This window comes from Lepidochelys kempii, chromosome 11 (assembly GCF_965140285.1).
Source record: "Lepidochelys kempii isolate rLepKem1 chromosome 11, rLepKem1.hap1, whole genome shotgun sequence".
Taxonomy (NCBI): domain Eukaryota; kingdom Metazoa; phylum Chordata; order Testudines; family Cheloniidae; genus Lepidochelys; species Lepidochelys kempii.
In genome coordinates this window covers 40,315,537-40,603,894 of record NC_136390.1, presented here as the reverse complement: position 1 = coordinate 40,603,894, position 288,358 = coordinate 40,315,537, and the positions used below count along the sequence as shown (strand labels likewise).

The window sequence follows — 288,358 nt, the reverse complement described above, 5'->3', positions numbered from 1 at the left end:
ATTTACCTCACAAATGGAGTGCGTTGACAAGTCATTAACTTTGAGAATGTGCTTTACTCACATCCCTCATTTATGAATAGCCTTGAAGGAAGAGACTGCTACAAAGTTTAGTTAAACTATGGACTTGTAGCAAGTGCTGTCAGTAAAGGTAGGACTGACTTTGTATTACAAGCCACGTTTTAGACACAAGTCCAAACTTTCTCAAAGAATCCTTTCAGCTTCAGATCCCTTGTAGTCTTTGTCTCACTAGATATGGGGGGCAGGAGTGGAGTCTGAGGTTAACTGGACATAACTTTTGGTAGATGAGAGTCCGAGAGTTCCATGTCTGTACAACATGTGTGGAAATGGATGATTTGTCATCCTATCTGCCTGAACTTCCCCTTGTGGATGTTCACCAGCCTGGTGTAACAGATCCAAACCTTGGCTCCCTCATACCCTTAGGGTTAGTATGATCCTTGGACTCCTCACGAAGATTGGGAGTCTGCAGTCTACCTGCTTAGGTCTTGAAAGCAGTGCTGTTCTCCCCAGCCTCCTAGGAACTCATACATGCACCTCAGAACTCCACTCGACCTGTGGAGCCTCTGGATCACTGTTGCTGAGATGTATTGAAAAAACTATAAACATTATAAGTTGTCACTTTAAATTTTAGGGGTTTTCCTGCTCCTATCTGCAGGGCAGGAGGCTCTGTAGGGAAGCATGTGATCTGGGCCTAGCAGCAGTCAGGCTGCAGACAGCCTAGAGTAAAATAGGGTGAGTTGTGCCTCTCTGTTTCAGGGAGCAGCCTGCTTGGTCTGTTGTTGGTTTTTGTTGTTCTTGTGCGTTAGCATTCTGATTTTTAAGAAATAAAGTAGTGTTACACTGCAATCTTCCAGCAAGAGCGTTTTATGTTTTTAACTTCTCGGTGTTAATGCCACAAACATCAGAGTTTCGCCCTCTTCAGAGACTACATAGTTAAAGCAGGGGATACGTAGACTTTTCAAAGGAGTTTCTAAATCAGACACATTTCACTCATTGTGAAAGCACCAGGGCTATACAAATCTACAGAAAAACAAACTTAGATGCAAACTTCCTCCCTCTCCCATGTCCTCAGCATTCCCATAGCCCTTTCATGGTCCCAGGACCCTCCTCACCAGTCTTGTCTTCTTGTTCTGGTCTTATCCCAAAGTGGCTGGTGAGGGAGCCTCCCTTTTATATAGTTTCAGCTACCTCTAGCAAGTAACCCTCCCACCCCCTGCAGCTTCAAGTTTCTTATCAAGTGAGTTGTTGCTTGGTTGCAGCCCACCTATAGTCTAGACTAGGAATGCTGGTTACCAGAGCTGCAGCCAGTTCATTGTTCTGGGGTGCTTCCATTTGAGTGGAAGACATCCAGGCTCGCAACTCTTGATTACATTCCATTGTTAGCCTTCTACTGGGAGCCAGGATTTCTCCTGACACTTCCTGGACAATTCAGCTCAAGATAGAGGCTGCAGAGCCAAAGTAAAGACTCAGTACAGTCTTACAATCAAAATGGCATTCATGAAATAGAATGGAGTTTTCAAATTAATAGAGACAGATATGGTTTCTGTAAAGGGAGATCATGTCTTACTAATCTATGGAGTTCTTTGAGGGGGTCAACAAACGTGTGGACAAGGGGGCTCCAGTGGACATAGTGTACTTAGATTTCCAGAAAGCCTTTGACAAGGTCCCTCACCAAAGGCTCTTACGTAAATTAAGTTGTCATGGGATAAGAGGGAACATCCTTTCATGGATTGAGAACTGGTTAAAAGACAGGGAACAAAGGGTAGCAATAAATGGAGAGGGGTCACTAATGGTGTTCCCCAAGGGTCAGTCCTAGGACCAATCCTATTCAACTTATTCATAAATGATCTGGAGAAAGGGGTAAACAGTGAGGTGGCAAAGTTTGCAGATGATACTAAACTGCTCAAGATAGTTAAGACCAAAGCAGACTGTGAAAACTTCAAAAAGATCTCACAAAACTAAGTGATTGGGCAACAAAATGGCAAATGAAATTTAACGTGGATAAATGTAAAGTAATGCACATTGGAAAAAATAACCCCAACTATACATACAACATGATGGGGGCTAATTTAGCTAAGACTAATCAGGAGGAAGATCTTGGCGTCATCGTGGATAGCGCTCTGAAGACGCCCACGCAGCGTGCAACGGCACAGTCAAAAAAGCAAAGGGGATGTTCGGAATCATTAAAAAAGGGATAGAGAATAAGATGGAGAATATCTTATTGCCCTTATAGAAATCCATGGTACGCCCACATCTTGAATACTGCGTAGAGATGTGGTCCCCTCATCTCAAAAAAAGATACATGGGCATTAGAAAAGGTTCAGAAAAGGGCAACTAAAATGATTAGGGGTTTGGAACGGGTCCCATATGAGGAGAGATTAAAGAGGCTAGGACTTTTCAGCTTGGAAAAGAAGAGACTAAGGGGGAATATGATAGAGCTATATAAAATCATGAGTGGTGTGGAGAAAGTGAATAAGGAAAAGATATTTACTTGTTCCCATAATATAAGAACTTAGGGGCCACCAAATGAAATTATTGGGTAGCAGATTTAAAATAAATTAAAGGAAGTTCTTCTTCACTCAGTACACAGTCAACCTGTGGAACTCCTTGCCTGAGGAGGTTGTGAAGGCTAGGACTATAACAGAGTTTAAAAGAGAATTGGATAAATTCATGGAGGATAAGTCCATTAATAGCTATTAGCCAGGATGGGTAAGAAATGGTGTCCCTAGCCTCTGTTTGTCAGAGGGTGGAGATGGATGGCAGGAGAGAGATCACTAGATCATTACCTGTTAGTTCACTCCCTCTGGCGCACCTGGCATTGGCCACTGTCAGTAGACAGGATACTGGGCTGGATGGACCTTTGGTCTGACCCAGTATGGCCATTCTTATGTTCTTACATATACCAATCTGTCACACCCATTAGCTTCCTACTGTCATGACCAGACAATTCCTGTGCTGCTGTCATACTCTAACAAGGACCATGCTATAACATCACAGCACTGAAGCCTTCTCCTTGGTGCTCCATTAAGTCCTTTGCATTCAGCCTTTGATTTTCAATATTTGACAAACTGTCATAGAGTTTATTTACATTATCCTCTTAGACCCTTTGATACTCAAAGGGAGGCAAACAGAAAGCGTTTGGAAATTTAGAAACTGTGATGTTGACTTGTGAGAATTATACTTGCAGTGTTTCTCAGAACGGTATGTTCTTTCTATCCAAGATATTTATAATACCTACCAAATTGGTAGCTAGACAGCCTAGTGCACATATCTTGTAGCACAGGGGGAAGGACGGTACTGTAGTTAAGGTAAGAGACCTGGACTATTTCCCACTCTATCTATGGTACTTGTATAACCCTATTACCATAGTATCTGGCCTCCTCAAAGTCCTTCTCTCTCAGCACACCTGAAATAAGAGGCAAATCATGGACTGAATGGCGGAGGGAAGGGGGCAGGTATCAAGACTCAGGCTAGTCACTGGATCACCCTTCCTGTCTGCCACAACTTGAGCAAGTCATTTAGCCTGTGCCTTTTCTCATGTTATTTACTCATCTTACAAGACTTTTGGGAAACTTAATTCATTAATGTCTGTAAAGCTGTTTCAGTTCCTGTGAAAAAGGTGCTATAGGGGAAAAAAAAAATCTTTTCTAAAGAGAATGATCTTGCTTGATCCTAGACTTCAGAGCACCATAGGATATTTCAGAGGGACTGTGCTACATGAAATAAGAGTGATCAAGCAGACAATTATGACAGGCTTGAGAAATGTGCTTGGCAGACACTCTAGCAGAGTTCTTAATTATGGACTTAAATCCTGCAGTTTGTTACTAGTCTGTTAGGCTGCCCAGAAAACAGAGGTTAAGGCCACTTCCTCACATTCATTTTTAGGATATTCCACACCTTACTGAGTTGTACTATAAGAGATGAGTCCCTTCAAAACTGCTTGTGATCCAATTTTATTTTAGCATGCTGGTTAGAGCATTTCGCAATATCAGTATAAATGACAGCAATGTGTCACAGTGACAAGACTGACTGAATATGAAGTGCTAAAAAAAGAAACAAAGAAGCTACATTTTAGTTATATTTCAAGCATCAGGAAAAAGTAGTCTTCTTCTTTTGCACATGTGACCATTGATTTTTTCCTAAAATATCCAATGCAAGTCAGGGAAAGTTTTGCTCACATTTCTTTATGGCTTTTTTTTTCCCCCATGGAGGGGTGGGGGCAGCGGGGGAAAGAAGGGGAGAGGGTAAAAGGCACCTTGGAGTAAGAGCTCAATCTGTTTATCTTATCAAAAAGAGAGGTAACTTGATTATGGTGTACAAGGACCTTCACAGGGAGAAAATATTAGGTACTAAAGGGCTCTTTAATCTAACACTAAGAAAAGTGAGACAAGAACAAATGGCTGAAAGCAGAAGCCAGACACATTCAAATTGGAAATAAGGCGCATTTTTTCTTCTTATTATTTTTTTAACTATTTAAACAGTGAGGGAGATTAACCTTTGGAACAAACTACCAGGCAGAGCTGGATGGAAAACAGCTTTCCCATGCCTAAGAGAAGTTTTTGCAATTTCAGAGAGTTTCTCATTAGTTTTGTACGACACAGAATATCTTTTTAAAAAAAATTGTGAAAAAGGACAGAAAGAGACCAACCCCAAAACAGCCAATAGCCTAGCGGTAAGGGTATTGACCTGGGATTAGAAGACATAGGTGTGAGCCCCTATTCCATATCAGGTAGGACAGGGATGCTCACATCCACAGTTAGTGCTCTAACCACCACCCTACTGGTGGCTCTGGCATGAGAGGGTGTCACTCACACACACATCCACAAACAGCCCAGTGGAAATGGATTGTGGGCCTGATACACCTTTCCCAGTTACAGTTCTGCCAAAACTGACCCTTTCCCACAAAAAGTTTTGATTCCTACAAATTGGCATTTTCCAACAAAAAGTGTTTTGTCAGAAGGTTTGCACCAGTTCTACTGACAAGGGAAATGGTTGATTCTCCACCTCTTGGCATCTGGATCACTTCTGAAAAGGATGCTTTAGGCAAACAAATACTGGGCTCAGTACAGGGGTAACTGTGTTAAACGCAATGGCCTGTATTATACAGGAGGTCAAATCGGATATAATGGTCCCTTCTAGCCTTGCACTCTGTGAATCCATGGGAAAAAGGTCAGATTGAAGGCAAAGTCCTTGCCCCTGCTCAAGTAAATGAGCTGCATGCAGGAGACTTCTGCTGGGATTGAAGAGGTGGAATCCTTTCCTCCTCCCCAAACCAGTGCAGCAAGTAGAACTACATGACAACAGTTACTGAACTGAATTGGCTGCAGTAGCTCCTAGGACAAAGGCCCTCTGCAGGTCACAAGCGGGTTGGCCAATGGAGCTTTAAGGGCGTCAAGATTTGACTCCCCAGTTACAGCTTTGCTTTACAAGTAAAGATATTAAAGACACTGTCTGGAGTACATCTCCAGTAAGCACAAGCTTTGGTATAAGAGGCAAGCCAGAGCTTGCTAATGATGGAGCCTAAAGGACAAGAATAAGCTTGAATGAACTTGCACAACTGTCAGCCCGACCACACTGTCAAACCCCAGAAGTAAATGCAGACAGTGCTCTTGTGACTCAGTGCTTTAGCCAGTGGTCATTCTTGGCTGGAATCTACTTTTCTGCAATATGCCAGGACTCCGTCCAAAATAAATGAGAGAAGGGTCCCTATAAGCACTTCCAGTTACCCTAATCCCACACTTTCAAAGCTCTACACGGTGCAAGAAATGAGGACACTGAATTCTTCATTTAACAAGAGAATCTCTACAGCCTATGGAGTTGCACTGCTGCTGGACATTGATTGGATGTTACTATTTGTCAATCCACTGTCACTCGTCTTTGGAAGGAGTGAGGCGCTCCCGTTTATGGTTGGTTAGCAGCTGAAGCCATTGTAACTATTGCTATATATCTTGAAGCTGAGTAAAGAATTTGTATCATTGGGGAAAGTCTGAAAGTTTTCCCTCTTCTGCTAATTGCCAACTGCTGTTACATCAGATCACAGATGTTGTGGTCTTCTAGAGCTGTGATTGCCTGAGTTGACTCCCTCTAGTCCTGCACTAATCTGATATTGGGGGCAGACGGTGCCACAGATTAGCCAATGCATTCTAGATCAGTCCTAAAACTGTGCTGAAATGTGCCTAACTCCCTGTGGTCCAAGGGACTATTCTGGCAACCAGGAACTGCAGAGGTAAGATGTTCCAGGCATGACCACAAGGCCAGGGGCTGGGAGGGATAGCATGGTTATTAAACTGGCATTGTGCCACCCAGTGACTCCTGCTGCACTAGAAGGATTCCCCAGAGGCTGGTTAAGACAACACTATTTCTCCTTTGACCACCAGAATAGCACAAAGGTGCCATGGGTGGGCTGTGGATCTGGCTCCATATATCAGTGTGCCAAGTATAGTTGTCTTACAGTCACTTGAGACCAGAAGACAAGCTACCATTGAAGACAATATATTCAACTCTCCCACTGGGATAGCTGACAAGTCATTGAGAATGCTATGCATTAGATTGGGAAAGAAAAATTTGCTAAGAGTATAATGCCTTAGCGATAGCACTATCCAACTAAGACAAGTCTTCCATAAGAAATACTTGAGTCAAAAGACAGACATTGAGATGGTGGCAGGTATAAGATACCAGTATTTTGGGGAAAGCTTCTTCTTCCAAACTAGCCACTTCCTCCCCCCTCAACCCTTGTGCAGAAGCAAACCAAGAAGCAGCACTGTTGAGAGTTATAGTAAGGTCCCCAGTTTTACTCCACAAGAAGATAATCTGCCACCAGTGCTTTTATCCACCCTATCTGAAGCCCTGGGTTGTACCTTCCTTCCTGCAAATTAGAGACCTGTTATTTCAAACTGTACTCATGAAACAAAAGGTGTTTTGATGGGGTGGGGGCGAGAAAAGCAATACACATTTTGTTGTGCAGATTGTTGTATTCTTGCAACATCAGCTTCTCCTTTGAGTCTTCTATGCTGCAACCACATGTGGGAGGTTTAGCACAATGGCCTCATTCTAATCATATAGATTTGGCTTTGTGTTTGGGAGGGAGGGGGGAATATGAAGGAATGCCAGCATACCAGAGATTTACAAAAAAGAAGAAGAGAAGTTGAAGCCAGAAATTAGTGACCTAATAGGCAGAAGTCTGAAGGCCAGCTAAGCCCCCAGAATCTATAGGAGATCTCTAGATACATTTGACTTCCACTTTGGCATTACCATTTTCCCTTAACTCTTCCTTCTCCTTCCTCAATTGTACTTTCTCTTTCCTTCTCAGTAGCAGGTCCCCTAACCTTATGGCATCCTCCCTTCTTTTTCCTGTAGTTATATAGTCCTAATTCCCACCATTATTGCTACCCACCTACTGTTATGTTCCTGCCACAGAGTGGCCTACTTGCAGTGACTTACAGAAGGAAAACTTGAGAAAGCACAGTGGAGACAATGGACATGTTACTCTAACAGCACGTCAGTGACTATCAGAACTCAACAACCTCTGAATACCAGTTGTCACATTTGATATACCAGCAACGCAGAAGAGCTAGCAGAGACACCCATCCTTTGTTAACTATAAAACAAAAGCAAAAAGAGAAGAGGGCGTCCTTTATGGTTACATAAAAGCCATTTTAAGCTTTCCCTTCCATGTTGTCCCCCTGCCCATCTCTAGCACATGCATACACAGCTTTACCTGTTTTTAGGCTACACAGGAAATCAGGCTCACTTGCTTTTTTGCCCACAGACTTTGCTCTGCACAAGTTCTGCACCCACCACACAGCTTAAAGATAATAATGGTCAGTAATAATTAGAATGTGTGCGTTTCACTGAGAACTGAGGCAGTTTAATCATCATTTTGATTGTTCTCAGGGTGGCACTCTGAAATTTGAATGACCTCAGCTGTATGTTTCCATAATACTGTGGGTCTTTTTGTGAAGTGCAACCTTAACTGTGACTTTCCAGACCAACATTTGAAAGTATTTTGGAGGAGACTGTGTCCTCTAAGGTTATGTCTACACTGCATTAAAACACCTACAGCTGGCTCAGGCTGTGGGGCTAAAAATTGCAATGTAGATATTCCACCTCTGGCTAGAGGTTGGGTCCCTCTCCTCTCACAAGGTCCCAGAGCTCCAGCCCAGACATCTACACTGCAATTTCATGTCAACTGTGGGTATTTCATTCCCGTGTAGACCTACTTTAAAGGTTTCATAGCTGAAGTAACACATTTATTCAGTGCTAACTTAGAATTAAGGCAGTGTTACCTGGAAATATGGACACATGCAATGAGCAGTTAGGCATCCCAGTAGAAACTCATTAGATTAGAAGAGAAAAACAAAAAACAAAACCCAAATAATGTGTATTAAATATAATAGGGAGACCTTTTACAGATTGACGTTTGTCAAAAGAGCAGAGTAACTTTGCGTCCCCTCCCTCAAGTTATAATAATACAGTGGACTGTTGTTTATGGGTCTGTGTCTGAGGTATGTGGGTGTTAAGCTGTGTAAAGAGTGGTTTCAGAGTAGCAGCCGTGTTAGTCTGTATTCGCAAAAAGAAAAGGAGTACTTGTGGCACCTTAGAGACTAACCAATTTATTTGAGCATAAGCTTTCATGAGCTACAGCTCACTTCATCGGATGTGTAAAGAGCGTATCAGGATCACCTCTGAGGTACAAAAGGTAGTTAACTAACAGGCTTTCTGTCTTAAGGAATTTGGTGGATGTAACCCACAAGGCTCAAAGCAAGCTTAGAGAATCTTTGCTTCCTGGGACGATTGGTGCTTAGTTGACATTGGCACTATCTAAATAGTCAATATTTGTGAAGGTCACCTCTCTCAGAGCCACCTCTAAGCAAGGCCCTTAGCAATAAAGAAGCAAACAGCTCAGCTATCCAGTCTCTCTCGCTCTCTCACACACACATACACAGGATGTGAAGAGTCACTCTTGGATGACTCAGTCAGTACTTAACACTTCATCTGTGACAAGCTGTGTATAAGCTTGTTGCACAATGGGGTAGCCTGTTATTTCTATGAGTCTTTCCCTCTCAGAAGTGTTACACACCCATGAAGCAGTGTTGTGGAAAGCATGCTGGCAGCAATACAAAGATTTCTCTGATATGAAAGCTAAAGTCTTTTTATGAGCTGGGTGGCAGGGCTGCCAAGCGATGCAGTTTTGTTAATACTATACATTACTTAACACCGTCCCCTATGCCTGATCTTTAAAGAAACTAAACTAAAGGTAATACTGTACTTGAATGTTAGTAGAAAATTTAGGTCTAAGAAAGTGCTCAAGTGAAGCAATCTATACATTAACTTCATAGGTTACAGAAGTTTGAGGGAGAATTCCACTAAAACGCAATTCACAGCTCAATCAAGTGTTCTAGTTTAACTGGAGATATAGACTAAGTGGAGTAGATTGCACCCACCTGAATGTACATCATTTTTAGATAGAAAACAAATAAGACTATGGGATCTTTACCCTCGAGTACACATGCAGAGTTACCTAAAATAACATTAATTTCTAGGGCTATTGACCCACTTCTGCTGATAATTTGTCTGCATCACAAGAAGAAATCCAGTTTGCCAAAGATGTGTAATTGGTAAAGCCCACATGAAAAATCATAATACCTCATACAATGGAATAGATTTTACAGAGAATTACCACCACGGAGGGCCAGTGGAGGGAAGGCCAAGGAAGACGTTAGCAATTACTGTCAGCCAAGAAAGGTTATCCCCTTCTTCCCCCAACTGGTTAGCATCCCATTACAGGGTATAAAAGAAATCATGGCAGGCTTCCCTACACTTTTGACCTGCATATGTTCAGAGTGCAATATTGAAATGTGTATTTCACCTAGATTTACATGCAACAGGCCATCTTCCCATACTCTGGATATTAGGGCCAATAGAATTAGATGTGCATCACTGTGACATCCCCAGCCTAGGTAAACTCTGCTCTACGTTTTTTGTTTTATACTCTTGTAGGATATGGTGGACCTAGGAATACTGACACTGCATGGGTTGCTACATCTGTTGATTTACATTCCATACTCAGGATGCTCTTCTACAGCCTCAGTATCTCATAGAAGTACTGGACCTGAGCTCTGGGAACAACCAGAGTCTGACCCCTGATAAAGTTTGTCACCCACACCCCCAACAAAGCAGAAGTACTAAACCAGTAAACAAAATCAGAAGGAGAAAGCTTTAACTTTTTTGGGGTAACATTTATAAAGCTATAGTGCAACCAAGTGGACACATTTAGAAAGTACATACATTAACAGCTACAATACCCACCTGCTGAAGTGAAGAAACAGATTGACAGAGCCAGAAGAGTACCCAGAAGTCCCCTACTACAGGACAGGCTCAACAAAGAAAGTAACAGAACGCCACTAGCCGTCACCTTCAGCCCCCAACTAAAACCTCTCCAACGCATCATCAAGGATCTACAACCTATCCTGAAGGATGACCCATCACTCTCCCAGATCTTGGGAAACAGGCCAGTTCTTGCTTACAGACAGCCCCGCAACCTGAAGCAAATACTCACCAGCAACCACACACCACATACCAAAACCACTAACCCAGGAACCTATCCTTGCAACAAAGCCCGTTGCCAACTGTGTCTACATATCTATTTAGGGGACACCATCATAGGGCCTAATCACATCAGCCACACCATCAGAGCCTTGTTCACCTGCACATCTACCAATGTGATATATGCCATCATGTGCCAGCAATGCCCCTGTGCCATGTACATTGGTCAAACTGGACAGTCTCTATGTAAAAGAATAAATGGACACAAATCAGACGTTAAGAATCATAACATTCAAAAACCAGCCGGAGAACACTTCAATCTCTTTGGTCACTCGATTACAGACCTAGAAGTGGCAATGCTTCAACAAAAAAAAACTTCAAAAGCAGACTCCAACGAGAGACTGCTGAATTGGAATTAATTTGCAAACTGGATACAATTAACTTAGGCTTGAATAAAGACTGGGAGTGGATGGGTCATTACACAAAGTAAAACTATTTCCCCATGTTTATTTCCCTCCCCTCTACTGTTCCTCACATGTTCTTGTCAACTGCTGGAAATGGCCCACCTTGATTATCACTACAAAGGTTCCCCCATGCCCCCGCTGGTAATAGCTCACCTTACCTGATCACTCTTGTTACAGTGTGTATGGTAACACCCATTCTTTCATGTTCTATGTGTATTTAAAATCTCCCCACTGCATTTTCGGCTATATGCATCCGATGAAGCGAGCTGTAGCTCATGAAAGCTTATGCTCAAATACATTGGTTAGTCTCTAAGGTGCCACAAGTCCTCCTGTTCTTTTGCGGATACAGACTAACACAGTTGCTACTCTGAAACCATACGTTAATCAGACCAACATAATAGTGATAGCTGTAGGCAAGAGGCATTGTCAGGCTCCAGGACTCTGGAACAGGAGGTCCCAAACCCTCCCCCCCCCCCGAGGCCCACCTGTGCAGCTGCAGTAGGCACTGTGGCTCACTGTTAACAAGCGTCCATCAGGGAGAGGGGCAGCTCCAAGCACGTGTGGCCCCTTAATTCAGCAGAGACCAGGACCATCGAGAGGGCGAAGGGGCCAGGCAGGTGCCACAGCCAGCCCCTGCCAACACCCTCCACTTAGCAGCTTGGGGAGTGCCTTGAGCTTGTCACTTGGCAGCCCTGCCCCAATAACCCACCCAGCCGCGCCTCACAGGCACCCCTGCCTGGGAACGAGGGAGGAACTCGGGGGCTGCCAGTGCCGGACAGAGCCAGGTGCTTGGCACATCACCTAACAGTCCCGATCACAGCGTTGTCCAGGCAGAAATAAAGTGGCACTGCCCAGCCCCAGTCCCTGATGGGGGGGTTGGAAGGCCGGTACTCCAGGGGGCCCAACAGCCATGGATCACAGGGCGCGGTGTCTCACAGCGGAAATGGCCACAAACGGACCAGCCTCGTCCAGCCACCATGGGAGCTGCTGCCTCTCAGGGCCAGCCCCTTCTCCTCACCCTCTGACTACAGCCCAGTTGCTCCACTTCACCCTCTGCTGCCTGCCAGGGGTGCTGGGCTCCCCTAGTCCTGGGCAGTGGCCACCACCAGCCATCACTCCACCAGCAACACCCCTTCCCCCCAAACTCTGCCCATGGTGGACTACCCAGGACTGCTTCATGGCCCACCTTTGGGCCGTGGCCCACAGTTTAGGAACCCCTGCTCTAGAGCAGAGGTTCTCAAACTGTGGTCTGCAGACTACCAGTGGTCCGCAAGCTCTACTCAGGTGGTCCGCAGATAGTTCCCTCAGAGGTGCGCGTCTGGACGACCACACCCGACAGAATGGAGGGCCACCCACACCTGCCTGGACCGTGGGGAAGATGCACATGTAAGATGAGGTGGTGGCCTTGGGGGGGTAGGGGGGATAGGGGAAATATGGGATAGGTGGGAGGGGGCAGCAGGGGCAATTTGGGATGTGCAGGGCTGCAATGGCCAGAGAAAGAAAGAGGCAACTCCCCAGCACCTGCAGCTCTTGAGCTGGGGAAAGAGACCCCCTCTCCTTCCCAGCCCCAGCTGCCACGGCTGGAGAAAGGGCACATTTATCGCATTAGAAAGGTAAAACTACTCTGATTAAACAAAAATATGAGTTGTGTGCTATTTGTAGAACAAAAAAGTTTAAGGGTTTTTATAAATATAGCGCTTTTTATCCAAAGCACTTTACAATAGTTAGCTAATGGTACAGACAACATTGGGAAAGACCAGTAAGTGGTCTGCCGAGACCTTCAGCAATTTGCAAGTGGTCCACAGGGAAAAAAAAAAGTTTGAGAGCTACTGCTCTGGAGGATGACATGGAAGCATCCACTAGGTATATTTGGAAAATAAAACCTGCTTTTAGGAGGAAAGCTTTCACCCAAGTAAAAGCTCAGGCATTGTTTTTCACTTGTAAAAAGTGTGTTAATACCAGTCTACTGTATTAATGTTATTACTCTGATGCATACTAGCACACGTATTGGCTACAGATGAAGTTACACACACACACACACACACACCATTCAGTGGGTGTGTCACTGGAGGCAATCTAAGCCACACGTGTGTTGTAGTACATACTCTTTTTTTTTAACCCCCCCCCCCCACACACACACACACACAAACAAACCTGAAGTTCATGGTACTGTATAGTTCACTTTATTTATGAACCCTGAGGTCCTTCAGGGAATCTTCTTTGTATGCTCTACAGGGAAATTGGACTTTTCAACTATATCCAACGTGTGTTGAGGAAAACAATTGTGACAACTGAAAGTTTTCCACTAAGACTATTGAATTCTTACCACCACCTCTAAGGGTGACTATTTTCACTAACATTCAGCTAAAGGCATTAAGGATCCCAGAAGATCACCGCAGTTCATTGCAGAAGAGGATTTGCACCCAGTTCTCAGTGTATACTCTTCTCTTTTCACTTCCCTAACTCCCACCCCTCCACAGAGAGAGGACAAGCTTCCAGAACTGGTCATCAAAACCACCTGTGCAAGTCTCACACCTGTGCCCATGAATGGATACTCACCATAGTTACCCATTCTGTACATAAACGGGAAATCTGAGCACACAGTTTAGATCAGTTTTGAAAGTGCTTTCCCAACTGTCTCCTCAAGAGACTAAATTACTATTCTTTTACTTCCAATACATTAGATATTTGTGACTAGGACCTCGCACAGTTTGTTAGGGAGTTTTTAGTCAGAAAAAGGTGACAGATACTGCCCCCAAAGAGCTTCCAATATGAAAGCACATCTGTGAATCTCCAAGCACTTTACATGTGTTAATTAAGCTTCAAAAGAACCCTGTGAGGTAGGAAAATATCCTCCCTTCCCCTCTGCCACAAAAAAAAAAAAAAATCTGCAGATCAAAAAGATAATAGTCTAAGTTTCCACAAGTGATCATTGGATTTTGAATGCCTCAATATTTGGGAGACAACTTGGGCCTAGCTGACAAAGGTGTGTGTCCACTGCTTCCACTGGACTTCAGTTGCAGTTCTGACTTTTCAGCATTTCAGGAAAAACAGATCTAATGTGTCTCAAGCTGGCCACTGAAGAAGAGTGGCCACTTTTGAAAGTTTTAGTGCAAATGAATTACCCAGGATCCCACAGAAGTCTGCATCACAGCTGGAACTTGAACTACAGTCTCCTAGCTCCAAGTTCTTGGTCTTACCCCATAAAGCCTTTAAAAATATATACACACAAGTTTACAAAGCATTCATGAATGGGATAGAACCTTAATTCCTCCTTGATGCTACCAGGCAATAATATTGATAGAATATCCTGTCTGAAAGAGACTATGCATCACTGACTGACTGCTTTAATGGACTTGAAACATGGGACTTATGTTAAAGATAGCATATCAGATGTGTCTGTCTAGCCTCTGTCAACACTAGTAGGAGAATGAGTGAGATGAGGCAAGAAAACTGCTTGATGTCAAATACATCACCTGAAACAGGAAGTTCCAATTTGTTTGACTCCAATGATATGCTTAAACAACTGCTAGTTTGTGTAACAGATAGACAGGACAGATATACAATAGCTTGTGTGTTTACTTTGCTATCCATTCAAGATATTACCAGCATTGATTTCCGTAATGAGGGCTAAATACAGTGAAGTTGAATGACTCTTTAAGAGCACCTTTTACCAACATGATTATTGTAGAACCTAGGCTAAATACACAGTGCCACTGCTAAGGAGTCTGAACTATAGGTAATTCAAGCCAGAAATTAAGGCAACCGCAGGCCTAATCTACACTACAAAGTTAGGTTGAAGTAAGTAACCTAGCCTCAACCTATTGCCCAACTATCTACACTCAAATTTGTTTATGGCCAATATAAGCACACATTTTAGCAATACAGTAAAACCACCTCCTGAATGGCACAGAGCCACAGTTAACCTACTGAGGTCAACACAGTGCAAGTTTAGACACTGAATGACTTTGTGTCAACCCTTACAATCCTCCAAGCAGGGGTCCCACCATGCCACTGTTGCAGGAAATGGGGCAGCTCTGGTCACAGTTATAAACCACTGCACAGGAATCAGGGTGACTATCAGTGACACAACACTTTAAGAAATTATGTGTGTTTTTGAAATGCCTTTGCTTGATTGCCCACCTTGGCAAGCACACCTAGCAGCTCTCTTGTTGCATGCAACTGCCCAGCCAACCATTCTGACTCAATGCAGTAGATGTATTGGATCTCCTGGGCCTGTGGGAAGAGGAGGTTGTGCAGGCATAGCTATGGACCAGCTGTACAAGTCCTGATATGTAGGAACAAATTGCATGGGGGGTGCAGACAAAGGGACAGGACAGCGATCAGCAGCAAGGATATATGAAAACAAAGAACCTTTGCAAGGCATACCACAAGCCTAGGGAAGCCAACAATCGATCTGATGCTGAGTCACAGACCTGCTGCTTTTACAACAAGCTGCACACCATACAGGGCAGAGACCCCACCAGCAGCCCCACAGAGCACCATGGAGGAACCTAAGGCAGAGATCCTTGCTGTGAACAGCAAGGTGGAAAAGAAGGAGGGGGAGACTCTGCTACAATCTAGCCAGTTCCGCCAGCTGAGCACAATGAAGGAAAAGGGACCTTGGGAAAGTGTGTGCATGTATTTTGGCTTGCAATGTTTAAATTTAAAGATGGCATCCAGCCCATCCCCACATTAACAAAACACAGAATTGACTTTCATTGTTTTACTCCTATGAGAAGAGGCAGCAGTACAAAAAGAGAGGTAGAGTTGGCATTTGCTTTTCACTCCCTATTGGGTTAGGCAGTGGGGATGTGTGGACCACTCGGTTTATATGAATAGGGATGTCCCTTTTATCCTCCGGAGACCTTGATGAAACTTTCATGGAGATACTCTGCAATAGTCTCCCAAAGATTTCTAGGGAGGGCTGTCTTATTTCTTCCTCCATGGTAGGACACTTTCCCAGGCCACTGCACAATGAGTTCAGCTGGCACCATCGCAGTAAACAGGCGAGTGGCAAATGGGCTGCACAGCTTTGGGACACCAAGAGCAGCTGTGCTCTCTGTACTTTTCTACCCTCAGGAGTGAGAAATCACCTACAGCCACCAGTAATAATGGAAAACAGTACTGATATTCAGTGTCTTTGCCCTGTACTTATACCCAGGGACTAGGGGCTGAACTTTTACTGCTTCTTGCAAGTGAAAGTCCATCCCCTTCTTACCCATGGGGGGCCATACTCACCCTGGTGGGGACTGGAGAGCAGTGCCATGCACACATACTCCAAAGTGTCAAGTTGTCTTATTCAAAACTCCTTTCCCTTAGGGTATATCTACACTACAAAATTAGGTCGAATTTATAGAAGTCAGTTTTTTAGAAATTGTTTTTATATAGTTGATTGTGTGTGTCCCCACAGAAAATGCTCTACGTGCATTAACTTGGCGGAGAGTTCCACAGTACCAAGGCTAGTGTCAACTTCCAGAGTGTTGAACTGTGGGTAGCTATCCCACAATTCCCGCAGTCTCCGCCACCCATTGGAATTCTTGGTTGAGATCCCAATGCCTGATGGGGCAAAAAACATTGTCACGGGTGATTCTGGGTACATGTCATCAGGCCCCCATTCCCTCCCTCCCTCCATGAAAGGAACGGCAGACAATCGTTTTGCGCCTTTTTTCCTGAGTTACCTGTGCAGACGCCATACCACGGCAAGCATGGAGTCCACTCAGCTCACTGTCACCGTATGGCTCCTGGGTGCTGGCAGATGCGGTACTGCATTGCTACACAGCAGCAGCAACCTATTGCCTTGTGGCAGCAGATGATGCAATAGGCCTGAAAACCATCCTCATCATGTCCGAAGTGCTCCTGCCCACCTCTGTAAAGTCGGTTAGGAGCGCCTGGGCAGACATGGGCGCAGGGACTAAATTAGGAGTGACTCAACCAGGTCATTCTCTTTAATCCTGCAGGCAGTCCTATTGTACCATCTTACGGTGAGCAGGTAAGAGATGAGGATGGCTAGCAGTCCTACTGCACTGTCTGCTGCCAGCCAAAGATGTATAAAGATAGATGGAGTGGATCAAAACAAGAAATAGACCAGATTTGTTTTGTATTCATTTGCTCCCTCCCTCCCTCCTTCCCTCCCTGAAATCAACTGCCGACAATCGTTTTAGTGAGGTCTGTCAGGGGCACCTTGAAACTTTTAACAGCGATTCAGTCCTGCCTGAAATACCAGAGGGAGGGATAGCTTAGTGGGTTGAGCATTGGCCTGCTAAACCCAGGGTTTTGAGTTCAATCCTTGAGGGGGCCATTCTGTGTGACAGTTGTTTTTGTTTCTCCTTGATGTAAAGCCACCCCCTTTGTTGATTTTAATTCCCTGTAAGCCATGTTGTCAGTCGCCCCTCCCTCCGTCAGAGCAACGGTAGATAATCATTCCGCGCTTTTTTTCCTGTGCAGACGCCATACCATGGCAAGCATGGAGCCCGCTCAGATCACTTTTGCAATTAGAAGCACATTAAACACCACGCGCATTGTCCAGCAGTATATGCAGCACCAGAACCTGGCGAAGCGAAACTGGGTGCGTAGGAGACGTCAGCGCGGTGACAAGAGTGATGAGGACATGGACACAGACTTCTCTCAAAGCACAGGCCCTGGCAATGTGGGCATCATGGTGCTAATGGGGTAGGTTCATGCGTAAGGGCACTTTCATGGAACTTTGTGACTGGCTTTCCCCTGACCTGAAGCGCATGAATACCAAGATAAGAGCAGCCCTCACAGTTGAGAGGTGAGTGGCAATAGCCCTGTGGAAGCTTGCAACGCCAGACAGCTACCGGTCAGTTGGGAATCAATTTGGAGTGGGCAAATCTACTGTGGGGGCTGCTGTGATGCAAGTAGCCAACGCAATCAAAGATCTGCTGATATCAAGGGTAGTGACCCTGGGAAATGTGCAGGTCATAGTGGATGGCTTTGCTGCAATGGGATTCCCTAACTGTGGTGGGGCCATAGACGGAACCCATATCCCTATCTTGGCACCGGACCACCAAGTTGGCGAGTACATAAACCACAAGGGGTACTTTTCAATAGTGCTGCAAGCACTGGTGGATCACAAGGGACGTTTCACCAACATCAACGTGGGATGGCCGGGAAAGGTACATGATGCTCGCATCTTCAGGAACTCTGGTCTGTTTCAAAAGCTGCAGGAAGGGACTTTATTCCCAGACCAGAAAATAATCATTGGGGATGTTGAAATGCCTATAGTTATCCTTGGGGACCCAGTCTACCCCTTAATGCCATGGCTCATGAAGCCATACACAGGCAGCCTGGGCGGTAATCAGGAGCTGTTCAACTACAGGCTGAGCAAATGCAGAATGATGGTAGAATGTGTATTTGGACGTTTAAAAGCATGCTGGCGCAGTTTACTGACTCGCTTAGACCTCAGTGAAACCAATATTCCCACTGTTATTACTGCTTGCAGTGCGCTCCACAATATCTGTGAGAGTAAGAAGAAGTTTATGGCAGGGTGGGAGGTTGAGGCAAATCGCCTGGCTGCTGGTTACGTGCAGCCAGACACCAGGGCAGTTAAAAGAGCACAGGAGGGTGCGGTGCACATCAGAGAAGCTTTGAAAACCAGTTTCATGACTGGCCAGGCTGTGGTGTCAGAGTTCGGTTTGTTTCTTCTTGATGAAACCTCCCACCCCTTGGTTCACTCTAATTCCCTGTAAGCTAACCACCCGCCCCTCCTCCCTTCCATCACTGCTTGCAGAGGCAATAAAGTCTTTGTTGCTTCACATTCATGCATTCTTTACTAATTCACCATACAAATAGGGGGGTAACTGCCAAGGTAGCCCAGGAGGGGTGGTGGAGGAGGGAAGGACAAGGCCACACAGCACTTCAAAACTTATTGAATGCCAGCCTTCTGTTGCTTGAGCAATCTTCTGGGGTGGAGTGGCCGGAGGCCCCCCCACCACATTCTTGGGCATTTGGGTGAGGAGGGCAGTTGGTTACACAGGGGCTGTAGCGGTGGTCTGTGTTCCAACTGCCTTTCCTGCAGCTCAACCATATGCTGGAGCATATTAGTTTGATCCTCCAGCAGCCTCAGCATTGAATCCTGCCTCCTCTCATCACGCTGCCGCCACCTTTCAGCTTCAGCCCACCACCTCTCCTCCCTGTCATTTTGTGCTTTCCTGCACTCTGACATTGTCTGCCTCCACACATTCATCTGTGCTCTGTCAGTGTGGGAGAACATTTCATCACGAGTGCGTTTTTTTTCGCTTTCTAATCTTCACTAGCCTCTGGGAAGGAGAAGATCCTGTGATCCTTGAAACACATGCAGCTGGTGGAGAGGAAACAAAGGGACAGTGGTATTTAAGACGACACATTTTTAATAGAGCATTGGGTACACTCTTTCACAGTAAACCTTGCTGTTAACATTACATACATAGCACATGTGCTTTCATTCCAAGGTCGCATTTTGCCTCCCCCCACCGCATGGCTAACCTCTCACCCCTGACCCCTCCCCGTGGCTAACAGCGGGGAACATTTCTGTTCAGCCACAGGCAAATAGCCCAGCAGGAACAGGCACCTCTGAATATCCCCTTAAGAAAAGCACCCTATTTCAACCAGGTGACCATGAATGATATCACTCTCCTGAGGATAACACAGAGAGAAAGAACGGATGTTGTTTGAACGCCAGCAAACATATACTGCAATGCTTTCTTCTACAATGATTCCCGAGTACATGCTACTGGCCTGGAGTGGTAAAGTGTCCTCCATGGTGGATAGAATAAGGCTGCCGTCCCCAGAAACCTTTTGCAAAGGCTTTGGGAATACATCCAGGAGAGCTGTGAATGCCAGGGCAAATTAATCATTAAACATGCTTGCTTTTAAACCAGGTATACTATTTTAAAAAGGTTCACTCACTAGAGGTCCCTTCTCTGCCTGGTAGGTCCGGGAGGCAGCCTTGGGTGGGTTCAGAGGGTACTGGCTCCAGGTCCAGCATGAGAAACAGTTCCTGGCTGTCAGGGAAAACTGGTTTCTCCACATGCTTGCTGTGAGCTATCTTCCTCGTCTCCAAAACCTGCTTCCGTGTTGCCTCCATCTCCACTGAAGGAGTCAAACAAGACGGCTCAGGTAGCGGTGGTTGAACCCCCTAAAATGGCATGCAGCTCATCATAGAAGCGGCATGTTTGGGGCTCTGACCTGGAGCAGCCGTTTGTCTCTGTGATTTTCTGGTAGGCTTGCCTCAGCTCCTTAAGTTTCACATGGCACTGCTTCGGGTCCCCATTATGGCCTCTGTCCTTCATGCCCTGGGAGATTTTGACAAATATTTTGGCATTTTGAAAACTGGAACATAGTTCTGATAGCATGGATTCCTCTCCCCATACAGCAATCAGATCCTGGATCTCGCGTTCGGTCTATGCTGGAGCTCTTTTGCGATTCTGGGACTCCATCATGGTCACCTCTGCTGATGAGCTCTGCATGGTCACCTGCAGCTTGCCACACTGGCCAAACAGGAAATGAAATTCAAAAGTTCGCGGGCCTTTTCCTGTCTACCTGGCCAGTGCCTCTGAGTTGAGAGTGCTGTCCAAAGCGGTCACAATGGAGCACTCTGGGATAGCTCCCGGAGGCCAATACCATCTAATTGCGTCCACAGTACCCCATATTTGACCTGGCAAGGCCGATTTCAGCACTAATCCCCTTGTCGGGGGTGGAGTAAGGAAATGGATTTTAAGAGTTCTTTAAGTCAAAAAAAAAGAGCTTCGTCGTGTGGACAGGTGCAGGGTTAAATCGATTTAACGCTGCTAAATTCGACCAACTCTTAGTGTAGACCAGGGCTCATGCCTATAAATACTTTTAATCTTTTCTTTCCCTTTTCATTATGGCTGTTAACCCAGTGACACTTCTGTTTTTGTTTGTTTGGTTTTTTTTTAATATATATTATTAGCAGCTTCTCCCATTGTGGCCTTGAGGGATGTCCCCTCCACATCCACAGAACACCTGAGTCTGATGAGAAAAAGAGGTGGAGTAGGAAGGATATGTTCAGTGAGATCATGCAAGCACCGTCCTGCTGAGACAGTAGTTGAATCTTTCCTTGGTGCTGTGGCCAGCATGCAGTTTCATGAGCCACAGTAGCCAGGGGTAGGCTGGGTTTCCCAGAATCACTCTTGGTGTTTCAACATCAACAATGGCAATCCCCCAGTCAAGAAAGAACATCCCTACTTGCAGTTTTCTGAACAGGCCTGTGTGTCCTTAAAGACATGAGCATCATGCACTTTCCCGGACCAGAGTACATTGGTATCAGTGAACCGTCCATGGTGATCCACCAACACTCGTATAACCACGGAAAACTAGGGCCTTGTCTGTTAATATACTCTGTGGCAAGGTAGGCTGGTGCCAAAAATAGGGATAGGCATGCCATCTATTACCCCAACACAGTTTGGGAACCCCACTGCATCACATCCATCATGTCCTGCACATTTCCGAGAGTAGCAGGAGCCCTACACAGTTGCATGCCAGTCACCCCCCACTATGTATTTTCCAATTCCAAAATAATTTCCTCCTGACTGGTAGTAATTTGTAGTTGCAAGCTTCCAGAATGCCATCACAACTTGCTTTTCCACTGTCAGTGCAGCTCTCATTCTACTGTCTCAGCACTGGAGGGACAGGGTGAAATCAGCAAGCAAATCCAGAAATGTGACCTTTTGCATCCATAAACTCTGCAGCCACTGCTGATCATCCCAAACCTGCATAACAATCCCACCAGCTGGTGCTCATTTCTCAGGCCCAGAAATGCCACTCCACAATCTGCAATTGCTCCCTGAATGCCAACAATACTGAATTGGTTTTCCACTATGTCCCTCAGTAAACTGTCCAAGAAATCATTATGTCTTTAGTTGTTGCAGTACTTCCTAATGGTCTGCAAATACAGGAGAATCCTGTGTTTGCAGTATTCATGAGAATAGTTCAGAGCTCTGCTGGCTCCATGCATCTGTCAGAAATGACACAGACTGAGAAGTGCCATACAAGTTTGTAGGATTTATTTTTAATATTTTTTTTTTTAAAAAAAGATAAGTAAATCATAGAATATGCAAGGCATTATGGGACAGAGAAAGTTGCACATTGGGAACTTGACCCTTAGCTGCCAGAGATCCCTGTACAAGTCACTTCTATTCCACAACACATTGCCAACATTTTCCAAAAGGCTTAGCACAGGACAGCAGCATGTGTCACACTGGGATATCTACACTCATACATGCACTTTGCAGTGACAAGCACTTTGTGTCAGTGCTGTGTGAACTCGCCATCAGCCAACTATGCACACACCCAGACTATATACAAACTCGGCGGCTGTATGCCAACATAACTTGCATTGACCAAAGTTTGTAGTGTAGATATGGCTTCATTCTCAGCCTACAGACAGGTATCTTTACAAGTTAATAGATAAGAATCCAATCCTAATAAGTTATATCCAGCCCTACTGAAAATCCTGACAGCAAGTCATGGAGACCAGAACCCCAAGAGGTTCCGAAACATTTAAAGTGCCCAATCTGGCACAGCCTGGTCTGACATATGACAAAGCTGATATTCAATAATGCAATAAGTTACCTACTACAGGACAGGCCCAACAAAGAAAATAACAGAACGCCACTAGCCATCACCTTCAGCCCCCAACTAAAACCTCTCCAATGCATCAAAAGACCTACAACCTATCCTGAAGGACGACCCATCACTCTCACAGATCTTGGGAGACAGGCCAGTCCTTGCTTACAGACAGCCCCCACAACCTGAAGCAAATACTCTCCAGCAACCACACACCACACAACAGAACCACTAACTCAGGAACCTATCCTTGCAACAAAGCCCGTTGCCAACTATGTCCACATATCTATTCAGGGCACCATCATAGGGCCTAATCACATCAGCCACACTATCAGAGGCTCGTTCACCTGCACATCTACCAATGTGATATATGCCATCATGTGCCAGCAATGCCCCTGTGCCATGTACATTGGTCAAACTGGACAGTCTGTACATAAAAGAATAAATGGACACAAATCAGACATTATAACATCAAGCGTTATAACATTCAAAAACCAGTTGGAGAACACTTCAATCTCTCTGGTCACTCGATTACAGACCTAAAAGTTGCAATTTTTCAACAAAAAAAACTTCAAAAACAGACTCCAACGAGAGACTGCTGAATTGGAATAATTTGCAAACTGAATACAATTAACTTTGGCTTGAATAAAGACTGGGAGTGGATGGGTCATTACACAAAGTAAAACTATTTCTCCATGTTTATTCCCCTCCTCCCCCCCCCCGCGCCCCGCCACTGTTCCTCAGACATTCTTGTCAACTGCTAGAAATGGCCCACCTTGATTATCACTACAAAAGGTTTTTTCCCCCCCGCTCTTCTGCTGGTAATAGCTCACCTTACCTGATCACTCTGGTTACAGTGTGTACGGTAACACCCATTGCTTCATGTTCTCTATGTATATAAATCTCCCCACTGTATTTTCCACTGCATGCATCCGATGAAGTGAGCTGTAGCTCATGAAAGCTTATGCTCAAATACATTTGTGAGTCTCTAAGGTGCCACTAGTACTCCTTTTCTTTTTGCTTATACAGACTAACACGGCTGCTACTCTGAAATAAATGCAATGTAAGATTTAGTCAGTCTGCAGCATCTCTTTTCATTGTAAGGAAGTGAAAGTCTCCTATATGGCAAAAATATATGGTTTGATTTTCCCACAGCCTTCCTCTCCCTCCAGTATACCATTCTGTCTGTAGGGTTCTCCCCCAGCTCACTAATACTAGAACTTGGAATTTGTGAGTGTACTGTGTTAAGTGTTAACTGGCAGTCACAGCTAATCACCCCTTGCTGAATATTCACCAGTAGCTCTATTTTATGTTTAGGGAAGGTAGAATGCTTTGGCCAAAGCTACATATTAAAGATGGGTCAGGACAGGACAACTCCCTTGCTCGGTCTCACAGCTAGACCATGCTACATCTCACTACTGAGCTGCCCCCTCCCCTCTTGTAGCCAGAGGGCACATTGCCTCTTCTGCAGGTGGGGAGGGAGCTTGTGAAGGGACGTAGCACCATCTGTGACAGGTTCTAGTCCAGGGGCCTCAAACTCAAATCACCACGAGGGCCACATGAGGACTAGTACATTGGCCTGAGGCCCACATCACTGACACCTTTTAATACAAAGATACAAAAGCCCACCCCTCTGCCCCTGGCCCCACTCCACCCCTTCCATGAAGTCCCGCCCCTTCCCCAAATCCCCATTCCAGCCCCACCTCTTCCTCCCCTGACCATGCCACATCCCCACTCTTCCCCTCTCCCACCTGGAAAGTCCCAGCTGTTTGGCAGTGGGAAGCGCTGGGAGATAGGCAGAGGAGCAGCACACTTGCGAGATGAGGAGAGCTATGGCGGGCTGCGGCAAATAACTCTGCGGGCCGCATGCTTGAGACCCCCTGTTCTAGAACCATATAATGGCTGAGATTCCCCACCGGGGACTGCAGGAACTGCACATGATTGTTGCAATTCTCTCTCTCTCACACACACACAAATTCCCCCCAGGGTGAGGAGAGACAGGAAGGTTTATGAAATTACACACACAAAAAAAAACCACACATGCTGCACCATTTGCTCATAAGCATTTTTAGTCCTCAACCAAGAGATAGCACACGTTACCCAAGAGGAACAGCTTACAGTTTTGCAAGGAGGACACAAGTTCAGACTGCCAGAGTCAGGCCTCCTCCTCTTCATTTGTTTACTTTTTCCAGCACCAAATCTATTATGAAGTTTTCACCAAATCAATACAAGTATACTAGAAATACACTAGTTGAGGAACTGGCCAGAGAGGACTGCAAGGATCTTAAAATATTACAGTTCTGACTGTCCTATGATCCATAATTCACTTCCACCATTATTTAATACATTGCACAAATATTTAAAGAGCCTGAGCTAGAATTCTGGCCCTTCACATCCAAGAACACAGTAAAAAGCTTGTCTCCCTAGTGATCAGTTTCACCAAAGAGATCATTCTCACAGCATATTTTCACAGCTCTTATTTTTATGTTATATCTGAGCTGAGATTTGACATGTATATGATCACAAGAGTCAGAGCTAAAGCTGTGGGTTTTGTGAGCCCAGATGCCAACTCACATCAGAGTTTCTTTGTTCCATGCAAAGCTACTACTGAAGCCAAAAGAGCCAAATCTATCACTGGTGTAAGGGGACTCAATTTAAAGGCAGTTATAACCAGATTAGTTTGGCCCAATGGAAGTCTTGTGCATACCAAGAGGGATGCTAAAATAGGATCTATTGATAAAAATCCACACCCAGCCTTGAAAACTACAGCCACAAAATTCATGAAATATACCCCAGCATGAATGTGCACAGAAGACATTGTTTGCTGGAAGAGAAGCCACAGCTAGAATGCCTCTCTCCCCCCAGCATAGAGTTTCTAACCAAGACCTTTCAGTTATAACCCAACATGTACAGTCACAAAGATATGAGTTAGACTAAGTCCTCCATGGAAAGAGCACAGTCTCCCTACATGTTCTTTCAGTGCTGTGCACACAGGCAGCTATTTGAGTGTCAGTTTGCATTCAGATTTTAAAAACAAAAAGCAAAACACACTCCTAACAAGTGAAAAGCCAGTCATGGACTGTAGCAGCTATTTTTTTGAATTTTGAAGTTGCTCACAATTTACTCACCGTTACTCAGACTCAGAGAGATCTGGTCTACAGTACCATTTAAACTAGGCTAGAAAATCATGTATAGACACATACCGTTGCTAGATAACTGTCGAGTTAACAAGGCTGCAGGGTGCCATAAACGTTGTGCTGTTATCAATGAATGATCCCAGATCGATGAGAAAAGCGCAATTGCAGTAAGGACATAGAAGCATAATTAAACAGTGGTATACACCTAGAGGAAAGAGAGAAAGCCAGGACCTACTAGGAACAGAATAATCTCCTCTTGCAGTTCTCCCAACAAGCTGAATGGTCACCATATTGCTATTCACCCACCCCTTTTTTTGCTAGGCAGATGAGTCAATCCAATAAGACTTTCTGGGCAGGACAGCTCTATAAGTGTCGCTGTGCTCCTCTGTCATATACACAGTACCTGACCTCTAGGATTCCACTGGAACTACGAAGGCACCACTCATCTGGGGGCTGAGGTAGTCTAACCCAGCAGATCCTAAGCGTTTAGAGACAGATATTCAGAGGTGATGAGAACTTTCAGCTAACCTTAAGCTCAGCTGGATTTATACATATACTTGCTTAAAATAAAAATATTCAGGTTTATGTTGGCTGACTCATCGGAGTTCTTCCAAGGCATCAGGAGCACATATTGCAAGGGTCACCGCTACACTTTTAAGACCCTCAATAGGAGGGGACTATGGCCCTGCCCCTTTACGGGAGTGCAGTGTCACTAGCTGGCTCCACTCTCCCAGTCCTGGTACGGAGCAAACACGTTGTGCTCCTTACTCTTCCCCTTGCATATCCATGTAGGGACAACCATAGTCTGGCCCATAATGTATAATTTATAAATAACTTTGGGGACCTGTCTGTTATTTAGATGGCACATCCTATAAGAAACCTTCTCTTATTAGCCATTCTTATTCATTATCTGCAGCAGAAAGAACCTGAGTTCCATATCTGACTGCTAAAGGAACTGGGTAGTTAAAGCAGAGGACTGAATCAGGAAACTTAGGTTCTCTTCTCAGCTCTGCCTTAAGCTTTGTAGGTCTGTCTAGCTAGTCTGTATTAGAAGATATTTGCCAGTATACAAGTTCAAGTTCTGCTCTCACTAATGCCAGAGGAAAGCCATTAAAAAGTTTTCAGCAGCATAAAGAGGAGCAGGAGTTTAACTAGCATAACACAAGCCAACCAACTACAGCAGCCCTGGTCAAATCCAAGGGAAACTTAAATTGATTCTTTCCAGTATGATCTTCCAATCATATTTTGTCTATTCACAACAAATGAATAATCTTAGTAAAAACCTCAGACCTTGTCTACTTTGTTCTGTACGGTTCACTGAACTTCCTAACACAGAAGAGCTTTGGTTGGCTCACTAAATTTCTTCCTTCCTCCCTCTATAAGCAGCAGTCACTACTGAACTTAATCCTCAACCCAGGCATAGCTAGCTATCTTCTCAGTTAGTAAAGGCATATCACATGCAGCTCAATACAGTGCACAAAAGAGTAAATTTCAATCCTTAAATCATGGGCCAGGGTGGGCGTGTGTCGGATAGTTAAGTGTGAAGCTTTGTACTACAGGATAAATGCCCTGATACATTAGTGTGGAACAGTGGTGACATCCAGTGGCCAGTTAGATTATTAACACTTAAGTGTTTTTATTATTATTTACTTTATTTATTCAAAGCCATGTTGTCTAAGGATTCTATTCAGATCTAAATTCATTTCATAAAGTTATGAGCCCTAAATGCAATGGGGTTCACTCAGCTGGTCTCCCACAAAGCCTTCTACATAACCCTTTGTTAAAAGCACTCCACACCACTTTACACACCCCACATTCCTGTTAACTTTTCCTTTAATTCTCTTTCAGCTAGAATCCATGTATACTAGAAGGCCCACATAAAGAGGCTGGCCTGCTGTTATGACATAGTGCTCAACTGTGACAGGCATGCATCCAGGACAAAAGGGACATTATTTTTCTTTGATTGTTTAGATTTATAACATCTTTAGAAAGCCCCTATCCTCAGCTCTAGGCACTCTTGTGAACATTAAAAATGCAAGCAAATTAAAAATAAAGCCAGCCAGTACTTCCCATCCATAAGCCCAAAATAACTAGCCACAGTACAACTCAAGGCCAACAAATCTTCCCCATCTGAAAACAATAATAGTCCTTTTCATTCCCCTCCCTCCAAAAGACTATTTCAGACCAAGGTTGGGCAAGTTTCAAAGCAGAGAGAATCCCATGACAGCAGCTCCCCCTGTTTTCATACTCAGGGGTCTGACTCCAGCTCAAGCACCTTAACGGATTTCAGTTTTGGCAGCAGGACACAAGGAGAAGGTGGTCTCTCAAACAGAGAGTTTACAAGCCAGTTACAATTCTCCAGGTCAAGATCAACACCTTACAATGAGAACTGATTGAAAAATGTGGGAAAACTTTAATGAAAAAATGTTGGATTTTGTGTGTGCAATTTGTCTAAATTTTGACTTTGAGAACTGTTGGCCTCTTTATATACCAATACATTAAATTTCCTCCCCCCCAAAAAAAAGAAATTGAAAAGCTGTATTTAAAATACACTAGGAAACCAACTGGCTGCCAGCGTAGGTCATGGAGCATTGGCGTCCTATGCCCCTACCAAGAGGCACTGCTTAATAGGCTGGCAGCTGCATTTCTACTGTACTTTCTGAGCGGATTTAAGGTGTAGTGCCGTGTAGACTGCAATGCAATAGTCTATCTTGTCAAGAGCGCATGGCAGCAGTCTAATCTCCTCAAATAATGGTGTATTGAGCAAAAACTAGTAACCATTTCTTGAAGAAAAGCCAACATCCAGTCCTCCCATAGGAGGGTTCATGGTCTCCACTAGCAATGGACCCCATTTCTTCACCAGCCAGGAAGGACACTTGTCCAAAGGACAAAACATAGGATAAAACACCTCAGATAGTATTACCTGCCTAAACTCAGCCAAGAAGATTGAAGAGGGCAATATTAGGTCTTCTCAAATGTCTGTCTGTGTCAAGGAACAGAGACAATCTGCTCAGTTTTACCTACAAAACAATCTGAAATCTCATCACAACAGAAGAGATGAATATCAATTACCAAATCAAGGCAGTTTAGATTAACCAAGCTGTTCACTGTGAACAACAAATCCACTGATTGAGATTTTGTGGCTGTTAAGATAGAAGCAAAGAACCTCTTCTTTGCCATCCATCCAATGATGATGCAGGAACTTCAAAGCCATTATGATATAAATGAGATCAGCTTCAGCCTGAGACTGTCACCTTTACTCTGACCAGCTTCGCTCATGCTTCATCCAGCACAGGTCATCTGTAAATCAAAGCATCATAAATTCAAGTGCCTTGTGATGTTACCCCATAAAATGAGTTTTGGGGCACTGCTACACTAATCTGCCTTAATCTGTTCTTCCTGAGGTAAGAATTCCCAGGGTTGCTAAAGAAGCATTCTAAAGGACAGATATATAACCTACTGATAAAGTAATTGACATAGGCAGTTATCTTTCCAAAACAAAAGTATTATCTTTTCATTAAAGTAATAATCCCTAATACAGTGTATCCTAAAAATCCTAAACAATGCACAAAATCCCTGAGACACCAATCCATTATTGCAAGTTAAAGGGCACTTCAACTACAATAGCATATAGTACAAATGATACTAAGCAAAGCAATTTGTTGCAAGTGGCCAGTTTGCAACAAAATTACTGACAGGAGATCTTAAATTGCTTTAAAGTGTACCTAAGTAAGTAAAACACACATACGCATCTCAAGCACACTCATATTAAATACTATAAAACAACCCTAAACTAATATCAAAACTATAATTAAAAGAATGTTAAGCTTACGCTATAAATCCATTGCTGCTTGCTTTTAAAAAAATCAAATCACTACTGCTGTTGTTCAGCTCCTAGTCAATCAGTTTTGCTCCACTCCAGCTTTCTTTTCTCTCTCTCTCTGCATCAGTTTGTCTTTAGCTTCTCTTACTAGCTTCCCAGCTCCTGCACAGCCCTCCCCTTCTCAGATGCACTTTACTAGCAGGTGGCCTTTTATGCAATGTTCTAGCTCTTTCTTTATATAACTCACAGGCTCTAACTTTTCAAAGCGGGGGGAGGGGGGAGCCAACCCCTGGCCTGGCCCCCACTCCACCCCTTCTTCCAGGCCCCACCCATGCCCCACCTCTTCCCACCCAGTTCCATCCCCTCCCCCAGACTCCTGCACAACACCAAGTGAAACAGCTGTTTGTGGCAAATGGGAGGCGCTGGGAGGGAGGAGGAGGTGCTGACCGGTGGGGCCCACCGGGGCAGGTGGGAGGGACTGTGGAGGAGGAGCTGATAGACGGGGCTGCCAGTGGGTGCTCCAGCCCCAGAATCAGCACCTATGATATAGCTTTCTATTCTTAGCTACAGTTACCACACTCACATGTTGAGCCTTGACCATTACCTCAGAATTCTGATTGACAGCTCTGACCTTTAAAACCAGTTGTGACTGGTATGAGTAGGTTCTGACCCCCTAGAGGCCTAACTGACTGACCTCTCTCTCTCACCCTTCCCTTTACTGCACATGCTCAGTAGTACTATACCAGGGGTTCTCAAACTGCAGGGCAGGAGCCCTCAGGGGGTTGCAAGGTTATTAGGAGGGGGGGTCGTAAGTTGTCAGCCTCCACCCCAAACCTTGCTTTGCCTCCAGCATTTATAATGGTGTTAAATATATAAAGAAGTGTTTTTAATGTATTCAGGGGGATCACACTCAGGGGCTTGCTATGTGAAAGGGGGCACCAGTACAAAAGTTTGAGAACCACTGTACTATACTATTGGCCGTCAGGTCTTTGCTGGGCATGATTTTGCACCTGTTCACTAGTTGCCAATCTTCAACCTGCTCATTGATGTCCTTTACTTCAGAGCTGTGATGCTGCCTAGCCACACCCACATACACTTGGCTCTTTGTCAGGGCACCTCCTTTTTTTTTTTTTTTTTTTTTTTTGGGTAAATCCTAAATTCTTACTCAGCATGCTCTGAGTCTGTAGCATCATCTCAGAGTGGAGTGCTGTCAAGGTTCCTTCCCCACTCTGAACTCTAGGGTACAGATGTGGGGACCTGCATGAAAGACCCCCTAAGTTTATTCTTACCAGCTTAGGTTAAAAACTTCCCCAAGGTACAAACTTTGCCTTGTCCTTGAACCGTATGTTGCCACCACCAAGCGTCTTACACAAAGACCAGGGAAAGAGACCACTTGGAGACATCTTCCCCCAAAATATGTCCCCAAGCCCTACACCCCTTTTCCTGGGGAAAGCTTGATAAGAATCCTCACCAACTGGTACAGATGAACACAGACCCAAACCCTTGGATCTTAAGAACAATGAAAAATCAATCAGGTTCTTAAAAAAAGAATTTTAATTAAAGAAAATGTAAAAGAATCACCTCTGTAAAATCAGGATGGTAAATACCTTACAGGGTAATCAGATTCAAAACACAGAGAATCCCTCTAGGCAAAACCTTAAGTTACAAAAAGACACAAAAGCAGGAATATACATTCCATTCAGCACAGCTTATTTTACCAGCCATTAAACAAAAGGAAATCTAACGGCATTTCTAGCTAGATTACTTACTAACTAACAGGGGTTGTGAGGCTGCATTCCTGATCTGTTCCCAGCAAAAGCATCACACAGACAGACTCTTTGTTCCCCCACCCCCTCCAGATTTGAAAGTATCTTGTCCTCTCATTGGTCATTTTGGGTCAGGTGCCAGCTAGGTTACCTTAGCTTCTTAATCCTTTACAAGTGAAAGGGTTTTGCCTCTGGCCAGGAGGGATTTTATAGCACTGTATACAGAAAGGTGGTTACCCTTTCATTTATATTTATGGTAAGTGCTTTGCTATTCAGAATAGAGATCAGAAATACAAAATTGAGGCTAGAGGATTTTCTCTGGTAATAGTAAGGGCAATTTGGGAAAGAAAATGCTTAAGGGCCACCCTTCCAATGGCTCAGGATAAAAGTTTATGATTGCATCCTATTAAACCCTTGAAAGAGTGGTCTGTCATAGCAAGAATACCTTCCTTCAGGCCTCCAGGATCCATTAGCCTTTGAGAGAGCTCCAGCAAAATGGATTCTTGGTGCTGACTGAAGGGTGTTCCCCAACCTGAGAACACAGAAGATAATGGTGGGTGTATGTTATTAGCTAATATACAAGTGTCTGTGTCTAGCCTCTAATCTGAGCCCAAACACCAGATCAGTGGTTCAGGAGCCAAATTACCCATAAGAGCCACAGTAGTGTGAATGCATTGTTACTATAGTGCTATATATTCAGTATGATAGGGGAAATATTTAATTTTTATATATACATATGTTATTCTCACAGCAAAATGATTGACCAATTATTATTTTATCAACTACAATTGGCTAATAACATAGTAAAAGCATCCTGACTGGTTAATAACTTATACTGGTTAATAATTAAATCACACAATATTTTAATATGTACTGCAAAGAGCCACACGAGACACAATAAAAAGTAGCTTGTGAGCCTTAGTCTGAGTATCACTGAACTAGATCAAGAGCGTGACTAGCTGTGTGAGTTAAATCAGAAACCACCCAGGATAGTCTGTGTTTTTCATGGTGGCCATAGAAGCCTGAGCGAATTCTAAGGATGTGTCATCCACACAGATGTTAAAATCATTGAATACTATCAGTGTCTTTAATGCCACCATGCAGGTAATATTATTGATCACACAGGACATTTGCAGTGAAGTGAGGAAATGAGTACATTAAAACTAGTCCCATTTTGACATAGTCTTGGGACTCACATACAAGCTAAACTATATTTGATCTAATTTTGGGGAAGGAAGCTTCCACCATTTGAGGCTGCATGCAAACAGCACAACCACATCAGCTCCTCAGAAATATCCTTTTAGCTTCATACTGCACTGACTATCCAGTTCTGACATGGACAGCAGGGGAGGATTCTGCAAGGCAGAGCAACAAAAAAAAACCAACTCATCACCTTTAGAAGGAAACATACATCTGCCAGGGCAATCACTAATAATATTTTCCAGTTTGGGGTTCTTGCTAATAACCAGATTGTGACAGAGTGTGAGTAGCGTATGGCTGATTCATCACTCTGTACTCTTGGGAAGTGTCCCCACATGGGGTAAATTGACAAGGTAACAGTTTAAGTACTAAATGATTAATTAATTAGCTGGTTGAGTCAGGTCTTCAGCTGGAAACAGTTAAAGGAGAGGCAGGAAAAAACTGTAGGGAGACAGAAGGCCCAAAGAATTCCAAGAGCAAAGCTTCCCCTCCCACTGTCCCAAATATGCCTTGGTGGTAGGTAAAGGCTTGGGGAGAAAAGCCTTATGCTGTGAGAAACAAACACTTGTAGAGCATGTAATAAATACAGCACATGGCATTGAACTGGTCCTTGGGGTGGGTGAGGACTGTTTGCAGCAAGGAATCCAGGGTGAGGAAACCCTACCCTGCGACCAAGGTTTTTTCAGCCTACACAGGCTGACTTCACCTAGGAGAACGGTGATGGCTGACCACCACCCTGCCCACCCCTACACCTTCCCTGCAGCATTTTCACTGTATAGTTCCATGGAAAGATAAAACCAAAACAATACAGAGAAAGAAGACAAGATGCAAATAAACTTAAATGCAGTCAGTGCAACCACTTAATTATGTGCCTCCCACCTCATATCTCTGCTGTTTTTCCTCTCCAGGAGTGTAGGATTCTATACTTAATTAGTTCAAAATCTCCACTCCTAGCCTCCAGCTCCAATTACTCTAATCTGATTGCTCCTGTTTTCTTGTGCATTTGCTACCCCTTCAGTCTGACAGTGCCTCTGGTCTGGCTACTCAACTAAATCAAAGAATAAATGTAATAATATACAGGATGTGGGCTTGATTGCCAGGAACTGGCCAAGCAGAGTTGGCCAGCCCCTAGGGCAACAGAGAGTAGTTCCCCTTACAACAGCCTTCCTTTGCTTTCTCTTTATAGGACCCCTCATTAGGAAGAAAGTGAGGCTGCCTGTAGTGAATCAGGCTCCCCTAGAATGCAGCTGTCCCCTCTCAGTTCTCCTAAGGTGAGAGAGAAAAACTTCTGGAGTCTAGTTTCTCCTGGTATATTCCTGTCGAACATTCTAAATCAGTGTCGCTTTCTGTTATTAGGAAGACACGAACAGTAGAAAGTTATGACCATGGGAGCCCTCTTTCTCTACTGACCATGATTTACTTGATCAAAAAGCCTCTGGGAAGCCTAACAAAGATTCAGACTGCCAGGAAGCATCACCGTCTTAAGCCTGACTCCATCACTATGGGAGAAGAAACTGCAGGGAGCTCCTAGACTGACTGACTGATCTGCATATGATCCATAGACCACAGGCTGAAAACCACTGTTCTAGCATTTTCTTGTCTCTTGCTCTGCGGGCAGAACAGTTTCTCTTTCTGGTTATACCAGTGATTACATCCCAGAGGGAACTGATGTTTTACTACCATCCCATGCAGTAGGTAGTGCAGCTTTGAGAACCATTGCACAATATGAATTTCCCCAACACAGTGCCTGGAAACAAAGTAAAGAAACACCTGTTTTAAATAACACTGGGCTAATCCACTATTAAAATTCATAAATTGTCCTCCAGCAGAGGTTTTCATTGTTTATAGGTGTTGAGCTGCCATAGTATCTTCAGTGAAGGAGATCATCTGAAGTCAAGGTGGCTTAATAAACAACTCCAGAAGGATTTTGCAGAGCACATGTCTCAGACAAAGCTTGAATAAGCTGTTTACAATAAGGACCAAAGACTGGAAATTCTGGGAGAGCCAGGCAAGGGGGCAATTCCCCCAGAAGAGTTTTGTGATTTTTTAGAATAGAGTAATCTGGTACACAGATGGATGAGAGAATAAACAGTTTTTAGAGAGGAAAATGATAGCACTAGATTCTGAAACTAAACACAGCAGGCAGGAAGATTCTGGATGGATATTAAAAAAACTGTCCCAGGGTTATGTTATTTTCTAAAGCTGATATTCTTAAACCCTCACAGAAGGAAGTGTAACTGTTATCATTATTTCAAAATTAAGTGCCTGATCTCCTGGTTATAATGCAAGTATTAACCATCCTCAAGACTTAATTTGGCACATTACTAACTAGTTACCCTTCTGTTATGTAGGCAGAGGCCTAGGATTGTATGAAATGCCATTACTCATCTACTGGAAACTGTTTGCTACAATCCTAGAAAGAAGAAGACTAGATCAGCTGATGGGGCACTATTATAGAAATTATTGCTGTTTCTATAAGAGACTTTATAACTGTGTGTGAGCACATGTATTCCATTGCCACCACATTCCAAATTGTTGCAGATCACTGACACCCCATGGAAAACTTTGAAAAAAATTCTATTTCATAATAATTCCACTTATACATCATCTATATTCTATATTGCCCATCCTTCTTTCTTTACTACTCATGGCATCTGATTAAACCACGATTTCTGTTTCTCAGGAGTTCATCACCTACTTATTCTTCACCTAAAAGCATAATCCTTTGTGATACCACAGTTACTTCAACATAAACCAGCTGTGATGTGTCAAGCAGAGAATTAGGATTTCACATGAGGAACAGCATGAGATATTTATTCTTACTCTTCTTAATACTGTACTAAAACATGAGAGGAAAACAGTGGCTCAGGGGATAGGTAACTGGCTATTGAGTCTTTCACCTTTGAATCAACTCTGCTCCAGGATGTTAGTAATCAAAGGTTACTGCTATCCAATGGCTCTTTATTAGTCTTATGGATAATGAGTTGATCCATTTGTTAAGCCTGATCCACTGAATGGGAGTTAGGTCAGAGTTGGACCTCTAATGAGCAAAATAATGCACCACAATAGGCATCCTCACTAGAAAGGCCAAAGACTGATTGGGTATTAAAAGTAAACTGCTTTCTCAGTGCTAGATCTAGTCCCCTCCAGGTCAGGGTTAAGCCAGATCTCTGTAGGACAGCTTGCATTGCTCGTGCCTGTGTTAAACCTATTCTGTACACAGAGGAATCCAACCTCCAATGCTATCTTTTAGGGGCCTTTTGATAACATTAAATTCACAAAGGAAAGAAAGGAAATATAACATATATTGTGCAAGAAAAAAATGTTTTTAATAATTTATGTGAGTCATCTGCAGCCAGACTGTACAAAAATTGATGCACACTGAAAGGATTGAATGATCAGCCCCGGATATGCTGATTTTTAGTAGGAGCTGGATGTTTCTTGGGAATGTGTACTGTTCATTTAATAAACAAAACATGTCACCGGCATTCTTACTAACCAGCTCTAAATGGGTATGTGGATGCTTCTAAAACAAACAAATTAACAAAAAGCAGTTCAATTCTCTTGCAGCCTTTGCAACTGAATGATTCACAGTACATATGAATCTCACAGCTAAAACCTTTGACAGTGCGCCTTTCAGTGATCAAAAGCAATGTGTTTCTCTCCCATTTGTGACTGCCTGATTAAAGCCTCTAAATATTTTGTGTCATTTACAGTGCACCTTCTGACCAAACTACTAGGTCACAAACAACTGACCTATAATTCCAAATCCATTCAACACTTCTGTCATTGCTGAAGAGTTAAACAATGTATACAAAGCACTGATACTGGCTGTCTCCCTTTAAATCTCTCCTCATAATCCCCATTTTCCACAGTCACTCCAACAGTATTCCACTATGTTGTGCTAAACTTCTCAACTAACCATATAAAGCAATTAGAGGAAGAAAATAGACTATGATTAATTTCATATAAAAAAAAGCAACTGCATAAGCATAGGCTATGTCATGACACCAGTTTTTTACTGATTTCAGTAGGAATTCTGTTTAAAAACTGACAGTACAAAACCACATTAATTTCAGTGTAGAGTTTTGATTGAAAATCTATAGTAATATAAGCCCCCTTGTTTTGTGTATTCTGCCCTCCTTTCTTCCCCTTGCCTGATGTAATCTCCCCTGCAATCGAAGTTAGCCTTTACTTAGGGCTTGGTCATGCAAGCCCTTATTTACAGGAATAGTCCACTAAAGTCAATAGAATTACTCATGTGAGTAAGGACAATTCAGCTGAGTAAGAATCGCTGGATGGTTTCCCAAGGAGCCAGTCCTGCCAATGTAGATGAATCACTTTACTGATGTTAATGGTCTCATTCATTGATTTCAGTTAGATTATTTGTGTAAGTAAAATCACTCACATATATAAGGAATTGCAGAATGAGCCCTAGGACTGTAAGCCCCTTGGGCAACCACCATGCGCTCATTCTTGCAAACTCTCATACATGTGCAAAGTTCCATTGACTGAAGTTGGGCTACGTGTATAAGTAAGAACTATTCAGAAGAGTAAGGGTGTGAACCATGCACACATAAGGAACAATACAAACTATTAACAACCTCTAATACCTTATAAAAATATTTCATATTTTTAGACAACTGAAGCCTGCCATATAAAGACACAGAGAGACTATGATTAAAAAAATCTTTCTCAGCCCATTCAGAAAGGAGTAATAAAAGGTGTAATTTTTTCCCTTTGTACCTCACCTTTAATGAGTATTTTGAGGGCTTAAAACTGTGGTTTGTGATCAAATTATAAAGAGTACCATTTTGATTACTCTGATCACTGTTTTTAATCTCTGAACATTTTCTCCTCTTTTGTACTATTCAATGGCTGTTTTCAGCTGCTGGTCTCAAGCCAACAATGAGGGGAAATATTATTGTCAAGATCTAAGGATTATGCATCTGGAGTACATTGGAAATCTAGAACATGCACTTTGGAAATCAGCAAACCTTGTGATCTGTATAAAATGTACCAGTTTTTACAAGGGACAATAAGATGAATTTATTCTCTACATTTTTCTGAATTTGCTTTGATATTTACTGTTCCACCCATACACTGAACAAACAGGCTTCTGAGGCCCCATAGGTAAACACCCCATAGGTAAACACTAAGTCCAGCCCCCGACCTAGATATTGTCAGAGCCGCCCGGACAGTGTCGATGGGAGCTTCAGCTTTGAGTAATTGCGATTGTTTTCCCCAGTACTTTATATTTAAAACTCTCGGAAGGTCAAAACAGCATCACTGCATAGGAGGGATCATAAACTCGGCCTGAATAGCAAGGAGAATAAGCAAAAGTATAAAGACACAAATTCCTTTTTAACACCACCCCCCCTTCCCACAGCTAGAGTTGCCACTCCTCCAGGATTACCCTGGAGTCTCCGGGAATTAGAGATCAATCTTTAATTCGAGATTATGTCATGTGATGCAACCTCCAGGAATACGTTGACCACACTTGGCAACCCTACACAGCACACTCACCCACCCACCCCTCCGGGACAGCTGGCCTCGTGTAGGAAGAAAATGGATCTGATCTTCTGAGGGTGGGGGAGGAGTTTGGGGGAGCTGAAGAAACTGCTCCCTGTAGCCCCCCCCCCACAACCTTTAGATTCAGCCTTAACTTGTTGACCAGTTTAAAACTCCGCAAAGAAAGCAATTAACCGGGTTTTATTCCATTCTTACATTATTAAAAATCAATTAACGCATAAATTTTGCCGGCGAAGTAGCTGCCTTTCTTCTCAGCTTGTCTTAAAATAGAGGACATTAGTACTGAAAAGAGTGGGTTTAACATGAAATGCACGCTTATTAGACTTCCAGAGGCAATCGCTTCTACCACAAACGCAGCTGAGCTACGTGCGTGTTTTACAAGGTCGGATCGCTACAGGGATTAATTTGCATTTATAAGTTCCTCTAGGAAACAATTTTCTGACAAGTAGTATTGTATTGATCCACAATTGATTGTATTTAGCTATTAATAAAGTCAGAGGGGGAAATACAATATTTCAGCTATATCACTTTGCTTGTGCTTTTACAGTGAAGCTCTGTATCTGTATAGAACCGGGGGACTAACTGAGATCTCGTCATGAAAAGAAAAGGAGGACTTGTGGCACCTTAGAGACTAACAAATTTATTTGAGCAAAAGCTTTCATGAGCTACAGCTCACTTCATCCGATGCATTCAGTGGAAAATACAGTGGGGAGATTTATATACACAGAGAACATGAAACAACGGGTGTCACCATACACACTGTAAGGAGAGTGATCAGGTAAGGTGAGCTATTACCAGCAGGAAAGCGGGGAAAAAACCTTTTATAGTGATGATCAAGGTGGACCGTTTCCAGCAGTTGACAAGAATGTCTGAGGAACGGGGGGAGGGAAATAAACATGGGGAAATACTTTTACTTTGTGTAATGAGATAATATTTTTCGTACCACCAACTTGTTTTCCGTTACACTGTTGATGCAACAATTTGGTTCAGTGACACAATTATGTCTTTCCTCAGAGGAACTTCAGGCAGTGAGTTCTAGCACAGTTTTGTGGCTTTTAATTACCATTTTGTAAATTGTTCTTTTGGGTGTTTGGAGAGACTGGCGCCTCGGTACCAATAGACTGTATGTCTATCTACTCTACGTGAACGCAGAGACAGTATTTTCCCCGCTAGGTGGCGGTACAAGGCAATATCATAAATTTAACTTGGGTATCCATAAAACGTGTTTTCCTTCCTCCCAGTCTGTACTTCCCATTTTAAGAAAGAAGAGAATCAAACCGGGCTTTTAAAAATGTATGTTGTAAACAATCGTTAAGAAATAAAAAGTTATCCTGAGACAGCAACAAAACATGAACATGCAATTCATTTAATACCGGTGCCGTATATTGTTCAATGGGAAGTGCCCTAAAGAATTTGGAATGGAATCTAATTGTTAAGGATACGAATTATGAAGCTCAGTTCCGTTAAGAAAATATTGTACATCTTTAGTTTTTCATCTTTCTAATTCGATCTAATAACTGTAACAATATGCACATAAAAATAGAAATGATTAAGGTAACCAAGGATGTTCCCGAATTGACATAGTAATAAATATAATAATTTGTATGTTATATAGAGTCTTTCATTCAAGATTCTCAAAGAACTTTATGTAATCCAAACATTCGTTAACTGGGACTCAGGGCTACACTCACCCCTGCTTGAGGTGCAGATTATTGACAGCTCTAGGTCCATGCAGATATTAAAAATGAATACCGTTTGACACCTACATAGCAGTTTTTACTCCCCAGATCTCAAATCACTTTACAAACAGGGATGAGGGTCCTTATCCCCATTTTACAGATGGAGAAATCAAGGCACAGAGAAGTTGAGTGACTCGTCCAGGGTCACAAAGCGACTCAATGGTAACCTTAGGTATAGCACCCAAGTCACTTGTCTCCCATTCTTCTGCCCTCTTGTCACTGAATTACATCTATCTGTCTATTTAGATTCTTGAACGGAACCCATCACCTTGTATCTGAGGGACACGCTTTAAGTGCGAACTGTATAATATTCTGGCTGTATATCATCATCATTCCAGTAATAGCACCCACCGCTCCACTCTAAACTCAGCTCTCATGAAAAGGATGTGTTTAAGCGGGAAACCAGAACAAATGAGAGTTTGCGGAGACTCCAGGGGTTTCTTGCCTCCGTGATAACTATATCAACAAATATACCTAGGGCTTCACCAGGGACATAACCAGTTCTGGCTAAAGTAGAATATGACTAGGCTACAGTAACATCTGATTAGACTAGAATCTTGCTGGGCTAGGATCTGGCCGTGGATCTCACGGGGCTCAGATCTAACTGCTCCATCTTCCCCCTAGTTTGCCGTATTTATACATACTGCTGCAGTGTGAATACTAAAATGGCAATACTCTGTTTTGTGTAAACCCCCCTGTAGGCTGGTTCCCTTTTGTATGTGTTCCCCCTCCCCGCACGCACCCCTCCCTTTCCGCGCACGTGTCACATGTGAGGCGCCTCCTGTGTCCTGGGGTTCTATGGAACCCGAGGGGATACAATGTGATTGCGCACTTGATTGGCTGTTGCTAGGTGACGTCGCCTTCCCTCACGTGACTGGTGTTAAATGCCCGCCTGGCAGCTTCCACCGCGGCAGACAATCGTAAAGCTGCTGGGGAGCCGAGTGAGCTGCTGCGGCCGCCGCCCGGTGTCTGGGAGAGTGTGTGACCGGGCTATGATGGTGACTCCTCCAGCAACAGAGTGGGACCTCCAGTGATCTCCTCCTCGGGGCTTCCAGCAGCAGCGTCTCTGCTCTCCCTGTACTTGTCCTGAGGGCTGAGGCGCCTTTCTCCCTCGCCCCCTGCTGCTGCGGCTGCCTCCCCCCCACCACCCTACATTTGGGGAGGGAGGATCAGGATGACTGGAGTCTTTGACAGTCTAGTCTCAGATATGCATTCAAACCAGATTACCTCCAACAGTTACCACCAGCACAGCAGCCTGCACAAGTCCCAGGAGTCCCCCACCTTACCCGTGTCCACAGCTACCGACAGCAGCTACTACACCAACCAGCAGCAGCAGCACGGAACAGGCGGCGGAGGAGGCGGGTCGCCCTATGCACAGATGGGCTCTTACCAGTATCACGCCAGCGGCATCAATACGGTTCCCTACTCCGCCAAAGCCGGCTACGACCTGGGTTACACTGCCACTTACAGCTCCTATGGACCTTATGGAACCAGGGCTTCCCCGGCTAACAATGAGTCTGGTAGGGCTAAGCCTCTGGGGGGAATAGTTTGGGGTCAGCTGGTGTCAAACAGAGCAGCTCCATCGCCTTAGACAGAGCTTGGTCTGTTTACACCGGACGAGGATTTGGTCCGTTATTTTTAAATGTGCCCCTCCCTCCCCCTCTCCTTTTTAAGGCAATCAAGCCGCTCTGGCTGCGGATCCCTGGTTTGGCGGGGGATGGGAGCAAGAGGCTAGCAAGGGGATGGACTGGCCACGTTTCTCCCGGTAATTCACGCAGGGCTTATAGGAATAGGCTGCATGGGGAACAGCGTCTTGCAAATCAGCTGCCTTTTGTTGATTCCAGGTTAACTTTTCCTTACAGCATGGCTGGTGAGTGATGGTGGTGATTGTTGTTGTCATTATAGCAGAGAAGGAAGAATGCGAGCCCGAGGTCAGGATAGTAAACGGGAAGCCAAAGAAAGTGCGGAAACCCAGGACAATCTATTCCAGCTTCCAGCTGGCCGCTCTACAGAGGCGTTTCCAGAAGACCCAATACCTGGCACTGCCCGAGCGAGCTGAACTGGCGGCATCCCTAGGCCTCACCCAGACGCAGGTAAGATGCCCCGGTACTTTTCATCCTCAGGGTGAACTCCTGGCCCTGTTGAATTCAGTGGGAGTTTTGCCATTGACTTCAACAGGGCCAGAATTTTTGCCCTTTACGCCTTGCACCCTGCGTCCTGCAGCAAAGGGTCCGTGCCTTTTAGCACTGGCTCAGAGGGGCAGGTGGCATATTCCCTGCTGTGTCTCACCGTGTCTGGTCTGTTTTTCCTGCCCGCTGTTACACATTCAGTAACGGAGAACCCTGTTTGCAGTTCCCACTTTGCGCTCCCGGGATGATGAAATGGGCCGTGGCCCTTACCCCACTCGTGTCCGTGGGAGGGAGGCGCTGGGATTAACAAAACTCTCAGAGAAATGTTATCTGCGCTTCGTCTGCTCTCCGGCATACGGAGGGGTTGAAACAACTGATTGGCCCTTCTTGCTCTCTTTAGCGCCCGTTCCCCACCCCCACTGCCCTCCAGCTCGCCCACCCGCATGCTCTGCCTGGCCCAGCTGAGGATCTTGGAGCAAGCCCTCTGCTCATAATAACCTCTGGCTTGCCATTACCCTGCCCTGCCAGCCCCCCCACACCCAGCACCTCCCCAGCCCAGCCCTCACGCCTGTCTGTCTGTCTCCCTTTGGAAAGGTGAAGATTTGGTTCCAGAACCGCCGGTCCAAGTTCAAGAAGATGTGGAAAAGTGGCGAAATCCCCTCGGAGCAGCATCCTGGAGGCAGCGCCTCTCCCCCCTGCGCTTCGCCTCCGACCTCGGCCCCTACCTGGGACTTTGCTCCACACCAGCGCATGAGCAGCGGAGGAAGCTCGGGATCTAGCCCCAGCGGCGGAGCGGCCGCTTTCCTCGGTAACTACTCCTGGTATCACCAGGCGGCTAACACCGCTTCTCACCTGCAAGCCGCCTCCCCGATCCTGCAGCAAGCGCAGCCCCATCACCATCACCACAGCGCGGCCATCAGTGCAGGGACGATTTTCTAACTCGGCAGAGACTGAGCAAACAAGCCCCGCTGAGCAGAGATCCAGGGGGATCAAACCCAACACACACCCGAGCGGACTGAGGTACAGACACTGGTGCTTTGATGAAGAATTTCTTCGGCATTCAACGCCTCCCTCTCCCTCTGGCACATTAAACAGGCGAATAACTCTTCCCTGCAGACTTTGCTTTGTTCTGATCCGGGCTCGGTTACCTTTGTGTCTCCCTCACCCCGTGTCTTTCTCTATTCCAACTCGCAGACTAGTTCCTGCCTGCGGTTTATGTCCCCCTTCCCGTGTAGTTCACAGCAAATAGAAAATAAAACTTCCCCTTCCCTCCTCTCCTATTTTTCATCAAATCACCAGTGGATAACTTTTGTTAATTTTGTTTTTTAAAAGTTTATAGGTGCCTTTGCGGATGACCTCATTTTGATGTTGAAAAAAGATAAATAATTTTTATATGTAGATTTAAAAAAAAATTCCCGAGTTTAAATTATCTTTTTTAAATGGGTGCAGGACTATCGTTCCCGAGGAAATGTTTGTAAATAAAGCTGTCTGTGCAGATTCTTTTCATGTTTTCTTTGTATAAAAAAAAATTCCATTGGATCAGCCTGTATTTCATTTTTGGTTTTTGTGACCAAAGTGTGGAAACTCCCAGCTCTCTGCGTAGGCGCCACACCTTCCTGCTTATTTTCAGTTTGATACGTTTTCTCTTTGCTGTCAAAATAAGCTACTGATTTCCCCCTCACCGTCGTTGTTTAAACCTTAAAAACAAAAAAAAGGTACTGTTGGTTATTTATTATGGACACAAAATACTCTTAATGTTGCTTTTACAGTACGAGATTATTTAAATAAATTATTTTGTTTTCACTGTACTTGGTCTGTATTTCCTTCGGGATCCAGACTCACACACATTATAGACACCTATTTACACTAGCCCCTGCAGCTCTGCAAACCTACCTAGCACTCCCGTACAGCCCAGCCCTGGAGGAGGGGTCTGTATGTTTCTTACGTGGCTTTCTTTGCCCTCCTTACAACTGTTGCGTTGAGTAATTGACCGCCCCCTCCCCCTTCGCTTCCCTTCCCTTCCCCTCCACAGTCAAATCTCGCCCCTGCCAGTCTGCAGCAGCCATGAATCACTCAGCAAGCCCCTAGCAATGCCAGACTCGGCCCCTCCTCCCAGCACGCTGGCGCCACAGACATTTAGCCCGGGACTGTCTCCTGCCGACTTGCAGCTCCTCCGGGCTCCAGTGTGACACACGGGGCGGCGACACTGGTAACCGATTCCAGCCCTGACCAGTCTGCACTGGGCGCTGCGCCCCTAGACCCAAGAAGCTTTTAAAATTCATTGTTAACTACCTAGTGCCAAGCTCGAGGGCCCTGCAGTGCGCTGGGGCTGGCTGCGAGGCAGAGCTGCCCTAGTTTGCCTACATGATTGCTGCTAAGGGGAAGGTTGGGATCCTACAACGTTATTGCTGTGGGAAAGCCTGGGCCAGTCGAGGTGTTTTGTGTGTTCCATGGTACCTGATCAGTGACCTCCCTTCAAAGTAGCCCTAAATCCAGCTCCCCACCAGCCAAGGGGGAGCTGTATGGAGCTGTATCAGCCTCTTCCAATCAGGCCCAGTCAGTGCAATGTGCAGGCTGGTTACTTTGCAGGCCGGTAACCAATTCTTTACCAGCCTTCTCTAGTTTGGTTACCAATAAAACAAAGATTTTTTTAAAAAAATAAAACCAACTAGGTAGGCCTTAACTTTGCTCAGTTGCACCAGTGTTCATCTGGAGTAATTTTTATTGAAATCAATGGAGTTACTCCTTTTAAACTGGTCTAATTGATCCCCCCTTTGGCCCTAACTTGTTACCGGGAGCATTGTTTAGTTTCAGCTTCTGGCTGCAGGGCAAGCACAACTAGTTGGTGTCACTTGACTTTACTGTTCAAGAGCCCCTATGTTTGGGTTGTGACTATTGCAGGGGACTGTTTATAGCCCAAAGAGCACTGTTGGCATTGCAGGGGAAAAGATGGAAATGCTTCTGCTGCCACCAGCTTTTGCAACAGCTTTTATTTTTAGCAAAGCCTAACTGTGGGTCCGAACCACCAGCCAAAGTCCCTGGGAGGGAGTCCCGCTCTAACCAAGATGCACCAGCGTCAGTGCTAACATCTCATGCCTCTGGTGCTGCTTTTTGACACAGGCATTTTCGGGCAGAGAGCAGCTCTGAAAATCATGCTAATCTTTGAGGTAGCCCCCAAAGGGCTGTAACATGAAAGAGCCTTTTGGGCAGGATATGAAGCCATGCACCAAAGAGGCCTGTCCGGAAGCAGGCTTGGGTCCAAATCCAAGGCGGCCTTTTTCTCCGTTGAGCCGCTGTAGATCTTGCTGCTGTTGCTGGGCAAGTGGACCCTTCAGCCCCAACTGGCGCAGGGAGTAGAGGGAAGTGGCTGGTGCTGAGGCCTCTGCTGCAGACGAGATGATTAAGAGGCCTAAACCACAGCGCCTGGGGCAGGGAATGTGCAGCCCCACTTGGAATCACGCAACAGGCCTTGGCATGAGAGCCGGGCGGGCGGGACAGGCGCTGGGTGGGCTGGGTTGGCCCGTAGACGCGGCGGAGTCTTGGAGCCTGGCAGGGCAGATTGCTCCAGGGAGCTACGAACACACTCACCCCGGATGAGACGGAGACAAGGGAGGAGGGAGGGAAAAGAGGAGCGAGTGAGCAGAATGAGAGAAGAAAGGGGAGGAGGGACGGGAAAAAGAAAGGGGGAGTCAGGAGAAGAGCGGAGCGTGGGGGAAGGAGAGAAAGATGGGAGCCGAGGGGGAGAAAGAAAGAGACAGAGGAGAGAAAGGGAGCGGGAGAGCATGGGAGACAGAGAAGGGAGGGGAGGAAGCGAGAGTCTCCATAGCCGCCCCAGGCAAAGCTCTTGGAAACGTTTCTCACAAGTTGCAGCTCTCTCCAAGACACAGGGCCCTGTGATCCGGCCCCTAGCAGACATCCCCTCCCCCGGTGATGAACGGGCCTTCCAAATGTGCTGATGACAAATGGAAATGGGAAACAGTCAACTCCCCTGCATCCACCGGGAAACATCCCGACTTTATCAAACCCATAAATCTTAATTGTAATCCCTCTCGACCTGCACCAGAGCAGTGTCAGGGGAGAGCCAGGCATTGGCAGGTGCTGGGAAGGGCAATCTAGCTAACTAAGAGCCTCTGCCTTAGATAACCACGGCAGGGCCACAGGAGTTTCCAAACTTCCAGACATGATTATTTGTGGTCAGGGGTATACGTTTCATGTTTCGCTTGGAAGCAAACCACTGAAATAAAACCAGGCTTGCGAGGAGCTCGCTTGCGAGGAGCTCTGCAGGCACTTTGGGGGCGAAGGAAGAGTTTCAAATTCAAATACCCTGGAAATGATGGGCATTGAACCTTCCTGGTTTCTTTGCAGTTCAGCAAGGACCGAACAAAAAACAAATCCCTTCCCCCAAACTTTTCAGTGTGATCAGCAGAGACAGAAATGTGGGTTAGATTTGACGGCTTCCTCATTCCACTCAGCCTGGAGGGTAAAAAACTGGGAATATCCCTCTGTGTGTAACCATTTCCGAGCCTCTTTAGCGAGGTTTTGAAGGGACACTTGAGCCGTGTTTGTACAGAAATGGAGGAGCCCTTTTACATTCTGCTTTTGCTTCCTAATGCCTGCTTTGAAATGCACCGTGTGTACAGCGCGCCAGGCGCCAAGAGCTCATTTAAAAGCAGTCCCACCTTTTGTATCTTGATAAATAAAAGACGTCTCTCTTTACACCGCCTTATTTCAGCCGCGGTCATCACATACAATACAGAGAGGGGCTTGCTCCACGAGGTGAAAAGTTCGCCAAGCATTTCCCCGCTCGCTACTCACCCCGCCAGGCTGCAACAGGCCGCTAGGGCCCGGGGTGGATTTACACCTGGAACCAAGAAAGTCATTTGCTAAGCTGGTATTTTGTGTAATGAAGTCCCGACACAGAGCAGCCAGGCAGAGCGTGCACCCGCCGCACCCCGGAACCGCGCGGGGCTCCTGCCGCAGCAGCGAGCGCTGTTAAGGTCTACGGCGCTGGAGATGAAGCTTGTCCCGGTTGATTGGGTGACACTGCGTAACAGCAGGATGTGGGGAGGGAGCAGGGTTCCGACGCCTGGAGGAGCGGGACCTTCTGCATAACAGGGATGTACTTTGTCAGTGATTGCTACATTACAAGATGCTACATTACGCCCTGGGGCTGTCCAAAATATATAGCCGTGTAAGCGCCCCCACTGAGAAATAGGAAAACTAGACGATCGCGCCAGGAAGACAGACAGACCGACTGACTTGTCCTGAGAATCCTTTTCGTTTATTTGATTTCCGTCTAATCCAGATACCACTTGGACTGGCCGCTCCTTGGCATTTCCCAGTGTCTCGTCTTTCAAGCCATTGCTTCCAGTTCCCAAACCAGCCCCCCTCTCAGTCACTCGGGTGCTATTTATTTTGCGTTGGGCTTGCTTTACGCGAGCTCTACACGCACGGAACATTCATTAGCGGGAAGGCGCAAACACATTGCGATACTTTACATTCAGACTCCTCTTTCATTATTGTTCCCCCTCTTCCCGCCTTATCCAGGCTAAATGAGGCGCCCCCAGAGCAGTGAGCCCTGTCCAGCCTGGGTCCCAGCGACATTGAGTTTAGGCTGTGCAAGGGGCCAGCGGCGGGAACACAGAACACTTCCCATGCCCGGAGGAAGAGCTGCGCCCTAGAGCCGCCAAGCATTGGTGGGCAAATCACGTTTGCAGGCGGAATAAAGGGGCCGAGGTGGGGTGGGGGCTGATCTTGGAACGTGCAACCGCTGGGGCGCTTTCAAGGTTAGCCTCCAAAGGTGCGGAGGAAAGTGGGGCTGGAGATTTCAGTTCTCTCCCCCACCCTCTCGCACCTTTAGCAGCAAGCGTGCTCGGATTTGCCTGAACTGCTCCTGTGACTTGCTGCTGAAGGGCTCCTCCCGCCGCGCCCTCTTTCCCTGTGGGGTGGCTGCCACCCTAGGGCTCCTGCAGTGGGTCAGAGCTGTGCAGCAGGCTCGGATCTCCCTGCTGCAGCCCGGGTGGGGAGGGGGATGGGGAGCCGAGCCAGAGAAAGAAGAAGGGTGGGAGGGAATCTGGTGTAATTAACTTCTCCAGCTCAGTTACCAGATTGAGTCCAGGGGGACTCAGCCCGGAATCCAACCTGAGCCAGGGGAATCATCTCCCTGGCAAATTTGCAGGGAGAGGCTGGTGAAATTTTGCCATGGGTAGGCAATTTACTCATTTGCTCCTATTAAGAGAAAAGGCATGAGAAATTGAATTAAAGCATCTCTGGCAAAGGAGTTACTTGAGGCATAAATGTCTCCCCTAAAGCTGTAGCAATCATGTGGCATTAGACACTTCCGGAATCCTATAGCCAACTTGAAAAATCCCAGACCCCCTTTTTCCCTAATTTTTGCTCTGATCTGTAATTTTATCCACATTTGCACTAGTTTGAGCATTCTGGCTCTCCCATCTGAAAGCCTGCAATTACTATATAATTCTTCGCAATTTCACATGTCCTAATATGGACTGTAATTTTTGCGCAAGACAATTTCCTGCTATTTCAAGCATCAACATTGTCAAAGTTGTATGTACATAATAAATGGGAATATCAATGCATAGTTTTTAGCATAACATCTTGACTCCTCGATAATTATATCCGTTCGGAGCCTACGCAGAATTAGCCTGAATTGCATGGTAACTGCTGCTGCTTTAAAATTTTTAAAAATTACTCATAATTTTCCCAAAGATTACCAAGATCTCGAGTGCACAATGTCATCAGCGTAATGAAGAGTAAACATTTATGCTAATAATCTGCAATTTTTTTCATCAGCTATAAAGACAGAGGCTATATAGCAGAAAATTTCAGTCATATTCTGCAAGAGCGGAGCTGCAAAAAAGGCTCTGCTCTCCGAGGCATCTTCATCTCTGGGGGATTTCAATCCACATTTGCACTCTCGGGATATTATTATTGTGCTTGGCTTCTTCTTTTTCTTTTTTTTTTCTTCTTCCTCTCCATTCTCTCTCCCACTCTCTTTCTCCTGTAACTTTCATAGCAAAATGCCGCCTTCCATCCTTTGAGTTGTTGTAAAGCACAGAATTGTGTCCAGATTAACTGAAATTGAGACTGAAGGTAAGGGTGGCAACACGGTTTCATTTTTCTGAAGGGTGGATGGATGCGCTGTGTCGATAAGGTTCCCAGCGCGGGGAGTAGGGGGGTGGGGGAGTGATTATATATGCACCAACTAATTCTTCCATCAAAACTTCTTGTCAGTTGTGTCAAGATTATTAAAAGGGGGGAGAAACCTTGATGCTAGATCCCTTAAGATTCATAGTGCAATGGGGGGGGGGGCGGTAGAGGAATCTAGATGTTGCTGTTCAAGGGGTCTCTGGTGGATGTGTACAGCATATACTGTGTGTGCGGGGCTGCTGGATTTCAGTGTTTGCTTTGGAAAAAATCAGAAATAACAGAACTACAGACAAACGTGCAGCGGTGTGATGATCACAAGCTGCTGACCTGTGCGATCAAATACGATATTTCCTCCCACCTGTTTTAATAAAGAGGCTGCGATGCAGAGTGGGGAAATTTGTTAGGAGGGGGAAACCTCACGCACAAAAGAGGAACCTGGTTTTATTGATTACCGTTTCTTCTTCTAGTTGGTGCTCAGCTGAACAGTTTCCTCTTTGATATGTTTTAGTGAATTTAGGGTGTATTTTCTGGTTTCTGTGATTTTTCGCAAACGTTAAAATTATTCACGGATTAATAAATATCGGGGGTAGCCAAAAGCCAAATCAAACTTTTTCTCTGCTGTGAAACTTGTGAGGGAGCTGCAGGGAAGCCAGCGGACTGTGGAAGGATATTTGATCTGGACAAAATGTGGATTTATTTTTAACACGTGGGGGGAGACATCCGATGTGAACTGGTTTGGACTCTGATTTTTAAAACGTTTCTAGATTCAGAGGCTGTGCGCTGCTCTGCAATTAGACTGACATATGTACAACAGCCATTCAGGGAGTTCTAGAAGACACGCCAGAGGGTTTTTTCTTATTTTTTTGGTAGAAGATATTAAAGAGATATCTGTTGTTTGGCAGTTTTGCTAAGTCTGTCTTCATTACTTCGACATTGTGCATTTGCTAATTTGGAAGCCCCTTCCTATTGACAGTCTGGCTCCATACACCTGCAAGCAATTTGCAGTGCTCCAATATAGGAGAATTGCAGAGATGGCAGCTCGCACCTATTTTATTTTTTTTTCCTTCCCTTTTCTCAATGCACAGCAAATTTGGCTTTCAGTGCGTTATCTCTTTTGTTAATGCAAAAAGATTCCCTGGGCGAAAAAATTGCTCATAATTACCAGAGAGATGGGGAAACTGCATTAGAATAAATAAACCTGAAATTACTGTAATTATGTTGTGTTTGATGGGCTCGGCTTGTAATCAAGAAGAGAATACAGTGAAATGATGCTGACCCTCTTGGGTTTGCAGCTGTACGCACACTTTGGGGTCTTTTTTAGCAGAAAAGAGTCATTTTGATCATCATTAAGCGGTGTGTAGCCTAGTTCAGAAGTGTTTGAAAATGAGGGCCACATTTTTTTCCGACAAGAAAAAAAATGTCCCAAAATTGCATTTTGCCATTTACAGACCCATCCATACGGTTGTGTTTGTAGGGTGACAATTGGTAAAGGTATAATATTCGAAATCAGTATTTAATCATTGTAATGAGGTATTGTTTCAATATAAACACCTTTGGATTATTCATAGTTTAATTAATATCCTCATTATGAAAATCTTCGAATCAGATATTTGATGAACTACTTGTCAGCAACAAGGCAGAATTAATTAGATCTTTATTGAGATTAACATTTTCAAATGTACAATTATAATAGACTCTAACTCAAGACCGCCTAGTTGAGAGAAAACTAATAATTTCTCTATTTGAACGGTTAGCAAGACGTTATTGAATTAGTAGAAGCTAATATATCTTAAAGTGTTCCAATATGCTTGACCACACCGTTCCTGTCCGGTCAAAGGCATTTGGTCTCTGACTGCATTAGGCTGGGGCGTGTGAGATTTGCATTATTATCTGTAAATAATGTAGCCACTGAGTCAGGCAATTATTATTCAGATAGGGGCTGTTCGTGTTCACATTTTAGCCGGTGGCATTGCAGGAAATACAGAGTGTTTCTTCAGTGTTTCTCCAGGCAGAATCTTTCATTCCCTGTGAACTCAAAATGCAGCGGATCTCCCTTATCTCTCCCCTTTAGTCTCCTGCTCCAATCCTGTGTTTAGCAGTAACTGCACCCCGTGCCTTATCTTTTGAACGTACATTAGACATGACCGCATCATTTGATCACTCATCACCAAGAATTGAAAAATGGGTGCGTGTCACAACAAAATCGATACAATTTATCATTACCTTCCTCCACACAACCTCCCGGGAGGGATTCCCCCCCACTATGGAAACTGCATGCAGATCCCCACATTGCAATCGGAATACAAAGCAGATGCAGCGACTTCCCAGATCAAATCTACCATGTGACGATTCTGCTCTGATTTATAAAGCTTTAACCAAAATTACAGCTGTGGGCATCTGATCTTTGCAAAGCCGCTTTAATAAGTTGGTATATCTGAGCCCAAACATCGGTCTTAATAACTCTTTAAGTGGCCAGATTAGTTTAGTCAGAAAATTAAATTTTGCAAAAAAACCTAGCTACTGTGAGCTACAGAACCAGGTAGCGGGCTCGAGCTCCTTTCCCACCACATCTCCATTGAGTTGATTTGTGACAGGACTCTCCTATTTTATATCTATTTGATAGCCTTATTAGCTTGCAAATTTCCAGCGGCGATTGTTTTGCTTAAGGTTGGGGGGTTTGAGGGCAAACTGTATCCTTCAGAGCATCCCCGTGATTGCTGGCGGCTTGCTCAGAAACATGCTCCTTCATTTCCTGCCCTGACCAAGTGAGTTTTCAGGGACAGCAAATCTCCACGGCCCACACAAGCTGCGTGTCAGAACTGCTCAGATCCAACATGGGGAGGAAGGGAAAATCTCCTCTGCATAATAACGACTTGCCAAATCCTTGTATCGGAGTCCCCACCACCACCACAGACACACATCAACCTGCCCCCGCCGCAGAAAAACGGGAAAGCTGGCAAGGCGCAGTGCAGCTCCACTACCACCGGGAGACATTTTCGGAGCCTGCAAAGCCTGTGGTGCATAATTTGCCGCTGGATAAACTCTGCTTGGGGTCTTCAAAGCTAGGCCTGCCCCCCGCTTTAGTACCAGGGCACCCAAAACTATGGCACCCGCTTGAACAAACGATCCAGCCTCCCGCGCCCACTCCCACACCGGGGGACTACGGGGAATATTTCCCTTTCTCCCCTGCTCAGCCCTTCTTCCTTCTAGCCGGCAGAGGCGGCTCCCACGCCACCCCCCAGCAGCCCCTAGCTTGGCCCTGAAGGGAGGCACCGGGTCCTAGAGCTGGAACTCTCCGTACCAGCTGATGTCCTGGCGCTCCCAGCCTCGCTTTACAACGTGTCGGTCCCGTGAAAGGCGAAAGCAAAGCCCTGGGCCCCAGGCCGCTTGGGACACCGGCTGGCTTCGGGCGCAGCTCGCCCTCTGCCATGCCGGCGCTCCGCTTTTGACGTCTGGTGTAAACGCACCTTGTGTGGTTAGAGAGCAGGGAGCATGTTAGCCTCCTTTTAAAGCCCAGAGGGGGCTGCCACTCAAGGTGCTCGCTCAGACCCCAGCACCCAGCCCAGGCCCCTTTGAACTTGTCAGCCCTCCTTTTTTTTAACCTGAGCTCCGCTTTAACTTTCTTTCCTCCAAACCGCGGCCTTTTCCTGCAGCACCTGCTTCTTCTTCTAACCATTCACTTCAAACACATCATAGCTTCCTCCCCCATTCAGCCTAGGGGAAAAGACTGCGCCCAATCCAAGAGAGGCAAAAAGAGGAAGCCGGGAGCACCTCCGTTTGCAATGAACAGGACAAAGGATGCATCAAAATAGAGACAGGGAGACGATGGGGCAAGAGGGCGGCAGAAATGAGTTAAAGAGGAGCTCCGGGCCGGAGAATTGGGACTAAACACGTAGCCAAAGCTGATGTGAGTAACATTCCCCACTGCGCTCTCGAGGTCTATTTTCTCCCCATCAAAACAACAACAAGCAACCAGTGACTGTGGGCGAGTTGCAATGAAGGGAAGATAAAACCCAAAGGAGTTTGCACGGTGTGAGTTGTCTGTATCATCTCCCACAGACAGGATCGCTTTGAAATCGGAAGGCAGGATATTCTTAATATTGCCTGTGTGAAATGCCCGCTGGGATCTTACATATATATATCACTTATATCATATCATATGTATATTTGCACACACACACACACCCCATGTGTGGAACACACCGAGCCCCTTATTTAGATGCCGATAGAGATCTGTCAATGAGACCTCTTGATTTATTCGCCCGGTTAAAATCTTTCTCTCTGGAAAGTCTCCCACGTGGGTTGGTCTCCACGACGCTCAGATATATAGAAGAGGCCGCAGGTCCCTTAGCCAAGGCCTAATTCCCAGGCTTGAAAGAGGCTTGCACTTTCCCTTGCTGAGGAAAGAGTGTGAAACCCCAGCTGACAGTGTCTGTCAATGTCCCTTCAGATCGGATTGCAGGGTTCCCATCCCCGGTGCTCTTGAGTCTGCTACAAGCGCCGCACGTGAGAAAACAGCACGCATGCAGAGGCTCTTTTTCCAAACCATAATTTTACTGTCTCAAAGAAACTTTATAACTTATGTACAAAGATTTGTGTTTTCCCCCAGATACAAAGCAATAAGTTAACATTCTCAATATAAAACTAAACTTTGACATATAGAACACTAACCACGACTGATCTCAGTTTATCACATCTTCCGAACTTCACAAGTCAAATGTCAAGATCTCAGGTCACAAAGCATCATGTTTTACAGCCACACAAAACGGAACGGAAAAAAGGCTAAATTTGTGCAACGTGTTTACAGAACAATAATAATAATAATAATTAAGAATAAAATATGTACAGCGATCAGATCCTGCACTTCAGTAGCGCATGTAGACTTCAGATTGGCATTCTGTGGTAAAGCCTCGAGATTTCGTTTAAAGCTGAATTGTGTCACGTTAGAGCCAATTGGCATCTCTTCTTCCCTGCCATCTCTTTCCAACTGCTGAGTATAGGGAACTATTGCCTTCCTTTCCCTCTCTTCACATTACGTAAAGCGATCAACAGCTGCCATGATTCCACTTCCATTAAATAATGTGTATTATTTTCTTTGCTAAATAACTCTAGAGATGTGAAAAATGCAGACCACTCGGAACAAACCTCTCCACACCAGCAAAGTATAAAAGTTATTGTAAAAGTTAAAAATCACATCCTTCTTTTTGCTGTTTTTGTTCTGTTTTGTTTAAAGTAAACTGTGCGTTGAAACAGTGCCCTTTGCAAACCAGATAGTCCGTGTGTTTCTAGCACTCTTACAGTGGTAATTTAAGTCAATAAATTAAATCCCCATCTCTCCCTTTAACAACAACAATAAAAATGTACACAGACGAGTCGTGAATGGTACAGGCAAATGCAAAGAAAAAATATCTGGCTATAGTACAGGTTGTTTTCGCATTGCCGTTAAAGAGGAGTGGGGTAGTAAATAAATGACCTACATTTCATCAGGCTAGACACAGACAGACAGACAGGACAGAGGAGAGCTTTTTTCCTCTACAAACATATTTTTCTGATTGTCCCACAAAGCCGAGGGTCGGATTTTCTCTCTGCTCCCAGGCTGTTCTCCGGTTGAGCTAATGGCTGCTCTGTCAGCTGTCAGCAGTTGGGAACCAGCCCCGCATCACATCTGTGCTTGTCTGCACCACGCTATAGTGCAGTGTTAATGGCTCTGTGGGCAAGAGACCTCTTTCCCGATTGTTTGTTCTTTTTATTTCCCCCTCTCTTTTTCCCCTCTGTTTATTGATTGGGCTTATTTATTTTTCTGGACCGATAGTGCTTGAAATGGGGAAACTGGTTTGTAATCACATCAGCTGAGGTTGCTGCATAGCTTCTTGGTGGGCTGAAGGGTACCACGATGTGTAGCTGGGTATGTAAGTGCCCGGGGTCCCCGTAGAGGTCTTACCCGATGACGAGGTGGTGTTCCACACTGGGGGGACTGGGGGCGAACTGGCCGAGAGCGCCCTGCCATTCGCCAGAGCGCTGCTTTCCAAAGCTGCCCCTCCCTGCTTCATTAGCTTCTTGAATTTAGATCGCTTGTTCTGGAACCAGATCTTCACCTGGAATACAATGAAGCCATTACTGAATGGGAAGAAGGGCAGAGGGAGACGGGATTGTTCATAGGGCTTTGTGTAAAAGTCTGGAGACAGTGTGCCCAGAACAGAGACTAGCCAGCGCCTCTATTGCCGAATAATGGAAAGTTCTTAGCTCGCCCTGACTCCTAATCTCAGTGCGAGAAGTTTGATACAAATAAACCCCTAATACTGGCCAAAGGACTAGGACAGCCGGGATCAGGCTTTGAAATTTCCAACCAAACTGCCTTTACAGCAGGAAATCCTTTCGCAATCTCACGGCATTTTGCTATCAAAGCAAAGATTTAGGGGTTAGCAGAGCCCATTTCCCCCTTTCCCCTCCCAGAAAATGGGTGCGCGTGGGCAGAAACATACATTGGAGTTACAGTTTAAGCACGGGCTTGAAACAGTAATGCAATCAATAAACAAATCGTCCCTTTTGGAAATGAACTCAGGCCCCCCGCTCCCTGTAGTCTCCGGGCGAGCTGTTCATCCCAAGCAGGCTCATTTCCAGGGTTTCCTTCCCCCTGCCTTTGCTAGCGGGCGGGTGAAACCGTATTTTGTTTTGTTCGATCTCTTCTCCCGGAGCAGGCAACTTTGCTTTATTGTTGTTGCTCCAAACTAGCCGAGAGAGGTAACACTGAGCCGACCCCAAACGGCCAGGCGCCCACAGCTGGCAAAACCTACCCTCCGCTGTGGGAAACTTCGCGTCTCCCCTTTCAAAAATGCCGGGAGGATCAATTTAGAAACGCTGTGGCGAAGCACTTACAGTGAATACACAAATAAACCCGGCCCGAAGGCTGGCCGGGAGGAAGAGGAGGGCGATGCTGGTAGATTTGGGGTGTGGAAGGCTGAGTGATTAGCTCTATTGCTCCAGCAGTCCGGCCACGCGTGGCCCCAAAGCCCCCGGACAGATCCTGGGACAAGCTTTCCACAAGCCGGGCTAAGGCGGCGCGCGGTGCAGGGCAGGGCCACTCGGTGCGAGGGAGAGAGAAGGGGGGAGAGAGGAAAAAGCAAAGCGATGAGGCGGGCTGTGTGGAGGGTAGGACGGAGCGGCGGCTCTGTACCTGTGTCTGGGTAAGTCCCAGCGAGGCTGCGAGCTCGGCTCTCTCGGGCAGAGCCAGGTACTGCGTTTGCTGGAATCTCCTGTTCAGAGCCTGCAACTGCAAACTGGAATAAATAGTCCGGGGCTTGCGGATTTTTTTCCCTTTCCCATTAAAGCGAACTTCCCCTCCTTCTACTACAGTGCTTTTCTCCGAGTCGGCCCCTACAACCACAAACGATGCACAATAAATAGGAGTAACAAGAGAAGCAGCATCAACAATAACAATAATGAGAAGGAAGAAAAGAAAAGTGAAGAACAAGTCGAGCTAACAAAGGCTCCAGGCGATTGTGGCAGTCCAGGCTCCTTCCCAGAGAAAGTTTGCTATTTTTACAGGCTGCAGTTTAGGTTTAATTACCCATAATTGCATACATTGTTTATAGCGCTACGCAATAAATAATTACGAAGACTAATACGTGCACATCTGGGTTGATTTTTTTCCAGCCGGGCATTGTGTGCTCTGTGTGCTGATCCTCGCTGAGCTTCAGCCTTTTCTGACTAATTATTTTTATTTTATTTTTATAGATATATTTTGATACAAGCAACCTCCCTCCCCCCCTCCCTCCCCCCTCCCCCCTCCCCAAAGCCAAGTGCACCTACCTGTCTCCTCTAACCGGGTCTGAGTCAGGCTGGAGCTGTTGGGGTAGGATTGCACTGAACTGATGTAGGGGTTAGACGAGTGGCTGCTGACCGAGTTGACATAGGGGTAGCCCAGCGGTCTGGAGAAGGACGAAGCTGTGCTGTACGAGCTGTCAGGCTGAGAGTGGCCAGCTGAGTGTAAACAGTGCATGGAATAGTGTCCGTGGGACATGGGAGAAGGAGACATTTGCTGGCTGGGTGGCCCAAACTCCATAAAGACAGCCTTCCCTGAGACAGGGCTATTAAGACTCTCTGGCATGGTAGTCATGGTCATTTCTTGTCGCTTGGTCTGTGTGTGGGTTCTCTCTTCAGCCTGCCTTTTGGGGGTCTGTTGTGTTTCTCAGGACAGGAAAGAACCCAATTTAAGCGGAACAGGGCTTTTCACTTTCCATTCATAAGAAAATGGAGTTTGTCTCTTTGAAAAGTCTAAGCATGATGCCGTAGATCTACACAAACTCGCCTAAAAGCTTTGACTCAGCCAAGCCTATGAATATTCATGAGCTGGTGGAGCTGATTGGTCCGCCGTCTTGCATAATCGCTTTGGATTGGTCAAAGGCGCTTGGGGCTCGCCCGGACCCTAGTGAGTGAGACGAGCCGGACTTGGTGAGCTGAGCGTCCCCCGTCCCCTGCGTGTGATCATCTGGAACAGACAACGCCGGGGCGCACAATGAAGGCGGCGAGAGAGAGACTTTCAAGCCAGGGGCGGGCGGCCCAAAGTTACTCCAGGCGGGGAGCCTGCCAGCCAGGGGGCTTCACATCCTCCTGGGAGACCCCAGTGCACCCCCCAGAGCCCACTCCCCAGCCCGGACACCCCGTGATTCGCTGCGTCCAGAACCTATTAGTAAACAAGCGCGCGGAATCGCCTTGTCTGCGCTAGACGGAGAGAAACGGCATAGGACGCAGTCAGGCAACGAAGGGAACGCAGGAGTCACAGCAAATCCCCTCCGATCTCTCCCTCCTCCCCCTTCCCCGGCACGAGGCCCTGAGGGTCATCACACCAACCTCTGCTGCTCTGCTCCTCAGGCAGGACAGTCCTGGTCCTTCCTGAAACACAGTGCTCTGGGAAAGGTGGCCCTGCGTGTCTCCTCACAGCAAGACTAGATCCAATGGCTCCTGTTAAAGGCCTCTTGCCACCCACTGATTTCTACTTCACCATAAAGGAGCTAGTACCTATAGACAATTGTGTGAGCTAAGCTGCAATGAGCATACTGTTAGGGTTGTATTTGTTTTAGCATATAGTTTTTGTGTCTGTATGTGAACGTGTACACACACATACTCGCATATCCATAGCCACAATGCATGCTTCTTTGAATTCTCTGCATTCATATATACACCCACACACAAATATCACTAATATCTGCCACACTGATTTATACCATCTCATAAATTATTATTAAGTTTTTGCTATCACCTGAGCTGGACCTTTTCAATTTTTTTCCTCCCTAAATTGTGCATTGAAACCCAACCTGGGATGAAAACTTCCGTGTACGTGCGTGGTGACAAGGTGCGACTTTGGAGATCCTGCACAGAAAGCCTACGCTGAATCCCAAATTACTTTGTTAGATAATTAGAAAGTGTGGATAATTATTTCTTTCATAATTTAGTGGTGTGTGGCTGTAACAGGAAAATGATCTTGTGAAAGTTCACACGTGCAGATGTATTAGTTACTGATTCATTTGATTAAATGCTAGTCTCAAGTGCTCTGATCCACAGCTGAAGGCGGCCCCATTAGCATAACACCGATGTTTAATTTTCATACGCATAATTAGCCATATATTTAACACTAATAGCAACATGCAGCCTTTCAGCATTAAACAGCCTGGGATTTGATCTGGCCTGAGCTGAACTTTCTCGGTTACACCTAGATTGTCTAGGGTGCGCAGTTATCACAGAACCAAATCTATGTAATCAAGCGCATTTTGGCAAAGGGAGAACACCAATAAAAATGAACATTCAAAACAAATCACATTGCTGATGTCGTTACAGATATTAGTGGAGGCTTCTCTTCCCTGAGCTCCTGCAGCTCCTGCTCACGGTATTTCTCTCTCAGGGTATCTGGTGGGGGCACAAATATGGCAGGAAGCGTGGCTGGGACTCAACTCACTCCCAAAATACAATCAGAGACCTTTGCCGGCGTTTAAAAGATGTGTAAACTCTTCGGGCAGTGGTGATGTTTGAAGCAACCAGCTAATGACCGTGCAAGCTGACAAGTCTAAGCCTCTCTGCTTTTTTTTTTTTTTTTTTTGCTTTAGTGGCTCTGTCGGTTTTAATTGCCCATTTCCTAGCGCCTGTTTTATATCCTTTTTGGTTGCGATGCGAAAAGTTCATTTTCGTAAAGTAGCTGCGGATTGGTGCGGGAAGAAGGGGCAATGGTCTATCCCCCCATGGACTCCGCTGGCCATCAGCTCTCTGCCCCGTGCTCATCTTGTCAGCCCTGGCTATGTAAGTGATCATTCGAGGCGGGTTTGAGTTCTTGGACAGAGAGGGAATGGTGACCGTTACCCGAGATCTAGGAGAGGTGTGATTAATGAGCAATAATTAAGTAATGTCTATAGTCAAACTGAAGGGAACTGGCTAGCCAGACTGAGTAATTTATCCAGACAGCTGCAGATATGTCAACTACTAAGCAACAAGCGTGTGCAGTTGAGGATGTTCATTGCTAGATAAATGCGGTTCCTGAGTGTTTTCACATCTGGACCATAGGATGGATGGACTCCACTCTGGGTACATGGGCGTCAGATTCTGATCCCGGTTACGCCGGTGGACATTCGGAGTAACTCACTTGTCTTCACTATCTTTATTCCTGATCCACAGTGGTGTAAAGCATCGGAATCTGCCCCCTTCTGTTAAACGTACTCTACATAAACGAGCTCAGAATATTGACACTGGGGCTTTGATAGCTGCATGTCCCACAAGAGATAAAAGCGCAGGCTGAAAACGCTCAGCTTTTTCTCCTCTCTATTTACTGGGTTTGGTGTTTTGTGTGTGTGTTTAAATCCTCACTTAGTCAAAAAGATCGTTATGATTCTCAACCAGTACTGTGCTTGGTTTTATACCCTTTGGAAGCATGGAACACAAAAGCCCACTGTAATTGTACACAACACCTGTTCCCAGATAGCCTGTCTTTATTTGCGTGGTTCTGAACACAGACTAGAGATATGCTCTTCCATGCAAAGACTCCCAAATATTTACTTGTTTGGAAAGTCACTGGGGAGTAGCAGGACAGCCCTAGCGAAAAATGTACCTGCATGTGATGGTATCCAGGTGCATTGTGAAGCCCATCCTCGAGCTGAGAAAAGTTTGGTGCTAGCAAATCAACGGGGAAAAAATAATTAAAACCTTCTAAGCCTCCTTCATAATGTCTGCCTGAAACATATAGCCTGAGTGAAGTATTTAAAACCGAGTTGGTTTCCCATACAGCCGAAACGTTTTTACTTTAGTAGTCACCTTTATAATTAGGATTATAAATGTGTACCCTAAATACCATCACCTCGGTATAATTGCTACCCAAACAGCTTGTTACCACAGCAGTTGGTAAAATCCTGCAGTCCTAATAAATTTATACTTGGGAAAACCTCAGAGTAAACAGAGACTAAAACAAGATGCTGGACTAATTGCTAGCAATCCGATTACACTTTGAGGGGAGAAATCACTTTTTGGTTCAGCAGTTTATCACATCGAAACGGTCTATCTCTCTCCCTATATTGTATTGTTCGTGCTGATCACCCACAGTGCTATGCAGAACGCTGCTGCTCACCTTTATCACTAGACATTTCTGTAAATCGCTAATTGTGTTTTTGTCAAACTAAAGTCCACTGCCTGTCGCTTTTGAACAGCTCATCTGGGAGGCTGAAATATTACCATTCTCGATTGATAGTCAGGCCAATACAAGTGACATTTCATATTTACAACCCAACTGTTGGTAAAGAATAAGAAATGAGATGAAAAGACACATATAAAGGGGAAGGTGGTAGGATATTTTATTGTTCTACCTTTCTACTTTAACATTTAAGGCCGATTCAACATCCCTGACGCACCCAGAACTCAGTGGGAATTTGGGGGGGGATGTATTCTTTTTATTTCATTACTAAATTGTCGTTACTTTTTGTAGGGATTAAACCTTTCAACACGGCGAAATAGCAAAGCGTTTTTCTAAACACAAGCACTGGTAGCCCAACCTTCGTCTTCAGGAAACAAAATCTATTTCCCAGTATACTGTATTATGGATTCTACGTCTTCCTGGGATCAATGACTATTTAACTTCTGGGTATTAGTAAAGTTGTTTGATCCATCATTTCTTGTACAGGTTTTAAGGGCCAGCTATCTTCCAAATTAATCTAAAGAACGACTGTGCAGTGCCTAAAATATCACTTTGCATGCCTAAAAAAATCCCTTTACACGGCTCCAGGAAGTCAGAATTGTGCTTTGCCAAAACCGCTGTAAGAAAGGAACAGAGTTGACAGCTTTTTGTGTTCCAGAACAAACAAACAGCAGAGTAAATCTAGTAGAATTCGGTTACTTTGACCCCCCGCCCATCAGTCACGACACGCTGGGCTGGTAAGAGGCTAAAGGAAGCAGTTCGCAAAGAGAAGGCAAGTGATGAAGAGTAAGGTATCAGATTGGCGTTGGCAAAAAGAAGAGGAGTACTTGTGGCACCTTAGAGACTAACCAATGTATTTGAGCATAAGCTTTCGTGAGCTACAGCTCACTTCATCGGATGCATTGGCCTCCTGGCAGTTTTGAATGCCACTTGTCTATCTCTGACTTTGCAGTGCCGGGGCTGGGGATCTGCAAGCTCAGCAGCAGCACCCAGTGTATTTAAATACCAGATTCAAAACACTTATACATTCGGGCAGGGTGATTAGCAGCCACCTAATGGCAGATCAAAACCTTAATCTTCAGGACAGGTCCGGCCTGAGATTTTAGCAATTCATCTTGGAGTGGTGCAGCTGGATTAATTATTAGTTATTCATGGGATCAGAACAGTTGCAGTTCTTATTAAAAGTCCAAACTCCCCCAAATAAGCAACCACCGGAGGGGAAGCTGGGGTCATCTAACTAGGGGTCTGGATCCTAAAACCCACTTCTTAATTTTTGCTAAACGTTCAAAAATGCGAAATGAGTTTCTCATAGCTGGAGCTGAGATCTTTAGAAAAAGGAATGCTCAATATAACATGTGCAAGCTGGCTAATTCTCCAATCAGGGCGATGGTTGATCCTAACAAGGGAAAGACGCTTTTTAGCTCACCCGGAATCTCGTTTTCATCACTTTTTCTTGTGTGCAAAAAACAAAACAAAACCAAAAACATTAACCGAGCCAAGAGGGCAGAGAGCAGCTGGGCAGGCCCGCTGGAGGAATACGATCTCTGTGTTTGATAGCACAAAGGCCGCATTTCGGAAATTAAGTATTTGAATTTATTTATTTAGTTTTCCTAGTAGCGTAGATCACAAGCTTGGGAAATAGCAGTGTGCTCATCACAACGAAGGGAAATTGTTCCATAGCTCTCCACAGTTCAGCTATAATAGGAAACTACCATTTCCCTCTGTCTTCTCAATTGCATTTACTAAGTATCATCCGATACGTGTTTGTCCAGTGGAAGCATCTGGAAGTAGGAGTAATAACTTTGTGTATCTGCCCCCTTCCCCCCACCCTTCATAATTAAGAACCCAAACTCTTCTTGCTTTTAGAGTGTGCACGGTAGCTTCAAGATTTACACAAATCAACTGATTTGTATTAAATACTTATCAGGCAGTGATCCGCAGTATGTGTCACTCACATCTGCTCTAAAAGCTGTCCACTCCATTTCCTCTAACGAGCCACAGCACCTATTCCCCGTAAAAGTTCCAGAAACCTCCTCTGGCTTGGTAAAGCTGACAGGCATTCCAGGAGCATAGTAACTTCAGCCACTTCTTGAGCCAACCTTAAGATTCTTCCAATACTTTAGTAAGGCTTTCTGCTCCTCCTGATGTAATTACAATGGTATGCTCAAACTGGGCTGATCTGAAATACACATTTAGCAATTATTAGGGGGCAAAGGTGGCTAGCAGTGCCTATGAAACTCACCCATTCCTTCCGGCTGTCAGTGATCAATTCCACAGTTTAAAATACATAAGAAGTAAATTCAGGTACCTTTTATTGTCGACAGAAACTGCAGTCCATTTATCCTCTAGGATCTTAAATTCAGGGGATCCTTCCATTATTATTGGCTCTGTAATAGGGGGGGAAAAAACGTTTGCTAAACTGGCCACAGCACATCGTTGTCCTGTTTCTGAAAAGAAAGGGTCCCCAAAGGTAGAGTTTTGAAATTGTATCGCTACGCTAACATAAGAACTAACGAGGAGGAAGAGGAAACTCTGAAGTATGACGTTATTCATGTATTTTTTTTGGTGAAAGACTAAAGAAGGGCATTTTAATCAAGCTTTAATTAAGACCCCGTGGATAATAACCAAAGCACCAACCACTCCTAAAAACAGCAGATAGTTTTAAAATATTTGAATTTTTAAAAACAGGCTTAAAATGTTCATTAAATCAGCAAAACAACAATTTTCTTATTTCCCTCTAATTGCTGCGCCATTTAGGCACACAGTGAGAAGAGGGCTTTTTTCCCCCTTAAGCTTTCTATGATTGGTATTTAGCACATTCAACCTTCCAGGGAAAGGATTCTGACTGGTTAGCTAGGATGTAATACATCAAAAACCACACAACAGCTCCTGTCATGAAGCAAATGACAAAATAGTCACCAGATAGCTTGGTGGTAAAAACATTGCTTTGGTAACAGAATTAGATTGTACTATTTCTGCAAAGGCAGCTCCCAAATGTGCTGGATAAGTCTCTACCCTACAAAAATATGGAGCAAACCTGTTATTTAATAAGATTTTGGGGGGGGGGGGTTTCCTCTCCCAGATCTTATCACATGGCAACTATTTCCACGAATTATTTCACAAATGAAAATTTAAAGGATGTTTTCAATTTGCTTCCCATGGGGTTAGCCTAACCGAAATCCCAAAATCTGAAGAGTAGATAGTCAAAGAAAGAGAAGGTAGGGATGTGGTTTTAAAAAAGAAAGCAAAAGAATAACATTCGCAACTATTACTAACCTATTGTAAACGCCATTCCCTCTTCCATTAACAAATCACTGTCATTGTCTACAAAAGAAAACAAAAATGCTTTTTTGGTGGGTGGGTTTTTTGTTTGTTTTTTAAGTAAATGTAACCAGCACTTGCTTTCAGAAACCCTTTTTTGTCCCGCAGGTACCATGTAAGGCAATTCCCTTTAAATATCCGAGGAAAGTGTTTAAAATAATCTTCCCAATCTCAAAGCAAAGCAAACCAGGTATAAGATCTGGAAGATCACTCTATTATGCATAGATGAAACTATTTTGAGTACCAGCTCACTTTTAAGGGAATTACAGAATTTTAAAATTTAATCAGTACAGTCATTTGTTTGTTTGTTTTGCAATAAACTTTGCCCGTTCCGATCAGCTTATGACTATCGGTGAAGAACACTAATAAAAATAGGGACTGTATTCATATTGATCTTTAGTCTTTCTGGCTTTAAACAAGTTATCTGTTGTTCCTGAAGAACAAAACTGACTATAAAAGGGGAAAGCCTGCAGGTAAACTTGCATTTGGTCAAACAGAAAAGTTTAACCGATTCTTATTCTTTTAACCGAGGCTTTTTGTTGCAAAACAAAATCAAATATATTTGGCATAGGATAGGTCGTCATCTAGGGATGGTGTTTCAAATGTCTGCTTCCGAAGAGAGCGCTGCCGAGGCCCTACTTTCCACTTTGCCGTTTATTGTGATCTTAGGTATTATTTAGACCTCCGCAAGTCACACCTTCTGAGTGTCCTCCCAAGAGAGCCTCCGCTGCAAGGGGGGTTATGGCCAAGGAAGGCCCGGCAGAGGGGGAAGTGATTTACTCCTATTCAGAGATACTGAGCTGCTGAGCTTCCGCTAGGACCTTCTGGGCGGTTTCAAGGGGCCTCCGAAATAGTTTGCAGACTGTAGTTGAAGGCTTTGCAGAGCCTTGGGTGTCTTCGTCCTGGCCTCTGTCAGCCTTCTGAAGCATCTCTTGTCATCAGGTGTCAGTGGCCGGCCAGCCATGCTGTGAGCTGGCCCAGAGCTTGGCAGTGGGAGGAAGGGGTGAGGAGAACAGCAAACACTCAGCCAAGGCTGAGCAGGCAGCGCTGATCACTGCTACCCCCCGCCAGCCCCTAGGAAGCGCAGAGTCTGGGTCCGATTCTGCTCCCGGTGGACTCAACGGCAAGGCCATTGTCTATTGATTTCAATGGGCGCAGGGATCCGCCTGACAGCGGCGCCGGCCAGGCCAGTGGGAGCGCCCGGCAGGGCTGCCCGGTGGGGCCCAAGCCAGCGCTCAGGAGAAGGCGGGCTGCTGGCCGGGCACCGCAGCCTAGAACTCCCCGCAGAAGAACCTGCTGCTCCATCCAGCTGTCAGCACGGGGGAATGTAATGAAGCTTAACAGCAAGAGTCAGCGGTTATGCCTGCTGGGATATTGATGCAGCGAGGGTTTGTTTTTATTAATTTTAACTTTTCTCCCAAAGAAGTAATCCCAGTGCCTCCAAACCACACCAGCCTGGGGATCCGGCAGCAATCTCCCCAAGTCACTACTAAGGAGGGGGGCTGTATTCGCAGGGAAGAAGAGTCTCAGGACTGGTAGATTGCAATGACCCCTAGGCGCGGGGGGGGGGGGTCGGGTTTTGCAGCTGGGTTACGTTTATTAAAATACTTCAATAAGATTCCTACGTATCTTTCACAATGGACTTCCTTACCATGATGCCAAACTTCAGGGTGTCCATGGAAGTAAGATCCTATTCCATGCCCAACAAAGTAGGGGCAGACTCGGAAATCATTCTGATGTGCTATGCGGCTTTAAGGGACAGCAAAAATAAAATAAGATAAAAAGAGAGAGAGAGACAAAGCCCATTTCCAATTAGACATCAGACCCTCGCAAACCCCGCGTTTCGGACTGTGTAACACTCACAAACGTATGAGCCCCAAACTGTAGCAGTGACACTGGGATAATTCCAGGCACTTTCACAATAAACACGTGTCAGGCAGTGTGGCTGGTGATAATCTCTTCGGAGTGTAACACAATGACACATTCACACCGTTAGTGGAGGTTTCTCCAGGCATTCTTTATGTGGGGGGCAGAGTCCAGGTGCACTCAACCCCCGCCCACAATTCATAACTCCACCCACAATCGAAAAGTAGCCGGGGGTCTCTGGAATTATCAGCAGTGGAACAGGGAACCATGTCGCCAGTGTAACTGTCATGGTTAGGCTTCAGCTTTTTTATACCAATACACTGGAATCTGGAAGCTCAGAGCTATTGGTTCCGACCCTCTCTGTGGACTCTGAGAGCTTGATCAGTTTATATTCCAGAGGGTTATCTTGGCAAAGAAGTGTGCTAGAATCTTATTTGTTGTAAATAAAACTTAATACAGAAATTGAGGCAGGTCTACCCAATAAAGGAGACTCCTGCATACCAGCACTTAGCAGTCTGAACCCTGCAGCAGATCTGGGAAATGGACACGGAGGCATTTGTTTGGACTCTACACACACAGATTTACAAATATTTTTGCAAACACAGATTTTTGCAGAGATAAAAGAAAAAGAGCAGGTCATATTTGGGGTCTACCAGTCTGGGGCCCTTTAAAAAAGTTACAAGTCTAGCAAATGCATGTAATGCTAATTAAACAGTCCACCTGTTTCTAACATGTCCATAATCACAATATCTGGGCACCAGAACATCAGTAAGAGCTGAAACAGGGCCAGATCACTCAGCTCCTCTCTATGCCTTTCTAATATAGGCTTGTTCCGGGTGGTTGTCTTTCAGAACAGAAACTTCTAGGCTATTCTGCAGTCACCATTATCTGTTTAGGGAAGGCCTGTGCGAAGTTTTACATTGCATCCAAAATATGAGAAATTTGGGATGAACCTGTTCTGGGGAGGCATACAGTTCTATAGCTAAGGGCCCTTCCTCAAGAATGTCCTACCCCAGTCTCCAAAAGTTTCAGCCTAGGGCTATAGATTTCCATCCGCTCACTGCTATTTGCAGAGAGAGAGAGAGGGTCTTGTTAGGTAGCTGTGCTTTCAAAGCTTTAAAGATTAGATTCAGAACCACAAGCAGAGCCTTTACAATCACCAGCCTGAGTTACTGGGAAAGTCAAATTACTACTATATGTATCAGCATTATCTTAGACCTACAAATAAGTCTTTATCTTATTAATTTGAGATCAGCCATGATGGCAGCTGTGCTCATCCATATCACTTCCATCCAATTTCTAAAACCACACAGGAGTACTGTAAAGAACAAAGGATTAGTTTTACACTTAAAAAATGTCACCTAAAACACAGAAAAGCGGAATTTGTTGGTTTCAAATCCAGTGGACCTGGTTGTTTCTGTCAATATGAAAGGTAAGTACTTACTGTACTTGTACACACTACTAAATGATTTCCTACAGAAGCCGGGATATTTACACCTTTGTGCATCACAGGCCAAGAATTTACCGTTGCTACAACTGAAGTAAATGGTGTAATGCTGCTGTAAAACAAGTGTTAACAGGGTGGAGAATCAGGTCAGTGGTAGTTAATAATGTTACAAAGCTCAGATCTAAAATGGATGCTTGAAAAGGTTCCATATGTTATCTAGTACCTGCCTTCCAAGCTAACAAGCATGTTTGATAGTACTTCATTTGACTTTGAAGGGAAACAAGGTCCTCAGTTTAAGATATCCCCAACTTCTTTAAGACTCTCCTAATTATTGGCATAAACGGCTAGTCTTGGGCTCCATTCTGCTGGGATTTTTATCCCATGAAGTACACAATTTAAATAACATTAAAAAAATAATGTAAGTTAGAGATGGAAAAGCCAAATAGGATGCATCTTGGATATGATGATAGTAAAGGTCAAGGAGGAAGCAATGGATGTGGAGAGGAATTAGAAAATTACAGTTTATTCACTAACATATAAAGAACAAAATGTGAAATGATGTGAGTTGTAGAAAACCAGAATTAGTGCAACACAAGCAACACTTCATGTAACAATGAAATATTCTTAAACAATTACCCTAGGGGAGGAGAGGAGTGGAAGACTATTTATGCAACATTTGGCAAGCTTTTGTTCCACCTCTATTTTTCTTAAAATATGTTGGTCAGTGCAAAAGCAAACCCATTCACTATTCAGTTTTGCCTGTCCCCCTCTGATACCATTCAAAGAGGTTGATAGACCCCAGGGTCATTTTTTTAGGCTTACAACTTTGCTATAGGATGTCTTTTCAAAACTCGTCTTCTATCTAGGAGGTATGTCCTCTAAGTACCAAAACTAATTATCCTTATCTTGGCATGGAAAGCTCCAGTGTGCACCATTCAACTAACCACTGAGAGAATAATGTTCAACACCAAGACTTTAGAAGCAACAGCAGTTGCTTTGAGGCATCAAAAGTAGGAGCAACATGGTCATCATCATGAGAAGACAAGGTTGAGACAGTTTTTCTTCCTCATACAATGAAAGTAGTTCTTGTGCACTGCATTGATTAATTCTGCCTCTTCCTTGCTCAAGAGCATGAAAACAACTCTATTAGCATCACTACTTATGCTATTACAGTCTGATCAAAATAGGAATCTTTGTGCTCATATGTATTTGACATCTGCACTGAAGTACTCAACTGACCTTCCCTCTTCACCCATAAACGGTGCAGAGTATGGATGTTCTTTACATAAAATGTAATGTATCATATGAACCTGCATTGTTGTACAGAACATCTGTGGAGAAAAAAAGCTGTAGGTATGAAACTCAGCCACTTTCAACCTCTTTCTAATATTTACACTTATATATGGTAGCACCTCACATCCGAGAATTTTAAAAGACTACAAGTGTTAACACCTGTGAGGGGAGATCTTCAGGGTCCTGTGTATTCCTCAGTTCCACATTCATGGAGTTAAGGTTTTGCTAACAAACTGTGCTCCAAAATCCCTTCATTCATTTTTTAAAACATTGCTTTTAGTCCTGATAGTGCAGAGGTAACCTTGTAAATATGAACTGACTGTAAACTGATCCAGTGATGTCTTCCTGAGTCAGTAGAGAGCTTGAAACATCGCTCAGAGAGGTGCCCACCTCAGTCAGGGCCCTGTGGGCTTTGTGATGCTGGGGCTGTGGAATTTGGGATTCTTCGTCAAGATACCATGGAATTCAGCATTTTTGGCATGGAATTCACCATTTGCTGCAGCCTGGGACTCAATGTTTTGTTGTCTGGCTCTCTGCCCTACCAGGATTTGCCTGCACTAGCCTCACTCTCTCTCCAGCTTTCTCCAGAAGAAGTTGTTTATCAGACAACGGTGCATGCTTCTGCCACCGTTCCATGGCACTGGGCAACAGATCAAGGAGCCAGAGGTGAAGTCCTACTTGAAGTCAGGCAGTGGAGGTAGCTGAAAATATAACTGGTGAGCCAGGCTGCCGGAAGTACATCCCTGGTGCTGAGGCCCTGGTTGCCAAGGAGATGAGCTGTATAAGTTCTCCCGTCCCTTGGGTCGGAAAAAAGGTCCTGAGTCTGGCTACTGGGATAACATGGCGGAATGAGGGCTGGGGAGCAGAGCCAGGTTGCCTGGAGAGCACAGAGAAAAAACACGTTCTTCAAAATAATCCCTATTGAAAAAAACTATTGACAAGTTTTACCTCAGTGAGTATTTTCAGCTACGAGCCATAGCTGTGTTAGGGAGTAGGAAGGACAGGAGTGACAACACAGTAATTCAATGTTGCAGCAGACTTTAGTCTGGTGGTTGCCATGAAATTTATCCCAGTATGCTGCAGAGTGCACAGGACCCTGGGTATTATACCTGTTTTACAAATGGCAAAGAGAGGTTAAATATCTAAAGCAAGGTCACACAGCCAATAAGTAGAGAACTGTAAGCAGAATTCAGGACTGCTCACTATGGGTCAGATCCTCCCTCCCAAATGCCTACATGCAACCATTTGCACTCAGATATCACCCTTCCTATGAGCGGTAGGGGAAAGTGGGACATCAGTCACCACCAGAGCATCATCTTCCCAGAGTCGCCCAAACTATGGACAGCCCTCTGTGAACAGAGGAATCCATACAGAAGGATGGGACAATAGGCAGATACATATCATCCCTCCACAAACCCTACAGGTAAGCCGCAGAAAAGCTACAGGCAACTAGAGGCAGGACTGGATTCTCTACAATGCTATCCCTTGATGCTGTAGAACCTCTCTCAAAGGTCTTCTGGGGCAGAGGTGGCTGAGGTAAGCCCCAGAGCCCTCCTACCAGGAAGTTGCAGAGCAGGCTCAGGGGCTCCAGTGCCAATGTGGTGGCACAGATCCCTCGTACAGCTAGTCCTGTGCCTCTAGCAGATCCCCTAAGGTCCTGGGGGATCAAGAGGGATCTATGGCAAATCCCATCCCTTGCCAAAATGGGGAGAACTTGGCAGTTTCTTTCACCCTCTCTTGAAGGTTTTTCCACAGGAGGGCAGATCTGGCCCAATGCACTAAGCAATCACCCAAGAAACACAACTGAAACAAATCCCATTGTAAGCATTTATAGTGGTACACTCTAGCTGCTTTACTCCGTGCTCTGGTGACACAAAGCAGCTGTTAACTAGCCAGTTAAGACAGGTTAAGGCTGCTTCATAAAGCAGTTGAAGGCTACTGGTGAATCTGACCCTCTAATTGTAGATTCCAGTTTCCTTACAAAAAAATTAAAACAACTGAAATGGTGTTAAAGAGCAGCAGCAGCAGCAGCAACAACAACAGACTAAAATTACTAAATAGATCTGACCCACACTGATGAGGCAGGAAAACTGCTCTGCAAACAGGGACAAGAATATCAAAGCTATGAAAATAATTCTTGCGTAGGGAGTAATATGAAAGCATAATGCACCTTAGAATTTAAAAAAAATCACATTTTTCTTTATATTATTATTTGTAAATTATGGTTATTGAATGACATTACTATTTTTTGCACGTTCTTAAAGAGACATCACTAGTTTAAATCATATTTGCTCATGAATAAAATATTTATTTTGAATGCTACAATATAACCTCATTTGGTAAATTACAAAATCCAACTGCATGCTTCTAAAGGTATTTTTCTTTTAAGTAGTAATCTTAGATTGAGGGAATGCACAAGTTCAGGGATTCCCTTTAATGACAACGAATGTTGAAGTATAATTAGTAATATTTTTGAAAGCCAACAATTGTTTTTTGAAAGAAAGGTACATTTTGGTTTCAAACTGGAACACAAATTACTGTATTTTTCTTACAATAGTGTTGAACTTTTATTTGAGGTTCTCTGTTTCTGAAAAGCAGACATGATGGATTGAAATAAAAGATAATTTATTGCAATGCTTACTTTCAAGTGTAGAGAGAAGCAGTGTAATTGTAATTTACAGTAGCTGTCAAGGAAAATCTATCACAGATGACATTAAAATGACTTATTTTGCCTGAGCCACTTATTGTTTAAATGTGCATAATCTGATAGAAACAGATTTTTTTAAATCTGCTTTATATTGTTCTAAATTAATATCAAAACATATACTTATGAGTTAAACATTTAAAAACCATTTATTAATACTTTCATCGCTGCCATTTTTTCCTATGAGTTTGAAACTGGTTTATTTAACTATGCCACATTTGCATTGTTTGGATCAATATATTCATAACACTTTCACATATCTAAACTCACTACATAACAACTACACTGTATACATGTATAAAGACTATAATTCAAACTATATTTAATCTTAAAGAAAAGCATCTCAAAGGGTATAAGAAAATAGAACATGAGGGCCCAATCCTGCTTCCTCTGAAGTCGATGAGACCTTTGTCATCAATTTAACAGGAAGCTTAGCAAAGGATTAGCAATTTGCTAGGCAAAGGAAATTGATCCATTCATGTAATGTTTTTATTTGTAAGTTCCATCTGATGACACTGAAGAGCTACTATATACTATATATTCCACTTTGATGGGTCTGAACACTTCTAGCTTTAGGTGTTTGCTTACAGGTATTTATATTATATATTTTTCCACTGAACTAAGGTTTTTACTGCATACGTAAATGTAAAATGACAAATATACAGAAAATGATGATTCAACATATCAGGACATTCCTTCATCAGAGTTAATGTTAGAGTAGTTTTAAACAAAACAGAACATTAAAATAGCGTGCACAATAAAATCTTTTAAAAAAAAGTTCACGATCTGTTATTTTGTACGCAGTTTTGAACAAGCACTAGTTCTGATTAATTTGCTTTTCAGTGGAGCCTTTGCATACATATTTACACTCTGTGAGAAAACTGACCTCTTCATCAACACAGTGAAAATCCAATGTCACTTTCAATTCTGCTCCTGTTTTGTTTTTTTTTTTGTTTTTTTTTTTAATATAGCTAGAATTAATGTAGTGAATCTGTAATGAAATGCATTATCTTGCATGGAGATTTATCAGATTTTCCAACTGAATGCCATGCTTTGCTAGCACTAGCTGGAGTTCACCTGCATGTTGGTGTGGCGTGTGGCTCTTTTTTGTGAAGAGTTAAGTTGAACACAAAAAAAGGGAACAAAGGTCAGCACCCAGCCGCCACTTGAATGTGAGATTTTTCTTTTTATTCCCCTTGATGTATACTAGGCTCTGTGTTATTAGTCTTAATGATGGAAAATTGTAGTGTTGATACAAATCTTTTTTTCAAAGTAGTAGGCGGGAGCTCCATTTGTTAGTAAGTTTTTTTGTGACTAAAAGCCACGGACAGTACATTTATGTAGCAGTAAAAGGCCTAGATGCTCTTTCCATAGCAGAGCTAATTATTCCTACTGTGACCTTACTGATCTACCCTGTTCCTAGTACATCTCATCTGCACGCCTGTTCCTCTGTGTAGATGGTGTCAGAGAATATGAAAAACCCTATAATGAAACCATTTTCATGATGGAGAAAGGCTACTGGAGTTGCACTTGCTACAAAGAGGCTCAATTATATGAGTAATTGTGATAATTTTCTACATTCATAGCCTTCAATGGGGAAAAAAGAATGAGAGCCACAAAGGAAAATTACTTTAACAAGAAAGTACAGAGAGTAAAAATGGAAGAAGAGACAAAAAGGGGGAAAAAAATAACCAGAAAAAAAAGTTTAAAAAATAGATCTGGAGGGAGGAATAGCAAGACAGTGAGAACAACAGAAATGCTCAAAAAGCCTATGTGCAGCTGTGTTGCACAATTAAATTGAATTTTTTTCTGCAGTTGATGAATGTGACTACTGCAAATGTGCCTCTGTAGTTAGCTATCATTTGTTGTTCCGTGACAGGAAAAGGATAATTACCTCTCAGAGAGAATCAAAGGCTGACATGCCCTTTAGACACAGCCATGAATGCAGAGCTCGATAGAATGCTTGAATAAGAATCTAGTGTTCTGTGCCCCCTTCTACTCAAGAATAAATTTTGTTAAAATGCAAGAGCACCACCAGTAAATCTGTTGAACCCTAGGTGTTCAAAAATATGAGGTGCCTCTATCGACTCATCCCATTTGCAAAAATAAAACTACATTTTGAATTCACTTCTATTATATTCATGGACAGTAAGATAGTGAGATATGCATTAAATTTCTTTTCCCAGTAGGGGTCTGATTCAACATTTCCTATGAAAGAACAAAAAGACACTATCCTTTTTCCCCAGGCTAGTTAGCCTATAATTTAAAACTGTCAAAAACACAATTTTCTACAAAGTCTTCAATAAAGGCTTCTCAGACATAACCCAAAGAGGTTTTACTAAAGTTCGATTCAGACTCTGTTACAATATTTTTAAAGCTATAAATACATCTAACTGATATTTTGCCTCTCTCTTTTTTCCCCCTTAAAGTATTTGAAGATTTACAAAGAAAAAAAGGCAGTATCTTTTCAAAGTGACTAAGCCTTGCAGCTTTTAAGCAATCAGAATGCATGCAATAGTTTGTCATATCCATTAATATTCACAAAAGTACCAGTGAGGTACCTGTTAAGGAAAATGTATATGACGTGTTTATTTAAAAAGAAATTGTTTAAAAAAAATCAAAGAAATGGATACATTCAGGAAATAGTGACATATTTTAATTCAAACCAACAAGAACAAAAGCAAAGATTACTTTTATATAAAAGAACAAATGCAAAATAGGAAAACTTCTTCAAGAGGGTGCTCTTTCCTTATGATATTTGCATGCACTCTGGTTTGAAAGGTAAGAATTTCCTGAGCTAAATATTTTTGTACTTTTTAACAAAGTGACTTATTGATTTTGACTAATTCCTTTATAACGTTATTTGCTATACAACAAAAGGAATGTAGGTTTTTCATCTTCTTACAGTGATTCTATTAAAGATGTGACGTTTCAGGTAAAAATAATAATAAAAAAAAGGGGATGTAAAACACTACAAATCACACCTCTTAATCTAAAACCACAGCAGTCTGATAAATATCTTTGAGTCTTTCTACAGGTATCTTTGCTGATCCCAGTGTAATTCACTTTTTTAAATCTTTCTTATCCAAGGAACAACATTATAGCCTGGCAGTTCACATACTGATATCAGACTGAAATGATGGTTCTGAATCATAAAACATGTCATCAGCTTTATACCAAACCACCAATAACCTTTGTCCCACTTGCCAGCCCTCCCTTTACTTGTCAGTATAAGGCTTACCTGATTGTGTTTCCAATTACAGAGAAGGGAGCCCCTGGTCTGCAAGCTGCAATTGCTTCATCTCTACATTTCCTGGCAACCTCCACTAACTTTTGACCAGATTTATCCACACTGCCCACCAAAAATGTTTCAGAAGTGTCACCATGGTAGCCATTGTAATATACCTAAACACATGTAGAAATGTAAAGACATTTTCTTGTTTTACATTCAGAAACAGATCTCCTGTTAGTTAAATTCATCCTATTTATTTTAAGGTTTTCTTTTAGGTTGCCTTTAAGCTCAATTTGCAAAAATAAGGTAGAGGAAATAAAAGATTAGAAATTAGACCTAAAAATGCAACTTTGAGGTACAACTGTAATGATAAATTATATGTAAAACCCTTCAATTTTATGTCTAGGGCTGAACATTTGAACAAATACTGGAAATGCAAAACTGGAACGTTCTAAGAGCCCTAAATACACAAACAATTAAATTCATTTAATCTACAGGAAGTTAGGTCTTGTCTTCACTACTGGAGTAAGTCGAACTAAGTTTTGCTACTCCAGCTACGTGAATAACGTAGCTGTAGTCGACGTAGCTTAGGTCGACTTACCATGGTGTCTTCATTGCATTGCTCTCGTCGATTTACCTTAATCTTCTCAGGAAGCTGGAATACTAGGGTCAACCGGAGAGCGCTCTGCCATCAATTTAGCTGGTCTTCACTAGACCCGCTAAATCGACCCCTGCTGCATCGATTGCAGCAGCATGATCTCCCTGTAGTGAAGACCAGCCCTTAGAGTAATTGACCTTTATGTCAAAGATGTGCAAGAGGTGGGAGTGGGTCTGAGGAGGATGAAAACCACTTCCCAAAACAGGGCCAGGGTGCAGGGGTGCAGCACAGCCCTCCCAGAGATACAACATCACCCTGTGGGCTAGGATAGTAGCTGCTGCAGCTGCTCATCCATGCCATCTGCCTATATAGTGTATGGTGGTGCCACTGGATTGACATAATTGCAGATCCCATGGCTTCTCTGACCTCAACGCCTTCCTACACACTGGCTTAGGCGGTGCAGAGACCCTACTCATGGCATACAGTGGGTGCTGAGACCGTCCTTACACCTGGAGTTGGTGGCTGGGAAGACCTTTTATTGGCTCCTCACACCACAGTGAATATCATCCAAAATGAATTTTAAAATGTACATTTAACAGCCTGATTAGAAATCCAAACTACTACAAAGATGTAATGTGTGTAAACTAACATAGCTTTAAAAATCTTAGGTCAAATTCATTGTTAGTATAACCCAGTACAGGGCCACTGTTGTTGTGCGCATTTCACTTAATTACTTTTTAAACTCCAGTTTCAAACTGTAACATTGCATTAGCATAGGTTTTTGGATTTAATTTCCATGGTTTAATTTAAAAAAAGAAAACACGTAGCTCTGGCACTATGAAGTTGCCCACAACAGAAATGCAGCATTCTGTTAGATACACAAAACCTCTACCTTTTTGACTATGTAATTATGCAACTGTTCTTCAGGAGCAACATAGGTTGTGAACTACAGCACCCTATAGATTTCTCTACAAACACAGGAAAACCCCGCTCTTTTACTGTGAAGTCTTATAATGTGGCATTAAAAAGGGTTTTGCAGCTCCACAGTACTTCAGGCAATAATGTAACTGAAAGACTATTCGAAATTTTCGAAATGTGTAAAGGACAATTTTAATTGCATATAACTTTGGTGTTATAAAATATCTTTTTCTCAAACTTAGTGGGCAACTACTCTTCAGAGACTAACACACTTCAGTGCTTAACGTTCTGCTACTTGTGAGCTATTTGTGAAAGAAGGTTTGTGACTCTTTTTTTAATGGTCAGGTATTCTTTGCCCACTCCCAAACTCAAAAAATAGCTAATGACATTTTTCCTCACACTTTTCTGCAAAAAAAATATTATACTCAACTTGAGACTTGAAACATTTTTTAGATATACTTATGAGTGAGTGGTAACGGGGTTATAATGAAAGTTGAATTTCAACAAAAAGGCCCCACTTGCTCTCACTGGCTACAATGAGAGTGGACTCAAGCCCTTAGTTATACACCTTTTTCTGCCAGTTAAGAACATCACTGCAGCTTTTCATTATGTTGTTATATGTTATAGGACAGTTTTTGTTCTAGCAGGTTCACTTTTAATAGGACCAGATCATTTTTAATAGAACAACTCTCAATCTATCAGAAACCAAACTGTAAAAAAATCTGATCATTACCATGTCAGAAAAAGGAGCACAATTGTAATAGAACACGGGGGGTGGGTCGGGGGGGGGGGTGGGGCTAGGGGTGGGAAGAGTTGATCCTGCAAGCTCTGCATGACTTTAATAAGAACTGCATGCACTCAGGGCTTGGAGGATTGGCACCTAAATTAATGAAGCAGGACTCATCTAATACTATCAAAACAATTTCTTAAATACAATTAGGGTTTACTACAACCCACTTATCACAATTACATATTTTTGACATTAATAAATTACCATAACAGAAAGTAAGATATGGTAGCTCTATAACAGCCAGCGCTCGAACTAAGACGTAGGACACAATATTTGATAACGGATGGTTGAGTGCTGTGTAGTATGTTGGTGAAGCACAATGTTTTTTTTCCATAATTCTTTTGAAAATTTAAAGGCAACATGATTTAAGTCAATAAAATGCCTTTATATTTCATCTATGACATTTCACAAACCCACTTGTGTAAAATACATTTAATTTTTTATTCCCAGATAACTTGCACTCACTGTGAAGTATTTACATTTGCTAGCTGGCAGATTATTATGTAATCATTTTATAGATCCTGTACACAGCCATAAACAAATTATTGTAGAATGTCTACTGTAACTGTACTGTTATGTCCATAATTGTTTCCATCTGTGAAATGTCCCAGTTTTTCTCATTAAAAATAAACTAATAGGTCAATTATAAACACTACAAAGCAATATTTTTTCCTCAGACATATTGGAAATGAACAATTACCAAACACAATGTTTATTTTCAGTGATAAATACACACACACACACAAAAACCCAAAGATAGGTAGTCAAAGACACATGAGCGCTGTTCCCACAACTGTCATATTCTTGGATACTTGCAAGATTTACTTTGTTTTATGAGGTTAATCAGAAGAAAAACTCAATGTATTTTCAAAAAATATCCCTCTTATTTAATCAAATGTTATTTGAAAAGAAGAGTGGAGAAAGCAAAGAAAAACGAGTGTAAAAATGCTTAGAACAGTCACTGTGGAAAATACCTGTATGAATGTGAATTTCGTTATTAATCTAAGGAGTCAATGTTGTCTTTGGGGGCAATACAAAAAAAAAGGAAAATTAACTTTAGACCAGATTTGATTTAAAGAAAGAAGAGGCCAGATCCTCTCAGCTGCTGTCAATGGACATAATTCACTAACGTCAGTGAAGCCACATCAATTCAAACCAGTCAAGGATTTGGGCCAAAAATATATTTTGAAGAATACCGATCATCCTATGTAAATCAAATAGAACAAATACCTACAGCTAGAAAATGTAGAGTAAGGTGGAATGCAGTAAAATAAGTTAAAAAACCCAGTACAGGATCACAAGGGAATGGTATAATGGGGCAAAAGTTCAAGTTGACTAAATGTAATGTAAAGAGCTATCTAAAAAGCTTTAAATGTGAGGTCAGAGTTATGGCACTTTAGAGCTGCTCCCACTTATGCCAGAGGTGAATTTGGCCCATGGTAAGCAATATCAAACAATTGGTACAGATAAGTGTATCAGGAAATTCTTTAATGGTTAAAAAACTTTCCCTTACAAAACATTACTTTATTCTACACCATTTATTATTGTAAAGTAATGTTTAGAATTCAGGAATACATTTGTGTATTCACTAGAAATCAATTGCCAAAGCTTTGGGGAAACTTACCACTTGGGGACAAAAATAAGAACCACAAAACATGATTAATCCCCATTTCAATAAATGAAAATACCAAAGGGCATCACAATTAGGTTTTCTGTTTCCATATTTTTTTGTTCTAATGCTAATTTGGTCAGCCTTTATTTAAATGGTATAAGTGACCATTCTGTGAAAATGTTAAGTCAATGGTTATATCACACTATCTGTTTGCGAGTAAAGGGTTCAAGGCTCTTATACCAGAAATGGAACACAACACTACCTTCAGGGATTTTAATAAATGTAGGGAACACTGCTAGCAAAAGAGTTGCTGTCCAAATAGACTGACATACACAGGCCAATGTAGCCTCTAATGACAGAGTAAGATAATGACAGGCCCCACTCAAAATCAGCAGGAAGAAGAAGATCAATCTTGGCAGAGTGAAGGAAAAATGCTGGCTTTCTTCATGTTAGCTCATCTCATACATATCTGTCTTCAGCTGCTGCCCAGTACTGTGGTGCTCTGCGTTAACTACACAGTGGATCAATAACAATTACACCTTCTCAAAAACATGACACATAGCAGGATTGGGCTGACATTTCACTTAGGCCAACATTGATCTCAGTGCATCTGATTCCAGCCCTAAATTCAAGTCAGGCCTGGGTCTAGTTGGAATAAACACAGAGTTAAAAACAAAAAAGGAAACCAGCTGCTTGTGCCTTGGATTAGAAATAAACAGCACACATCCATCTGTGCATTCCACATTTTCAATCTACTGCTCTTCCTGTTGCTACTAGCAATTGTAAAGTTGATCAAAGACTATTTTTTATATGAATTACTCACTGTGACATCAATGTTGATAATGTCTCCATCCTGAAGAGGTCGACTGAAACATAAACAGACAAAAAAAAAAAATAATGGTGACAGACAGTTCTCAACAAAGGGAATATAAGAACAAACACCTAATGACACACACACACACACACAAATCTGGGGATGGAGAGGGGAGAAGATATTTTTTGGTGGAGGAGGATGGAGACAAATGGAATAACCTTTTCTAATCTTCAGCTCTTGCTACTTAAAGAACAAGTACAGATGAATATAATGTAATGACAAACAACTGACAGAAAATATTATCAGTGTCTGAAAATCCACCACCATACTTCTCTGATTTATAGTGAGCTGATTTTACTTTGTGAGCAGCCTAGTGTATTGCTAATAATAAAAATTTACATCAAATGTCTTCAATTCCTTAAACTACATGTATTTTGCTGAAAAATTAGAAGCATTTACTGTACTATATTTTTTCAGACTCTAAACTCTGGAGGCATTACACCACAATTTATGAGTGTCATGACAAACAGTCGATTATGTTTTTATTATTATTAAACAAACTCCCAAAGTGCCCATCGCCACAGTATCGTTGCATGCTATGCAGCTGCAATAGGTTTATAGGTGTTTTTTAGGTAAACTGAAACATGTTTAATATTAACCTCTAAATTATGAACATTAACATAACATTTTTGTTTGCAGTGGTAAAATGTGTGTTATTAAGGGAATACCTGTCAGGAATACCATGACATACCACATTGTTCACAGAGGTACAAACAGATTTGGGAAAACCTCCATAGCCTAGAGGTGAAGGATAGGCATTTTGTCTGATTATTTCGTGATGAACAATGGAATCTATTTCTTCGGTTGTCATGCCAACCTAAAATATAAAATAAAAATTGTGCTGAAAAAAAATATTGAAGACATTTTCTTTTATTTACTGAATGTGATCACAGTCATGCACTTCAGTGAAATCTAGGATGATACAAATCAAATGCTTTGATACAAAACACTAAACTGTTTGATACACTTTATAGATACATTATGTTTTATTTAGAGAGAAATCAAGCATACAGTAAAGGGAACACTTAAAAGCTTCCAGAAAACTGAAAATACTGTCTACTTTCTTTCTTTATCTATATTTGCCTTCTCAAGGCCACGATTTTCTATTGGCCTCTCTGTTCAGTAGCTGCTATAGAAGTGTCTGCTTTTTTAAACTTCCTTCCTCTCTCTTTCCATCCCCCTTACATAATTAAAAATACAGTAGCTTCAATTTGTATTTACAAGTATTGCATTTAATGCTTTCAACCTTTTAAAACATTTGCAGCCATTTGTAGATAAATCCTTAATTCTTATGACTTGCAAATAAGATTACGGTCATACTGTTGTCAATGATTTTTTCCTTCAAATTATTTTTGAAACCATTTTAATTCATTTATACATAATTTTAATATTTGGTTTCATACCCGGGAGCTGTTTGTATTACAGTGGGCACAGCAGTGACTTTAACAGTGAAATCTGCATTAGAATTTCCATTCTAGCACCCTTATTTCAGTGACCTACAATATTCAGAAACACTCATTTTTTGACTGAAATTTTCTATACTCAATCCTTTTCTGAAGGTGAATTTTTTTGTAAGATTAACAGAAATGGTTTAGCCATTTTTGACTTGTGAAAAAATGCCACACACTTTAAATATTATTATTCCAGCTTTTCTTTTGGATCAGCTTTAGTTCTGAAATGGTTCAAGGTGAAAGTTGAAATTTGGTAGCGAAACCTCCCTCATTGAGAAGAAGTACCTTGGAGTGTTCCTGTGAAAATTAGTTTTTATTTGAATGAGTTTTAAGCCTTTGAAAATCACACTTCACACATATGCACTACAGTGACTTCGATTTTTGAGTACTTTTTAGTATCGTTTGGAATAAAGGATGGCTGCGTGCAGGTGTTCATATGGCTTTCCTAGCGGTGCAGTGAAAGATTTAGCAATTGTGCATGGTGAATGAGGCAGCATACATAGCATGCAAGGAATAAGGGCTGTTGTGGACCCCTTACTTCATTCATGATGAACTTGTGGTTGGGCAGGTGAAAACTACTGCCCACTTCCCCCCCGCCCCCCCAACAAGGGCAGGATGCTATGTTGCTCCCCTATCCCACAGCAACTATTCCAATCTATGTGCTGGAATCGTAGTCACAGCCCCTGCACACAGACTGTATTAGATACTAGGGCCACTGGATCAAACACAGACCATAGTTCCCATCCTGTGTCACCTGCATAACACTTTTGACGCACACGCAGCATGGGCCTTCTGTACCCGTTGGTGCCCAGCTCCTTTCTGTGGTGCACAAAGAGTGCCTGGGCACGTGTGCATGGCCATTCAGTGGGCAGATCTCCTGCGTAGCATGGGAGTGAGGCTTATGTGTTCCAAAGAGCCTTTTGCCACCACTTCACACATCAGGCAATTTTGCTTTAATTGAAAATACTGTCTGAGGGGCAGTAACAGCATCCTCTGGTGGACCATTTCTGCTACCTGGGATAGGGTATTCTGGTGGTCTCTTGCCACATAGTTCCATATTGTGGAATTTGATTTTTTTCCAAAAAACACTACAAAATTCCATCAAATATAATGTGAAGAACATGTTATGATTGCATGGTTAAGCACAAAAATGTAAGGAAATTACAAAGTTAAGACCATACATTCAGCCTTAACTCTGTCCCCTGTGTGTATGCATTACAATATAGCCTTTAATTTACATAGTGACATACTATTTCTCAAAATATACTCCCCCCACAAAATGTAACCCACACATACGTGCCATCTCCTATTACTTTGTACATTCTAGCCAAAAAGAATAATCAATATGAAAAGTACACCATAAACTACACTTACACAGAGCACTACACATTACCACACAACATCAAAGAGTAATAGTGAGAAACTGCTGTTATTTATAATCCAAGTAAGTTTGGCGCTAAGTCCCTGATTCTGCAAACACTTATCCATGGGCTTAACATACATATGAGCTGTTCCACTGAAGTCAATGGGATTACTCACATAGAAGAGGTTAAAAACACCCACAAGTGTTTGCAGGATCGAGGTCTAAGTTACTTTTATTATTTGCTGCATCATCTCCTGAACTGCCCCTAAGGAAAGCTGTATTGATGGTTGAAAAGCAAATGCACACTAGATGAATTCTGACAACATTTTTCAGGTTGAAAGCACTAAACTAAGAGTAGTAATATAAACATTTTAAATTAATAAAGATATTTAGGAAGATTACAATGATGAAATTAACGTGAGTATAAATAATGAACAAATGCTACACATGCACTTAAGGTTGCAGAAAAATAGTATATTATATATTGTCATCAAAGAAATAGTATGTAATTAAAACCTGTATTATAATGCATATGCATGAGGGGGAAGGGTACATAATTTTGTCATTTTCTGACTTTTGAGTGCTTAACTGTGCAATATTAATCTTTTCTCAGTGTCTTTTTTTGATAAAATACATTTTGTACCTCCACATGCTCTGAACACCCTTTCTATACCGCCACACTCATATCTACTAACTATAGAATATATTTCACCCTAGCTTGTATGTTATTCATTAAAGAAAGGGAGAAGCTACCAAAGCATTTTTCCATCTCCAAAGACTTTAAGGAGATTCCCCTTTATTATGTGGGAGGCATCCCACAAAAATGTTCTCTAGAAAACATTACTGAAAACCAAGAGTTTTCCTTATCGGTGCACTCTGGCAAGGTGCATGGAATTTTACAGTGGCATTCTTTAACAGTGGTTCTGTAGTTTGTGACATGTCTGATCAATTGGCCAGAGGAGAAGGAGCAGCAGAATGGAAGGAACAGCCCAATCCGTCAGATTTATGGAAATGTAGAGCTGGAAAGCAGAACGTGTGAATCACAGGATTTGCTGTGTCACAAAATCATATAGAATCCCATGTGCCTTATGACAAACCCATGCAACTTGGCAGGTCAGAATGCAGACCTAAAAGGATTACACTTCTAACAATGAGTAAATGTAATCACGCCCCACACAGATTTCAGTGATAAAAGAAATTAAACACGTATCTTATATAGCAAAAAAAACATTAAAATTAATACCCCCCCTTTATTCAGTATGTAATTTAATAGCAAGTTAGCTGTACATTAAATAAAAACAAAAACAAAGCACAGAAAGCATCCAAGTTGTTACAGGACCTCATGTGACTGTTACCTTTAAACTCTTTCCAGCTAGAAGTAGAATATGACAGGCCAGTTGACAAGCCTGATGAAGCCCTTGAATCTGATCTTCATTCTTAATTTCTATGTAGTCTCCCCAGTCTGGTACAATGCCTGTCGTCACATAGTCTGGCTTCTTTATGTGCTTGGAGAAGAAGGATTGAAAATGAAGATCAGAAAACTGAGCATGACAATGGGATCATTTTCTCAGAAAGTGCCTCCTGCTTCATGGCAGTTTGCCCTTTCTGTCATAGTACTGACCTTCCTAAGCCATCAGGGCAAGCCCTCAAGGCTGCCTCAGTATTTCTTCCAATGTCCTTTTGAACTTAACATTGCCTGTTACTATTGACTTAGACAGTGCATTAACCTTACAGTACTGAAATTCAAGATATTGCAGTAGTCTTTCAGTCCAAATAGCTGTGAGCTTTAAAACTATCAGAGGAAGACTTAAAAGCTCATTATTTTATTTTTAAACAAAGGTAAATTTTATATAGAAGCCCATTACACACACTCTCACTGAACAAATATATGTACAGTAGTACAGGAAAGTCCTGAGCTTCTTACTCAGACAAAATTCCCCTTAACTTCAATGGGAGTTTTTCCTGATTAAGAACCTCAGTATTTCTAGCTGTCAGCCTCATTCAAGCGTAGTTGTAGCCGTATCAATCATAGGATATGAGAGAGACAAGGTGAATTTGGATACGCATGTATAATATTATAAAAAGAAAAATGTATGTGCAGCATAATAGATATGAATGAGAGACAAGGTGCGGGAGGTAATATCTTTTATTGGACCGACTTCTGTTCTCTCTCTCACCAACAGAAGTTGGTCTAATAAATGATATTACCTCCCGCACCTTGTCTTTTAATCGCATTGATATCTATTATGTTGCACACACATATTTCTTTTTAACAGAGTTCATTTTTTTATTAAAGCTAATGTAAATAAATATATATAATACACAGGTTAAGAAATGTACATCTGGCTATAGTGATTAGATTATCCACAAATACCAAGTTTGTTTTAAAAATCATAAGATACATATAGTACATAATCAGCAATAACCCAACTGTACAACCATGTCCTAATTCATTGTCTTTCAAGGAAAACTATAATATATTTTTATTTCATGAAAAGGTCTCAGGCCTCATGCATGTAAAATTCTATTTCCATTTAAAAAAAAACAACATTATAATTCTAAGACGAATATATAGTAACAACAACAAAAATATCTTACACATATATACAAGCACATTTCATCCTCCTAAGGATTCCAGAATATTTACAAGCTATATATAATTATCACTTTACCCATCACAAAGGGCCTGGTGGTCCTGCATCGTTCAAGTCATTGCAAGAGTTTTACAATTGACTTCAGTGGAAACAGGATCAAGCCCACAATGCACACGGGATTAAATGGACATAGGACCCAGGCTGTAGGGTAGTTACATAGAAGCTGTTTAAACAGCACACAGCAAGACTACACAACATTTTAGTGTAGGAAGTGAAGAAGAATGGCGTATCCAATTAACTCTAAAGGGGGACTTTAGGTAGGTAGACTATAGTTACCCCAACTGGTGTTTGGCCGTCCCTATGCTTACAGAAAGTGTCATAGGATCTTTAATGATCCCACGCCATCAGGACTTTAGGTTTACATCTCATTCAAACACACAGCACCCCCAGCAGCACAGAACCTGTTCACACCATACTAGGACATTAATTTATTTCTAAATCGGAGGGAAAAATCCCACCTCCTGAATTACCAGCTCCATGCCCTGCAGCACTCTGAGTTTTCCCTTGGAGAACACTCATCCAATAACTGCCTAGACCTGACACTGTTTAGCTTGTGAGATATGATGAGATAGCAGCTCAAGATGGTATAGCTGCAGACATTTATGTCTACCTTTTCTCACCATTTCTCCTTTCCTACAAAAATCTGTAAAATTCATATGCCATTTTTAATATAAATATTATTTCTGCGATATTCTGCAGAAAAAATGCTCTTTCCCCCCAATAATATATATTCCTGTAATAAGTTTCCCTCATTATTTAGATATTTCCTAAATTATTCTTATATCCTAGTTAAATTGTAATTCTGTAGGCAGATGAAAAATGAACAGATTATTAAAGATGAGCATTGCAACCTGTGAAGATTAGTTTTCAGCATGACAGTTTATTTTTTGTATTCATCCTGAAAGAAATATCTACAAGTGCTACAACAATTTTTCTAATCTTTGAAAATATACAGGGTCTTGATCCTATATTCATTGTGTATCCAAAGCTTCTATAATGTTTTAGGCTTAAGAACTCTATAGTAAGCATCCTCAATTTTTACTATCACCTTAGGAAAATGTAAATATTTTATATTTTGTGCTAGAAATCTACTTTCTTATAAAAGAAATAAAAAACTACTTATAAACATCACTATAAAAATATTATCCAAAATTATTTTCATTAAATAAAGGGTATGAAACAGCCAGAGTACATACTACAATTAAAGCAGAAACAGGGAAAGGGCAATAGCACACCTGTTAGAACAGCTCTAAATAAAGTCATAATGGATTCAAAAGCAGACAAAAAATGTATTTTCCAAAAAAACAACATTTAGTCAATGACAGAAAAGGTTAGTTCATAAGTTACATAGCAGGGCAGCTGGCTGACATTTTGATGTATGCTTTCATCTAAGCCTGAAATCACCGAATCACCAAAACTGCAGGAGGATGTAAATGTTTGAGACTTAATGTGTTAGAAATTTACATTGAAAGGGCAATATTTTGCCCTCAGATGAGCATGTGCATCTCATGTTGACTTCAGCTGGAACTATCTGCTTCTATCAGAGGTGCTGCTAGACCACTGTGGACCCTAAGCAGGAATATTTTTCCACCTCCCTTATCTCCTTCACCCACTCCCTAAAAATACTAATTGCATTATTTTCGCAAACCAAAAAATACACCAACACAACACATACTAATACACTGGTTAAAAACTCCATATGAAATTAGAGGCATGGTATTTTGGGGGTAAAACTAAATCAGGGACCTCTAAGCTGCCTGGCATGCTACACAATTGCTGCGTATGCCTAATGCCACCACTGCCTGTAGCCAAAGGGGTTTGGATCTAAAAGTGTTAAATGTTATAAGGTGATCAGTTACAGTAACAAACATAATATATGAAGAACTGCCAGTTTTAAACTCCCTAATGGCGTATTTACACCACTCTGTTTAGCATGGCAGGGAGCTGAAAACTTCTCACACCACTGTTCCTATTTCAAATCCCAAATCAAGTAACAAGACCATGATTCAAACTCCCAGCTGTCAGAGGATGAATGTACTTCATCACTCGTGCAGTCAATCTTTATACTGACTGGAAAAAGGATCAGATAATAGAAATTACAGTACCTTAGGAACTGGGTGAGCTAGAGAAACTATAGCCGGCCGAACTATACTATAAGCAGTATTTCTTTGTCTCTGGAAAAAGAAATATCTTCTTTGTTGACTGCATGACTGCTTGTGTAAGCAGATATGATTGACCGGTGAAGAGAAAACTCCACGGCAGTGAGTCACACACCCTGTGAATAGAAATGTTTTTTTTTTAAAATGGTTCAAGAAGTCGTTTTATTACTACCAAATTACTAAGTGGTGACTATGCCAAAGAAAAAACCCTAGATAAAAAAGATAATCAGATTGTATACAATAGCAAGTTCCAGTTCACTAATTTAATTATGATTTTGCTAACGTATTTATTACTTATCTGTAGTTTTATATAAATCTACATAATGAAAAAAGTGTGTTAACATTTAGAAGCACTGAGAACAAAACCACATATCAAAGCCTTATCTAGCAAAATACTGGATCTATTTTGGTGCGATGTATGAGAAAGTTGTGTAAATCCCCAGAGCATCAAGAGTAGAATTGACCTTATAATAGGGCCCTGTTCTCAATGACTTGAATTACTAGTCTGGACAGGCCAACCCTTGGGGCAACAGTAAAACAAGGGACAGTATCTAGAAGTCAAGGGAGAGAAAAGGATGTAGAGATGATAGTACATACAATTTTTCCATTTGTGTTTTGGTTTGGATTGTGTCTGTATCAGAGTAACCAACAGGCTGGTTCAGTGTACTTTGCCATTAAACTTTCAATAACTCATACAAGAATGTTTGGAAGCATTATGGAGTAAATTTCACATAATAAATTAATTGATCTTGAAAGGTGTCATATATACACGAATACACTAGCAACATTGATGTGGCAGAGAACCAACACAGACAATGACTCCTCAATAAAGGGGCAGTGTTTTTTGTTTTGTTTTTTAAACCTGAGCTAACTATTCCAGTTAGATTCAGAAAAATTAGTGATGGAAAATCTCTTGAATCATCTAGTTTAACTCGTCGTCAATGCACCATTTCCCCCTACTGCACATTTCCTATTGTATTGTGTAATCTAGTTTTAAATGTCCCAATTAAAATTCTTTATATTTCTTAGAAAATACCCGTTTCTTCCATATCAGGGATGCATGTTCTACCTCCCCTCCAAATATGCTTATTGTGACCAATGCATGGAAGTTTCACTCTACATTTATGTTTGGCTTCTTAGATAGCCTTTGTCAAGGTTCCTTCCCCACTCTGAACTCCAGGGTACAGATGTGGGGACCTGCATGAAAAACCCCCTAAGCTTATTTTTACCAGCTTAGGTTAAAACTTCAAGGTACAAACTATTTTACCTTTTGCCCCTGGACTTTATTGCTGCCACCACCAAGCGTCTAACAAATACATAACAGGGAAAGAGCCTGCTTGGAAACGGCTTCCCCCGCCCCCACAATCCTCCCAAACCCTGCACCCCCTTTCCTGGGGAAGGCTTGATAAAAATCCTCACCAATATGCATCGATGAACACAGACCCAAACCCTTGGATCTTAAGAACAATGAAAAAGCAATCAGGTTCTTAAAAGAAGAATTTTAATTGAAGAAAAAGAATCACCTCTATAAAATCAGGATGGTAAATACCTTACAGGGTAATCAGATTCAAAACATAGAGAATCCCTTTAGGCAAAACCTTAAGTTACAAAAAGACACAAAAACAGGGATACACATTCCATTCAGCACAACTTATTTTATCAGCCATTTAAACAAAACAGAATCTAACTAGATTGCTTATTAGCCCTTCACAGGAGTTCTGACCTGCATTCCTGCTCTGGTCCCAGCAAAAGTAACATACAGACAGAGAGAACCCTTTGTTTCCCCCACACACACTCCAGCTTTGAAAGTATCTTGTCTCATAGAATCATAGAATCATAGAATATCAGGGTTGGAAGGGACCCCAGAAGGTCATCTAGTCCAACCCCCTGCTCAAAGCAGGACCAATTCCCAGTTAAATCATCCCAGCCAAGGCTTTGTCAAGCCTGACCTTAAAAACCTCTAAGGAAGGAGATTCTACCACCTCCCTAGGTAACGCATTCCAGTGTTTCACCAACCTCATAGTGAAAAAGTTTTTCCTAATATCCAATCTAAACCTCCCCCACTGCAACTTGAGACCATTACTCCTCGTTCTGTCATCTGCTACCATTGAGAACAGTCTAGAGCCATCCTCTTTGGAACCCCCTTTCAGGTAGTTGAAAGCAGCTATCAAATCCCCCCTCATTCTTCTCTTCTGCAGACTAAACAATCCCAGCTCCCTCAGCCTCTCCTCATAAGTCATGTGTTCTAGACCCCTAATAATTTTTGTTGCCCTTCGCTGGACTCTCTCCAATTTATCCACATCCTTCTTGTAGTGTGGGGCCCAAAACTGGACACAGTACTCCAGATGAGGCCTCACCAATGTCGAATAGAGGGGAACGATCACGTCCCTCGATCTGCTCGCTATGCCCGTACTTATACATCCCAAAATGCCATTGGCCTTCTTGGCAACAAGGGCACACTGCTGACTCATATCCAGCTTCTCATCCACTGTCACCCCTAGGTCCTTTTCCGCAGAACTGCTGTCTAGCCATTCGGTCCCTAGTCTGTAGCGGTGCATTGGATTCTTCCGTCCTAAGTGCAGGACCCTGCACTTATCCTTATTGAACCTCATCAGATTTCTTTTGGCCCAATCCTCCAATTTGTCTAGGTCCTTCTGTATCCTATCCCTCCCCTCCAGCGTATCTACCACTCCTCCCAGTTTAGTACCATCCGCAAATTTGCTGAGAGTGCAATCTACACCATCCTCCAGATCATTTATGAAGATATTGAACAAAACCGGCCCCAGGACCGACCCCTGGGGCACTCCACTTGACACCGGCTGCCAACTAGACATGGAGCCATTGATCACTACCCGTTGAGCCCGACAATCTAGCCAGCTTTCTACCCACCTTATAGTGCATTCATCCAGCCCATACTTCCTTAACTTGCTGACAAGAATACTGTGGGAGACCGTGTCAAAAGCTTTGCTAAAGTCAAGAAACAATACATCCACTGCTTTCCCTTCATCCACAGAACCAGTAATCTCATCAAAAAAGGCGATTAGATTAGTCAGGCATGACCTTCCCTTGGTGAATCCATGCTGGCTGTTCCTGATCACTTTCCTCTCATGCAAGTGCTTCAGGATTGATTCTTTGAGGACCTGCTCCATGATTTTTCCAGGGACTGAGGTGAGGCTGACTGGCCTGTAGTTCCCAGGATCTTCCTTCTTCCCTTTTTTAAAGATTGGCACTACATTAGCCTTTTTCCAGTCATCCGGGACTTCCCCCATTCGCCACGAGTTTTCAAAGATAAGTCTCCTCATTGGTCATTTTGGTCAGGTGCCAGCGAGGTTATCTTTAGCTTCTTAACCCCTTACAGGTGAAAGGGTTTTCTCCTCTGGCCAGGAGGGATTTAAAGGTGGTTAGCTTTCCCTTTATATTTATGACAGCCTTTTTACAGTGTTCCATGGTCTATGTAAAGTACAGGAGTAGTAGGACACTCTTTCAGGAGCCCAAAAGTATAGAACAAATGGAATTATTGAATAAGCTCCGCCACAGAAGGACTTTTAATGATATTTTCATATTTTGACAAGTGACAAGGTTAATGAATATTGTTCATATCTTTATAGCACCCTGAAGCGGTGCAGAGGCCCCATACATTACTGTTTAGATCTTCCACAGGGGTACAGGGTAAAGTAAAGAAGTAGCGATGGGGGCTGAAAGTTCAAATCAGGCTCTCAGACGAAAGCCAGGGAATTCTGTGAAAGTTGTTCCGCAATAGTTAAAGAGCATAGAGGGGCCTCTAAGGAGGCAGAGCTTCACAGTTTTTAGATGGCTGGGTTGTATCCCCAGCTGGGTTCATTCTGTTTGCTTTTTTGTTTATGTAAAATCCTTTTTTTTTTTTTTTTTTTTTTGAGCTGTGTACCTTGGATTCCAAGAATGGTACCTAAGAGAGAAAAACGTGCTGTTTTTTCTTTCTTACTTGCTGGACCATTTAACCCAGCCTACCAGCTGACACACAGCATTCATCCCCAAAGAGCCAAACACACAACTCAGTGGCCCAACTTGCATCAGTTTTCAGTGGCACTAAGTGCAGAGTCTGCAGAAGCAGCAACATTTAGGTTATCAGAAGTAGCAGCAATGAGTCTACTGTGTGTGATCAGTGTGATCAGACCACAATAAGACAGTTCTTCTACAGAGTGTAATGAAGGTATCTTGCTCTTAGTACAAATAGAGGCCCTTTCTGTGCAGTTTTATACAAACGTAATAATTTTCCAATCCATTTAAAATCCACCCTCATTGATGTGGTCAGCTAGAGTCCACTCAGATATCAGGATGTGAATGTGCATTTCAGATGCTCTCCTTCATGAATGGCATGCTGCCAATGCACGTGTCCTGCCACATAGAAGTTTAATTGGGGAAAAAAGATGCAAGTGCACTTGTTAATTATTTGACAATAGAACTCTAAACGTTACAAATGCATGCTCTGAAATACACCGGACCCTCGCTAGAACGCGGGATTTGGGATCCATGCCAAGTACCGCGTTATAGCAGGGACCACGATAAAATGAAATTACTGTATACAGTAAATGTCACATCCAGAAAATAAACTCCTACTTGAAGGAAACAAACAAGAAAAAAAAGTGTTGCTTTACTAGAGATTTAAAGTAGACATTATAATAAACTAGTCTAGTTTTTCTTAAAAAAGTCGGTGAGTTGCTTTTGCTTCTTGCTGCTGTGCTGCTTCCGCTTAGCAAACTGCAAAATACTACGTAGCTGCATAATTTTTATAGGCTCAACGTCTTGCATCTCAAACCATCTTAAAGCAGTCTCTAAGCCAGCTACGGTCGCAGCTGACGTTGGAACTATGTCCACTTCATCTTCCTCTTCTTCTTCTTCTTCCACAGTGAAGGCCAGTTCTTCATCTTCTGGAATGTTGTTTGGTCGTACTGCCTGAAGAATTTGGTCATCCGTTAGACTTTCAGCAACGGGACAAAATTCTTCTGCTTCATCGTCACCTCTTATCCAGGACTTGTTATTTTATGGCAGAACAGTTACCCCGAGCCCGGACAGTTGCTGGCACAGCTCCTGCATCCACTCCATGTCTGTTCTTCCAACTTCCTCCTCCGTAAATCCCTTGAAGTCAAATTCCTCGTCAGACTGTGATTTGCTTTCTTAATTTTCTTCCAGGAGCGGGTGGCCAAACAACTCTCTTGGTCCCACCATCCAACAGTGGTTTACCATTTCAGCGCGTACTAAATTCCAGGAATTGCCGCCAATGTAAAAGAAGTCTTTTATAGTCAACTTCTTCAGAAAAACAGTGACAGGCAACTCGCTTTCTATCATTTGTCGTACCAAGTTCCTTCGATAGTGCTGCTTAAAAATGGCGATAACACCTTGATCAAGCGGCTGAATTTTGGAAGTCATGTTTTTAGGTAAGTATTCAACCCGTATTTTACCTTCACGGGTTCTGAGTTTTTTGGCCAGAGGATGCGCTGGACAGTTGTCTAGCAAAAGAACGGCCTTTTCATCTAAGCTTTTTGCCCGCAAATGCTTTCACACAGAAGGGAAAATTCGGTGAAGAACCATTGTTCAAAAATTTCTCTTGTCATCCAGGAATTTTTGGAGTTCTTGTATGAAAATGGCAGGAAATTCACATTTACGTGATGAAAGCACTGAGGCATGCGAGACGTTCCAATGCACAATGGTTTTACTTTATGCTTGCCTGTTGCATTCACACAAAACAATAAAGTAAGGCAATCTTTTGTCCGTTTATATCCTTCTTTCTTACGTTCACCTGTTCTGACAGCCAGGGTTTTATCGGGCAACACTTTATAATAAATTCCTGTTTCGTCTGCATTGTAAACCTGTTCCTCCGAGTAACCCTCTGCCCATAAAATTTCCCTCAACTTCTCAGGGTACGATTGTGCATCATCGTCGTCAGCAGAGCGTTTTTCTCCCGAAACTGCAATCTGAGAGATTCCATGTCTTTTCTGAAATCACCACAGCCAATCCGAACTCACCTTAAAATTGCTGAATTCACCATGAAGTTCCCGGTTGAATTTTTCCGCTTCCATGGCTATAAGCGGACCAGAGATCGGAATGCCTTTCTGCTGTTCTTGCACGAACCACGTGTCCACCGCAGAACCAAGATCGGCATCATTCGCTAAACAGGCTCATTTTCTTTGAAGACCATGCTCTTCATCCAGGTTATAAATGTAAGTTCTGAGCTTGTCAGCATCCTTTAGCCATCCACGAAAGGTGGACTCGTTAATGCCAATACCACGGCTAATCTTTACCTGGGTTTTGCCATTTCTAAGTCGTTCGATAGTGTCCAATTTCTCCTGCACCGAGTAAGCCTTCCTTTTCCCCAACATTTTTGACATCTTTCTAAAGATAAATACAGTACTGTACCTGTAAATTTTTATTACATTACATTTGCATGGCGTTATAGGCCTACAGCAATCGTCATAAGGCTTGTCTACACTACCACGCGGGGTCAATCTAAGATACGCAACTTCAGCTACGTGAATAGCTGACGCTCTCCCGGCAACTGCACTTGCGCTCCTCGTTCTGGTAGCATACTAGAGTCAACAGGAGAGTGCTCAGCGGTTGATTTATCACGTCTACACTCAAAAAAATTGTACTGTAATTACATTTGGGATCCATGGCTGCGACCGCATTATATCTGAATTTGTGTTATATAGACGCACATTCTAGTGAGGGTCCAGTATACATCAAATCAATTTATATTTACTGGTGCACTCCTATCAGCTACCCCAAAATCAAAGGGATACCTCTTTATTTAGAGTGAAAATTTTACCTCTGTCCCATAAAAGCCATACTATAGGTGTTGTTACAAGGTAACAGGATAATAAGGTACTGTACTGTGTTGTTATTCCACTAACTATTCATTACAAACCAGAAATTTGTTTTACTTGCACTGGTGAAATGCATAAACCAAATGAATGCCATTAGATCATCACAAGAGCCCTAAAATAAATTGGTAAGAAATACAAAAATAGGATAACGAAACCTTTATTTAAAGGAATAAATATAATATTAAAATATTTTCTTCTAAGATTTCTTTAAAAAAAATAGAATGGCATTACAAAAATAATGCACAGTGTTTGTTTAGGGGAGAAAATATCTAGTTACTGTCACCATGCTTCCTTTACAAAGAATGCATTTTTAATGTCTCTACAACTACTCTTAATTTTTAAGCTTCCCTATTCACAGCTAATTTGATACACCAACATCATCAATCACTAGACACAAGAACAACTGGCTGTGTTCCATAACTCTTGTCCGCAGACTCCCAGAGCCGCTGACACACATGGAGGCTGCTGTCTGTCAGAGTCCTGTTTACTTCTATTATTCTACAGTTCGCAGTGCATTTTCCTTGTTAAGCTGTTTTGGGCCATAAGTGTGTATATTAATTCTTATAAGATATAATTTTATAAATGTAGAGTTTATGATGTTTCCTGTGGGAATTATAAACATCTGGGAGATATCAGAGTGAGAAAGCAGTAGCCTTGTAACACACAGATCATCATAGCAAGGGTGTAATGTTGACTATTTACAGGGTTTCTTTTTCCCCCCTAACACTAAATCTGTGTTATTTGCCATGAATAACAGAATATTTACTATCAGCTGCAATAAGGAGACTTATTACCAGTGTTACAAAAAAAAAAAAAAAAAAATCACATCAACAGTTTGTGCTGAGCACAGAAAATTATAGACAACTGCTTCTTTTACTCCATGGTGAATCACACTGTGCAGCTTGTATGTATGTCTTTGGAAGCTGCTGGATCCCCCAGCATATCTTCCATGCTTTAATTTGTATTAATAATATAAATATGCACAAATATGTGAGTTATTGCAATTTACCATATGAAATTATCTTTTATGGAAATTACATTTGATTTTCTTTTAACTGATTCAGCCAGAAAGGTTGAATACAGAAATCAAGAATGATGATGGGAGGGAAGCATTTTAAGTGACTAATTTTGCAGCACAATGTGCCCCATATTTATTAGCCTTTTACTCCAGGTCTATTTTAATTGTTATCTGTTCATGCATGCTATACCATATAATGAAATTCTCCCATCTCACCCACTGAGTAGTGAAGTTTTTTTTATATGTACCTCTATTAATGACCCTTAATTAAGTTGATTTTAGTAATTTAAATGTAATTTTTCTTCTGGTCAACAAGTATTTTTAAGGGAGAGGTCAGGAATGAACTGTTAAATGACTGCTTTTAAAATGTTTCTTATTTAATAGTAGAAAGAATAAATGCTGTATGTTTCAATGACTGTGGCCTACCAACATCAAAACCATAAGTCTACATTATTCAACAGATTTGAGTAACAATACTCTCACGTCATTAAGTTCTTTAATACTCGTTTAGTCAAGATTTCAAATGTACCAATTAAGAAGCAGAAAAATTACTACAGCATAAGCTTCAGTCTGATTCTACTGTACAATAACTAAAACGTACCTTTAAAAAGATAGACACTATAAAACATATATATTTTAGGAGTACTTGTGGCACCTTTGAGACTAACAAATTTATTTAAGCATAAGCTTTCATGAGCTACAGCATCCGATGAAGTGAGCTGTAGCTCACGAAAGCTTATGCTCAAATAAATTGGTTAGTCTCTAAGGTGCCACAAGTCCTCCTTTTCTTTTTGCAGATACAGACTAACACGGCTGCTACTCTGAAATACATATTTTAGAATCTTTTCAACTATTACAATGATCAGTAGACTACAGAAGCGTACCAGCAAAAATATTTATGGGGTATCAGAATTAACATCCAACTGATTTAACAAATATAGGCAATTAATTCTTGGTGAAGTGAGCCTTGCATAACTCAAAATAATTAGCAAGTACCAACATCAAAACCAGTGTTTTGCTATCCTATTTTCAAATATTGGGCATTAGTTCATCTGAATTCAAAATGGAGTTTGGTGATTTACATGAAATATACACGTGTAAAAAATGTAAGTAAAAAATGAGCATTTAAAATTTTTTATTTGCTCTATCAGATAATTTTAACCTTGATACATAATTATGCTGCTTCTGCCAGTTTTGATTTTTAAAAGAAAGGAATGATGTTTGAAGTGGCTGATTTAATAAGCACCATAGCTAACAGCACCTGGACTTCAACCAGCGTAACTAGAGTAAGAGTACACAATTTTTTATTGTTAATTACAAAATGTTTAGATACAAATTTTCAATGACCCTATCTAAAATACTGGAGTTACGTTCCAACTTTTTTTGGCAGATCTTTCGTGGCACAGGTTATTGTAATAAAAATTTATTCACACAACACTGATTTTGTAATGCCTGTGTTACAGAGGTGCACATGTGCTTCAAAAATAAAATGCGAAAGATTAAAGGTTCTTTCCAACTCTATGTAACCTGTACAACAGAAGAGCAACTCACATTTCACAAGCAATAACCTGTGCATTTGCTGAAGAAAAGAACAACACAGAAGAATGCCTCAGGCAGAAGTTGAAACTGATTGGGCAAAGTAGAAGAACAAGAGCCCTTGAAACTAAACAAAAGCAAATTCATTCTGTTGACAGATGTTGATTACATCAAAGCAATGAAGGACTTTTTTATTTAACAAATATCTCTGCATTATCTGTACATGAGAGATGTAACATGTCTTAATCAACATAATCTAACGTAATAATTTTTAAATTCAGTAAAAATATATTGTAATGAGGTCTTAACTACAGGCTTCTGTAAACAACAGTGTATTCACATGGTCGCGTCTCCATACCCGTGCTGGTAACGCCACCATCAGTCCCTTACTGCCAGGGGTTAACTGCTCTGGCAGCCAAATAAAATACAGAGAGAGCCGTATAATTATGGAGACAGTCAAAGGGCAGGCTCTATTTTGAAATCTATTTGCACAGACAAGGTCTCCCAATTTGGCTTACAGGAAACTAGCTGGTAAAGGGAGTCTCCTTTTCTCCAGATGCTTTCCACACTTTTCCCCCACATCAAGAAATCATGGATATGGACACCATACACCACTGTTTCCTGGGTTACAGGCCTGTGTGTCATTACAGGAAGAAGACCAAATCCATAAAACAAGCTTGTGAGAAGTATTTTCCTCTAATTGACAATATCAGGAAAAAGCAAAGCATAAAAAGACTACTGAAAATGTTAATCTAGCAGCAGTTCTACACAAGATTTAGCCAGAGCTGACAATAAGGTGTTGACAAGGAAAAAATAAAAATGCATGATAAGCATGTCTGTGTTTTAAACAACATGCCTGGGAGAAACATAACATTCATCAGCATAGATATGCCTTTGGTCACAATTAACAATATATTAGTATAAATCTCTACAATTATGTGGTTCTGACTGTGCAAAATATTGGCAAAATATTGACCTAAGGCCAAGGTCCTTAAGTACATAATGCTAAAACAGAATTTATTTTTATTCAATTATTGAAATGAAATAGAAATTTATGACAGAAGTTGGTTATTAAATACTGTAACTAGAAGTCTTCCTGTCCGACTTACTCAGACCCAATGAAGTTGTCCTGTTTCTATCAAAATCAATAGCAAAACTCTCACTGACTCCAATGGTGCAGGATGAAGCCCCAAACCTGGCATCACTGGGATTCCTCAAAGGCATGAGGCAAGTTGGATATTGTCTTTAGGGCCCAATACTACTCCCCACAAATTCGAAGTTTTGCCAGTGACTTCATTGGGAGCAGGAGTAGACCTTCTTTGACAATATTTGAATTTGTAAAGTATTATATTAAAATTCACTTCGCATTTTCACAAATATTGACACTGCTTATTATTTCTTTATATATCTTCCATATTCACATTAAGATAATTCAATACTATCTTTTCTAAGATAATACAGTTCTTGTAATTCTTCACTGAGCCCAAACCTAAAGCCAATAGAATAGATATCTTAGAAGTAGGTAAACTGGGAAACTATGAAGAATCAGAACCTCTTCCATGTACAGGAAGGATGACGGCCCGAGGGTACTCCAGCCCAATAATAACAACATTCAAGTACTAGCACCCAGGTCATGACAAGCCATGACCCTTCCCCATTGCTCTTTCAGGAAGTTGGCTCTGTGCCACACTTTATCAATAGCAATTAATAGTGTGTAACAAGTAAAGAGAAAGAGAAAAACTTCTAATTTTACATGTTACAAACCAATAGCCTTACAACAAAAATCCCCAGATCTTCAACTGGTGATGATTCCCTGAGCAGCTGTACCAAAAAAAGTCACATCAAAAAGCCAGTAAGATAAGTTAAATTTACTGCTTCACTAAGAAAATTCTGGTATTGTCAGAGCATATTGCCACTACATACTAGGGTTTAGGAAACACAAAACCAATAATTGAGTATAACTATGTCTGAGTATTACAACCCGGGCTCATTCATTCATTCATACCCCAAAGGAACTTCATTGTCCATTAAAGTGTGACTAGATTCCATATGTTTCTATTATTAAAAGCAGGATTCTTAACATTTCTGCAACACACAGACAGGCAGCTTCTTTGACAAAGAAATACTTTATCTTCCCTGTTGGGATAACTGGGTTTATTAAGATTGTACATTCTAGTGAGGTTCTAAGAAAACAACAGAAGTAATCTTACATCCAAATTTTTCTGTCTCCAACATAACAACATAAACAGAAAACAAAAGGCGAATGTTGTTTACAGCAGTAACAGCAGCAAAATGAAACAAGTCAGATCCCAAAGCCTGGGCAAGGCAATATTAAGAGTTTCACACACAGTTAATTCCAAGGAAATATAAGCCCCGAATCAGCACAACACATCTGGCAAATTTCAACTTTTCTAACTAACAAATGAACCATTCCCATTAACTTACTACATTCCTGTTAAGATGAAGAAAATAAATGAATTCATCTTAAAATGCACAAATTAGAACCAGAAACATATTTGCTCAGGCTTGCACATTGAAATACATCTTAAGAATGGTTTCTAAGAATTTTATAAACATAAAGTTTAGTCCAGCTTGAAAGAATAGCTGATATATTAACTACTTTGCTTTTCTCAAGGAACTGATCATTGTTTGGCTTAAGTATTTAACTTTAAATAAAACAAAATACCCAAGCCCAGTTCTGATTAAAATAATAAATGATTCAAAAAATCACACACACCCTCAACACATACACAGTATAGAATCTCATTGTTAAAAAGCACACAGCCACAGCTGTAACATCTATTGAATTCTACTGTTATAAAATAATTTCAGATAGTATATGGAACACAACTGTTTTTCAAATAACACATTTATGTCCAGTATACTGTATCACTATTCTGATATACTATTAAATGTTATGGTGCTAAAAAAAATAAATCTTGCTATAAACTCCTTGTTTCCCATTGAACTTCACAAACCTATATCCGTATCCTCACAAAAATGCTTTACACATCATTTCTTTCATTGTGCAAAACCATGACAAAGATTGATAAAATAAGAGCATAAGTTTGCATAGAAATTTTGTGGACTATCATGATAATTATCTGAATATTCTCTATGTAGTCCCTCTAAGCTGAAGTAGTGAGAGTTTGTAGTTGGTAATCTTTTCCCCAAATAAAAGATACCACCCACTAGAGTAATGTGTCATCATACTAATGTAGCTCCACATTTCTGCAGTTGAATCTCTGAGGAGTTAAAACAAAAGGATTCTTGAATCACAAGCCAGTGTTATCTCAACAATGAAGATAAGTATAAATTATGTTAGCAATTTCTTCAGATAGAAATCTTTCAATAAAATACTTATAATTTTACTCTTGTTTGGAAATAATGACATATAACCACAGGTGTTTCCAGCTCTATGTCAAGTTTTGTTAATTATCTGTATTATCTTGTTTTATAAGCAGCGGCTGCAAGCATCTAAAAACACAATTTATATATTATAGGGGTTAGTCCCCCATTGAGAGACTTTACAAATGTAAGTTACATACATCCATCCCTCAGCACATCTATGATGGAGAACAGACTTTAGGATATTTGTCATTTCACTACCAAAACTATTATTAATGTCACCAGCTTATAAACTAGGAGTCTGATTCTGCACTCCTTACTCAGGCAAAGCTTCCACTAAAGTCAATGAGAGTTCTGCCTGAGTAAATATTGCAAGGTTGGGCCATTACACTCTATAACCTATTCTTCCAAATATATGAGCAAATGTAATATTTTGCAGGATTACAAAGTTATGTTGGTGAGGGTTGGGAGGCAAGCTCTTATTTTGTTATAGGAAGATACACTGTGTAACAAAGATGTCCCAATCAAGAGCTCACTGTAGCTAAAACTTGGTAGCTTTATCACAGTATTTATTTTTCTACCAACTATTCATTAAAATGCACTATTATATCACTGCGTAACTACAGCGTTTATTCATAAATGTGACATTTGATTCACTGAGCGAATCTGAATTATAGGATTACAGATCCTGTTTAGAAGAGTGTAATAAATATTTTGTTTGTTGTTGTTGTTTTTAAATAGAACACCCTACCTTCTTGCTTAAAATATACAAAGATCTCCTTAGCATAAAAGTGCCTGTTTATCAAACAGTGATACAGGAAGAAGTTGTTTACATTTTCAGCACAACCAACATACATCATTTATGACAAAAAAAACCCAAGCACTCAATAAGAAATGCTCAATCACTGTCAATCAGACACACTAAAATATACATAAACCAAAGCATGCAGTGTGAACTGTATTAGATTCAAACTGAACACAGAATTACTAATATAACAAACAAAAAACAAATAATTATAAGTGACTCATAGACCTATTTGCACATCTCACAAAACTGTTGAAAAGGTGGATAACCACAGAAACCTTTTGACAGCCTAAATTAAATATTTTAAAATTTATATTCATTTTAAAATGCTGGAAATGACGTCTCTATCTAATTAAATTAATATTTTTTCAAAAGCCTCAACTCACCTTTGTTTCCTAACTAGTGCTCAAAATGACTTTCCAACTCAATTACTAATAATTTGCCATTTAAATTTGATTTTACTCAAATAAAAAAACAATTTAGTATCATTGTGCTATAAAGCACTTCAATATATTTTAGTCCTGCACATTAATATTTCTAACTTCCTTCTTTAATGTTTGAAAGTAAATAATAAAACGATACAAAACAAATACTCTGATTTTAGTGCTTTATTACAAAATTGTGTTTTGACATATAGACTTTTTTAAACTGCACACTTGCAAAAAAAAAAAAAAGACTACACAAATTAACTGTTATAGCTGAAATGCTAATAGCCTTTTCAATTTATAGTTCTTTCTCACTGACAATTACAATTTGCATGGCTTAATATTTAATACTGTGATTAGTACTAATGTCCTATATTATACTTCATAATCTAAATGAGTAAAATATTATTTTGTAGTTCACTGGGTCCTATACTTAAGATGTAATGTTCGGTGTGTATTTCATTATGCAGATGAGCAATGGATGTTGTCTGACATGATTTAAATGGGTCAACAGTATTTTCCTATTCACATTAATCATTTAGACAGCTAGAAGAAAAATGCTTTGAAAACTAAACTAGAAAATCTGTTTTACCACTGATACTTACCACTAGTTGGTTTAACAACAGTACAGATGTGCTGTGTGAGACCAGGACTGTAGAAATCAGACAGAAGTCTGACTCTGCTGTTCTTGCTCAGGAAAAACTGCCATTGAAGTTAATGGGACAAATTCACTCTTGGCATAAGTGCATTCAACTCTGCTGAGTTCAAAGGAGTTGTGCCCATTTGTGTCAGAAGTGAATTTGGCACAAAGGATGTTTTACGCGAATACAGATTGCAGAAAAACTCCCATTGAAGTAAATGGGAGCAGGATCAGGCCATTTATTAGCAATTGTTCCCGAGCGCATGAAGACCACAGGCTCTATTCTCAAACTATGTAACCATAATCTAAGGCCAATTTTGATATATGGCAAATTGCAAGGAAAATTGTAATTTAAAAATAATGTAGTATGCCTGTGCAAAGGGAAGACTTTCCACTAAGTGCTAGGGGAAGTGCATAAGTACAAAACAAGGTGGAAATAGATGGGAACAGGAGGATAAGGTACGAAACACTAGTTTCAGCCATTCAGTGAATGAAGAATTTACAACATTTAAAAAAACTGAAAGAACAAGCCAGTTTCCCCAGCATGCAAACTGCATTACATGACGGAAAGTGCGCACAGAGCCAGAGACAACATATTTGGTCTCATCACTGTGTAACAGCATTATCTGAAAATCCTGCTGTTAAGAGGAGATGATCCTGCTGATATAAAATGGGTTTTTACTGACACTCTGTTGCAGCTGGCTCTTTATTCCACCTGGATATAAAGGAAAGGGGAGACCAAGATCTAGTGTGTGGGCTGAGCAGTCCTTTTTGAGGAACCCTAGAAGCAACCACACATAAGGAGAAAGCTTGGACTGCATTATATATTTTTTTCAAATTCGTTAGGTGAATAAAGCCAAACCCTAGGATGGAGATAAATTTTGAGTCATTGAAACTTGTATGGCCTATGTTTTGAGCAGTCTGGGAGAAGCCACCTACTCACACTAGGGTTATAATTTATACAAGAGTTAAGCTGGTCTTATACATTTTCACTAATAGTAGACACAAATCATTTTTATTCTTGGGGGCTGCAGGGTGAGACTTATGCTGGTTTTCATTTTCTGGTCCATGTTTTCAGAGCACATTTTATGGCCACGAATCTGATGCTGCATGAGTCTAACTAGTGGATCACCCCTTTCTAAAAGGCAATCAAAGTACAGGCGTCTGGGCTGATTTTTTTTTAGATCAATTAGTAATCTTTGCTACCACTGACAAGGTGGCATTGAGTCATCTGTGGACGCCAGGTGGGATACATCAAAGTGTTTTGGTTCTTTCTTATCATCTTGTTGGCAACTGTTCATCTACTCAAAGGGCTCTTGCCTGGAGAGGTATGTGCTGTGACCTTATCCTGTTCAAACATATATGAGGCAACTGGGGGAGCCCGTTTTGTGCTGCAATGCCATCAATATACAGGTGACATACAGCTCTACCTTTCCCCCCCCCGCACAAAATGGGGAAGTAATGCAGTCTCTTTGTTTTCCCAATGCCTAATAGATGATGGGGCTTGAATCAGGGTAAGGGCACATCTACACTACAAACCAGGGCTTTGGAGTGGAGCCCAGAGCTGGAGCACAGAGCAGCTCCGGAGCAGTAGGTTTTTGCCTGGAGCTGGAGCAGAGCCAGAGCACAGCTCCAAAGCCCTGCTACAAACTGAAGTCAACTTCAGTTAAGTGGACATCCAGTGGCCGCCGTAATTAATTCAGTTGTGTGTCCACACCACAATTCTTGTGTCGATGGAGTGTGTCATCAGTTGCATCGATGCAGAGAGCCAGTGCTTAATTTTTGCCTGGGCTGATGAGGGCTGAGCTCCAGCACCTCCAGGCTTGCTGCATCAGTAAGGCCCTTCATTTTCAGTTTTTATTTTATTTAATTTTTCCCAGGAATTCATCACTATTTATTACCGCAACAACAAAAACAGGTGAAAATCAGTGCAAAAAACTATTAATAATTTTTCTAGGTAAATACTGGGGTTTATTTTGGTGGACGGAAAGACAGGGGGAAAAAGTATTCAGTAGATTAATGCTATGAGTTCCATTCATCAATGTGGCTCGCTACAGAACTCAAACCTCTAAGTTTAAGAAAACAATATATCTCTAATCCCCAAATAAAACTTCTCATTTAAATAAACAGTGTACTGTTTTAGTCTTAGACCTATTAGCCTATAAATATTTACATTTAATAATTGGGCAATACCGTTTGCAGCACATACATTCAACTTCATCCTTTTCTCCTGGTTTTTGTTTTTTTTAAACTTTCGAATACTTCGGTGTGTTCTGAAACGTATTCTGATATAGATTTTCCTTTTCTTCCCACTTTAGTGTGTCAAATCTTTAAACCATTATCTGCTAACAGCTTGAAATCACAGTTGCCAACTTTCATGTGGTAAATAAGCACCCTGACTTTCACAATAAGCGAAAAATCAAGCTAATCTCATTTCAAAACAAGGTCAAAACAAGCCAATCCCTAAGAACCCCAACACTCTATGTGACTAGATCCCCCTGGTGTGCAGTCTGAGACTGTGGTGCACCTGCTGTGCCCCCCGACTCTATCCCCCCCTTGCCCCTGTTTGCTGGAACCCAATCAAAAAAAAGAAGCAACAAGCTACAACCAGGGTCTCAAACACGCGGCCCGTGGGGCTATTTTCTGCAGCCTACAAGGTCCCCGCGGCCCTCCCGCTCCCCCAGCGTTTACCTAAAGAGGCTCCGGCCCAGCATGCACCGGGGACAGGGCAGGCTCCCTCCCTGCCTACTCTGCTCCCACACTGCTCCGGAAAGTGGCCAGGACCTGGAGGAAGGGCGGGGGGCACAGGGGTCTGTGTGTTGCCCTGGCCGCGCCTCCAGGTACCTGCCCCGAAGCTCCCATTGACTGGGAACAGGGAATGGGAGCTTCGGGGAAGGGGTTAGAATGGGGGCAGGGAAGTGGTGGGAAGAGGCGGGGCAGGGGCGGGGCCTCATGGAAGGGGTGGAGTGTGGGTGGGGCAGGGGCAGCGGGTGGGGGGTGGTGGTCAGTGGTGCGGCCCTCGGGCCAATGTACTAGTTCTCATGTGGCCTTCGTGGTCATTTGAATTTGAGACCCCTGAGCTACAACAAGCAACAAGCTACAAGCCAAAAACTAACCAACAAGCAACTCCCAAGCCAATTAAGCCAAAAAAAAAAAAAGCCCAATTTCTGCGTTTTTTTCGTGGGTTTGGCATGTATGCTTGAAATGTGTACGTGGTGGGTGTGAGATTCATCAATATGTACAGATGCGCATGCACTTCAGATCTAGAGTGCGTGCCTGTTTGTTTATTGCGTGCATGTTCTAGACTAATACATAGCTTTACTTCAACAGGCACATACACTTAGCCTTGGTCTACACTACGAGTTTAGGTCGAATTTAGCAGCGTTGAATTGATTTAACCCTGCACCCATCCACATGACGAAGCCATTTTTGTTGAGTTACAGGGCTCTTAAAATCGATTTCTGTTCTCCTCCCTGACGAGGGGATTAGCATTGAAATCGATATTGCCAGGTTGAATTTGGCGTAGTGTGGACGCAATTCAACGGTATTGGCCTCTGGGAGCTATCCCAGAGTGTTCCATTGTGACCGCTCTGGACAGTGCTCTCAACTCAGATGCACTAGCCAGGTACACAGGAAAAGAACCAGGAACTTTTGAATTTCATTTCCTGTTTGGCCAGTGTGGCGAGCTCATCAGCAGAGGTGACCATGCAGCCCCAGAATCGCAAAAGAGCTCCAGCATGGACCGAACGGGAGGTACTGGATCTGATCGCTGTATGGGGAGACGAATCCGTGCTATCAGAACTCCGTTCCAAAAGATGAAATGCCAAAATATTTGAAAAAAATCTCCAAGGGCATGATGGACAGAAGCTATAACAGGGACCCAGAGCAGTGCCACATGAAAATTAAGGAGTTCAGGCAAGCCTACCAAAAAACCAAAGAGGCAAACGGCTGCTCTGGGTCAGAGCCCCAGACATGCCGCTTCTGTGATGAGCTGCATGCAATTCTAGAGAGCGCCCCTACTACTACCCCACCCCTGTCCATGGACTCATGCAAGGGTGGAGTCTCACGCAACAGGGATGAGGATTTTGGGGACAAGGAAGATGATGATGAGGATACCACACAACAGGCAAGCGGAAAACCGTTCTCCCCGACAGCCAGGAACTGTTTATCACCCTGGAGCCAATACCCTTCCAAGGCGGGCTCCCAGACCATGAAACCGGAGAAGGCACCTCTGGAGAGTGTACCTTTGTAAATATAATACATGGTTTAAAAGCAAGTGTGATTTAATGATTAATTTGCCCTGAAGACTTGGGATGCATTTGCGGCCAGTACAGCTACTGGAAAAGTCTGTTAACGTGTCTGGGGATGGAGCAGAAATCTTCTGGGGAGATTCAGAGGTGGCCGTTCCTGCTCGGCTGTTTCCCTGTGGCTGAAAAGAAATCATCCCCGCTTTTAGCCACGCGGTGGCGGGGGCCCCGTTCACGCTCAGCTGTTCGCGTTTGGCTGGCAGGGATCTTCCCTGATACTAGTCACGCGGTGAGAGGAGGGGTGAAGCAATTATCCCAGAGAATTCGGGGGGCGGGGCAGTTGGGTTTGTACTGCACGTTAACCCGAAAACCGCAGCCCCTCCTTTTAAATGGCCAACCCAACAGGCTTTGCTTGTTATCGGAAATGAGTGCGCTGCTGTCTGAAACCATTCCCACATGTTATGAAGATTGAAGAAGCTGAAAGACTGTGGATTATCATGGCTGCCTGCAAACCAAATTCTGTTGCCTGGCCCTGCGTGTGTGATTTCTCACACCAAACCGGCAGGCCTTCAATATAAGAGGCAAAATGCAACCTTGTACCAAAAGCACATGTGCTATGTAATGTTAACCGCTTGGTTCACCGTGAGTCTACCCATTGTTCTCTAAAATGTGTCTTTTTAAATACTACTCTCCCTTTTTTTCCCCTCATGCAGCTGCAAATGTTTCAACACTCCCCCTATCATCTCCGTCCCAGAGGCTAGCACAGATAAGAAGGCAAAAAAAAAAACGCACTCGCGATAAAATGTTCTCTGAGCTCATGCAGTCCTCCCGCACTGAAAGAGCTCAACAGAACGCGTGGAGACAAACAATGGCAGAGTCCAGGAAAGCAGAAAATGAACGCGAGGACAGGAGGGACGAGCAAGATGAGAGGTTGTGGGAGCAAGAGGAGAGGTGGTGGCAGCGTGATGAGAGGAGGCAGGATGCAATGCTGAGGCTACTGGGGGATCAAACTGACATGCTCCAGCATCTGGTGGAGCTGCAAGAAAGACAGCAGGAGCACAGACTGCCGCTGCAGCCCGTGTAACCACCCGCCCTCCTCCTCAAGTTCCATAGCCTCCTCACCCAGACACCCAAGAATGCGGGGTGGGGGGCCCCTCTGGGCACCCAACCACTCCACCCCAGAGGACTGCCCAAGCAACAGAAGGCTCGCATTCAATAAGTTTTGAAATGCAGTGTGGCCTTGTCCTTCCCTCTTCCCCTCATCCACCACCCCACCCAGTGCTTCCCTCCTCCCCCACGCCTCCTGGCCTACCTTGGCAGTTATCCCCCTATTTGTGTGATGAATTAATAAAAAATGCACGATTTTGAAACAACAATGACTTTATTGCTTCTGCAAGTGGTGATCAAAGTGGGGAGGGCAGTTGGCTTACAGGGAAGTAGAGTGAACCAAGGGGGCGTGTTTTCATCACGGAGAAACAAACAGAACTGTCACACCGTAGCCTGGCCAGTCATGAAACTGGTTTTCAAAGCTTTTCTGATCCGCAGCACGCCCTGCTGTGCTCTTCTAATCGCCCTGGTGTCTGGCTGCGCGTAATCAGCGGCCAGGCGATTTGCCTCAACCTCCCACCCCACCATAAACGTCTCCCCCTTACTCTCACAGATATTGTGGAGCATACAGCAAGCAGCAATAACAATGGGAATATTGGTTTCGCTGAGGTCTAACCGAGTCAGTAAACTGCACCAGCGAGCTTTTAAACGTCCAAATGTACATTCTATCACCATTCTGCACTTGCTCAGCCTATAGTTGAACAGATCCTTACTACTGTCCAGGATGCCTGTGTATGGCTTCATGAGCCATGGCATTATGGTGTAGGCTGGGTCTCCAAGGATAACTATAGGCATTTCAACATCCCCAACATTATTTTCTGGTCTGGGAAGTAAGTTCCTTCCTGCAGCTGTTCAAACAGACCATAGCTCTTGAAGATGTGAGCATCATGTACCTTTCCCGGCCATCCCATGTTGATGTCGGTGAAACATCCCTTGTGATCCACCAGTGCTTGCAGCACCATTGAAAAGTACCCCTTGCGGTTTATGTACCGGCTGCCAAGGTGGTCCCGTCCCAAGATAGGGATATGCATTCCGTCTATCGCCCCACCAGTTAGGGAACCCCATTGCAGCAAAGCCATCTAGTATGACCTGCACATTTCCCAGAGTCATTACCCTTGATATCAGCAGCTCAGTGATTGCATTGGCTACTTGGATCACAGCAGCCCCCACTGTAGATTTGCCCACTCCAAATTGATTCCCGACTGACCGGTAGCAGTCTGGTGTTGCAAGCTTCCAGAAGACTATCGCCACTCACTTGTGAACTGTGTGGACTGATCTCATCTTGGTATTCTTGTGCTTCAGGGCAAGGGAAAGCAAGTCACAAAGTTCCATGAAAGTGCCCTTACGCATGCGAAAGTTTCTCAGCCACCGGGAATCATCACTGACCTGCAACAGTATGTGGTCCCACCAGTCTGTGCTTGTTTCCCGGGCCCAGAATTGGTGTTCCATTACATGAGCCTGCCCCATTGCCACCAGGATGTCCAAATTGCAAGGGCCCATACTTTGAGAGAAGTCTGTGTTCATGTCCTCATCACCACGCAGCCGTCGCCTCCTTGCTTGTTTTTGCAGGTTCTGGTTCTGCACATACTGCAGGATAATGAGAGAGGTGTTTACAATGCTCATAACTGCCGCGGTGATCTGAGCGGGCTCCATGCTTGCCGTGGTATGGAGTCTGCAGGAGAGCAGAGTTGCAGCAGAAGCAGTGGCTGACGATGGATGCCACGAGAATAGATATTTATAGAGAACGACGAGAGAACCTGCAAGGTGGATTCATGAGAGCAGGAGAGCAGAGTTGCAGTGGATGACAACGGTTAGCACCTCACACATTTCCCGAGGAAGAACACATGTACCCGGAAGCCCATGACAGACAACATGGAGACATTTGCTAGTGAGACAAAAGCAGCAGAGTAGAGCTGCAGCAGAAGCAGTGGATGATGACGGTTAGCAGTCCGACTGCACCATCTGCTGAAAACAGTATGGCGTCTGCACGGAAAAAAAGGCATGAAACGATTGTCTGCCGTTACTTTCACGGAGGGAGGGGTGACTGACAACATGTACCCAAAACCACCCGCGACAATGTTTTTTCCCCCATCAGGCATTGGGAGCTTAACCCAGAATTCCAATGGGCAACAAGACTGCAGGAACTGTGGGATAGCTACCCACAGTGCAGTGCTCCATAAGTTGATGCTAGCCACGGTAGTGAGGATGCACTCCACTGACTTAATGCACTAAGTGGGGACATACGCAATCAACTGTATAAAATCGATTTCTAAAAATCAACTTCAATAATATCGACCTAATTTTGTAGTGTAGACTAATGTATTATCATAATACATATATCTCATGCAATGTATTGTATTTTCCTAATAACAGAAGTTATTTTTATATATTTGAATGATACAAAAGTCGGGTGAAAATCAGAAAAAAGCTGAACAACACTTTTTGTAAAACCTGTGAATGTTTTGGTAAAAATGGGTTTAAACTGAAAATGAAGGGGCTTTTGCATCAGTTATGAATGTAAAAAATCTGCTTGAGCCTCAGCACCTCTTTCATTACAAATTAGGCACTGCAGAGAGCAGCGCACTGTGGATAGCTCTTGCATGGCACAGCTTGCCACAAGGGTTTGGGGAAGGGCTTGGGAATGCCTCTTGGTACTAAAACATTCTCACAACTGCAACCCATAATATTTCATGCCTTTTTTCAACAGCCTGGCATAGCCACGCGTACACCATATCCCGAGAAGCGTGGACCCCGCTCAGCTGTGCACTCTAGTTCTGAGCATTACAAATACCACATGCTTTATCCTGCAGTATTCCCAGAGCTGGGAGAGGAGCAGCCACGCAGAATATGGCAATGTCCTTCAAGCAGCCCTGCTGGAAGCCACAGAACAAAACAATTCCTGGTTGCTGCTGGCAATCCCATAGCAGCCAAACATGGTTGAGCACCATTTTGGTCCCAAGAAACAAGCACTGACTGGTGGAATTGCATCATTATGCAGCTATGCAATTTTGATCAGTGGTTGCAGAACTTTCATATGCACAAGGCCACTTTCCAGGAACCGTGCGCGGAGCTCTCCCCAGCCCTGCAGCACAGTGACACTAAAATGAGATCTGCTCCGACAATGGAGAAGCGAGTGGCGATTGCTGTGTGGAAGTTTGCAATGCCAGACTGCTACCAGTCAGTGAGGAATCAATTTGGAGTTGGTAAATCCACTGTGGGGGCTATGATCCAAGTATGCAGAGCCATTAATTGCCTTTTGTTAAGGGTAGTGACTCTTGGCAACGTGCAGGACATACTGGATGGTTTTGCTGCAATGGGGTTCCCTAACTGCGGTGGGACAACATATGGCATGCATATGCCTATCTTGGCACCAGACCACCATGCCAAAGAGTACGTAAACAGCAAGGGATACTTTTCATCGGTGCTGCAAGTGCTGGTGGATCATATGGGGCGTTTTATTGACATCAACGTGGGATGGACAGGGAAGGTGCATGATGCCTGCATCTTTAAGACCACAGGTCTGTTTAAAAAGCTGCAAGCGGGGACTTTCTTTCTGGAATGCAAAATAACCACTGGTCACGTTGAAATCCCAACAGTGATCCTGGGAGACCCAGCCTATCTCTTGTTCCCATGACTCATGAAGCCATATACCAGCAGCCGGAACAGCAACAATAGGCTGAGCAAGTGCAGAATTGAATGTGCCTTTGACCAGGAAAGATCCTGTTAAAGGGTTGCTGGCGCCGTTTACTTACTAGGTTAGACCTCAGTGAAAGCAATATCCCCATGGTTATAGCTGCCTGCTCCATAATATCTGTGAGGCCACAGGTGAGAAGTTTCCACAGCGGTGGGGTGTGGCGGCGGATAGGCTGTCTAATTTTGAGTAGCCAGATACCAGCGGAATAAGAGTGCTCAGCATGGAGCACTGCAACTCAGAGAGGCTTTAAAAACCCGATTTAGTAATGACCAAGTACTGTGCACTGCTTCTTGAGTTGTGTCTTCCCATACTGTGAACCTTGCGGTGCCTACTGGGTTTCTGTCTCCAGCAAATCCCTTCTGTTGCCTCAGTTTCCCTGTACCTTCCCTTTCTCCCCTCCCTCTATTGTGTGAAGTAATAAAGATTATTTCATTCTCAGGACCTGCACTTTTATTGCACAAACATATTGAAACTGAAAGATCAGAAAGATAATTTAATCTTGGACAGACAGTGGAATAAAAGTGGGAGGGGAAAAACACATCAATATTGTCTTTAAAAGCACAGTGGCCTTGCCTGTCAAACATCATCATATGTGCGGCTTTTACTCTTAGGACCCTCCCCCAATGTTGAGTAGAAGGGATATAGCATTTTCCCTCCTCACCTCTTGGAGGATTTGCGAGAGGGGGAGGGGGAATACAGAGCTGCAGGAATGCCATTCTGCAGGGGCTGCAAAGAGAGTCTACCCTCAGGTGTTTCTCCTGAAGGTCTACTAGAAACCTCAACAGAATCCTTGCAGAATCCACAGCATTTTCTGCTGCACGCCATGCTCACTCTCCTGGACTGGTCTCCTGCTCGCCATGTCCATGTCCAGTTTTTCAGAGAGAGAAATCCTCTTCGCTCTCTGCTCAGTGTCTGCTGTCCCAAAGGCGTTCACAATCTCATTGAACATGTCGTCAAATGTTCTCTTTTGCCTTCTTCTAATCTGGGACAACCCCTCCACCAGTGTGGAGGAAGAGCTGAAGACCACACTTTCAGCTGTAAGACATGGAAAGCACAAAGCAATCATTGTCAGTGCAGACCCAGGGTCTAGTGCACAGCTGTTATATAAAAATCACTCCCCTTATTCTACTGAAGTACAAGGCAGAACATTTTCATTTACACAAGGTATTCATTGAACCAGCTTGCTGTCCCAGTCATGGTGAGTATAGCCCAGGGACATGGGCGCCGGACCACCTACAGCATTGGGTAGGCAACCCATGGTGGGAGCACAAGTGGGCAGGGAGCCAATGCCACTTGTCCTTTGTAACATGAATGTTGTGTGGAGAACGGAGACCACTGCTGACCCTCCCAAACCACAAGCCTTAGCAGAGGCAGCACTGGGGGTGGGCTCGCGATGGCGAGAGTGCACAAGAAAATTTCCCTTCCCTCAAACCCCCGCAGCGCCACTGCTGCTAGCAATGGCCTGAGGCTTGCAGGTGCTAAGCTCAATGCCAACCTCTGCCACTCAAACTACTGGCATGTCTGGGAAAAGTGGAAAAGCACAATGGGGACGCGATCACATGTACTACTGTTTGCAGTCTGAACAATTGAAATGAAAACTTCCATCCTCTCCCTAGGTGAGCCTAGCTGATAACACTCTCCTGAGGGTAACAGAGACGGCAGGAGAACAGATGCGGCAAGCATCCAGGTACAGACAGGGTCCTTATGCTGCTATGCTGTGTACTGCAGTGATGCCAGCAGAGTTAATACTGGAGTGACGTGGGAAAGAGCCCTACCATGGTGGAAGAAATTAGGCAGCCCTCCCCAGAAACCTTCTGCAATGGATTGCAGAGTACCTCCAGGAAACTTTCTTGGAGATTTCTGTGGAGGATTCCCAAGCCACCCCTTTGGACATCAACAGTCCTCCGCCTAGCTGGTTTGGCCACTGGAAAGCAGATAGCCAGTCTACCTCACCTATTTTTTAAAAAAATTAAACAGACTATAAGAATGTGAATTGGAAAATATGAATTGGAATTGCATACTCACCAAAGGTCCCTTCCCTGACATCACGCTTGGCCACGATGCTGTTCTGCAAGTAGCTGGACTGCTCTGGGGTTTTAAAGAGCTCCTGGCTCTCTGGGAGAATGGATCCCCCCCTCACCTGTTTCCCATTCACCTCCTCAGTGTTGCCTGCAGTGGCCCAGGACTCCGACTCCTCAGAGGTAGCCACGCTGCTCTTGGGGCTCATAATGGGTTCATCGCTGAGGATCACATGTAGCTCACTGTAGAAGTGGCATGTCTGCGGTATATAACCAGAACGACTGTTCACCTCCCTTGTCTTCTGGTATGCCTGCTGAAGGGCTTTGATTTTCACGTGGCACTCCTGCGTGTCCCTGGTGTTGCCCTTGTCCCCCATGTCCCACGTGACCCTTTTGTAGATGTGTACATTTCTACAGCTGGACTGGAGCTGTGCCCTGCACTGACTCTTCTCCCCACAGACAATAAGATCCACCACCTCCTGTGTACTACAGGTTAGAGCGCGATTGGGACACTGAGTCACCCTGATCAGCTGGGCTGGTGAGCTCTCCTCACTGATCAAACAGGAAATGGGAATTCAAAAGTTCCCAGTCCTTTAACAAGGGAGAAGCTGTTTCCTGTGTACCTGGCTGCTGTGCAGTGGAGTTGAAATCGTTCACCAGAGCGGTCACAACAGAGCATTGTGGGACACCTCCTGGAGGCCAGTAAAGTTGACGTAAGTAATGCTGTGTCTACCCTGCCTCCGCATCAACCTTACAACATTGATTTAAGTGCTACGCCTCTGACGGGGGTGGAGTAATTAAGCCAACATGGCAGGCAAGTTATGTCAGTTGAATGGACCTGGCAGTGTAGACACAGATATGATTAGGTCAATATAAGGCAGCTTACATCAACCAAACTGTGTAGTGTGGACCAGGCCTGAGTTAGTTAAGCTTTAACCCAGATGTGATGAATGTGTTTTTGAGAAGCATGGGGAATCAAATGGAAAAAGCTTGACAGGGATGGCATCTTTCCTGTTAATGCAGATGCTTTATATGTTTGGTTAGCAATCTGTGGGTGTTTATGAATCCCCTATTGCTGCTGGAGTCCCAGGTAGCATGGTAGCAGTTTGGTGCTTATTTAAACATAATGGATCTCAACATAACCATTAATGCCTGTGTGACATTACTGCAATAAGTTCTACTTCTACACGTGAAGACCATTTGGAGGCTTTGATTATTGCTGAGTGTGGCTCTGCTTGCTGAATGTTGCTTGTGATAAGAAACGCAACATCTCTTCTCCAGAAGCTGCACTGGCTTTCTATATACTTCTAGGTGTAATACAAGGTGTTTGGCTTGCAGCTATAAAAGCTTGTATGGTTTGGACCATGGCTACTAGTGAACTACTGCAGTGCTTTCATTAACCATCTCTAGTTTTCCAGTTCATTGAACTGCATGTGGTGGTGTATTATCCAGCTTCCTTTCTTGGACTGTACCATCCTAGAGATGCTAAAGGTCACTCTACACCAGCTATCGCCAGTTCTCTGATAACTCCACTTCACATGCACCATTGTTGCCCCAGTGCAGGTGTTTTGCCATTGTCTTTCCACAACCACCAGGAGTGTACCATAAGCAAACCATTTTATTATGATAAACAATAGAAATGAGAGGAGCTTGATAAGTGTGGAATATATCCATGCTCAAATTAATGAGGCATTACTACAATGAAGAGAGTCCAGGATCCAGAAAGATATGCAGGTACAGCGTGAAACCTCCATCAGCACTGACTTGGTAGTTTATTTTTAGGGTAAATAATATGCCAAAACAGTAGCCATCCAAAAAGCAGCCCTGGGTTTAGTCATGACCATCTACTTCTTGGAGTTCTTCCTGTTGTTTGTAGCATTAAAAAAAAAAAAAAAAAAAAGAGGATCCACAATAGGCCCCAGGTGTGCCAACCTAACTGAAGTGAATGTGATCAGCTGCCACTCCAGGAGTTACCCTTGCACGTAGGCCAACCAAAGTTAATGTGTCTACTATAAACACGAAAATTTATGGCTGATGCATAATATTAATTCATTTGCAATGTGTGTTCCTGGGCTTAACAGCAGCACTGCCAGTATTTTTCAGGTGAACAAGATTCAAGCCTTGATGCCAGGAGTCAACAGAGGGCCTTCCATGGTACCATGGCTCATCTACAGCCATGGACAGTGAAAGACAGCTGACTAATCAAAATATCTTTTGTTCTAGAAACTTGAGTCACTGTGTGAGACTCAAATTTTGTATTGTTGAAACCAAGTTATAAGCTGCCTATCACTCTCTCTTTAACCTAGGAAGACAAAAGAATCCTTCTCTTTGACTTTGGGAGCAATCCTGACCTGAAAACTGGTCAATAACGCTGCTGGGAGCATATGGTAAGAATTTTACTTTGAACCAAGCCTAGTTTGTTTAGTTGAGTACTAAAAAGCATTTTATCTTTATTCTTCCTGTAACCACTTCTGACTTTAATGCCTCTTGTACTCACATAAAATCTCTCTCTTTGTAGTTAAATAAACTTTTTTGTTCTTTAATCACCATTAATTCAGTTTTGTGAGCTGTGTGGATAATTCCATGTAAGGTGGTGTAGTGGTTCAGCGGCAGGGTTCCTCCCCCTCCGGGACCATGGAAGGCCACTCCACCTCACTACGTCTCTGGGCGTTGCCTGTCATGGGGATTTAGTGGCGTGGCAAGAGTCTATAGCTCGGACCTGTGGTCAGGGTCAAGCAACAAAGGCAGTTAAGTAACCCAGGCCCTCAGTCAGCGCAGGGCAATGAGTCTATAGCTCCGGCCTGTGTTCAGGGCCGAGCAGCAAACACAGTTAAGGCGCCCAGGCCCTTAGTCAGGGTGGGCAACAAAGACCTATGTCTTGGGCCTGTATTCAGAGCCAAGCAGCACCGGGTTCGGGCATCCTAGCTCCAGTAGATGGCTGACAAGCACTGGCTTTTTAGCCTAGAGAGAGGAAGACTGCCACCCCAGGGTTGGGATGGCGGGGGCGCACAGGCCCACTCACTCCACTGAGCCAGTGGGATCTGCCACTGAGTCAGAGGGGATCCTGACCACAACACACTGACCTCAATTCAGGCAGTGCTGCAGCCAGACTAGGGTCTGCTGCCCCTGGGCCACTTCCTAACTCACCCTTGGATTGTACCTGGGTCTGTAGAGGGTAGTCCAGATCATCAGGGTAGAAGGCCTTTGGTAGTCCTGGCAACTCCTCTGTGGTCGGGTCGGTGTATGGCTTCAGCGGCTCTGGCCAGTCCTCAGCTCCCCAGGGGTCTGCAGCAGTCTCCCAGCTCGGAAGCAAGCAGGAAGCATCTGCCTCCTCTGGCAGCTGCAGCCCAACTGAGCTCCCAGACCCGCCTTTTCTACTTCCTCTCCTGCCCACTGACTTCGGGGGGAGGGAGGGGGGTGAGTCCGGCTTGGCTCCACCCACCAGGGCTCAGTGAGGGGTTCCTCCCCCTCCGGGTCTGTGGGAGGCCACTCTGCCTCACTACAGCTGGCAAGTTGTATATTGCTCCCTTATAGGGACAACGGACCTTTGTTACCTGAACTGTCAGGAGAGGGCTGGACAGCGCAGTACAGAATACACATTTTTTGGGGGGTGGAATCCGGGATTGGGGATGAGCTGGGGTCACCCTGAATATAATAACCAAGGCTGCTGGAAGCCAGAGTCTGGCTGGTGTTTGCTGACGGGATGCTGGAGTCAGAATTGCAAAACCAGGACTGTGGCTATACACAGACACTCCAGGAGTGACCTGCTTGCTGTTTGTGAGGCGCTCTTGTTGGGAGCCACAAAGTCAAAGCATTGTAAGGCATCCAAGGCTGCAAGGCAGAGGTGCCACAGCCCCTCACTCATCTGGATTGCACCCTGGAATGTCAGATCTTCCCACATTGTTAAGATCATATGCCAGTCCAATATATAAAATATTACACACCTTTTTGTTTCAGAAGCGAGGGTTGTGTTATTAAACATTATCAGATGAGCTATAGTTGGCCAGATCTTTTTAGGGAATGGGCTGCATTTATAAGACACAGGGACTGATTATAACTTTTATGGCTATCTGTGGATAGTGAAAAGTTTTTGATTACCCACCAGGAATTGGTGGGAATCACAGCTGTGTTTTGCTGACAGTGTGGAGGGAGACGCATTGTCCTAGCCCCATCTCCAAACTTGAATATTGTTTTTGGAATGGGAGACCTTGTGGTACGTACAGAGGTGGGAAATTGAACACGGGAGCAGGCACAAGTACAAGGCTTGTCCTCGCAAAGAACCTAATACCCCTAGAGGAAGGCTTGACACAAGGGCTGTAGCAGAGGACCACAACTCATGCTACTTGGTCAGTAGCTTACAGTAATTGGTTCTTTACTTTGCAGTGATCTTAACTGTGACAGCAAGACTGAGAAGTGTTTGGAAAACTTTCTTTAGGCTTTTATAAAGTTGTCCTTTTGTACAGGCTTTAATAAAGTTATGCCCTCAGACCTTGAAACCCAAACATCTGTCAGTTTTTAATGGTGATATTAGATGCAACAGCAATATTACTGAAGTCATTTATTTAAATTGAAAAAGTCAGTTCAATAAAGTCATTATTCAGTACATTAAACAAAACCAATGCAATTATCTGAGTAGGATTCATCATGTCCTTGCACTTACTTAAAGAGCATAAAACAAACTGAATGGAGAGTTACAAAAAATAGCCTAGAGAGTGCTAGTATTCCTGTTTTTTTCCACTGCATGCATCCGATGAAGTGAGCTGTAGCTCACGAAAGCTTATGCTCAAATAAATTTGTTAGCCTCTAAGGTGCCACAAGTACTCCTTTTCTTTTTGCTAGTATTCTTGGTCTCTCAACTTTCCACAAATGAAATGAAACAATGAAACTTCACTGAGTAACAGTTAAGATTGGTAAATGTTACTCCAAAGATGGTTACTCCTGTACATAGTTCATTTAAAACACATTAAAAACTGAAAATAACTAAGTTTAAACAAACAATTTTGATACTGCTTAATATACTATATAGTAACACAGCCACAGACTGGAATTTTTTGTTTGTGCAAAAATCCAAAGAACCTTAACTCGGCTCAGTAGAGATACTTACTGCCTTCTATTCCACCTACCTCCAGTCCTGAAAGAACTTACACAAGTGCACAACTTTGCTCACAAGTAGTAATAGAGAAGTCAGTGGTACTTCTCACATGAGTAATTGTAAACTTGTCTTTACAAGATTGGAGCATTTGTTTTGTTGGGGTTTTTTTTAATACTTACGTCCTGATCCTGAAAACCCATACTTACAAAAATAAGCATTTGCAAGATGAGGCCCCTAAGCTGAGGAGTTTACAATTTAAATTGGACAGACCATACAGTGCAAATACATAAAGGTGATCAAGGACCAGAAGGTCCAGTCTCAAAGTGGTGCACTGTTGCTTTTGGTTTGAGTTTTCTGTGTTGTTTTCTTCCTGAGTGGATCACTGTCGGCAGGATATCCAAAAGAACTGTGTCTCAAGGATGGATCCTTACAAACTGAATGTGGTCAGAAGTGAGCTGTAGCTCACGAAAGCTTATGCTCAAATAAATTGGTTAGTCTCTAAGGTGCCACAAGTAATCCTTCTCTTTTTGCGAATACAGACTAACATGGCTGTTACTGTGAAACCTAGAAAAGGAAGACAGTTCCAAGGACAGGATGCATCATGGAAGAAGACAAAAAACCAAGAGTAGAAGAAAGATAAAAAGGAGTCGTGGGTAGAGCAAACAGCATGAGGTGTTGGGAGTGAGATAATGCGGAAAGTGAGAAGAAGACAGTAATCAGTCATGCTACACCTCCTGGACCCAGATCTATACAGGGGAGACTTCCCACACACACTCTAAGGGCATTAGGATCCAGGTGGTGCTTCTCCCCCACACAACAGCCTTGGGGAAAAGGTGCAGAGAGGAGCCAGCCAGACTCCAGCCAGTAGCAACAAGCAGCCAAAGCAGGGACCTTTTTCCACATTAGGACATTCCAGTCAAAACTGTAGAAACTTCTCTGACTTTCTCTGCCCTGTGTGGATTGGCTGCTTCCCCCAATCCTCCCTCTCCTTCATTGTCTTCTTGGTTGGCCTTTAGGCATTGCCATAATGATAAACATGGAAAGTGAGGAGAGAGCCAGTGAACAGACATGATGCAAGTGACAAGAGAGGAAGAGGATTTTAGTGGCAGTCTTTCAGACGGACTGAAGGTGAGCAGGCCATTGGGGTGGGAAAGATTGTAGTAGTCAAGGCAAGAGATGGACAAGGCTTTTGGCAGAAAGGAAGGAGATGAAACATTTGAGAGATGTTAGAAAGGAAGAAACAAGAGTGTGCAGTGAGGGAGAGAGAAGGGAACGGAATGAAAATAGATCCCTGTCCTATGAAGACTTAACTTTTACTTTTCTGAAAAAGAGTTCCTGTTGTTCAATTTTAAAAACCATTTTGAAGTTCAGATTTTTGCTAGAGACAGCATAGGAGGGAGATATGGACTAACTTCCATGTTAAAAACCCCTGGACACAAAATATGAGAGAACGTTTGTAAATGACAACAGAAAACTAGACTTTGATCTCATGTAGTGCCTTTCATACTTGGGGTGTTACAAATTGCTTTAAATATTGTGCAGGCAAACAGCCATTATGCACTTATGAAGAGCTCACACATAATACTACTAGTTAGCATTTTTACAGCGCTTTTCATCTTCAAGTACTTTACAAACAAATCGTTAACCTTCACAGCACACTGGTGAGATAGGTAAACATCTCCATTCTGTAAGTGGAGAAACAGACAAAGAGATTAAGTGATTTGTCATTGCCACATATTATCAGAGCTGGGATCAGAATCCAAAGACTTTTGGCTCCTAGTCCTGTGCTCAGATCACACCTTTCACATATGTACAGCTGTGGAAAGGAGAACCTGTCCTATTGAGAAGGGGATGCTGGGCAGAATAACAAGATCTCCTATCATGTCTGAAAATGAGCAGGATGGTCCAATAGACACAGCACTGGAAAAGGTCTTGGGAGAACTGATTTTTATTTCAAGCTCTGCCCTGATCTACTGTGTGATGGTGACCATGGTCAGTTCATCTTTCTGTGCCTATACTTTCTCTCCCATGCTTTGTCTGCCTTGTTTATATAGAATATAAACTCTTCTGTGATGAGCATGGCTCTACCTTTATCTTGCAGCCACAACAACTCCCCATTATTGTTCACCTGCAATGGATATTTTTTTAATGGGATTATGCCCTCTTTGTGGTTATCCTGTTTTTTACCTCAGAAATATTAAGTACATCAAGACTGGTTTACTTGAAGGGGTGGGGAGGAGGGTGCTAAAATATTCTCCGAAATGTTTGTTAGACATTGGAGTTAAATATGTAAAAATAAAAGTGTTAAGTAGTCTGACAATTCTTTCCTCTCCCAACAGCTCAACTTTCAGCCTCTTGCCTCATGTGATACCAGAACTTCATAAGTGCTCCAGTCACGGTAGAGTCTTCCAGAGTAAACAAAACCCAATTTTTTTTAAAAAGCTTTCTTTGTAAATAAATATATATCATAAAGAAGGAACAATGGGCACATGCCCAATTTTTTCCCATCACAGATCACCTTTAACCTTTCAAATGTTATGGTGGTTGCTGTAATGAACACTTATTTCGATATTTCTCAGGCTATTATTATATGTACAAATGTACAATGGGATAAACAGTTAGTGCAATGAATATATATGAGAAAAGATAAGGGAGTAAGGGGATTAAAACCTGTTTGGCAGTGCAAACCAGGAACCTCTCGATTTCATCTGGCAGAATGCTCAAGGAGCACAGAGTTTCACAAAAAGAAAAGGAGTACTTGTGGCACCTTAGAGACTAACCAATTTATTTGAGCATAAGCTTTCGTGAGCTACAGCTCACTTCATCGGATGCATACTGTGGAAAGTACAGAAGATCTTTTTATACACACAAAGCATGAAAAAATGGGTGTTTACCACTACAAAAGGTTTTCTCTCCCCCCCCCCCACTCTCCTGCTGGTAATAGCTTATCTAAAGTGATCACTCTCCTTACAATGTGTATGATAATCAAGGTGGGCCATTTCCAGCACAAATCCAGGGTTTAACAAGAATGTCTGAGGAATGGGGAGGGGTAGGAAAAAACAAGGGGAAATAGGTTACCTTGCATAATGACTTAGCCACTCCCAGTCTCTATTCAAGCCTAAGTTAATTGTATCCAATTTGCAAATGAATTCCAATTCAAGTCTCTCGCTGGAGTCTGGTTTTGAAGTTTTTTTGTTGTAATATCACAACTTTCATGTCTGTAATCGCGTGACCAGAGAGATTGAAGTGTTCTCCGACTGGTTTATGAATGTTATAATTCTTGACATCTGATTTGTGTCCATTTATTCTTTTACGTAGAGACTGTCTAGTTTGACCAATGTACATGGCAGAGGGGCATTGCTGGCACATGATGGCATATATCACATTGGTGGATGTGCAGGTGAACGAGCCTCTGATAGTGTGGCTGATGTTATTAGGCCCTGTGATGGTGTCCCCTGAATAGATATGTGGGCACAGTTGGCAACGGGCTTTGTTGCAAGGATAGGTTCCTGGATTAGTGGTTCTGTTGTGTGGTATGTGGTTGCTGGTGAGTATTTGCTTCAGGTTGGGGGGCTGTCTGTAGGCAAGGACTGGCCCGTCTCCCAAGATTTGTGAGAGTGTTGGGTCATCCTTCAGGATAGGTTGTAGATCCTTAATAATGCGTTGGAGGGGTTTTAGTTGGGGGCTGAAGGTGACAGCTAGTGGCGTTCTGTTATTTTCTTTGTTAGCCTGTCCTAAGGGATTCTGGATCAGTTATATGCATAATAATTCACTGAAGGATGTCATGTGCGGTCTCTACTGAGAGCCAGTAACACCCTGGTCATCCTAACCATTCTGAAACGTATGCAAAGATAGTATTTAAGGAGTTATGTACCTATACTGAAAATTATGTTATTAAGGTCTGAGAGTTGAAACAGGTCACCAGGAGAAGACATATATGTTCCTTTCAGGCACGCAGGGGCTGCTTATCTATCTGTTGGGCTATATGCAAACTGAGTATTGTATATGCAATGGATACCTATCTGCATATAAATCCACCAGCTAATCAAAATTCTGAAATTAACAAGATATGATAAAATCTACAGGAAGGAACACACAGCAGGACGGTGTCCAGTTTATGGATAAAGCTCAAAGGACTATTTTGATATATCTGGGCTTGCAAAGGACCACCCTGGTATCTTTTACCTAAGAAGTAAGCAGACAGTGGGCTTGCTTCATGAACAGAACATCCCAGCCAAGCCTGGCTATAGTACGCTGGAAGGATTTGGGGTGAGCTTTTGCTTTTATGACATAATAATGTCCTATTACTGTAGTTAAGTTTGGGCTCTAATACGTGTGTTATGATTTTATTTTATATGTAACTCTGTTTCAAATATTTCTGCTTGCTATCATTTCAATCTTCTTTCTTTGTTAAATAGACTTATATTTGTTTTCACTATAAACAAATCTAAGGTTAAGCCAAGATGTGGTCTAACAAGTAAGCTGTGGTGATCGTGTACTATTCCTTTGGGAACAGTACTTCTGAGAACGTCTAGTAGATCAGGGCCTTGACACTGCAGGGGGGTTCTGAGAGGACTCGGGGGGTGGAGTGCGCCTTTCACTAACCTGCATGAAGAAAGAGAAAGGGGCCGGTGAGTACTAGTGTTGCCAATAGCTGATGGAGTCATCGAGCTGACCCCAGCAGGCACAGACAAGATGTCCTCACACTAAGGGCAAGTGGCAGCAAGATGCCTCACAACCAGGGATTCTAGAAATCTGTTTGCCATGGAAAAATGTGGAATTTGCATTTTTACACAGAATCTTTAGTTTTTACATTTTGTGAAAAATAATAACCATATACATTAGAAACCTGTTTATCTGAGCCTCATTCTCCGGCTCTCTGTGTTAACTGAAGCTCACCCCAAATTCTTCCAGTGTATTATAGCCAGGCGTGGCTGGGATGTTCTGTTCATGAAGCAAGTACATGATAGTCTGAGCCCCAGTCGAGGGAAACTAAAGTTCAGCGTTTCATTTTAATCATGGAAAAACATGGATTTTTATGTTTTTCTGTCAGAGAATTTTGGTTTTTTCATCATGGAAAACTAGGATCCCTGCTCACACCCCTGGACATCCCCAGGAAGTGTCACAGGCAGAAAAAGTAATGAATGTTCTCTGAAGGGATGCCTGGCTCACCTGGACAGAACAGCTGATGTAGGGAAAAGAAGCCACTTCATATTGGCCCTCTAAAACTTTAAATAAAAAAAATAAAAAAATAAGAAAAAAGAACAAGCAAGGAGACAGAGTCCTAAACAACATGAAGAGGCAGCTGTTGAGTATGCAAACAGTTAAAAAGCGTCCTCTAAAACTAAAGTGGTTTTTATTTTGTTTTAAAGTAGTATGGCCTGAGGTTATAATTATGGCTTATTTTTAAACAAAATCCTATGGCTTTTGCTTCTGCCATACCAAATCCATATTTTCCTTATATATGCACAACAAACTTACAGCCCCAGATGAAAATAAAGGCATGTAGAAGCAAACTAAAAATAAACCAAACAGGAAATGCAATTAAGTTTAATTACATTGAATGCTAACACTCACCCTGCAATCATAACAAATTTTAAAATATTTTCTAATGAAAGATCCACCAAGATAATATTATGCAGCTAATAATAATATATTTGTATAATGTCTAAATAGTATACCATTATAAAGAGACTATGAACCAGACTAGAGAAATAAAACATGTAAGATCAAAATTAATGTAATTGTGTCTACCAGTTAAATTCTGTTAGTATAAACAATGGTAGTAATATTGTCAAAGATCAGCAGATAACTACAGAGCTAAAAGTAACATATTTATTATTTTATTTAATAATTTGTCACTTTTTTGGTAAGCAGTAATCAAGAGATATCAAGATAACTTCTTTCACTGAATAAACTGTTGACTGTGTTTGTATTTATTCTATTTTTAAAAGAATCCTTTTCCCTTAATTACCAAAAACCCAAAAGAGGTTTCACTAATGGTGATGTACACTAGCCCATGGGTATAACATGATACCATGTAACACCAGCAAATAAAATAATAAAAGCAAGAGCCAAAGCTTGAACACAAAAAGAAAAGGAGTACTTGTGGCACCTTAGCGACTAACCAATTTATTTGAGCCTGAGCTTTCGTGAGCTACAGCTCAACTTCCTTGGGAATTCTGGTACTATAGGTCTTAGATTCCTTAACAGAGGGGATCATGTTTATCAGTTACAACAGTCCATCTGGGCCTAGGTCTAGGTAGACTGTTTGATGAAGTCTAGGCGCCACCAGGTAACAGCAGTGATCAGGGATCCTGCCAGACATGTGTAACTAAAATCTAAAAAATGAAATTAAAACACTACTTTAGTTGAACAGTCTCTTTCTATAGGATGTCATAACTGTAAAACAGAGACTGTACACAACACAGACAACTCCTTGTATACTTTCAGTAACTTTCTCATGTATTTAATAAAAGAAGTTAGCCACTAACACTTCATTTTAATTGCAAAAGCCTACAATTGCAACAACCACCAAAAAACAAATGAAGGCTCAAGATCTCACCATCCAATAAAGTGGCATGAAAAAGCAAATAAGCAATGGAATCTACTCTTCCCCTCCTTCATTAAAATATTTTTAAAACAATTTCTAAATGCTATGAAAATGTGTTCATTTAAATTTTTTTGTACCTCATTTTCTTTTGTACCTTGATAAATTTTTTTGTACCTTGATAATTCTGAAAATTACCTACAGCTATGGATTCTAGAAACAGTTTTAATGTAAACAAACATTCTCTGAAGTTATAGATCACGTAAAATAACATTTGTTGCTTTTAAAAGACTATCTAATTGGGTTGGGACAGCAAAATTGTGACTGTTAACACTCCTCATGTTGAAAACTGTGAGTTTTCATTTGCTCTTGGTTCAAGACAGTCAAAAACCACACTGGATAGGATCTAAAACTAGAAAACAATTTTCTTTCTGGTTCTACTTCAGCTGTGGCCAGATTTTACACAGAACAATTCCACCATTTAAAGACAAAAACTTCAGACTTTAGCCTTATCAAATACAAATCAGAATGCTGGCATTGTTGTTTGCTTGCTTGCTTGTTTTTTGCTTCTATCAGCCTTGAGAGTGCACAAAACGAACTTGGAATTTTGTCAGAATGAAACAGTTTTCCAGGGCTACAAAACATATGCGACATAGTATATTAGAACTCCACTGGTACATATATTGTGATATTTTTGCCTATGACTGTTATAAGTGACTTCAGGACTAAAGAATGAAATTCAGTGTGAAAGCTAAAGTGAAATGAGGACACTATCAAAACACAGAAAGCTGGTCCCTATTTTAAAGGGGCACAGTCATCTTACTTTAAGCCCATTTTACTTTTGTTTAAATGTCAGTAAAAACAGTTGTTTGTTCATTTTAACATGGCCCTGTAATGCTGGAAATACAAACACCACTGTACTAGGTTAGGAGAATCAAAAAATGAAACTGAGTGATCTAGTGCCATCATTCAGTTGAGCGAGATGGATGTAGTAAAAATGGGCAAATACCTAAACCTTGGATTCAAACACTCCTAAATTTTGAGGAAGTTCAGATCCTAATCTGGACAAGTTGGGCCTATCTCTATGAGAAAATCAAAAAACGAACAGTGAAGAGTAAATTAGATTTTTATTTGTTCAGTTTTAATAATGTAAAATCTAAGAACTGGTAAGGATATATAATTGGAGGAAAATATAGTTTGTAGCTGCTTTATTTTCCCAGCTAACCTTAGCTAACAGTAGGAATAATATATTTTCAAAATTGGAGCTTGCAAGTTTTCATGCCTGTTTGGTAGAGATAAATACAGATATGGGCATCCTGTAGAAATCAGTCTGTTTTTCAGCTGCATAACTATTATTAGATGTGACCATAACTAACCATTTCATATATGCTGTATCTTTAGTATTACACACTGTATCTTCACAATATATGGTAGCTTAAGTAGAAAAAACTATCTTTTTTCTTGCATATAGGAATATGATCTATGGATGCGTCCACTGCAAGATATCTTAATATAGATGAAGAAAATTTGAGGGTAAGTATGTGGTGAGCATACTAGAGTTTACAGGAATATTCTGTTATAGTATCACTAGAGGCAGGCCCTGAAGTCAAACCATTAATTCTCATTCTCAGAGAAATTAAGTGAAAGCCTGTGGTAGGGAGTTAAAAAAGAGCGGTTGGGGAGAGTGTAAAGGGGGGGAAAAAAAAGCATTCATCGTTTTTTCCTTCTTTATAGTGTATACCGAAGGCCTGGTTTTATTATTATTTTAATTATATCAATTCCCTATCCCTATTTTTTCTATTAGAAATTCAAATCTCTTCCAGCCCGATAGGCTCTATGGTGACTGGAGAACTAGTGAAACTAGGAGAACCAAGGTTTCAGAGTAACAGCCGTGTTAGTCTGTATTCGCAAAAAGAAAAGGAGTACTTGTGGCACCTTAGAGACTAACCAATTTATTTGAGCATAAGCTTTTGTGAGCTACAGCTCACTTCATCGGATGCATACTGTGGAAACTGCAGAAGACATTATATACACAGAGACCATGAAACAATACCTCCTCCCACCCCACTCTCCTGCTATTACTAGCTTATCTAAAGTGATCACTCTCCTTACAATGTGTATGAAAATCAAGGTGGGCCATTTCCAGCACAAATCCAGGTTTTCTCACCCTCCACCCCCATACACACACAAACTCACTCTCCTGCTAGTAATAGTTCATCCAAAGTGACCACTCTCCCTACAATGTGCATGATAATCAAGGTGGGCCATTTCCAGCACAAATCCAGGTTTTCTCACACACACACACACACACACACACACACACCCCACACACACACAAACTCACTCTCCTGCTGGTAATAGCTCATCCAAACTGACCACTCTCCTTACAATGTGTATGATAATCAAGGTGGGCCATTTCCAGCATAAATCCAAGTTTAACCAGAACGTCTGGGGGTGGGGTAGGAAAAAACAAGGGGAAATAGGCTACCTTGCATAATGACTTAGCCATTCCCAGTCTCTATTTAAGCCTAAATTAATAGTATCCAATTTGCAAATGAATTCCAATTCAGCAGTTTCTCACTGGAGTCTGGATTTGAAGTTTTTTTGTTTTAAGATAGCAACCTTCATGTCTGTGATTGCGTGACCAGAGAGACTGAAGTGTTCTCCGACTGGTTTATGAATGTTATAATTCTTGACATCTGATTTGTGTCCATTTATTCTTTTACGTAGAGACTGTCCAGTTTGACCAATGTACATGGCAGAGGGGCATTGCTGGCACATGATGGCATATATCACATTGGTGGATGTGCAGGTGAACAAGCCTCTGATGGTGTGGCTGATGTTATTAGGCCCTGTGATGGTGTCCCCTGAATAGATACGTGGGCACAGTTGGCAACGGGCTTTGTTGCAAGGATAGGTTCCTGGGTTAGTGGTTCTGTTGTGTGGTATGTGGTTGCTGGTGAGTATTTGCTTCAGGTTGGGGGCTGTCTGTAGGCAAGGACTGGCCTTGAACCAAGAAAGTGACAGTTCAGCAACTGAGTGGAAGACATTTTTAGTCAGGCTGTTTAAGAACTTTTTTGTTTGTTTGTTTAGAGTTTTTGGCCAGCTATTTAACATCAATGAGTAATTTAAGGGAAGGGTAGTTTAGTGGTTAAGACACTTATGTGGGACTCTGGAGACTGGCTGTGCCACAGACTCTCTTTGTTTCAATTCTCTGTCTGTAAAATGGAGATAATTCCTTTCCCCCCACTCTTTAGTCTTGTTTATTTAGCCAATGAGCTCTTTGGGGCAGTGGGCGTTGTACTATATATATGTTGTGTGCAGTGTTGTTGTAGCCATGTTGGTCCCAAGCAGGGGTGTGTACAGGAATAAAAATTTGGCCGCTTTTGGATGGGCACTTTCTGTGCCCCGCAGGACCAGAGGAGCTGGCTTGTCCCTCTCCCCTGCAGCCAGAGGAGCTGACTCTCCCTCCCACGGCCAGGCCGGTGGAGCTGGCTCTACTCCCCACCCTCCACAGCCCCGGGCCAGTGGCGCTCACTCTCCCCCAGCAGCTGGAGGAGCTGGTTTCCCCCCGCCGTGGCTCCAGGGTCAGAGGAGCTGTCATCTCCCACCCCAGCCCAGGGCCAGAGGAGCTCGCACTCCCTGCCCCAGCTCTGGAGTTCTCTGCCCCTACCAATTGGGGGAGCGGGGGGGACACGTGCCCCTGCTTGCCCCCACCCCCTCCTTGCACACTCCCCTGGTCCCAGGACAAGGACTAAGAGGTCAAATATGAAGTGACTACTGTTTTGTGAAAGCTGTTCACCCATGGGTTATATGGTCTTTTTGCCTTTTATCATTTTTTTGAGAGTTCATTCAAGAACATAGTGATATTCTTGTATCACCCACAGAGTTATTTAGTGCACTGGATGAGGTACACCACATGTTGTGATAGGCATGTGGAGGACCCATGGATCTTGAAAGGTGTGTTGTGGGCGGTATTTCATCACAGCACTGCAGAAGGTCCCTGGGGATGGGGTTGCAGAGTTTCTCTTGGAGTTGTTTGGGGAAAGATTTGATGATATCCTTAAATTCTTGGGTGAATTATGGTATGGGGTATTCTTTGAGTTCTTTATAGCAGGTGGTGTCAGAGAGTTGTAGGTTGGCCTCATTGATGTAATCATCCTGGTTGTCATCACAGAAATCACCTCTACATCAACATCCCTCACGATGATGGCACTGCTCCCTGCCTCAAATAGCCACAAGACAATGGAAAACATTCAGATATCCACCCCAAACACATCGCCAAACTCATCCATTTCATCCTCACCCATAAAAATTTTACATTCAGCAACAAGCACTGTCCAAACCATGAGAATAGCCATGGGGACTAGAATGGGTCCCCAGTAAGCCACCTTGAAGAAGAATTATTGGACAAATGCACCATGAAACCAATGATGTATCTCAGTAACATCAATGATATTTTCATCCCCTGGACAGACAACTTATACTCCTGCACAGATTTCCACCACAACTTCACCCTCTCTCTAGAACACTTCCAAACCAACATCAGCTTCAACAATGGAATCCTACAGACAACTATATACAAGAAACCCATAGATCACCACACGTACCTTCACAGATCCAGTAACCACATCGAGCACATCAAGAAATCTGTTATCTACAGCAAAGCTCAGAGATACCACAGAATACGTTCCAAGGAGAAGGCCCAGGACACCTTAACACACTTAAAACCGTGGTCACCAAGCAAGGACACACAAATACCCTGAAAGAACCTGCTTCAATACAGAAGAAAGAAAAAACACAAAAAACACCAATAGCATACCCCAGCAGTCACCTTCCATCCCACACTGGAATCCATCTGGGATGTCATTAAACTATTATAACTGATACTCAGTGGGGACCGCATCCTTAAAGAAATCTTTCCCAAACTCTCTCTTTGCACCTCCAAACAAACCCCCAGCCTTGCCAAGCCCATCATCAGAAGCAAGCTGACCAAGACACGCTATCTCAAAGCAGCACCAGACTGCCAAAACCTACAGAATATCTCCATTGCTACGATGATCAAGACGCTCCACAACCCATCATTCAGGATTCTTGAGTCCTACACATGCCTATCACAATATGTGGCATACCTCATCACGTGCACTAAATGCCCCAATAACAACTATGTGGATGAAACGAGAGAATCACTAGACTCTCGAATGAACTCACACAGAAAAATGATAAAAGACAAAACGACAATATCACTCATGGTCAAACACTTTTCACAAAACTATCACTCTATATCTGACCTCTTAGCCCTTGCCCACAAAGGCAACCTACCCAACACCTTCAAAAGATGAGCCTGGGAGCTTAAATTCATAACATTGTTTGACACTAAAAGCCATGGACTCAATAAAGACACTGGATTTATGGCTTGTTACAACAAGCTGCAACCCACTAACCCTCCTTTGTCCTCGGACAGCAGAGGTGTTAACTGCCCACTTCACCTCGAATGGTCTCTTGCAACATGTACATAAGAACAACCATCAGATTAAAGGTCCATCTAGCCCAGTATCCTGTCTTCCAGCAGTGGTCAGGATACTGGGTTAGATTTTAGTAAGAGTATGATTACCTGTTCTGATCCATTCCCTATCGCCCATTCCCAGCTTCTGGCAAAAACATAACTCCTTATGCTTAACAATGTGTTCCACCTTGTATTTAGCTGTGACACTCTGGAGTACCTTTCTCAGACCTGAAGATGAACTCTGTGTAAGCTTGAAAACGTGTCTCTTTCACCAACAGAAGTTGTTGGTCCAGCAAAAGGTATTATCTCTCAACCACCTTGTCTCTGTACTATATATACATATAGCGTCTAGCACCAGGATTTTAGTAAGAGTATCTAGGTGGTACTATAAACACAAAATAAATAATCTGGGATCCAGGATGTCTTTGTTAAAGACAGAGCACTTTCACCTTTTCCATTAAGTTGTTAAATTGGCAAATACAATTAGATCTTCTCTTCACTGGCTGTAAAACTCTTATTAATATGGTTCAAACATAGTTGTAGCAAAATTGAGTTCAGGATAATTGTAAGGCTTGTCTCAAACAGTTTTTTTAAAGTGTACATCTAATGCAGTTCTGCCCCCACCTGCATTTGTGCAGACCACTCATACTATTGTAAACCAGTTCTCATTGCACAGGAGTTTCAATCATGTTTTAAAAGTTTTAAAATGCAATTCTACAGACAGTAAAGCAGGCGCTATTTGAATCAATTTGTAGTAACGTTTACTTTTAGAATATAAAAGAGCTTTTTATCTTTCCACAAGCATACCTATCACAATAATTCAACTTTTATTAACATTAAAAATACACAGTTTTCTAAAAAAAAGAGTATGCTCCCCAATCAAGTTTCTTTGATAATTGGTGGAGGGTATTTACCCAGCATTCAAATTCCCAATATGCAAGGTTTTCAGATATGCTTATTTTCCCAGTTTCTAGAAACAGTTCCATCACAATGAACAATCCTTTTTCATAATTTATCAAAATATTTTTAAAAATCCATTAAAAGATATCAGAAAGGCACAGCTGACAAAAACAAGGTAATTTATATTCAATTTAGATGGAATAGATTCCCTTAGCTCAACAGCAATCTTTTAAACTGGGCTGTCCAGTTCAGGGAAAATCAGCCCTACACAAACGCTTTGGTGGTTTTGGTTTACAAACGTCTCATAAAGCAGAACTGAGAAGGAAACTAGATAAAGTAAGGTGCCCTGAGAGGAGGTTTGATATCTAAACAAAATAAAAATAACTTGGGACAATAAAATGGATAACAGACACAAGTTTGCACCCACAGGGAGAAAGAAAGTGCCAAGCAAGATGGCTGCAGAGGTCCCAGCTACAAAAGCAGAAATTGGTGAAATAAAGCACTCAAAGCAAGACATGCTAGACTAGAAGCCCTGGAAAACCTTGCCAGGTTTTGAAGCTTCTGAAATTTAGAGAAAAGTGACAGCGTGAAGCCCTCTAAACTGTTACGTTAAAATCCAATTAATTTGAGACTCAAGCCAGAAAATGATTCTTTATACACAGAGCAGCGCTACCGCATAGCTCAGGGAAAAGAATGGATGTGAATGACAGAGGGAAGATCCAACAGGTACCAGGAATAAAAATAAATAACTAAGAGTTTGAATCTGAAGGACAAACCGGGTGGCTTTTTACAGACTTGAGTAAAGTAAAATTTCCTTACTGATACAAACATTCATCACTAAAGAAACTGACATTTCTGCCCTTCAAAGTTCAGGGTTATATACAAAGGACTTTTATATTTTCAAACTCAAAGCCTGCTCCAAAACTGTTGTATAGACTTAAAACAAGAAGTATGGCAGAAGATATGGGCTCCTTATACAAGAGAAAGGAGACTGAACTTTTGTTATGTATTAGCTCTAACCTTATGCTTTAGTTGGAAGCATGCAGAGTTTGGCTTAATGTTACAGTTAATGGTTCTAATATTTTCAGTTTATGCTCTGTTATTGTAACAGATTATTTAACAGACTTTTCCAGAACATGAAAGAACTTTTCCTTCATGAAAGACCATTATTTCTCACTCCTTACAGATTTAGAGACCAATTCTTACTCAAGCAAGTACTTTGATAGGATTATTAATTTGCAACCCCTCAAAAACATGGTTGCCTGAAACAGCTTCCAATCTTATATCATGTGACAAAATAAAACGAAGTGGGGAAGGGGTTCAGAGAGAAAAACAATAGAAATCACAGCAATAAGATTATACAGTTACTCAGCAAAGGTAAGTGCATAGCATGTCTGAACAATTTTTTAAAATAGTTTTTAATCAATATGCTACTTAAATAAAAATAAATGGTCTTGGCTGACTCGCTTCTTGTGGGTTTCATGTTAGAAGTGGTGCTTTTAGGAGGGATTTGAACAAGGGGAGAGCGATGACCTGGCAAATAAGTTTGGGGAGCATATTCTGCACATAGGTGGCAGTGTGGAAAAAGGTACGGAGTGAGCACTAATTATGAGGGTTTGCACGATTGGACCCTTATTAAGGAGACAAGAGGTAGCTGAGATGCATGCACACACTTCTGTCAATATATTGAACCTATTGCTGATACAAACAACAGCTGAAATTATAACTGAATGGTTAGAGGAAAATAATTATCCTGTGTCTTTATATTATGTATTCAGTAGTACTTTGGGCCTGATATGATTTTAAGACCGCATCATCTAATCCTGCTCAGAGCTGGTTTAATAAACACAGACAGTAATACCCAGTATGAAGGCTGCCATTTTATATTAAGGCTCCCAAAGTGACTAATTCTGGTAGAGCTGATGCAGCGCAAGCAACAGAAGAATTTTTTTGAAAGTTATCCTGATGTAGACTGGGACCTTCTGTAGGAATGGGTTTGTTTGTGCCTTGTGTGTAGTAGTGTGTCGGGGTGTACAGCACTGTGTTCCCCTCTCCCTTGGGTATGGTGAGTTTTCTATATCTGCACAATAGTTTCATTTGTAGGAATGGGTTATTTTGGGTCACAGTCTCTGCCTGCAGGGACAGGAAGAGATCCCTCCCCTTGAAAAGATTTTGAAAGAGGGATATTTTCCTGTGTGTTTTACACTCCCTAGAACGTATAGGTGGGATTTTACTCTCTGTATGTGTGCATCTATAAAAAGCATTGTCTACTCTAGAAACTCAGAAATAAAATTTCTGTTAGTTCCACTAAAATGGTGTGAGCATAACAGAGGAAAGTGTACACAAGCTTCCCATGGCAGGACCAATTTTTACCATTGTTCAGTTACAGTTGCTTTTACCATTAATTACAATGGCAGTAAAGAGGTCCAGCCGTTGAAACCTTGTCTACACAACATCTCTCAAGAATGTTAAACCTAGTGGGAATTTTCCCCCAAAATTTCTATAGCGTAGACACAGTCTCTCCATCAAGGAAAAGGGGAGGAGGATGAAGTTGTTGCGAGTTACACCGCGCCTCCTTGGACAAGGAAAATGACAGTGTTCGTCACTGTCCGTCTCCCAGGGATCAGTGATTTTGTTGTGTGTGTTACACCTTCTTCCCCTAGGGGAGCCCAGCAGCGGGCGTTAGCGTCTCCCGAGCAGGGGAGTGTGGAGAGAAGATCATTTTGCTGTATAGGTTTGTTACAGTCGGTCTCCGGGGTGGGGGGAGGACTGTGTCTCTCTCGGGGGCGGAGGAAGGATTCTGCTAAGTGGTGTTTTTGGTAAGGCTGCCGCCTCCGGGGAAAGATACGTTAGTGGGTTTTACAAGGAAACTTTCACCGCCACGCCACCTCCCCTTCCCTACACAGGCATTCACTAGCCGCCGCCAGGCACAGAGTGGCGAACTCACTCACTCACCTCCGCTCAGCAGCGTGCAGGCAGCCCTGGGCGCCGCCATCTTGAACAGATGGGCCAGCGTCACGTGGGCACGGGCGGCTGGGGTGGGGGTGGGGGACCTGCCCGGCGGGAGGGGCGCGCAGCGCACGCACAGCCCGCCCTCCAGGCTGGTCGCGGCTAAGCGATGCTGCAGCGCCCCGGCCCCCAGCCCAGCCTGGCTGAGCCACTCTGCCCGCCGGGCTCGGAGCAGGGAGCGCCTGGGGCTTTGCCCCGCTCTCAGCCGGCCCGGCGGTCCCTGGAGCGCGGCTTTCCTGGCCGAGGTTCCTCGGAGAACGGAAGCGGGAGAGCGAGGTTAGAGGAGAGCCCGCCCCCGCCTGGGGCTGCCCCTCGCCCCGCCCCGCCCGCTGCCCCACCGGCCTGCCGCCGCCTGGGCCAGCTGAGGGCCACTGTCAGGTGTCATCATGCGCCCTGGTCACTCGGCTCCTTGCCCAAGGCCTCGAGCCCCCGCGGCCCGCTCCGAGAGTGCTACGCTTCGCAGGGCAGAAGGCCCCAAGCCGCCTCCCTACAGCCCCCCGCTGAACGGGTCGCTGGTGGCCCACCGCCCTTTCCCGAGCCCTCCCTTCCCTTCCTCCGCACCCCCCTCCTTACTGCCAGTGCTCACAGGGGAAAGTCATGAGCCTGCTGCGGCCTCCTGCTTCTAAGCCGCTGTAGCACTGGAGGAGGCAGCTAGCTTGGCCTCGCCCCTGTTACAGCCGCTTTTGCAGGCATCCAACTGAGCTCCTCTTGCTAATATTGAGGTTGGACAGCTCTTAAAGTGAGGAGGTGGAACAAGCAGCACTGGAACCTGCCAGACGGTCTCTGAGCTCCATTCAGAAAGTGCTTCACAGAGCAGGGCTTGAAAACTTTCCCAAGGCCCCGTCTCCACTGGCAAGTTTGTGCGCAGTAAAGCAGCTTTGAGTGCTGTAACTCCCGAGGCGTACGCACTGCCAAGCCACATAGTGCGCAGAAACCACGCAGATGCAGTGCTCTAAAAAAACCACCCCAAGGGACGTAGAGCTTTCTGCACCAGGGCTACAGCACTGCAGTGCCCGTGTAGACACCGTGGTGATTACAGAGCTGCGCCTGGAACTCCGGGAGGTGTCCCACACTGCCTGTTCTCACCTCTCTGGCCATGGGTTTGAACTCAGCTGCCATGCCCTCAGGTGATCAACCGTCAGCCCTATCCCGCACATTCCTTTGCAAATTTGAAAGTCCCCTTCCTGTTTGCTCAGTGATGCGTGCCGTAGTCACAGTGCATCTTTCCAGGTGGGCATGCCTGATCCATGCACCAGGCGATCCTCTGCTTAGAGCAATGCCAAGCTGCTGGACCTCCTCGGCATTTGGGGAGAGGAGGCAGTGCACTCACAGCTGTGCTCCAGCCATCAGAATTATGATACCCACGGTGCATTTCTAGATGCATGACAAAAAGGGGCCACGACTGGGACACCCTGCAGTGCAGGGTCAAAGTGAAGGAGCTGCGGAATGCCTACCATAAGGCACAGGAGGCAAACCGCCACTCCGGTGCTGCGCCCACAAGCTACCAGTTCTACAAAGAGCTGGACACAATACTCTGTGGTGACCTCACCTCCACTGCAAAGGAGCCTGTGGATACTTCGTTGGCTTGTGTGCCAATCGAGAGTGGACCGAGCCAGGAGGAGGCGGCAATCTTGGACCAAGAGGGGGAGGGGTCCCAGAGGCAGAGGATGACTTGTAGGCCAGAGATGCATGCAGTCAGGAGCTCTTTTCTACCCTGGAGGAGCTTAGCCAATCACAGCAGTCGGATCTTGGCAAAGCACAAACAGGAGAGGAGGCCCCTGGTAAGTGGATCTGATTTTGGGAATTACTGAAGCGAGTTGTTGGGGGTAGGAGAGTTGCAGAAAGCAGGCTTGACTCCCACCTCATGCCTAGTCTGAAGGGCAGAACAGGCTGTTGATACACTCCCTCACTTCATGGGAATCTCCCTCAGATCTCCAGGAAACTCTCGTGGAGATACTGGGCAATCTACTGCTACAGTTTCTTCAGCAGAGCTGCTTTTTTTTCTTGCCCCATGAACAGTAACTTTCCCGTGCCTCTTTGTCATGACAGATGGGGGGAAATTGCTGCCCACAGGTTAGCTGCATAGGTGCCAGGGCGGAAGCTAGAGGCTTGGAGAAGACCCTCCCTTGATTCGCTGCTCCCTTGACCCTCAGCAGCAAGATATCTTCTATAATGATCATCTCCTGTGGAAAGTGTGGGGACAGGAATGATTATCAGGTCCACCCTACAGTGCTGGCTCTCGCCAAGAGCCACGTGCCCAGAGTACAGCAGGGTCCGGGAACAGTGATTTACCCTGCCCCTGCAGCTACTCACCATTTTGGGGGTCTTGTGGCTCATGGGTGCTTGCCTGGGGTCAGCCAGTTAGTGACAGGTGTGTGAGTACTGGCTGTGTTTTAAAGTACTGAATCAGTGTTGTCTGTGTTGCAAACAATACTGCTTCTGTAAAATGTTGCATTTAAACTTCACAGAGATGACCTTCGGAGCACAGCCTCCCTCTTTGTTATCGGCGGCAGAATGGCTGCGCAGAATTAGAAAGCGTCCAAGAAGAACTACGGAGGACTTTATGCATGAGGTTATTATGCACTCCACCACAGAGAAAAAATAACTGAAGGAGCAGCGGGACAGCGAGAAGAGGGACCGAAAGGACAACGCGGCACACCAGAAAGAAGCTATGGAGTGCCAAGTAGTCACACTAGAGGCAATACTAGCTCTTCAAACCAAGCAGCTCCGCGCCTGCCCTCCCCTGCAGGCGCTGTCACAAAACTCTTTCCCATGCACCTCCCACACACCAGCAACACACGGTTATCAACCTCCTGGCTCCACTCTCTACCCATAGCATTCCACTCCTCCCTCCTCACAATCCAGCAGTGTGGACTCCCACTACCCACTGCACTCAACACCTATCCATCTGCAGTTTGGTTCTGCTGAAGTACAGCACCCGCTGCATCATACTCCAAAGGAGAAGGTTGGGTATGATCCCTGGACATACACAAATCTGTAGCCATCCCAGGACCCCTCCTCCTCCTCCTCCTCCTCTTGAGACCTTCCCTTCCCCCATGTCCACAGATTTTTTTTATTTGACTCCTCTGGTGGTTGTTTTTCAATAAAAGAATTGTGTTTGTTTGAAAGCAATCTTTATTCTATTAACTGAAAGCAAAAACAGCACTGCAAAACAACATACAATTATGTTAAGGCCTCTTCTTGCATCATGTGCACCAATCACCTACTAGCATTACAAGCACTGCAATCCCGAGCATAGCAACAAATATTAGTAGCTTTCAACATCAAATTGCTGCCTCAAAGCATCCCTGATCCTTATGGCCACACGCTGTGCCCCTCTAATAGCCCTGGTCTCTGGCTGTTCAAACTCAGCCTCCAAGCGCTGAGCCTCTGCGGTCCAACCCTGAGTGAAGCTTTCACCCTTCCCATCACAAATATGGAGTGTACAGCACGCGGCTGTAAGCATAGGAATATTGTCATTGGCCATGTCCAGCTTCCCATACAAGCATCGCCAGCGGGCTTTTAAATGGCCAAATGCACACTCCACAGTCATTCTGCACTTGCTCAGCCTGTTGTTGAACCGCTCCTTGCTGCGGTCAAGTTGCCCTATGTATGGCTTCATGAGCCACGACATTAAGGGGTAGGCTGGGTCTCCCAGGATCACAGTGGGCATTTTGAGTTCCCCTATGGTGATCTTCTGGTCAGGGAAGAAAGTCCCTGCTTGCAGCTTCTTGAACAGGCCAGTGTTCCCTTCTGGACCAGCCTGCATTAATGTCTGAAACGCCCACGGTGATCCACAAGCGCCTGGAGAACCATTGAGAAATACCCCTTGCAATTAATGTACTCAGTGGCTAGTTGGTCTAGTGCCAGAATTGGAATGTGTGTGCCATCTATCACCCCTCTGCAGTTAGGGAAGCCCATTTGTGCAAAGCCATCCACAATGTCCTGCACATTGCCCAGAGTCATGGTCTTTCGGAGCAGTATGTGATTAATGGCCCTGAACACTTCCATCAACACGACACCAACAGTCGACTTTCCCACCCTGAATTGGTTAGCGACCAATCAGTAGCAGTCTAGAGTAGCCAGCTTCCACAGTGCAATCAGCACGCGCTTCTCCAATGACAGGGCAGCTCTCATTCTCAAGTCCTTGCACCACAGGGCTGGGACAAGCTCATCATGCAGTCCCATGAATGTGGTTTTCCTCATGCAAAAGTTCTGCAGCCACTGCTCATCATCCCAGACATGCATCACGATGTGATCCCACCACTCAGTGCTTGTTTCCTGAGCCCAAAAGTGGCGTTCCACTGTGGTCAGCACCTCCATGAATGCCACTAGCAATCTTGTGTTGTAGCTAGTGTTATACCAATAAAATAAAAACCAGCAGGATCTTATTAAAGGGGAAAAGGCAAAATACCACATTTATTGTGAATACAGAAAGAATCATAGTAAGCAGTTAGTTATAGCTATAACATTCCATTCAATCTCATATTTATTCACACATTCATTCACACACACACACACACACAGGTTCTGCAAGGTTGTTATCATATAGTTACCAGCCTTAGAGTTGCTCATGCCAAGCCACTGGCCAGGTGGCCTGGACATGAGGAGGGAGCAGGGCCTCGTCAGATGCACATCTGATGCTCCTGGAAGTTGGTTTGCAGAATCAGACCCCAAACTTCTCACTTTCTAGAGTCCATTTTTATAGGAATTTCTTCTTATGCCAGTCTATGGGAATTGCTTCATCATGCTGTTGCTGAATCAATCAGCAGATGTCACATTCCTGACGGCTCCGTGCTGCCAGATGTTATCTTGTTCTTTGGTTCTCCCATTCTTGAGGCTGTTGGGTGGATTCCAGTCTGCCCTCCGGGGGTCCTCTGGTTATTTCCACTTGACGCCTTCTTCAGCCGATGGACACTGCATTCTTTGGCTGGCACCTCCCTGATCATTCAGTTATTATCCACACCAAGCATCCATCCACATACATCCTCTATCTCTATTTTAATCACAATTGTTAACAAAGCGAGATGAATACAACAAAAGGGCAGGGAGTCTCTGGGTGCTGTTTCTGTTGTTACAGAGTATTGCTTTGAGTCTTTGTCTGTGTGAGTGGTGGTTGTTACAAAGAATTGCTTTGAGAACAGACTCTGTCTTAGAATGTACTAACACAATTAGCAGCTTGCAAGTTTCACACAGAGGGAGATAAACAGTACCAAAAACCAAAAGACCTCTTAATTAGTAATACCCTGGAATTTAAACTATAGGGAATCAAACTCATTTGTGATTTTAATACAGAACTTCTTTAATATGATCCAACACTAGTGTGCGTGGCAAGATCAATGTCGAACTCCTCTTGCCTTTGTAGTTTAAGGAATAACTCCACTACCACTCATACTGGCAGCATACTGGTCAGCAGTTCGGGATCCATTCCTGCAGCCTGAAAGAGGCAGGGCAGGGCGCACAGTACACAAACCATTGAAAGATGGCACCAAATGCAGACTGAAGCCCAGGGATTGCTGGGATGCGAAGCAATGCATGACGGGGCATTCGGACAGGACCCAGGATGCCCCGCGATCCCTTCCACCTTCGCAGAATTCTTAGTGGCAAAAGAGAAAGGTGCTCTGTGGAATAGCTGCCCAGAGTGTACCGCTCCAAATAGTGCCGCAAGTGTGAACACGCTATTGCACAGGCAGCTGTCAGTGTGAACACACAACAGCAGTTTTCCTTCAGCGCTCTCTGAGCAGCACTGTAACTGTCGGTGCTGTAACTTTGCAAGTGTAGACGTGCCCTAATATACACTGCCAGTAGTTGGTTGCCTATAGAGTGGCAAGCTTGGCCTGCTGGGAGCATTGGAGTCTGTTCTAAAGCTGATATTGAAAAGTACTGCTGAATTTCTCTTGTGTGCTGTAATTTAAATCATATTGAGTCTTTGCTTCTAACAAAGTTAGCTTGATTAGGGACGCTGCTGTAAGCTGTATGAAGTAGTCCCACTTATTATTCAAGTCATGAGTATTCTCCGTTTTTTCATAGCTTTGAATGGCAATGATGGGAAGTAAAACAAAAACAAAAACAGAAATAGGATTTAGTCATTTTTAACCAGTAGGTGAATCAGTGTGGCAGAGTGATTCCTAAAGAGAAATTACAATCCACAGGTGAGTTGTATCTATACCACACTCCGTAATACTAGAAATGATGTATAATTTCCCCTTTTAGAATTTTCTCTATCTCATTTGCTTATATCAAGTAAGAACAGTCTATGGAACAAACCCTGGACATGAAGCAGTCACATGAGAGGACAAAAGTCTTCACTGGAGCCACAGTTTTATTTACTACTGTCAAGGTTCCTTCCCCACTCTGAACTCTAGAGTATAGATGTGGGGACCTGCATGAAAACCTCCTAAGCTTACTTTTACCAGCTTAGGTTAAAACTTCCCCAAGGTACAAACTATTTTATCTTTTGCCCTTGGACTTTATCGCTGCCACCACCAAACATGTAAGAAGTATATAATTGGGAAAGAGCCCGTTTGGAAACGTCTTTCCCCCCAAAATCCTCCCGACCCTTACACCCCCTTTCCTGGGGAAGGTTTGATAAAAATCCTCACCAATTTGCATAGGTGAACACAGACCCAAACCCTTGGATCTTAAGAACAATGAAAAAGCAATCAGATTCTTAAAAGAAAAGAAAAAGTAAAAAGAATCACCTCTGTAAAATCAGGATTGTAAATACCTTACAGGGTAATTAGATTCAAAACATAGAGAATCCCTCTAGGCAAAACCTTAAGTTACAAAAAGACACAAAAACAGGAATATCCATTCCATTCAGCACAGCTTATTTTCTCAGCCATTTAAAGGAATCAGAATCTAACGCATAGCTAGCTAGATTACTTACTAAGTTCTAAGACTCCATTCCTGTTCTGTCCACGGCAAAAGCATCACACAGACAAAGAAAGCCTTTGTTTCTCCCCCCCTCCAGCTTTTGAAAGTATCTTGTCTCCTCATTGGTCATTGTGGTCAGGTGCCAGCGAGGTTATCCTAGCTTCTTAACCTTTATAGGTGAAAGGGTTTTTCCTCTGGCCAGGAGGGATTTTAAAGGTGTTTACCCTTCCCTTTATATTTATGACAACTACATAAACTTTGCTTAATCCATGCAGAATCATGAAAGAGATGCCTAAAACTAAAACAAGTTTGTTGTATTTTAGTCCAGCTAGTTACTTCATCTACAGTCACTTACTGCAACACAGCCAAACATCATGCAATAAAAATTAAACACCTAAAAAAACCAAACTAGCTACTTACTATAGAGCAGAGGTTCTCTAACTGTGGTCCATGAACCACCAGTGGTCAACAAGCTCCATTCAGGAGGTCTGCAGATAGTTCCCTCTAAGGTGTGCACCTGGGTTGCCGCACACAAGAGAATGAAGGGCCACTTACCAAATTAGTGGATCCACACAGGCATGGCTCCACTAATTAGGTGCCTGGACCCTGGAGAAGACGCACATGTAATGTGAGGTGGTGGCCTTGGGGGGAATAGGAGGCAGGTGGGAGGGGGCAGTGTGGTGAGAAAAGGAGGTGGGGGGAATTTGGGATGTGCAGGCCTGTGGGGGCCAGAGAAAGGTGACTTTCCTCAGCTCCAGGGCTGCAGCTGTCGGGGAGAGACTGCCCTCCTTCCAAGCCTCAGCTCTGGCTGCCGTGGAGGGGAAGAGAGGGCACATCCATCGTATTAGAAAGATAAAACTACTGATATTAAAATATGAGTTGTGTGCTTTTATTTGTAGAACAAAAAAAATGTTAATTATTGGGTTTTTTTTAATATAGCTCTTTTATCCAAAGCGCTTTACTATAGTTAGCTAATGGTACAAACAACATTGGGAAAGATCATTAAGTGGTCCGGTGAGACCCTCAGCAATTTTCAAGTGGTGTGTGGAAAAAAAAGGTTTGAGAACCACTGATCTAGATGATGAACCCAACAGCTCTAAGGCAAACATATCAAGCACAAAGGGATCAAATACCCAACTAATAAGAGGAATGGGGAGCAATTAGGGTAGCAGCTACAAAAGGAAAGGGAGGGAACCCAAAATTCAGAAGTGACAAATAGTCCAAGAGGGTAAAAATATCCAAAAACTTGCAGTATGTTTTAACATCAGCTGTGGGGGAGGGGTGGATTGCTCCTGCAAACTTCCATCAGATAAGAGTAGATGGCTAAAACTTTGTATTTATTTCCTTGCTTTGTTCTTATTGTCTCTGGGTGCATATACAGATTCTTAAAAAGTAGTTTACTAGAAAGAGGTTAAAAACAAGAGAAACACCATCAATGCAATCAGCCCCCCACCCACTCATGGAAAAATATATGAACTTTACCCTGCACTCTCAAGGACAGACTACCTACTGAACCAGCGAGGGGGCAACTTCAAAAGTTGAGGGCCTCCTATTCAAAACAATGTGCAACCCATCCCCCACATGTTCCTGTTTAAGGACTGTTAGCTAAAGTGTATCAGTTGATCATATACCTCATATGCAAACCATGTAGTTCTTTAAAGCTCAGTAGCAGTACCTTGTATTGCCCCCAGATATGAACAAGTAAGCTAATCCATTCCTTACATCAAGACTCACTAAGCAGATGAGATGCTACATTCTGTATCAGTTGTAGCCTGTGACTTGTCTTCAAGGGTAGCACTATAATAATCCAATGTGGAGATGAAAGTGGCAAGATCCAAATCAAAGAGAAGTTGAGCTAAAATAGATGAAAAATGGAGTTTCCCCCACTCTTACCCATTGCTACCTCGTAGGACTCAAGGAATTCCCCTACGCATAGGGGCAGAATCCAACACCTCCGTATGACTGCTCCTTCAGCCAAACGGCATGATCTCTCTTCCACTGGATTGAGCTTCAGCCTGCTTGCTTCATCTTGGCAAGGCACTTGGAAAACAGACATCTCACCTTTGGTTCAATTAAAGAAATGTAGAGCTTCATGCAACCTGCACAATGGCCACCCAGCTCAAAGTATCTTACATACATGCTGAAATGGGGGGAGGGCTGCATGCCAGAACAACTACAGAACTTCAGAATAAAGTTTATGAACGGCATTACATGGTGGGGTTGTCTGCAATAGCAGATGACTGGGCCTTCAGGTCCTATATCCTTAGGTTCCTATGTAATCCGTGTGTGTAGGTGTGTGTGGGGGGGTGCAGATAGGTAATTAGCTATCACTATTCTCTGGAGTTTTTCTAATGGGCAGAAACAGACACTATTCAAATGCAATTCTGTGCTTTCTTGCCAGGGGCCATAGATGACTCAAGAAAATCTCAGTCAGTCTTATCGAGTGCTGCTGTAGTAGACCAATGACAGAGGTTAGCTTGATCTCCATGAGCCTGAAACCTAACTGACAAGAACCAAGGAAATCCAAGGATTCCAGATATGCCACAACTGTCTTGCAATTACCTTGCCAACAGAGGGCAGATTTTGGAACTAGTACATGTGATTATATACTACTGCTAAGACTGAATTGTTTCATTTTTTGTATGGAAAGTCAAGTGTGGATCAGAAGACTGGCATGCCCAGCTTCTTTTCCATTATCCTAAAGAACAAGTGCAACTTCTGGATCAGTTTCAAAGGAAGCCCAATTAGGAAATCATTATAGTAGTCTTAAATTTGTGCTTAGATGAGGATTTTTGCTACTCAGTAAGAAAGCACCTATAACCTGTCAGATTTAAGTATAGTCAAACTTTTATACAGATTCAGATACAGTGAAAATAAGTGAGGACCGATCTAGTTGTAGTCAGAAAGGAAGTGCCCACTAAATCTAAGCACATTAAACATAAGGATTTGCATCCTGCTGTGACCAGATACTACTAGTAAACCCACCACCAGAAAAACTTTGATTTTGCTACTCTGTTCTTAGATATGGCTTTATTCACAAGTCACTCAAAATCTTCCAAAACCTTTGAAACGATTAGTCAACTTGCTGTGGGAGGAGTTTCCCCTAGGAATTGAAATTAGAGCAGGGGTGTTCAAAACCCACTAGATTTGACCACTAAGGGAAGGATGGGGGAGTTCAGGAGAGGTGTAGGGAAGTATTTAGTCTTGATGCACATGCAAGTTACCTACATTAACATCAAGTGAAAGTCATATGCACATGGCAAGGAAAGAATATACCTATGGTGGGACAACTTTAGGTAGTATCAGTATATAAAATGATTTTTCTCCTAATGGGCATTCAGTATTGAGAGCTCAACATCATCATTTTAAAATGATATTTTCAAAATGAACTGCAAAGCGTTTCTAACAGAAATTGTTTCTAAATGAGTGATAAACCAAACATATAAAATAGACAAAGATTACAATAAATTTTGACACCACATAAAAAAAAATACAGCCCTTTCACTTACCTAACAGGTTTTAGGTTAAGATTAACATGAAATAGATAAACTAAGCAGGGAACATGAAAATCTTAAAAGCATGCTTTATTTCAAAAGATAAGCAAAGGCTCAGTGGGAAGGGAGATGAGCATCTTCAAAAATAAATTATATTAAACATGGAGCATCTCCTTCATTATAATGCATTTAGAAACAAGAAGGCAGATGCTGAGCCTTCCCCTCCCCTACTAGATTTCATTTATGTTCACTCAGATTTACTCAGAACAGCCCTAACTAGAGCACATTCTTCTTATTTGAGGCATGTTAACAGCATTACATTTTCTCTGATCGCTAAAGGAAGAAAAGCTGCAGCTGCTGCAGGAACAGACAGCACACAGCCCTGCTCTGCTGTCACCCAGAGCTTTCACAATGAACAAGACAGAACACTGAGGCACATATGTGATCAGCCCAAGTCTTCTGTATGTAATCACCTGCCACAATAATTCTTTTTAAAAGATCTTCCAGCTGAACTGAATTTGTCTAAATCAACATTTTTCTATTAGCTTGCAATATTTTGAAAGGGGTGAAGGGAGGAATTCACCTGCCCTTTTAGATCTGTTTGTGCTGGAGATTTAAACATTTTTAACCTGGGAACCTGAGAATTGTCATAATAGATCAGATCAATGATCCCTCTAGTTATATGGGGCTAACAATGGGACTGCAGAGAAGCCTCATAGATGCTCGTTAGGCTTGGCAGAATTCAGTTTTTGTATATAATTTTTATGGATAATATGGATGTTAAATTTCAGAGTAACAGCCGTGTTAATCTGTATTCGCAAAAAGAAAAGGAGTACTTGTGGCACCTTAGAGACTAACCAATTTATTTGAGCATGAGCTTTCGTGAGCTACAGCATCCGGAACCGATGAAGTGAGCTGTAGCTCACGAAAGCTCATGCTCAAATAAATTGGTTAGTCTCTAAGGTGCCACAAGTACTCCTTTTCTTTTTATGGATGTTAAAGCATTTTTTCAATTTTTATTGATTTAAATTTTCACAGTTGCATAAAATTATGCAGGGTTGTCAGCATCACATCTCTAAATATACAAAATAAATATCCTTAAATCAAGCTCTAAATTCTCAAGCAGCATTCTTCTTACTTTGCATATCTGTTAATTATCATTGATGAAAATATTTTTATTGGTTTGCGTGTACATAGTGAAATCGATGTTTACCAACATTTACTGATAAAAATCAAATCCTTCCAAGCCTGCTTATAGTCCAGTATCTTGTTTCTGACAACAGTCAGTACCAGATGCTTCAGAGGAAGGTGCAATTGACCTGATGATAGACAATTATTTGATAGGTGGAGTAGTTTGAGTAGACATGGTTATTTATATTGGCTCTCCACTTTATTTTTCCTCTTGCATTGTGAAAGGTTTGGGTGGTGAAGAGAAAGCAGCATTCCTATTCATTCAGCTTTCCCTCCTTAGAAATCAAACAAGTGTGATGATGGATAGTGTCCTGTAACACGGCTGCTACTCTGAAACCTGCAAACAAATTGTGCATCTATTAGTATTGCTTTGAATAGTTAGCCTTCCATTTTCAACTACTGCTTGAGATTTTTGGGTGAAGGATATCAGTGAGAGCCAATTGTGTGGCTAAAAGCCTGTGCAAGCTAAACAACGGGATAAATGGAAATTAACTACTGAAATCTTTTTCCTCTCCAGTACCTGGTCCAGGACTAGTGCTTGGAATAGCTTAGTGGTCCTAAAGGCACTTGTATTCATCTGTCACAATGTTCCTAGCCAGTGCAGAGATATCAGACTAATATTTTATCATGCTACCTTCTTTGCCCCACTTAAAATCCAACATTATAGTGACCAGTGCCTTACAAATCAATAGCATTAGAGAACGTTTTGCAGTTTGAAAGCCTCAGTTCCAAGTTTTCAGGTGGTCAGCTTACAGCCATGTATTTCAGCTCCAGCAGTTTGACACACTGCTGAAATCAGATCAGAACTGATACAGGGAGAAAAGGTAGAATGGTAAAATATACAACATTGGATTTAGCTAGCACTTTTCCTCTATAGATCTCCAAGTATTTTTCAAAGAAGGGTAGGCATCATCACCTTTGCTCAGATGAAGCAACAGTCAAAAAGGAAGAGTATCTTGCCCACAAGTTAGAGGCAGAGTTGGGAACTGAACCCAGGTCTCTCTGTATTTAGCTGTGACATTCCAAGTACATTTCCCAGACCTGCAGCACAGGACTGTATAAACTCAAAAGCTTCTCTCTCTCACCAACAGAAGTTGGTCCAATAAACAATATTACCTCATCCACCTTTTGTCGCTAGTATTCTGGGACCAACATGGCTATGCCACCGCATACAACCTATGCTTAGTCCATTTTAAAGTTTAGTATTATGTAACTATTCAGGGTAGGAAACATATGCTGTTTACCTTGAAAAGCTGAAATTCCAAACTTTACCAACTAGTATACAGTTTTCTTTACTAACCCTGATAGAGAGGTTCAGTTTCAAAACTGTTTCTGGTCCCCTGTTCTAGCAGTGCTTTTGGCACTGGTCCAGGACCATGCCAAGTCCCAGTTCTCAAACCAGTATAATTTTCAGCCCCTGCAATAAACAAGAAAAGTTGGGTCCACATTTCTGCATGTATGTACTTAAGACAAACATACTTGCTAATTACTTATCTCCTGTTCTGAGTGTCCAACAAACCTTTGCTAAATTGAGTTGCTCTCCCTTCTGTAGGCTAGAATGCAGATCAGAGTACATGTCCTCAAGCAGTTGCTCAGCTTCAATCTAAAGGAACAGCTATTAGAAAAGTATACTCGCAAAGCAGTGACAGTACTTAAACTGTTAGGAGATTGACAAAAGATTAATTTGCAACTGTCTTCAAATAAAAAGTATAAGAGACAGTTGCTATCAGACACTCAGAATCAGAGAAAGGACATTACAAGATAATCTAAATGTCTTCCTTCTTCCAGAGTTCAACAATCCTACTATAAAACAAAGAGCAGTGAATAAATCGATAAAATTATCTGTATAAACAAGAGTAATTCCTACCAAGGCATTACTGTATGCCTCTGTTGAATGTTGCAGAGGATGATAGTAGGTTGGACTGAAACCACATACAGCAGCTTTTTGTATTTCTTCATAGGAGGCATGGACATCTTCTGCCCAGGATATTGCTTCAGATGCAGAGCCTCAGCTACACGAACCTCTATCGATATTACTTTGCGATTTATGCCTCCTTCTCTACCTTGACATCAGATAGATTTCTTTCTTGGCTGCTAAAACTATTTCCTAGTGACTTTTTTGTATTTCTTTTTAGTTTTCAGTATTTGTTGTTTATCCAGAGGTGGTTTCCTCATTGGCGATGTCAGATAGATACCACTCATGTTATAGAATAGTCTCAAAGTACGTGGCAGAGTTTCCTTCTCTCACTGCTCTTAAAACTTCAAAAGCTTTCCTTCTACTGTTTCTAATTCCTGGTTGATGGTATTGCTCTCTTCAGGACAGCAAGTGAAAAAGAAGTTGAGAGGTGTATTGCTCCTCACTTGCCTTTGTCATCATTCTGTGAGTTAGCTGTTTGTTGTGACTCAGGATAAAATGCTGATGCATTTATGCTGCTCATTCAAGATAGACTCACTCAAAACCACCCTGCATCTCAGCTTGTGCTTTTTGTGTAGCGGGGTGTTCTGCATTCACCTGCCGCAAAGCCTTTTCTTCATGTCAAACAGAGTCAATTTGGTAGGACAATGGCTAGCAGGGCAACTGAGAGTAACATAGTTCCTAATAACTACTCTGAAAGGTTGTGGGCCCAGGTAGTCCCATTTGGAGGGTCCTGTCATGGTTTGGACCCCCCTTCTCGGATGCCACCTAATGTACTGGGATTTCACTGAGCCTCCCTGCTCCACTAGCCTGGGCTCTCTCTCCCCGTTTTGCTGAATTAGCCTACCATGCCAGAGGCCGGAGAGCGAGGCACCAGCTATAAAATCACACAGAATCTGCAAACAGCTCTCTATGGGAAGACTCAGCTAGGAAATCGCGAAGCACTCAAGTGCAGCTCCCCTCAGGAAGGTACACCCAAAATAATATTGTCTTGTGCTGTAGAGAAATCTATACAACGTAAGCTAAGAAATTCACCCCCTCCCTCAATGTGGAGGAAGAGACGCACCACTTCTCCCCCCCCCACAGTTAGAAATTGCACAAACTGGGTTTAATAATAAACAAAACAAGTTTATTAACTAAAAAAGGCAGATTTTAAGTGATTATAATGGATAGCAAACAGAACAAAGCAGATTGCCAAGCAAATAAAACAAAACATGCACACTAAGCTTAAGATCTTAAAGAGACTGGTTTCAACAAAAAGAAAAGGGGTACTAGTGGCACCTTAGAGACTAACCAATTTATTGGAGCATAAGCTTTCATGAGCTACAGCTCACCTGATTTCAACAAGTAATTTCTCACCCTAAATGTTGTTTTAGGCAAGTTGCAGAGTTTCTGTAGCTTCGAGTTCCAGTTATTTCTCTTTACAGACTAGACTCTTGTCTTAGTCTGGACTCAGCCCTTGCCTTTCCCTCAGCTCAGTTCCTTTGTCTCGTCAGGTACTTTCAGCAGTCTTTCTTCTTGGGCAGGAAGACAATGGAGAAGAGTCCTGTTTGCCTTACCTCCCAGCCTTAAATAAGATTTACATAAGGCAGGAATCTTTTGCTTCCCAGTCTTGACCTTCCCCTCCTTTTAGTGGAAAATTACTAGAAGTCCAAGATGGTATTTAGTACCAGGTGACAGGACCACCTGACCTAATAGCGTCACAGCTACGTCACAAGATGCCTCTCAGGAAAGAAAGAGATTAGTATCTCAAAGTCTTATTGTTTCTTCTGAATGGCCCATCAAGCCTGATGGGCTGTTGTCTGGTGGGTGTCTCCCAAATACACACACAGTTGTAATTGTTACATAGTCAATATTCCTAACTTTAGATACAGAAATGACACATGCATACAAATTAGATAATCATATTCAGTAAATTATAACCTTTCCAATGATACCTTACAAGACCCATCTGGCATGCAATATATCTCAGTTATGCCATATCTATATCATAAGCATTAAGACTATGGGGTGTAACATCACAGGTCCTTGCTCCCTCTAAAGACTACAGGGATATGGAATTGGGAACTTGGGGGTAGGAAGAAAGGCAAGTTGTCTGCCTGTAAACCAGCACAGCCAAAAGTCTCTGGAAGAATTTAGTTTCCCTGTCCTGAAATTCAGGCAGAATCATGGAGAGGAAGGGAGGTTGAAAAGACAACCAAGCCACCACCCAAAAAGCTCGTGGGCAAGAGAGTTCTGCGAAGGCCAGGTTCCCTATTCCTTATGCATGTGAACCCTGATGCGGCTAGTGCTGAATCTGCTGTGGGCAGTAGAGCTAAAGCCAGGGACAGGGAGTTGCCTTTTTGTGGTACTGTATGGTTTGGGTAACCCATCCTTTAAATATAGCCAGGTTCTCACTGAGTTGCTGGTTTGGGGGAAGAAGGGCAGAGCAGCTACATGAGATTTTAAGGATTTTCCCCAACAACAGCAGCTTGTCTGCAATAGCAGATGGGAGGGAGGTATGCGGGGTCAGAGCACTGGAATGTTTTCTCAGATTCTGTTCCATTTTCTTGCTGTCACAAACTTCTTCAGCCTTGGGTGGGTTAGCAATGGGGTTAGCAATGACTCAGAAGAATCATATTCCGTGCTAGAGGATTTTGTGCTTGCATTTACAAAAAAATTTTTTTTAAAGTTTGTGTTAAACAACATATTTTGCACAGGAAAAACTTATTCTTAAGGTTCCATAGTAACGGGTTACCTGGAACATCCTGTTACTGCTGCAGAGGGCAGGGCAGTTCTCTAATGCCTTCCTGGGGACCAAGACCAGCAACTAGCTGAAGGTCTTGGGCCTAGTCTTTCTCCAAGCCTCATGAAGGGGAACAATTCATCATAGGATGATCAGGCACTAGAAGTAGAATGAAATTATCTTAATGGTTCTGGGAAGTGCACTTCTCTCTCCTCCTGATCCTTTAAAGTTCTTGTATTTAAGGACTATCTTGTGTTTAAGAAGCACTTCTTTTCTGCACTATTTTAGGCATTTATGATGTCCTCCACTGTTGCAGGGGAAACATGGAACTCTAAACTTGGCACTGCTCAGGTAAGCACAGGAATTGGGTTTTAAAATAATATTTAAAAATGCATTTGTCATTAAATCTACCCATATAATCTGAAAATTAGAGTCTGGTTGTTTTCCAAAAAGCTGTACAAAAATTTGCAATGAGTATTCCACATTTTGATTGTTTTGAACATATTTGCTCCATTTCAAGTAAAAATGTTGGGTTTTTTAGGTGATCACACATAACATGCCATCTGACAGTCTAGCTGCATTCTCACACATCACCACTAGAATAGGAGTGTGCAACCCAAATTCTGTTCTGTTAAGCCTGTGCAATACCATGGATGGCAGTGGGTTTGCACAGATGTAACAGAAAAGAATTTGACCCTGCAGTTGAACTGCATTAACAATTCTGAAGATGTGAGAGCCAAAATAAAATCCACCTCACTTTCCCATATCTGTTGTTCTTTCTGTATTGCTAGCAGGCATAAAAAGTACTAAAAAAACCCTGTTCTGTAAATGATCAAGCAGCTGGGACTCTGAATTAATACAAGGAGCAGATAATGGTGAGTAAGGTGCTGTTTCTACATAGCTGCTGATCAGAGTAGAACTACATTTAATGCTGAGTTGCTGTTACTGTAACTTTTATTTTGAGACTGAAGGGAGTTTGGCAACTTTTCAAGTATTCCAATATTTTTTCATTTTATTTTACCCCTTTGCTTTGAAGTACTTGCTCAGATTCAAAGGTTTCTCTACTGGTAACAAGAGACTTTCACTGTTACTTGCATAAAAATTGTCTAATAAGCGATGAAAGACTACGTCAGAGAGCAGAAAGCAGCACTCTGATGCTTCTACAACAAAGAACATCATACACAACTTTAGTTTCTTGACCAATGCTGTATAACCTGAAAGTTCAACATGGTATTTCAAGTGCAGCAAACTCTCCTTTAAATCCTGTTTCAAGAAGTTTAAAGTTTCACCTGGTCTTCAGTTAAAGTGACTGAGCAACTTGGTTGTAGCCAAAATGGTAAGAAATACATGGAGAATTTTTAAAAAGATAAAATCACTTAAAATAAATCTGTTAATGCTTATTCCATATATAATGAAAAGTTCCCATTAAATATTTAATAATTCAATGGAAGAACAGCAACTTCTTGGTTTAGTTTATCCTGGAAAATTTAGATTAAATTTGCTTAAATATAAATTTGCATTCAGAATCCTTCTAGTTTTCTATAGAATGCTTGTCATTGGAGTGTCTGTTAGTAATTATTTATGTTTAACAGGGGTAATGAATAGGAGAAAACATGGCCTAATTCAACATTTAATTATCCAATTTCAGGTAGCTTTTTTTTTTTTGCGCTAATATCTATAGCTGAAGTGTAAACTTTTCCTTTCTCTCTCAGCATTTAAAAGAACCAAGATACTTAAGTATGAAAAGTTAACTACTGAATGCCTGTATATTATGCTACCAAGTTCATAGCTCCACAAAATGAGATTCCCGTGACCATTTAATGGCAAAGCTGTGCAAAGCATGTTATCCTATCAATGCAAATCTATCAGGATGGATGAAAAAAATCAATGATTTTAAAAAAAAAAAAACACACATTTTTATGTTTAAATTAAATAGATTTTTAAAAATAAACGTATTTAAAATTAAATTTGAAATGAACAGCTTATGTTAAGGCCTAAAATATATTAAAGTTATTTAAATTAAATACAAAAATAATATTAAGCAGCATGTCTGCTACTGAAGTTTTAAAGAAAGTCAAAGCACTGAGCTAGTGGAAGTTAATAGCTAAACACCTGCAACCAGAGTTGGTTGAAGTGCTAAATCAATGTTTGACAGCAGAAGCATCTTCTGCAGGTAGAGAGAGAATATTTTCTTCACTTTTGTTGGTTCAACTAGTTCAGTACAAATGCAAGTTCATTCAAAGTTAAGAAGCTGACTGGGAGTTGAAAAAAGCAGGAAAGCTGGTTTTCTTCTTCCAGTTTGTGAAAAAAAAAACTAGGTGTGAGAGGATGAGATCCAATCGTTCTAAAATGTCGCAGGACCCAGTGACCAGAAACAATCAGGTCAATTCATTAACTACACAGAGAATACTTCCTTTGTTTAGTAAATCGCTGTTAAAGGCAAAATGTGTTTTCATATTTTTTTGGATAAACTTTTCTTATGTATCCCACACATTTAGGGCAGTTTTACTTAATACAAAAAAACCTGTTGTTTTTGTGTATTTTTAATTGAATTTGAATTTCCGTCCAAATAGAACTTGATACAAATCTCAAATAAAAAATTTATCATCTAGTAAATAAGAAATATATCATTCATCATTTTATAACAATAAAAAATGAAAAAATTAAGACTATTAAAATGTCTTATTGAGACTGAATAATTTAAGTTTAGCTACATCATTGCTTAAATAAATGTGTATATAGTGTATCCTCCTGGTTAGCAAAAAGAAGCACCACATTGAGTGTAAAGGCTATACTTAGTTACAAACAACATTTTAATGGGTTAGCAACTAATGAGAATCAACTTTTAAGAAAATAACTAAAAATTACAAATGCAAAACATGATGAAAATTGATTTAAATCAGGATTAAAATCTGTTAAATCGCTTTGATTTCAACCAGTCCACTGTGAAATCTATGAAATAAATTTTAAGAGCAAGTCCATAGAGCCTCTCTGTCAGTATAACAATTTCAATGCTAATATATCATCCTGTACATTACTGAGAGAAGGACTATTGACACAGGGGACTACTGCACAGACAGGATTTTGAGAGGGAGCAGCTATGTGGAAAAGGATGATTCACCCTATCAGACTTACATTTATTTCATTAACTTGAGCAATGTAGATAGTTATAGTTGCTGTTTGTACACTTTGAATATTACAGCTCCACAGATGGTTTTCAAGTAAAGTACATAATAATATTAAGCGTTGTGGGACTCTTATGGATCTGCAGGAGTGGTAAGTCATAAAGCAAAGTGAAGGGTGGTCCGATAGCATCAGTTAAACTTGGGTGTTCTTGTCATCAGTTCAATTTTTAAAGTTTTTGATCTGGCAAACTTTGCCAAAAATTCCAAATCTCAGAGCTAAGGAGTTAGCAAACTAGTGGTTTCTGAAAGCTGTGAGTTGGTTATGGGATTGCAAGTAAATACCATCACAAGAGAGTGTGGAACATTATAAAAGTAACCTAAGCACACTTGAAATGAGAAGCTATGCCTCCATAGGCTAAGCACACTGAGTTAAGCCAATTGCTTAACTGGGAAGAGTTTTAAAACTATCAAACAAACACATAAATATGTTACTGCTTATCAACGGTTTCAACAAGAATTCCCTAGAGAGAGAATGACCATGGATTTCAGTGTTTGGAGCCAAATGTAAAGTCCATTTCTTCAAATTAGCATTCCATCAACAACTCTTTTCTTACACACACACACACAGTCATCTTTCAACACAAACATACTGAAACTTACTAAAAAAAATCACTACTATTTATGTTTATTCCTATAGGCAGGAGGGGATGAGGTTTTTATATTGTTTAATTAAGATGGGCTCAGATCATATGATGAGAGCCATATAACAGTATATGCACGAGGCAGGTCATGAACAGCAGAGGGCAGGAGAATGAAATAGAATTTTGTAAAAATTTTCTAGTAGTTAACTCAAATATTTCACTTTTAAAACATTTGGTTTTATTTTTAACTTACCTTATGAACAACTGAAGTATTGAGATTGATAGTGACTTCTTAAATACTCCAGGCTACGGTAGTCCAATCTGCTTCATCTCAAGCCTCACTAAGCATCTGAACAAAACTGTACAGAAGACCTGAACACTTGCAGTGATAGTGCATCTCAGAATCTACATTCTTGTTTATTAAGCAATAAGTGCCCCAAAACCTAAGTACAACCATCTTTAAATCTACAGCACAAAAATAGAAAATATTCAAAATGCACAGAAAAAAACACACACAAAAAGTCATCTTAAATGTGATTAAAACGTCACATGAGATTTTGCAATTAAGTAGCAATTATGGATGTGCTTCACAACACAATGTATAGAAATCTGCAAGTTCCCAGTACAGAAAGGTAGAATTCTCATGCTTGAGCAAGTCGTTCTAGGACCCTTCGGTAATCTGAAACAAGTTGCTGGAAGCTCTCTTCTAACTGTTCATGCTGCATATTTAGGTCTATTTGGTTCAACTGGTTCGTCAACTCCTCTGGTCTCAGACATCTTCTCATCTTGGCAAGTTCTCTTTGCTTTTTCTAAACAATTAAATAAACAGGTTTAAAAACAATGTCATCACCTTTATTGGCAGATATTTGTATTTTCAGAATGAAGTGAACAGCAGTAGAGTCTAAAGATTTATCCAAAAGGTGTTTATTGATTAAATATATTCCTTTTATTAGTACGTATTTCTTTCCACAATGTCCCTACTTTTAAACAAGAGCAGTGGGAGGCTGGGTAAATACTCCTGATAAAACACTTTTTCCCTTGAAAGTCTAAACAAAGAGGTCAATAATAAACTAAAAGAAAGTAATATCCAGATTTCTGTATTTTTTCGTGAAGCTAAGAGACTGGGAGTAGTACTACTCATTTGGTGGGTTTTTTGTGTGCGTGTTGTTGGTTTGATTTTGAAAAAAAATGTTATATTGACCTTAATTTTGGTAACCATCTGAACTGATACTACTTTATATATTACTCCTCTACCAGTGTTAACCACACCTATGTACTATTATGCTGATCTTCTGCCAAATTTTTATATTTCCCACATAATCTATTTAACAGCTACTAAAAACTAACTTTAACCACCCTTCCTCCACTACTTAGAAAATAATCCAAGAATAAGGAAGGAAGGCCTAATAATTTATCTGATGCAAAAAAAATCTTATGCGGATGATCAATATTTGGGAACAGCAGTAAAACAGACCCACCCACACAAATACTAGCAGAGGAGAATTATTAGTGGAAACACATAACGGGTCACTTGTTGCACAATATAACAGACAAGAATGCACCTCAAAAATGTTTCCTCACTAACTGGTAAGCTCCTCCACATACCCCCACCCCATTACCCATCAATAAATTATACCTAACTACTACCAAACCCCCCTCCCCAAAACCTATTAGGAATTTAAAATACTGATTAAAGATAATATGGGACTAAGTACTTAGTTATGAAAGTCAGGGAAATAAAGGAATTGCTATAGAGGAAGAGAGGTGTCATGTAATCCAGTACTCTTTGGCCAAAGTGGTGTGCTTCAGAGCAAGTGATAAACCCTCACAAAATGGACCTAATTTTGTAATTATGGCATGAATGCAGACAAAAGAGAATTTCTGCCCCCAGCTGGTGGTCAGTTTGTGCCTAAACTGTACTTAAAGATTGAAATGCCTTTTGGTTTTTAAATTGCAGATGATATTCCTATGAATGTTTGTCTGTTCCTTTTATGAATATTAGTAAGCTAATGTCTCAGTGCTACCAAGAGGCAGTCTATTTCCACAAGTTAATTATATGTTGAGAAAAAAAGTATTGCATTTTAATTTAGAATGGCCTCTTGTTCTCGTATTATAGGGAAAGGGTAAAAAGGAGCACTCAGCTGGCTCACTCTAGACCACTTGCTGTTTTACATACATCTCCTTTCTTGTACTTTCGCCAACTTAACAGAAAAAATATTAAAGAGAAGGAATTCTTTAGGCTGACCTCAAGAGTAAATAGCCTGAAATGATGGGATGAAAATGAGCAATGGAAACTATAGGCTGAATAGCAGGAAAAATAAGAGGTCTGAACAGTTTCCCAAAGAAAGCCCACAACACTTGTGTTATTTAAAAACTAGACTGGACAAAGCACCCACTAATAGACCAAGAACAGTTCAGCATCAGCAGGGAGGTTGGACAAAGTGACCTCCCATTTTCCCAGCTCTGACTTCTAATTCATCTTTTTAGTCTCTCCTTCTATGGAAGCCCTAAACTAGATTTTCACTGCCTCTTTCTGGACCTTTTCCATTAGCGTCTGGGTGATGAAGACCAAAACTGAACATAGCACTGAAAGTGAGGCTGTATTATCAAATATCTACTAGCATGATTTCTAGCCTATTCTTAAAAACAGCCTAACGTTATTTGAGCACAGCTGTGCAGTAAGAGGACTTCATTGAGCGGTACACATGTAGCCTAAGACTGTTTTCTGAGATGTTAACTAATCCAAAACTAGTAGCAGACAAGAGTATTCTTGTTACTTACAATATGTTTTGTCCTACCAATGACTACTTTGTACTTCATCAAAAGTTGCCCGATTCCTTAGTTTTGTTTGCTTCTTTCCAAGTTCTTCAAGTCCTTCCTAGTTTTGACTCATGTCATCTACAGATGTTACCAATTCACTATTACCACGCCACTTCTTCCACCATTGTCCCCACCCGCTTAAAAATTAAATAGTGACCACCACTAGTCCTATTCATGATCTCTGTTCCTATTAACCTCTTCTCCATCAAGACTTGGCTATTTATTTTCCTATCTCAATGAGTTCTTAATCTATAATAGGGCTTTACCTCTTTCATAGTGGTTATCAAATTTTCTTACTGTCCCTTGGGGACGGTCTTTATCAGAAAACCTTTTAAAGTAAAGATTACAGTACCGTTTTTGCTATCACCATGAGAAGTTACCAATTCTGTAGAAAATGCACTCTCTCTAAATGAAAAGGAGCAGTAAGAAAAAGCTTAGTTTCCTGAACTTTCCACCTAAATGATCTTCTCCCAGACTATCCTAATAGAAACAAACTGCAAGTATGTCAGATTCATCAGTACTGTCACCTGTGCATTACATTTGGCTAGGCAAGTAGGTCTAAAGTGGCACAAATGGGTCATCATCTTCTCATGCTGCCACTCTGTTCTTCCTGGTAATACATTTTACAGACTAAAAGTTCTTACTTGGAAGCAGGAGTTAAACTGGGGGATTAAGTTTCATTCAGTGTTGAAAAAAGGGGTATCACTATTTTGGTCAGCTGAGCTCACTTACTACAAAACTTCCACTGATATAAAGTGGCAGCATGTTGTGTCAAAGACACCCTTTCTGAGTAGGTTTTGAGTGTAGCTGTAGTAAGTTTTGGATAGATCATCCCCAGTGAGAGAGACAGTGTTCAATATATGGCATGTTAATATTCTAGTATTTGTGCCACCTGGCATTTGTTTTTCCAGTGGAACAGCACCATTATTTGTTTTTTTGTTCCTCATATTACCTCCCTACCACTACCAATACTTTCACCTCTGGGATGGGAATAAGTTTGTTTGTTAATGGAAGAGTTTGCTAGTACCACACACTCCTTGTACTGGCTTCTCCTCCCAAAATACTCTTTAGGACACTTTTCAGGTTTACTATATCCCATTCCTGTTTTTAAGATGTAATTGCTCATATGCACGGACCAATAAAGAGATAAATAATCAATATATTTCAGAGTGAGAGAACCCCTGCAACAATTTGACTCCATTATACTTCCATAATTACTTTCCCACCGCACTATCACTAGAGAATTCTGATTTTCACTTATTCCCCCTTTTTCTGTATCTGTTGTCAATTAATCTAAGATTTTTGCACACCGCTTTTGCACACCCTCCTATTTAGTGGATTGAACCAGTATTCCTGGCCTTTCCACAGTATCTAATGGCCCACCACTTGGGTCATAGCAGGGTTTGTATACATTTTTCATAAAGGAACTAGCTACTGCAGTACACGGTTAGAATATGAATAAGTACATACATCATGATTCCACAGGTCTGTGTCCTAATGTCCAATATGAAAATACCAAGAAAAACAAGCATGTATTGCTGTTCTTGTCTTTTCCTCAGCTCTAAATGGAAGTATATCAATTAGTAATTTTCTTCTAATCAAATGTATATCGTTCAAAATCTAAATGCTACCAGAAGTGAAATTATTGAAATGTCAATTATTTAAATATTCATGTCTGTAGTTCAAGTTTGGTCAGTCTTCATGAGCCAATATTTTTACGTTAGTCGACAACAGCTCTGTAAGGGCTGAGAAGTCAGAGACAGCTGTTCTATATAAAAGTTTCATGTGAGAAAAATATGTTTTGTTGAAAGCAAGTCATTCAGAATTGCAATACTTTTAAGAGATGTGCTCAATGTCTTTATCTCTCCATTTGTGTGCATATGCACTTCTCATTTCTGCTTCAGACAGGACCACTGCTTTGTCTCTCCACCTCACAGTATCACCATTGGAACTTCTACAACAATAGTATCTATCTGAAAAGAAGGTATTCATGCATCACCAGCACTACAATCATCGTCCTACATGCCGAGTACATTAGCAATGAATCACCCTTTGTGATGTCTATGTAATTATACCGTCTCTGGTAAAACACAGAAGAAAAATTGTTAAGAAATTTCAGTCCCAAAGCCAGTCTCAAAGTAAAAGCCACCACATATTGCTTTTACACTCATTTCCCAGAACGCAGAGAAAAACAACAATATTTTGGATTGTAGAGCCTTTCAAGTAGACCTGGGCTCCCATTCAATGAGAATTTTCAAGATTTCAAAAATTTTTCCCACACCAAATCAAGATGAAAAGTCAGAATTGTGAAAATTTCTGTGAACCAAAAAAAAATCAGGAAAAAAATTCAGATCAGAACAACTGAAACATTTCATTTTCATAATCTTGAAATGTTTTGATTTGATTTAGATCTTTACATTTTACTATAAGGTAACAAATTTTTAAACAAAAAGTCATTTTGAACATAAAAATGGAACTTTCATTTCAAAAACATCAAAATGCGGTTTCAACATTTTTGAAATTTTCAAAAAAAAATCTGAAATGGAAAATTCATTGAAACCATCTCTTTCCTGCAAAGAGTTTAGGTTTTGACAATTTGGCATTTTCAGATGAAAAATGTTTAGCTGAAAAATTCCAGACCAGCTGCACTTTCAAGTAATTTTGTCTTTTTTTTTTTTAAAGAAAGGAAAGAGGGAAAACACCACCAGTCTCACTCTTTGCACTATTCTTTGCAGCCTTCAGGAAGCTGCTGTCAAAAAAAATTAAATCTCCCCTCACACCTACATATCCAATTTCTTTGAAAGGTATTTAATTGGAACAGTATCACCTATGAATTTAAGCCTATTACTCATTCTTAAAACATCATTATTTTTTCAGAAAGGCAGGAAGGTACCTTTAAAGTCTAGTTTTACTTGGAAATAGTGACTTTGTTAAAGTGGCATCACAAGGGTCCATGTTAGTTGAAGTTATTTTAAGGTCAAATTTATCCACATTTTTTATTTCTCTATAAAAGCTATCAAACTGAGATATTACCCTCAAGTTAAACTCTTTCTTTTCTCATGGTCACCTGTAAGATTCTGCATGCCAAATTCTACCTTCACTTATACCTGTGCAACTGGTTACACCTGTGCAATTCCACTATGTTCACTGGCATTACACAGATGTGAGTGAAGGGACAATTTGGACTGCAACTGAATATGTGTAATGTGACATTTTTGCTCCTAAACTTGCAAGCTGGCAGTTTCCTACCAGTATAAATCTAATCCAGCTCATAGCTGTGGTCACAAAAGCAATTCTCAAGAAGATTCAAGACACCAATTTCCAATCTATAAAGGCAAGAGGGGCCTCAACATACTCCCAGTAGATACTTCAAAAGCTTAAGCAAAACATATCCACAACTAAAAATAAATGCCCAGCAACAGCAATCAATAATAACTTCAAGGAGAGAATAAAATAATTGCTGGACTGGGTAGATGATCAATTTATAGTGAAAGGAATTGTTCAATTCTCCTATCATCAATCCACCAGTCCTGGCCCAACTGGAAATTAAACAGTAAGGAAAAGAATACAGGGTCATCTTGCAGGACCCAGTAACAGAAAGCAGCATCCAACACAGCTACGATATCAGTTTTGTAATGCTTAGTAAAAATAGCAGAAACAATCCAGTCACAGCCATGAAAAGCTTCGAAGATGCTGTTTCTGACACTATCACGGGTATAGTTGGCTGTGCTCTCGAAGTGGAAGTTTCCTGCTGATTGTGAGACCCAAACAATAGCAGAACAAACTCATCTTGCTATACTGGTCTTGATGCTTTGAGGCTTTTCATGATCTCCATAAAAAATGAAAAGGCAATTCTATCTGCAGAAAGATTTTTGTTCTGTCCAGATAGTACTTTTTAGCCTTCTTAACATCCAGAAGGTGATGGTGAAGCTCCAAAGGGCAACATGGATAGTTGGAACATAAGCCTTTGTGAACCCAACATCCTTGGGAGTGGGGGAGGAATGGGACAACCACCATCCTGCAAGACCTTGACAAAAGCTTTTTTTAAAATAATATTTTAGGGTTAATGCTGAAGGGGGCACACCAGGCTGCAAGTGAAGAACAATTCAGCGGTAAATCTTAGTTTTAGAGTCTCATCCAGATTTCAGGATAAACTTCCCTGATCCCTTGAGTAGGCAAGAGTCCAGAAAGTTCAGCTTCTTGAGGTGGGATATTCTAATCTAAAGTGCTCAGTACTAGCCTAAAATTTGCATGGACTTCAATGAGAGCAGAGTTAAGCTAATACAGAGAGCTTTGGAAAATACCACCCTTCATCTCCAGGTTTAGAGACAAGCACCTCTGGATTGGGTGCAGGATTAAGCCAAATCAGGAGATCTCTGGTTGCTGGGCAGCTTTAAGAGATCTTGCCTTGACATATGAAAGCCAAGATCTTTGTGGCCCTGTTCAGGCCACTTTTCATGGCAACTCTGGCTAATGATGATGGATGGGATGAAGGTATAGAACTTTCCACTTGAAGGAAAAGGTGTCCATCTTCCAAGAAGACTTCTGTCAGTGCTGGGAGTAGACACAAGAACTTCATTGTTGTAGAAAAAGTTCCATCTCAGGGACCGCACAGGCCAGGGTGGGGTGGGGGGGTAGGGGGAGAAGAGGCGGTAAGGTGTATAAAACATGTTGGTTTAACTTAATTACTATTCTTTGGCAGGGGCACTTACTGAGACATAACTGTCTGCTTCCTATGACGGCCTTTCAATACAAGACACAATCCTGATCACCTCTACACAAAGAGGAACTCCAAAGTGCCCCCACATTTGGCAACACTGCTTAGGGTCATTCTATTGTCACAATTTGTAAGAATTTATAGATTCCAGGGAAAGAGTAAATTTCTTCAACAAAGACCAGATGAACCCAAATTCTAGTCAACTGATACTCCATTGATCATTTTCCTGGGAACACTTTGGCCAGCACATCAGGGAACCTAGGTGGGCACACCAGCTTCTGAAGCTTGCTGCTTTGGAGATCCTGATAAGTCAGTTCCAAGAGTGGGTTCCCTTGGAACAAGTTGTTTGGGGAAGTAAATCATTGAGGAACAAACTATTTCTGTTGAAATGGGAGACAACAGTAGAAATTATTTTCTTATTGGTCTCATAACAAGAGCATTGATTGATGGATCCTGTTGCCATCAGGCATGGGTGGAAGGAGAATTGAAGAGATGAAGGGAACAATTCCCAGGAGAGAAGAAGCCTGCTAATGAGCCTGAAGTAGAGAGTAAACATCCACAATGAAGCTGTATATGCAACGTACAGGGACTATGCTGATACACTCCATGTCTATACATGCTGGGAAGTTGACTCCAAGAAACTTTTATAAAGCTGCTACCATAACAGCAGCTGTGGGCTGTACCTCCCTGCAGTTGGTGGATTGGGTACAGTATGAGAACAATTCCACTGATGTCTGGGAAGAAACACAATTCCAGCTCACTATTGCATTCTGTGTGTTAGTTCCGCAGGGCAAATAAGAGTTAAAACAAACAAAAAATTATTCTTTTGACCAAAGTAAGCTGATCTTACTTTGAATACTCACATGGAGCACCTCAGCTGAGAACATACTGTTTTTAGATAGCCACCTTTCACAGCAGAATCATATTTTAAGGCACAAAACAAATCCTCTGCTTATTTTGCTGACTCCCATGCTCTTTTATTATCCTAAATAGAACACTTTAAAAAAAAAAAGTTATAATTGAGTCATCAGCCCACTCTCTATGATCTCTCTTGGAGAAAGTTTTCTTCCCCCTTTTGATGCCCTACACGACTTCATAAGTAATCCACAGCATCAACTTCAAACAATTATATTCTCCTGTTCATTTTCATACCAAATCTTTTGCTTTTTAAAAGAACTGTTATGAAAAAAAGAAAATCTTTAATTATAGCAATTACATTCATCACAACATTCTCAACTTCAGCAGTCCCTTCAATTCATGGACCAGTGAGAACAGATGTAGTATCTTAGTTCAGTATTTTCAACAATGATCTTTCGTTAACAAGGACAGTTCTAAAGGAGTGAAAGTGTTACAAAATTTTTGGTTTTAATTTTCTGCACTCACTTCATTAATCTAGGAGAGAGCTATAGGATGGAATAGGTCTATCATGAGATTGAGAGTTGCAGATAGTTTGCAATATTCTGCATTTATACAGCCCTGTTCAACTGAGGATCTCAAAGTGCTTTATAAATATCAGACCTTACCATCAGTACAAGAAAGATATTAAGAGTGTAAGTACATCTCTGTGATGTAAAGATGAGAATGTTTGACAATATGAAAAGCTGTTTCACAACAGGTTATAATTTGGAAAGTGAGGTAAGTACAAGTGAGTTAGTTTAATTGCAATTGTTTTGAGAAGCAGTTTTTGAAAATAGCATGGCTTGAATTTATTTATCCAACCACAGAAGTAATGCGCTTGTTATTTCAAACTATACTTATGACTGTAAGATATACAGCAAAACCTCAACCTCAATATTTAGTGAAAAATGGGTATGCAAGGTGCTCATGTTTCAAGAAAGTGAAATGTGAAAACTAACTTAAAACAAAACTGGTTAATTCAGTACAGAAAAGGTATATGAACCCCAGCACACGGATTTAGTGAATACATGAGGTGCTGCTTATACGCCGAAAGACAGCACTGTGAATTGGTGGCTCTGGTTAATTGCCATGTGAAAGTATATGTCTTCTAATTCAAGAGCAGCGTACCAGACCCTGGTATCTAAGGAAGGGATAACAGATGCTAGACTAACCATCTGGAATTTTGTTTTCTTTAGGAACTCATTTAGCTCCCTTTGATCTAAAATAGTCCCAAGATCCCCCTTTGCTTTTGGGATTAACAAGTATCTGAACGACATGGGAAACTTCCTGTATGTCCCCCATGAGGAGAAACTGGACTTCCTGAAGTAGCACGCTTTCATGAGAGTGGTCTCTGAAGAGGGATGGGGAAGGAGAGGGATTGAAATAAATTGAAGGGTGTATCACAGTTCCACCGTGCTTAGGACGCACTGATCTGTGGTGATTACCTTAGTATCATTGGAACTGGGGAGACTGGCTCTGAGTCTGGAGATGGGGGTACCAGTGAGATCATTGCTGACTTCCTTCTGGATGGAACCCTACAGAGAGGTGCAGCAACTGTAGCAGCCCGCAGTATTGAATGGCGGTTTGGGGCTGAAGCTGGGACTGTAAGGATGTGCACTTCCAATCCTGGTACCAGGCAGGAGTTCTAAACCATGGGGGAAGCCAGCACCAACAAGTTCAGTAACTCAAGCTGCCTCAGAAGCCTCGGGTGTAGATGGTACTGGAAGAGGCTCCTGACTGTGGTATCGAAAGGTGCGCCAACATTTCAGGGATTGGTCTCAGTGGACCCTGGACCCTTCTTGGGCTCCAGAGTCAGCAATCCTTGCTGGCTTACGGAGTGTGTCTGGTGGTGCCTCTTCTTTGTCACATCTCTGAATCCTTGCCTCCACTCGGTGCCTTCACTGTAGATTTTGAAGGCTTCGGTACTGAGTCTTTGGGAGACTTACATTGTTTCTTCTTAGGTACTGGTGACAAGGATCTGTTCCGAGTGGGGAGGTTCCAATGGCGGGCGAAGCACAGACTCCATAAGCAGGTACTTGATTGTGGCAGCCCTGTCCTTTTTTGATCAGGGCTTGAACCCTCTACAAATGTGACGTTTGACACTCACATGGGCCTCTCCTACACATTTAAGGCAGCTGGTATGGGGGTTGCTCACTGGCATAGACTTTTATATGAGCAACAGGCCTTAGTGCCAGTAGAACAAGGCATTAGTCCAGTACCAAGCCTCGTACACAAATGGGAACTGGTGACCCAATTCTAGAAAAAAAGACTCTGAATTTACTCTTATATCTAACTATGAACAAACACACTACACTAGACTAAAAACTAATAGTGCACATACTATATACGCTAAAAGGGGGAAGATTTGTAAATACAAGCATCGAAGCGCCAATAATTGTCATTGGCGGTAGGAAGGAACTGAAGGGGTGTCGGGGAGCAATGTTGCCCTTTATACCTGCATGCAGTGGCGCAAGGCACCAGAGGATGCTCACGCTGCCCTGATGGATGACACTGAGGGAAAAATCTCTGACAAACGTGCCCATAGCATGCACACACTCACAGTGGAATGGATATGTGCAATCACTCGAAGAAGAAACATATTATTTAAATAATGCAATACAACTAAATGTTAGGTAAGAAATACCGCTGGAAATTTCAATGTTGTGGGTATCTCAGATTTTAGCATATAAAGTAAAATGGGATCTTCAGCATGGCAGTGTAAAAAGATACCACTAGACAATACAAAAATGCTCTATATTTGTGTATAGATCACTTTCATGCTGCATAACTAGCAACAGTTGATTGGCAACGTAACTGGCATCAGCTGTATTGATAGAAACGAAAGCAAAAACCATGTTTGTTTAGTTCTGGAGTAAGTGTTAAAAGGTACTGAAGTCATATACACCTTATATGGGCCAATCAATCTTTTTTTGATGTCCAACCTATAGCCTCTGGACTGTTCTGGATCACCCATGTCTGTTGCACGCAATCGGAGAATTTCATAAACCCGTCTTGTGTGTTGCTAATCAAAGAAAAAAAAAAAGAAAAACAGTATGAATAATAATGTTATAATTTGCAATCTTATTGCTGAATGATTTAAGAAATGAAAAGATGTGCAAATGCTACATGTTCAATTATTTTGCTCAGGATGTTACATGTATCATGAGAGATTCAAAGGGCACTGACAGAGACTTGATTCTCCTCCTCCCATCACTTCCTTACTTCTATGGTACTTCATAACTGACAAGTTTGGCAGCTCACTCAGTCTTCTACCAATGTTTCTTCTAAAATAATCCCCCTTGTGCAACCAATGCCTTTAATGCACCCCAGAATCCTTTGTACCAGCTGCAATGGCACTTCAGAAGCAGCAATGCTCAGTTGCAAAGGATTCTAGAGTCACAAAGGCATGAGCTGCACAGGAGTTTATCTAATTAACTGGCAGGAACCCTGCAGCCAGGGTTGAAAGACAGTTTGGGACTGGTCTGTTGGTGGGTAATTCATAATACTGTGGTTCCACTGCTAATTTGGAGCTGCCCCACCTGCAGCTTTCCTTAAAGCCACTTCCTCCCAGTTCTGTATCTAAGCATGGAACAGCCGTTTTAAAACTAAACTATTTAGGAGATGGGGAGGGATGATCGGACAAAAACCCCAAACCAGTAAAGTGGGGCAAGTCAAAGTAGTGATGTAATTGTATTTAGCAAAATTCACAAATTTGGAAAAAAAAAAAGATTCCTTTTGCCATTACACCATTCCATTTCTGTTGCATCTATTCTATAGCTTTTGGGAACATTGTTCTAGAGGAAAATGTTTCCGTCAGCCTCTAGAAATAATGGGCAATGAAACATTATTTAGAGGAATACAGCAAATTTCTGGTTATGTTAATGGGTTTTAACAACTCAATTTATTAACTTAAGAAATAAGTTAAGAAATTTCTTTACTCAAAATGAATAGTTTAACAAAATTGCCTACTACCTCTGAAAGCCTCCAAATCTACAACAAAATATATGAAATCAAGTTACATATTTTCAGCATTTAAAAAGAATTTATTCTGCCTTTATTGTATGTTCTTTAAACAGAGATGGAGCCTTTGATACACTTATTATTTCTACATGTTTATCTAAGTTTTCATTTAAATATTAAATATTTATCCATTCAAATGTAATGTCCCATAGACATACAAGAGGTCTGCACTCGGCTCTCCCCTTACACCACTATGTAGTTTTCATATGTAAAATATGGGTACACTTTTTTTATTTAGGTCTCAGTATTTTCAAAGACTTCATAAAAATCAGAAGTTCAAATAAATCAGAGTATCCAGAACAAGTTAAGGGAAGAAGCAGAGCTCCTAAGCAACTCCACAGCTCCGCTCCTGCAGTTTAAACACTCCGTAAGGAGCTTACCTTCAATCTTCAGTTCTGTAGCAGCTTAGAATCTGCCTTTTAGCAGTTTTCCCCTACATTTTCGTATTCTATTATATATCCAATTAAAACATATTTTATTTGTATAAACACACTGTTCCTCCTAGTCAAGTCTTATGCCAAAATACTAATGGTACCGTATCAAAGCATTCTAGGAAAGAAAAGTATTTTTCTAAAACCATAGTAAGCTAGGAAATGTTTCATTTCCAAATGCACTCCAGAAATATGCTGCATGTAGACCAGGAGGTGTGTGTTAGAAACTTGAAGAGCAGAGCACCTGTGTTTGTGAAAACTTTTGAATACTAAGCACTAGATTTGATTAGATTAGGCCTGAGTATACCTGTACAAATTTTAAAATACCTTATTTATTTTCAGTTTTTGTTGAGCCTCTGTCACCATTTCTTGATTGAATCCTTGCATTAACTTCTCTGAGGAAAAGCAAGGCAGATCTTGGCAGAGCTTCACAAGTACAAAGTCTCTGAGTTTCACATAGTTTTCAGATGGATCTTCAGCTGGAAAGAATATAGAACTATACAGTAACTATGAACTTTCTGTAATCTGTTCTTTCTTCAAGCATCTAATTATCTGATACTTTGGGAAACTTATTAAAAGTAAGGACAGACAACATCCTTAAAACACAGAAACAAAAGTATACATAACTGTACTTCATTATTCACCCATATTTTGGGTACTGCCATAATATAAACAAACCTAAATAAGACAAGTTTAAAAAAGATCACAGTGGGCCACAAATTCTTAAAATGTATCTAAAAGACCTAACACACAATGTCCTTACACATTCAGCTACTGTCCAACATAAATTCTCAGTTTCTTTTTTGTTGGTTAAGACTAATTTTATATCTAACTCTCCTTCTATCCCACAGAACCTATATTGTATGAGTTCAGTGGGTGATTTTTCTTATAAAATCTGTTGTAATATGTAAGGCACTAAAAGGTGGGTTGGACCAAATATTAACCTCTGTTCTTCCTCGCTTTAAATTCAGTGGCTTCTGCCTTCCAATGCCTGGAGTATGCCCATTTTTTGTGATTTAAAGGTGGTTCTTATAGTACAAATCATAAGAATTGGATAACACTGAGTGAAAATAACCTCCAAAATATATTATAAAATGTCAGCTATAGAAAAATAATAAAAGCTGCACGGAGATGAGAACCGTGAAATGGCCAAGACACCCAACAGCCGGTGTAAGGAACGCAGTGTCTGCAGAGACACCGTCGCCCTAACCGCTCGTGGAGCTGGAGTTATGATGTTGGTGTAGTAGGGCACTTACATCGGCAGGACAGAGCTGTAGTGTGTGCACTGACATGATTAGGTTGACGTATGATGCCTTATGTTGACATAACTGTGTAGTTTAGACCAGGCCTCAAGTTGTCAAAAAAAAAAAAATTAAAAAGCTCTCTCAACTTTTTAGATATTTATTAATCTACCTAACAACAACAAATATAATCATAACAGCATTGGGTTTGTTTTCATTATACCTCAGGATATGACAGGGTATTCAGGCAACTATCGTGGTATAGACAGGAACACACCTACTCCATTTCAATGAAGGATAGCAAACGGAAAAAACTCCTGTGAGATTCGAATTTAAAAATCACTCACTATTAGTGATATTTTATTTGGAATCTGATAGTCTATCATCACACATGCTTCTCTGTAAGCAAAAGGAGTTAACTCTATTCAAATCCCACTCCTGGTAGCTCTCCAGAGCTGTGAAGGAAACTTAAAAAAGACATGCATCAGCTACAATGCAAACCAGCATGGAGTCATTTGTGCAGACTTATTTCCACCTATGAACTACTCAGCAGGAAACGTTTACAAAACCATTGCAAGCAGCTTTTACTCCCTTACTAAACCTTCATAGACAGATCTCTGACAAAAAGTTTATCTGAAAGAAACACTGGGCTCCCCAGAGCCTGGGAGCTGCTTTTGATCTCTAACCTGTGGAATTCAGTGCTACAGGCAGCCAGATTCACATAATACTTGGATTTTTAAAAGGGTTGGTAAATGTCTGACATTAACACTTGTGATTTAAGGATAATCAGGTGTCATGCTTCAGGGCATAAACTGACCACATAAACAAGGTTAAGACAGAATTTTTCCATCACACATACAGTACTGCACAATTGGCTAGTTATTTTCTTGGCGCAGGAGAGGAGAAGGCTTCTGATCATTACCAGGGAAAGTATATCAACTTGGTGGACTAATGGTCTACACTTGTATGGTGAGCCTTATGAGCCTATCTTGAAAGGAAGGCAAGAGGATATGCACCAGAATTAATTTTGATGAAAAGGAAAAACTGGGGACTGATTTCTGAAAGGACAGTAAAGGTGAAACTGGTGAATTAGAGCAAGACAAAAAGAGGTGGGCAATTCCTCTGTAATGAGCACTGTTGAAGTACATTTAACTGACATGAACTTAGAATCAGGCTTCTGTGACAAACTAAATGTAGGAATGGACTATTCACAAAAAATGCCAAATCCAAGTAAAATATATATGTGCAAACTGAAGACAAGTTAACTGCTTTCAGCTCACTCCAACCAAGCAACAATTTTATAAATCCACATTATCTTGTACTTCTCACTGAGTTTGATGCCCCTTCCTTACCCACCTTGTAACTTTAGATGACATCTAATTTTCATAATTTCCTACCCATCTTACGCCTATCCAGCCCAACTTTTCCCCAGCAGTGGCAATGAGAAATGAATGAAAAGATGATTTTCTCTCCATATACCCTTTAAACTCTGTGTAGAAAACACCATGGTTCCTAGCTGATTATTCCACAGGCCAATTTAAACTCTTTTTTGGAACAGTTTTACTGGGTCAGAACATATACCACACTGTGCACTGAGGGACAGACTGGTCACCTGCCTTTTACATCCTGGTTCCATCTCTTGTTTAACACTATGCTAAACACTTTTTGTCAAATGTTTCATTTGCTTTGCCATAATCAGATTTACTGGATCATATGAAAGGTGTTGTTATATAACTAGAAACCACAGCATTTTACATTAACAGGAAATTAGATATACATTTTATAATGTAAAATATTCCACTTCATTTCACGTAACAGTAAAAAAAAAAAAAAAAAGTATTTGTGAGTGTTTGTGATGCTTCAGCGAGGTTTCTGTAACTTGTATTGAAGTTCAGAGACCAGATATCCTGTATGTATTAGTTGATAATCCTACAGCACTGTGTAGAAGAAATCAAACATGTCTTATTGTACTTAATGTTTCTCTTTGAATAATTTTTTTAAAATATCACAATTGGATGTTATTTGTACATAGGTAGCACCTAGAGTGGAGTGTTATTCTACTTGACATTGTTCTCACAGTTGTTTATCATACTGTGGACTAATATGTGGGCTCCAGATACAATCTCTCTCCTGTGGTTTCATATGCCAATTCCTTTCCCTGTTATAAGCAGCACATACCTCTTCTTTTTATATTCTTTTTCTTTCTTCTCCATCCTACAATCCCATTAATATTTTTCAGGTATTCATGCAAGGACAACTTCATGCAGATCTTCAGTCAGTCTACTACCCATGCTCCTGGGACACCAGACTGCTGTATATGTTTCCAGTAGTTGAAAGACTCTGGCCCTCACATTAACATGAATATTTTACCATCAGTATATTTTCTGATTTGCTCTTTTGTTTAAAAGGAGCAAGCTCATCAAGGAGTTTGAGAAAGCTCAATCTCTCGGCAAACTCAGCTGTGTACCTCACAATAAAATAGCTAATTAACTGGTAATCCTTTCATGCCAGGGATTTGATTTTCCTGGTGTGCTGTTCTCTGTAAGTACAGGATTTAAAGAGCTGCATTATATGCAGTTCTTCTGTAAAACAGGGTAATATTAACCCTGAAGTAAACTGAAGCTAAATCTTCAAAAGACCATTTAATTCTGACAGATGAATACAAAAGTTAGGCTGCAGGCTAACAGGCAGCAAATGCTCCAAGATTTGTCTAATTGAATTCACATATCTAATAAAATGACCATTCACATACCTGTTATATCAAGCACCATTGGAGAAGACATATAGTATCTATGAACAGTTTCAAAAAGCTGAGCACCATGGCCTTCTCCTTGGAATGGTGGCAATATCAGCATCTGGCTGCAGACAGAAAGGATTTTTTTTTTTTAAATTAAAAAGGGACTCAACAAGGAAACAACACAACTTAAACATTTAAATATGTTGTGTTATGATCAACATTTTATTTAAGGATTAAAGCTAATTCATGGCAATTAGAGGGCTAAAACATGCAACAATTTTTTAAAAAATTGCTAAAATATTCAAAACTGGGTTGAGATTCCACCCTGCTACAGAGGGCAACAATGAAACAAATCAGTGCAAAGCCAGCTAATAATGGGGACTTTTTTTTTTTTAAACAAATCAACACCATTATAAACAAGTATTGGGAACTTCAGCAGTTCCCTCTTCTGAAATAAAAGGGAAGGCACGTGTTATGCTGCCAATTACCTTACACGTGGCCGGGTTTTGTCTGGGTACACATAGTAATTATAGACTGTCATGTAGCCTACGGTCGCAAAGAGCGTAGCTCCATCCTTATTATACTTCTCAAATCTGCAGATAAAACAGAAAGCCAAGCAGGTCAATTACAGTCGCGCTCCCATGCAGTGTCCATTTTCTTTTCCATTCTCCAACTGAATTTTCAATGTCAGCAAGCTACTCTGTGAGGGCCCAATGGGTACACCTGCTATGTTCTGAATGTACAATTCACTTAATTGGTGTGCAGCAACTTGGATAAATCAGGCCTCTTTACAGCAGTTTAGTGCACTTGCCTATTATAAAGATGAATAGGTGGCAAGTAAAAGAAAACACAGGCAAAGCTCATTTTACTGTTTAAGCCTACATTCAGGGTTCTAACTGACAACAGCATTTAATTCAGCTCTATTCTCAAGGTCTCCTAAAGCATAATGGAGAAAAACTCAAGCCTGATAAACAATGATTTTTCTTTCCTGGGAAAAATATCATTATACTGTCCCAATAATTGGCCAGCCACAATTAAAATGCAGGCTTTGTGGAGGTAATAAGTTCCACTGTTGCTTTAGAACTGTACTTACACTAGAAAGTAGTTCCATCTTTCATCATCCACGTCAATAAAGCTAGCAGTTTCAATAAACCACATCAAGAAGGTCTGAAGCCTTTCATGATATTCTCGAAAGCCTGGACATGTCATGTCAGCCTAGGGAAAAAGCCAGGAGAAGTCAGGTGAAACTCATCACCAAGGTCAAAGAGAAAGCCTGCAGAATACAATTAAATACTCCTGTGGGAAAATATTTATAAGCAGAATACTCTGGTTCAACTAGACACATACTGAAAAAAGATTTGGTAAAATAATGATGTTTATACGCTGCAGTTATAACAGATTACTAAAAATACATCACTACAAAAGCAAGCTATAGCTGTCCTAAAGGATCTATTAGACTTTTTCATACCTGATATATCTGATACGTTATGTCTTCTCCTGCCTCCTCATTATGAACTGAATATGTGTGTAGTAACGTTCCAAAGGGCTTAAAATTAACTTCCTTTTCCAGCAAGGACACAAAGTCATCTGTGCTTGTGCAAAACCCAGGAGGGATGATTTTTCTAATTTTGCTTTCTACATCATCTGCCTACAGAATAAAAGAGTGAGAAAGAGAGACAAAAAAATCAAAAGCTAGCATTCCACACACAATATTATGAAAGCATAGTTCTACTGGGAAAAACAAATTATTGTAAAAAGTACCCAGATACCAAAAAAAAAAAGTCACTAAGGCCTGTCTAATTTCAGGAGGAGTGCTCAGTACCAGGGTGAAGGAAGGCAATGCCTTTCATTGCTTAACAATAACCCTTCTGGTTGAAGAAGCAGCAGCATTAAAGGGCTCCAAAGGAAGTTTGGTCCAGTCACTGTTTCATGGTAGCTATACTGTATGCCCAAAGGGTAATGATGTGAAACGGGGAAAGACTGGAAGTGTTGGGGGGATAGTCCTCAAAGCTGTCAACTAGTAAGGGTTTTTTTTGATAGGCCAATTTTGAACATTTACTCCGTTAAGAGAGAAGATACTGTGTTGATAAACACCAATGAAGATGATGGGATAAAAGGGAGGCTGTGAACTCAGAGACGCATAGGAATTCCTGCTTTCCCATTTGCCAGCGTGTGATGGATGTGGTGCAATTACTCTTCAAAGTAAGATGCTGGCTCCACTTACTGTTCCTTAAGACTCTCTTCAGCTGGCAAATCTTTGAAACTGCACTGATTGTGGTGTGCTCTTCCATGATACTGCTTTTTCCAAGCCAAGCAATGGCAGCTAGCAAAAGGCATAGGGGAGGTAACTGAGAAAATGGCAGTCCTAGTAAGAGAGAGTGGCAGCTAGCGCTCTTGTTCTCTCTTACACACACACACTTGAAATGCATGCCTAAAGCACCAACCACAATAAACATTACAAATGCAAAGAAGGAGAGCCTACCTCCTAACCAAAATATTCTTTGAAAATTGAATTTGAGACAAAATGATATTACACAGAAATGTAACAGGACAATTTTCAACAACTTGGATTTGTAACCTCAAAATGGGGGAAGGGAAGAGACATGAGTCTTCAGAGCAAATTTTAATTCAGAGATTAAAATTACCTTTGTTAAATGACCACAGTGAATGTTAGAGGCTATCAGCTGAGCAGACTTCATAATCCTTTTCAAACTCCCAAAGACCACTTGATTGAATACATTTACTACTTCTCTTTAACCATGAATATTTGATGAAGTTTCACAATAACGTATTACTGCTTCTCACCAGGCAATAAAACTTAATGAATTGGTCTCAACTTAACAAAAACCTAACCCCTCAATACAACCCCTAAAAGCCTGACATTACATTCAACAAAATGAGCTTACATTCTATTCAACCTTTCCTCTGAACAATGAGCCCAGGTTTTTACTTAATGGAGTTTGCCATGAGTTCAGCTGTAATGTTTGTATTGTATCTATTTCCACAAGGACTGACACAAGAACACTGTGTTAACTTACTAAGCAGCTCTTTCACACCGTTTACATGCATGATGGGTATTAGTTCTAAACCAAGACCCTTGCTACTTAGCATTCAAAACAGGGAAATTAAGATGCTTAGGACAAAATACACTACAAAAGGCTAATACAACATGCTACTAATTCCTGTCCTTTCAACCACAGTCCCCTAAGTAGAAGTAATGCACCTGCAAATGAATAGCACTTTATCATCATTCAGTTAGATTTTTAGGACAGAAAACCATGGATGGAGTTCAGCACAAACAAGTTTTATTCTCAATGGTTTGGTACTACCAACATTTATATTTAACTTGCTTTATATCTATAAAAAGAGCTATTAACTGGTTAAGATATAGCTCTACAATACTTTGTCTAAGAGCCTATTTTAAATCCATACATCAGTCTTTGCATCCATTTCATTCTCAAGACAAAGAAGGTGCATTTACTAGAACCTTTTCTGTTCTCTCTAAAGCAGTATTTGATAAATATTTTTTTCCCTGGAACCATTAATTCAACTGAATAATGGATCAGGCAAAACAAAAATTATGCATTTTTTAAAGATCAACGCAATGTAGTTACTAACGAAAGAACAATACAACAGAGTGAATGTGTGTATTAACATTAACATTATTTTTCACAACCTATTTATCTAGCCATAAAATGGTAGTCATGCCTTGTGAACTATTATATGTATTAAAGTACTTATGCTTGCGCAAACTGACAAAATTGAAGAAAACGGCAAATCAACATTTACCATAAAATTTATTTTGTCTTTCTGGAAAAATACCACAAAATAGAAACGCAATCATCCATTCAGTGAATGCTTACAGTAACTCCTCACAGTATACATACAGAAAATCTAGAAATAGGAGAAATTATGTTCAGTATGATCCATTAGTTATTTGATTCATTGTGCTTAAACATGTATATTTGAGAGTGTGAATTCCCTCCCGTGTACTCCACAGAACAGCAGCAGCAAACTTTCTCATGTGGCTAGGCTAGTGGTGGTGGTGAGGACATTGCAACTCTTTCCCCTACTGAAATTAAGAAGATACACCAAGCTGTTTGAATATGATCAACACTTCCTATGGGAGCCCTCATTAGCTACTGCCATAGTGGGGAAAAAGCTACAGAAAAATCTAAAGCAACCTCTGCATAACAAAAGATTTACAGTCATGGCTAGAAAAGCTTTATTTTGTTTGCAGAAGACAGAATTGGTAATTCTTTATAAAAAGTTGTATTCCTCACACTGCTTAGGAGTTTGCGAGGTTACCTCTTACAAGGAAAAACCCAGAATCCTCAATTTGGGGAAGTGGTAGATGTATAAAGTCCTGATTTTCAACTACTTTGTTTTACTATATTTGAATATGAACTGCCTGAAAGCACAGGTATAATCACATCTGGGATTTTGGTTCTAGAACATGGCTAGTACCACATGGCTACTACCAAATGGCTAGTAATTTAAATCTGCACATATATTTTACTAATTTTTGTATTCATTTATGGCAGCACCCATATTCAAGAACTTAAATAATCATTTCCCCCTTGTCATGGACTGCCCTTTGCTTCCTTAATTTCAGGGTAGAAGTCAGCTCCCTGAAATCCTTCCATTTGACACTATCCCACCAGACTTCTAACTCCTATAAATGTGTGCAACGTTAAAAAAAACCCAAAACACACCTTTGAAAAATATCCAGAAAAACTGAAAAAATCCCAGAATTTTCTGTAAATTTTAGTTTTCCTCCTGCCCTTACTCATGACTAAGCTTTTAGCATGCATTCTTCTTGAAGACCAAGAACATTACGTGGAAGGGAAATAAGGATCAAATCCTTATACCTACTGCTACACTTAACAGAGATATGAACAATTAGATAACTCTAGAACTATTCCAGAACGCGTGATGGAACTCAAGTGCCCGTTCTTAGTCAGTCCAGGAGCACATCAGCCTTAGTGACAGTGAAAGTGATCAACATAACAGTTACAAACAAGGACCAAGCAAAGTGCATGATGTGACTCTTCAACAGGGATTATTCCCAAATATTTATCTTAATTTATCTGTCCCCAGAGATTTTGAATGACCACATACGTCAATTTTAATCAGCTATTGCAAAAATGATTACCCGATGAATCAGTATCTCTCTGGGTTTGTTTAAACAAATTCTGCAAATGCATGATAATGGTGGACTCTGCCTTTGACAGATCTCCATCTTTATATCATTCTCCCAATCTCAATGACAGTTCAGCCAACTAATATAGTAATTATAAAAATCTGCCTGCTACATCTTGTATAACAGACAAAATCAAGGGTAAGTATTCAATAAACAAGAGTGAGACAATGAAATAACCTATGCACAGCCACACAGAAAAGCTGTTGAACCTGGTGCTGTTACCTACATAGGCATCACCTGCAGTCTGTATGCTGCCACATAAGAAATGCCATGTGCACTTAATTTCAAATTGATGATGGGGAATTAGGAATGGACTAGTGAACTAAACCCTACTTTTATTAGGAGATATGCCAAATTGATGTTGGATTTCTCCTTGTGTATTAAAACTTTACCTTAATTAGTAACCTTATTCTCTTATTTTCTGTGGTGGAGGTGATTTATGGAGAAGTGCTTAGTTGTATTGACGGGTAGTTGCTAATATGAAGTTCCTTTATGTGGCTTGCATGCCACTATTAAGTAGCTTCTTATAAACAGGATTATACTTTTGTTTAGATACATAAAATGTAGCTCCTGCTTTAGAAATGATTTGTATTAGTTTTGATGAGGGAGTATATGAAGAAGCGATCTGAGGTAGTGTAATTAAATAACATGCCAGATGTTAAGTTACACACACTTTTCATACAATTTCTTTATTAAAAGCAAAAGAGAGGTCACAGGCCAGTTGCACTGGCACAACAAGGTAACATTTACAGTACAAAGAGCAAAAGTTGTCTAAGAGGCTACAATGCCTCATTTAGATTCCATGTAAAAGAGTGCAATATCTAGGGAATGGCAGTGAGCAAGCAGTAGAGCAGAAGGAAGTCCAATAGGTAATACTGTTCCGATTTAAACTGTGGAATGGGGGGAGAAAGAGAAGAGAAAGTGTTTTTTTCTAATCTCTCTTTGAAAAACAAGCTAAATTCTGCCCACTTGTAATGCCAAAATGAAGTACTACTCAGAGTGGGCGTTTTCTTTCACATCCTCCTTGTCCTTCACCAACTCACTGTATGGTGCCAGAGTGATATCCAGAAGTCCACTGGGCTTGGTAGAGTCCTGAGAATTTGGCCCAGTTTGTCATTAAAAAGGTAATATTTCCTCTGAGTCAGACAGACTTCTTATTCTGGACCTGGAGATCTTTCTGAAGCACTGCTTGCTGCTCCAAGTGATGTATGTCCCCAGTCAGCTGTTTGGACACCTAGTCATACACTGAAGTACTGTGTATAGTAAAGCACAACTGGCACTAGGTCTCCCCCTCTCTGAATCGTGATAGTGCTTGGAGGTCCCAGCCCCATTGTGCCGGACAGTATACAGAAAAATCAAGAAGATGGTCACTGCTCCAAACATTTTATAATTTAAGTAGATGGCTGCCTGCACATCTGTTTCAGCCCAGCTGGCACCATGCTCATAGGAAGGCCTCCTCTAAGGTAAATATAAATAATTAAGTTTGTGTCTGAGAGCAGCACACAAATGAGCTCAATTGTGTGCACAGTACTATTTGTACAGGTAAATGTCTTCCAGTCAATTTGATCCAGGTACAGTAGAATGCAGGAAGTAGATCTAAACAGTGACTGGTATGATGGCGAAAGGAGGAATATTTTTTCTACTAGGGCTATAATGTACATGTGGTATGTTGCAGTCATGCAAAGGTAAGAACAAGCTATCTGCCGCATCTCTCTCATGCGGACAAGGTGCATGAGTATTTCACAGTAGAAAAGGGTGTGCTTTCATAGTGGATAACGACACCTCTAGCTGATTAAAGATTGTTCCTTCAGGCTCTGAATGAGTCCTGATCAGTCTTCCTCTGCCAGAAAGATGGTAGATATCACCATGGGGATTTGAGAGAAAGTCGAGAGCTTTGAATGAGCAAAAAAGTTGGAAGATCGCAGGGACTACAAAGGTGAACAAGGACTCTCCCATCGTGAATAGAGAGGGAAGGAAGCCGTGTTGGCGGTGGTATATGAATCAGGATGCTCATGGAAGTTTGCTATGGTGTTCTACACCTCGCTCTCCATTTTACCACAGCTCTGAAATTACATTGTTGAGAAGGGCTGAACCCATTCAACTGTGTCATCTAGATAATCCTGATTTTGGAGACTGCCATTTCTCATCTCTTTTCAGCTCTAGAAAACTAACAAGATTACAAAGCATGACCTTTAGGTGTCTTGATCTGTTGCCTTAGTCTTGATACCATTTTAATCATAGGGTAAATGATTGAATATGCCTTCGTGCAACTTTAGAGAAGAAATGGCAAATCCCCCACCAAAAAAATTAATTCAATTTTTCTCTTTAGAAAAATTAAATGCGTCTTTTCTTGAACATATTTAAATTTTCTCCACTTTTGAAATGGGGAACTTTAAACTCAGTTTGAAATCATAGAAAGGAAGGCTACTTACTGGTAAAAATATTTCTAAATGGTAAACCTTGTTTTCAAGCTCAGTACAATGAGAAGTCAATACAAATGCATAGCTATTTTTCACTCTATGCAGTATTATAAAGATTCAGCAATAACCAAATCAATAGCACTTTTGCAAAGAAATCAATACAAACTTTTTCTTCCTTGTAACCAAGTAATAACCAAACAATGGTGAATTTTCTTAATCCATCAGGAACCACCAGCAAGATCTTAGTCTTTTTCTAAACAACTAGGTAGACTCTTATTCAAATATTTAATATCTAGTTGTATAAACATGACTAAAAACTTCATTATTAATATTCTATGTCTATGGTATACTTTAGCCTACTGAAGGGAAAAGCAGGACTATCAAAAGTTGACTGTTCAGCTTCAGTTTTCATATCTGAATAATTCAGCTAAAAGGCTTTATAAATGGATTCAAAAACTGAGGTTAGCTCACAAAAAGAAGTCAACCTGATAATGAATGATATGTGGGATGGAAAAATTAGTCTACTAAATTTTTAAAAGGATATAATCAGAAGGGAAAGATACCTTCCTATAAAAATGTTTCGTAAGCACAGGAAGTGTGTGTAGTAAAATATAAATACTGACAATATCCCTTTGAAATGAGATCAGAGAGTAACCGATACATAACTGGGATAGGAAACTAGGATAGCTCTATTTCTAAAACAAAATTCTGTATCGGTTGCTTTCTGCACCTCCCATTTAAAAAGATATTCTTAAATATTCCTATTTTACCATACACATTTTATTTACAAGAACCTCTTTACGGTCTAATGGGATTATTTTAAATCTGGAAAACTCAACACCACCTATCTTCTAATTAACATGAAATTTCAGCCTTACTTTATTTTTGAACACTAGGCTTGATGTCAGCTCATCTCTGGAAACAGCTTGCATTAATTTGACTACTGTAGTCAGAGGATGCACAAGGGCACAACACACAGGTGGGTTCAATGCTTTTTCTTCTTTTTTTAAATTAGCTACAGTATGAAGAGAATATATTTTTAAAAACTGATAGTCTAACTATGAAGTAGATAAGTGCGGGGCCTAAACCTTTTGATTATGGCCCTTTTAAGAATTTTGAATATTCTACAAAGATTTGAACATGTAAGTTTGACTCTGACTTTACCTCCACACAGTCAAAGTTTTCATTAACTTTAGATGTATACTGGATGCGGAAAAGTGTTGACAGGTTACCAGCATTGTAGTACAAAAGGATCTTCAGACCCTTGTAACCGAAGGCAACTTCACTGGGGGAGGAAAAAAAAATAAAGCAATCAGGAACCCTAGACTCTACTAAACAATCATCACAGTAAACTGTAATCTGTATAAAGCTTTGAAATTCATGTCTACTTTCCAAGTTAAGTGTACAAACCTGCTCATAGATAAAAAGAGAAATAGAATTGCCATATACTACATCAGAATATATACAATGAAGGTAACTCCTTACAATATTTTATCATGAATATACCATTCATATTCCTTCATCTGTCAATATGAAACAAAGAACTGAAGTGACTAGTTATCTGTGGAATTTATCATAAAGGAATAAAGACAACTCATAAAAAGAGTCTTAGACCACGCACACATCCCCGACCTTAAAGGACAATGTATACACGCGTAAAACAACCTCTATTTCAAAGGTCAAGAAGTTAGGAGACATGATACAACTATGCATTCCATTTATTTTATAAGATCTTTTAGAAATAAATTTTTAAATCAATCACTTGTAATTTAACCTTTTAATACAGACAGATACGGAGGCAGATTGCATTTACTGGGATCCTTGTTTCAGAATGTGGATTTTATATTCAGGTAGACTACTGCAAATGACACTTGCGTATTTAAAAAAAATAATAATAATTTTATAGCAACCTCAAGTAGGTTCTCTTTTGGTTGATGGTTCTGATGAAACATACCAGACTTAGGACAGAACTGAAGGAAATGCAGGGAAGTCTAATACTGAAAACAGAAATGGGGTTGGTTATGTGAAAGGGAGGGAAGGAAGCGAAGAGGTTTTTGAGCCTTCTACTACCTATTCAAGGAATAGAACATACCCAGAAGATCACTGGCACAAGGTCTATGAGAATTTCTATTCATGAATAGAGAAATACACTTTGTTTCTGGAAAACAGTTCTACTTACAGTGGCACAAGTGTTACTGGATTACTTACAAACCAATATTGACAGTTTTTATTTTCCCATGTTTATTTAGGAAAAAGTGACATTTCATTCATATTTTCCCTGAAAGGTAACAGGCCTTCAAAATTGATAGCAGCAGTTTTGGAAATAATATTTCTAGTGCAAGGGAATCACTTTAAATGGACAGATTGGAAAGTTCTCATAACAGCATTGAGAAGTGAGATTGTTAGTAATAAACTGAAATAGTTAATAGTTGTAAAGTTGATAACTTATTATGGTTGGTTAATGTATAGAGACCATTTCAAAATCTGATCTTTTTAAGGATGCTCTTTAAGGAATCTCAGAAATTAGAAAAGAAAAATCCTTACTACATCTAGTACACCACTATGTCAATACAGGATTATTACACATAATACATTTTTATTTATAATGGACAGACTGGTAATCAGTACTGTATTAAAAATGAGTGAAATCCTGGCCCTATTGAAGCAAATAACAAAACTCCTGCTGACTCTTTTGGGGCTAAAAATTCATCTAATGCAGAAGTTTTATTTTTAAACTGAAATATACAGACACGCATTAGGACACAGACTACGGTTTCTATATTTTGTGTAGGTATAAGTTGACATACAGTAGATTCCACTTAATAGCAGCCTAGATATTTACAACTTCTGGTTAATAGTAACATTTTGCCAGAAACCAATCCCATCCCACTGACTAATTTTAATGGGATTTGGATTATTGGACAATTATTATGCCACTTATTAAAACAATATTTTTGGAAGAAAGGCCCAAGTTGCAGACAGGTTTGCAAGAGTGAAGCCAGGGAAGGAAGTGCTGGGACATGCCTTCCTTGTTTGCAGCCCCACTAAGCTGGCTGAAGCCGGTGCTCAGCCTGTCCCACTGTTTCTTTCTGGGGCAGCAACCTTGCAAAATCTGCCTGCACATAGGAACTGCAGAGGAGGTAAGGTACTGCAGGCTGAGAGGGGAGGCTATGGCCAGGGCAGTAGCAGCAAGGAGAGGCTACAGCCCAGATACCAGAGCTGCATGGTACCACTCCTCATGCTTTTTGGGCTGTACCCTGCCTGGGGACTGCACCCAGGGAAGAAAGCACTGGGACTTTTCGAGCCCTGACCTCTGGAATGCAGGGAGAAGTACCATGTGGCTCCATGTCCCTCCAGAACCCTCACAGATAGCCCAGACATCTGAGCTACAGCCCCACACCCCACAGGCAGGTTTTTCAGGACTGCAGCCAGGGAAGCCAGATCCCAGTGCTTCATTCTCTGACTGCAGCCTCACAAACCTGCTTTCCACTTATCAGCAATTAACAGATAATGGGAACTTTTTCCTAGCAACCCAGCAGTAGCTAATAAGGGGAATCTACTGTATTTGAGAAAATACTCTCCTGAATTTTAACAGTCCATGTGTTAAAAGGAGGGATCTGGATTGAAACTAAAACCTAATGTGTACAGATGTGATTTAAAAAAAAAAAAAGATTAAGAAACTAAAATGTAGTTAGCTAGCAGTGGTACACAAGTACCTATATGAGTTTGGCACACACTAATGTGGAAGTCACCTAATAGGATTTGGAACTGTTCTATGAACAGAATTCCCTTTGAAGTAAATGGCAATTTTGATAGCATTCTTCAACAATCTGACAAAATTTCTACAAAAAAAAAAAGTGACTACAGTTCCAAACTGTCAGATGACCATTGAGGTATCTTTCTTACCACATCAAGACATTTAAGTATTTTCTTGTATGATTTTAAAAAGTGATTTAAAAAAATACATTTCCTATTTTCTAAAACTAGAACAAAAATGACCTCTTCCTTCAAGTCCTATTCATTTGTCCTGACATTTGATTAGATAACTTACTCATCCCCGAACACTTGATGGCTGTATTCTGGATTAAATGTTGTGCTGTCATCTTCCAGATCCTCAGGAAAACGAACTGAAAAGAAAATGGGCATAATTTTACTGTAAGCAACAAGGAACCGTGATTTGTCAACGCAATTTTTTTTGTAATTTGTTTTAAAATACTGTAGATGCCACACCAGTTTAACACCCATTTTCTCATTGTGGTCAGACAACTTTATTTGCCGTGGTGCGCAAGAAAAATTCTAACAGTTCTGAGAATTCTTTGTGGTTCTGTTCATAATTTAAAAATATCTACAGGCAGGGTGGATAAAAAAAAATCAATGATTTAAAAAAAAAAACTGGATTTTTTTCAATCGGATTTTTTAATTTAAATTGGATTATTTTGATAAAATGCTTTTTGAGGACAAACCTATCTAAAAATAGTTTTAATTAAAATATCTTTGAGCTATAATGTATCTCATCATGGAATAGGGATTATAAATTTTAATTCAATAGTATGAGACAATTTATTCATGTAACGGTTGAGATAAGTTTTGTAAATGAGTTCCAATAGTTCATGGATTAAGGATCCAATCTTATGGAGTTCCAGGGGCTTCTGTATAGATTATTTAGGATAATCTTGCCATCTACTCAATGGGACTCAGTGCTCAATCTAGAAGATACCATCAGAGATGCTTAGTTTTGCAGTTATCACACTGTGGATTTGGGGCTCCAGAAATAGACAAAAAAATAAGTAGAGAGGTTAGAAATAACAGACCTCAACCCTATTGTCCCCCCACAAATTTGTGTACACAGTCAATCCCTTACCTCTCTCTAAAAGTGCGAAGTTTCAAAAAGTTCAGTGAAGAGAAGATTGCTGGGAATGGAATAGATCCGGAGAAGTCCGGAGATAAATGTGAAAAGGGAGGGACAGGCAATAGAAACAAAAATTAAACTGAGCAGCATATTCCAGAAGTGTTGAGGTCTTTCTGAGTGTAGTCTTCACTGATTTGAGATCTACCATACCGTTCTCTCACTAGAAGGGAAAACATATAATGGCAGCAGGCCATAAGAGACCCAGTTTGGGAATATTTTAACAAAGTTCCTCTACCTGCAAAATGCAAACACTGCCAACAAAGAAATGCAAGGCCTGGTCACCCACATGAAACAAACGTCATGAGAAGTGTTCCTTCTCAGGAGGAAGCTGTGTTGAAGATGATGAAAGGAACATGTCTGAACATACAGGATCTTCAGGTTGGTAAACTTTTTTATTTCATACTTCTTTCTTAAGGACTGGCAGTCTTCCTTCTGGACTATTTTTGAATTCTCACGTTTGAGCAAAAAAATATAGTTGTTACTCTATGGTACTATCATTTTAGATGCAGTTGTGATACAAAATAAATAGCTGAAATAGACATATCTTCCTTTTACAATTTCACCTTTGAAGTAGTACAGAGTGTCAGTGAATGCAATGAGTAATACTAAATGAGCAGTATAGTTATTATCACCAAATAACTGCATTGACTTATTTTGTTTAGGAGAATCCATCCTCAACAAACAGGATTCTGAAGACTATCCACCTTCAAGATCACCATCATTTTCTATAGTTTCAGAGTTATCTCCAATTATAGTGTTTCAGTCACATCATGTATGTCACATAGCCACAGTATATATCACCTGTGGCAAAAAGGAAAAAAAAAATGTCCATCATCCAGAAACAACCATAGATAAGTTTGTGATAAGAACCAGCAGATTGCCCAGTTTGTTTATGCAACAAACTCTCCTTTCTGTATGACAGAGAACCTACACGTCATTAACATGGTTCAGTCATTAAGACCAGGATACAGTCCACACAACAGAGCAGATGGTGCAGGCAAATTGCTGGATAATGTGTATGAAAAAGAAATTGAGCAGTGTACAAAAGGTCTAGAGGGTGAAATTGTTAACCTGAGTCTTGATGGGTGGAGCAACGTCCACAATGATCCTGTTGTACGTACTTGTGTGGCAACAGAAGAAGGGAATGTCTTCCTTACAGAAACAATTGATACATCAGGAAATGCAGACAGACAGCAGAATACTTACAAGTAGCAGCAGTAAAAGCTATAACAAACTGGGGGGGAAAAAAAAGATTTAAATGTCTAGTACACAGCTTGGTCACAGACAATGCTGAAAACGTATCCAACATGAGAAGAAATTTAGAAGAGAGTCCCAAGCTAACATATAGTTGCAGTGCTCACTTGATGCCCCTCCTAGCCAAAGACTTCAGTGTTCCAGAAATAAAGGCTAATGTTGTTGAAATTGCAAAATAATTCCAAAATAACCACTTTGCAGCAGCTGCTCTGAAAAAAGTGGGAGGAACCAAGCTAACTCTCCCACAAGACATGCAAAACTCAATAGTGTTTTCAGCACTATATCAAGAACTGGCCTAATCTGATGACAGTTTGTGAAGAAAATCATGACAAAATAGATGGCACTGTCACAGGCAAAGTTCTCAACATTGGTCTTCAGAGAAATGTTGAACACATCCTGAGTAACCTGAAGCCTATTTCTGTAGCCTTGAACAAAATGCAGGGAAATTGCTGATGGTGTTGAAATTTGGAAGGAACCGAGTGAGATCTTAAAAAGAGAAATATGCAATGACAGAGTTAAATTACAAGCATTAAACAAACGAATGGGACAAGCACTATCTCTAGCTCATTTTCTTGCAAATATTCTCAATACTCGATACCAGGGTCAAACCTTAACTGCTGAAGAAGAGGAGTTGGCGGCTCTGACATGGACATCCAGTAATCATCCCTCCATAATGCCAACTACAATAAACTTCAGAGCTGAGGGTGAACCATTCAAGACATATATGTTTGCTGATGATGTTTTAAAGAAAGTCACACCAGTGACCTAGTGGAAGTACTTAAGCACTTGGATTCAGAGACTGCTGAAGTGATAATCTCACTTTTAACAGCAGTAGCTTCTTCTGCCAGTATAGAAAGAATATTCATTCCAAACTGAAAAATTGTTTGGGACCTGAAAAAGCAGGAAAGCTTGTTTTTCTTTTCCAGATTACGAACAAACAGGAAAATGAAGGTGAAGACAACTGAGTTAACTGCAGAAGCCAGTATTTTAAGTTTCTCATGTTGACCTGGCTGACAAAGCCAATTTTTTTTTTTTTTAATATTTCATTTAACTATTTTAGTTAAACAATTTTAACAAAAACAAATCTGATTTTAAAAAACTTGAATGTTTAACTAAATTCAAAATCATATGCTTGTTTTGTTAAAATATTATATGTTTTAAGTGTCTGTCTGGTGATGTTCTTATCCTAATACAGCATGGCAAGAAAATCCTCCAAATTATTACTGATTAACCTGTTGAATTAGAGATGGTTCACCTCCCAATGACTTCATAAATATCTGCTTCAATTACCTTTAGTAAATGAAATAACCAAACAATGATTCATTTTCTGACATAGCTGTAAAACTAATCTGAAAAGTTTTCAAAATAAATCACTTAAAAAATGTATAGTGTGTACCTTCTAAAAATGAAACTTACATCTGAGTTGTGAAGAATATGTATTAACGTTATAACAACCAACAAGAATGCACTTTTATCTAGAAATCTTCCTGACTAGTGATTTAAATCAAATCCACCCTGTCTACAGGCAAGCTGTAACACCATTAAAGCTGGAAAGAAGAAGTTAGTTTACACAACCATTTGTTTGTAGTATATTTTCATAAGGGCAATATTCAGAAGATTTTTTCATCTAGTGGTAGTTCTAGAATGCTAGTAAACCTTGCTAATGCTACACTAACAATTTCCCAGGAGGCCTGTTATTCACTGATTTCCTACCCCGCAACAATTAGCAAGCAAAGACAATACAAAACAAGGACACCACATTAAAATATGAACAATGCACATTTCGTATCATTTGTAGTTTAGTTGTATTTATGCTTCATACTGTCCATGAGAAAAGAAATCTTTGCACTGTGAATCTTCACTACATCTGCTTTTACATTTTTATTAAGAGCAGCACAATCACTGCTTTGCATAGATAAGTTTTGCAGGTCACCAATGTTCTGTAGTACCAAAGTACACACAATCAAAATTATACCTCTAGGTTTTTACTGTACTTTCAGGACATATGGTTAAGTGACAAAGTTTCATTTTCATCCGTTAATAGTGTTATGCATTCAAAATAAATCTGTTATTTAAAATGTTTAACAAATTGAGATCTCTACTGAGAAATTGATATATTTTCAAACTTATGTATGTAATCATTAAAATAGAACATCACTGTGGTCACTATATAAAATTACAGACGGGGGCAATCCCATAGAAGCCAAATCAATCTACCGATCTCTTTGCACATATAAGCATATATGTAACATTGCTCCCCCACTCTGTCAGTCTTCTCTGTACTTGTGAATAAGCAAAGTATACAGTCAGTTGCAAGTGATTCAAATAATGCAGCAAGGAGTAGAGAGATCCTGTTATGTGCTAGGTCTAATGCTTCTATCACTTAATGAGATGAAAACCAGAACACACATGTAAGCAAAAAAATTGCACCAGTCCTGAGACTATTTTAACTGATTATACTGACTTTGTTAATCTCAATAAACAGGTTACTTATTTATTTTTCAGCAATATAAAAATGTTCACCATAGATGCATCTACACAAATGCAATAGCTTACTAAAGCTGTGTTTTATTCACACTGTGGAGTAATTGCAGTTACTCTATAGTTAAGGTTACAACAGTGTTTCCACCATAAGCCTGCTTCGCCTTAATATTAGTAGGCGAAGTCTAAGGTTGAGGTAGAATTTTTCTGGAAAACTGTGAATGATTAGGATAAGGGGCTTCTGATTTTCAACACCTCAAAAACAATAGTCTTTTCAGAGTTCTAGAAGTCAACACATTTTGCATCACTTTACTGCCCCCTTTTTAGACATTTAACAATATCTTCTATGATGGAAAAACATGTAATAGGGCATAATGTGAAAAGCTAGCAATTGCAGAAATCATTGTAAAAATACGTTTATATCCAGTGTGTTAAAATATATACTTGTACAGTAAAATATGATAAAGATGTAACTGACGGGAAAAAAATAAGTTCTTGCCTCATCCAATTTCGGATTCCTGTGACTTCCATGGAAGTTCTTTCCTACATTTCTGAAAACTCTACAAGTATCTACTACACTCACATTAAAAAAAATAAAAATCAGTTAAATGAAGTTTTGTAAAAGTATAAAGTGTGCAGTGGTCAATATATGCATTACAATGGCAGTTTGCCTATACCTTTAGGTAAGGGGAGGCCGTTCAAGAAATTATAAATTGTATATTTGATTGGTGTATGATAATGAATACACGTTTAGTGTTTACACATGTATGCAATGTTGCAGAGTTAAGCTTGTTATTGGAACCTTCATTTTTGCATTTCCTGCCTGCTGTCAAATATATAACTTTACAGCTGCTTAATGCATCTTTCTACATTTAAAATGAGAAAGCTAAGGTGTAAACAAAGAAGGAAGAAATGCAAACGAGGAGTTTCCAGATAGAGAAAGCAGTCCCCGCACCTACAATAGCAAAAAGGGACAGAAAGGCAACCATTGCTAGATTCAGAAAGCAAATACACAGAACTTGCCTGAGGCAAGCCCATGAAGAGTTTTAATAAGACAAAGCACTTTTGAAATGAGTGAGGGTCCATAAAAGGTGATGTACTCCTACTTCTTTGTACACATGCAGGAAAAACAAACTACATTTTCGAGGAGGAGGGAGACGCTGCAAAGACATGCAAGGAATAGAAGTGGTTGATCCTTAGGATCCTCTTCAGTCTCAAGTTGGAAGAGGAGAATAAAACAGAAAAGGAAGACTAGAATATGGAGATATTAATTAATTTTAGGGGGACGATTTGAGATTTTTTCATATTCATGTAATAGCTCATTTAATTGGTAGCCAAAATTCAAATACACCCCATTATTTCCATCCCTTTTGAAAAATGTAAGAGGAAATGACAGATTGTCTCACAACACAAAAGTGAAAATTAAATCCCTGTAAAACATGATATTTTCAAGAAAGTATATGTAAAACAATATTTTTTTAATCTGAGGAAAATGGTTTTACAAATCCAATATTTAAAGCTTTAAACTACTTCAATTAGAACAAAATTTTGGCTTACAAGTTTTTAAATTGAGTTCATATTATGAATTCAATTTTAATTATAGATTAAATCAGCTTATTAAATGCTCATCTTCTCCAAAAGAGAGAGAGAATGAATGTTTCTTTATTGTTTAATTTTTCTACTTTAGAGTAAGCGTTCTCTTTTCTTTCCCACTAACCTGGAGTATTACACATACTCTTGGTCTTCAAAGCAATACTCTCCTACCCTGAAAGTCAAACACTAGTTTGATATTAGCTCTCTTTCAGTATTCTGAAGATTGCTGTTGCTCCTCTTCCAAACTTAGGCCCCCCTCTTAGTACCTTTCAACTATGCAATTCGGTCATATCAGAGGAGCACTTACTCGCAGGTGGAAAAATTTAAAGTTACAAAGATATGGTTTATTCTTCTCCTATTGCAAAAAATTTTATTGACACTGATAGGCTTGTTCAAGTTAAATTATGTTGCATCCACATCCAGCAGAGTTCTAAAGTTCTTTTTTGCATTTTAGATGTTGTTTAGGTAAATTCACTATGGTGAAACCCAGAATTGCAGATATTTTCATTCAGATTTCCCCTCCCCCCAAAAGTTCTCATTAAAAACTCTTAAACCATCGAGAAAGTCAATGAAAATGAGAGAGACTATTTATGGAGTATTTTCTTTCAGACCACAACCAGGATTTCATACTATTTTACTAAGTAGCAAGAATGCAAGATCCCTTTTCTGGAAAAAGTAATTTAAAGAATTAACGGATAGTACAAAATTAATGCATAATTGGATATTTGATACTGTGCAACTGAAAAAATACACAGTTGAGTAATACTAATTTTTTCACTAAATCCACTGAGAGGTCAAAGGTACCCTCAAGAGAGCTGAAATACCAAAGACATGGAAGGAAAGGAAGAACTAGAAGAACAGAACTGCTGTGTCCTTTCCCTCCCAGTATTATCAGCATGTACTGAATGCCACATAAAAATAAGGGATGGGGCAATTTCAGCATATCACTAATTTTAATGTAGGTTTACTGAAGCGCCGAAACCAACTAAAGGATCATTCAACACACATTATGGGGAGGTGGGACTCACTTTTTTTGCATGAGTCCTTCAGTGACTATTTCTATACTGGTGTACTTTATCTCCACTGAGCCAAGGGAACTAGACATTGTTAAACTACACTTATATTTACACTTCATGCAGTGTATGGTGAATAGAAGAAAGTGAACAAACTTTTACTGGACAAACTTTAAATATCAAGCAATGGTTCTAAAATACTTGGTAACATACTGCAGTATCAAATGCAAAGACTTGAAAACAAATTACCTAATTTCAGTTGAATTGCTTCATTTGTATTACACTTGAACTCAGCCAACTTCTTCTCCATAGCACTGAGCCCTGGGAAAAAAAGTTTATGCAAATCATTATTTAAACTACATACTGCCACAATCCAAGGGAACATGTTTAAAACAATAAGGTTCTCATTTAAACTTTACAGAAGTAAAGAAATAAATACACATCAAAAACACTTCAATTTGTCTCTTTTCATATGTGGGTTCTCATTTTCAAACAGGACCCTTTAGAGATGTAACTAAATGTTATGTAAATCTACAATATATAGAGAGTAATTACACACAGAATTACTCTGTGCATCAGAGTGGCAAGAACCATTTAGAGGGTACAGAAATACCCTAGTTCATATTTTTTGAATAAGGGGCTACCATTTTTTACAATTAAAAAATACAGTCCTCTTAGTAATGCAAACAAGTCAGCTAAAATATTTCTGGTTTTGGGGGTTTGTTTGTTTGTTTTTAAACAATAAAGAGAACTGACATTTTGTAAAAATTAAAAAAAAAAATTCCTGGCAAAGAACTTGTATGTTAAATTTCATCCAGTAGTAAATATGCTACTGGCTGAAATTTAAAATACTGTACAAGTTCTTTGCCAAGAATTATTTTTCCAAAATGTTGTCAAGTTCATTTTGGAACACTGATGTTACAAATAGAAATATTGTGAAGATTTTCCTGACAAGAGTTGCATCAGCAGATACCGAAAAGTATGAAACTTCACATTAAACAGGAACTATTAGCAGCTATGCATTATTTTTTGTTACATTTGTTTTTTATTTAAAAGTTGAGCTGCTAAGGAAGAAAAAATATTTATATTATGTAGCACTAGAAGCTCCAACCAGGATTGGGGCCTGATTATGCCAGGTGCTAAACAAGTACATATGAAAATATGGTCCATGATTCTTCAGGTTGTCTGAGAAAGCACAGGTTTCTTCCTGCTTATTTTTTGCTTTAGTAATTCAGGTCTAGTCTGCATTATTTTTCCAGGAAGACTAGAAGTTAACATAAGTACCAAAAATGTGACACTTAAGCAACAGAGTGGTGAGATTTTTAATCAGACTGTTTAAAGATGTATTTTGTTGTACTGTTAACACCTTTTTAAACTCAACTGTCTTATAAACCTGCAAAGAAAGATGCATGTTAAATATTCAGATGAGTTTGTTTTTTAAGTTGCTGGTGTTCCTTTAATAAAATTACATCCTTTGTACCTAGCAACACCTGTATTCTTACATCAGTTTTTGGACAGTTTACATGTACTTGTATTAATTAGGCCTGGTCTACACTTAAAATTTAGGTTGACATAGCCAAGTCACTTAGGAGGTAAAAATCCACACTCCTCGGCGAGGGAGCTATGCTGACATACCCTGCCACCATGCACTGAAAAATGTGTCTGTTGGACAAATAGTAGTTAAAAGCTGTGTGGCCTCCATTCTTTACGTAAGCACAAAAGCCTCATACAGAGAATAGCTAAACCAACAGTTTTTAAAAGTACTATACTGTAGTAGAAGTGGTTTCATATGCTAATTTACACCAGCTGTATATACTTATTTAAATGCACATAACCACGAATCAAGAAATATCAGACATGGCTTCGTGGCATGATGTTGAATCAATACTTTCCTGTAGGTTCCTTTGTATTTCTCTCAAGTTTCAGTTTCAGACTGGATTTGATGCATTTTATGAAATAGGAGTACGACAATAGTAAAAGAATACTGAAGCACTGACATGGATCTTATTTTATATAAATAGATCAGTAACTGCATAAGCCAAAAATCTTGAAAATTTAGTTAGTAATCAATAATTATTTGAAACAAAAGACCAAAACGTGAAAGGCGTGTGCCCTGGGGAGAGAGAACTACGCCACTAAGGGGGACTTCTCATGGACTATTGATTACACCAAAGGCTTAAAAAGTGTGTTTTAGCACCTGGGCTTTATTACACTGGGAAGCAGTCACTCAAAGAGATTGGAAGTAGGGTGGGTAACCAGTTGAATATGACAGGTTTCAGAGTAGCAGCCGTGTTAGTCTGTATTTGCAAAAAGAAAAGGAGTACTAGTGGCACCTTAGAGACTAACAAATTTATTTGAGCATAAGCTTTTGTGAACTACAGCTCACTTCATCCACTATATTTTCCACTGAATGCATCCGATGAAGAGAGCTGTAGCTCACGAGAGCTTATGCTCAAAAAAATTTGTTAGTCTCTAAGGTGCCACTAGTATTCCTTTTCTTCAGTTGAATATGAGCTCTCAGTACAATGCTGTGGCCAAAAGGGCTAATGTGATCCTTGGATACATGGACAAGGGAATCTTGAGTAGGAGCAAGAGGTTATTTTACCTCTGTATTTGGTACTGGTGCAACCACTGCTAGAATACTGTGTCCATTTCTGGTGTCCACAAGTCAAGAAGGTTGATAAACTGGAGAGGGTTCAGAGAAGAGCCAACAGATTAAAGCAGAAGTGCTCAAACTATGGGTCGGGACCCCAAAGTGGGTTGCAACCCCATTTTAATGGGGTCGCCACCAGGCTGACTTAAGACTTGCTGGGGTCCAGGACCAAAGCCAAAGCCCAAGGGTAGTGGGGCTAAGGTTACAAGCCCTCTACCTGGGGCTGGAGCCCTTAGGCTTGGGCCCCCTGGCCTGGGCAGTGGGTTTTGGACCCCACCCGGGGCAGCGGGGCTTGGGCGGGCTCAGGCTTCAGTTCCCCCTCCTGGGGCCCTGTAGTAATTTTTGTTGTCAGAAGATGGTGGTGGTGCAATGAAGTTTGAGAACCCCTGGATTAAAGGATTACGCGACATGTTTTATAGTGACAGACTCAAGGAGCTCAGTCTATTTAGCTAAACAAAGAGAAAACGGAGGGGTGACTTGATTACAATTTGTAAGTACCTACAGGAACAAATATTTGATGATGGGCTCTTCAATTTCACAGAGAAGGGTATAACATGATCTGATGGGTGGAAGCCGAAGATAGATAAATTCAGACTGGAAATAAGAAGTTAAGTTTTATCACTGAAGGTACTTAAATCACTGGAACAATTTACCAAGGGTCATGGTGGAGTCTCCATCACTGGCAATTTTAAAATCAAGATTGGATATTTTTCTGAAAGCTATGCTCTAGGAATTATTTGGAGGAAGTACTATGGCCTGTGTTACACAGGAGGTCAGACTACATGATCGCAGTGGTCCCTTCTGGCATTGGAATCTATGACTTCAGTAACTCTGCCAGAGGTTATGGGTCTATTACAGGAGCAGGTGGGTGAGGTTATTTAGCCTGCAACGTGTAGGTAGTCAGATTAGATCAGTGGTCCTCAACCTGTGGCCCGATCAGCACATAGCTGCAGTCCACGTGACATCCTCAGGGCCATACACGTAGCATTGGATATGACCAACAATGGTAAATAGGTTGAGAACCACTGGACTAGATGATCATGGTGGTCTCTTCTGGCCATAAAGGCTATGAGTTATATATTTCAGAACCTAATGCTGTTGTTATGAGATAGTGGGTGGCTTTTCTTCCTCCTAGTTTTTAAGTCTGTGCATCACATTGCACTAGTGTTAATAAAATGACCCAATATTATAGAGACAGAGGATATGAACCTCTCCAGGGTGGACTGATTTAAAATCACCAATTTTAATCAAAATTTCATCTTTTTCTGCATTTGTACTATTTTGAGGAAAAATAATTCAAGATGTCAATTTTCATTGGTTTATAATCATTAATACATAATATAGCCTCTACACTAAACCTGGTGCTGCTTTTCACTAGCCCGGAGGATACACTCTACTACAAAACTTACATATATTTTTCAGATTCTTAATGTTTACATTTTTATTGTGTGAGCAAATGAGGAGTTTCTTATCTATTTGATTTTTTGTTTTTCCACTTATGATTTGTGTCAAGCTAAATTTGGATGGAAACTATAATTAAAAATGCACAAAAACATATTCAAGTTTTTTTATTAGTTCAGTTGAGCTACCTTAAATGTGCTGAATACATAAGAAATAAATGTATCAAACCTTGCCTTTAAACTAATATATTAAACAAAGGCAGTATTGTCTGTACTTAGTGAACTGAACTGATCTGTGGTCTGCATGATCTTCAATATTTTAGAACAAGTAAGTCTCAGTCTCTCACACCTCATTTTTATTTAGACTGAAAGAAGAAAACTGCTGTTTTTTCAACTCCCAATCAATGTCTCAACGTTGCATGGACTACTCATTCAGCTGAACAAACAGAAATGAAGAAAATATTCTCTCCACACCTGGAGAAGAGGCTATTGCTGTCCAGAGCAGGTTTAACACTTCACAAACTGTTTCCAGGTGGTTAGCTATTGACTTCCACCAGTTCAGTGGCTTTACTTTCTTTACAACTTCAGAAGCAAACGTACTGCTTGAATATGATTTTTTTAAATTTAAATTATTTTAATAGATTGTACTAAGTTTAGGCATAAGCTGTCAATTTCAAATTTAATTTTAAATAGTTTTTTTTAAATGTACTTATTGTAAATTTAAAAAATCAAAAATAAATCAGTTTAAGTTACCATTTTTCTCCACTCCACCTAACAGGAGCAAATCTACACACACTAATCTCAGTCAATAGGGCATGGACAAAGATGCCCACTCCCACTGAAACGTGTTGAAAAAGTTGAGAGAAGGTAACACACAGGAGAGAAGCTATTGGACGAAAGGATGAGGAGAGAGGTGCTGGTAGGCTAAACAAAAACAATTTAAGTGATTAAAAAAGCTTCTCCATCTCAATAAATCAGGGTTTTACTACCTTGCACTTTGAAAAACTAGTAGGGCTATGATATCACGTTGTTCAAAGAGTCCTAAGACAGACCAGCCCTTAATTTCTAATGTAAAGTACAAGCTAACACATTTGAAAAAAGGTGTCATGCATTCAGAAAAATCATGAAGAAAAAAGGGCACAAGTGCAATTGTTTTTCTTTTGCAAGTCACCACTAACCTTGAACTGAGTAGTTTACCGATAGAACTTCAGAAAAGTCTGCCTAACTCTCAAAGCATTCAATAATGTGCAAAAAATAATTCCCAAACATTAGTTAACTTCTGATATCTAGTTACCTATGCATCTCACACATTTCTAGTGCACCCATCATAGTATCTAGTCAAATGCACTTGACTTTATACAGGACAATGGACTAAAATAAAGGAAGTTTCTAAACCACATTATTTACAGGCCACAGCTTTACAAAGTTTAAAAAGTAAATTTTTGAAGTTTTTTAGACCCATCTCATAAATCAGCTGAAGTTTGCACAAAAGATTTTGCAGTTTAATTCGTTTCTGGGGATCCATAAAATTAGCATAAGCATGTTCAAAGGAGAGTTGGTACTTAAAGGAAAAATTTGCTACTATCCTATCCAGACCATCTGTAAAGGTGTTTTTTATTGACTTAAACAGGCTGCTGTGTATTTAAGAATTGGGCAGACACCTGAAACTGGACATAGCTCACAGGTGCGAATGTATCCTTGGCCGGGACCTATAGAGCAGAGCCACTGCGGAGTCATGTTCCCTTGTTCTTCCCCAGAAGCAGGGTGCAGACACCCCGTGAAGAGTCTCATCGGCTCGTAATGAGAAAAGGAGGACTTGTGGCACTTTAGAGACTAACCAATTTATTTGAGCATAAGCTTTCGTGAGCTACAGCTCACTTCATCGGATCCGTAGCTGTAGCTCACGAAAGCTTATGATGCATCCGATGAAGTGAGCTGTAGCTCACGAAGCTCATGCTCAAATAAATTGGTTAGTCTCTAAGGTGCCACACGTACTCCTCTTCTTTTTGCAAATACAGATTAACACGGCTGTGGCTCCTAATGAGAGAGTCTTCTGGGCTCTGCTTCGCGGTAAGCGCGTCCCTTCCCACGCCTCCTTACCACACTGCGACCCGGATCCCCTCGGAGCGGCCAAGCCAGGCCGGGTCGCAGCGAGGGGAAGAGACAGGAGCAGCAGGACACAAGGAGCCGCTTTCCGGGAGACCCAAGCTCCGAGGGACGGGGCAGGCGGCGTGACAGGCACTAGGCACCGCAGCCCGGGGACTGGCAAACACGCCGTTGGCAGCTCCCCCAAACAGCGGGGTGAGGGCGGACGGCGGGAGCTGCCGGTCCCCCCCTTCCCCGCGGGGAGCAGGAAGCCCCTCCACAGCCGCAAGCAGCGGCACCGGGGAGGCCCCTATACTCCTGGGCCGCAGGACAGGCCGAGGGAAAGCCGGGGTCCCTCCCTGCACCGCGCTCGGCGAAGCCGCGACAGAGCCTAGGGCCACAGCTCGCTTCCGCCGCCACAACTTACCCGCCATTTGGGAGCAGCGGCAGCAGCCAAGTCACCCGGACACAGACCGAATCAACCCGCGCGCCCACACACCGGACGTGAGCACATAACCACGCGCTTCCGCTCGCCGACAGCTACGGTGCGCAAAGGGGGGAAGGAAACAGGCGGCTACAGATAGTGCGCATGCTCTGTACACTCCAGTGGCATGGTAACGAACTGTCCCTTGTTATTGGAGACGCTGGGTTTTTTACAGAGTTAGTGGCTCATTTGCATAAGCCCGCCTCCCTCTAATCTCCATCTTCCCCCTCCTCCCCCCGATTCAAGTCCTCCAGCTCCCTGCCAGCCCAGGGCCTGTTGCCTAATCCCCGTGGCTTGGCCTGCTCCCAGCTCCTGGCTCTCTTGGTCCCTGTGGCTTCAGCTCCATGCTAGGGGACGCTCATGTAGAGAAGGGCTGCCAGCTGTCTAATGGCACAAACCCAACCCCCCCTGCCCCACCCCTGCCCAGAGGACACGCCCCTTCACCGCCCCCTCTCTGACGTCCCGCCCCCCTTCTCTCCATCCTTCCTCCCTCTGCAGCGTGCTCTCGCCCATCCTCACTGGGCTGGGGGTTGGAGTGTGGGAGGGGGTGCAGGCTCTGGGCTGGGGGGTGGGATGTAGGAGGCAGTGCGGGCTCAGGGAGGGAGTTTGGGTACAGGAGAGGCTCCGGGTTGGGGCCGAGGGGTTTGGAGTGTGGGAGGGAGTGTGGGGTGTGGAAGGAGGCTCAGGACCGGGGCAGCAGGTTGGGCTGCAGGAGGGGTTTGGGGTGCAGGCTCTGGGAGGAAGTTTGGGCATGGGAGGGGGCTTAGGGCTGGGGTAGAGGGATGGGGTGTGGGAAGGGGAATGGGGTGCAGGCTCTGCCCAGTTGGTGCTTACCTCGGACAGCTCCCGGAAGCGACCAGCATGTCTGGCTTCTAGGCTCGGGGTGACCAGGCAGCTCTGCGTGCTGCCCCTGCCAGCAGGCACTGCCCCCCGCAGCTCCCATTATCTCTGGTGACTGGCCAATGGGAGCTGCAGAGTCACTGCTCCAGATGGGGGCAGTGCACAGAGACCCTTGGCTGCCCCTGTGCCTAGGAGCCAGAGGGATGTGCCGGTCACTTCCGGGAACCTGCCTTACACCCACCGCGCTATCGACTGGACTTTTAGCGGCCTATTAAAATCTCCCGGATTGGTTTCAGTAGCCACTGGGAGATTGATTCCGATTCCAGGAGACTCCTGGACAATCTGGGAGGGTTGGCAGCCCTAATGTACAGTGCTCAGCCCTATACAGCCCTGGTTTTGGCTGGAGATGCTGTAGTACAGATATGGTGTCTAGCTGGTTCTGCCTCTTTGTGCCTGTCACTCCCTCAGGCTGTCTCCACACTTACACCAACATCCTAGTGTGTTTTCTTCCTCTCTCGGTAGTCTTCTCCAAACATGGTTCTCTCAATTCCCATTCTCTCCACCCTATGCCCTCTGATTTGGAACCTCTTTTTGATGCTCTTTGCTTTCTCCTTTCCTCTTTCTTATTGTGGACACCAGACTCCCCTTCCAATACCTTCCATTCCTAACAGTTTCACACCCTTCCACTAAGGCTGTTTTTCTAGGCTGCTTATTCACTACCTTCTGTTCCCGTTCTGTCACTGCTGAGACATTCGTGAAATACACTACCTCTATTTAAAGAAATATTTTTTAAAAAGTTATGGCACAGTTTTTCTATTATTTAATATTTCTATATTCAAAACCTGCATATTCAGGTGAAAAAAAATTACTTAACAGATATGCCATGGTCACAGTGTTAGTTACACCTCTGCCCCCTTCCTGGTCTTTGAATGTACCCCCTCAGATGTTAGGTTTCATGCCTTTACCTATCCTGGGGTGGATTTGCATAGTTTTCCCACTCCTACACTGGATCTTGGGCTACACAGTGTCCTGTGCACAACTCCTCACATGGAACAGACATCTCTTATATGTGTTTCCACCAATTCTTACCCTGAGGTCTGACTGAGTTCGGGCACCTATAGTCTTCGTTTCAGGAGTGTATGACCAGTGGTACACATTGATCAGGCAAGTCTTCTTAAAATCAAAGTACTGTTTATTTTAGCAAAAGGAATAGAGCTTTTAGGGGAAGAAAAAGGATTTTTAATATAAAAAAAGTATTCATGCATCTATTCTTAACTAAAGTCTTATCACCCTCTGATGGTAACCTAGTCAGGCCTAACTTCTTCAGGCACCTTCAGCAGCGTGTTGTGTGTCTCAGTCAGGTTCCTCTGAACAAGTTTCCCTCTCCTCAGAGACGGTCCTGTCTCATACTGCCAGAGTTCTTCTGTGTTCATGGACCTATCCTGGCTAAAACCAGTTTTGTAGGTTGGCTGGAAAGGAGGCAAAACTCAAGCTAACAGTTCTTCAAATAGTGACCCTATAGGTGCATGTCCCTGTGCTTCAGATTGGAGATTTTTGGTAGTAGTATCCATTTGGCCTGCATGTGCACTCTCCCCATCTCACGCTGTGCTCTGTTGCTAAATAGTGTTTTGCGGGCAAACCGTCCTCAGTTCCTTCTCAACTACCCTTGGCCTGAGACTGAGCCTTAGCAAGCCCATTGATAGAGATTCTTCTTAATAATTTTTTTCCTTAGTAGTAATACAACTTCAGTTAGTTAATGTTAGTGTTAATAATTTCTTTTTTTAATTTCATTCATATATATTATTATTTTGCTTATAGTATAAATTATATTTCCCTAGTTCTTCCCATTCAGAAAGTGAGCCCTAAAAAGGGTATGCGCAGCTCTCCCCAAGTTTAAACATTGTCTCTTCTGTTGGGAAGCCATTCCTGTCAGCAACGGCAATTCCTGCTGCATTCGCTGCCTCAGAGACGGACACCTGCCTCAGAAGTACATGTTTTGTCTCAAATTAAAGGCAAGAACAGAAAGAGTCATGAGCTGAAATTAAGACTACTCATGATGGAAATTCAGTCTGACCTGCCTCTGACCCCAGAGCCCAGGACCCCCCCTTTTGACAGCAGTCGCCATTGAGACCGATCCCGTCAACATCGTCCATTCAACACTCTCCAGTGGCTTCATAGAGGAAATCCTTAGACTTCTCTCAGAAAGTCTCAAAGAAGTGGGCCACAAGTTCCCCAAGCAGGAAATCGGCCAAGAGAAAGAGGTCTTAGGCATGGTCGATAACTTCAGTACCGACAGACACACAATTAGGTACTTATGAAGCTGCAGAATCCTCCGGTACCGATACCACCAGTAAGCCCAAAGACCCTATGAGGGCAGGCTCAGGCAGAATAGTCCCATCAGTGGAAAGGTGCAGCAAAGAAAGATGCAGCTCCTCTAAAAACAGCACTGATGGAGGCTTATACACAATCAGTGCCAAGTACATCAGCACCGTAAAAGATTACGACGATGCCTGTTGGCCATTCCTCGGAGTGCAGAGGGCCTCCAATACAGATGGCTATCTCCATTTCAATGGCACTCTTATGACCTCAATGACACTGATGGCTATTCCATCACTGCAGGAATTTCAGTTCCCCAAAGACTTGATGGTCTCGGAGATGACTGAATCACCATTACCAGACACCGACATAACTGAGGTACGGATTACACCCAGGTCTCCGGATTTACATGTGGTACCAGGACAGTCTATTCCACCATCCATGACTGCTTCACCCTGATCCGACAACGACAATGATGGGGATGACTTATATTGATTGTCAATCCAGAGCTCTCCATTGCAACACCAGGGAGCTAGCCAGGTGGAAACTCATGTTCCTTCAATCTACTGCCAGAGTAGAAGAGACAGTTGGTATGGACACCCTTGGGTGCCCCTGTCCATGCCATTTCCACAACCTCAGTGGCCACCTGGGTGGCATATAGACAACAATTTTCAAGAAACTCTAGCATCATTCAGAGAGAGAGAGAAAGATGATCTACATCATTCTCAATAGCCAGACCTCCTGATCCTCAAGAGGAGAGCTTTGAGGAACAGGAGGAGAGACTAGACAAGGAAGCCACTCTGGTGACCAACATTTCCTCATCATCTCCTGACAAGGCAGCCATGTCTCCTCTGCCAACAAAAGCAGATGACTTCAAGCAGTTTCAAGACCTCTTTAAGAGGGTAGTGGATTCCCTTCAAATCCCACTCAAAGAAGTCAAAGAGTCACAGCAGAAACTACTTGACATCCTGCAGACGTTGCCATCAGCCATAATTACACTCCCCATAAATGAGGTGCTGCTTGATCCAGTGAAAACTATATGGCAGACACCAGCCAAATACCCCTGATGTCCAAAACGGCAGACAAGAAATATTATGTGCCCTTTAAACACATGGACTTTTTGTTTTCTCACCCATCCCCAAATTCACTGGTTGTCGAACCTGTTAATGAACATAACAGACAGCACCATGCTAAAATGACACCATATGACAAAGACTGGAAATGTCTGGATTTATTTGGATATAAATCATATTCTTTAGCAACCTTATAGTTTAGGGTTGCTAACTATCAAGCCCTCATGGCAAAATATAACCACATCAATGATTCCAATTTAAATGCCTTTATTGAACATCTCCCATTGGATCAGAAAGAGTATAGATAGACCTGTTCACTACAGCCACAGCCAAGAACTGTAAGACTAGGGCCACTTGCTTGCTTCTACACCTCTCTATGAAAACTGCATTCCTAGTGGCCATCACATCTGCTCAGAGAGTGGGAGAGATAGGGGCCCTAATGGCATATTCCCCCCACTTTATGATTTTCTTCAAGGACAAGATCTTTGAGACCACATCCCAAATTCCTACCACAAATACCTTCAGTCTTCCACATAAATCAATGTATTCACCCTTCCAGCATTCTTTCCCAAACAATATGGGATAGAAGGGAGGCAACACTGCACACGTTTGACGTCAGGAGAGCATTAGCCTTCTATTTGGAAAGGACTGAGCCTTTCCGAAAATCTCTCCCTTGCAGACAGATCTAAGGGATCCCAAATAGCTAAGCAGAGACGCTCTAGATGGATATTGGAATGCATTAACTACTGCTATTGCATGCATGATGTACAACCCCCCTCGGGAGACCAAATTCATTCTACAAAATCTTTGTCCGCTTCCATAGCCTTCCTCAATAATGTTCCAGTCACAGAAATATGCAGAGCAGTGACTTGCTCATACATTTGCTAACATTATGCAATCACTCATGATTCAGCATCTGATGTGATTTTTGGTTTCACCATATTATCATCAATATTGGACTCAGCTCCAAAGCCCCACCCCTCCATTAGGGACACTGCCCTAGAGTACCTAGAATAAAACACACATAGGGACACTATTCAAAGAAGAAGAAAAGTTTACTCACCTTGTGCAGTAACTGAGGTTCTTGAAGATGTGTGTGTGATGGGTTGGGTCACAGAAACCCCCTTGGGACTGCCACCTGATGTGCTGGGACCTCTGAGCCCATTTTCCCTGCCAGCTTGGGACTTCAGTACCTTGCCTTGTTTGAGCCAGACACACTTGCCTGCTGCAAACACAGATCCAAGTCTGAACCATGTCCCCCGCAAGCTGCAGGCTTAACTGAAAACAGCTTAAGAAGTGCTTCTGTCTCCAGCACTCAGATACCCAGCTCCCAAACCCCAAATAAATCCATTTTACCCTGTATAAAGCTTATACAGGGTAAACTCATAAATTGTTCGCCCTCTGTAACACCGATAGGGAGATATGCACAGCTGTTTGCCCCTCCCCCCCACGTATTAATACTTACTCAGGGTTCATTAATAAATAAAATGTGATTTTATTAAATACAAAAGTAGGATTTAAGTGGTTCCAAGTAATAATAGATAGAACAAAGTAAATTACCGAACAAAATAAAATAAAACACGCAAGTCTAAGCCTAATACAGTAGGAAACAATGCAGGTAAATCTCACCCTCAGAGATGTTCCAATAAGCTTCTTTGACAGACTAGCCTCCTTCTAGTCTGGGCCCAATCCTTTCCCCGGTACAGTCCTTGTTCCAGATCAGGTGGTAGCTAGGGATTTCTCATGACTGCAGCCCCTTTGTTCTGTTCCACCCCCTTATACATCTTTTGCACAACGCGAAAATCCTTTGTCCCTCTCTGGGTTCCCACCCCTCCTTCTAAATGGAAAAGCACCAGGTTTATGATGGATTCCAGTACCAGGTGACATAGTCACATGTCCTGTGAGATCCCAAGCCTTCATTCTTCCCACCTGACTCACAGGAAGGCTTGTAAGTAAACAGAGCCATCTACAGTCAATTGTCCTGGTTAATGGGAGCCATCAAGATTCCAAACCACCATTAATGGCCCACACTTTGCATAATTACAATAGGACCTCAGAGTTATATTTCATGTTTCTAGTTTTAGATACAAGAATGATACATTCATACAAACAGGATGAATACATGCAGAAGAACATAACCTTTGCACAGAGATGTTACATGGCATATCTAGCATAAAATATATTCCAGTTATGTCATATTTACCTTCATAAGCATATTTCTATAAAGCATTATGGGGTGCAACATCACAACGGGTTCCCCCTAGGATGCCACTGGGAACTGGGGTACCACTGAGCCGCCTGACCCTGCAGCCTGGACTCCCTTTCACACTGTGGTGATGTGATAAATTGCCACGCTCTCTAAGCTTGCTCTTTTACCAACATACACACAAATAGGGACACACCAAACTGCAGCTTCACACATAGATGCTGAGATCAGCTCTGCATCGGATGGCTCAGCTAAGGCACCTCTCAGATGCTAAGGCATGCATCCCCCCTGGAGTGCAAACCCAAAATTATACTGTCTTGTGCTGCACAGGGAATTGTACAGTAAGGTCATAAAATTCACCCCCTCCCTCTATGTGGAGAAAGAGATACAACAGCTTTCTACCCCAAGTTATAATTTCCACACACTGGTTTTAGACAAAACAAACCAAGTTTATTAACTACAAAAGATAGATTTTACATGATTACAAGTGATAGCAAACAGATCAAAGCAAATTACCTTAGAAAATAAAAAAACCCACAAACTGAGCTTAACACGCTAGATAGGTAAAATAAGAATTAGCAATTTCTCACCCTGAGTGATAAACAGGCTGGCTGTCTTAAGACACAAACTGCCTTGGTTTTCCCAGGTTTTCATACACAGACTAAAAATCCCTCTAGCCTGGGACTATCACTTCCCACAGTTCAGTCTTTGCACCTTAGGTGTTTCCAGGTGGGTTGTTGTAGAGAGAGTGAGGTACCATCATGATGTCATTTCCCCCCTTTTATATCTTCTTCCCACTTGCTCAAAAGCTCTTTTGCTGTGACCTGGGTCAAACAGTTCCCATTTGACCCAGTTCCATGTGTAGTGCTGTCTCTGAGAGGTTTCTATCGTACACAATCCCTGGGGTAATCCTTGAGTTTGTGTACATTTCCTCAATAGACCATTACCATTGTTTGGCCTTTTTACTGTTGTACCTGAAAGGCTCCTTGTGGGTGTTTTCAACCTCAAGACATGTTTCAGTAACACATACATAGCCAAACTTCATAATTTCACATACGACGATAGCACATACAATCCAATGAGATATTACTGTCTAGCAGATCAAGACTTTTAGAGTAATACCTCACAAGGTATACTTTGTACAAAACATATCCTAATTACATTACATTGGTAAATATTGGGGTTCCCAGGTGTCATAGTGTGTCCCTATGGGTGCTCCACTACCCGCATTCCTCCCTTCTGCTTCAGAGTTCTTATATATGAGCTCTGAGGTAGAGAAGGAACTGAGGGCAGTTAGCTTGCACAGCCGGATATAGCAACAGAGCACAGCGTGAGATGGGGAGAGCACATGTGCGAGCCAAACAGACACTGCTACCAAAAATCTCTGATTTGAGGCGCAGGGATCCGAAGACACCCAGAATGGAGCACCCACAGGGACACATCTTGAAGAACCTCAGTTACTGCAAAAAGTGAGTAACCTGTTCTGGCCCTGTCCCTTACAACTCTCAAGTGTTTGCTGAGAAGTGACTATCTATCTTGAGCCATTACTTTCCCTTCTCTGACTTGTTCACCTAGATAGCCCTCTTGAGTTATCCTAAAATATTAATACAGTAAACATTCTAATAACTAGGTCAACATACAGTGTTTATAAATTATTACAGAGCAGCTCCAAATCTGACACAAGGTATATTAGCACAACTGATGTGAGGGGGAAAATGTAATGTGCCTACATTATTTTAATCTAATCTAATCTGAGATTACAAAAACTATTATGCATTAAAATAATTATATGGTTATTGCATGGTAATGAACTAAAAGTGGGCTGTGGGAATTTGTCATTGAGCTGTAGCCTGACAAAGTTCCACTCTACCATAAAAGTAAAAGTAAATCTACTTTTTCAATTACCCTTATATCACAGCAGAGGACCTATGGCTTTATCACACTGTTTATAAACCCCAAACTCCTATCTACTGTAGTTGGAAATATTTGCGTGTATCTTATCAGGGGTTAAAAAAGCAGCAGTCATATATGCTTTGCAAAGAGATCTTATTGGTCACTTTGAAATTTTTATATGGCAAAATCAAAAGTGCATTATTCTCAAACATTTGGTTCCCAAAGGCAGATTGTGAACAAGCTGTCCAAACATAGTGCCATTGTCTCCCTCCTTGAGAATGAGAAGCCTGCATATTTCTTTCAAGTTTAAAGATAGCCAGGCAGCATTGCCTAGTATTTAAAGCACAGGACAGCTTCTAACCAGAAGCTTCTGAATTCCAATCACAACTCCACTGATTACTTTGTGTCTCCATTTCCCCATCCATAAAATGGGGATAATAATATTTATCTGCCTTGCATGGATCATGTTGCTAGGATTTATTAGTTTAGGGGCCAAATATACCACTTGACGTAAACAGGTGTAATTACATTGGTCTTCAATGGAGTTGCTGCACCTGGTTATGCCAGTAATGAATTTGTGCAGCATTTTACAGATATGAAATGCTACTAAATATAAGTAGTAATTATAATTGCTGGAACTATACATGCAACATAATAACAATAATTAGAGCTGGCAAAAAGATTTTTTTGGGGATGGGCAGTTTTTGTCAAAAGTTCAAGTTTTTTTTACTAGATCTACTTATACTGTGATTTGTATAGTGCCTTTAATAAGGATCTTCAAGTACTTTACAAACATTATTAAATAATTTATGCAACACCCCTGTGAGAGGGCAATGTTATATCCATTTTACAGATGAAATATATAGGGGTTAGTGACTTGCTAAATCACTGATAGAGCCAGGAATATGACTCCCAGTCAGTTTTTTCTACCTAGTAGACCTTGCTTCCTCTGCACTGCATCTTGCTTAGGTGTAAATGACTGTATAAGGTGTAAGGCAGTACAGAGTCAGACCCCTAGAGCAGTTCTCAATCTGGGAGTCATGAACAGATGTCAGGAGGTCAAGACTACCCCGCATCCGATGAAGTGAGCTGTAGCTCACGAAAGCCCATGCTCAAATAAATTGGTTAGTCTCTAAAGTGCCACAAGTCCTCCTTTTCTTTTTGCAAAGACTACCCTAATCTTTCTACATTGGTATAAACAGAGGGGCATCCTGGGGTGGTCACTTTACAGAAAAGGTGATCCAGAGCTGTGGTAGGGGAGGAGAGGAGTCACACAGAGATTTTGAGGTTGTGCATTACTGGGCAAGATCCATACCAAGGCCTTTGTAGGAAAGGCTGGCACCCCCCCCTTCCCCTTCCCCCTCCCCCAGACCACCAGCATCTGACCTAGGTCAACTTCCTCACAGCCCTGTCTGGCAGGCGCTAGGCGGTCACAACCGTAGGGCTGGCACTCTTGCCTCGCTCGAGACCGGTGTCCTCCTCTGGGAGGTGCCCCCCGCGTCACTCCGGCCACTCTCCTTCCGTGGGGACCGCTTACTGCGGCCTCAAGGTTCAGGCGGGCGCCCTCTGCCTGGCCGGCCGCCGGCGAGGCCCAGCACCAGGGCCCCTGTCCCAGCCTGTTGGCGCAGGGTCCCGGCAGGGGGGGCTCATTAGCATAGGGCCGGGCTGCGGCGGCGCGGCTGGCTGGTGGTAGTGCCGGGCTGGCAGCTCCTCCTCCCCCTCCCCGCGCTCAGCATGGCGGTCAAGGTGACTCTGCTCCTCCGTCGCTTGTTGCATAAGGAGCCGGGTGTTTCGGGCGGCCCCTTCGCCGCCAGTTCGGGGCTATGCGGGCAGGCGGGGAGCTGGCGGCGGCTGCTGCGGCCGCCCCTCTGTGGTCCTGGTACCCGGCAGCGGCCCCCAAACAGCAAGGGGGCAATGGGGGGGGGGGGGGGGGGGGAGGAGAGCGCCCCACACCCCGGGGGAGGAGAAGGGGAGACAGCCCCCACCCCGGGGGCAGGGGCGTGTAGTGGGAAGGAAGGGACCAGCTTTGGGGGGAAGGGTCCTGCGGTTGGAGGATGGGAGGGAGCTCGCGATGGAAAGGTCCTGTGGTGGGGGCAGGGAGCAGCCCTGGGGGAAGGGTCCTGTGGTGGGCAGTGGAGGGTGAGAGCACCTCTGGGGGGGTATTGAGGGTGAATAGAGGAGCTCTTTGGGAAGATGGGAGTTTTACAGCAGGAGCTTGCAGAGCAGTCCTCAGCTGGGGGAGCACAGTTGGGGTGGGGGAGTTCTCAGAACAGTGTATCTCACTTGGAAAAATATTGATGATTCTTGTTGTGTGTCAGGTTTCAGAGTAACAGCCCTGTTAGTCTGTATTCGTTGTGTTGTGTGTGTTTGTTGCTCTGTTGCACGTAGTCAAGCCAAAGGTGTTAAAATGTGTTTGCTTAGTGAGTTTTTAGCCTACAGGTGTAGCCTGGATGCTGGTGCATGTGCTTGAACTTTTAAGTGTCCCAAGGTCTTCCCAATTGTTTGTCTAAACTAGAGTGTGGTCATGTTTTAATTCAAGTTAATTAAGACAATTAGAAATGCAAGTGGAGACACTTCACAAGTGTTGGTGATTTACTGCAACTCCTTCTGCTAAGGGCAGTTTCTACCATTTGGGGCACTGGAAATACTGTTGCTTCTGACATTTGAGCCTGTTTCACTGTCTCCCTTATTCTCAGACAACAGTTACTGAGTTTGACAGCTATCACTCCTCCCTGAATTTTTTTAAAGTTAAGCAATAAAAACTTAGATTTTAATGTTTGGGATTCTGTTTATCAGTTAGATAAGAGAGCTGACATTTATTACCCTTATCAGGATAGATTGCATGAGGATTCTTTACACTATAAGTCAATTACCCAGCTAGTAAAGCATTAACTTTCTTTTCTTGGCTTTACAGGTGCAAACAACCAAAAGAGCGGATCCCAATGAGCTACGGAACATATTTTTACAGGTAAACTGATTTATTTGATTGACAGTTTTTTCTTTAAGGGTATGTCTTCACTACCAATGTTAATGTGCCGCCACGGCAGCGCTTTGACGTGGCTGTGTAGTCACGGCACCAGCGCTGGGAGAGAGCTGTCTCAGCACTGTAAAAAACCACCCCCACAAGGCAAGTAGCTACCACCGCTGGGAGCGTGGCTCCCCAGTGCTGGTGCACTGTTTATACTGCCACTTTACAGCGCTGAAACTTGCATTGCCCAGGGGGGTGTTTTTTCACATCCCTGAGCGAGAAAGTTTCAGAGCTGTAAAGTGGCAGTGTAGACAAGGCCTAACTCTTTATATGCCCTGATATGCTAGGGAGGGGGGGTTGCTATGGAGAGTGGTTACCATGGAGGGCGGTTGCTATGCGGGGCGGTTGGTATGTCAAATGTATGACACACATTTTATGTCACACTAAGATCTTTAAAGTTCACACTGTTTATATTGTATGTCTAAAGGCCCTTTTAGGTTTGAGTGGCATTAAGGTAAACCGATACTGAAACAAGTTATGGCTTAATACTTCTTTCCTTCAAATATTTTTGAAATAGTTACAACATTTCCTCTACAGCACAAAAACAAAACCCCAAACCCTAAGCCTCATTATTTTTTTAAGTTATACTTTTCAAGATAATAAAAAGCTCTACCTTGAAAGTGGTTTTATACTGTAGATCTTACCTTAAGGATAACTTAAGGTTACAACTTGTGTGTGTAAAAAGAAAAGGAGTACTTGTGGCACCTTAGAGACTAACCAATTTATTTGAGCATAAGCTTTCATGAGCTACAGCTCATTTCAGATGAAGTGAGCTGTAGCTCACGAAAGCTTATGCTCAAATAAATTGGTTAGTCTCTAAGGTGCCACAAGTACTCCTTTTCTTTTTGCGAATACAGACTAACATGGCTGTTACTCTGAAACCTGTCAGCTTGTGTGTGTGTGTACTAGTCTGTTTACATCATGTCACTTTCTTAGTAAAGGGTGTCCAAATTGGTATGTTTACTTTTTTTCTTCCTTCCTCTCTGATTTCCCTCAAGCCATCAGAAAGATAATTCTAAAAGGAAAACACAAAATTATGAAAGTAAGATTTTGTAACAAGATTGATGTGATCAAATGTGTCTTTGGTCCTTGATTGTGTCCCTTAATATTTTAAATATCTTTCTATGTAAAGATGATATTTCCCTTACATTCAGTAATTCTCAAGTAAAATACTTTAGTTAGAATACAGGAAATGAAAGTAATTTTAAATTAAGGAGTTCCCCTGGAAATAAGACAGTAATAACACAAGTCACCTTTATGTCACCCTTGACATGTGACCTTTGATGCTGTATTATCAAGTTCCCAGATGTGATAAGCAGCCAAGAGACCCTTTTGGCTGAGAGAACTAATTATATCTAACTATCACATTTTTTCATAGATAGTTAATTTGAATACAGGAGTGGATGCTAAAAATTGCAATGTTGTATTCAAATGATTGTCTAATTTTTTAACATCAGATATACCCTGTAAAGATTTTTCCCCAGCATAAAAGCATAAACTGGATGTGTAGTATTTAGTTTTAAAGAATAAAATAGTTAAGTATTAATTTATTGAAATACAAATGAGTCTCAGATATCTAAAAGCTCTTTTATTGGCTTGTGGACTTTGGTAGTTAGTCAAAAAACATTTTGCAAGTCATACAAGACTTGAAACATGATTGGGTTGTTTTCTGACATTTGGCATATTTAACTTTTTGCGTAATCTTATTCTGTTCAACCTGAATGCTTCGCATAATGCAGAGCGTATGTGATTCTTGTCTTATGTTATGTTTTGAAGTAGGAGTTTTTGTTGCTGAAGTGAAGTAAATTATTTGAAGCCCTTGATTTAAGTCATGTATGTAGTATTTTTATGCTTACCGTGATGCTAAATCTGTAAATTCTCCATATGAAGTTAAATATTTTAGTGTCACGTTGGCAGTTTATTGTTTTTAAAAAGTCTTAATTCCACAAGTTCTACAACAGATATGCAAACTACCTTGTTTTGTGCACATGAGAAATGAAGATATAATGGCTGCCATATTACTTTTCTTGAATAGCTGAAACTTGCAATAAAAAAGCTATAGGAACTTAAACATTTTAAATTGTACGCCTGTTCAGAGGTACACCAAATTAAGAAAAAGTTATGGTCATAGAAAGAGATAATCTCCTGTTTCTTTTTGATAATTTGGTAAATTACACAAGTTTGAAATCCTGTTCATGCTATGTTGGTAGGTTATAAATAAACATATACTTTTTTATCACAACAGAAACCCTCCAGACAAAAAAGAATAGAACTTTGTTGAGAAATACTGTTAGTGTTACAACACATTTCATGGGTCAAATATGTTGTGCTCTTTGCTGAGGGTGCAAGTCTGTTCCATGTTGTTCAGCTAAAGGGCATGCATTCCTGCCTAAATTTGGCTTCCCTTGAAAATAGACACAAGTAACGATGAGGATCATGAAGAGGAAGAGAGTTCATATGTTCACCTTGCACTGTGGTACAGGGCGTCCTTATCCTTTCTCTTGTTCACATGATGCATTCTACTAAATGTTACCATCCAAGTCACATGAATATATTAGTGTGTATGCTGTGCATATTAGAATTTGTGAAGCTTGGTGTAAGATTTTATTGTTTAAATTATTAAAGTGTTAGCGGAAAATTTTTATTTTTAGAGTATAAAAGCTTAAAGGAGCAAAACAAAGGAGAAGTTGAAATGGAGAGCAGGAGGGATACAGGTCTCTTTAGGACAGTGTTTATTTAATCTCCTGGTGAACCTCCATTTTTTTCCCTAGAGGAGATGCAGTTAAATTTGGGAACTATCCGGTTGAATGAGTCCCTGTCTGCTGAACCCAAAATGGAACTGAACCAGTAAGGAGGAAAAAAGAACATGCTACCCTTTTCCATTTATTTAAAACACAGTACAGTTTTTTCCATTAAAAGTCCATTTTCTCAAATCTATTGCACCTGATTTGATGAGAATGATGAGAGGGATACCTGTGAATTTTTTCTTCTGTCAAGGTTAAAGTTTGGAGGAAATATTAATTTAGGCTGAAAACCAGTGTGATGGCATCTAACTGTATGTTAAAAAGACAGACTGTGCTTAGCTTAGACATGTTATGTTATGGTGGTAGAAAACAAGATGTTCAAATTAATCAAATGCTCAATTTTGAATTATCCTTTTTATGTGTGATAAGAATTCTCTTTTGCAAAGAAATAATTTGGAATTGAAGAATCTATTTTTAATTTTAGTATAAAATTTAATGTGTAATGTAAATTTATTTTAATTTTTGGGTAAATTAAATAACTTCTTAATAAATATAGATAAATATAAAAGAATATATATATATCAGAGTTTAGTCAAACCTTTTATTTTTTTCATGCTAAGAGATCCTTGCCTTATAGGTTGCATCGCAGAAAGGTCACTTGGGGCCAGATACTCTGAATTTATAAATACATGCCAAAAGTGAAAGGCTTACTTACTTTGTCACTCCTTATTATGTTGGCTTTTTGCCAGCACCCTTTCTAATTATCATGACTTTCTCATATGGAGCTGAGAATAATCTGTCAGATAATGGTTCATTCATTTGTATCAAAAATAAATTCCAAAACAGATTATTTATTGTAAAATAATTCACAATTTAATAAAAATAGTTTGATTAGTTTTTAAAGAAATTGGATAATTATGTTTACAGTATTATATGCTTAAATGTTTACTGTCTTTCATGTATCCTTGACTGCGTGCTTCCTCTTTTATAACTGGATTCTGCTGCTATTGTGGATATTTTCAGTACCCTGTATGTTATGTGATCTTGCATATGCAGAGTTTACTGTGGAATGCACTCCTTACAGAGGAATCATGCTTCATAATCTAAGGTTTTATTATTTTAAAATGGAAAGGGAACCTTAAGAAGGTGTTGCAAGGATGTTTGCCTGACTTTGCCAAATATGCAGGAACCCTGAAACATAGCTCTGATAAAGTTTGAACTATCCTGTTTATTTTAATGGAGTGTTAATTCTTAAATATAAGACAACAGTTTATTGTTTGTCTTATGGTGAGTCCCACATGCCCCAGTCAAAATAAGGGTCCATTTTGCTAGCTTTCGTAAAATACATAGACAGATGCAGTCCCTGGCCCCAAAACTTTGCAGTCTAAGACAAGACACAAGTAGATGTAACAAACAAATAGGAGATGATTGATATAGATAATAATTATAGGTTTGGAGTCATTTAAAGTTTTGTTTTTTTTAATTATAAGGGATAAATTTAAATGTTAGCTTTTAACCATGTCACTGTTGATAATTTTAACAGCAGTATACATCTACTATTCTTCTTATTCCACAGTCCCAAACAATTCCTACACTTTCTCTGGAGCCAAAAGCCTTGCCTTCCTCTTTCTCAGATTTTGAAACCCCCAGCTTCTCTGATAACTTCTGTTATGGTTGGTCTCGACAAAAATATATTTTCAGTACAAAAAGCTATGAAACATTGAAGACTAAAAATGTGGAACACAGCTTACAGTACAGGTCAAAAGAACATCCTATCATGTAAATTAATTGTGAAGATGGGATATCTCAGTATTCATCTCTCTTTGAAATGTACTGTGAATGGTGGAGGAACAAGCAAATGGCCTTATGTTAATTTATATAGCTAAGTACCCGTGATGGACCTCTTTCAAAGTCATCCTATAACCTTTTTGTTCTCTGAGAAATTCCAACTTGTCAAAAGACATGAAATTTTATAAAAGATCCTGGGTCGTGATTCTGTCATCTCGGATCTGCTTAAGCTTCATCAGGGGAAGTTTGAGTTGCAACACTGAGATCCCAGTTATTCTAGTACTCCCTGAATATGATATTTGTACATTGGAGTATGACCTATGAACTGAATTCTAAAGGAACTCTTTGCAACTACAAAGCTCACCATCTCTACTACGAATCTGAACCTCAAGAATTGAACTCATGTCTGTATATATATTAATCTTTTTACCATACTTCTCTCTGTTTTTTAATAAATTTTAGTTTAGTTAATAAGAATTGGCTGTAGTGTGTATTTGGGTAGAATCTGAAGCATTCATTAACCTGGGAGGTAATGTGTCTCATCCTTTGGGACTGGTAGAACCTTTTCTTTTATATGATGAAATAAGATTTACAGAAATGTTCATCATATTTGACGTGGGTCCGTGGATGGAGGCCTGAGGCTGGATCACTTTAAGGGAACTGTGTTGTTTGGACTTCTGAGTAACCAATAAGATAATAAAGAACGTCTTTTATGCTGGCTTGGCGAATCTAAGTATTGGAATATCCAGCAGCTTTTTGGGGTTTGGCTGCCCCATTCTTTGCAGTTCACCCTAATTGAGTGACCATAGCAAGCTCCCCACTAGGATCCTGGTCACAGTGGCGTAGTCGTTCTTGGATACACATTACCACAGGTTAATTGGGTTTTTGGATCACAACCACACACTTGTCAAAATTTAATTTTGATATTGGGAGAGTTTAAGGGTTAAAAATCAGTTACAGTGAGTGACCCGTGATCAAGATGCCTGACGGAAAATGCCTGGAAGTATTGTGCTTACAGAGAGGGTTGTATTTTAAGCAAAAGGCCCCAGAGCAGGAACTGGAAGATCTGTTAATTGCCGGTGATAAGGAAGCAGATCCAGCAAAAATGCTTGCAGTGAGAAACCTGCAGCTAGAACTTGTACAAAAGCAAAAAATAGCTAATATGGAAGGAGAAGCTGCTGAAAGAGAGTGCCTGTGTTTTGAACATGAACAAAGAATGGCATATATTTGATTGCAGGAACTTGAAGCTAAGGTAGAAGTGAACAGACTTAAGCTCCATCTCAAGAGAATAAAGGAACAACAGGAACTGTATCATCCTGGAAAGCCAACTCCTCTCAACTGTGAAGACGGGGATAGAATCTATCCAGTTTGTAACAGTGTTGGTGTGTTGTTTGACTCTAAACAGTTGAATATGTGTAAACAAATTTACCCCACCACTGCCACCTTTTATGTAAATAATTTTACTCTGACCTCGGGTGAAGGTAACCCCATAACTTGTGCAGAGAATGTAAACGTCAATCGTAAAAGCTGTTCAGGGCAAAATACAGCTAATATTACTCTTGTTAAAACAGATTTTGTCAAAGAAGAAGATTATTTACCAAATTAGCGTATGAATATTGTAATCCTCTATGAGTTTACTGTAAGTATGCCTTTAGCCAGAATCCATCTTGAATGGAATGGTGTTAAACATGAAGTTATAGCTGGTGGAAAGAAGTTATTGCCTAAGGATCTTTTGATTGGGGATGATATTAAAACTTTGTTCAGTCAAGTTGATGACATAAACCAGTCACAGGAAAGAAATAATCCTGAACCTGTGTCTACCAGGGGCAAGGATTTGTCTATGGAAGGTTTCTCCAAATGTTTGTATGAGGAAGATAGCTGTTTATCTGTGCAAAGAAGCAGTGCATATGTGGAAAAAATTCCTATTTGTCTGTCTGGTATCTCAGGAGTGAATCTAACATTAGATAAGGCTCAGGAAGATGTTTCTCTAGAAAAAATTAAAGTTGGTGATCAGGTTAAAGCCCTAATTGAGGAAGAAAAGGGTAATTTTTTTATGGGTGATGGGAATGTTGGCTAATAAAGTTTGGGAAAGTAAGCCTGACCCAGGTAAAAGTGATGTCCTTAAAATAGCTCAGTGTAATAAGACACTATTTGTAGAAAACAGCAGTTTATATGATAGGGGAGGGAAAGGCAAAGAAAGTTTAGATGAGCATAGGCAGCCCTCTGAGCTGATAGCTTTGTCTAATCAGCAGTTTGGGAAGGCAAGATTAGTGGAACATGAGTATCCCTACACCTTACCTGTTACCAGTGTGGAGAATTGTGACAGTGAAGGAAATGTTTCTGAGTCTGTGAGGGGTAATGACTTGCCTATGAAGGGAGCTATCCCAGTCTCCAAGCAATTGTCTGTGAACAGCCATGTGTGCTGGGACAAAAGAAAAGATATGCCAAGCTGTTTGTCTGTTAAAGGGGAATGTTTCTCCAGCTCTTTTCTGTCTGTAAAGCAGACAGTAGAATCCTGTCAGCCTATGATGGTTGAAAATTTATCAGTTGACCCAGAGCTGATTCTGGATACAACTAAAGCCCAGGAAGGAAATGTTTCTGAATTTGTGTCTTCTAGGGATGCTATTGTAACTAGGTTGTATCCAGTTAATGTCATAAATTGCTCCCAGAGACCAAGCGATTCTGGTGCTTCTATTTTGCCTGTTGCTAGTATGTTGCTGAGTAAAGATACAACAGCCTTGTCTGATCAGGGTGATATAGCCAGGGCACAAGGAAAGCATGAAGGTAATCTGACTATGTTACCCACAAACATTATTTTAAAATGGAAAGGGAATCTTAAGAAGGTTTTGCAAGGATGTTTGCCTGAGTTTACAGTGTGGAAACTTGTAACAAGGAAGAGAATGTTTCTAATCTTGTGACTATGAAGTCTAGCAGTTTACCTGAAAGGGCGTTTTGTGAAAATCTTTCTGAGGGGACAGAGATGATTCTGGATTTAAGTGAAACCCAGAAAGTCTGTTGTTGCTCAGGAAAATGTTCCTTTAGAGCAAGCCCTAGGTGAAAAGGCTAAGGGCAGAACTTCTGTGAAAAATGGGTTGTTGCTTAGAAAGATTCCTGAAGAGAAATCTTCAGGGTAGTTTTAACAAACAGTTCACTGCAACTGATGGGTGTGGAATTGATTTGGTAGAGTTAACTCAGGATGAATCACTGGATAGAGAAAGCAACAATTTGTTTGGGAGACTTGTTCCAGTTCCTAACTGCCAGATTCTTTCTGAGTTATATAGATCCACTGACTTTGATTTAGAAAGGCCCAGTGTGGATAGCTTTGAAAAGATTTCAAATGCAATAAAAATTTTTAGGGAATTTAAACAGCCCTATAAGCTTAACCAGCTTGTTGGGGAGACAATGTTGTTGATTCTTTAAGTAAGCAGTCTGTGACTCAGATACTGAAGAAAGATCTGGTTACTGGATTACAAGGATGCAGGGGAGAGCAGGCAAACTCTTGTCTCCAGATATTTTGGATATGACTTGTAGTCTCTTAGTGGACTTGACATCTGATTCCATGTGGAAGCAGAGTTTGGTAATGGAAAGACAAAAGAGAATAACATGCTAGTGAAAATTGATGGTATCTCTTTAAGATAGAGTGCAGCCTTGGAATTGGTAAAGCTTGAAGATTTGAAAACTAGTAAACAAGCTAAGGTCTGTGTTAATGCAAATGACCAGACTGACGGGGATGGGGGGGAGAAAGACTTGCCCATAGCCATTAGCAAAGATGATGCACCCAGCCAGCCAATGGATTCTGTTACACAAAAGAGTTCAGATTTTGACCCTAGTGGATAGTGAGGAAAGGAAGGATTAAACCTTGCAAATAAAAGCCACAGGGTTATTTATATTAACCCTAAAATACCAAAACCTCAAGGAATTGGTTAAACTGAAAGCCTATGTTAAGGAAGACCTGAGGTCAAGAAAAAGCTACAAAGATTCAAAAGGGATATTGAACAAGCTGACCTAAAGAATGATTTGTCTAAACCAAAGGCTTGGCATGACAAAAATAATTGTAAATGTACACATGATAGAACTGATGTTAATGTTATTGCTAATGGTTGTAACTAATTTGTTGCTGATACAAAGAACTGTAAAAATGTACAATGTGCATGGTCTTTTGGAAAAGCTCTTGAACGTGTTAAGAGTGGTACATAATAGAAACCTTTATGATTATGCTGTTTGGTTCAACAAGAACACACTTTGTGTTTAAAAAGCCTTATAATGTTGAGGCTTCACAGCTAATGCATAGGTATATTTCTAAAACTTTCCACAGCAGAAAAACCACGACAAGCTTGAACTGCTGTGCACAAAGGGAAACTGGGGTACAACACCTCACAGCCTTCAGGGCTGAATACCAGAGTAAGTGCTCTCTGAAGAACATTAGTGATTCCAGGGTTTGGTCTATGTGTTAAATTAACATATCCATTAAAGTGTTTCACAAAGTATGGGCTAAGTTTTTGGCTGGGGCCAAAGCAAGCATCAATACTTTGGCCTTACAAAAAATTCAATGTAAACACAGCTCATATCAATGTTGGAAGATCCTTAAGGTGTACCCAGGAGCTCTAATTTCGCCCTTCCACACCAGACTAACGTTGGGGGTGTGATGCATAGCTAGAAAGGGTTAAACATCCTGAAAAATAAATAACCCTCAAAAGACATGTAAGGAGCTAATGTTTGTGTATTTACATATGTATAAGTAGGGTGGACAATGTAATTAATAGTCCCTGTCTATGCTGTATTCTGATAATTCAGAGGTCAAAAGAACATCCTATCATGTAAATGAATTGTAACATGGGATATCTCAGTATTCATCTCTCTTTGAAATGTACTGTGAATGGTGGAGGAACAAGCAAGTGGCCTTACATTAATTTGTATAGCTAAGTACCCGTGATGGACCTCCTTCAAAGTCATCCTAATTACCTTTTATTCTCTGAGGAATTCCAACTTGTCAAAAGACATGAAATTTTATAAAAGATCCTTGGGTCGTGATTCTGTCATCTTGGATCTGCTTATGCTTCATTAGGGGATGTTTGAGTCGCAACACTGAGATCCCAGTTATTCTAGTACTCCCTGAATATGATATTTGTACATTGGAGTATGACCTATGAACTGAATTCTAAAGGAACTCTTTGCAACTACAAAGCTCACCATCTCTACTACGAATCTGAACCTCAAGAATTGAACTCATGTCTGTATGTATATTAATCTTTTTACTGTATGTTTCTCTCTCTTGTTTTTTAAATAAATTTTAGTTTAGTTAATAAGAATTGGCTGTAGTGTGCATTTGGGTAGAATCTGAAACATTCATTAACCTGGGAGGTAATGTGTCTGATCCTTTGGGACTGGTAGAACTTTTTCTTTCAAATGATGAAATAAGATTTACAGAAATATTCATCATATTTGACGTGGGTCCGTGGATGGAGGCCTGAGGCTGGATCATTTTAAGGGAACTGTGTTGTTTGGACTTCTCAGTAACCAATAAGGTAATAAAGAAGCTGGTTTGGTGAATCTAAGTATTGGAATATCCAGCAGCTTTTTGGGGTTTGGCTGCCCCATTCTTTGCAGTTCACCCTAATTGAGTGACCATAGCAAGCTCCCCACTATGACCCCGGTCACAAATACCCAAAAGTCTGAAAACTGTTATATTATGAGCAAATGTAGTATCACTTTTTAATATCTAATGCTTCTGTAGGAATAGCGGTAGGCTCTACATCCTGCCTTTGCAAGGAGATGGGATGAGACTAGACTAGGTATGCTCTGCCTCAGGTTACTGTAGTCCTAAAACCAGGCATTTCCTCTCCTTTTTTTCTTCAAGAAGTTCTAGAATTATAATAATTAAAGGGATAATGTCAAGTTTGTTAATGTGCCCTGAAAAATGGGTAAACAGTGAGGTGGCAAAATTTGCAGATGATACGAAACTATTCAAAATAGTTAAGTCCAAAGCAGACTGCGCAGAGTTACAAAGGGATCTCACAACACTGGGTGACTGGGCAACAAAATGGCAGATGAAATTTTGTTGATAAATGCAAAGTAATGCACTTTGGAAAACATCATCTCAACTATACATACAAAATGATGGGGTCTAAATTAGCTGTTAACACTCAAGAAAGAGATGTTGGAGTCATTGTGGATCATTCTCTGAAAATATCCACTCAATGTGCAGTAGCAGTCAACAAAGCAAACAGAATGTTGGGAATCATTAAGAAAGGGATAGATAATAAGACAGAAAATATCGTATCAATTCAGTAGCTGCTAACCTAATCATCCAAATTATGTTATTTTGTTTTCTCTCTTTTTCTTTAGTATGCCACTGTTGAGAAAGATGGAGAGCATTACATGACACCAGGAGATTTTGTACAGAGATACCTAGGACTATACACAGACCCAAATTATAATCCTAAAACAGTGCAACTGTTGGCGGGAGTAGCAGATCAAACAAAGGATGGGTGAGAACTTTGCTTTCCTTTAAAAGCGTATAATTGGCAAATGATTTAATATGTCTTCTGGTTACTTTATTGCCTTCTAAAACAATACCTTACTATTTGTGTTGAGCTGTATGAGCTTGTTTGTTTACCTAAATAATGAGATTTTTCTCAAATTCAGTAGATAATTTTGTTTCAGATTAGTGAGAATATAGAGTATAACAATTTTTAAGGTGCTTTAACTGAGGGGTTAACATAGTATTTAGGTTATTAATGTGGGGTTTAGCCAGAGGCCATTGTGTATGCCTAACAGAATGGCTACATTTTTGGTTAAAATAAGTACACCCATTTTTTCATGATTGCCTTGAAGAAGTTCATTCTCAATTTATTCAGGTCCATGATCAGCAACTGTAGAGTCTTTATCGGGGTGGGCAAACTATGGCCCACAGGCCACATCTGGCCTGCCAGCCATTTTAATCCGGCCCTCGAGCTCCCGCTGGGGAGCAGGGTCTGGGACTTGCCCCGCTCCAGCCGGGGAGCAGGTCGGGGGCCACTCCACGTGGCTCCCGGAAGCAGCGGCATGGCCCCCTTCTGGTTCCTATGTGTAGGGGCAACCAGGGGCCTCCACTCTGTATGCTTTCCCCACCCCAAGTGCAGCCCCTGCAGCTCCCATTGGCTGGGAACCAATGGACGGGGCAGCGTGCAGAGCCACCTGGCCATGCCTCTGTGTAGGAGCCGGAGAGGGACATGCCGCTGCTTCTGGGAGCCACTTGAGTTAAGTGCTGCCCAGAGCCCTTCCCCATGCTCCAAGCCCCTGCCCCAGCCCTGATCCCCTTCCCGTCTTCCGAATCCCTTGATTCCAGTCCAGAGCACCCTCCTGCACCCCAATCCCCTCATCCCCAGCCCCACCCCTGAGCCCGCACCCCCAGCCAGAGCCTTCCCCCCCATTCCCGCACCCCAACCCCATCCCAGAGGACCCTCCTGCACCCTGAACTCCTCATTTTTGGTCCCACCCCAGAGCCCTCACCCCCTCCTGCACCCCAACTCCAATTTTGTGAGCATTCATGGCCCACCATGCAATTTCTATTCCCAGATGTGGCCCTTGGGCCAAAAAGTTTGCCCACCCCCTGGTCTTCAGTATCCATAATTAAACACAGCTTGGAAAAATAAAAAAAGATGTCATGCATGTTCTGTAGTGTGTGGTCTTTATAATACCTCACTGCCACGATTCACATACAGATCAAACCACTGAGAACCTCTTGGCAAGAGAGACACCAAACACTTTTTATTTAGGAAGAAAAGTATAACCTAATCAAGATAAGGTTATACTGCACAGTTTTTTAATCATTGCTTATGAACAGTAGTCCTTGTTTATAAATTGCTCTCTGAAACTATTTTACAAAATGCCCAGTCTTAAGATGTATGTTATTTTTTTAACCGACTCTGTTCCAAAGTAGCCTTGCCTTCTTGCTCTTTTCCATTGCTGCATGTAGGCATTCCGGTTTGGCATTGTATTGTAGCAAGAAGCATAGATGTTGTTAAAGTGGAGCCAAGAGGTTAAGAAGCATCAGAGCAGAGGTCAAAAATACCATCAGAGAGGAGTGGGCATTTGGTAGAGAAGAGATGGAAGGCTGCTATTAAAATAGAATACAATCTGTTTTTCATAGATAAATTTCATTTATTTGAAATTGAAAGCCTCTTATTTTCCTTGGTTCTGTAAGTGTAAATCTGACCCTGGATGGTATTCAGATGGCTTTTGTTTTCCTTTATTGTAGTATTTTAGAACATTTTATTTTATATTTCAAGCACCCTGATCAAGAAGGTTTGGTATCTTCACTTGATAACTAAAATTATCGTTCTATGAAATGCATATAATTTGTGTTAAATAGCAAAGATAGAATTTACTCTGTTATATAGTTACATAATGTTTGTTAAATAAGGTTGCAACGTTTCTCCTTGGACTTTTAGGAGGTATTTGATAACCCAAAAAAGTTACATTACTGTCTCTAACATATGGATGTGATGGGATGCATCACCAGCAATATGGCTGAATATACGTATCTTTTTGAAATCATGATCAGTAAACAAGCAAATCTGTAATATTTTGCTTTCTCCCGCAGCTGTTGGTCATCTTTTAGAAGTGTGTTTATTTGAAGAGTGGTTTTATAAAAGGACTTTTTGTACAGTTAGGAGTCAAGAGTGTCTTTCACTTCTTATAGCAGACCCTCCGACTGAGAAATTGCTGGTTTTCTACCACTTTCTGTTTTGTGTGTAGCTTTTTGTTTGGACACTATTGTTCAGAGCGAGATCAGTGTATTCATGCAGGTGATAAAATATGATGAAATAATGTGTAACTTACTATCCAGAGTTTGGATTTTTACAGAGACAGAAGAGGTTGGAAGGCAGCCAAGGTATTTGAGCATTAACTTGTCCAGATTTAGCTTGCCTTCTCAGTTTTTGAGCATTTCTTTGCTCATTGGCTAATGGTAATTTTAGCACCCTCCATGAGTAACGGCCAATATTTCCAGCCTTATATGCCTATTGTGAAAAAGCAAAACCTCCACCACTTGATGCAATAAATGTAGTTTACATCTACTGATCATGAAATCTGCTGCTTAAAATTCAGAAGAGCAAGTACTTATAACATCTTCTTATTCCACCTTCACTAGTGTTTGGGTTTTTGTAGTTGAGAGCTTTCATATCAAAACATTCTCAAAATATGAATAGGACTAGTAAAATATGGTTTATATCTTGATTGGTATTTACAAATTAATGCAGTATTCTCTAATTTTCTATTCACTTACGGTTTCATTTTTATGAGGCTTGAGCCTGCTCTCCAGAATATGACAATCTACACCTTGGAAAAAGAGCTCACTGGTTAATTTTTACAAATTACAGAGTGAAGCATGCTGCATATTAGAGGGCAAAAATTACACCTTTACCCCGATATAACGGGACCCAATATAACACGAATTCGGATATAACATGTAAAGGATGTAAAGCAGCGCTCCGGGGGGGCGGGGCTGCGCACTCCGGTGGATCAAAGCAAGTTTATAACGCGATTTCATCTATAAGGGGGTAAGATTTTTTGGCTCCCGAGGACCGCATTATATCGGGGTAGAGGTGTATCTCTAAAATCTATTTTAGATTATTTAACAGGATAGAAAAATGTGATTAAAATAATCTTGATTGCATAAAACTAATCTTTTTTCAAATTTACTAGTAGGCATTTTAACTTTCTTTTTTAATGCTTTCTTTAATACCTCTTTCTCTTCCACTCACAATTTAAGCAATTAATTCTTAGTTGACTGGGTCTAGAAAAGTGTTTCTTTTCTCTTGTTGCTATCGTCCAAAATTGGTGGGAGATAGGAACTCAGAGTTGGATTTATTTAGGAGTCGTGGGTTCAGATCCTAAGAGAGTCACAAATGAAAATGCATTTGGTTTTGTCCTAGTTTCTAGTTCTGATTCAGATGCAGAATACTGTTTAATCTGATCAGTAGTCTCAGTTCAGGAAAACGCATAACTAAAATAGGATTTCCCTAGGCTAAGATGGAGTTCCATTTTCAGAATTATGTGAGACAATTCACAGAGCACCAGACTGCTGCATGCTTTGTGTCAAAGCGTTATTTCCTCACAGTTAAGAACACAAAATTAATCTAGAAATAAATGTGAACAGGGAACAGAAAAAATAAGGATATGATTCTATATCATATTTGCTTGTGAGGGATGTTTGAAATAGTAACTTGGTGTTATAAATAACTTTTTGTTCAAAAGTAGAAGTTATTAGAAAAATAGGATGATGTGAATTGCAACTTAAATGTGAAGTTTTAGTTGTACAATTAAAAATAAAATGACTATGCATTATATGCAAATAACTGATGATGTGATGGGGAACTATTATTGTGTGATCTGGAATACAAAATATTTGGACACTCAGTTGTCTGAAACTGCGCCTTCTGGAATCTTCAGATCTATATTTATCTCTAGTCAGGATTTTCTCATGTGAAAGATTTATTCTGTCCCTATATGGTAACATCATCAGGTTTATCCCTGAATTTTTTTTCCAGAAGCATAGTCTTTTGTAGCCTTCATTGTGAGTCTTAGCATCTTATACCAAATTTCAGTCTTAGATAACTGTATTATTTCTAGAGGTAGTTTCATTTATAACATTATTAATTACTTTAGTCTACAACTAAATTGTAATAATACATTACGCTTTTCAGAGGATCTAAAATTGCTTTACAATGTTTAGGTAGGTATTAATGTACCTTTTGTGTACACACACACAGAACTGAAGCGACTACCCATAGTCACACTGCAGATCAATTGCAAAACCTGGGAATAGAACCAAGGTCTTCTGAATAACCATTAACTAGTCTGCCCCTAAAAATTAAGTTCTCAAGTTTTAAGTAACTCAAGAAGGATTAACAATCCTAGAAAAAATGGTCAAGAATAACCAAAAAGTTTATGACCGTTCTGGAAAAAGATGGAGTATTTGGGTACCTGTTTGCTTTAGGTGCACCTTAGAAAGGTTTTTGTAAAAATAGTTGTTCTGTCCTTTAGTTTGATACGTTTGTCATTTTTCTGGGATTGAACTCAGCAGCAGCAGTGTTTGGCTTTCTTGGTAGAGGGCTCCTTTTCCAAAATCATCACCTTGTGGAAGAAACTCATTTTTGTAAATTGTTAGACTGGTGGTCTATGATAGAAATGTCAAAGTTGAGAATTTTCCTGTTTAGTGGCCCATAATGTTTCTAGAGTCTAGTTCAGTGGGAATATGGAAAGTAAAGGATCTTGTTATAAGGATCTATATTTTGGTTAGTGTGTGTATAAGGGCTAGATGAACTAATGGCTACTATGGCCTAATCCATTAAACTGTTTCATAAAATATGCATCTGTTCAACTGGGGTCTTCAGACATGAACAGTCCCAGTGCAAAATAACTGCTATGAACTGAGTTCATCCTTCAGCACTGAGAGTACTGGAAGGCTATATTTTGTAAATTGAGATCAATAAATATTTTTTTGAGACTTCTTACCTTGACAATCTGCAAAAATGTTATGCATGTTTCTTTATTGCTATAGATGCAGTTCATTTTTGTGGTTTAAACTTATTTTGGAGATTACAATGAAATAAAAAAATACCTAATTGATGTTAAAATAAAGTAGATAAAGAAATTAATGATGGAATGTGAATAAAATGGGCTTCGTGTTATACTGTAACTATTTTTCTAGACACCTGCTAATCTGAAATTCAGAACTGTAGCAGTTATACGCGTTTTGCTTGCTTAATTTGAAGAGTAGTGTATTATTTCAGTGTTCTTAAAAGAATTTCAAGGTTTGTTTATATTCTGCATTTTGCGAGGAAAATCTCATTTTTATCTGTATGTTGGTTCATAAAAAATCCAACTTTTTCTGGTACAGCATGTATATTAGCAGTGGCAACCCTCCAAATTTCATTTCAGCAGAAATGCTTTGTTACTTCACACTTTGTAAATCCAAGTAGAACAGCACTTGAAAAATAATTATGAAGTATTAAATACTAGGCTCACACTGAGAGTTGTGTCCACAGATCTGAATGCAATTGGAAACTGAGTCACAGGGGTTGTGACTTCCCTAAGGCGACACAGCACATTTGTTCCCATTTTTAACATAGAATCCGTTTTCTTGTCACCTGTTCTTAATCACTGGATTGTGAAGCCTTCCAAATTATCAAACCCCAACCTTTATGGCCCTTGTGAATATCTTTTAAAGCCTTTAACTTCTGTTTTTCCTTTGTAGGTTGATCTCCTATCAAGAATTTTTGGCATTTGAGTCAGTTTTGTGTACTCCAGATGCAATGTTCATTGTTGCTTTTCAGTTGTTTGACAAGAGTGGCAATGGAGAAGTGACATTTGGTAAGAATACTCTCAGAAAGCATTTTAACAGATTAAGGTCAATAGTATCGATAGCAAGAATGGCCAAGACTCCCTGGAAATCTAACCGGAAATACGTATAGTTCTGCACATACAGTACTGATTTCCTAAAAGGGTATCTATAGGTAAAATTTGTTTTCATTTTTTCAAAGTGTTGGTTAGAACACAAGCGTAAGAAATCCAAAAATGTAATTACTATACTTTGTTGAATCATTGACTCTTACACATTCCCAAAATAGGTGGTGTAAAACTTGCTTGTGCAGGACTGTCCTGTAACATAGTGAACCATGGGTACTAATTCCTTCATTCCTGAAGGGATTTTTTTAAGAAGTTCAGGATCTCCAGGTACCACCTTTGGAGAACTGTTACTACATTTATTGAGAAGATAATAGGGGTTGCAGGTAGAAATGAAGATGTTCTAATTCATGTTTTAGAAATCCCAATTTAATTTTCCTGTTTTAAGGACAAATTCTACTCTATCTTATATGGGTACAACTCCTGAGCTGAACCCATGTAAGTAAGAGTGGAATTTGGCTTTTAGACTTTTATTGTTACAGTCTAATTTTTATCACTGAGTAAGAACTGAACTGAACAGGATTCTGTAGGTGAAAGAGTTTCATTTTACCATGTTACTGAATAGATAAAAGCTTACTGATTATAATAAATTGTAGATTTGTTATTTAATGTTAAGCTAAAATGTATATTTAGATTAGAAAACATTTAATGCTGAGAATTTTAATACATGGAGTGCGAAATGTTAATTTTATCCAAAAGAATAAAGCTTTCAATAAAGATAATGCAATTTATGCTTGGATTTGTAGCCACTTACTGTCTGTACCAGCAATTTCTGAAAATTTTTGCACCAATTTTTGAGGTAGTGGTGAAACTCAAATCATGCACGAGCCTTTTTCTGAAAAAATATATATAGTATTGCTTGAATCATTACTCGTATACAGTGACATGATTAACAAACAGGGCAAAATATTAAGCACTCAGGGGCTGCCACATCCTAAAGAGAAATAATATGTAAGAACTTTATAAAAAGAAACAGTAAATTCAGGTACTAGCTAGCAGTCAAACTGACAAAGCAATCCATTACATTAATTCTCACCAAAAAAGTGATGATGCCCCGATTTCTCACAAATGTACATGAACATAGTCAAGTTGAAACAGCTGGTTCAAAAAATGAGTTAAAAGTAATGTCACGGAGTACATATGCCCTTGTGTCCCTCTGTGCTGATTTTGGTGGTTTTATGGTCAGAGCTTCCTACTGTTAAATTGTGTTTTCCCTCTTCTGTGGCTGTATTAGAGGATCACAAAACAAGGGAAACTGACTAAACACAAAGTGGTGTCAAATGCACAAGGCAATCTCTAAAAATAGATACAAATTTGTCCTCTTTCAATTATTATAAGGTTAGTTGTAAAAATACAACTAAAACCAATCTTTCAGATAGAATTGTGATTTTTAAGTTGATATTCCTTTTAATATCAGAGTGCTGTAGGGAAGTTTTATACTACTATCCCCAGTTCATTAGTTTTACAAAATATGCCATAGGGCAATTACTTGTATATTTTATAGTTAGTGGCGTACTGTGAAATGTTTTAATTTCTTTATAATATATGTTTTGTGGTGCGGTACCCCTGACTTCCTGTTGCTTCTTGCTTGGCAATTTTCCTACATGCAAAATGGCATACATAACCACCTTCACAGGGTTATTATAAGTGTGTAGAGTTTGGGGGAAATATAAAGCACAATATAATTTCATATGAAATACTGACATTTGCTAATCAGCAATTGGTCTCAGATCACTTTTGTGAGTTAAGGAGATGCCTCTGTATTGGTTTATTTCTGGGCTCCCCCCCCCGCCCCATTACATATGTATCAGACAGTAGGTTAGCTTCATATGAGTGCAGGAGACAATTTCAGTTATGTGAAATTAGGAAACTCTCCAAAGACCTCACGAGATGAGATCATGGTGAAGTGTGATATTTCCATTTTGGATCTTTGCTTCAAAGAATCTTACAAGATATTTACTCCTTGTGGGGTGAGGGGAGAAGGCCAGTTTTCTTCGATTTGTAATTTTTGACCTTAGCCAATCAGTGCGAATAAACAAAGGTATTACCCATTGCTTGACTTAAAATACACACACTTAATAGTGGCATATTGTGTATATTAATCTGTGTAGTGTACAAGGTTCTGTGCATGTATATCATGTCCCGTATGTATAAATATTTTTAATGTAGAGAATTATTAGAAATTATACCGAAATGGAATAGAGCTAGCCAACTAGCGCGCACGATTGATAGACAGTTGTAGATCTGGAACTGTGGTTACATTTCAAACACACAACAAGTAGTTTCCTTCACTCTGATTTTTTTTTCTTCCCCTTAGGCTTGACCCTGCATATATACCCATGACAAATGTGGCCATCTTGGCTTCTTGCTGGTTTTTTAGCCCTCTTTCTGTCACTTTTCTACTCTTACTAGCTCTTTATAAAATGTTTATATTCTACTCCCAATGAGTAACTTGTTTGTTAAATTATGTGTAAAGCTTTTACACAGAAACACCTAAAATCTCATAGAGGTCAAGGTTAACAACTTTATATTTATATGGAAACTTTTTGTCAGAAAGATTGATCCATTATCAGTGGATAACATATGTGAGATTATACATTACTGAGAATTATCTAAAATCTAAAGTTTATTGAAATAAAAGAAAAGGGGGGTGGAATGGTTAGCAGTCAATACCTAGTTGAACAAGTAACAACTTCATTTAACAGGTTTCAGAGTGGTAGCCGTGTTAGTCTGTATCAGCAGAAAGAACGAGGAGTACTTGTGGCACCTCGAGACTAACAAATTTATTTGAGCATAAGCTTTCGTGGACTAAAGCCCACTGTGTTCAAATAAATTCGTTTGTCTCTAAGGTGCCACAAGTACTCCTCGTTCTTTCAACCTCATTTAAACCATTCATTCCCGTTTCAATCTTGGCTGTAATAGAAAGAAAACAATTTTTGAGAAAGGGATTTAGCATCCCTTAATAATAAACATGCTAAGGATTTGTGAAATCACAGTTCACCTTTAGAATACTTTCAAGTCAGGACTTTTCCTAATCAGGTAATTCTAAGACCCTGATTATTTTTTTAAACCTTCATTGATGAAGGTAAGTAACTGTCTACTTCATTGATGATAAACCTTCTTAACTTGAAAGAAGTATTTAAAATAAGATATAAAACAAATGCTACAAAGCTGAGAGAATTTACAGATTTTTTTTCTATACATTTTTAGTTGAACTGAAATTGGGTTAGAGCAAATGTTCGTATTGGGTAGTTTTTGCTTTTCAGCTCTGTTTTCTGAGATAACTCAAAGAGCTGTGCCTTTGCTTGATGCTAAGCAGATAATCCCCATCTTGTGGGGTAAAAGTGACTGGAACCAGGGATTGCCAAGACTGCTTAAAATTTCTCTAGAAGTAGGTATTTGACTGGAAATGAAAGGATTCTTCTTGAACTGTCAACTGGGTAAACTTTAAACTGATCTGGATTGTGTCACTTAACTGGTGTGTACAAGTCCAAGCACTTTCTTCCAATTTTGCACCTTCTCATGCAGAGGCTAGAAGGACAGCCATTCTCATGGAATGTTTCAGAGACTGATTTTTAATTAAATACCTGAGCTAACTTAAAACCTTGTAGCTCTGAAGAGCAGAAGAACAGATAAAATAACGAAACTGTATATTGTTTTACAGTTTTCCTGTTCATGATTTCCCTGTGTTCAGTTTTCAAATTCTTTTGGAGCAAGTTGGAAGGTATTTGGATACTTGAACGCTGACTAATGCAAGGCATTTAAATATTGTTGCTCAGAGCAAAAAAAAGACTATCTCCTAATCTCTTAAGAAAGCATTTACAAAAGCTCTGTCTATACTATTATAGATGGATGGGATTATTAACAAATTTCTAATTTTAAACCAGTAAATTTACTCCAACAAATGTAACACATTACTCCTTGGGAAAGAGAGGGTTAAATCTTCCTTAAAATCGAGAAACAGTAGCGGTTTTGAGAGTGTTGGAGGATGGGGAGGGGCTGAGGAAGAGTGAGTGAGAGGTAGTTGAAAACACTTCAGTAGTGGTAAACACCCATTTTTTCATGGTTTGTATGTATAAGAACATCTTCTGTATTTTCCACAGTATGCATCTGATGAAGTGAGCTGTAGCTCACGAAAGCTTATGCTCAAACAAATTGGTTAGTCTCGAAGGTGCCACAAGTACTCCTTTTCTTTTCGCGAATACAGACTAACACGGCTGTTACTCTGAAGCCTTTCAGTCTAACTGTTTACTTCCTATTTTGCCAACCCCCAACGCTCAAAAATCATGAGTCAGGCTCTAAAACTAATTCATGAGATTGGATAAAAAAACCCCAAACTTTAAATACAACACACCTTCATGTTAAACTTAGTGTACATTTATTACCTTACCTGAGGTTGGTTTTTGTTTAACGTGGTATCATAGGTACATGCAGTGAATATGGGAACATGATGTATGCATCAATGCATTTTAGTTATTTATGATAATTCCAGGAGTTCCTGTGAAATTAGAAATGGCACCCTTCCTTTCTTTGGTCCTTCCACATGGTTTTTCTGTTTAATCTTCTATCCCACTACCCTTTCTCCTCTCCAATCTCACAACTAGAACCACTCAACATAATCTGTTATCGATATGTGAGAGGCACCCATTCAGTTTTAATAGTAAATAGTTTAAAGTCCAGGGACAGTGTTAATTTACAGAACAAGAGCTCAGCAGCGCAGGAAGCAGTGACTTGTACGTGTTTATTTGCACAAAAATGATTAATTCATTACCTTTGTACTTTGGCCACTATTAATGATGGTCCTGACCTTTTAAATAGGAATAGAAATATATTTCCATTCATTTTAGTTCCTTTTTATTCACCCCATACATCATCCTCTTCCCACTCTCCCACCTCAGCACTAGCAGGCGTACTGCTGCACTTGCTACACTTGGGGTATGGCTATACAGTAGATGGGAGGGTGCTTCCCAGAACGGGTAGATAGACGCGTGCTAGCTGCTCCTGAGTGATTATACTAAAAATAACAGTGTGGCCACAGGCAGCAATGGCAGCAGCTGGGGTGGCTTGCTCATGCTGCTGAAGCCGTACAGCTATTTTTAGCATGGTCGTGCATGGCTGTCTACCTGAACTGGGAAGCCGCCTCCCAGTTGCTGTGTAGATATACCATTGGATTCCTTCCTCTGTTATTCCCTAACACACCACTTGCGCAACATCCCCAGGGAGCTTTTCAGACAGTCTTCTGTTTTTTATGTTTTTATGTTATTTGCAAATAACAGCAGGTTTTTGTTTTGATTTTTGTTTTGTATCCTGAAGGTGGAAGTGAATGAAATTAGCTTTTTGCAGAAATAGCAAAAGATCATAGCAACACTTTAGAAGTGCATTGCTTACATTAGTGTTTAGACTTTTAGTGATGGGGACCATAAAAGAACCTGGATACACAGATAAAATCTCACTTAACCCCCCTGCCCCAACATTGACGTGCTTATGCTCATATAGCTTATCTGTGGAATGGATTTTGCCTGTAACTTTAGTGTGACCTTTTGCTTCATGAGAGATGATAGGGAGTTACAAACTCTGCTATGCAGGCTGGCAGAGTGTAGAACTTCTATGAAATCTCAACTGTGGTTTTTGCATGGGCTGTATTGGAGGCCTCACAAACTATAAGCATTGCCTATCTAAAGTGATGAACTTGTACTTACAGTGAGCCTAAAGTTTCAGGCTCAGTTACAAGCTTTAATACTCCCAGATCTTAAATTTTGGGAGAGTTTAGAAAGAGAAGAGAGAACTCAGAACCCAGGGTTCCCAGCCAGGATCACTTAAAAGGCTGCTTTGATTCTGTGCACTATCCAATGTATCCAGAAAAGTTGAGACAAAGTTGATAACCCCATCTCATGGACATCTTACAGAATGACTCCCTTCTCCTTGTTCCAAGGAAATGTCTTCAATTTTTGATGAAATGTAATTCATTTTAAGTGTTTTTCAATTTAAAGTACAAGCATTTTGTGTAAGACATCTTATAGTAGCTATCACCCAAGGGCCAGAAAAAATGAGTACTTGTGACACCTTAGAGACTAACAAATTTATTTGAGCATAAGCTTTTGTGAGCTACAGCTCACTTCATCGGATGCAGCTGTAGCTCACGAAAGCTTATGCTCAAATAAATTTGTTAGTCTCTAAGGTGCCACAAGTACTCATTTTCTTTTTGCGGATACAGACTAACACGGCTGCTACTCTGAAACCTGTCATTATCCAAGGGCCAAGATGTCCAACTGCCAGTTTTGCCTCTGTGCTTACCCTCGTGTTAAATTGTTGGTGAGGGCTGCTGCCTTTCCTTTTTTTAATGTATGAGCAATAGCATAGTCTGAGTCCTGAAGTTTACATTCTGCCGAAAACATTTGAAATGCCAAAAATCTGCAGGCTGATCCTAAATTGGTGATGCAACATAGAATTTCCATTGTGTGCATTTCCAGTGGCCTTAGCCATAACTAGAATGTGCTAACTTCCATTCTATCCTAAATTGCTGTACAATTCAGCTTGTTTAGCCCTCTGCTCAGTGGAAAGCCAAGATTAAAAGATAAGGGCTGTTGGAGATTGTCATGATGTAGGTGCAATGTTAGAGCTACATGGAGCAATTTACGTTATTCCTGGTTGCAGCTGATATTCATATTTGTTCACAGTTTAAAAAAATACAGTACAGTATATAAAAGTAAAACAAATATATAAATAGAATACTTTCAGCACTATAGCTCAGATCAAAAGGATTGAGTAGCACTGTTACGATTCTGCGGTAACAGTCTCTTCCCCCCTTGTGGGTGGGTGGGTTAGGGGGATGATGATTGAGCTCATTTGCACCTGTGTTCTGTTTGGGTTCTTATGCCATGCTCCTCATCTTTGTATCTGCGTGCCTGGAACTCAGATTGGTATTTAGCCTCTTCCCTTGAAATTGAATGTTGTCTGAAAAGGATCTTCTTTTGGAGAAAATTTACTGCGCCTCACAGGTGCTGACTTTGGCCCTATCTTCAAAATATTTGAAGGTGATTGGACAAAATCTGGTGTGCAAAGCCTTCAAAGAAATGCTGTTCAGATACAGCTATAATTTGCTTTAAATGGTCAGGTGGAAAATTTCTGTGGCAGTCATGTAAACATTTTGTCTAAGCACTTGCCTTTAATTTGGAGGTAGTGCACTGGAATGCTGGAGCTATGGATTTGTATGTGACTTTAGGATTATAACTTCTGGGGCTGATGGTAGATTGGATGCATCACAGGGCTGTGCTCTGGCCATGTCATTTGTGTGGCAGCCCACATCCAAGCTGCATCATGGAGCTACATTGATATCTGCCTTGGAGGAGAGTATCTGTCCAGCAAAAGGTAATTCTACCACAGAAAGATTAGCAAAGACTGGGAAGAGACTTCAGTAAATAAGCAGCATGGATTGATGGGGACGATGAAAAACTTCTATCAGATTGTAATAAAATGGTGTTTTTTACAATTTTTTTTTTAAGTTTAGCGAATTGCTATCTGATCTCTTTCTTATTTGAATGGTTCTATCAGATATGAACTACTTGCAGTTTATCTTGATAATTTGCTGACATCTGTCTCGGGAAATAAAAGGAGTACACGTACCTTAACATTAGCCGATTTTATCAATTTCTGTTGTTATAAATACTCTGTCAGCTTGAACGTAGAAATATAAGTTCCTGCACCTGCTGTGATAGAACAGAGTAAAGAGAAAAATTAGAGCATGGGACAGTGTGACAAATATGCTGGTGGACATCACTTCATTCACAGTCACCAGAGTATGACCATACTTTTGAAACCTCCCTTGCAACTATAATGTGAGGCAAATGATATAACCAAAAACCCAATCTTGTACATTAGTGAATTGATCTGGAACTCTGACCCCTTCCATAGATTTCCATTCGTCCCTCTTTCTTTCCTTCTCACAATGATTTCTCATACACTGAACCAATAAAGCCTCTACAATCATGGAGTAGCATTGATTCATGTAAAGAAGGCAGCTATAGAACTGAAAAGCATATACTTTAAAACATGAACAAACCAACTGATCACTTAATGTAAAGAAGGGAACAGATTTCCATCAAAGAAAGAGTCTGATGGAAAAATGGACGGAAGATATTGCAGTCCACATCTGTGAATTTCCACTTAGAAACAGAGTAGATAACTGCTCATAGGATAAGAGTCCTCTAGTACTATTGATAAATGTAAACTCAAACATTGTTAAATATGCTAGCTAAGTTGTTAACAGAAAAGAGTCCTGTCTTAAAGAAAATATTTTAGCATTTCTCTTTTAACTTAAGCTCTGTGGTGGGCTTTTAAATTAGTTTAGTTTCACAAGGAAATTTAGAATTGATTTAAAATTTTTGAGCTGAATTTAGAAAATTATGTGCTGGTCTAGTTTGCATGTGTCCAATTTGTGTGAACAAATGTCCAGTTGTGTCCCATTGGCCATTTGCATACACATACCAGACTTGTATGCACATAACACCCCATCTAATTTTTCTGTATCGGGCTTTGTATATGCTATAGGTTGATTGGTTGTACAGTACACACAATATAATTCCATACCCTAAAATGTGTTTTTTTCCCTCTCTACTTCATTTAAAAGGTGACATCTTTAATTTCACTTACCTTAAAACATTTTAATAACTGAGACTACCAATCATGTTTTATAGGGTTTGATTTCTGTGTCAGGGCCATATTTTATGACACTATCAGAAGCTTTTAATAAGGTGCTTTCTGCTGAGCTAATGATATGCTTTAGGTGGCATTTCTTATGCCTATCTTCAATAGACATATTCAGGCTAGTGTGAATGTAATAATCAAGTTTCAATCAAACCATACTTAGTATGACAAATATTGCATTAGACAGTGATGCAGGTATTCATGTTTTTGATAAAAGGCTTAATTTGACTCCTTGCAGAAATGGGGACTTACTATTGATTTCTGTATCAGAGTACAAAATAGCAACTATTTATAGTGCTACAAGAGAAATTGCTTCTTAATTAAATTTAAATATGAAATTATTAATTCCATGGCTTTACATAGTAATGTACAATTTTGGGTATTAAATTCTGTAGTAAATGTGTTCTTGCACGTGGCTCTGAATATATAACTTAGAAATTATTCTAAAGTGACCAGACTACAACACTTTCTAAATGGCCTTATAAAACTTCTTATTTTCTACCAGGAACATTTAGGCAGGGGTGAATTATTTTATTCTACAACTCATTTGCTTTTTTTCCCCTCCCAAGAAAATGTCAAAGAAATTTTTGGACAGACCATTATTCATCATCAAATCCCTTTTAATTGGGATTGTGAGTTTATTCGACTGCATTTTGGACATAACAGAAAGAAGAACCTTACCTACTCGGAGTTTACACAGTTTCTGCAGGTCAGTTATTTATTTTTCTTTCTGTGCATAATTGGCCGTCAGCTCTGTCATTTGTGCTGTATTAAGGCCATTATAAATTAGTTTTATTATATGGTGGTGAGAAATTTGTTGTCCAGATAGACTAATCAGAACAGAGCTAAACTATCACTGTACCATACAGATTATATAATAAGATCACATACAGTGCATTAGACTTTGGTCCACCACCCTGTTGGAGGGCAGGATTAATTTTGTTTCTAAAACATCCCCTCACTGATGAGTGTGGGTGTCTGGTCCTGCTCCCTTGGAGTTCAGTGGCAAAACTGATTTCAATGGGAAAAGGATTGGAACCTGAATATCTCCACTGGCTGTTACTCCATAGCTTCCCTTGATACTTTGTTGTATTGATTAATTTTTCATTTAGCTTCATAAAGTTTTTCCTATTACATTTCCCCATAATATACACTACTGCACCTCAGAAGTTTAAGACCCTTGTGCCAAACTTGCAGTAAGCCAGAAGTCTTCCTTTCAAAGGTTTGCTGAAGAATCCTGTGGGGAGAGGACTTTAAAAGTATTCACTCCCAGAACCATATTTCACATTAGAGGGGAAGAAGGAGTTGTCAGCTAAGAGAAAAGGAAAGAAGGAGAACGTGGACAGCTGTGCATTGTAATTAAGGGGAAAAGATTTTGCAAATGTATGTAGGTAATTGAATTCTATATAATTTGAAATGATCAACTCATATTATATTTTTGTTGTGGTTTCTGGCTTTTAGGCCTAAAGAAAATTAAAATTTCATAATTGACGTAATTCCTCGGCTGGCCTGTGAAATTAAATTGCTTTGTTTTTGGAAATAATTGCAGGAAAGTACAGGGTGTTGAATTAGATTGGTTATATGGCTTGTAATGATAGTTTAGGATATAGATACTGAGGGCATTCTACAAAATAAAGAGTTTGGTTAGATAGGTTCTAAAGTCCATGGTGTGTATGGAAGAAATGCAGTAAAATTGTGGGAGGTATGCAGAAGATAGTGGTACAAGGAATTGTGGGAGTGGCGGTGGAGTGTCATCTAAACTCAAGCCCAGATACCTCTGCTGCGCCCACACTGTACAGTAGGTGGTAAGGGAGTGGTGGGTCACAGCTCAGTATACCCTTACACAAACATGTGAGCTGGGGTTCAGTACATCCCTAGATGTGGCTTTAGGGCTTTGAATGTGGATGATAAGGGTTTTGGGCAACAATACACTGTTCACATATCCTGAGTGGCAATTTTTGTTGAGATAACCCAGAGCAGTATCCTGGGCAGCCCCAAGGAAGCTCTCTTATGGGATACAGCAGGGTTCTGTCCAGTGCTTAATTTGTAATGAAAGGTGTCATGGCTTAAGCAATTTTTTTACATTCATAACTGATGCAGCAATCCCAGAGGTGCCAGGGCTATGAACTGCCAAGCCTAGAAGTGCCAGGGCAAGCCCATGCAAATTATCAGACCTGCTACTGCATTCAGCTGGCTTAGTCTGTGTTGTGCTGAGATCAGAGTCTGGATGAGGGCAAGCTGGTTGCAGCTCAATCTAGACAAGACTGAGGTAGTACTGGTAGGTTGGGGAAACTAACCAGAATATTTAGTTCAGTGGGTATCAGCTGGAAAATTTTGCATGCCTTTTGTTACTCTGGTTAATAACCTGGGAATATTTTGGATTCCCAGCTGCTTCTAGACCTCTAGGAATAATGGGAGTTGAGTGTGTGCTTTATTATTATGCATGGCTAGAAGGATGCAGTTTTTTTTATATGGGTCTCACTAGAGTGATCCATGCTTTTGTCACTTTGGGATTAGATTGCTGCAATGTGCTTTATATGAGGCTACTCTTTTTAAATTCATTTGTAAACATTAGATGGTATAAAATGCAGTGACCCACTTGTAAAGAGATGTTTCTCTCAGGGAGCATGCTAAACTTGTATTCTGGAATCTTCACAGGCCTCCAGTTTATTTTCAGGACAATTCAAGGTGATAATTTTAACCTATAAAACCCTAATTGTGTTCAGTCCTGAATACCTGAGAGATCAGCACTCTCCTCATGGAAGAGGTCTTAAGAGGTGATCTAGTCCAGTCCCCTGAACTCATGGCAGGACTAAGTATTATCTAGACCATCCCTGACAAGTGTTTGTCTAACCTGCTCTTAAAATCTCCAATTATGGAGATTCCACAACCCTCCTACGAAATTTATTCCAGTGCTTAACTGTCCTGATAGTTAGGAAGTTTTTCTTAATTTCCAACCTAAACTGACCTTGCTGCAATTTAAGCCCATTGCTTTTTGTCCTATCTTGAGAGGTTAAGAACAATAATTTTTCTCTCTCCTACTTGTAACAACCTTTTATGTACTGCATAACACATCATTGGAGGAGCATTGGCTAACAGCTCCCTGGTTTAACATTGAGCAGGCTGCAGGCGGGGCATTGGGTTCGAAATGTGAACAGTCCTTTGTGCTTCAGTTCACCAAAGCCCAGATTTGATGACATTTCAAACTCTAATTGTTCTCCTTTGATTTTCTTGTGACAGCAAAGATGAATGGGTAGGAGTGGTGGGAAGACTTTTTGGCTTCCATTTTGGATTGGAGTTTTTTGGGATGAATCAGTTTGTTGAGCGCTTTTACTAAAACTACTGTTGTATTTTTATATAGAGTATAACATTTGCATGCACACTCTTAGGCAGGCGGATGAAGACAGTGGGAGTTCCATGCACAGTGGGTGTACAGACTCATATTCCTAATGTGATGTTTCTAATTCGTATTTCAGGAGCTACAGTCAGAACATGCAAGACAAGCCTTTGCACTGAAAGACAAAAACAAAACTGGTATGATTACTGGACTGGACTTTAGTGACATCATGGCTACCATTCGTTCGCATATGCTAAGTCCGTTTGTGGAAGAAAATCTAGTTTCAGTAAGTGTAAAGAAAATAATGTCTTAAATATAAGTGCTATTCAAGTGAGAGTTTGTAATTTAATTGATATATATCTAAAATTCTTAACACACGCCTTATCTTCCTCTTCATTAGCAATACTGACAATGCAGTACCATTCATTGCTCACATAGGGTTTTTATGCAATATAGTGTTTTTATAGAAGTAATACTGATTAGGGCCGTCGATTAATCACAATTAACTCACGTGATTAACTAAAAATATATTAATTGCGATTAATCACAGTTTTGATCACACTGTTAAACAATAGAATACCAATTGAAATTTATTAAATATTTTGGATGTTTTTCTACATTTTCATATTCGTATTCTGTGTTGTAATTGAAATCAAGTGTATATTATTTTTATTATAAATATTTGCATTGTAAACATGATAAACAAAAGAAATAGTATTTTTCAATTCACCTCATAAAAGTAGTGCAGTGCAATCTTTGTTGTGAAAGTGCAACTTTCACATGTAGATTTTTTCGTTGTTACATAACTGCACTCAAAAACAAAACAATGCAAACTTCAGAGCCTAGAAGTCCACTCAGTCCTACTTCTTGTTCAGCCAATCACTAAGACAAACAAGTGTGTTTACATTTATAGGAGATAATGCTGTCCTCTTCTTATTTACAGTGTCACCAGAATACCAAATAAATGGTATTCTATTATTGTTTTAACAGTACGATTAATCACAATTAATTTTTTAATTGCGCGATTAATCATGGTTAATTATTTGTAATTGCTTGACAGCCCTAATAATGATGATAAAGTACAAGTTATTCTGCATTACTGAAAGCAAGATTGTTTGTCATGAATAGCTGAGTATTTTCCTTTTTGTAAGAGTCAGTGAGGTGAGTCACCATAGGTGCACGTTCTTATGGCTTGGCATTTCATAGTAGTGTCTTCTCATTAGATGCCTTCTGTGCAGTGGTCTGCTGTTCTCATGACTTGGCCCTCCAGCCAGGGACCTCTGTATGGTCCCACCTCTTTTGGGGTAAACATAATCCCGTATGGCTGTCGCCCAGTGACTTTATGTTGGGTTTTCATCCCAGCTACAGGCTTTCCAGCCCTTATATCCAGGGGCCTCCCCACTACTTTTGTTAGTAGGGGAACCCAGGTGCTCCCTGAACTCCAGGTTTCAGCCCAGGGACCTTGTAATAAACAGCTAAGGTCTGCCTATTTGTATCCACTGCTTCCTACTGTGGCCTGCTTCTAGGCCTTTTCACCAGCTCCTTCCTGGGTGCACTCCTTCACAGATCCCAAAAGGAAAAAATCCATAGCTCTGGGTACAGACAACATATATGAGTCCCTTGCCAGGCCTACATACCCCTAGGGAGACTCAGGTCTAACTGTGTCTTGTTATTTTTTGGCTCTGGCCAGGCCTTTTTTTCAGTCAGTTCTGGGGTAGGCCCTGGTCCTAATCAGGCCTTCCTTCAAGAGGCCTTCTTCTCTTCCCAGTCAGCCCCTGCATGGAATGTTTCCCCTTTTAAGTTCCTCCAGGCTTGGCACTTCTTGCAAGTGAAGCAGGATGGGGCTAATTGCGCCCACAGGTTCTCATTAACCACTTTCCACCTTGTATGGGGTTTGTATACTCTGTCACAGTAAATAAAACATTTGAGCTGAAATTTGCAATGTAAACAGTATTATAACTAGTGACATGAAATGTGGTCCAGATCCTGCAAATTCGTACTCATGTGAGTAGTCCTATTTACTGTAATAGGACTATTCATGTGAGTCAGAATTTGCCCATCTTTTGGCTCACTGCTCTTTATAGACAAGTCCCCAGTCCAGCAAACAAATTAAGCATGTGATTAATCTTAAATACATGAGAAGTCCCATTGAAGTCCCATTGAAGTCAATGGGGACTATTTATACACTTAAGTATTTTGCTGGATGGGGGAGGTGTCTTAGTTTGGAAAGTAAGGATTTGTGTTAATTTCAACTTCTAAGGTTAATTGTTAACACTGTTAACTATTGCTATAAATTACCTAAAATAAAACATACGCAAATTTCACTGTTGGAAAAATCTAGAACAACGCATTCTACAAAAAAGTTTAACAGTAATTCTACAGTTGTTTCCTGATGATTTTTATTGCATCAAAAACCATAGTACCCTTTCTATGTAATAATGACCCCCTCACTGGTATCACTAAAAAAACAGGATACAACTACTACGATGGAAATATATCTTAATCTTTTCTTGCATGTCCAGATGGATGTTAATTTACAGTAAAGCTCCCTTGGGTTGTCAGTGGGTTTAAGGCTATCAGCTGAATCCTAACCACAAATCAGGATCTGTCTTTTATCTTTTTTTTTTATTTATGTTTTTAAGGTAGCAGGTGGAACTATTTCACATCAGGTCAGCTTCTCCTATTTCAATGCTTTTAATGCCCTGCTGAATAACATGGAACTCGTTCGAAAGATATACAGTATTATAGCAGCTACAAGGAAAGATATTGAGGTCACAAAAGGTAAAATAAATTTACTATATTTTATTAATTTTCAGATCTATAAAGTGTGTCTTTTTTATACTGTATATGGATTAAGACTAGTAAATCTAGTAATATGGAGGTTTAGCACAGCTATGCAAATATTTCAAGTTTGATTCTGAATGTGCGTCTCCTGCTCAACTCCAGACTTCACAGGCCAGCAGAGGGTTCTAGCTGGCTCTTTAAGGAGAAGAGTTGTCAGGGTTCTGACAAGAGCCTTGACTGGTTCTGATATCCTGGGGATACCACTGCAATGTGGACCTTCTTATGGTAGTGATAAGTGTTTACATGGAGCGTAGAAAAGTCTGGGGAATATGGCAACTATGGCAGAATGGGTATGCTTTAACAATAACAAAAATACTTAATCAGAAACTCTCTGTGTCCTGTTGGCTGTTCCTGTGTGCTACTGTAGCTCTTTCCACACAATTTTAGCGGAGTTTGTAACCGTTTAATGGCATGGTGTGCGCTAAATATAATTTGTTTCCACACATACAATAAGGCTAATACTGTTAGCAAGCGTGCAAGTTAACTGTGATTCAACCTTGCCACTGGCCTGGATTGATTGGCTTTCTGTAACCATTTCATAACGTAGCTATTTCCCATCTGTGGATGGGACCCACTAACTATATCTTCTGGGTTGGCCCCACCCCTTTTCCTTCCAGTTCTCATGAAGTTAGACATCTAAGAGTGCAATACCCCATGTGTGCTGCTCTATGTTCATATGCTCTGGGCACCGTCTGTCTTTGGATGGTAGGATGGGACACCTGTCCAGATTCTCCAGGTTGTACTGATACATCACTACCTAACTATTTTGGTAAATGTGAATGCACAAACGTGGCTCACATGATTATCTTGTGAAAAACTTGTTTTATAGATACTACTAAACCATGTTTTCTGTAACTGATCAGAGGAGTGTCATGGATGTGTTACAAATTGTATTTGTAGTGTGGATAGGCACTTATCCAAACCTGGGAACAATGAGAGCTAGGGGAGGAAGGAACAGTGAAATGATTGTGCTAGTTTTAATGCTGATTGGTATAATTTATGGATGAACCATTGTCTGCTTTTACAGTAGAGCCCCAAATACTGGATCTGATCTATGGACTTTGCTGATAGGAGAATTGCTATAGATTTCAATGGGGACTACTTGCATAAGTAAGAGTTGAAAGATCAGATTTACTCTGTGATTGAAGCTGCTGTTCTGAAATAGATGTGGTACTAATTCTGGCTCATTTCATTCTATTTAAAGTGAAAATGTGATAAATGATTCAGGATCATTTACCTTATTTTCCCCTTCCTCTTAAATCCAGAGGAGTTTTCCCAGGCTGCAATCAAATTTGGACAAGTGACACCGCTGGAAATCGATATTCTCTATCAACTTTCAGACTTATACAATGCTACAGGGTAATTTATAACTATCATAATCATTCATATTCGTCTTTCCACCCTATTTATATTTACTTTAAAATAGATTTGTTTTACGTATATATTCATATATTACGTATATATGGATTATTTGATGACTGCTGACTGTGCTGGGGGGTGAGTGGTGTATAAGTATATGTATAGTGCAGTCATCTGATAATCAGTATATGGTGTAAAATAACAAAATACACTCCCTGCTTCAAAAAACTTGTAATACACAGATTGCTGGTGTAAACTTGAAGTGTGAGAGGTGTCTTGACTAGATTGCAGCATGTGAGTTATTATGGGGTACGTGGTGGCTGCTCCATTTACAGAGTGCAGACCCTATATTACCAGTATGCAAGGGCCCAAACCTGGGTAATGCTGAGTTCCCTTTATTCCCACTGAGGACAATGAGAACAGAAATGCTTATAACTCCCAAGATTGGATCCTGCAACAGTACTTAGTAAAGTACTTAGGAATACCTGAAATATAACAAGTAATATATAAAGCCATAATCTAGTCTGTTGAGGAAAAGGTGCTTGCTGAGATTTGTTTATGATTTTGGCTAACAATGATTTATTTTCCTTGGGCTTGTCTGAAGGCGTTTAACTTTGTCAGATATTGAGAGAATAACACCACTGGCTGAAGGTGCCTTGCCTTACAACTTGGCAGAACTCCAGCGGCAGGTAGGTAGGAGTGATATCATGTGTACAGTCAATTGTGAAAATGCTAAACTGAAGGAAACATTTAGAAGTTGGCAATTTATAAAACTTCTGAATATTTGCTTATGAAAATTAGATATATTTGCCTTAAAAAGACTTCTACAAAACTCAAATCTGTGCTTATAGTTTAAAAAGAAAAGAAAAGAAACTCTGTTCCCAGATTTTACAGATTTTCTTTTCTCTCTTGAATATAAAGAAAACATGTTGGATTCCTCTGACATTAGTGATGTTTTTGTTGTCTAGGCACTAGATTTTAAGGGAAGTTCTTATTACATTTTTTTATAATTGGACTGAAATTGTAAGAATGTTTTAAAACATTACTTCCTGAAACAAATCATTCATTGAGTGGATGCTTATAGATTTTAATCAAAATATTAGATATTTTTTGTACTAGAGAAGAAACTTATGAAACCGTTAAACCCTCTGATGAACTGTCTATACACTTGGATTTCCCACTATTGTTAATAAACCAATTAAAAACATATCCACTAACTCCTGAAAATATCTGGAATTTTCTGTTAAAATCCATCCTTAAATAAATACTAGTTTGGAAGTACACTTTGAGTTTTATTTCTGTTTTAGTACACTTCCATATTGAGCTCCATAATAAAGCTCTATCTTTATGTTGTGAATATACTTGTGTATACAGCATGTAAGGCTGATAAATGTGTTCTCCTTTGAGAGATTAGTTGGAGTAATCATCTTCCATGGTGATTGACTTGGATGGTTTGTTTAGAATGCTCACTGAATCTTGCTAATGTTATTTGATACTCATTAGCTCTTGTGATTTACATAGCAACAGGAGAATCCTGTTTGTGTGGGGCTGATGAAAAATGTAGAATTGGAGGATGGAAAATACAGCTTCAGAATGTTAACTCTTTACTTCACCTGAGCAGGGCTGGCTCTAGGTTTTTTGCCGCCCCTACCCAAGCCAAAAAAAAGAAAAAAGGGTGGCGGAATGCTGCCCCTGGAATTGTGCCGCCCCAAGCATGTGCTTGCTTTGCTGGTGCCTAGAGCTGGTCCTGCACCTGAGATCTTTCTTCATAGATTTGTGTGGTTTCGTTTCATGGAAGTTTTATATACTTTAGATTTAGGTGTTTTTACAAGTCAGGGCTCTGTATCCTGTGTGGCATGTTACACTCTCTTTGTTGTACTGCTACCTCTTCTAGTATGAGTAAATATATGAAAAGTCAGTAATTGTGTCCTGCCAAGGTGGGGGTGCCATTGCTGTAATGGGAAATAAATGTACAGTCTTACTCAAAGTTCCTTCCTCTGCATCGGTCTTGACCACCGGGACTGGCTGGACTGCTGTGGAATCACAAACAGATCCTGGCTCGTAGCATAGTTGGAGCATCCCCCGCACCACCACCATGACTCGCATGTCTCCTGTTCTCCTCCTCCTCCCTGTTCCTGCCAAGGGCCGGTGACTTAGACTTCTCTGAGGTATCCATGGAGGTGTGCAGGATGGTGGTGAGGTGTCTGCTAAGTATGGCATGCAATTCTTTGTAAAAGCAGCAAGTCTGTGGCTCGGCACTCAATCAACTGTTGGTCTTCCTGCCTTCTGGTATGTCTGCCGCATACTTTCACGGAGCACAGCCACTGATCCATGTCATACCTATTCTCCCACATCCCCTCGTAGATGTCCACATTACTACGGCAGATCCTTAGCTGTGCCTGCACAGCCTCTTCTCCCCATAAGGTAGATCCAATATCTCCTGTCAACTCTGGGCTGGAGCGCATCTGACGTACATAGCTGGCATGGTCAGCTGGGCAGTTATGCACAACAGTGGAGAGTTGCTAGGTGTGCTTGCCAAGGTGGACTACCAGGAAAAGGCATTTAAATTCACAGGGTTTTAAAGGGAACAGGTCTTCTGGTCTCCGTGACCCCTGGGCAGTGGAGTTCACAACTGTGATTGGAGCGGTCAGTGTCAGTCATTGTGGGACATCTGCTAGAGGACTGTTCGGGTCAACATAGATAACGCAGTGTCTACATTTGTGTTGTCTCAACCTGAGTTAATCAACTATGACTCAACACTGCTCAGGTCTTACTATGTCGGCGTAATGGAGTACTTACATCCGTGTGAGACAAATTTAAGTGTAGACACATGCTTAACTAGGTCAACACAAGGCAGCATACGTTGACTTGACTTGGTAGTTCTATACCAGGCCTCAGCTACTTTGTGCTGCTAGTACAGTCGCTCTCTGCATCTCCAGTGTTTTTGCAGTGACTGCTGTCACTCGAGCTAGGCTAACTTTGCAGTGAAGACAAGCCCTGAAACACGGTTAGGCAGCAAATTCAGAAAGAAGGACATGTATGTGGCAGATTAAATGATTACATAATCATGCTGCCCTGACTGTGATTGTTTACATTGAATACTAACTGTGCTCTGAGCCGAAAAATCAAAGAAAAAATGCAGTACTTGAGCCTAAATGGTTTTATTTTTACTTTTAGTCTATAAAGTATAGATAGAAAGTCTATTTCTTTCTAGAAATATGGAGCTGTACCTTTAAAAGTAAGTCTTTCAAGAAGGTACAGCTAAATCCAGTGTTTCCCTGAACTCTTGCCTTCTGACCAAAGGATGTCTCCATATCCTTTTTCCTTGTTACGTAAAACAGAGATAAATTCTTCAGCTTCTTTATGTGCACAGACACCCATGCTCTGTATTTCTGGCTTAAGTGCTCAGTGGATTACCATCGTTTCCCTTTTCTAGGTCCCCACTTTCTGAAAATCAGAGTGATTTAGCTACTATCTATCTGATTAAGTGAGCTGTAGCTCACGAAAGCTTACGCTCAAATTAATTTTTTAGTCTCTAAGGTGCCACAAGTCCTCCTTTTCTTTTTGCAGATACGGACTAACACGGCTGCTACTCTGAAACCTGTCTATCCTTTAGTCGACCTTTGGAATTTTTAGAGTGCCTGTCACCACAGTGTCTATGGCTGTGTTGACACTGACAAAGATGGAACCCTAATTCTCCATCATTGTGCAGTGGTGTACCTCCACTCGTGATGGGAAGGGTGGAGTATGTACTAAGTAGAGATAATTAATATGGTGGTTAAAAACACCTGAGCCTTGTCTACCATATGGCTTACACCATTGTTACCATGTTTGGAACTGTGAATCAGAGCACCCTGTTTTTGCCATCCTATATAAAAGACCCAAGAACTGGTGCAGAAAGTGAGAACTGAGAAAGATATATTACTAGTTTCTTTAAGCAGCCAGGATGGATTTGTCAAATGCATACAATGCTGTATAGCTTTCTGCCAGATGAAAAAGAGATGATCCCAGAAATGTGTCCCAGTGACACTGCATTAATGAGTGAGCAGAGCTTTCTTCTCCAGATGCACAGTATGTTGTGAGTGTTTACCTAGTCTAGTGGCCATGTGGGTTACCATCTCCAAAAATACAAAGACTTCCCTGAAATCTCTAGAGCTTTAAGAGTAATCAAGGACTTTATAAAGCCCCTTGCTGGAACTCCTCAGCTCAGTTGGTTTAAAGTATGTGTATTGGAAACAGATTTCTTTGAATCTACAAGAAAGACCACAGAAGTCCAAGCCTTGGATCAGTCCCTGAGGAAATGTTAAACCTATTCAGCTGCTGTGGTTGAGAGATTGTCCCATGGAGGGGTATGGTCTTGAGCAGAGTGATTTATGATGAAATTCTGTGCACAACCTGTGGCTCATCATGTACATTTTGGTCACCTTCTCTGACATGGATTTGACAGTTGAGCAGAATCAGTGTCTGGAGTGTTCTTCCCTGTTACCACTTTGTTTAAATCCTTATGGGTAAATACGTACCTGAGCTGATGAAATAGGAGTCTACAAAAGTTACGTACAGGTAATGCTTTATTTTGTAGACTTTTGTGGCAATCCATTCCATCTTTCTTTCCCTGCAGAAATCTGTTTCTGTTCATCTGGACTTATAAAAAGGACTTTGAGAGATACTGTACTGTCAAAAACATGCATTGCATTTTATGGTGTCATATTTGGTTTTCATTAATGCCTTCAGACAGCATGCGTAGCTTTTCCTTGGTCAGAATTATTTTTGTAGTTCACCTATGTGGTAAAAGGAATGTGGGGGAAAAAAAAAGTTTTGCTCAGCTGGACCTGTTTTCTTTCCTTTCTTGATGTAGCATCATCATCCTCCATTCAGAATGCTGTTGCAAAGATTATTTTCTTAACCTGTCACTTTGATTGTTATCCCTGTCTTTGCAGCCCTCCACTGCCTCCCCCTTCACCAGTGCATCAAACATAAGCTGTTTGTATTCACTGTTAAGATCTTGAATCTCACCTCTGATCAGCCCATGATGCCAGCCTCCATTGTCCACTTTCTGATTTTGCAGATAAGCACTTTCGTGCTTTCTCCGATGCTGCCCCTCATGCTTGGGAGGGACTCCCCATAAATATCTTGAAAGCTGTCTCATTGTCCACTTTCAGAACCCTCCTGAAAACTCTCCTTTGTCATAATATCTAAATACACTTGACAATGGTTAGGCTGCTGCTGTGCTGAGATCACTGCTTATTGTGCTGACCAGTAATGTCTCACTGTTTCCTTGTGAGTCTGTCTGTCTATAGCCCTCTGTTATCTCTTGTCTTATACTTAGATTATGCAGTCTTGTTGTAGTCTCTCTCACCAACAGAAGTCGAACCAATAAAAGATATTACCTCACCCACCTTATCTCTCTTATACTTAGATTGTAAACTCTTTGGGGCAGGGACCGTCTTTTTGGTTCTGTGTTTAAACAGTGCCTAGCACAATGGTGTCCTGGTCCATGACTCGTGTTCCTAGGCACTATGGTAATAATAATAAGCACAGAATGTATTTTCCTTCCACCTTCCCACTTTTGGAATAAGACATTATTCATCCTGCCTATTCTGCTCTGTTTTTAAAAATGCAGATTAGAAGGAATAGTCAATTTTCTTTCTGTTCCTGAATCTGCGGGGGCGGGGGGTGAACTTTGATCTCTGTTGGACTCTATTATCTTATTGAATTGATTTATACTGGGGAGGATATGTTATCAAATCCTAGAGAAGGATAAGAAATTCTATGAGGTCTAAGAAGTATCTACCTTGCAGGGGAGCTATGCTTGGGAAGAAAAATAGAGATGTTTCTACGGTGACTCTAAATGACTCCTAAATTCTAGGGTTTTTTAGAAAAAATTAACGAAATGTAATGTAGAAAAATTAATGTAAATATCTCTTCAGTAAATTTAGCATGAATGAAACTTAGGGCTTGTCTACACTACTCCATAGTGCAGACTACGAGGTTTTGAGTTGTGCCCTGTGTAAATATTGCTGGCAAGAACGAAAAGGTACCAAGTTGTTGTGCAAATCTTTGTGCTCTGCAGTTCACACCCCTGTAGTCAGCACTACAGCTCAGTGTAGACATAGCTTGTCAGACATGTTTGCTGATTATTTGATTAATGTAAGAGTGTGTCTATAGTGCAAAAAAAGGTGTCTTCTGAACTAGGGTATAGCAATGAAGACATGGCAACTTGGCTTTTAACTCAAGTTACCCGCTCAAGTTCAACTTCATGCTCCCCATAGGCTTTAGCTTGAGTTAAAAGCTGAGTTGCTGTGTCTTCACTGCTATTTTAACCCAAGTTAGCTAACCCATGTTAAAAATACTCCTTTTTTTTCAGTGTTGACATATCTTGAGACTTTTTTAAACCTAGCAGTTGAATATCAGTATACAGTGGTTAGATGGGTATGACAGCTTCAGTAATTTTCTGTTTATAAATATGCATGATCTGAAAGCTATAGCATTAATTATACTTATTTACATTTGAACACAAGTGAACTACAAACTATAGTGAACACTCATTTAATAGGATGAAAGTGACTTTTGTTTCACAAGGAATTTGAGTATTAACATCCGAATTTAAGTCTGAGTATAATATATTGGTTTTGATAAGACTCTGATGCTTACAAGGAAGAGACTAGCTTTAAAAGATTAAAGAGAAGCAAGTGTGCTGAAGACAGAAGAAAACTGTGCAGGGATAAAAGAACTAGTCCTTTTTCAAGTCTTTTAGGAGTTCATTGCTTTTATCTATTTTTATCTACATAAATCGAGACACCATTTTACTTTGGGATTTATTTAGTGTTGCTTTTTTCAGTATGAATTTTTTTCTGATTCAAGGGGAAATTCTTCAGATTTATCTTTCTTTTCCATTGTACCCATTGGGAAAATATATTTCTGATCTTAACTAAAGGTTTTTCTTCTGATGTAATCTTATGGGGGTTTTTTTATCTATGTGCACAATTGATAAATATCTGAATATTCTCCATTCTTCTCTGTTAGGCTGTATTCCAGTGAGTTATTCTGGACGAAATATCTTGGGGAAGGAAATTCTTGATGGCCGTGTATATTGTGGAAGGCCTTTGTAAAAGTTTCATTATATTTTAAAAGAAGTGAGCTCATCTTAATCTCATAGTTGCCAATCCTATATAGTACCATGTACTTCATGAGCAGCATGAAGCCCTACAAATTTCAGTGGAGCAGTTCAGCAGCATGCTACACATTGCGGGATCAAGGACCTACTGAGACCATTCAGTGGATGGCTGCCAAGATTTTAGTAGAAGCTAACAAAGATCAGTGACATAAAATGTTGTGAGATAAAACTGCACCTTCCCTCTGTTTGGCCTGATCAGAGCCCAGCAATGAGAAGGGTTGCTGCTTGGAACTGTATGCATGATGGAACTTTTAAATGTCTCATTGAAATACACACAGTAATATCCTCCAAAAACAAATGAATAAATAAATACATCTGCCCAATCAAAGTGAAAAAGAATAGTGGACCCCAAAATTATATAATCTTTGCAATTTTTGCTGTATTCTCCACACTTATTTAATAAAATCAAGTAAAGCAAAATGTACAATATATTATAACTTCAAGTTTGTACCTGTGCAATGGAATATCAGTACCAATAGGGCTGCTTAAATGAATTTTCTGCAGTGCCGGCTGCATGGCAATGGCTATTTCGCTCCCCAGTGCTGCAGCAAGCTCAGCACAACTCTTTTAAGGAACCTTAGCGATAGATCCTTTAAAATATACTCCTGTGGATATAGGAACTGTGTTTTCAGTAAAATGCCATATATCTTCTAATGCATATTCATGTGTTCATGTGTGGTCTAAGAGCAAAACCTTTCCGTAACACCCTGGGGCCTCTGCAAGATCTAAATATACTGTCAGGAGTGTCGGGGTCATCTGCCATGGTGCAAATGGCTTTAAAAATGTCAGGGGAATGGAGCAAGGAGATTTACTTAAACACCTTTTGATATTTTCCCTCCTTGCTTGTACAACCACAGCATAAGCAAGAGGGGACTTTGATGACTAATTTTGATTGTAAGGCCTTGGAGGTGGGGTCTTGGTTTTTGTGTCCATAGAGCACTGTGCATATCTCTGGCAAAGTATAAATATCACCCTTACTATGCCAGACCAGATATTTCCCTGACTTGAACACAGTTAATTCCCAATAATTTCCATTTGATCTCAATTCACAATTTTGAATCATTCACTTTTTTTGGAGTGGGAGGAGGGACTAGTCTTACTGCTATCTTCCTTTCCTTCTGTGTGCAATTCATCTTACACTCAATGAACAAACTCTCCTCTACCCCACTGATTTCTGTTTGGCCCAGTTTGCATACTTTACAGAATGCCTCATCGGTGCAAGTTAGACTAGCTTGCTAGTGGCACCTTTTTTCTAACTAGTCGACACCACAATATCAGTCTCTGTAGGCTTTTCCCCTTGCAGATGTACATTTGTTTAAGTCTATCATTGAAAAATTCCAAGGCCATGTACCGCTTTGTTACTCTAGCATATGTCAGTGAAATCTGAGGCTCATCATTATAACTTAAAACAAAAGTCAACCCTATAATTATAACTTATTAACCTCTCAGGGGTGTTATGAGGACTAGATCACTTTTTTCCTTGCTTTTGAGACTGTAAAGTGCTGTATGTGCTAAGTATGGATATCTAATGCATGTATAATGATAAAACATAGACTATATTGATGATGCTCTTGATCCTGTGAGGTGCTGAGCTCTGTCTCTGAGGTCCTCAAAGCTTATTGAAATCAGTGGGCGTAGAGGGCACTCCCCATCTCATAGAATCGAGCCCTACAGAAGGGAAAAATCATAAATTAAAAGCATCTCTGCATGCACCTTTCATATAAAGAAATAATTTTTCAAACTGTTTCTTTGGTCAGACAAGGAATATAGGAGGTAGAACTATATGAGAGATTTATTTGAAAATGTGCTATTTCTTTTATGCCAAAGGAGGATTATCCAGTCTTTTTTCCCTTGAACTAAAGCTGCTGTTCTGTCAAATTTTTTCTTTAATTTTACAAAAGCCAGTTCATAGGCTGCTTCAGTTTCTCACATGTTTTCCAAATCATGTCTCCCTTCTCCCCCCACCCTTCACCCCCCCAGCAATCTTACGGCGGTATGGGCAGGCCTATCTGGCTCCACGTAGCAGAGTCTGCTTACAGGTTCACTTTGGGCTCAGTTGCTGGAGGTGAGTGACATGTCTGTGTACTGTTTTCAAGGCTGGGTTAATGTAATATTATCTCACCAGACTAATGGAGATCATCTAAGGTGCAGTTCATTGTTTGAAAGGGTAAGAACTGGAGAGCTTTGTGAAGTGCTCTTTATTTTTACCTATGATCAGAAGACTTGGCAGAACATTGCAGTGGCAACTCTGGCTCCAGACAGTCTTCAAGGCAAAACGTTCATAATGACATTGGCTTTCTGCATGCAGTATTGCACCGCCATTGATTATACTTGGTGGGAGTGATACCAAAAACATAAGAACAAAATTGAGAGGGACAAAACTGAGGATTTTGCTATGTCTGTCTACATAATTATAAACAAACTTTTTCTTATTTTGTTAGCTTTTGTCAATTTTCCCCTTAAATATAGTTTTTGAATATTTTAACATGCCTTTAAAAAAAATCCATGATCTACTGGTATCATAAGGTTTTGTCCTTCATTTTTTGTAATAGCGTTTGAAAGCTTTGTGTTTGTTAATTTCAGCGGCTTTTTGCTTAAGACATATTGTACGTTGGGGTGAAATTCAACCCCTTCTACTCCTACACAGCCTGAGTAAATGATCATTGTGCAGAGAACTACTCAAGGGTTGGGAGGGCCAGACTCCATCACACAACTTGCAGGAAGGGTTCAGAGAGCCACTGAACGTGTGCCCACCAGCCCTGCAGCAGAACAGGTGAAGTTACAGTGCATTCTGAGCTTTCTGCAGTCCTTACAACCTTTGGCAAATTTCAAACAAGGAGAACAGATTATTTTACATATTCACTTTTCTATGGTTCTCATCACTATAATATCTGTGCACCTCACAAATACGAATATTTATTCTTACAACATCCTTGTGAGGTTGGGACGTATCCTGTCCATTTTACAGATGGGGAACTGAGGCATAGGGATTACACTCCTGATCCAGCAAAGACTGGCACATGTTTACTGTTTCACAATGTGAGTAGTCTCATTAACTTCAATTGGTACTATTCACAGTGTATACAGCCTTCTTATGTGGCATCTCCATTACTGGAGGATTGCAACCACAGTAGCCTATTCTGTACCATCCTGTGCTAATCTCTGTGTGGCTGAATAATTCTTTTGATCCACCAAGGATGCCACGTTGTCCATCCAAGATTTCTTTTTCTGCCTTGTGTTCTGCCATCAACTTTCCCTTGCCGTGCCCGTAAACATGAATTACCCTCTGAACCTCATGTTTCGGGTCACTGCTGTAGAAAACTAGTACTTTTTTTAACAGTCGATTGCAACATACACACCTGTGGTACTGTAGAAATAATGTTTTGTAATTTTTGCTTATAGCTGTGGGTGCCACTGCTGTGTACCCCATAGACCTGGTGAAGACACGAATGCAGAATCAGCGCTCTTCTGGTTCAGTTGTGGGAGAATTGATGTATAAAAACAGCTATGACTGTTTTAAAAAAGTTTTGCGTTATGAAGGCTTTTTTGGTCTTTACAGAGGTAAGTGAATAAATCAAAGGTATCTAGTAATTTTCTTCATCCAGTGCATCAACAGCCAACACCTTATGGGAACACCAAAAAAACTCTTGCTAATCAGAACAATTCTTCTATTTCACATAGCTGAACTGAGTATTTATCTTCCCTTGATCAGTGTCATTATAAACACTTGCTTGGAAAACAGGATCTTTGTTCCTCTAGTGCTATTTCATTGCTTGAAGTCCTAATTTTCTGGGGCATTATGGGTGCTGTGGACTTGATTGTTATCTTGCAAAAAAAGGATTGTGACTGTAGGTGGGAGATAAACAGCAGGAGCAGATGAGTGTCTAAGGAGCAAAGATCCTATTTTAATGCAAATATTTGTTAGAGAAGGATGAGAAATACATAATACAAGACAGAAACAGAATCATTTGAAATGTAATGTCTGAACTAAGGGTCAAATCCTGCTCATCATACTCAAGCAAGTAGTCTCATGCTTTTAATGGTTCTGTTCACATGAGTGATAAATGGGATTTGCTCCATGATTTGTAAATGTTTCCTTAGGAAAAACTAAACATCATTCGCTAGGTGAAGCCTTCCTTGTTTTTTGTTGCTGTCTACTATTGTATTAGTTCTAAAATATGAATATGTCTCATATTTTGTAAAATTGATTATCAGTGTAATACTGATTTTAAAGTCTAAGTTGAGAAATTAAAACTGCTTTTTATCAATCAGGTGCTTCAATATACCCAAATATAGGGGGTCCATCTCATGTTTTTAGCTCGGGCATATTCCGAAGGACTGTTACTATTTCACGTTATATGGTTGGGGCCCTTCTAACTGGTCACTTGCAATCTTTGTGTTTTAACCAACCTCTGTATTCTTATTTACCATTTGGTTTAACTTAATTGTGTTCACAAAAACTTTCTCCAGCTGCCATAGGAGTACTTCTTAAGTTGGTTCTTTTCCTTGGGGTGGAGTCCCTCACCTACTTGATGCTCCCTGTCTGGGTCGTCTGCATTGTGCTGTGTCCATGGAGGCACTGGTAATCTTCCAATTTATTTAAGGGATAACCCCTGAGCAGTTTTTACACTAGAGAATCCAGTTAAAACGAGACTGCTCTGATTAAAGAGGTTTTAATAATCTCATTATTTGTGGTACGTAGTTAATGTTCGACTTTTACATTGTCTTTCTGGGGGCTTGCAATGAAAGTAACACAAAGGGAGGGATATATTAGGGATGATATAGTTAGTGTAGCACAGCTTTTGTTATGGCTCTTGCTAGTAATTTATCTTACTGGTAAATAGATTTGCTTTCCCGTGTTGCTAATTATTTCACAAGAACAATTTTACCCCTTAATTCATAATTTAAAATTTCACCTGAAACCCCATCACTTCTCTTCCTTTTCTAGTGTATTTCCTTTTCTAGTCAAATAGCTTTGCATTGGAGCTTTTGGCTTTGGTGCTGTCTGAGTTTTGATTGTTGCTAACAGTACCAATGTTGCCTCTTTTTGTAACCTTTGACAAGCACTTTGAAAGCAAAGACTCTCTCTACATGAATGATACACAATGTTTTACATTTTTAATGTATTGCTTAAAATAAACAGTGATCAAATTATTTTTAGGTCTGTTCTATACTTGTTTTTAATTAGATTGTATGGTCGTTTTTAGCATTTTTGTGTCCTTGAAAAACTTAAATCTGTGGAGAGTCTGATACTGAGTTCATAGCGCTAGATTGTTTCCACAACCATGCCAGACTGTCATAATTCAAATTATGTAGAAGTAGAAGTACAGAAACATTTATATTGCATTCACAGAAGAGATGCCCAGTGTATCTGTAGGTGGATTCTTGTGTGCATAAATGTGTTAATTTTAATTGTATTTAGACAGAATAGGACAGTGCAGACGTGACGTGTGTTTTTTACTACATAAATTACATAGAAATAAAGTGATCCCTTACAGGAATTCTTTATTTTTTATTAATATCTGTCATAAGGCTACTGGACTCTGCCACCCAACTCCAGAATTAACTCTGAAATGTTTTGTACGTTCCTCTGGCTAGAATCTCAGGCTCTCTGAAATATAGATTTATGGAGTGTGTGTGTGCATGTATTTAACAGCACATAAAAGGCAGTGGGAGGTGTGTCTTGTGGTGTTTTGTCTAGTAGGGTTTTTTTGTTTTTTGTTTTTTTAAACTGTGGGCACTGTAGAGCTGGATTTTCTTTTCACAGTGGATCAGAGATTCAGGCTGGGAGGGCAGTGTTTCTTTTTGTCATTGTCAACTTTTCTTTGTATGTAATAAGTACCTTTCCTCAGTGTAGTAAGCCTGTAAATTGCACAGAAAATACTGGGTTGGAAGAAAACAAGACATTGCATGTATTATTTGTTGATCTTTCTATGTAGGTACATGTTTTCTGTGGGTTCGGTTAGAGGAAGGTACTATGTGAATTAAATGGGCTAAGTGTGGTGGGGGATCTTTATACCTTCTTTATTATTTAAATAGCATAATATTTTCATAGATTTTTTTTTCCTGCCTTACCCTTGCAAGACAGTAGGAAACCTGTGGTTGTATTGTTTATTGTTGTTGTCTGATATCACCTATAACTGGTGGTCTGTTGTTCCGGCCGTTGAATGACAAAACTCTTGGCAGGTTAGCCTAATATTCGTTAAAGCTACAGTGATATCATCAAAGGGACAAATCAATACTTTAACAATTTGTAACCTTTTATTTATGCAGGTTTTGTAACATATATACTATACTGACATGATTATGCAGAAGATTTAGAATAAAAGTAACAGGAGCTGATCTAATCATGGATGTTAGGAAGTTAAGACTGCCATCTACTGATTTATTCTTTTAATCAGTCTGCTCCTAGAAACGTGTATGAGTAGGTCATGTGCTTTTGTCGTTGATTCGGTTTGACTGATAGTAGTATGTATGCAAGAATATTTGCAGGCTGTCTACAAACAAAACAAAACAAAAAAATGTCCGTCTCATCAGCCTCTCCAAGGTATGTTTTAGGGGTCCATCAACACACACACTTGACAGAATAGAAAACATTTATTAGTAGCAATTTTTAAAGTGCATGCTACCCTGTTGTACTGAAAGAATGGAAATCCTTTAAAGCCTTAGATAAGCTGTAGCCTCTAGCAAATTGAGCCCTGTGACTCCATATAGAAGTTAATTGTTAGTTTGTCTTAGGCAGCTGCTGCATGCCAAAATGTAGCCTGTAAACAACATTTTTAATGGTTTAAAAGCTAAAGTACTGCATGTGCCACCTCATGTGGTGCTTGAAGAGAAACTAGTGAATTCGAATTGAATGTTACTTACAACTAACTTTTTTCCCGAATGCTGATCCTCGATATCCATTCTAACTATGTAAGTTAAGTAATAGGAAAAAAAAGAAAACCATACATTTTGAGTAGTACGTTGTCATTTGGGCAAAGGAAACTTGTGTGTGTGTGTTTTGTGTTTTATTAAACAAGTCACCTAAGTAATGGCAACACTTGGCCGTGTGTAACGATGCTTTGCTTAGATGTCTAATACTGTCTCTTATTTCAGAGACAAGGTGGGTGAGGTAGTATCTTTTTATTGAAGCAAATTTGGTCGGTGCAAGAGACAAGCTTTCAAGCTTACACATTTTATTTATTTTATGTTGGGAATTTTGACATTTAACAGGTTGTTACCAAACTTGCTTTAGTTATCAAATAGCATGATTATGTGTTTAATGTGAATAAATTAAATCAGGTAGGGAACATCCTTCATCAAAAGTACAAGATAAACTTTTGTAGAGGAGAGATCCAAGCTCAGTCTGCTTTCAGTGTACTGCAAGGATGAAAATATTAGACAGACATTCTTCAGCCTCACTCTCTCATAGAGTAAATCATTCATTTGTATACTTCATGGGAGAGTGGTGCTGAGTAAGGAGGCTAAAATATTCATGAAAATGCTGAATGATCCATTGTGTAAACAAATATTCCAAGCCCCTCCCGTTTTTTACCCCTATTTCTGGTTTCACTTGATTATGGAAGGGGGATTCAATTATCCTTTATATTGCCAATTTCAGCAGAAGTATTAAGATGTTCAGTTGTATAAGTACACGTTCAGTAGCCAATGTTACAGCCAGCTCTACATGCAGAACTGGCATTGAGTTCAAAGGAAGTTCCACCTGTGGAGAGGCAGGAGTGTTGGGCTCTTATAAAAGTAATATTTTCTTTGATAGAAAAAAATGCTTCCTAATGATTTTCTCTATCTCTATAGGCTTGTTACCACAGCTTATAGGTGTTGCTCCAGAAAAGGCCATTAAGCTCACAGTAAGTTTCTCCATTTCTAAATTAATTCTGTCTCTTACTAATCTTTGTCTGATTTGTAGTAGTAAAAGACAAGTCTGTTTTCCTGGCATTCCCATGTTTGTAGAAGCAGCTGGGCTTTGTTTCCTTTAAATGCATGAATGATGAACACTTACTAGTGTTCCATTAAGTTTGGTTACAAATGTAATGTGTATTGATCAGAAAAGTTCAAGTAAAAAACTGTTTGTGATACATAAATTGTATATTTTTATTAGGTTAATGATTTTGTCAGAGACAAGTTCACTCAGAGAGATGGTTCCATTCCAGTATTTGCAGAGATCCTTGCTGGAAGTTGTGTAAGTATCAGTTCTGTGCTGTTCATACCTATGTTAAAAAAAAAAAAAGAGTGAGAGAATTCCCACCCTTGCACTGGCCAGTCAGAATAACAGATAAAGTATAATGTATATTCCATGACATCAGGCAAACCATCCTCTTCCACACAGAAACATGGGAAAAGTTACTGAAACTCTGTAGTTCTCCATGTGGAGTGCCCAAGCATTATCTACTTGTTTCAGTTCTGTGAGAAAGGGGCAGGAAATATAGAGTGATCCAGTTCCCTAAGATCTATTCACACCCCCTCTTCCAGTCTCATGAATCGTGGAGAGCAGCATGGAATTATGGCCCCTCTGTATTGCTCCTTGCTAACATATGAGATGTGCTGGCATTGCTGACCCAGCCAAAGCTGCTTGTTACGTCCATCCCTCTTCATTGTTACCTTCAGCTGCAGAGATAAAGTGAATACTGCTGTCAGCAACACTGATGCTGAGTGAATCTTATACTTTATAATTTGCCATGGAAGCCTGCTTTGTGGAGTGGCTGCTTATCACTGCTCCTATCTTTGACTGACCATACTTTCCCAGCTCAGTCAGACTGAGTCCCAGGATGTGGTGTTCATAGGAGGGGCTTCCGCAGTCTCAAAGAGAGGGTGCTCCTCCTCCCTTTCCATAGTTCTTGGCACATTTGGATGGTATTAATACTTTGCGTGAAGGGGACGAGATGGCTCACTGTCAGTCCTTGAGAATACAGTAGAGGGATCATCATCAACTTCCTTTGGTCCTCCCAGAAAAAGTCCCATAGAAGGGAGTTTAAAAACTGACTTGGACAGCCCAGTTCCTGCTGTAAATCTCAAAAGAGAATTAAACCTACGTCTTCACTTGGTATCTTCTGTTTAAAAACAGCAACGACAACAACTCTTAATATATTGTTTACATAAATGTAAGGAGATTGAATAACAGTATTTATTGGCTTTGAGCTAACAGCTCTGAGGGAGTTTGTTTAAATTCCTTTATACAAAGTTTTAGAGTTATTTTACTCCATCTTTTAACTAAAAGCAGCATGTAAAAGTAGTAAATATACAAATGGAATTTACGCTGGAAATGAAGTCTATAATTTGGTAGTTCTTTAAGCAATCTGTACTTGGTTTGCATTTTTAATGACAACAGACTTTGGTGTTTGTAACTTGGCTAATTTCATTTGTGGGATTTCACAACATTTGGTAACAGTGTAGAATGTTTAAAGCTGGTTAGGGATACTTTTGTAGCAGAGAACCCTAATAACTTCCAGCTGGAAGTTGGCAAGCTGGAATAAAACCTCCTCAGCTTGCCATACAACCTGGGGCAATAAGGTGGTTGACCTCTGCAAGATTTAAATTCAAAGAAGAAGCCCTGAAGGTAGGCTAATTATAGTTCTCCCTGATTAGATTTGGCAGTATGGTACATACCTGAGTCTTCACCTGTCAGTGTACAAAGTTTACTTTTATGGAAATGGGTAAAAGGAGTTGCAATATGTAGCTAGCAAAAATCAACCACAAACGCTAACCTTCTTCTCGAAGGCTCAGTTGTACAAACAGTATTTGCAGACTGTGTAATTCATTAGGTGTTTTTCTCTCCTGTGATGTGTTAAGTTAAAAATATTTGCAAGATATTTGTAATTTCCATCTGGCTGTGAAATCTGATCATCAGATTTACTATGTTTAGATCCTTTTGTACCAAAATGTTTCATACACAGTAAAACCTGCATTAAAGGCCATATCTTTTCTGGTAAGTAGTTCCCTATCTGAAGGATATTCTTTATCATATATGAAGAGGACATGTGAAAATTTGAGAGAATGTTTGATTTTCATATAAGGGTTCAAAAATTCAGATGCTCCTCTGAAATTGAGGACTCCCCATATTGCTATCCAAACACAACCCTCTCCTCCAATTGGCTGTATTCTCAGTAATTATTTTCTTGGGGGGCGGGCCATTGGCCTACTACTTCTCTCTGGTGTATTATGGTGTGTCTAGTAGTCCTGTTTCTCCCCTTTTGGCATCTGTAGGGGAAGATGGCATACCTATTCTGCCCCTCCATTCATTTTTAGGAGGTGCAGACAGCAGACCACTTGCCCTCACTTCAGCTACTTCAGAGACCACATTCTCTTCCTTGTAGCCTCTGTAGGTCACGTGATAGCTTACAAATGGGTGACTGCTCTGTTGCTTCATGTCATTTCAGCTTCTTTTATTCTTTTCACAAATACTAGTGTTGAATCTAGGACACACTGCTGGCAACTCATTAAAAGCTAAAGTAGAAAACTGACAGGATTAGGTAGTTGAAACAATGCCAGTTGATTGTCAGTGCTTCCCTCTACATGTTCAGTACCGTTTCCATATGGATCCTGTTCCAAGCAAGGTAGGGCAGGAGAATTCAAAGTGAGGCTATTGTGCTAGCTGAAAGTGGAACCCTGCTGGAGATGCTTCATGAATCCCATCCTGAACGTTGGTTCCCCACCCTCAATGTGGGTCAGCCTCTGTGCATGTCATCTGCTTTGGGGTACAGAGTGAAAAAGTTCTTCTCACTTCTGATGTTTACAAAGATGTCAGTTTACTGCAGAGTATTATCAAATGTGTTGCTGCCCAGCTGGTACAGGTCTGTCCTCAGTACCTAGGCTTAGTGAGGGCCAGGACATGGCAGGGTTTTCTCAGGACTGCTGTGAACAAATCTGCTGTGAACTCCTTTACTGAGGTGTGTCAGAGTCCCTCATTGTCTGTCTTTAGGACACATTGCAAATCCCACCTGGCTCTTTGGCGTACTGTTGACCATTTTGGGGACCCACCTTTCTCTCCCTGCCCATTAATCCATTTTTATTAATTGGGAGTGGGGGGTCGTTAGTGGGGCTGTTGGATTCTCTCCCATGCCAGACTTATTTGTGTTTTCAGGCTGTGTATTTGGGCTGGTGGGTTATTATTAAGTATTGTATTTTGTTTTTTATTGTATGACTCTTGAACACTTTGCTGATAGTTGCTTTATACATGGATTAAATAAATAAAATTAATTAATTTCTGGAGACCTATAAGTTACAAGCTTTCCTCCTACTCAGCATCATGGGTTTTGCATTCAGATGAGAATGCTGTGAGAAAGCCCCATAAGCCTGTATAGTTAAATATTGTCTCTGAAACAATCAGTTCATCAGTCAGGAGGAGAGTCCATGTTAAGTCTGTAAAGCCGCATGCACGCCTATTGTGCTGTATAAATGCTTTGAAAGGACTTTCACAGCCTTTCAGAAACAATGTTCTGTGACTTCTAAAATTAAACAGGAAAAAGTTAATACCTCCTAAACAGTGTGGAGACAGTGCAATAGTAAAACTTGGGACAGGGATGCATCCAGTCCCAACTGGAGGAGATTTCTGATTTCTGCTGGAGGGAAGAGGAGGAGGATGTGGGGTGCAAGAGTCGCAGGAAACCCAAGGCCCAAATACTTCCTTTCAGGCAGATGTGGAGCTTCCACTAATGTTTGTAGCTGTCATATGCATGCATCCATCCAAAGGCCAAATATGACCCTAAAAATAATCTTTTTTTTAAACCATTATGTGTGTTTTTAACTAAAAAACAAATATGATATTGTCTAGTCTCGAAACACTCCTTGGATTTTATTTCAAAAAAAGAATTATTACATTTTAATGGTTTTCTTATGTGCATTTCCTTCTAGCTTGTCAAGGTAGACATTTGTCAAATATTTTTTTAAAAACTAAAGAAGTTATAAAAAGTTTAAACAATTGTTTTTAATTATCAAAGAGGAAAAATGCAGGAAGTGTAGAATTAGAGATGATTGTTTACCTTTACTTGTGCTGTTGTATGTTTTTGCCTGTTGAAAGTACAAGGAGAGTTAAGGGCAAAGTCAGCTACGATTTGAAATTGCTTTGATTTCTGTTACAATCTTAAACATACGTATTTAAATGGAGAGGGGGTGTATTATTTAGCAATCCTGTAGTAGGGTTACTGTAGGTGTATGAACAATGAAAGCTCTGACTTGGGAGTGGAGTGCAAGTTCTTTAAATCAGACCACTTCATAAACATCAAAGAACATATTCTTATTTTAGTTGGTTGAGTGGGGAAATAGTTTTGGTCCAGGATGTGGCAGTTGCAAGGAGGAAGTAAACAAGGGCTTGGAGCAGACATCTCCCACTTTGTAGCGTATGCCTCTGGGGTGGAATTGGAAAGGGCAAGAGGTCTCATGTTGTAGGGTCATTTGTGTATTTCCTTCAGGCTTTGGCATGTCATGAGGTGTTTGCAGTGGGATCTCAAACTACGTCTTTTCTCTCATAACCTTTGCTGTCAATTGTAGTTCCTTCATTTGCTTCTTGTGGAGTTTTTATTTTACGTGACATTAAGGTTAAATAGAAGCTTTTATTATTGTTGTTTCTGATGTGTATGAATAACCTCCATTCAGAAATAAATTTGTCAACCTTTTTTTTTAACGTGTCTGTAATTTAGGTGCAAAAGGACAATTCTATTTTAAAAAGAAATAAATTTGAATATTAGTACTTGAATTTCCTTTGAGATATGTGTGTCTGTTTATATATACACACACACACTCTGTCACAAACACACAAAGAAATAAATAGAAATAGGACTATTTGAAAAAGGAAAAAAGAAGTACGAATATTTGCACAACCAATTTGCAAACAAATATTGAGGATTTACAAGCAGTGCCTGCACTCCACCAATTTCTTTCCATTAACACTTCCTTTCTATCTTTCTGCTTCTGCATTATCTTCAGTACTGTTCCCTATGCCTCATTTTACCTCCCTGATCCTATCCAATTTAGTCTCCCCTCTTCCTTATTCCTCAAAATCCTCTTCTTTTCATAATCTTTAAAACAAACAATACATTGATAAAAATAAATTAAAAAATTACAATACATACACTGCCAAAATGTTAACTTTTGCTTCCCATTTTCCGTAAATGTCCTCTGTTTTGCCTTCCCTCCTTCTTCTGTCATACTCATAAATGATATGTTCAAGGAACCAATCTGGCAAAACCCTGCTCATGCAAATAGTCCTATTGAATTCCGTGCAACTACTCACGTGAGTAAAGTTACTCACGTACCGAAGTGTTTGCAGTATCAGGTCTTGGATTGTAAGAACATTTTGGGAAAGTGTGGTGTCTTGTGGGGTATGTCTAAACTGTAGTAAGAGGTGTGATTGCAGCACACGCTGGCAAATGTGCGCTAGCTATAATTTAGCTATTATTGCTAAAAATAGTAGTGAAGCCAAGATGGCACAGACTGACAATGCGAGTATGTGTCTAGGGTCACCAGCATGCTTGTACAGCCCATGCTGAAGCCCGTGCCACCGCATCTTTGTGCTTTTTTTTTTAAGCCATTTTATGTAGATTTAAGCTAGCATGCAATGCAGACATAACCTTAGAGACCTGCAGAGGTCCAAGCACACCTATAACACTGAATGAAAAATAAAGCTGTGTTGAGAAATCAATGTTTGGGCAAGAGAATTTATTTTTAAAGAGCAGCATTTAAAATGAGTTTTAGTTGTGGTTGTAGTTATTATATTATTATATTTAAAATATTCTGAAACTTCTCAAGTCACCTTTGTGACAAGTGTGTCTGTTATTGGAGTCCGTCAGTATCTTGAATACTGTGCGCGCCAAATGTTAATGAGGTTGGTATGATTAATGCACTTTTCAAAATACTACTTTAATGATGACACACAAGCCCGCGCATGTTAGGGCTCCCCTAGTAGATGTGTTTTATGCAGCTATCTGTTGAGCAAAACACACATTTTTAATAGAAAATGGTTAAAGAGTTTTGTATGAATTAGAGTCCTATTTGTCCAACTCTGCCCCTTCAGAAGCAGGCTTTTGTTGGGATTTAACAGAGACCCAGCCACTTTTGCAGATAGAAAAAGAGAATGTTAATTACAGGAAGATTGGATTTTTTGTAGAAAATAGAAATGTTTATGAATTGGTCTGTTTGTGTTTCTCTGCCGTGTGTTAGGCAATGAGGGACAGTTATTTTGCCTGCCCTGCAGGACATTCTAATTTATAGCTGATTAAAAATAAAAACCAGAATTTCATACATGTATACACAGTATGTACATTTAATGAGCAGTTAACAAATTATTGTCTAGCAGAACTGAATTTCTGGTTTCAGCATCTAAATTTGTGGTTTCTTTGAGGATTGTTTTTGTGGTATATTGCATTATAATACAAGCATTCTGCCTAAGATTATTGCTACCACAATTATTGAAATAAATGAATGTAGGAAAATCATAAAGTTTTCAAATTGGTTTGATGTTTAATACAACATGAAGAAAAATGAATTAGGTGATTATTTAACAAAATTTGCCGGCTGGTAATTTTATAAAATTTGTTTAGATTGAAACTCTGAAATGTTTCTTCTGCAGGGCATCATCCATTGTTGTTTTATTGTTTTAAGTGCGTGTGAGGGGGAGAGAGACTGGAAGGAAGGAAACTAGGTCTGAAAAATGGCGTTGGACACTAGTGGCATTATTGCACTGAGACAACTTACTGTATATAGTTCATCACAGAGGAGCTGGGGTCAAATTGAGCTGGCCTGTAGGGGCTCAGCAAGTTGGCACTTTCCCTGATGGCTGCATCAAGTGTTCCAGAAAAAGAAAAATTGAAGACCTAACTCCTCTGTTTGAGAGAGATCCTTCAAAAAGTTATCCAGAGGTAAACCAGTATGATGATGACAAATGGGAAACTATGCCATTAAGATAAATGTGAACTGCCCTTATTTGGGTTCAGGGGTTTTGACTCAAAGCATAATGACCATTTAATTGTCAGGGTTGTCATTCTCCTTTATTGCAAACTTTGATCAGTAGAGAAATAATTTACAGTCGGTGCAGTCTGCAGTTGTGATCAGTGGAGAGTTGATGTTTGATTCCCTCTCCAAATAATAGAAGGGGTGAGAGATAAACTGGGGCTCTGCAGTGTTGTCCTGCCCCTGATTTGAAGTAGCCCAGATTTGCCAACTTTCACTCCATGTTGCATGGCCTTTTAATTACATCTGCCTTTGAAGAGAGGTAGGGAGATTGACATATAGGCCAATATATGGGTGTGTCTAGTTCTTAATTTGTAAAGAAATGATGTTGGGGCTCAAATAGAGGGTGCTGTACAGAGGACGCCATTTTGCGTGCTGCTCCCCTCGGCTGGCCTGACCTTGCACAGACAGTGCATGCGAGGTCATGTTGCACAGAAGATGATATTTTGTAGAGTATGCTGCTCCATCCCTGCCAGCATGACTACACATGACAGAAGAGGCTGAGCCCTGGCAAACCCCAACACAGATTTCAATTCTGGATATGTCGAGATTTGGTTATGAGCTACTGCTTGGCAGGAGGGGTGAGTTGGTTGAACTGCATATTTAGTTTAGTAATTTTAAATCATTGGTAGATGCTCAAAGCCTGGGTTTGGGTGCTTTGTAGGAGATAGGATAGCTGTCCGAAGAAGCAAGTTCCTGCATTTTTCCACTGTGCTCACAAAGTGGGAGTTGAATTCCTGGATGATAAAAAAGAAAGCTGTTTGGGGTAGTCTCCCTTTCCTTAGGTGATGTTTTTGACAGGTTGAAGTGAATGTAAAAGGGTATGAGGAAGGGATTCAGAGTTTTTAAAATGAGAGGAAAATGCTAATTAATATAAGGCTGGACATGTTCAGTGCCACAAGTTTTAAATAGAATTTGTAAATGGTTTTAATTAAAAAATTAAAGAGGGGGAGAGGAGAGAAAGGAACATTGGGGTCGGCAGTAAAGACAAATTATCCGTTTTGTGAGGCACCATGCACTTTGCCAGAAGGGAAGGGTGGTACCTACAGCATACCAAAGAGAAGTCTAAACATGCTACTTGCAAGTACATTTACATGTTTCTTGAATAAACTGTCATGTTGAATCTCTCTAACATTTGAGATGCAGCTCTGTGAAAGTCTTAGGCTAAAATGCAGAATCTGTAGAACAGTTCATGCAGCAATATTAGATGGGAGAAACGAGAAAGATATGGTGCTTCTGCTTTGCTAATAAAGTAAAAACAATTTGCCAGCTATTAAATCTGTGTCATGCTCAGGTCAGAGAAATGGATGCCAGTCTGTATCTAGCTATCTATTTTCCTTTGTAACAAATTTGGAAATGTTGGTATGTCTATTGTTTAGATTTATTTATTTAATTTTCCAGATAGAACAATTAAAAGCTCCACACAAAAAATATGACCACTCTGCTGATTATTTAAAATTACAACCTCAAATATAAATTTCAGTCAGCTTACTTCCCGCAGGCAGCAGCACTAACTACAAATAACACCTCACCACATTGGCTGGTTTTCATTTATTGAACCCAACTATTCTACTGCATATCAAATACAACTGTACAAAATTTCATAACTTTCAGTTTTGTAGAGTTATGGCAACTAAAATATCCATTTTTCTGAGCTGTCACTGCATATTGTAAACTTCATACATATTCCTCTAATATTGATCAATTAAATTTCCCTTTTTAATATTTATTCTTCATCTCTGTGGCAAAACTGTACTTGCTATATACTCTACTTTAGTCTGTGAATGAGAGCAGTTTTCTTTTGTTCCTGTTTTCCTGAGCCTTGGACTGCAGAGCATTATGATTAACTTAACCTGATATCTAATATGGATGAAAGTTGATAAACTTCTAGGCAGTAATGTGGCTGTTTAGAAATATGGATGTCAGAGGGAGAAGAAAAATGGAATGATTGCTGTAATAGAAATCACAAATACATACAGAGCCATGGCAGTCTGCCTTTGTTTCTGTTTCAATTTACTTTAAAACGCACATGCTTTTATGCAGAAGAACGGGAGACTTCAGAACAGGGATTTTACTGAGTGTGTTCCATATTGCAGATACGTAATGTAATAGGGCTCTGTTTTCCCTCAGTGGGAGCCAAAGGTGCTCAGCACCTTGTAGGAGTGGACTCTTACTGGTGTGATATAATGATAGAATTCACTGTAACTCATTTTCTCTGGTCTTGCAGGCAGGATGTTCGCAGGTCATCTTCACTAATCCACTAGAGATTGTAAAGATTCGGTTGCAGGTAGCAGGAGAAATCGCTACAGGACCCAGAGTCAGTGCCCTTACAGTTCTAAAAGAACTGGGAATTTTTGGTCTTTATAAGGTATGTATTTGGGCATTCCTGGCACACCACTTTTAAACCATTTTATGCTAAATTTAAAAGAACTTTTAAAACAAAAACATTGCTGAAAAACAAAAATCTTTTCAAATTTAAAAATAATCTCTTCCTGCAGGGCAGCCACATGGTAGAAAAGTGGGGGGGGGGGGAAACATTTAGCCCTGGTCTACATTAGAGTTAGTTTAATGTAGGACAGCTTACATCGACTTAAATCTGTAAGTGTCTACAGTAAAATGCAGCTGCCACTGATGTAACTTCCCCACTACACCAACTTAATAACTCCACCTCCATGAGAGGTGTAGTACTTAAGTCAATGTAATTAGGTCGACGCAGTGTGTTGTTGCATTAACTGTTGCTGCCTTTCAGGAGCCATCCCACAGTGCCCCACCCTGACAGTTAAATTGATTCCACCGCTCCTGTTGAGGATGCGCACTACCAACACAAGGATTGTAGGGTTGACATGCAAAAGCAGTTTATTTACTGCAGTGGCTGTATGTCAACGTAACTTAGGGCTTGGCTACACTTACATTTTATATCGCTCTAACTTGTTGGCTCAGGGGTGTGAAAAATCACCTCCCTGAGCGTAGAAGTCAGAGTGCTTTAAAGCGCTAGTGTAAACAGGCTCCAAGCGCTGGGAGCCGCGCTCCCAGTGCTCGGAGCTAATCCCTTCGTGGAGGTGGATTACCAGGAGCGCTGGGAGAGCTCTCTCCCAGCGCTCGCGCGCGACCAAACTTGCACTTCAAAGCGCTGCCACGGGAGTGCTTTGAAGTTTCCAGTGTGGCCATACTCTTAGGTCAACTTAATTTTGTAGTGTTCAGGGTAGCAGCCGTGTTAGTCTGTATCCGCAAAAAGAAAAGGAGGACTTGTGGCACCTTAGAGACTAACCAATTTATTTGAGCATTAGCTTTCACAAAAGCTAATGCTCAAATAAATTGGTTAGTCTCTAAGGTGCCACAAGTCCTCCTTTTCTTTTTAATTTTGTAGCGTAGACTTGCCCTTATACTCATATTAGTGAAAGAGGGAAACATAAAAATACTCTCCTGTTCTATCCTTTGGGCTTTTATATCAGGTTGCAGGGAGTCCTGTACTGCAGACCTGCTGGCTTCTGGCATGGATCATTTCATTTGGAGGCTTTTGTGAAAAGTTTCTTTAGCTTTTCTTTTGTGTTTGTTTAGGAGCCTAAATTGTCTTACATTTATTTTGAATCTCAGTTATCTCTATTGTTATCCTCACAGCGGCATCTTCTTTTTGTCTTAATAATTTGGCAGCAGTGAAACAGTAGTAGAATTTAGTAGGATTCAGATCTTTAAGAAGTTAAGTGGTGGGATTTGTCAATAATGAATTCCATTTAAAAAAAAAAGCCTGTACTGTACTGTACTTTACCAGAATGCCAGTCAACAGATTCCTTCCCTGCAGGTATACTTACTACCATCATTACAGATCAGATGTAATGGTGCAGAAGCGATTAGTTTTCTTAAACAAGGAAGAGTATTTCTTTCTGTATCCTGTGCCAGTGCAAGGAGTAATACGTAAATTCAACAGCTATAGGCAGCTGTGCACTTCCATAATATTGGTTTAGCTGATTTATTTATGGAGCTATGTAGCACTGTAAAAATGTGTAAATTTACATCCATAGCTGCAGCTTTTATTCTGAATTCACTAGGTTAGATTCACACAGCTATAATGTTTCCCTAAATAGCATCGATGTTTTGGTACATAGGACAAAATTTTAGTGCAGTAATAATTTTTGTGTCTGGTGACTAGAAAGATGGTTTTATTACAAATTTTATCTTTCTTTAAAATTGAACAGTCATCTCAAGGAAGTTTAGGATAATTAAGTTAAAGAAAAAAAGAATACAAAGCTCAGTGGAGTAAATACCAAAAGGGGACTGGTTTTAAAACATGTAATAGTGGTGAGTGAAATTCATCCAAGCATAGAGTGTGTCTCCACAAGACCATACATACCACTTAAGCCCCACAGATCCCCTGCGGAGAGCACTCTGTCTGCTCCAAATAGGTCAGCGTGGAGGGGAACTTTTAGAAATGTGTGACCTCCTAAGGCCCTGGCATCACTCTTATGTGGCCCATGGCCCAGAGCCTCTTATGTAGGGAACTCAGAGAGTCAATGGCCACAATTCTGGCACAGAGTGGACTGAAGTGGTGGGTGGAGGAGATAGTTTTGAAGCCTCCATGGCTCACCCTCAGGATGAGCTCTTTGCAGCAGGAAGTAATTCACCCAATATCAGATGAATAATTGGGGAGTCATTTTAATCAGGATTCTTGACATAACATATTTTAACAGCCCCTTCACAGATATTGTAGCATGTGTCAAGATCTAGAGGGACTCTCTTTAGTTTGCTTTTAGGCCTTGTATGCCAAGTTCATAAGAACATAAGAATGGCCTTACTGGGTCAGACCAAAGGTCCATCCAACCCAGTATCCTGTCTTCCGACAGTCGCCAATGCCAGGTGCCCCAGAGGGAGTGAACCTAACAGGTAATGATCAAGTGATCTCTCTCCTGCCATCCATCTCCACCCTCTGACAAACAGAGGCTAGGGACACCATCCCTGCCCATCCTGGCTAATAGCCATTAATGGACTTAACCTCCAGGAATTTATCCAGTTCTCTTTTAAACCCTGTTATAGTCCTAGCCTTCGCAACCTCCTCAGGCAAGGAGTTCCACAGGTTGACTGTGTGCTGAGTGAAGAAGAACTTCCTTTTATTTGTTTTAAACCTACTACCCAATAATTTCATTTGGTGCCCCCTAGTTCTTATATTATGGGAACAAGTAAATATCTTTTCCTTATTCACTTTCTCCACACCAGTCATGATTTTATATAGCTCTATCATATTCCCCCTTAGTCTCCTCTTTTCCAAGCTGAAAAGTCCTAGCCTCTTTAATCTCTCCTCATATGGGACCTGTTCCAAACCCCTAATCATTTCAGTTGCCCTTTTCTGAACCTTTTCTAATGCCCACGTTTCTTTTTTTGAGATGAGGGGACCACATCTGTACGCAGTATTCAAGATGTGGGCGTACCATGGATTTCTATAAGGGCAATAAGATATTCTCCATCTTATTCTCTATCCCTTTTTTAATGATTCCTAACATCCAGTTTGCTTTTTTGACTGCTGTTGCACACTGCGTGGACGTCTTCAGAGAACAATCCACGATGACGCCAAGATCTTTCTCCTGATTAGTTATAGCTAAATTAGCCCCCATCGTATTGTATGTATAGTTGGGGTTATTTTTTTCAATGTGCATTACTTTACATTTATCCACATTAAATTTCATTTGCCATTTTTTTGCCCAATCACTTAGTTTTGTGAGATCTTTTTGAAGTTCTTCACAGTCTGCTTTTGTTTTAACCAAGAATTACTTTTTTTTCCCAGCAAGGGAGTCATTCAAGTTCCCCATCCTTTGTCTCTGTATTACTTTCCCATGCTTTAGTGTTTCCATGTTGTGGCAACTTTCCCATAGGGAAAGAGAACAAACTGTGCTAGCCCTGCAGTGCAGTTTTTTCTGGCAGCCGGAGAGGGTCAGTGGAGATGCTCTCAGCTTCCTGTGGAGCAAGTGGCAAGCAAGGGCCCCAGTCGACTCTCTTGTGTGGCAGTACATTCCCTGTCACCAGGCCAGCAGGATCAGCTAAGAGAAGGTTTTTTGTAGGTTAAATTGTCGTGTACATTTCTGTACGAAAAATCATCTATCTAAGGTTTGATGGCAGGCCCTTAATTGTCAAGTGTCACTCTTTTGCTAAAGTTAGAAACCATCGCTGAAGCTGAGAGCTGACCATCAAATGACTAACTGTGCTTCTTTTGATGTTCAAATCTCCATACTACATTCCTTAAGACATATTACATTTACTGGTTACCTGGTAGATCCACTCAAGAGCCTTGGCTCAGTCTATACCCGGTGGCCTGGGGCTTCTTGCCAGCCTTTAAGTCTAATCCTATTTATATAACGTGTGTATATTATGTTTCCTTTTTGTGTGACAGGGTGCCAAAGCGTGTTTCCTCCGAGACATTCCCTTTTCTGCAATCTATTTTCCTGTTTATGCTCACAGTAAACTGATGCTTGCTGATGAAAATGGCCATGTGGGAGGGCTTAATCTCCTTACAGCTGGTGCCATTGCAGGTAACTTCTCAATATGTTTTCTAGAAATAACCTTTTCCCCCTTAATAGATAATATTTAATATTCGTTCATCAGTCCCATATAAATGAAAGCTAGTATGCCATTGTATCTGATTTAATCTAAATTTGATCACTTTTATCCTTGGTGGGAGGTAGTGTAATTTTGATGAGAGCTAATTACATTTGCATAATGTGGATAAACAGCTTAATGCAGCTCAGCAACTTGTAGCCAAATTTGATCTGTCTGTCTCAATGGGGTTTTAGTTGTTACCAGGCTCTCTGACTTGAAGGCTAATTTGAATCTTTGATGAACATATACTGAGAAGAATTAGAAAGAAAATGATTCATCTAGCTTAGGGCTCCTAAACAACTGGGGAAGAAACTTTCAGTTCAAAGGTAAATGCCAAAACAAGGATTTGAAGGTGCCTTTACTGTTCAATAGCAGGACAGGAGTGGAAATAACATACTCTTCATGTTTTTTTAAAGAATTTCTAATCAAGATTTCCCTTCTAATGATAGTGGGACAAACTCACCCCACTTACATGAAGTTAGTGTTTAGAAATGACTTCTGTAGGCTTTTATTTTATTTAAAGTGAATTTTGTAATGTGGTATTACACCACCGTGGGTTCGGCTCTGGTGGCTACAGTTTCAGGCTTAATGGAGTGAAAGTCACCTCTGCTACTTGCTTCAGATTTAGAGTCTCTAGGAACACACAAAGGCCTAGAGTAGAGACCTCACATACATTTATAAGTATAATGTCTAGTCTGTTTGACAAGTTTTACTAAAGTTACAATCAAAGTTATGATTACCTAAGCATATAGAAATTCTATACAGACCTATGCACACGTTACTTATATAGTTATACTCACATCCTCCTAGATAGTGTTAGGGTCTGGTGGGTCTCTCATGGATTGATAATAAGTAAAGGAATGGTTCCTGCTGGAGTTTCCCATAGGGAGCTCAATTTTCCTAATCTGGGTACCCTCTCTTTATAATGTGATTCTGACTATACGTCATTAGTGTTTATGCATATAGTGCATCCTGCGGTGAGGGTTAGAAAAATGTGACTAATGAGCATCTTGTAGCGAAAACTGACTCTTACTGTTAATTTTTTTTGCAATATCACCCATTGGTGCATCTTTTCTGGTAATGTTGTGGCATAGGGTCATTCTTTGGTCCCTTACTTTTGTCAAGCTTTTCTTAAGCCTATGGCCTAGTATGGCTAAGCTAAAATCTTACAGGCCTCAGCCTGTAAGCCTTGTCTTACAATCCTACTTACTTAGATATCGAATACATAATTACCCCTTCTAACTACTGATCAATCTTATATTTCTATAATCCTACAATTTAACTCTATTTCGCATACGATGATTATATGTAAAATAACATGTTAGTAAATCATAACATTACCCAATGAATAAACAATAAACTAAAATCATTGGCTGCACTTGGTATGAACAGAATGTGTAACTGGTTTGTTGGTAATAATGGCCTCTTATCTCAGTCAGTAGGCTAATAAAATTAGGCCCAGATGTGATGGTGGTGAATAAGCTAAAAATGCACTGCTAGACAAATTAATGGTAGACATCCTGGTGGACAAATTCTCTTTTGCACCCAGTATCTGCTCGGTGTAACACAAGTGGGGTGGAATGCAGAGGAGGTGTTTGCAGTTCCTTGATCCTGGGCCCATTTGGTGCTGGCCTATGTGTAGTTTATTAGACCATCCTTGGAGCTATCCAGGGATCACTAGAGTTCTGTGTGCTCCAGCCTGCCACCTAAACTGGAGTTGGCGTAGGACCTAGTTATGCCCGCTCTTTCCCAATTGGGTATGCCCCCATGGCTGGGGAGATGTGACAGTTTTCTCGGCCCTTTTGCTCTTGAATGGCACAAAGGGACCAGAAATGGGAAGAAAATCTGTTCCATTTTATTCATAGAACTACTGAAAAATACACTGTGGGGGCTAGTATCCTATAATAAGACTTGCCATTTGTGTTTTTTAACCACAGCTTAATTCACTAATGTTTATCAGACACTTGGATATTGATGCGATGCGCTCAGTAGAAATGGCTATAAATCTTGTTTGAGATATAAAATTTAGCTTACAAGAATCCTTCTTTCTGAGCTGCAAATTCATGTTACTGTTTAATGGGAGTGGATCAGATAAGCATAACTGAGAACATTGTGTGTACACATGTGGCTTCAAAAAAAGTTTATAGGGTTGTAATAGTGCATAGTTAGCTTTAGCAAATAGACTGGCTTTGCTGCTCCTGTTCCAAGATAAAACCTCCTGAATTGATCAGCAGGATGTTTTGGGAAGGTTTACTGTAACTTCGTTAAATTTCTGACCTGTCAACTTTATAAATCTCCCTTAAGTGCTATGTAGACAACTGTTAGGCTGTTTTTTTAATTGTATTGAAATCAACAGTAACAATTCAACCAAGACTGAAAGTGAACATTCAAGTTCCAAGTTGGAAGGGAATTCTTGGTTTTGGTTAAGTGATTGAGATGAGTCAGTATTCATTATACTAAAAATGAGAGTTGGATTTTTACATCTAAATTTTATAAATATTCTAACAGCATAGTACTTTACCTGCACAGTTCCCCTTTCATTTGAATAAGAAACCAGTGCTGGTGCTTGGGGTGAGGTACTGTTACTGTACCATCATTGATGGCTGTTACCATAGTGTGTGTGCCCAAAATGCCTTTATTGTCAACAAGAAAAGGAGGACTTGTGGCACCTTAGAGACTAACCAATTTATTAGAGCATAAGCTTTTGTGAGCTACAGCTCACTTCTTCAGATGCATATCGTGGAAACTGCAGCAGGCTTTATATATACACAGAGAATATGAAACAATACCTATTCCCACCCCACTGTCCTGCTGGTAATAGCTTATCTAAAGTGATTTCCAGCACAAATCCAGGTTTTCTCACCCTCCACCCCCCCACACAAATTCACTCTCCTGCTGGTGATAGCCCATCCAAAGTGATAACTCTTTACACAATGTGCATGACAATTAAGCTGGGCTATTTCCTGCATAAATCCAGGTTCTCACATCCCCCCCACCCCCATACACACACAAACTCACTCTCCTGCTGGTAATAGCTCATCCAAACTGACCACTCTTCAAGTTAAAATCCAAGTTAAACCAGAACATCTGGGGGGGGGGGGTAGGAAAAAACAAGAGGAAACAGGCTACCTTGCATAATGACTTAGCCACTCCAAGTCTCTATTTAAGCCTAAATTAATAGTATCCAATTTGCAAATGAATTCCAATTCAGCAGTTTCTCGCTGGAGTCTGGATTTGAAGTTTTTTTGTTTTAAGATAGCGACCTTCATGTCTGTGATCGCGTGACCAGAGAGATTGAAGTGTTCTCCGACTGGTTTATGAATGTTATAATTCTTGACATCTGATTTGTGTCCATTTATTCTTTTACGTAGAGACTGTCCAGTTTGACCAATGTACATGGCAGAGGGGCATTGCTGGCACATGATGGCATATATCACATTGGTGGATGTGCAGGTGAACGAGCCTCTGATAGTGTGGCTGATGTTATTAGGCCCTGTGATGGTGTCCCCTGAATAGATATGTGGGCACAGTTGGCAACGGGCTTTGTTGCAAGGATAAGTTCCTGGGTTAGTGGTTCTGTTGTGTGGTATGTGGTTGTTGGTGAGTATTTGCTTCAGGTTGCGGGGCTGTCTGTAGGCAAGGACTGGCCTGTCTCCCAAGATTTGTGAGAGTGTTGGGTCATCCTTTAGGATAGGTTGTAGATCCTTAATAATGCGTTGGAGGGGTTTTAGTTGGGGGCTGAAGGTGACGGCTAGTGGCGTTCTGTTATTTTCTTTGTTAGGCCTGTCCTGTAGTAGGTAACTTCTGGGAACTCTTCTGGCTCTATCAATCTGCACAAGATCAAATCCGCACAGACACACCCCTGGAACCCCGACCTGGGATATTCTATCTACTACCCAAGATCCATAAACCTGGAAATCCTGGGCGCCCCATCATCTCAGGCATTGGCACCCTGACAGCAGGATTGTCTGGCTATGTAGACTCCCTCCTCAGGCCCTACGCTACCAGCACTCCCAGCTACCTTCGAGACACCACTGACTTCCTGAGGAAACTACAATCCATCGGTGATCTTCCTGATAACACCATCCTGGCCACTATGGATGTAGAAGCCCTCTACACCAACATTCCACACAAAGATGGACTACAAGCCGTCAAGAACACTATCCCCGATAATGTCACGGCTAACCTGGTGGCTGAACTTTGTGACTTTGTCCTTACCCATAACTACTTCACATTTGGGGACAATGTATACCTTCAGATCAGCGGCACTGCTATGGGTACCCGCATGGCCCCACAGTATGCCAACATTTTTATGGCTGATTTAGAACAACGCTTCCTCAGCTCTCGTCCCCTAAAGCCCCTACTCTACTTGCGCTATATTGATGACATCTTCATCATCTGGACCCATGGAAAAGAAGCCCTTGAGGAATTCCACCATGATTTCAACAATTTCCATCCCACCACCAACCTCAGCCTGGTCCAGTCCACACAAGAGATCCACTTCCTGGACACTACAGTGCTAATAAACAATGGTCACATAAACACCACCCTATACCGGAAACCTACTGACCGCTATTCCTACCTGCATGCCTCCAGCTTTCACCCTGACCACACCACACGATCCATCGTCTACAGCCAAGCTCTGCGATACAACCGCATTTGCTCCAACCCCTCAGACAGAGACAAACACCTACAAGATCTCTGTCAAGCTTTCTTACAACTACAATACCCACCTGCAGAAGTAAAGAAACAGATTGATAGAGCCAGAAGAGTTCCCAGAAGTTACCTACTACAGGACAGGCCTAACAAAGAAAATAACAGAACGCCACTAGCCGTCACCTTCAGCCCCCAACTAAAACCCCTCCAACGCATTATTAAGGATCTACAACCTATCCTAAAGGATGACCCAACACTCTCACAAATCTTGGGAGACAGGCCAGTCCTTGCCTACAGACAGCCCCGCAACCTGAAGCAAATACTCACCAACAACCACATACCACACAACAGAACCACTAACCCAGGAACTTATCCTTGCAACAAAGCCCGTTGCCAACTGTGCCCACATATCTATTCAGGGGACACCATCACAGGGCCTAATAACATCAGCCACACTATCAGAGGCTCGTTCACCTGCACATCCACCAATGTGATATATGCCATCATGTGCCAGCAATGCCCCTCTGCCATGTACATTGGTCAAACTGGACAGTCTCTACGTAAAAGAATAAATGGACACAAATCAGATGTCAAGAATTATAACATTCATAAACCAGTCGGAGAACACTTCAATCTCTCTGGTCACGCGATCACAGACATGAAGGTCGCTATCTTAAAACAAAAAAACTTCAAATCCAGACTCCAGCGAGAAACTGCTGAATTGGAATTCATTTGCAAATTGGATACTATTAATTTAGGCTTAAATAGAGACTTGGAGTGGCTAAGTCATTATGCAAGGTAGCCTGTTTCCTCTTGTTTTTTCCTACCCCCCCCCCCCCCCCCCCCCAGATGTTCTGGTTTAACTTGGATTTTAACTTGAAGAGTGGTCAGTTTGGATGAGCTGTTACCAGCAGGAGAGTGAGTTTGTGTGTGTATGGGGGTGGGGGGGATGTGAGAACCTGGATTTATGCAGGAAATAGCCCAGCTTAATTGTCATGCACATTGTGTAAAGAGTTATCACTTTGGATGGGCTATCACCAGCAGGAGAGTGAATTTGTGTGGGGGGGTGGAGGGTGAGAAAACCTGGATTTGTGCTGGAAATCACTTTAGATAAGCTATTACCAGCAGGACAGTGGGGTGGGAATAGGTATTGTTTCATATTCTCTGTGTATATATAAAGCCTGCTGCAGTTTCCACGATATGCATCTGAAGAAGTGAGCTGTAGCTCACGAAAGCTTATGCTCTAATAAATTGGTTAGTCTCTAAGGTGCCACAAGTCCTCCTTTTCTTTTTGCGAATACAGACTAACACGGCTGTTACTCTGAAACCTTTATTGTCAACCTTTCTTTATAGTTTACTTTTTTAGTAGACTTGTGTTCTTGTGTTCTGCTAATGAACTGGCCAAAGAGCACCATAGAAATCTCACACTGTAGAATAGAAGGCCTCTGAATGATCACTTTGCATATTTACACCTTTAAACAAATGGATCTGTGAAGGATTGGAATGTTAGTACTTGAGAGGTTTCAGAGTAACAGCCATGTTAGTCTGTATTCGCAAAAAGAAAAGGAGTACTTGTGGCACCTTAGAGACTAACAAATTTATTTGAGCATGAGTTTTCGTGAGCTACAGCTCACTTCATCGGATGCATGCCGTGGAAACTGTAGCAGACTTTATATATACACAGAGAATATGAAAAAATACCTCGTCCCACCCCACTGTCCAGCTGGTAATAGCTTATCTAAAGTGATCATCAGGTGGGCCATTTCCAGCACAAATCCAGGTTTTCTCACCCTCCACCCCCCCACACAAATTCACTCTCCTGCTGGTGATAGCCCATCCAAAGTGACAACTCTTTACACAATCACCAGCAGGAGAGTGAATTTGTGTGGGGGGGTGGAGGGTGAGAAAACCTGGATTTGTGCTGGAAATGGCCCACCTGATGATCACTTTAGATAAGCTATTACCAGCTGGACAGTGGGGTGGGACGAGGTATTTTTTCATATTCTCTGTGTATATATAAAGTCTGCTACAGTTTCCACGGCATGCATCCGATGAAGTGAGCTGTAGCTCACGAAAGCTCATGCTCAAATAAATTGGTTAGTCTCTAAGGTGCCACAAATACTCCTTTTCTTTTTGCGAGTACTTGAGAGGTTTTTGCAGAGCAGTTAATCAGCTATACTGTTACAAAGTACTTGGTACATACAATAGGTGAGTAGAACTATTAATATTCACAAAGCACAGTAAGGCTGACAGAGCTCCTAGAATCAGCTGAGAGCACCACTAATTTGTGTCAGGAATATTTAATCCTTTATATTGAAAAAGAGAGAGAGTGAGTTTTAACTATTTATACTTGGAAATATTTGCGTCTCTCTTTAAAAAAGGTAAAATAAAAGATATTTGAAATGACTGATAATAGAACTCAAAGGGGAGCTCTTGAGAGAATTGTTCTGTTAATATCGTTGCATAATTTTTGCAGTTCTCTTGGCTGTATTTTCATAGTGTTTTCCTTTAGCATCTGTATTAAAATTAACTTCGTGATTTTGAAGAGACATTTAGAAGGATTGTGCTATGCTAGCTGCAGTAAAAGTCAATTTTGAATACTTTATGTTAGTACCAGGGTGTGTGGGTTTACATTTTTAATAAGCTTTGATTTCATAAAAAGATTGACATTTGCAGGTATTTTCTTTGACATTAGAAATATTTCTATCTTTTACAAGATACTTTGTGTGAATTAAATGCTGTTTTCTTCTAAAAGGTGTGCCTGCTGCTTCCTTGGTAACCCCTGCTGATGTCATCAAGACAAGACTGCAAGTGGCAGCTCGCGCTGGTCAGACAACATACAGTGGAGTTATTGACTGTTTTAGAAAGATACTTAGAGAAGAAGGCCCTTCGGCTTTTTGGAAGGGAGCTATGGGTAGGGAATTTTCTTTATATTTTAAGTCAGACCACAATCCTGCAAATTTTTTCAATGTTGTTTTACTCAGGATTGCTCCCAGCAGTAAAGTTTGCAGGATTGGGCCTTAGTATTGTAGTTCACAGGTTCATTTGAAATTCTCAGACCATCTTTCTTGATCTAACGTTGCTGTATTACAGTATTATTTGTAATATTCAACAGCTCGAGTGTTCAGATCTTCACCTCAGTTTGGTGTTACGTTAGTGACCTATGAACTTCTGCAGCGATGGTTCTATGTTGATTTTGGAGGAATGTAAGTGCAAACATTTGCTCACTAACATGCAAATCGGGTCTGCTAAGTTTGAATTCATACAGAGCCTTCAGAGAACTAAATGGAAAGAATATGTTGAAACAGATGTAGTTAAACTTAATGATATTGATTAGCTGTAAATCAAAGTGCCAGAATTTTGTTTTAAGTGTGCCCTGCACAAAAAATCCCCCGAACAGTGATATTACTATTAACATCTTTGGGTATTAAAACTGAAAGAGCTTAAACAAATCAACTTGCCTTGATTTGTATACTATTTCACTGTCTAAGCAACAGGAAGTATGTCAGTTTCACTTTTTTTAATACACTGCACAAAACTTCTGTATTTGGGTTTCCTACACTGCAAGATGATAATTAAATCCCCCTCAAACTGTTTTAATTAAAATCATTTACAATATTTTTTTCATGAAAATATTTCTATTTTAAAATATCCAGAAACTAAATTTTAGCCTGAACTACTAGATAGTGGCCTTTAAAGCAAGCTTCCTTTATTTTAAAAACTAATCAGAATAATTAACTTCTAACTATGTTGATTTATATGTTGTAGACAGATGATCATTTTTAGTATTGGCTTACTATAGATTCTGCTCTGTTATTCTGATGCAGGAGAAACATTTTAAATAAATAATCTTTTCTTTTTTTCTCCTCAAACAGCAAACCCTCTGGATCAGAACCAACCCCCAAATCTCGAATCTCAGACCTGCCTCCTGTTAATCCTGACCACATAGGTGGATACAGACTTGCTACAGCTACATTTGCTGGCATAGAAAACAAGTTTGGGCTTTATCTTCCAAAATTTCGATCTCTTGATGTTGCTTCAGTTCTACCAAAAGTAGCAGCTGAATCCTGAGATGACCTTTCAGCCTAGTATAACGACACAATGAAAAAAAAATTCAAGAGAACAGTACTATATCTATCCAGTCAGCTGCATGTTGCTCTTGCTGAACTGAGAATTTAAGTCAAATCACTCCTTTCTAAATGATATACAATATGCATTTATTTGTTTATAAATTAATCATTTGCACACAGGAAACGGATTGAAGCTTTAGTTCTGCATAGATTTTTTTTCCCCCCCCTAACCAGTGGCATGAATCAGTAACCTTTACTTGGCTTTGCACAGCTTGCACTTAATGTTACTGTACATATTGTACATCTTTGTACAGAGACATCATGGCATCCATACACAATTACATTTATATAATGGGTATGCAGTTCTAAGCAGTTTGAAATGTACAGAATGTTTTGAAGGTGTTTTTATTAAGAATCATGGAACAATAAAATATATTTAAAGTCATTTCATTTTCTTATATTTGTGTAATATATAAAAATAAACCATCAGATATTTGGTGTAGTTAGTCATAGATTTTTAAGGCCAGAAAGGTCCCATTATAGTGTAGTATGACTTGTCTTAGAGAATAAATCAAGGTATTAGTTAATAAAGGCAAAAGCATAAACATGCAATGCTGGTAGGAAGTTACAGCACAGGAACTGTGGGTGTGTATGTGGGGAGGAGTGCCTGAAAACTGTAGGAATTACCCAGAAACTCATGGTAATGTTGATTAGTAACGTTTTGCTAATTCTGAATACCAGCATATCATGTTTAAATGTGGTGAGATTGTATTTACCAGTTATAAGTGGATTTTATTAAGAGCATTCTGAATAAATTTATCCTGTAAATGTACATATCTGAGTAGCAAGTAAAATAAGTCCAGGGTTTAGTTTTAGCATATTCGGATGAAATAATTGCCAGGATATGCACTGCTAGTTTGCCAGCAAGTCCCAAAAGTGTCATATTTGTAATTAAGTAATAAAAGGCCTTGGCCTAACTCATCTTTGATGTAACTATTGTGTTCAGTGGAATCTCCTAGAGATAAATTTGGCTCCCCATGTAGTCTAGGAAATCTATCACCCGGTGGTTGGATTGGTGAATATTCATAACTCCTGAATTCTGATGTAATCTGTTTTTGTTTAAAAGACACAGCTTTCATTTTATTATGATTGTGCCTTCACTAGAAGTACAAAGTTTGGATTAATGTGCAGCGTGGGGAAATCTGCCAGGGGGTTAACATCTGATCTGTTGCACTGTGTGAATGTGTGCAAACATCTCTGAGTACAGCCTTGCAGACTTACAAAGCTGCTCTATGTTCTGCACAGGAGGTTTCTGTAGCTTTAGAAGAATGACTTCTGACAGCTCGGGGAGCTGCAAGCCCTCCTGGCTTTGTGGGCTTGAGGTATATACAAATTAATCCACTTGGAAATACTTGCTCAGGGAGGGGCTAAGTTCCTTCTTGGTAGGAGGAAAATGAGGGGGAAAGCTAGTTGTTTTCCAAAATCTCTAAATTCCAGAAAAAATAAAATGGAGGCACCTGGTTGTGTTCCACAGGAGGAGTGCTATACTCTGAGACGATTTCCAGGTATTTTGAAGAAAAAATTATGTCGAACTTTTGCCTCAAGTTTGCTAAATTAAAATTCAAATTTGCTAAATTAAAAGCCATTTTTGACTGGTGGGTAATCTGCTTTTGGAACAATGCAAATGCAGAATTCCAGCCAGACTCTCAGGAAAAAGCAAGAGTCCCTGTTCATAGCTGTAATCTATCACCCTACTGTCATAGCTGGTCTCTGTAAGCAGTGCAGGACCAGTGCCCCTGTATCAGAGCAGGTGGACCCAGTTGAGCCAATTAAAGGAAGCAGGGCTACACCTGGGGCTGTAACAGCCTGTCAGAGGCATAATGATTGGGACAGGCTGTACCTGGCACCACAGGAGAGTGGAACTAACTCCTGTAGTGGAGTTGTTCCAGAAGAGCAGCTGGAGCTGGCTGAATGAGGACTGGCTGAGCAGGGAGCTGGAAAGCTGCAAGAAGCAGAATTACCAGAGACCTCTGGGAGAAGAGGCTAGGATAAAGGGTGAGCAGAAGGACTATTTTCTGTTTATTTGGCTTATGTTTGGACAATAAACCTAATTAAAGGAGACTGGGTCTGACAATGTATGCTTGGTAAACTGGGGAGAAGCCCTGCCAATCCTTGCCTACAAACTGACTTGGGTAGGGACCGCTAAAGTAATGCCTAGCTAACGGCTTGCTTCCATGTTCTGGGTTTAAGAACTGCAGTAAAATACCAAATGACAGGCAGGATTGCTGCTGAGCTCAATCCAGTTGCCACTTAATCTCAGGCAGCTATTTTAATTGAAATGGGGGACAGTGAAAGGTTTGCAATTCCTTAGGAAACTGTTAAGGAAATGTAATACTGAGAAGAGAGAGCTGTTGATTCCACAAGACAGGCAGTGGCCAGGTTTTTATAAGCAGGTAGAAAATTACCTATCCTACAACTTCAGTTTCAGACACCATAGTTTCTGGGCCATGGTTGTGTTAAATAGCCTCCAGGACTTTTTTTTTTTTAAGGCAACTAGAATTGCCTTGACTTTATTCCAGTTAAATATTTTAGTTCACCGTACGACAGGTGAAGGCCAAGGCTTTAGAGAGCATTTAAGGAAGAAGGAGCTTTTTTAAAAAATATGAATAGGAATGTCCAGCCTTTATTGTCTCTGCCAAATAAACACTTGCAAATCTCCCTGTGTTTTCGTCGCTATCCAAGAAATGGTAACTTTTTGTAGCTGCTGAACTACAATCAGCCCTTAACTTTGGAGCAAAACTTCCCTTGACTTCAACAGGAATTGAGTGCATGTAACCAAGGCTATTATGGGGCACCCAGTTCCCAGTCCTCGGTCAGAGAATGTATCTCTTTACGCAGTTTGCCTCGGCATAGGCTTTTTAGGCAGCTCACACTCCTGTATCTTCAAATTTTGTTCTGCTCTGTGAAAAGAATATGCTCCCTTGAGGGGTAGAAAAATCCTTGGTACACACTGGCATTTAATCTTGCTCACAGCTTGTTGACTGACTTGAGTTCCGAAATAGTTATTGGACAGTGAGGCTCCTGGGATGGTCATTACAATATCTAGCATCCTGCAACTGGCATGCTGGTCCCTCCATAACTGCTGACATGGGATTGTCTAAAGAAATCCCATCCACCCTATCCTCTTTTCATTCCCTAAATGTTTGGGGGGATGGGGTTGTCAATGCAAATATGGTTTGGGAGGAAAAATAAAAATGGTTATAAATTGCTTGAAGCTAGATTCCATTTTCCAATACATTTCCCTAAATGATACCTGACCTGTGGATTCAGACCCATGCTGAAGCTACCAAGACTCGTATTCATACCTAGTGCTTGTCAGGAGTCCTCTGGAGCAGAACTAGTTTGTTGTGTTTTTGAAAATTTTCATCTAGAATTAGAAGAAATTGTTTTGGAGTGGAGAGGGAGGGAAAAATACCTCTAAAATTTATTTAAATTCCAGCAGAAGCTGCAGAGCTGTGCTCCGCTTGCTAAAAATTCCCATGCCTGGAGGATAGACACCATCACATGACATGCCTGTTCTTTATGCAGTCCTTGTGTGTCTCAATTGAACAGAAAGCTACTATCGTAAGGTTGGTGAAAATATACAGGGCAAATGTCAAATTGAATAGCATGATTTTGGATTGAAAATAGAGGGGGTACTTTGATAAGGCAAAGCTGATGGAAGCCTGAAGTTTTCACTTTCAAATCTATTGAGCAAAGATAACCTCCTGAAGACATAATTCCAATTGCAGCAGCCAGTCCCCATATGAGCTTTGGTCATAATAGAATGAGGGTTTTTTTTAATACCAAGAATTGGTAAGAGAACTTCTGTTTATAGCATAGATTAAATAGCAACATAAACCCATTTCTGATTTTGAAATACGTAAAATGGTTCTCCTGGCAAAGAAGTAGGATTGTAGAGGAGATTAAGAACAAATGGCACTAAATAAACTTTGAATGCTCTCTGGTACTAATGCACAGAAGGTGATTTTCACCCATATAGTAGAGCTAGTTAAAGCATTTTCAGCTAAATGTTTTGTGTGTGTGTGTGGTGTTGTTTTTTGTTTGTTTTTTTTGTCAACACATGAAGCCAAAATGTTTTGTGCTGTGTGGAGCAAAAAGAAAAGTCAAAACTTCACAAGTTGTTGTGAAACAACTGTCATTCTCCAGCCAGCTCCACTGTGCAGGACGGGGCTCCATCAAAGCTACTGTAATGGTGAGGGTAGCGCTTTCCCTATACGTGACCATTTTCAGGCACTTGAAACTTGCTGGGTGGGAGAAAAAACCCTTGGGGGTATGATGTTTCCCCTTGTTCTCAGCCCAAAGGGTATTTTTTATTTTGTGAAGCACTGGGCAGCTGTTGAGGTTTTCAGAGAGAAGGGAGATGGGGAGTATTGTGTTAAATCTGATGTTTTTTCCACCTGGGTAATTCATCTGGATTAATTTTAAAACTTCAGTCTCCCACTGGATTAAGTCATCCCTTCAGACAAGTGCCACTGAAGTGTTAGAAGCGATTTGGATCAGAAATTAAGTTTTTTAAAAATCATAGCATATTTGCAGTCTGGGCCCAGCTCTCCCCACCACAGCACAAATGGACTTAAAGCAGAGGTCTCCCTGTCACCAGAGTGCCGCTCAGACACTTAGATTGCTGCTGCAGCCCGGGGACTGCAATAGCCTCTATGATACAGACCCCTCCTGCCCAATGTCGCAGAGTTAGCTAGTGGAGTTGTATAATTGAGAATCCACTGGCTATGGCCCTGCCCTCCCTTTAAAACATCCTTTTGATGCTCCTACTGATGTATACAACAGATCTGTGGTGGGGGAGGGGAGAGACTCCCATCCTGGGCCATCTGAGCTGGGTCCCCAGCATAGTGGATGGATGAGCTTTGCTGCTTTTGGAGCCCTGCCTATCTGTATGAGCACCTCTGAATTTTCTGCCAAATATTTTGAATGTAGCAGTGCTGCATTCCAGCTCTGTGCATGTCTAATGCACACAGAAATAAACAAGTGCTTTTAGTGCTGTGATTACATGTCTCATTACATAGACACAAAGACATGTAATTAGCACATTCAATGCTGCATGGCATTTATTTCCATAAAAAACATAGTGCAGTAAGCTGCAGCTATCCTGTGCATGTACCTGGAGCGCCACCCATCTGAAACGCACAATCAGACAGAGAAACACTTGAGATTTGTGTTCTTTAAACCTACATAATGCTAAGATTGGTTCATGTGTTGGATTTTTCTATTGTTTTTGTTAAATCCTCAGTCTCAAGTTTCTTTGTTTCGAAGTGTGGGGTTTTTTTTGTTTTTTTTTTTGCTGAAGCTGAAACAATAAGTGTAAATTATCTTCCCAGGCACCTCGAGGCAGAAGCGATGTCACTGCCTGCCCTGAGTAGCTTTAAATCCTGATCGGTGCTGAGTTTGGACTGGACTGTGGGAGGTTGCCGAGGGGATGTACCGAATCAGTGCATTTGCCAGCTGCCATGGCCCCTCGCACCCTGCCCAGCCTTGCCCATTTGTGGGACTGTGTTGGGCCTCCTCTGTTTCTATGTGATTAAAACTGCTCTCTGCTACTGTAGTGTCCTCTGTGCAGAGAACTTTCCACTGTCAGGGCCCTGCAGCAAGGTCGATGCCGATGCGACTGGAAGCTAGTGTGCCTCCAGGCCTGAAGGTAGCCTACTTTTTCCTTGGGTCTCCAGCACTGGAGAGTTACTAATATTCAGTCTTGTTTGAAGTATTGCCAGATTGTTTGTTTGAAATAGGATAAGCTACTCCGGAAAGGCAACTTGCTCTCGAAATGAAAGCCAGGCTTTTATCCACCTTAGGACTGAGCACAGATTTCTTGCTTTGCTCTCAAACAACCTGGATCCAAGCTTCTTTAGGAAAAGGGCACCCTCTCTGAACATGAGCATTTTTGCTACAAGATGCACTATTAACATTTTTTTTTCTATTCATGCTGCTTTGGAAGCTGCCACGATCAGTGGTTGATCTAATCAAATACAGTGTCCATCCCTTACCATGGCTAGTGTCTGATAGTGCTCATACTAAATTATTGGGAAAAGGTCTTCCTAACTCCACTATGTCATACTGGGGTATACGCTGAAGCATAAGAAATAAAAAGACATTGCATGTTAATGTAATAAGTGTAACTGCACCTGCTAAGTCTTCTGTGTGTACAGTGCTTCTAAGCATTTGCTACTAAGATATTGCCTCAATGATACCTTGCAATAGCGAGTTCCACAGGGTGTATGCTGCCCAGAAAGGGATTTCCTGTTATCAGTTTGATCTTTATTGCCTTCCTGGTCATTTCACCTTTGCACTACAGGAAGTGATCAACTGAACTACATGATTAACCTCTTTTATACCATTCAGAATGCTGTATTCCTCTTTCCAAATTATTAAGAAACATTTTGAGATTAAAAGTACTAAGATTAAATAGACCATTCCTATTAATTTCCCCTCTATCTAGACTCCTGCAGCAGGAACTGATTTTTGTGTCCTCTTCCGGATGTCTTCTGTTTTTGATAGTTTTTAAGATGACCAGTCCTGAGCCCCTGAATGCTGCAGGATAGCTTTAAAGAGCTTTTCCAGTTTTCTACACTGAATTTCAACTGCCATGTTGCCCAATTACAAGAGCTGATGAAATTTTTTTGAATGTTTCTATTTGATTGAAAAAGGGGTGATTTCGCATAGCTTGACAGTTGGTCACATTTTGAGTTTTGCAATTTTTCAGCAGACATGTTTAATGACAATTATTCCCATTTTTGAATCCGCTCTACCACTTACTCAGTTTCATTAGGTTCCTTTGGGGTTGCTCACACTCCTGTCTAGTTTTCATGCTTCCCAATCCTGAAAGAGTCGTGTAGGTCTCATGAGATGGGAAGCAAAATTCTCCTTCAGAGCTCAGGGGAGCTCTGGCCATAGGTCAGGATTTGTCACTGGTGACCACCACCTCTCTCATGGTTACATTTAGTGGGATAACACATTAGCCTTATGCATTTTCCACCATGATTCTGGCAGGGATTCTGGCAGATGCAGTGTCACAGCAGAAATGAGCATTACTTCAGCCTCTTTTTGACTTATGTCTCTGGTGATCCCAGAGATGGTTCTTGTAAGTACCTTCCCCCCACCCCCCACCCCACATTGAAAGCAACAACAATTTATTGTAAGGTCCTTCAATCTGCCTCCAGAAGGGAGTATCACCATTTTGGTCTCTTAGGTGAGAAAGGCATTATCCTTCCAGAACTTAGCAGGTTCTCTTCAACAGCAAGAATAATCATGGGCCTGCATATAAGGTTGGGTTGCCAAGGTTTCAATCTTGGGCTCAGGTGATTTATCCAAAGAATTTAGAAACAAGCAGATCCTACCTTGCTTACCAATTTATTTAGGTTGGCTGAAATGGAAAAGATTGGAGTTCAGGGCTGTCCTTTGGAAAGCACTCAGCCTCACTCTCAGAGAGCTTAGCTTAACAAGCCTTAGCCTTCCAGAACTGGAAAGGCCTGGTTTGGTTTCCCCCCGCCCTCAGTCTCAAATGATTGTGTAGTTTAGAACAATGCTTATATTCCTAACTCTCTCTCACATTGGGATGACCATTAATGTTTAGTAGCAGAGGGGTAACCATGTTAGTCTGTATCCACAAAAATAATGAGGAGTCTGGTGGCACCTTAAAGAATAACGGATTTATTTGGGCATAAGCATTCGTGGGTAAAACACCCACTTCTTCAGATGCATGGAGTGAAAATTACAGATGCAGTATATTTATGCCTGCAACTGTTGTTTTTCACTCCATGTGTCTGAAGAAGTGGGGTTTTTTACCCATGAAAGCTTATGCCCAAATAAATCTGTTAATCTTTAAGGTGCCACCGGACTCCTTGTTTTTGTAACTGTTTAGTGCAGTGCTTTCACCAGGCAAAGGACTGTGTATTATGATGGATATCTTATCTACTTGTAACAGTAGGGAAGTCCCTCAGTTGCACTATTAACGTGAAGGAGAGCATCAACAAGCCTACAGGATGCCAAGTTCACTTAGTGGACACGACTCAATTTTAAACCATTTGAGAACCAGTCATTTCAAGTCTAGGGTCAGATGACTCCCCCCGGTATGATTCTTTGCACCTATCCCAGGGAAAAGCATGATCTAAGCCAGTACAGAAGAATGGCCATACTGGGTCAGATCAATGGTCCATTTGGCCAATATCCTGTCTTCTGAGAGTGGTCAATGCCAGAAGGTTCAAAGGGAATGAACAGAACAGGGCAATCTCCATCCTGTTATTCAGTCCTAGCCTCTTGCAGTTAGAGGCCTAGGAACACTTAGAGTATGGGGCAGCATTCCTGATCATCTTGACTAATAGCCATTGATGGCACTATCCTCTCTTAACTTACCTTATTCTTTTTTTAATCCAGTTATAGTTTTGGCTTTTCCAGCATCCCTGGCCAATGAGTTCTGCAGATTAACTGTGCGCTGTATGAAGTAGCTCCTTTTGTTTATTTTAAACCTGCTGCCTATTAATTTCATTGGGTGATCCCTAGTTCTTGTGTTATGTGAAGGAATAAATAACATTTCCTTCCTTATTCACTTTCTCCACACCATTCATGATTTCATAGATCTCTATCATATCCCCTTTTAGTAGTCTCTTCCAAGCTGAACAGTTCCAGTCTTTTTAACCGCTCCTCATATCGAAGCTGTTCCATACCATTAATCATTTCTGTTGTCCTCTATACCTTTTCCAATTCTAATATCTTTTTTGAGATGGGGTGACCAGAATTGCACACAGTATTGAAGGCGTGGGCATACCATGGATTTATATAGTGGCACTATATTTTCTGTCTATAACTTTCCTAATGGTTCCTAACAGAGTTAGCTTTTTTGACTGCTGCTGCACATTGTGTGGATGTTTTCAGAAAACTATCCAGATGACTCCAAGATCTTTCTTTAGTAACAGCTAATTTAGGATGCATCATTTTGTATGTATAGTTGAGACTGTTTTCCAGTGTGCAGTACTTCGCATTTATCAACCTTGAATTTCATCTGCCATTTTGTTGCCCAGTCACCCAGTTTTGTGAGATCCCTTTGTAACTCTTTCCCGTCAGCTTGGGACTTACCTGTCTTGAGTACTTTTGTATCATCTACAAACTTTGCAAGCTTTTTCTACATCATTTATGAATATGTTGAACAACACAGATGCCTGGTGGACACCACTATTTACCACTCTCCATTCTGAAAAATGACCATTTATTCCTACCCTTTGTTTCCTGTCTTCTAACCAGTTACTGATCAGTAAGAGGACCTTTCCTCTTATCTTAGGACCTCTTACATTGCCTAAGAGCCTTTACTGAGGGACCATGTCAAAGACTTTCTGAAAGTCCAATTGCATTGTATCTACTGGATCACCCTGGTCCACATGTTTGTGAACCCCCTCATTAAAGAATGCTAAAGATTGATGAGGCATGGTTTTCCTTTACAAAAGCCATTTTGTCTTCCCCAACAAATCATGTTCTTCTGGATGTCTGATCCTTCTGTTCTTGAGTATAGTTTTCAATCAGTTTGCCTGGTACTGACATTAGGCTTTCTGGCCTGTAATTGCCTCTTTTTTAAAAATTAGCATCACATTGGCTATCCTTCAGTTGTCAGCTGGTACAGAATCCGCTTTTTTTGGGTGAATACCATCTGATCCTGGTGACTTATTACTGTTAAATTTATCAATTTGTTTCAAACCTCCTCTGACACCTATCTGGGACAGTTCTCAGATTTGTCACCTAAAAAGAATGGCTCAGGTGTGTGAATCTACCTCACATCCTCTGCAATGAACAACAGTGCAAAGAATTAATTTAGCTTCTCCACTATGGCCTAATCTTCCTTGAGTGCTTCTTTAGCATGTTGATCATCCAGTGGCTTGCCCTACATGTAGGAGCTGGAGTGGGGATATAGCACTGCTTCCGGAAGCTGTATCACACGTGGACCCTGGCAAGCCCCAGACCCCACTCTCTGGTGGGAGCTCGAGGGCCAGATTAAAATGTCTGAAGGGCCGGATGTAGCACCCGAGCTGTAGTTTGCTCACCCCAATGTAGCAAATCCCCATTAATAGATCCTCCCCTGCACCTGTGAGCTTTTCTTCAGCCCTTATTTTAAAAACTCCTCTACAATTTTTTTTTAATTTTACAGGTTAGC

The 288,358-nt window shown here is 41.0% G+C and overlaps 5 protein-coding genes and 1 long non-coding RNA gene across 16 annotated transcripts; 3 read left to right on the top strand and 3 right to left on the bottom strand.

Moving 5' to 3' along the window:
- Positions 1–40,750: 40,750 nt before the first annotated feature.
- DLX2 (distal-less homeobox 2) lies at positions 40,751–43,711 on the top strand. Its single transcript, XM_073304746.1, has 3 exons — positions 40,751–41,333; positions 41,719–41,906; positions 42,537–43,711. Exons 1-3 carry the CDS (start codon positions 40,988–40,990, stop codon positions 42,879–42,881), a joined length of 879 nt encoding a protein of 292 aa, XP_073160847.1. The 5' UTR covers positions 40,751–40,987; the 3' UTR covers positions 42,882–43,711.
- Positions 43,712–53,676: 9,965 nt separating this feature from the next.
- DLX1 (distal-less homeobox 1) lies at positions 53,677–57,683 on the bottom strand. The gene is made up of 3 exons (XM_073304745.2): positions 56,922–57,683; positions 56,287–56,486; positions 53,677–55,207 (listed from the first exon to the last, which is right to left on the bottom strand). Exons 1-3 carry the CDS (start codon positions 57,232–57,234, stop codon positions 54,953–54,955), a joined length of 768 nt encoding a protein of 255 aa, XP_073160846.1. The 5' UTR covers positions 57,235–57,683; the 3' UTR covers positions 53,677–54,952.
- A 2,089-nt stretch (positions 57,684–59,772) lies between these two features.
- On the bottom strand, positions 59,773–134,474 carry METAP1D (methionyl aminopeptidase type 1D, mitochondrial). Of its 6 annotated transcripts, none has more exons than XM_073305838.2 (12): positions 133,764–133,802; positions 112,768–113,020; positions 111,404–111,777; positions 87,009–87,178; positions 83,605–83,754; positions 80,104–80,252; positions 79,385–79,427; positions 74,653–74,816; positions 65,753–65,850; positions 64,057–64,104; positions 63,089–63,167; positions 59,773–62,959 (listed from the first exon to the last, which is right to left on the bottom strand). In XM_073305838.2, exons 3-12 carry the CDS (start codon positions 111,456–111,458, stop codon positions 62,881–62,883), a joined length of 1,035 nt encoding a protein of 344 aa, XP_073161939.1. In that variant the 5' UTR covers positions 111,459–111,777; positions 112,768–113,020; positions 133,764–133,802; the 3' UTR covers positions 59,773–62,880. The 6 variants fall into 6 exon arrangements, with proteins under 6 accessions (XP_073161939.1, XP_073161938.1, XP_073161941.1 ...); XM_073305837.2 differs by lacking the exon at positions 133,764–133,802 and adding an exon at positions 115,921–116,083; XM_073305840.2 differs by lacking the exons at positions 111,404–111,777; positions 112,768–113,020; positions 133,764–133,802 and adding an exon at positions 134,404–134,474.
- On the top strand, positions 133,826–136,945 carry LOC140895641 (uncharacterized). Its single transcript, XR_012154290.2, has 2 exons — positions 133,826–135,598; positions 136,286–136,945. It is a non-coding gene; the product is annotated as an uncharacterized LOC140895641 (long non-coding RNA).
- A 16,906-nt stretch (positions 136,946–153,851) lies between these two features.
- Positions 153,852–206,081, bottom strand: HAT1 (histone acetyltransferase 1). Of its 3 annotated transcripts, XM_073305834.2 has the most exons (12): positions 196,086–196,147; positions 192,126–192,205; positions 189,770–189,841; positions 182,322–182,397; positions 179,435–179,555; positions 172,116–172,295; positions 171,741–171,862; positions 171,136–171,240; positions 170,663–170,769; positions 166,997–167,148; positions 165,124–165,240; positions 153,852–154,593 (listed from the first exon to the last, which is right to left on the bottom strand). In XM_073305834.2, the coding sequence occupies exons 3-12, from the start codon at positions 189,828–189,830 to the stop codon at positions 154,426–154,428; spliced, it is 1,209 nt and encodes a 402-aa protein (XP_073161935.1). In that variant the 5' UTR covers positions 189,831–189,841; positions 192,126–192,205; positions 196,086–196,147; the 3' UTR covers positions 153,852–154,425. The 3 variants fall into 3 exon arrangements, with proteins under 3 accessions (XP_073161935.1, XP_073161934.1, XP_073161933.1); XM_073305833.2 differs by lacking the exons at positions 192,126–192,205; positions 196,086–196,147 and adding an exon at positions 205,857–206,081; XM_073305832.2 differs by lacking the exon at positions 192,126–192,205 and having other exon boundaries at positions 196,086–196,187.
- On the top strand, positions 205,978–279,251 carry SLC25A12 (solute carrier family 25 member 12). 4 transcript variants are annotated; one of them, XM_073305820.2, is made up of 18 exons: positions 205,978–206,216; positions 207,385–207,438; positions 218,376–218,518; positions 224,272–224,387; positions 233,753–233,892; positions 236,660–236,806; positions 239,163–239,301; positions 240,630–240,723; positions 241,328–241,412; positions 249,878–249,962; positions 251,300–251,458; positions 255,695–255,747; positions 255,999–256,079; positions 265,068–265,208; positions 269,217–269,355; positions 276,834–276,992; positions 277,194–277,284; positions 277,954–279,248. In XM_073305820.2, exons 1-18 carry the CDS (start codon positions 206,205–206,207, stop codon positions 278,147–278,149), a joined length of 2,034 nt encoding a protein of 677 aa, XP_073161921.1. In that variant the 5' UTR covers positions 205,978–206,204; the 3' UTR covers positions 278,150–279,248. The 4 variants fall into 4 exon arrangements, with proteins under 4 accessions (XP_073161921.1, XP_073161923.1, XP_073161924.1 ...); XM_073305823.2 differs by lacking the exon at positions 205,978–206,216 and adding an exon at positions 206,263–206,349 and having other exon boundaries at positions 277,954–279,249; XM_073305821.2 differs by lacking the exon at positions 205,978–206,216 and adding an exon at positions 217,096–217,264 and having other exon boundaries at positions 277,954–279,251.
- The last annotated feature ends 9,107 nt before the right edge of the window (positions 279,252–288,358 follow it).

What these genes read in the sequence shown, in the direction of transcription:
- DLX2 (XM_073304746.1), top strand. Translation starts at nt 40,988, where the DNA reads ATGACTGGAGTCTTTGACAGTCTAGTCTCAGATATGCATTCAAACCAG. An exon ending in CCCGGCTAACAATGAGTCTG is followed by an intron (nt 41,334 to 41,718) that starts GTAGGGCTAAGC and finishes TTGTCATTATAG; the next exon opens with CAGAGAAGGAAGAATGCGAG. An exon ending in TAGGCCTCACCCAGACGCAG is followed by an intron (nt 41,907 to 42,536) that starts GTAAGATGCCCC and finishes CCCTTTGGAAAG; the next exon opens with GTGAAGATTTGGTTCCAGAA.
- METAP1D (XM_073305838.2), bottom strand. Translation starts at nt 111,458, where the DNA reads ATGGCATTCCTGCAGCTCTGTATTCCCCCTCCCCCTCTCGCAAATCCT. An exon ending in TCTCGCAAATCCTCCAAGAG is followed by an intron (nt 87,179 to 111,403) that starts GTGAGGAGGGAA and finishes TTCTATTCACAG; the next exon opens with GGTGTGTGACTCACTGCCGT. An exon ending in CCCTGAAGTTTGGCATCATG is followed by an intron (nt 64,105 to 65,752) that starts GTAAGGAAGTCC and finishes TTTCTTTTGTAG; the next exon opens with ACAATGACAGTGATTTGTTA.
- HAT1 (XM_073305832.2), bottom strand. An exon ending in AAAACCCGGCCACGTGTAAG is followed by an intron (nt 170,770 to 171,135) that starts GTAATTGGCAGC and finishes TTCTGTCTGCAG; the next exon opens with CCAGATGCTGATATTGCCAC. An exon ending in AATGGTGCTTGATATAACAG is followed by an intron (nt 167,149 to 170,662) that starts GTATGTGAATGG and finishes TATTCTTTCCAG; the next exon opens with CTGAAGATCCATCTGAAAAC.
- DLX1 (XM_073304745.2), bottom strand. Translation starts at nt 57,234, where the DNA reads ATGACCATGACTACCATGCCAGAGAGTCTTAATAGCCCTGTCTCAGGG. An exon ending in GACCCGGTTAGAGGAGACAG is followed by an intron (nt 56,487 to 56,921) that starts GTAGGTGCACTT and finishes TTGTGGTTGTAG; the next exon opens with GGGCCGACTCGGAGAAAAGC. An exon ending in TGGGACTTACCCAGACACAG is followed by an intron (nt 55,208 to 56,286) that starts GTACAGAGCCGC and finishes ATTGTATTCCAG; the next exon opens with GTGAAGATCTGGTTCCAGAA.
- SLC25A12 (XM_073305820.2), top strand. An exon ending in TACAGCTGGTGCCATTGCAG is followed by an intron (nt 269,356 to 276,833) that starts GTAACTTCTCAA and finishes TTCTTCTAAAAG; the next exon opens with GTGTGCCTGCTGCTTCCTTG. An exon ending in TTTTTGGAAGGGAGCTATGG is followed by an intron (nt 276,993 to 277,193) that starts GTAGGGAATTTT and finishes AATATTCAACAG; the next exon opens with CTCGAGTGTTCAGATCTTCA.